The 288358-nt window shown below is 49.7% G+C and overlaps 1 protein-coding gene across 1 annotated transcript; it reads left to right on the top strand.

Moving 5' to 3' along the window:
• Window positions 1-106317: 106317 nt before the first annotated feature.
• Window positions 106318-228470, top strand: SLC6A11 (solute carrier family 6 member 11). The gene is made up of 14 exons (XM_052637934.1): window positions 106318-106558; window positions 109566-109700; window positions 109821-109961; window positions 113286-113376; window positions 133033-133165; window positions 168008-168142; window positions 199332-199435; window positions 207691-207815; window positions 217994-218106; window positions 220760-220897; window positions 223403-223505; window positions 224214-224314; window positions 225088-225258; window positions 228318-228470. The coding sequence occupies exons 1-14, from the start codon at window positions 106318-106320 to the stop codon at window positions 228468-228470; spliced, it is 1884 nt and encodes a 627-aa protein (XP_052493894.1).
• The last annotated feature ends 59888 nt before the right edge of the window (window positions 228471-288358 follow it).

Genomic DNA, 288358 nt, shown 5'->3' with positions numbered 1-288358 from the left:
TGTAGGCGAAGCTTGGGGAAGCAAGTACGCTCATGTACTGGGAGTGGGAGTGAAAATCAGTACAACTCTCTGGACGGAGGCTTGCAATATCTGTCAAAATGATAAACAGAGCTACCCTCTGACCCAGCAATCCACTTGTAGGACTCTGCCCTACAGTCACCAGCCCACCCAGGGAACATGTTATTTCTATTGCATTGTCCAGAGAAGCAAAGCACTGGAATGATCCCAAGTGCCTGTCAGCTGCAGCCATGGTAAACAACGATGAAACATTTACACAGCGCAATCCACTGTGGCTACGTCAAGAATGAGGAAGCTCTGCAAACAGTGATGGGAAGAGAGCTCCAGGCTATACTGTGAAATGGGAAGAGCAAGATACAAAACAGTCTGTATCAGTGAATGCAGCATCCTGAAAAAATGGATTTGTTGAGATACCATTTGCCTATCCTAAGGTTCATCTGTTTAAGGTGATGATTCAACAGCTTTTAGTATATTTAAGGGTTTACGACTATCGCCATAATCTAAACTTTATACCATTTTCATCGAAGTTCCAAAAGGAACCTTAGTACTCTACGTTTTACATAAGAGAAGAGATAAGAAAATAGACATGCAGGCATGCATCTGCACCCACAACACGCATATTTGCATGTGCTTGTATAACCCTAGAGGGGAGCGCAAGACACTAACACAGGTGTGACGGACACTAGCCATGTGACTGCTGCTGCTGTGTGCATGGGAAGTGCTGGCGGGAAATGACCCGGGACAGGCCAGCTGAGGTGAGAATGCTTAAGGCCTTAAGTAATAGGCTAACCAGTTTGGATTTTAGCTCATAAAGTCCAGCGCTGTCCAGACAGAGCTTCTGACAGTGAGGAAACATTCTATACCCATGTGTTCCAATATGGTGGCCACGTGTGGCTCCTGAGCATGTGAGGTGTGGCTCACGGGACCGAGGAAGTGCATTTTACATTTTATCTCACGTTAGCTAACCTACATCTAAATGGTCACCTGTATCTAGGGGCTGCTTCACTGGACAGCACGGTGTAGACTGGGGAGCCATGGAAGGTTCCGCAGGTGGGAAAACACAGCCTGATTTTAGTTTGAGGGGGTCTGTAAAGGATGGATTCCAGGGAAGCCAACAGAGGTTGGAGATAGCTGGAGGGGAAGGGCTATAGCAAAGTCATCCAGAGGGGAGGGAAACACCCTGGCCTTAACCCAAAGCAGGGGCCCAGGGCTGGATAAGAAGGGATGGTTTGAGAAACTTCTATAAGGGGATGTGAACAGACGGTGAGGCTGAAGGCAGAGCTGAAGATGACTCTGCAGTTCTAGCTTGAGTGGGGAGGACAAGAAGGAAGGGGCCCTGGTAGGTGGAGCAGGTGAGGGTGGGACCAACCAAGAGCTCACACTGGGTCTCCTGGTCTTAGAACAACTGAGGGCATCTGCATTTAGAACACAACCTCAAATGCCCCACAGGGCATTGGGAGCCACCAAGCTCTGGCCATCACCCACCTCTCCACGCTCATCTCCCACTTCCTCAGCGTCCACTCATGCTGGCCTTTCCATTCCCCAACTCACCAACCCCCTCCCACCACAGGATCTCTGCACCTGCTACTCCACCTATCTCAGGGCCTGGCACACAGTAGGTCTCAAAAAATGCCTGGTGATGAACGAAGAAGGCAAAGGGCCAGCTTCCCCGAGAGGACTTTGCAGAGACCATGGTGAGCACTACCTGCGCTGACCGCTCGGGGGACAGGGTCCTGGCCTTCCCAGCCTCACAAGACCGAGAGCAGTGACAATCCGGAAAATCAAGTCCACACACCTCACCAAAGCCGTTGCTGCTTGCTGAAGAGGGTGGGCACGCCATCAAAGTGAGACCTGCACGCCCATCAGAAAGAAGCCCCAAGGAGGACAGACCAGTGTGAGCACCGCAGCGCCCAGTGGGAGTGGAGGTGAAGAGAGCGCTGGCCCCAGTTCGATTCGGGCTCTGCCTCTGGCCAGCGTGGGAGCCTGGGCCTCAGTTTTCTAATCTGAAAAATGGTGGTAATAAGACATATATTGAGGGACAGTTGTTAGAAGTAAACACAAAACTTTCCTGATGGCTCAGAGATTAAAGCGTCTGCCTCCAATGCGGGAGACTCGGGTTCAATCCCTGGGTTGGGAAGATCCCCTGGAGAAGGAAATGGCAACCCACTCCAGTATTCTTGTCTGGAGAATCCCATGGACGGAGGAGCCTGGTAGGCTACAGCCCACTGGGTCGCAAAGAGTCGGACACAACTGAGCGACTTCACTTTCACTTTCAAGACATATATTGAGGGACAGTTGTTAGAAGTAAACACAAAAGGCTTGAAACATAGTAATGAGTTGGTCACTCAGATTCCTTGCAACCCCATGGACTGTAGCCCACCAGGATCCTCTATCCACAGGACTTCCCAGGCCAGAATACTGGAGTGAGTTGATATTTCCTTCTCCAGGGGATCTTCCCGACCCAGGGATCCAGCTTGGGTCTCCTGAATTACAGGTGGTCTCCTGCATTGCAGGCAGATTCTTTACTGTCTGACCCACTAGGCAATCCCCTGATACACAGTAGAGCTATAATCTCTACTACGTGGAGTTTCTGAAACTCCATGACCTGTGAGACCTCAATTCATAGTAAAAAAATGTCACAGAGAGTGCAGCTGGGCAGGAGTGAGGATATTCTGCCTAGAAATGCCATGTCATAGTAGCAGAGACAATAATAAAAACAATGACAGTGATAAATGGTGATTATGTAGCTCTTATATTGTGCCACTTAAAACAGGTTTTAAGTGATTTGTTTTAAGTGGTTGGCTTTTATCAATTCATTTAATCCTCATGAGATCCCATTTCACAGATGAGGAAACTGAGACATGGAGAGCTGGAGATACTTGCCAGATCACAGCCTTTAAGTGGCAAGATGGCCCTGTCTGTGTTCTGAGCCAAGACTCTGCTGGCCCCCAGGAAACAGGGGCTTCAGGTGTAAGACCCATCTCTGCCCTTGAGCTAGACAACTGGGCATCAGCCATCCGGTTGGTCCTGTGTGTTGGACAAGAACCAGCCATTAGGCTGGAGTACAAACACTGTTGTTGTTCAGTCGTTCAGTTGTGTCTGACTGTTTGTGACCCCATGGACTACAGCATGCCAGTTCCCCTGTACTTCACTATCTCCTGAAGTTTGCTCAAACTCATGCCCATTGATTCAATGATGCCATCCAACCATCTCATCCTCTGTCGTCCCCTTCTCCTCCTGCCCTCAATCTTTCCCAGTATCAGGGTCTTTTCCAATGAGTTAGCTCTTCGCATGAGGTGGCCAAAGTATTGGAGCTTCAGCATCAGCATCAGTCCTTCCGATGAATATTCAGGGCTGATTTCCTTTAGAATTGACTGCTTTTATCTCCTTGCAGTTCAAGGAACGACTTGGACACGACTGAAGCGACTTAGCACACGTGCATGCAGGATGGGGTCTGAGGTGTGAGCTCGCGTGGGGAAAATCTGACCTTCACTGCATCAGTCATCAGTCCCGAACTCCTGGGGTACCAGGCCTCGTGCTGGTTGGAAGAAAACGCTTTCCTTCTGGTCCAGCACTCACAGGACTATGTGAGATTGAAACCAGACAGGACTGACAGACCACGGCCAGAGAGGCCTCTGGAAGGAGGAGAGAGCTGGAGGAGGTCAACCTCAGGTGACAAGCAGGAGTCACGCAGGGCGTGCGCACAGGAATGAGTGGGTGGAAGGGCGGGCCTGGCAGCAGGAACAGCAGGAGCAAAGGCAGTGAGGTGGGAGGCAGCCTAGTGCGTGGAGGCGACTCGAGCAACTCAGCGTTTGGATGGAGTGGGAGCTTGTTGAAGGGGAGATGGGGCCTTGGAAGCCCCGTGAGGATGGCAGGATTCCACCCTGAGGGTGTCAGGAGCGGTGGGTGGGTTTAAGCTGCAGTGACAGGATCACAGTGACAGCGATGCGCGTTTCTGGGAGAGCTTCTGCCACCCCACACCCTATGCCCCAACGCCCCTGAACGCTGTGGCCACGTGTGTGGCCTCAGGACTGAAGTCCTGTCCTGTGGGTGTCCACACCTCCCTGGTGATGGCTGACACCCACGCCCCGACGTAACACAACCTGAAGAATCTTGACGTTCAAGGCTCTGGGTTCTGTGGAATGAATCAGTGACCTACTTCTTCTGCATGACGTTGAGAAATTTGATGAAACAGGTGCCCCTGTAGATTGTCCTGGGAAAGACGAATGGGGCAGAACGAGGGCGTGCGGGTCCAGAGCCAGGGAGGCAGACGTGGAGAAGGCGCATGCTCTTACGTTCAGAGCTGCCCAGTGACCAAGCAGTCATCCTGGAGTCACACAGCAGAGGTGCCTGGCAGAGCCGGCTCCCCGGCTTCCAGACAGGCCCCGGCTGGGCAGTCACCCGCCAAGGCGAGCACAGGAGAGAGCGTGTGACGAGGACTGCACACAGACAGAGCTCTGCCGGGTAAAAAGAGGATCGCCTTCACCGACTCCATGGCTCCACTTCCCCAAACGGTGCCTGCTGCTTTCAGAACAGAACCTCTTAAAGGTTCGCTAAGAGCACACCAAGACCTGTCAGCAAGTCTGAACCCACTTGTTAAAGGTAGTTTGTTGAAAAGTGAAGCTGATTCTCTCTGTTTTTTTTTAATTGTTGTTTTGCTTCCTACTGTATATATTTTTTATCTCCTCTGGCATTCGACTAGACCAAAAAAAGAAGTTGATGGGCGAAAAAACAGAACTCTGAATAACAAGTTCTCTGTGGGGTGGAGGAAATGTTCATTTCAAAGATAATCAGAGAGCATGGAGAGACAGTCCTCATTCCTCAAGGACAAGGCGAGATCTAAGTGACTCTCTCGAGTGTCCCATAAACTGAGTCGCATTTAAAAGGCGCCGGCTTTCTTCACCTCTCATCGTGAATGTAGCTGTTTTCCTCAGTCCTGGGCTTCCTTCCCAGACAACATCACACAGAGGGGGTGGTACACACCGTCTTTTGGCCACTCCCTGGCTGCCTCTGACCCTTCCCTCATCTCTCCCCATGTTCCTGAAGAGGCTCAGGCTTCGTCCCTTCTCTGTCTTGAAGCCCCTGGACCACTGCGCCCGCAGGACATCTGGTCCTTGGTGGAGGAAGCACTAGAGCTGGCGCTGAGAAACAAGCCCGTGTTGGAGTCATGGCTTTGCCCCTTGGTAGCCATTTGACCTTGGATCTTGGACAAGAGGTTGGCCACACCGAGCCCCAGCCTCCCCAGCGGCTGAGTGGAGTTAGTCACCCCTCCCTCCCTGTGGCGCTGGAGAAGAGCGTGACAGAGGAGCCTGCAAAGCCTCAGATGGTTCCGGGCATGCATGCCAGGCTGCTCGGTGAGCCCGAGCTGGATCAGAGAGGGCCACCCACTGGTCAAGGCTTGGCTGCGGAGCAGCAGTGAGAGGCTCTGAAGAGTCCAGGGGCTCCCCTCCTTTGCCAGCCCACCTTGCCATCAACTTGGGGCTGCCATGACCAGGCCTGGCGGATGGATCCCAAGCCCCTCCCTCTTCTCTTCCTTCTGTGCCATGGACATTTGCGGGGCCACAGTGGGAATGACCGAACCCAGAGGTCCTGGAGTCACCAGATGGAGAAAAGACTTTCCATGGGCAAGAAATGCACCTTTTAATTCCAAAGCCACTGAGATTTCAGAGGTTTGTCTGCTCCATTAATTAACATACCAGGTAAACCAAGCAACATTTGTTGGGCAGTTACTGTATATAATGACTTCCCAGGTGGCTCTGTGGTAAAGAACCTGCCTGCCAGTGCAGGAAACCCAGGTTCGATCCCTGGGTTGGGAAGATCCCCTGGAGAAGGAAATGGCAACCCACTCCAGCACTCTTGTCTGGGAAATCCCATGGACAGAGGAGTCTGGCGGGCTACAGTTCACGGGGTCGTGAAGAGTTGGGCACGACTGAGTGTGCATGCATGCATCATACATAGCACATGCCAAGCACTGCGCCGGGTGTCACGGTTACGGCACCAACTGAGGGGTGTGTGCCACAGCAGAATCGCACATGACGTGGGGCTGGGCAGATGGAGTCAGGACAAGAACTAGACCCAGACTCAGACTCGCCCTGGAAAACCCTAACCGTCGCAGCGGTGTAGGGAGCGGGACTCTGCGTGGCTTACTCTTAGGTCCAGGAAAGTTAGCAAACCAGTGAGCCAGACGAGAGGGAGAAACACAGGGGAAAGACCCCACATCAGGGGCCTGGTTGTTCCAAAACTCCGAGGTGACAACTGCAGATGGCACACGTGCGTCCATCTGTCTGCCCCAGTCAGCTCTGTGCTCATACAGACCTTCCCGGCACCAATCGCTCTGACGGGTGTTCCTGTGGGTGGAGCTAGGGTGGGGCATCTAAAGAGGAATGAGTCAAAGTGTAATTCCACACCACTGTCCCTGCCCCCTGGGTCACAGAGCAAGGGGTCGCCTCCAGGCGAGATGAGTTTATTTGCATAGGTTTCTATGCAGCACATTGTTCCACGTGGGGTTGGGTGATGATACAGTCTTCACCACTGCAGAGAGTGCCCTCATCTCTCCAATGATCATGTCCATAAGCCTGTCATGGGTACCAAGGATGGAGAGAGGTCAGGGAGCGTCTTTGAGACCCAGAGACTCTGCCCTGAGCTCAGGGACAAGGATAAGCTGGGAGCTAACTGACACCCCATTGTGCCCCCTCTGTGAGCTAAGAACATATAGACGGCCCCATGCAATTTTTATCCACTGCACAGAGTCCACCACCAAACCCAGAAGCACCTGCCCTCTGCTCGCTTCCTAGTTCCCAAAGAGCTTTTCCATAGCAAGACTGAGGTCTCCATCTTGCAAGTGGGAAGCTGCACCGTGGAGCAGTCACACAACCAGCTGATGAAACCGTCAAGACCCAAGTCCATGCGGTGATTCCTAACCCAGGCTTCTTTCCAGTCTACCAAGAAGGAACCCAAACCTCAAACCTGATCGGAAGAGAAGGCGGGCCCTGCCCCCAACCCTGCAGCCTCCTATTTACAAAAGGGAGTGCCTGGCCCTAAAGTTAGCAAAGAGAACCACATCCCTAGCTTTAGCCTCCTGTTTCAAAGTGCTCAAGGGGCCGGATCTTTTCTCAAGCACCCCAGAGGCCCTGGGACATAAGGTACCATTTGCAGCCTGAATACATTAATCATTTAAACGCCGAGATCCAGTTTGGAGAGTGGCTGGGTATCCACTCATCCATCCTCACAAAGCACACCCCAGGTCGATGTGTGCCTTGGAGCCAAAATTGGAAACGCAGCCAGCCTAACCACGCAGGCCATTACTGGGAGCAGCTGAAAGTGGAAGGATTCAGAGAGGCTGCGGGCCCTGGGTGGGGGCCAGTCCTCCGTGGTAACACCCCACAGGGGCACCAAGCACAGGCAAAGCGTCCTCATGCTTCAGACCTGTTGTCATGGGTGATCCTCGCAGCACCCCCGAGAGGGTGAGTTGCACCAGCCCCTCACAGATGAGGACACTGAGGTTCAGAGAGGCTGAGGGACTCCCGTGGCCACGCAGCTGGTCAGTGGAGCAACCGCGGCAAACAGGGCTGAGCCCCCACTGCCCTTCTCAAAAGGGCCCAGAGTGGCCTCCCTGCACCTGCCCCGTCACCTGTGGGTCATCAGTTATAACACTGCGATGCGCCTGCGTCATGCGCGGAGCTGTGGATGCACCACGGTCCAGGTAGGAGCTACTGGAGACATGGGCCCACGGTGACGTGGCCTCATCCTACCCTGGCTCCTCCCAACATCCCCAGGTGAGCCGTGGGACAGCCAGGGCCAGGCTTTGAGAGGAGGGCGGGCACTGGACTGAAAGGTGATTTGGGGGCACAAGTGGGAAGGCGGGGGTTTGGGAGGAGGGATGTGTTGGTTGTGATTGTGTCCTGGGGAGACCCCTCCAGATGTACTTCAGGGGCCAGGCCAGAAGGGCAAGGCTGCAGGCGGTGGGAGAAAGAGGGGCAATAAGAAGCTAGTGCCAGGAGGTGTGACCTGGAGGCTGGAGGGTCAAACAGGTGGCACACAGGCTCTAGAGGCAGCATCGGACTGCCATTGAGGGTCTGTGTGAGGGGAGAAGGAACGGGCAGAAGGAGCTGCACACCACACCAACCTCGGTTCCAGGAAAGGAAGAGGAGACGCAAATTCGCTCATTCAAGGCAGATTTCCTGAGCACTTGTTCTGTGTTGGGTCCTGAGGTTAATAATTCAGTCTAGAATAAGAAGACCTTTAGAGAGCACTTGGTTCAAACCCAACATCACACAGGGAAACACAGACTCAGAGAAAGACGGACGTTGGCTCAAGCACGCAAGGCAGAGGGACACAGCTCCCTGGGCCCCAGACCAAAGCCCTCGGTGCCACCCCAGCGCATCCTTCTCAACACACCGTCTGGTGCCAGACAAGCATTTCTGGAAGGCATTTCCAGGTCTTGGATCCAACCCAGGGGGCTCACTCTCTGCAGCTATGCAAAGATCCTGTGTTTACACACAAGCCTGGTGTCACCTCTCTGCTTCTTGGGTGCAAGGCGGCTTTGCCTGGAGGTCTCAGAGGACCAGCTCCCCACGCTCCTGAGACGGGGTGCCAGTTTTGCTCCTCACTGGGGTTTTCTGACCTACCTGCTTCTTTCATTCCTGCCTTGGAGCTGGGATTCACACCATCTCCCTGTTGGGTAAATAACCTGAGGGGGAAAAAATAGAGGAAAAACTGGGCTATTTCACAATCCAGCAAGGTGAGCTCAACCAAATTACCTCCTCCAGGCCACAGACAGGTTTCGGGACCTGTGTTTAACGAGGTCTATGTTTTTATGAGATCTTTCGAGCCAGAGATCCTGCTTGGGTGGCCAGGCACTTCACTGTGCCAGGCCTCAGCTTCCTCATCCGTAAAAGGAGGGGAACAGGGCCAGCACGTCTGCGGATCCCAGAGTGAGCCGTCAAGGAAGGGTTCAGCCTGGAGCCCAGCACATTGTCGGGTCCCGGTGGATGCAGCCCTCGCGGGGACATGCTAGGACCTCTGTAAGAGTCAGGCTGCCCGCCAAAAGGCTGGCTGTTCTGCCGGTTCTTGGTGCCATTTCCCACAAGTTAGCCTGCCTGAAAGTCATGCGGGGAGACTGTGAAAGCCTACAACCTACAGATTTAGAGCTTCCCACCCCCAGAGTCTGGATGGGGACTGAGGACCTACGCATTCACCAGCTCCTCTGGGTGGCTGAGGACGCCAAAGGCCAGGCCGTGAAAAGGCACAATGTAGGTCGCTGCATCCTCAGGTGACCCTGCCGTGATGATGTGGCCTTTGAGAAGCAGAGCGCGCCAGCCTGATTCCACATCCTCCTATGACGAGGTGACAGGACGGGGAGCAGAGGACAGAGGTGGCCTTGGGCACACGTTCTCCATCGAGAGGGGAGGAAGGAACGGGAGGAGCGGGGACATTCGGGACCCTGCAGGTGAGTCGCACCTGGGTGCCAGGGTGCTTCCTGGCTGGTCTTGGGGACCAGCTGTGGCCGTGCCTCAATTCCAGGGCCCCACTGGGTGCCACGGCGCTTCCTCGCTGGTCTCGGGGGCCAGCTGTGGCCATGCCTCAATTCCCAGGCCCCCCAGGACAGTCATTTCTGTCAAGCCCAGCGAGGCTTTAGGACCCAGATCTGTGCTTCATTTCCTCATTCCGTCGCTCACTTGCTCAATCAACAAACACAACCTGAGCCCTTCCTTGGCACGTGGACTTACATGTGTTTGATGCTGGACTCTGTGGCAACGAAAGCAATGTGACCTTCAACTTGTCACTCCTGTGAACCATCCGTAAAGGGCAAAGTGACAATATGCTCTAGAGGGTTGCCATGAGGGTTCTGTGAGATAACACATATGAAGCGCTGGGTCCAGGGCCCGACCCCCTGAATGTCAGGACTGCTCACGATTCCTGAAGCACGTGCTCCACACATGCCATCTCATCCATCTGCTGAACCCCTCCAACTCTCTGTATCCCAGAAGCAATGAACTCTGCTCAGTTCCTCGGAGGATCCTGTTCTCTCTTTCCTACAGACCTTTGCAAAGCTGTTCCCTTGGCCAGGAACACTCTTCCAGCCCCCCAGGTTCCCTTTCCATAGACACATTCACTGCCTGGGCAACCTAACCTTGAGCTTTCTGTACTTACTCCTTCCGGGATGCCTTCCCTGACACCCTCCTTCCCAAGTTGAGGACCCCTGCCCTGCTCCTATAGCAGTGTTTCTCAACACTGGACTTTTGACATTTGGGGCTGTGCGATTCTTAGTTGCGGCAGTTGCCTGTGTATTATGGAAAGTTGAGCAGCACCCCTGGCCTCCATACACAAATGCCAATGGCACCACCATCCCCCCCGACTCCTCACAGCAAAACTGGACAACCAAAGGCATCTGCAGACACGACCGAATGTACACTGTGCGGAGGCAGGGCCGTCCCCAGTTGAAAACCACTGTCTCAGCGCCTTGTTCCTCCATCATGAACACACAGCCTGCAGCTCACTAAGAGACCTTCCTGAGAGACTAAGCTCCATGAGGGTAGGATCTGGAATTGCCTTTCCTACTGATAAAATCCTCAGCATAGAACTCACTTGCAGGCAGAGAAAGTTCTCAAGAAATATTTTTTGAATGGACAGACAGACAGACGAAGGATGAGTGGATGAAGTGATTTGCCCAAACCCGCACTCCAAGCAGACAGCCCAGCTGGACTTTGAACCGACTCTCTGCTGGTAGGACCCACAGTCCTTCGGCCTCACCTCCCGGGGCTGGCTCACAGTCAGGCATCAGAGCACGTGAGGCCTCCTGAGATGACAACCAGCATGCGCCCAGCTCAGTTCATGGCCCAGGCAAGGGACCAAGAGTGGGGTCATCAACGCTGCCAATGCAGCTGCATCAGGAGTGGCTAACACATGGGGAGGAAGGGAGGGCGCCCTCGGAGAGTACTCCAGACTAGAGGAACATCATGATCCTACCAACAAGAAGCAAGTACCAAAAGGAGATGGGAAAGAATCAGCAAACATGAAAAGGCAATGTCAACGGAGGAAGGAGCCCAGACACAGAAGAAAACAATCCAGGGGTCACAGAGGCTCACAAGGTGAGTCAACAATAGGATGCTGTTGGCATCCCTAATCAGCTCTCCTTTCTTCACCCTTTCCCTAAGCAGACCCAAATTTTATTTCCTCTAAAGCCACTCAGAGCTCACTCCTGTCTCATAAATCTCCAGTGGTCCCCTTGCCTTCAGACCAAGTTCAAATTCATCCCTCCCAACAAGCCCACCCCACCCCATCTCTGCAAGCTTCATTCCTCAGGCTACCATATAGACCCAATACTAGGGTTATCCTGAAGAATAGGAAATGAGAGAGAGAATTCTCCCTTCCGCTGCCTTTTTGATCTGTTTGGGCTCTCGAAGGATTGGCTGATGCCTGCCCTGGAAGTTGTTTCCCTGCAACTCTAAGAGATGCCCTAAACCAGAACAATCTAGCTGAACCTTTCCTGATTACCTGACCCACAGAAACCATGAGAAAGAGCAAATTCTTATTATTTTGAGCCACTAATTTGGGGGTGATTTATAATAGATAGCCAGAACACTCACCCTGGCCCACTTTCAACTCCACAGCTTTCTCACTCTGTTCCTTCTGCCCGGCATACTCTCCTTTTCATTTTCCTCTTTCACCACTTCTTTACCAGATTCAACCATCTTTCTCGGAGGCCCAGCTTGGATTACTCCGCTTCCATGCAGACATCCCCGAATGCTTCAGTTCTTGGCCTCACTCCCTACATGACTCCCCGTGGCACTTACCATCCCTTCTATTCATCTGCACTTAGCAGATGGATGGCTTTTATAATCACTGTCTTTCTATGTTCATTCTCCTGCCCATCTTCAGGGACCAAACCTTTTCTGGCCATCCCCTGAGACCAATAGCAAATGAGTTCCATTACGCAGTGCTGCCCGGGAGTGAGATGCTCCCTCCCCTCCCCCCACTCCTGCATAACAGTGCCTGTGTGTCCACAGCTGGACTGATGCTTGAAGGTCATGGAGAAATCAGGAGAAGCAAAGAAAATCCTGCAGGTGACTAAAGGGGACGATCAGCAGGTCCTCCAGAGAAAGAGGAAAGTAATGAGGGTCACTTGTCCCAGATAAGAAGAAGACTACAAAATAATCCATGCAGGTTTCAGCTATCAGTGAACTGGGCTGAGGGCGACCAGGCCTTAGAGACAGATGATGCTGTAGCTCTCAGCTACCTAAATAACACGGGGCATTTGTCAAATTACAGTTTTCTGGGCCTCTTCCCAGACCTGTGATGGAGCCTATAATTCTGCATTTTAAATGAACATCCCAGTTGATTCTTACAAGTCTGGCCAATATTGCTCCTTGTTGTGAAGACAACATGTACAAACTACAGTGAGGTGGCAAGCTTTCATTAATTTATCAAGCATTTAATGAGCACCTACTCTGTATCAGGCCCCATGTTAGGTGCAAGGGAATGAGCAACAAACAAAACAGATAGTTTCTCCCTTCAGGGAGCCCATAGTTTAGTGGACAAGACTTTAGTGATTTAGTGACATCGGTCACTAATTAATAATAGCTAAGAAGAAGTCAGGGTTACTATAAGCACGCAACAGGAAACCTAAACAAGACAGATATTTTTCACCCATATAGAAGCTGGATTCTATTTTTTTCAGCACATGATGTAAATCCTACCAATCAAATGCTCTCACTTAGGAGTTTTTTTGTGTCTGGAGTGAGGGAAAAAAGGATCAGAGAGAGTGTTTCTTCTTGAAGGGGCTGGAGGTAAGCACGGATTATCAGTCTAGTGAGCAGAGCTTCCCACAGTGGTTGCATTCTGTAGGAGTTATCTATTGCTGCATAACAAATTACCCCAAACTGAGCAGCTTGAAAGAACACACATAACAAAGCTTAAAGGACAGCCTCAAAGGTATCAAGCTGTTTCTGCTAACTTTACTGCATCCCAGAACAAAGATCAAAAATATTTAAAGAAAATTTAATAAATCCATCATCCAACATTAAATCCCGAAATAACTTTTAAGGGAAGTACTAGGCATGCAAAGAAGCATTAAAAAGTGTGAGCCATAATGAGGAGAAAACTCATTCAATTGAAACAGATCCAGAAATGATGTAGGTGATAGAGGTAGTGGATTAACATTAAAACAGCTATTTAAAAATAGTCTATATATACAAGAAGATAAAGAAAAGCACAGGCATGTAAAGGAGTGATATGGAAGGTATAAAAACTCCCAATCAAACATCTAGAGAGTAAAAGTAGAATGTCTGGAATACACACAGGATTAACAGCAAGTTTGTTCCAGCAGAAGAAAATATTAGTGAACTTTATGAATAGCGGTGAAAATTATCCAAAATGAGAAGAGGAAGAGGAGGAAGCGGAGAAGGGAAGGGGGCTGAATACAGCATTGTGTGCTATGAAACAAGGGGCCTAACATTCATAGTATTGCTGTCCCCAAAGGAAAGAAAAAAGAAGCTAGCTGATGGAAGCACTGAAAAAAATATCTTAAGAAATAATGGCCAGATACTTTTAAATGTCGATGAAAACTATTAATCCACAGAATAAAGCAGCTCAACCAACCTCAAGCACAGGGAAGATAAAAATACACTATAAACAAGCTGCTTAAAACTAATGATAAAGAAAAGCTTTACAAGCAGTGAGAGAGAAAGCACTAACTGTAGAGAGACAAGGGAGAGAGAAGAGTAACAGCAGACTTTTCACTGGAAACACTGGAAGCACGGAGAGAGTGGAACAACAGGACCGAAAAACGAAGACAAAAATGTCACCCTATGATTCCATCCACAGTGGAAATGTCTCATGAAAATGAAGACAAACAATGAGGCAGGGTAAAGATGTGGATAACTGGAACTGTGGTACATTGCCAGTGAGGCTGAAATGGTACAGGCACTGTGGAAAGTAGTCTCATTTAAGGGGTAAATCCAGAGCTACTACACATGTGCATGTTAAGTCACTTCAGTTGTGTCTGACTCCTGGCAACCCCATGGACTGTAGCCCACCAGGATCCTCTGTCCACAGGATTTCCCAGGCAGGAATGTTGGAGTGGGTTGCCATGCCGTTCTCCAGGGGATCTTCCCAACCCAGAGACTGAACCTGTGTCTCTTACGTCTGCTGCATTGGCATGAGGGTTTTTTACCACTAGCACCCCCTGGGAAGCCTATGACCCAGCAATCCCACTCCTAGGTATATACTCAGGAGAAATGCAAACAAATTTCCACACAAAAACGTGCCCATGGGGGTACACATGCAACAGAATTATTTGTAGTAGGCAAGAGTGAAAACAACCCAAATCTTCATCAGCTGATGAACAGATAAGATATGGAATGCCCCTATGATGGAATATTTTGCCATAAAAAGAATGAAGTGCTGATACATGCTGTAACACGGACAGACAACAAAAACACACTAACCGAAAGAAGTCAGACACAAAATGCCACGTACTGTGTTTCCAATTACATGAAATGTCCAGAGTAGGCAAATCCATAGAGACAGAAAGTAGAACGATAGTTGCCCAAGGTTGCGGAGAGGTGGAGAATTAAAAGTGGGTGCAAATGGGTATGGGCTTTCTTTTGTGGGTGACAAAAATGTTCTAAAATTAGAAAGTGGTAATTGTTGAATTATACATCAAACTGCACATTTGTAAAGGGTATATTTTATATGTAAATTATGCTTCAATGCAACTTAAAAAAAAAAAAGACTCTTCAGACACACAAAAGCTGAAAGACCTCATGACAAGCACTGAAATGTTAAACAAACTCCTTTAGGAGGAAGCAAACTTGTATTCAGATGTAAAATACAGACCAATACAATGGAATGAAGAGTACTAGAAATGAGAAACAAGGGTTAATAATAAATACTCTTTTAAAAATCTCTTTAAAATACAACTGACCATTTGAACCTAAGATAGTAATTTATTATGCTTTCACAAAATAATGAGGGTAAGATGCATGACAGTAATAGCTCAAAAAGTTGATGGAAAAATGAAATGTCCTATTGTAGGTTCTTCCATCCACGACAAGTGGGCATACTTGAATACAGAGACTGTAGTAAGTTGAAGTCGTACAAACAGTGGTAAAGAATCTGCCTGCCAATGCGGGAGACGCGGGAGACACTGTTTCAATCCTTGGGTCAGGAAGATTCCCTGGAGAAAGAAATGGCAACCCACTCCAGTATTCTTGCCTGGAAAATTCCATGGACAGAGGAGCCTGGCGGGCTACAGTCCACGGGGTCAGAAAAGCACTGGACACGACTGCTTGCCACTGAGCATGCACGCATGCAAACCCGAAATCAACGGCTTAACAATCGGGCATGAAATAAGCCAACAAGGAAGAGAAAATAGAACCATAAAAGTAGTTGATTGGCCAAAAGAAGGGAAAAGCAAAAAAAAGAGGTGAGGGTGAAATAAAGACTAGGTAGGATGAATTGAAAGCAAACAGCAAGATGGTAGATATAAACCCAATCATCCCAATAGTCACATTAAGTTTCAATAGCATCTACACAGGAGGTAGGTATTGTCAGACTGGATAAAAAAGTAAGACTTAGCCATCTGTTGTCTACAGCAACCCACTTGGAGTATGAAGACACAAATCAGTTTTAAAGGAAAGTACAGGAAAGGATCTACCCAGCAAACACTAATCTAAGGAGAACTGAGGCAGCTGTATTAATATCCTGCAGTGAAGCAGGATTCCTTGGGGTAAGCTGGTTTAAAAGTGGCTTCCGAGATTCTACCTGGGGACCAGACCACCCCCAGAGGGCTAGGAGGTAGTGAGCCTTGAATGCTTGGCTAAGGAGCTGGCACGGAGCAGGCAACAGTGTCCCACAGGGTTTGGAATGCATGGGGGCAGTGTGGCTGGAGACTGAGAGCCAGTTAGACAAGCATGATGGAGGCCTGGACCACTGCAGAGACAGCTGAGGTGCGTGATGTGGTTGAGAGACCACAGGGGGCACTGGAGGGCAGAAAGTGGAGGCCAGGAAAAGGAGACAATCTGAGACAGGGAAAATGGGAAAGTGAGGAGGAGTCAGCAAGTAAGGAGATGCAGTCTGGAGAAAGGATGCTGATCCACTCAGCATTTACTGTGGATCTATGAGGGCTTCCCAGGTGTCACTAGTGGTAAAAAACCCTCCTGCCAATGCAGGAGACTTAAGAGACGCAGGTTCAATCCCCAGGTCGGGAAGATCCTCTGGAGAAGGGCATGGCAACCCACTCCAGGGGGTATTCTTGCCTGGAGAATCCCATGGACAGAGGCTGGCCAGCTACAGACCATGGGTTCACAAACAGTTGGACACAACTAAAGCAAGCAACTTAGTGCACACACACGTGCGTCTATCATGTGACAAGCCCTGAGCTATTGGCACTGGAGAGAGTTCAGAGACAGGGAAAGCTCAGATCCCAACTTCCAGAAGCAAAATACGTCTGTGTGACCAGCATCTGTATTATCTCGCCCTGCATCATGAATCTCTAAGAATGCTCCATAATGCAACATGTCCCAAACTCATTCAACCATCTGAAGAGCAGCAGCATAGGCGTCGTCATCAGTCACTGAGCACTTGCTGTGTCCCAGGAGATTTCTCGGTAGCCAGGATTTCAGGGCATCTCTAAGATGTCAGGGTCCCCCTTACAAAGCCCCAGTGGCACAGGTCTCATTCCTATAGATGTCCTTCTTCCCCCACGACAAGGTGTTAGAAGACAGGGAATGAACGTCAAGTCCTGTAGGGAGGAAAGAGATGTCAGCTCAGACGGATAAAGCATCCCACTGGTGAGCCCAATTGAGTTAGGGTCTCTAACTCAGCTCTGTACACTCTGCAGTGGGCCCAGGAGTCCCCCTCCCAATTTCCCAGCCACTGGTCACCTGCTGGTGCTGGTGGTGGTACATCATCGGCAGCAAAGTGAGCTCCGGGAGACAGCCACCCGTGTTTAGGAGAGGGCTCCCTCATTTCTTCCCCTTCGAGGCAGCAGGACAATTGTGCCCATTTTACAGATGATGAAAGGCTCCTAGGTGTTTGAATGAGTTGCCCATGGAAATAGTAAGTGGTGGGATCTGAACCCAGGTCAGGCTGACCGCAGAGTCCAGTTTCTTCCCTCCTGCACTGTGAGGCTTCTGAGGGTTGGCGTGTTAGAGCAACAGAGTTTGAAAATGCCCCTCTGCAGGATGACAAATCCACATTTGTCATAAGTAGAGAAAACAGGGGCTGGAATATAAGATCAGCCTGCAACACCCTGTGCCAGAAAGTAAAGTGTTAGTTGCTCAGTTGTGTCCGACTCTTTGTGACCACATGGACCGTAGCCTGCCAGGCTCCTCTGTCCATGGGATTCTCTAGGCAAGAGTACTGGAGTGGGCTGCCGTTCCCTTGAGTTGCCATTTCCTTCTCCAGGGAATCTTCCCGACCCAGGAATCGCACCTGGGTCTCCTGCATTACAGGCTGATTCTTTACCATCTGAGCCACCGGGGAAACCAGAAAATAAGGAAGTGTATAAAGAATATGGATGCACACAGGAGGCAGTGTTAAGGAGCTCCCACTGGCCAGACCTGGGACCATTTGAGCATCAAAATAAACAATCACAGTAACAGATCATAACCTATTAAACACAGCAGGAATCCATGCGTTCACACTGAGTCCACACATCAATGAGTGAGTAACTGGGAGAGGAGAAAGCTTTTCCTTATTGTCAGATTGCTGATCGATCCATTAGAAGGGATGGCAGAATCAGAAAATCACCATTTGGCAACTGTCGTAGTACTAACACTTGATTCAGGGTAAAATCAAATATTGATTCTGATGTGGGGGCTTGAGGTGAGGCAGACACAGACTTTGTTTTTGTCACTCCCAAAATATCTGAGGTTGATAGGGTATACATTAGCAACTTACTTGCAAATGGTTTGGTGGGGGGGAGCTCTTTGTACTACTGCTGCAACTTTCTGTAAAATGTGAAATGATTCCAAAAAAGAAATGGGGCTCCTTTGGGGGAACCTTGCTGAGCTGTCAGAAAAGGAAGGTGTCTGCCACGGAAGGAGGTAAGGGACTAATGCATGCTAAGTTGCTTCTGTAGTGTCCAACTCTTTGCAACCTCATGGACTGTAGCCCGCCAGGCTCCTCTGTCCATGGGATTCTCCAGGCAAGAGTACTGGAGTGGGCTGCCATGCCCTCCTCCAGGGGGTCGTCTCAGCCCAGGGATCAAACCTGCATCTCTTATGTCTCCTGTGTTGGCAGGTGGGTTCTTTACGGTTAGTACCACCTGGGAAGCCCAGGGGCCTATCTAAGGAGACCCATAAAAAGGCTTTCCCTTCCCCTCCCCAGCAGGCAGACACTAGGGGGCTTCCTAGGTCCCTCCCACCTCGGGAAGCACCAGGAGCTGCCAAGGGTGGGTCCAGAGGCCAGCAAACTGCAGATATCTCAGGCAAAGTCCTGGGGTTCACTCCAGAGACCTCGGCTTGAGGCCAGCCTTCTTCACTTGCACACCTATAGCCATGCAGAGCTCACCACCTGCATGGTAAGCTGACTATCATTGTCAGCAAGTTCTTCCTCTTATAACTGACAATCTGCGCCCTAGAAGGACTGGGTCCCTTCTGACTTAAGCATCAGGTCAGTTTCACTGGGAAGTGTTCTGAGTCCTTCAGGCTCTCAATGTGGGGACCGCAGTGATGGCGCCCCCTTGTGTCCAAGAAAGGATGTGCAGTTGCCTCAAGCCAAGATCCTTTCAGGGGAAAGGCATGATACCTCCCTATTGGCCCCACCCCAAACTTACTCCCCCTTGGACTAGCCAGGCCACTTATTCCCATTCATTTAGGCATTAATTCTTTATTTTTTTGTTCATTTATTCATCCATTCAAGCAATCACTGCTCTCTAGGTAGCTGGCTGTACCTCACCTAGGAAGTACATACTTGGGTCATTCCTAGGCCTTACTGTCAAAGAGTTCTCAGTATGATAGACGGACAGAGTACTACACCACAGCAGAATCTGTGTCTCACAACTGGTAAGTGCAAGGGGCTCTGGGAGCACCCAAAACAATCTGGGAAGTCTTCCAGGAGGAGGTGACCACAGTTCAGGTCCTTTCTGTCTCCTGCTGCCACCTGCTGGGGGCTCTCCAAAGCTCCCTGCCCTCTCCTCCTGGGCTTCTGGATCTGTCTAGGCCTGGCTGAAGCTAATGGAAGCAGACGAGATTAAGAAGAAGTGGCAAGAATACACAGAAGAACTATACAAAAAAGATCTTCATGATCCAGACAGCCATGATGGTGTGATCACTCACCTAGAGCCACACATCCTGGAGTGCAAAGTCAAGTGGGCCTTGGTGTTCATCACTGTGAATAAAGCTAGTGGAGGTGCTGGAATTCCAGCTGAGCTATTGCAAATCCTAAAAGATGATGCTGTCAAAGTGCTGCACTCAGTATGCAGCAAATGTGGAAAACTCAGCAGCGGCCAAGGGACTGGAAAAGGTCAGTTTTCATTCCAATCCCAAAGAAAGGCAATGCCAAAGAATGCTCAAACTACCACACAATTGCACTCATCTCACAGGCTAGCAAAATAATGCTTAAAATTTTCCAAGCCAGGCTTCAACAGTGTGTGAACTAAGAATTTCCAGATGTTCAAGCTGGATTTAGAAAAGGTAGAGGAATCAGATCAAATTGCCAACATCCATTGGATCACTGAAAAAGCAAGACAGTTCCAGAAAAACATCTATTTCTGCTTTATTGACTATGCCAAAGCTTTTGACTGTGTGGATCACAACATACTGTGAAAAATTCTTATAGTGATGGGAATACCAGACCACCTTTCCTGCCTTTTGAGAGATCTGTATGCAGGTCAAGAAGCAACAGTTAGAACTGGACATGGAATAACGTACTGGTTCCAAATTGGGAAAGGAGTATGTCAAGGCTGTATATTGTCACCCTGTTTATTTAACATATATGCAGAGTACATCATGTGAAATGCCAGGCTGGAAGAAGCACAAGCTGGAATCAAGATTTCCAGGAGAAACAGCAATAACCTCAGATACGCAGAAGATACCACCCTTATGGCAGAAAGTGAAGAGGAACTAAAGAGCCTCTTGATGAAAGTGAAAGAGGAGAGTGAAAAAGCTGGCTTAAAACTCAACATTCAAAAAACAAAGATCATGGCATCCGGTCCCAGCACTTCATGGCAAATAGGTGTGGAAACAATGGAAAGAAATAGACTATTTTTTTGGGCTCCAAAATCACTGCAGATGGTGACTGCAGCCATGAAATCAAAAGATGCTTACTCCTTGGAAGAAAAGCTATGACCAACTGAGACAGCATATTAAAAAGCAGAGACATTACTTTGCCAACAAAGGTCCATCTAATCAAAACTATGCTTTTTCCAGTAGTCATGTATGGATGTGAGAGTTGGACCATAAAGAAGGCTGAGCACTGAAGAACTGATCCTTTTGAACTGTGGTGTTGGAGAAGACTCTTGAGAGTCCCTTGGACTGCAAGGAGATCGAACCAGTCCACCCTAAAGGAAATCAGTCCTGAATATTCATTGGAAGGACTGATGCTGAAGCTGAAGCTCCACTACTTTGGCAAGTGATGCAAAGAACTGACTCATTAGAAAAGACCCTGACGCCGGGAAAGACTGAAGGCAGGAGGAGAAGGGGACGACAGAGGATGAGATGGTTGGATGGCATCACCAACTCAATGGACATGAGTTTGAGCAAGCTCCAGGAATTGTTGATGGACAGGGAAGCCTGGCGTGCTGCAGTCCATGGGGTCGCAAAGAGCTGGACATGACTGAGTGACTGAACTGAACTGAACTGAGGCCTGGCTGACAGAAGCCTGCTCTTCCAGGGTCCTATACTCAGAAGTATCACAGCCCAGTGAGTCCCTTCAGGCAGCCCAGGGACATAATTTCCCCTGCTGGCTATAGTAGTGATAACAATGATATTGATATTAATGATAGCAGCCGACATCATTGGAAAAGACCTGATGCAGGGAAAGACTGAAGGCAGGAGGAGAGGGGAACAACAGAGGATGAGACGGTTGGAGGGCATCATGGACTCAATGGACACGAGTCTGAGCAAACCCTGGCACATAGTGAAGGACAAGGAACCCTGACGTGCCATCCATGGGGTCACAAAGAGGCGGGCACGACTCAGTGACTGAACAACAACAATCATTTAGTGAGTCTTGGTTTGTTTCAGGTGCTGTGCTCAGAACTGTATGATACTATGTCATGTAATCCTCACAACTACCACCAAGACTGTGTCCATTTTACAGATGAGGAAACTAAGACCCAGTGAAGTTAAGGAGGGAATCTCGCCAATCACCTTCCAGGCACTGGGTCTACAGCTGCACGTGGTCTGCACCCATTTTCTCCCTGCTGCTCCATCCCCCAAAGGTCTCCACTCATCTCAAAGTTCAGCTCTGATCCCATCACAGTGCATGCTCTGGTGGCCAACCCTGCAGTATTTTATAAGCTCGAATAGTGCTGGACGTCTCTGCCCATCACAGAGGAGACTGGGGGGACCACAAGCTGGTGAGAGCAGGACTGGGATGTGCACTGGAGACGAGAGCATTGCACTTTCCCATGTCCCCCAAGTCTGTCCTCCTTACGTAGGCTCAATCCATATTTGCTATTTGAGGGACACTGCCTCCTGTTTGAACACCTGATATTGGTCTAAAGCCCTCAGAACTTCTATTTCTATTAAGAGTGCCCAAGCTGACTTTGATATTTGGCTGGACTCCTACGATGCCAGGAGGTACAGAGCTAGCATCTCAGGGCAGCGGTGGACATTTCCCGGGGCTTGGCCTGTGCCAGACTTGGTTACATTCATTATACCGGCAGTTCCTCACCACAGCGCTTCCATAGAGGATCATGGTGTCCCGGACACCCTCGGAGCTATATTCCAGGCTGCTGCCCTTCCTCCTGCTCACTTAACACATGCTCAACCCTGTGCACGGCCCTGCCCTCTGCTCGGCCCCCAGAACCCTGTCCCGACTGGCTCCTGCCTGTCATTCAGGTCTCCGCTCATCGTCCCCGGCTCTGACCACCCTGCCTGTCCCACATCCTCTTCTGCCTCACCTCCCCGTTCAGCCTGCTCCGTGGCTCCGACCACGCACTGAGATCCTAGTGTGTTCCCCGCCCCGCTCGCTCACTGCCTTCATCTCCTGCAGGTGCACGAACCCCACGAGGGCAAGGCCTCTGCCATCCACACAGCCAGCATCTGGAGCAGGGCTGCCACATTGCAGGTGCTCAGGAAGTATTTGCTGGGTGAATCAACTTGCTTGCAATCCCTGCGCACCTGACTTCTGACAATTCTTTCACTAGGACCCCTCTCCCCAAACACACACACCTCTCCTGGCTGCCGCTCTAACCACGGCCCTGACCACCGGTAACGTTCGCAGTAGCTACTCAGGTGTTCAGCCCAGTCTACAGAGTTGTCTTTCTGCTCACACTTCTGCTCACACACCTCCTCTCTTCAAAAACATTATTATCATCATTATCATTAGGACTCTTCTCTGATGAAGACTGAATCTGCCACCATCGTTGGATTAAAAATCCCCCCAGTGCCTCAAGCTTTTTGTGACTTCGTTTCATAGATAGGGGCACAGAAGTTCAGAGAGGTTAGTGACCTGACCGAGGTCATGCAGCAACTAAGTGGCAGCACCGGGGATTTGAGCCCCGGCCAGTGTGTTTCCCAAGGCCCCACTCTCTGCCACTGTATTCTTCTAGAGCTCAGCCCTCGCCACCGTCAAACCAGAGCATGCATCAGGATCCTGGGGCCTGTCAGAGCACAGATGCCTGGACCTCAGCCCCCGAGTGCGCGACTCAGCAGGCCTAGGGCAGCGCATCTGCTAACAGGTGCCCAGGAGAGGCTGCTGCTGAGGGCTCTCACTACAAGAACCACCCAGTTAGAAACACCGTGTCTGTGACTTCAGCAGGTTCTTGGACCTCTCATAATCCCTCCACGCACTTCAGGCAGCAGGAGGGTCTGAGGACCACGCCTGAGTCTCAGTCCTGCTCCTTTGGCAAATCGGACTCTTCCTTAATAAAACTGAGTTATCTGACCTTGAAACACACCATAGCTGACACTCCATGGAAAGGCCTCTGCTTGTCTTAGTGACGTGATGATAAATATAGGGCCCGGAGCTTCGTGTCAGTATTTTAATAACTGTTGAGCAGAGCCTTGGGAGCCAATTTCAGAACTAGGACAGGTTTTTTTTTTTTTTCCTTCTTCTTCTTCTTCTAAAACTACTTGGTTTCCAGCTATTAAAACTTGTGGGCATCTAAGACTGATGGGTCCAGAAGGGTTTTGACTTAGTTTCCCCCAAGTATGAGTGCTGCACAGGATTTGAAATCTCGTTCCAGTAAAGCGGATGCACTGATGCTTCCCTCCGCCAGGCCCCCTCCTCCTCTTCTTCCCCCTTGTCCACCTCCCTCACCTCTTCTTCTCCTCTTTCACCAGCTTCCTCTCTGAAGCTGAGTTAGCCCAGGATCTGAACAGGTGGGTGGAGCCCTGCCTGTCGCCAGCCTGCCTCCTCCTCCTCCCACGTAGCCAGAAGCTGGGAACCAGCACTATCTGGAGGTGGGAGGAGCTGGGGGGCCGGGACCCTGGGGAGCTTGCCTGGCTTCCCCCTCCTCACCTGCAGATACCTGCGTCCTCCCAGGCCATTGCAGTGGTGAGGGTGGAGCTGTTGCTGACTCAGTACAGACCAGTAACAGGCACTGTTCCTCAACGCTCCCATTCTCCACTACCCCTGGAAGAAAACAAGCCTCCCGCTTGGTCCAGCCCCCACCACTCTCACTGACTGCACCACCCCTGTGCTCCCTCTCAAACCGTGCTCAGACACGCTGGCCTCCTTGCTGCCCTCCAAGTGCACCAGGTAAGACCTGTCTCAGGACCTTTGCATAGCCGTTCCCTCCTCCCCAGAGACCTGCATGGCTGGTTCCTCACATGATTCAGGTCTCTGCTCAAAGGCCACCTTCTCACACACCCCCATGAAGAAACTCCCCCCAGCCCTCTCCCCACACCCTGCTCTCCTTTCCTGGAGCACTAGTCACCATCCTCATTGCAGGACTCGCTCTGTGTCCATTATTGTAATCTCTCTCAGTAGAGTGTAGGGAACGCAGAGGCACAACCACCAGGCTTGGGCTCAGCTCAGCACTGTATTCCCAGGGCTGGACTCATAGGAGATGCTCAGTAATCGTGAATGAGTGAACGCTGCCACCAACGGAGGAAAGCATGAGTGCTAGCTGGACGATTTTATGCCTATCCTCTCACCCATGCTGCAAAGTAGGAGTCACTGGCCCTTCTTTTTCATGTGATGATGGCTCAGCTAAGCAAGGGGACTGAGTTACCCAGAGTCACACAGCAGTCAGGGGACCTGGGCTAGGAACCCAAGTCTGTGTGCCTGCAGGCCCAGGGATGGGGAGTCGGCTGGACCCAAGTGTGGGTGCCTCCCAGGATGGGACCAGGCCCGTGGTGATGGAGGGCAGGTGGGAGGTCAGAACATGGGGTCAGAGAGCATGGGGTGGCTGTTGCCCTGGGTCTGGGGGTGCCCATAGAGGGAGAGGACCACAGACGGACTTCACTACAGGACTTGGAGCAAAAGCTTAGTCCCCCAGAGTGGGGAGGGGGCTTGTAGAGACTATCTTGGGGCTAGGGTTGGCCAGGGTGGGCTGGCCCCAAACTTTTCCAAGCCCCACACACATGATTTATGGAGCTGGGCTTCTGACATGACCCTGTCCTGCTGGGATGGGATTGGGCCGACCAGCGTAAGAGATGGCATGTCAAGAGATGGAGTGTCAGCAGAGGCCGGAGCTGGGATCACACACCCTGCCAGAGGACTGTCAGCTCCCAGAGGGGCCATGGGGTCTCAATGGAGATGATGGGAATTGGCACTAAGTGGAAACAGTGCCCAGTGCCAGGATGACAGACAGGCACATCTCCCTGGGAGACGGAGAGGAAAGTCCAAAATGAACCAGCTCAGAATGACCTGACCGGGAGGGACTGGGGACCCGTCCCAGATTCAAGCCTCGGGGACTGTGGGCAGAGTTAGCAGGACCTGAAACAGCAGCCTGGCCGGGTGGAAGGCAGCCGCCCTCTCCCATTCCTGCTCCTGCATATATGCGCCTTCCTCAGATTCCTCATCCCTGAGACAGGACAGCGACCCCAGCCTTGAGGGGGGTGGTGTATGTGTCCTAGGACGTATGAAAGGTGTCATCACAGTTCCTGACGCACAGTTGGAGCTCAAACCACGGTTATCCTACAGCTTCCTTTGGTCCCCCCAGAGGAGAACGTCCGCTTCACTCCAAGAAGCCCCTGGCTCCCTTTGGAGAACTCATGTTCCAAGGCACCTGCAGGAGCGGGGCTCGGGTGTCAACTCCAGGTCTGTGCTTGAGGCCCGAAGTGAACCAGGTGTGATTCTGCCTCAAGAGTCCCACGACTGGTGGAAGGGGCCTGCAAGCAAACTAATGGTGACGTCGAATTCCAGTCCCTTTGAATATGTTCAGGACGTGCAGACCCCATCCTGCAGCCGTGGATTCAGCCCTTGGCCACTTCACTCCCTGGGAGCCAAGGCCAGTGAACAAGGGGCATGACCCGGTTCAGAAACTCTGAAACCTGTGGGCGTGGGCTCTGGAGTCGGACCTGGGTTCTTCCTCTGGCTGGGAAAGCGCCCCAACTTCTCTGAGCCTTAGTCTCTTCTGCTCCGAAATGGGTTGCCCCCCTGGACTGCACAGCTGGTGGCAAGGGGATGAGATTAAAGCCCCGAACGCTAAGTGAGCCCATGCCTGTCGGGTGGTGAGGGCTCTTACAGGTCCCAGCCTTTCTCAGGAAGTGAGAAGCCTGAGCCCCCCCGGGTGGGCACAGAGGCGGGGGAGGGCAGGGCAGCGGATGAGCGTGGTAAGTGGAAGGGCAGTGCCACGCCAGCAGAGCCTCCTCCACTGTGGGGACACTGTGGGGACACTGGTGGCCTTAAAAGCAGGACAAGCCTGCCACCCAGTGCCGCTAGGTGCCACCACAGCGGCCGGGCCAAGCAGCCACCTCGCCTGGCTCCAGCTCCGTACCCCCTAGCTCGGGCCTGGGTCTGGGAACTACAGTGGCCTTTAGCGAGCTGATGACCCAAGGCTGCCACTGCCCATCCTCACCTGAGAAAAATCACCCGCACATCTGATTCTCCAAACAACTCACAAGTCCCCAGGGAGGCTTAAGACTCCAGGCAGGAAGCCCAGCAGGTGCCAAGAAGGTCCCCCGTGGTTGGAGAGACTCCCAGCAGGAAATGACTGAGGATCCAGAGTGGCTGCTTCCTAAGGCGGATCAGTGGTAATATAACCCACCCGCCAGTGTTGGAGACTCAAGAGTTGTGGATTCGATCCCTGGGTTGGTAAGATCCCCAGGAGAAGGGAATGGCAACCTACTCCAGTATTCTTGCCTGGGAAATTCCATGGACAGAGGACCCTGGCAGGCTACAGCCCATAGGGTTGCAAAAAAAACTGGACACAAATTAGCGGCTAAACCATCCACATTATTTAAATTTTAATTTTTCTTTTCTTTTTTTTTTTTTTTTGGCTGCACCATGCAGCTTGTGGGACCTTACTTCCCTGACCAGGGAGCAAACCCACGCCTCCTACACTTGAAGTGTGGAGTCTTAAGCACTGGTTCTCCAGGGAAATCCTACTCTTATTTTATGATTAATATTGCCCAGAACTGTTATAGGACTTTGAGACACATTATCTCATTAATGCTCACTCTCTGACCTGTGACCTAGGAACCATCACTTCCCCCACTTTACAGATGAGGAAACTGAGGCACGGAGAGGTAAAGTCATTGGTCCAGCATCATGGAGCCAGGAAGAGTCAGAGTGGGGATTTGAACCCTGATCCTGGCCTGAGTTTCTAAGCTGCAATAACACAGAGGCTTCTGGGTCTTACAAGCTTCTTCAGATCACCAATACAAATCTTGGAGGAAAAGACAGTTTCTTGAAAAAAAAAATTTTTTTTAAAGGTCTGGTAAGAACCAGTTCCATACATCGCTTCTTTAGTCATCCTTTATAAACAGTGGGTCGCTGAGGGTCGGACAAGACTGAGTGACTTCACTTTCACTTTTCACTTTCATGCACTGGAGAAGGAAATGGCAACCCACTCCAGTGTTCTTGCCTGGAGAGTCCCAGGGACAGGGGAGCCTGGTGGGCTGCCGACTATGGGGTCACACAGAGCCAGACACGACTGAAGTGACTTAGCAGCAGCAGCATAAACAGTTTTATAATTTTAAAGGAGACAGAGGGGGGCGGAAAGAGGGAAATCACCCCCACCAACAGGACTGGTCCACAGTGGACTTGTGGAGGGAATGCTGACTTCTGACCCTCTGCCATGTCTTTGGCCCTTTTTCTCCCTTAGCAGGGTCCTGTCCCCATCCTTAGCCTTCCCTCCTCTTTATAAACACTTGCTCTTGGGAAAAGTCCTGTTCAATGGATCATAAAAGAGAGGGGCTTTCCTGGTGGTCCAGGTGTTGGGACACTGAGCTTTCACTGCAAGGGGCACAGGTTCAATCTCTGGTTGGGGAACTAAGATCCCACATGCTGCACACAGTCAAAAAATATGGGGAAATAAGAGTGATGGGAAATAGGCTTTAAAGGCGGAATTCCAGGCAGAAGTGGGAGGCAAGAGAGAGGAAGACAGAATGAGAAGAGGAGGCCAACAGAGAGGAAGGGAGTTTGGGGTTTACTGAACACAGATTTGGTTCCAGATACATTCTCACATCCCCTTATGTGAACCCTGCTGCCAGCCTATGGAATGGGCACTGCTCCCATTTAAAAGATGGCAGGACTGAGGCTCCCAAGGGTGCAGGGACTAGTGTGAGGTCACCCATGAAGAAGTGCTAGAACCAAGACCCATACCCAGTCTCCTCGACTTCCTGTGTGGAGTTCACTGGGTGTTCTCTGAGCCCTGGAGTGAGCCTCAGGCATGCTGGGAGCTGGAGTGGGGGGCGTGGGCAGATAAACGAGACCTAGCCTCTGGCCTTCAGCAGCTTGGGCTGAAGCCTCATGTCCAGTGAGGCTCCGGTGCCTGGACTCCTAGTTCAGACTGGGCCAGTCCTGGCTTTTGGACTATTGGAATATGGAATATTACACACCCAGCAGAAAGATTCTTAAGACAATGCTCTCCACTTGGACACTAAAAATTTAATGAAGGAAGAAGTGGAGCTCATGTTTAAAAAAAGAAAAAAAGAAGAGGTGAGATTCAGTGTTTTAAGTGGCTCTGCCTTGGTTATCTGTGTGATCTTGGGCAACATATTTGGGCAACAATCCATCTTGGCTAAGTTTCTTCATCTGTAAAATGGGTCAATGCCTTGGCTCAGGCTACTCCAGAAGGCTGGGGATAACATAAAAGATATGCAAGCAATCTGTAAGTTGAAAAGCATTTCACTACACAGATGATATCACAGTAACAAAGAATCATTGATTGCTTTCTGAATTCCTCCTGCCAGTGAAGCTGCTTGTAAGCACTTGATCACTGGACTATGAGAATCTGAGAGTGGCCTGGACCTTGGTGGCCCTCACAGGGGCTCAGAGACACTGCAGAAGAGCTAACGCCCCTACACTTGCTCCCCAGCTCCCATCATCGAACACGCTGACGCTGCTACACTCTCCAGGGCAGTAGGCATCTCCTCCAGTTTTGTAGGTGGAAAAACTAAGGTCGACTTGCCTCAGCCCGTAAGCCACCGAGTCCAGACACACCAGATTCCCTGCCTCTTTCTACACCTCCTCCCACTCTTCCCCTCTCCCCAACCCCATCCTTCACAAGGATGAAGACAAGGGGCAAAGCTGACATGAAAAGGCAGCCCAGTGGCTTAGGACCAAGATCCCAGTGAGCAGAGACCTCATTTATAAAACCAACGAGAGTCCTGAGGAAAGTTAATTGAAGTGAACGAAATCCTGAAGAATTTAGCACTCAATTTGAGAGGCTATTTTTGGCTGAACCAAGATGAAAAGACAAAAGAAAGTGCACCAAAATTGAAGAGAAACTAATTTGGAAGACATAATAGGGAGCAAACTTCTCAAATTTCCTCAGCACCCGGGAGACGTGATTATTCAGGAAATAATTAGATGCTATCCTGGGGGTAATAAAAGCTAAAAATGAAGAGGAAAGAAATTGAAAACTGCCAGAAAGGTCATGGGCTGCTCTCAATATTTTTTTTCCTTTACAGATTTGAAGATGCAAGAATTAATTTGCAAAAAAAACAGTAAAGCAGTACAAACTAATCAGAGAGGAAATTGAGTTGGGAGGATCTAAACACCTTGCACATCTGTTCGGGATGACTCTTCTGGGAAAGGTAGAGTTAGGTGTGTCCTGAGTCTAAAAAGGATGGCAGTTCCTCCTGAAGGTGCTGGAGGCACACAGAACCTTGACGCTGCCCCAAAGCTGAACTGCGCGACCTGAGGGCTCAGCACGCTTCTGTAAAGAGCCAGATAGCGAATATCTTCCGTTTTGAGAGCCAGATAATGCTGCAACTAAATTGTACTGGTGTAGCACAAAGGCAATAGCAGTCAGAATGTCAATAAGTGGGTGTGGTCGTGTTCCAAATAAAACTTTATTTATAAAAACAGACAGCAGGCTGGATTTGGCTTTTCGGTGATAATCTAGTCCATCCCACCTGAATTAGCACACCTGGTCTTATTTGCAGTCTACTCCTGCTTCTATTTACACAAAAACACTGCCTATTAGATAGAACATGCTTTCTAAAACCCAACTAATAGTAATAATGATAATGATAATAAAAAAGATAGCTGCTAGCATAGAAACACAAGTTTCTGGTATATGCTAGTTGTGGTTCTTGGCACTTCAATAACACCTGCTATCTTCACAATGACCTTTATGAGGTAGGTGCAATTTTACAGATGGGTACTGATGCCCAGAGAGGTGAAGTAACTTGCCCAAGGTCACACAGTCAGTGAGGGTAAGAGGCAACATTTGAACTCACAGTACAGCTCCAGAGTCCATGCTCTCAGCCACTATGATTTATTGCCGCTAATAAGTTTGGGTCCAGTTTCTTCAGGAGCTTCCCACTGCCTTCCCACTTCCCAAATCCAGCACACAATGCTCAGCAACAATGGCATCTGGGACTTAGTATTACATCTCCCCTCTCTAGCCTCATCTTTCTCCAAGCCTCACCCTTGCCCCATGCGTCAGAACTGCTTGAAGAACCCTATATTCCCATGCCTTTATACACGCTCTTCCCTCTGCCTGTGACCCTCTTCTCCTGCACTAATATCTGTTCTACCTTCCAAACCCAGCACAAGTGTCACCTCGAAACAGGTGTCTGTTCCAGGTTGATCAAGTCACTTCCTTTCTTTGGGTCCTAGTTTCAATGCCTTCAATGTAAGTGGTGGAAAGTAGGGGAATGACTGATTCCCTAATAGCCATTAACACTTTAGTCTGACTTGCAGTCTAATCCTGCTTCTATTTACACAAAAACACTGCCTATTAGATAGAACATGCTTTCTAAAACCCAACTATAATAATAATGATAATGATGATTAAAAAAAGATAGCTGCTAGCATAGAAACACAAGAGTTTCTGGTATATGCTAGTTGTGGTTCTTGGCACTTCAATAACACCTACTATCTTCACAATGACCTTTATGAGGTAGGTACAATTTTACAGACGGCTACTGATGCCAATTAGACCATCTGATTAGCTTAGTTTCCTAGAAGCATCTTTTTTTAAAGATTTTTTTGATGTGGACCATTTTTAAGATCCCCTGGAGAAGGAAATGGCAATCCACTCCAGTACTATTGCCTTAAAAATCCCATGGACAGACGAGCCTGGTAGGCTACAGTCCATGGGGTCACAAAGAGTCGGACACGACTGAGCAATTTCACTTTCTCATTTTTAAAGTCTTTATTGAATTCATTAAAACATTGTTTCTGTTCCATGCTTTTTGGGGATATTTGCTCCAAGGCATGTGAGGGCTTCCCTGATGGCTCAGACAGTAAAGAATCTGCCTGCAATGCTGGAGAGCTGGATTCAATCCCTGGACCAGAAAGATCTGCTGGAGAAGGGAATCGCTACCCACTCCGGTATCCTTGCCTTCAGAATTCCATGGACAGAGAAGCCTGGTGGGCTATAGCTCACGGGGTCACAAAGAGTTGAACACGACTGAGTGACTAACACACACACATGGGATCCCACACCAGGGATCCCAGTTTCCTGATCAGGGATGGAACCCACACCCCCTTGGAAGGCAAAGTCTTAACCACTGGACCACCAGGGAAGTCCTGCTAGGAGCATCTTGAAGGAATGAGATACAGAAGAAATAAGCCCAAGTGGAGGAGAGAAAAAGATTGTTCATCATATGGCTCAACTTAGGTTGAAAGTTTTGATTCTACCCAAATAAGCCCGACAACTTCTCTCTCCAGCCTATATTCTTCCAGGGCACTGAGCTCTGTCAGACTGAGCCCTGAGCTCTCTACCTGCTTAAGGAGAGCAACTGCTTCACCAGAACCCAGATTCCTTAACTCCAAGAATAGTGTGACTTTTTTCCAACCCCATACTGCATAAAGAGCTGCACTTGTCAGGATAGGCAGCTTGATTAAAACATCCCTCCACGATGCCAACTCCTGCTCTAATTCCAACCCTCCAAGGAAACCTTGACCTATAAATTGGTTTTCATCCATAAATCTGATTCAAATTATTCCCAAGTGCACTACTCAAGAAAAAAAAAAATTTTTTTTTTACTCTTTCACGCATTCTTTCATTTCAAAGTAACTTTGAACTAGGAGTGTTAACTCTGATTCTAGCATATTATGCTTCTGTCTTCTATCCATCCATCCTTCTATATAGAAAGATAGACAGACAGACAGACAGACAGACAGACAGACATATATGGCTGCATCAGGTCTTACTGTGGTGCTTGGGCTCTCTAGTTGTGGCACATGGGCTAAGTTGCCGTGACATGTAGGATCTTAGTTCTCTGACCAGGGATCGAACCCATGTCCTTGGCATTGGAAGGCAGATTCTCAACCACTGAACCACGAGGGAAGTCCCCATCCATCCTTCTTTCCATCTCTTCTTCCACCCATCTGACCTCCCATCCATTCTCCATCCACCTACCCTTCCTTTCATCCATTCTTCCATTCATCCTTCCCCCTACCCTTCTTTCCATCCAACCTTCCTTCCATCCATTTCATGCATTCATTCACTCAAAAACTGGTTGGGTGCCCACTGTAAGCCCGGCCCATTACTGGGGCTCAGTGGTCAGTGCTGCACCCACAGGGAAGGGCCTGACCTCTTGGGGCTTACCACAGGAGAGGGAATGTATGGGAGGAAGCATTTGTTCTTCTTCTGTCTAAGCATCTCTCCTCCCATGCCATTATTTCCATGAAGTGCTGGGTCCTGTTTCCTGGAGGCACTTGAGGTCCTGCCTGCTCATCCTCACTCTCCTTCACCTCTTACCCTACATGTCTCTGAGCCTCAGTGGGCTGTGTCTCCTCCACCCCTGCCGCCCTTCCCTTTCTAGGTGAACTCCTCATATGCCTCACTTCAGTCCCTTCATCTCATTCTTTCCTGCCCTCTGCAGCCCCTTGCCTTTCCATTCATCACCCCACTAATTATTTTCACATTCCTGTCTATATGATGTTTATATTCAGCAACTCCTTCTCTGGTCTGAGTCCCTGGGACTCTGGTCTGGACACTTGAATAGCTGCCTTACTTATCTCTCTCACTGCCATGAAGTCTTAACAGGATAGCCAAGGTTCTCCACAGAAAATGACAATCAGGCATTAATATCTATCTGCTCCAAACCCTCCACTGGAGCCCATTTCACTCCCTGTAAAATCTGAAGTCCTGACATGATCCCACCCAGCCCCGTAGGACCCCTGACTCTCCTGCTGCCCTCCCCACAACCCCACTCCTACCCCAGGGCCTTTGCACGTAGATTCCTCCCACTTGGAGGCCTCTCCTTTCAGCTCTCCCATGGTTCACTCTCCCTTCATTTGGGGACTTACTCAAGTATTCCTTGGGCTTCCCTGGTGGCTCAGATGGTAAAGAATCTGCCTGCAGTGAGGAAGGCTCAGGTTCAATCCCTGGGTTGGGAAGATCCCCTGGAGAATGGGATGCCAACCAACTCCAGTATTCTTGCCTGGAGAATTCCATGGACAGAGGAGCCTGGCAAGCTACAGTCCATGGGGTCGCAGAGAGTCAAACACGATTGAGTGACTAACACACACACACACACACACACACACACACACACACCCCTCATCAGCAAGGTTTTCTCAAACCACCATCACAGAACAACACTCCAGCCTTCATCACTCACTATCTCATTTCCCTGCCTTATTTTCTCTCATGACATTTTCTACCACTGGACACACAATGTATTTGTGTATCTCTTTGTTGCTGTCTTCTCCCACGAGTATGAAAACCCCTGAAAGCAGGGGCCTGTTCTGGTTTCGGTCACTGCTCTACCTGCAGCATCTCGCAGAATGCCTGGCATAAAGTAGGGACTTGATACCTCCACGGAATGAATGAATGCAGGGATGAATAAATGTCTCCCTCTCTAGCGAATCTCTCCCCTCGGGCTGCAAACACGTCCAAGCCTCTATCTTTTAAAACAAATTAAACAAAATAAAAACCTCCCCTTGCTTATGAAGCTTATCACCTTTGTTTTCCTTTCACCACCAACCAGAAGCAGAACTTTTTTTTCCCATAATTGCTATCAATGTGCACGGACAGTTTGGAGCTCCCCTTTCTCAACTCACCACCCCTGTATATGCTGACTGATGTTCTGGAGCAAGGCGGCTTGGGGGAAGGCTTCCCACAAGTCTCCAACTCTGGATCCACTTCCCAGCTTTTGCTACATCCTTAACACTCCCTTTACACGCTTTGAGTCAGTATGTTTCTTGAAACAACTCATCTATTTATTTAAGCAAGGTTATTTGAAAAGAGATCTTATAATGCAACCGGAAATAGAAAATCTGGGCGACTAATCATAATTGAGACGCAACCGCAAAAATAAAATGAAAACAAAGGGATTAAATTCTAGATGGAGGCTGTCACTTGCTGGGGGCTCTGGGCTAAAATGTCCCTCACCTCCTTTGCTCTTTGTGGAAAAAGAGCTCAGAGGGACATCAGAGACGCTGTGTCAGGCCTGTCCCACGGTGACTGCCGTAAACAGTGCTGCACTGGATCTTGGAAGTTAGCGAAGAGAGATCTTAAGACATGTATCACTTAGCCTGTAACCATTTCCCAGTACATACGTATATCAAATCAAAGTGCTGTATACTTAAAATACATACAGTGTTATTTGTCAGTTATGTCTCAGTAAAGCTGGGAGGAAAATAAGACCTGGGAGTTCCCTATTAGTTGGAGTCAACAGGACTGGAGGAGGACCTGGGAAGTGCTGGACATTCTCGGCATCTCTCGATGGTATTTAATGTCCCTGAATTTATGGCACTTAATGTCCTGCCTGCGTGACCTCCCCCAGTTCAAACTCACTTTCTGAGTGAGGCATAAGCCTCTCCCTTTGGAAGATTCTAGAATGGTGGAAAGGGAGCTGGACTGTGAGTCACCCTGAGGCCAGTCCTTGCCCCGTTCCAGACCCGCAAGCAATCTCAGAGAACCCACTTCTCTCTCCAGAATGTGCTTTCCATGCCATTAACAGTAGGAGTTGATACTGAGCATTTTAGACATTTATAATCTGCTGAGACCTTATGTTTATCATTTTAGTGATAAATTTAATATCCCACTAAATTAATATATCACAACTCACTTAACCCCACCATGAGACATTCATATAGTAGTCTTTGGCCTTCCACAGCTCTAATTCACACTGTTATAAATGTGTTTCCCCATTATACCAGCATTTTCCCTATTTCTGAGTCATTGCATAGGATAAATGTCCCGAATTGGTATTCCTAGACCAAAGCATGTGGGTCTAATCCTCTCTGGCCAAAGACCCTCCTGCAGGCTTGGACCACTTCAGAACCACACACACAGAACCAGGGAGTGGCTCTGGGAATTGACCACAAGTATTAGCAGCAAGGATATCCCCTTTAGACATCTTAAACACATGGAAATTTAGGAAGATGTGAATTTAAAGGGAAGAACTAGTCTGTCTTCAAGCAAATTTGTGATGTGGCTCAGAGCAGATCCCTTGAAAGCCCCAGGGGCCTCAAACCCTCCCCCCCCCCCCCCCCCCGTCTTGGAACAAAGGGTTCTGGAGAAAGAAACTTTTTCCCCCTTGCTTTTTCTCCTGTCTCCATGAGACATATGAATGTCTCATGGTGGGGTTAAGTCACATCACCCGCTTCCCTCTAATGAAGAGGCCCACAGCCTGGGTGCCTCTTATACCCACCAAGATGGAAATCTGAAACTTCACCCTTCGAGATCTCTGTGGAAGTCTGGGAGCATCTTATTGTTGGTTTTGAAGAAGGAGGTGTGTTTCTTCTACGTGCGTTCGCAGCTTCATCCAGCAGCAGATCATATTGACACTGCCTTCCTTCTGAGGGACACATGTCAGCTCCCTGAGGGCAGAGATTTGCGTCGGTCTCATTCACAGCTGCGGTCTCCGAATCTAGAGCGATTCCAGGTACAGAGTGGCGGATCAGCATATACTTGTTGAAGGAATGGCTGTTGCAATCAACCTCCTCCACTTTGAGTTGCATCTGGTGTAGGAAGTGGGTTCGAGCCATTCCAAGTCATATTGTTTCAGCTCCAATGGGCGTGACGATGATCTAATAACGTGGAAGCTTATGGAGAAATACAGTGTTTCTAGTCTGAAGAAATGTAGGATTATTCAAGTTCAAATCCAGACTGAATACAGTGAAGTCACTGAGAATCATTTTTTTAAGAAGATGATTAGAATGTGATTCTTTCTGCCCCTGGAGGAAGTGGATATTCATTCTGAGAAGAAAGAGAAAAGAAAGAGAAAGGAGAAAGAGGGGGAAAGAGAGAGAGTGAAAGATGAAAGGGAGAAGAGACAGATAAGAGAGGAGAATATGTGACTCGGTGAGCAGATGCAATCTAAGAACAGAAAGTTTAAAAGTTCCAGACCTATGTTGAAAACATTTGTTCACTATGTCAGTTTTAAATATTGGCAGGGAAAAGTAAAACAAGGTTTTAAAAATTGGGTTTAAAGCCGATTATTAGGTTTCTGAATGCATTTCAGGGTGGTGTGGCAGAGCTGCCCCCGAGCCCTGAGACCCGCTGTCAGGAACCTGGGTGGAGGAGCCGGCCTCCAGGGCAGGGAACCAACGCCAGAGCCAGGTCAGGACCCTGGAGAGCAGCGAGCCTGCAGGAGGCTGGGAGGTGCTCAGCTTGCCCAGCAAGGCAGGAGGAAGAAGGCTCCTTCCCCCAAACCCCTTCTGAGGATTAAGGATTGGACCCCTTTCCTCCTCACCGGGGCCCTGCAACTGGGGGGTGTGGAGACTAAAAAGCGGAACCGTGGAGCTGAAAAGTGGTTGTCACGGCTCTCCTTCTGAGATTCCAACCTCAGATCCAACTACGTCATGGATCATTCCTCCTCACTGCTGGCTTCTGGGTTCTGTGTGTACTTGATTCTAGACACCATGGGTCCTCTACTCTGCCCATAGTATAGGTGAGAAAACTGAGCTTCAGAAAAGTGAAATCAAAGTCACTCTGAGAAGATGCCTCACATTCTGAAGGGGAGGCAGATGCGCAAAAAGATTTTGGGGCCTGTTGGATGATGAGTGCTCCTCAGAGGGCAGTCCTGGACCCTTGGGGGTTCACAGATATCCCTGTCTAAAAATAGTCCCAGAGCAGTGGTTCACAAAGACGCTAGATTCTAAAGTTCTTTGTATGTCACTTTATCTTGCCTTTCCCCCTTTCCCTTTAGAAAGCCTACAACAGAGAAGCTAAGTAAAAACCAGCAAGTCGTTTATGTTCCATAAGGAGCACTTGCTGTGCTTGTCCAGGTTCCTTGCCGGTCGAACAACTTATGAAACCCCACACTGCCCCCAGATTTTCTTTGGTTCTGGTCTGGATAAAGCTTAGTCCCTTCTGGAGCTCATCGCTGGGCAGCAGTCAGTGGTGAGTGCAGGGAAAGCTAGGAGGCACTGGTGGCCACAGCAGTGCCAGGTGGCTGGACCCTGACGCTGGGCCTCTGAGGCTAGAATCACAGTACGGCTGAGAGAGAGAGAAATGCTGAAGAGGTCAAGGGCAAGCACACAAGTTGCTGACCTAGCGCTGCGGACAGGGGCCGCTCTGAGCCCACAAGAGACAGTCATGTCTCAAAGCAAAGCCACCAGTACTGGTCTTCAGGGGCCTGCGGGGTGCTGTTGAGTGTCTGGCACTGGGTCTCATCCCACTGCATGCTATGAGAGGCATAACATGCAGAGACTTGTCTCTGAGTGTCCCCTCCTCTAGGCACGATGAGGTCGAAAATTCCACTCATGCAGATGACAGTCTTTCTTTTGCATTGAGTCTTGCTTTTCTCTTTGTGCTCATTCAGAATGCAACTAGCACCTCCTAGATAAGACTTCCAGGGCTGGGTCTCTGACCTTGGGAAGTGAGGTAGCGCACTAGCCAGGATGCTCCAGAGAAACGGAACCAATGGGACACACAGATAGAGAGTGTATATACAGACACGGATGGACAGGATACCCTGTCTGTATGTTTATGCTTTATTTACATAACATATCTATGTACATACACATCTATGTGACAGATGGCAACAGATAGAGACGTGTCTATTGACTCTGTTTCTTTGGAGAATCCTGACTAGTGCACTATCCCACTGCCCAAGGCTAGAGACCCAGCCCTGGAAGTCTTTTCTCTTGGAGGAGCTAGTTATACCATCTATATGTGTGTGTGTGTGTGTGTGTGTGTGTGTGCGCGTGTGTATGTATGTATGTGTGTGTGTGTGTGTGCATATCAGTTCAGTTCAGTTGCTCAGTCGTGTCCAACTCTTTGCGACCGCATGGACTGCAGCACACCAGGCTTCCCTGTCCATCACCAACTTCCGGAGCTTGCTCAGACTCATGTCTATTGAGTCGGTGATGCCATCCAACCATCTCATCCTCTGTCATCCCCTTCTCCTCCTCCCTTCAATCTTTCCCAGCATCAGGGTCTTTTCCAATGAGTCAGTTCTTCACATTAGGTGGCCAAAGTATTGGAGTTTCAGCTTCAGCATCAGTCCTTCCAATGAATATTCAGGGTTGATTCCCTTTAGAATGGACTTGTTGGATCTCCTTGCAGTCCAAGGGACTCTCAAGAGTCTTCTCCAATACCACAGTTCAAAAGCATCAATTCTTTGGCACTCAACTTTCTTTATGGTCCAACTCACATCCATACATGACTACTGGAAAAACCATAGCCTTGACTAGAAGGACCTTTGTTGGCAAAGTAATGCCTCTGCTTTTTAATAAGCTGTCTAGATTGGTCATAGCTTTTCTTCCAAGGAGCAAGCGCCTTTTGAGTTCATGGCTGCAATCACCATCTGCAATGATTTTGGAGCCCCCCAAAATAAAGTATGTCACTGTTTCCATTGTTTCCCCATCTATTTGCCATGAAATGATGGGACTGGATGCCATGACCTAAGTATTTTGAAAGCTGAGTTTTAAGCCAGCTTTTTCACTCTCCTCTTTCACTTTTATCAAGAGGCTCTTTAGTTCCTCTTCACTTTCTGCCATAAGGGTGGTGTCATCTTCATATCTGAGGTTATTGCTGTTTCTCCCGGCAATTTTGATTTCATCCAGCCTAGCATTTCACATGATGTACTTTGCATATAAGTTAAATAAGCAGGGTGACAATATACAGCCTTGACATACTCCTTTCCCAGTTTGGAACCAGTCTGTTGTTTGATGTTCAGCTCTAATTGTTGCTTCTTGACCTGCATATAGGTTTCTCAGGAGGCAGGTAAGGTGGTCTGGCATTCCCATCTGTTGAAGAATTTTTCAGTTTGTTGTGATCGACACAGTCAAAGGCTTTGGCATAGTCAATAAAACTGAAGTAGATGTTTTTCTGGAACTCTCTTGCTTTCTCGATGATCCAGTGGATACTGGCAATTTGATCTCTGGTTCCTCTGCTTTTTCTAAATCCAGCTTGAACATCTGGAAGTTCATGGTTCAGGTACTGTTAAAGCCTGGCTTGGAGAATTTTGAGCATTATTTTGCTGGCGTGTGAAATGAGTGCTATTGTGTGGTAGTTTGAACATTCTTTGGCATTGGCTTTCTTTGGGATTGGAATGAAAACTGACCTTTTCCAGTCCTGTGGCCACTGCTGAGTTTTCCAAATTTGCTGGCATACTGAGTCCAGCACTTTAACAGCATTATCTTTTAGGATTTCAAATAGCTTAACTGGAATTCCATCACCTCCACTAGCTTTGTTCGTAGTGATGCTTCCTAAAGCCCACTTGACTTTGCATTCCACAATGTCTGGCTCTAAGTGAGTGATCACACCACTGTGGTTATCTAGGTCATGAAGATCTTTTTTGCATAGTTCTTCTGTATATTCTTGCCACCTCTTCTTAATATCTTCTGCTTCTGTTAGGTCCATACCATTTCTGTCCATATATATATATATATATAACCTGGTATATCTATCTATCTGTCTATCTCTATCTCTGAGCAAGCAAGTGAATGAGAAGGAATGGGGGTGGTTATTATGAGAAATTGGCTCACATAATTATGGAGGCTGAAAGCCCTAGGATCTGCCATCTGCAGGCTAAAGCTCCAGGCAAGCCAGTGGTGTAGTTCAGTCCGAGTCTGACGGCCTGAGAACAGGGAGCTGATGAGGACAGCCCCAGTCTGAGGTCTAGAGAAGATGAGATTAAACCAGATGCCCAGCTCAAGCTGTGAGAATCTGAAAAGGGACAAATCCCTCCTTCCTGCACCTTCTTTTCTACTTAAGCCCTCAGCAGAGGGCAATCTCCATCTACTTGACTGACTCCACGGATCCAAATGCTAATCTCACCCAAAAACACCCTCACCATAGGCACCGTATACCCAGAAAAAATGCTTAATCAGGGCGCCTGGTGATCCAGTCAAGTCGACACAAAATTAGCCGTCACAGGCAGGGACCAGACCCTGTCCAGGCCCCTCATGCCCACGCCCGACGCTGGCGGCGGCCGGCTCCGTTCTCAGCCGTGCTCGGGGCTTCTCCACTAATGAGAGTGTTGCTGCAGTGTTTCCAGTGCCCACGCGAGAGGGCGGCTTGCCCTGAGGCTGCACATGAGAGCCACAGGGCTTCTGCAAACCCCAGAGCTGTGGCCACACCCCGACCACCTCTGATGCTACGGCCATCTGACCAAGCCGGTATTTATCCGGGCATCTACTATGCTCCAGGTGCTTTATTCCCATTCACTGCACCACCCTGCAGAGTTACAGTCCTCCCCATTCTACAGAGGAGGAGCTGAGCCTTAGGCTAGCTGTCTGGTCAAGCTCACTCAGTGCCAGGACCAAGACTCAGGCATCTGATTGCACAGACCCCACTCCTAACTCTGCCCTGGCTCTTCTCGGAGAACTGACCTCTTTCATCATGCTGGGGTTGCATGAGTAGATACAACACACACAATCTCTGCCCGCGTGGAAGCTGCAGTCGGGGGGCGAGTGCAGTGGGGGAATTTCTGAGCACGTGCGCTCTGCTTACGCTCACTCGGTTGTTTATATGACAATCCTAAAAGGTAAAGGCATGATCATTCCCATTGGACACTCTGAGGCAGGGCTCAGAGAGGTCAAGTAACTTTCCCCAGGGTCACACAGCTGGGTCCAGCAAGACATGGGAGGGGCAGGTGAAGAGCCCACCTGTGGTGTCTGGGTGACAGGTGAAGGTGTAGATGTGAGTACTGGGGCTTTTTCAAACCACCCTGACTCCTTGCCCCTTCCAGAGCTGGAGTCCTCTGAATCGCAGCAGGGGAAGGCTGGTGCCTTCTTGCCGTAATCTGGAATTCCTAGAGGCAGTTTCCCTGCCCCGAGTTGGCTGTGTGGCTTTGAGCTCTCTGAGTCATCATGCTGCCCTCCCGGCAGGGTCAGTGTGATGGTCAAATCAGACAGGCCATGGACAAGTGGTAGCAGACAGGGCTGCCAACACATATCAGTCAGTTCTCCCAAACCTCAGGACGGCGGTGAAGTCTTGGGAGATCCACACCCCCCACTGGGAGAACCATTAACTGATAGAGGGCATGCTAACAAGTAGCCCCAGGCCCAGAGATGCAGCCCCTCTGGACTCAGCGTTGGTTTTCCGGTGTCTGTGGCCCCCTGAGTACTGCCCAATGGGGCTCGAGGGGCAGCGGCCCTTCCAACACTAGTGCAATATTCACGTTGGCCACAGGAGGGCAGCATGCTCCCGTGCAACGCCCAGCTCCTGGGAAAGTGATTCTGGGGCGAGGAGCGCTTACTGCTTCTCCCAGGGGAAAGGGGAGCTTGAGCTCACGCACAGAAATTGGGCAGAGCCCTCCACCCATGCCCACCCCCCCCAACTCTGCCCAACGTTCTTCCTCCTTACCCTCCTGCTTCACAGGCACCACCAAGTCCTCTCTATAAGGTAAGTGCTTAGTTTAAGATTTACAGACACAAGGTAGATATTCTATCACCACATGCCAATCGGCCATTTTTCACTGAACACCTGCTTCATCCCGCTATTCCAGGCGCTGGGGGCTCAGCAGTCACAACCTAGGCAAAGGTCCCTGTTCTCACCGAGCTCACAGTCTAATGCCAAGTTATTAGCTGCCTCCGCTCCACATAATATCTTATTATGAAATTTTTGAAACATGCATACAAGTTGGAGGAACTGTCCAGGAAACACCCCCAGACTCACCACCTTTATTGCATATCTATCCATTTATTTCTTCCTCTATTCACCCAGACTTTTTTTTTTTTTTTTTTTTGAGCACTTCAAAATGCGCTGTAGGTCTCTCTCCCCCTGCTGTGAAGCATGGCTGGAGCTCACGCTCTTTTACAGGTAAAACTGACGCATAGTGAAGCGGACAGATCTTAAGCGAACCAGTGCATGAGTGAAGACAAGCGCACACGTACGCACCCGAATCTAATCGGGGCAGAAACCACTGTTTGCTGCCTTTTGCTCGTTCTGCAGCTCTGGGCTGCTCATTCAACCTTTCTGATTTAGTCTCCTCCGTTTCTTTCTTTTTTAAGGAATCAGCTTGTTGGGCTTCACTGGTGGCTTAGTGGTAAAGCATCCATCTGCCAGTTCAGGACACACAGGTTCGATCCCTGATCTAGGAAGATCCCGCAGGCTGTTGGGCAACTAAGCCCATTTGCCACAGCTGTTGAGCCTGTGCGGTAGAGCCCGGGAACCACAGCTGCTGAAGCTCAAGCGCCCCAGAGCCTGGGCTCCACATCCAGAGAAGCCACCTCAGCGAGAAACCTGCACCCTGCAGGGAAGAGTAGCCCCCTCTCACTACAACTAGAGAAATTCCCACTGTCCAGCAATGAAGGCCCAGCACAGCCAAAAATAAACAAGACGACATTAAGAAAGAACCAACTTGTTGACAGCATGAAATGAAATGATAATATGAGAGTCCCTGGACCATGATAAACCCACAGTTACACAGTCAGCCTGCCTGGCATGGGATTCACTCTCCTCCAGCTGTGTGACTTTGGGCAAGTCGCTGAATTTCTCTGAGCCTCTACTTCCTCCTCTGAAGTGAATCATAAAACTAACCTTTCAGCAATAATCTTAACCCTAGGTGAATGCTAGAATCACCCAAGCAACTGTTAAACATAACCTACATGTCCCAAGTATTCGGAAATGTACAAGTATACTTTCAGAAGGAGAATGACTAGAGCCAGGAGACCTGAGCTCAGGAACTCTTCTGCAGACATGGCCCAGCCTTGGGTAAGAAGTACGGAAGGTCTCTGGGCCTCAGCTTTCTCACCCTTTGAATGGCCGCATCACGGGCTGCTTATGAAGTACAGACGAGCTGGCGGATGTGAGAGGAGGCTGGGAGCTGTAATGCATCCCACACATATGCTGCTGGGTGTGCAGTTGCTCGGTCATGTCCTACTCTTTGTAACCCCGTGGGCTGTAGCCCATCAGGCTCCTCTGTCCATGGGACTTCCTGCAAGAATACTGGAGTGGGTTGCCACTTCCTTCTCCAGGGGATCACCCCCACCCAGGGATCAAATTTGTGTCTCTTGCATCTCCTGCACTGGCAGGCGGATTCTTTACCACTGAGCCACCCAGGAAGATTCTACACCTATGAGATGTGATTGTTTAGGAACACTGGGGGTCAGAAGGGATCTTCCAGATCTAGTTTGACAGAATCAACTATTTTAAAGAAGGGGAACCAAAGCACAGGAAAGAATCAAACTTTTTTTTTTTATTACATCTGAGTAAATTCGATCTGGTCCAGATGATACCTCAGACCCCAGGGGGTGCAGTGACCCCAGAAGTTCACCTCCTCCCTTCCTCAGGCAGCCTTTCCTCGGAGACATCAGTCTCTTTTCTCTGTTGTCTGCTTTACACAGTTAGGGACTTACAAAAACTCCCATGTTTTCCATTGTGTTCAGTTCAGTTGCTCAGTCATGTCAGATTCTTTGTGACCCCATGAACTGCAGCACATCGGGCTTCCCTGTCCATCACCAACTCCCAGAGCTTGCTCAAATTCATGTCCATCGAGTCGGTGATGCCATCCAATCTCATCCTCTGTCATCCCCTTCTCCTCCTGCCTTCAATCATTCCCAGCATCAGAGTCTTTTCCAATGAGTCAGTTCTTCGCATCAGATGGTCAAAATATTGGAGCTCCAGCTTCAGCACCAGTCTTTCCAATGAATATTCAGGACTGATTTCCTTTAGGACTGACTGGTTTGATTTCCTTGCACTCCAAGGGACTCTCAAGAGTCTTCTCTAACACCGCAGTTCAAAAGCATCAATTCTTCAGTGCTCAGCTTTCCTTATAGTCCAACTCTCACAACTATACATGATTACTGGAAAAACCATAGCTTTGATTAGATGGACCTTTGTTGGCAAAGTGATGTCTCTGCTCTTTAATATGCTGTCTAGGTTGGTCATAACTTTTCTTCCAAGGAGCAAGCGTCTTTTGATTTCATGGCTACGGTCACCATCTGCAGAGATTGTGGAGCCCAAGAAATAAAGTCTCTCACTCTTTCCATTGTTTCTCCCTCTATTTGCCATGGAGTAATGGGACCGGATGCCATTCCATGGTATAGAAACAGAGAAATGAAATCTATGGCACATGGACCTCCAGTAGCCACTCCTGTGCCCCAGAGACATGAATAGCTGATCACTGAACTTCTCCCTACCGAATCCACAGCTGCCTTAGACATACATCCATACATCCACACTGTACTGAAGTCGACATCACCAGATAATCAGCATTGACAGCCGAAATGAAACCTCTTTGCTCTTTTTCCTGATATGAAGTTTCACAAGCCAGACATGCTCCCCTGAGCATGACACAGAATGAAAAAGTCACCTACCAGTGCCTGAAGACAGTGAGAGCTAGATAAGCACTTGTCACTTCACCCGGCAGCTAACGCAGGTATTTGTTACTGCAAGGGTGGCAATTTCTGAGACACAGCCAGATCAAGAAAAGCTGGGGTGAGATTGTGTCTGAGGAGCTCCTGGTACCCAGTAGAGAAGGAGGTTGAGGACCTGGCCATGCCAACTGGCAGGAGCAGGGCAGGTGTGTCTGGGGAAGTATTGACCTGGAGGTGATGGGGAAGAAGGCAAGGCTGGAAGATGGGGTGGGGGCAGTGAGACAGTCCCATTCAGACTGCTGAAGGCAGCAAGGGGAAGGTGCCTGTGGGAGTCCCAGCAGGTGAGACAGAGATACCTGAGAGCAGGTGATGGGCACAGATCCAGGCAGTATGCCGTCAGTTGGTACTCTCTAAGTTGGACCATAGAAAAGGCTGGGCGCCAAAGAACTGATGCTTTCCAATTGTGGTGCTGTGAGAAGACTCTTGAGAGCCCCTTGGACAGCAAGGAGATCAAACCAGTCAATCCTGAAGGAAATCAACCCTGAATACTCACTGGACTGATGCTGAAGCTGAAGCTCTAATACTTTGGCCACCTGATGCAAAGAGCCAACTCACTGGAAAAGACCTTGATGCCGGGAAAGACTGAGGGCAGGAGGAGAAGAGGGCTGACAGAGGATGAGATGGTTGGATGGCATTACCAACTCTATGGACATGAGTTTGAGCATGCTCCAAGAGAGAGTGAAGGACAGTGAGGCCTGGTGTGCTGCAGTCCACGGGGTCACAAAGAGGCACACATGACTGAGCGACTGAACACCAACTCACTGAGTGTGGAGGAGAGTCAGAGAAGAACAGGAGAGAGTGGAGCACCCAGCCAGGGCTTGGCTCAAAGAATGAGGCTTCCCTCAGTTCAGCTAAACAAACAGGCAAAAGTCAGGAGGCTGGGTCATGCGTGCCCGCTCCCAGGATCGGCAGTCACTGGGGGCTGTGAACCCACCCCTCAGCTGCCCTCGTTGCTCTCAAGGTGCCTCGGCCACCAGCCTGGGGAGCTTCCCCGAGCAGCCCCCTCTGGCCCACAGAGCTGCACAAACTCTGCCCGCCTCTCCATCAGCAGCTGTCAGAGCACATTTGCCATCATAGCGTCATCCATGCTCCAGGAAGCCTGGGAGGCCGGGCACTTCAGGGAATGGCCAGATTTAGTGATGCCTCAGATCTCTGGATGACTTCAGTGGACTCGCGTCCTGGCTAAAACAGGGGAAGCTGGGACTCGGTGGGCTTCCGGGGGGAAAAGGGAAGAACAATCTACTCAAATGCCACCGCCTTGGTCGCAGTGGGCCTTCCAAACACATCCTGAATGGAGTAAGAGCTGAGATCCCTCCATTCCTGTCCTCTATTCCGTGATTAAGTTGCTGTGTGCTACAATGGTGTAGAAATCCGTTCAGCCACATCTGATTCTTTGCAACCCCATGGACTGTAGCCCACCAGGCTCCTTTAGTTGTGAATTTCTTCAGACAAGAATACTGGAGTGGGTTACCATTCCCTTCTTCAGCGGATCTTACCGACCCAGGGATCAAACACACATCTGCTGCGTTGCAGGCAGATTCTTCACCCTGAGCTACAAGGGTGGTCTCCACATCTGGGAAATGACAACAGCTACACTTGCCCTGATGAATGGGGCAAAAAACAAGTCTCAGATGTGAGTGAGCTGTTTGGAGAACACAGACGGATGGAATAGGGACAACCAAGTTGTTCTCCTGGGTGTCAGCTCTGCTTGGCAGTGGCTCCCTGATCACTGAGAAGGAGTCTGAAGCTGAGGTCAAGCCAGACCAGAAAGCGTGCTGTGATGGCTGAGCTGTGTCTGCTGTGGTGCGAGACAGGAGGGCACCCCCTCCTACACAATCTTCCAGCATGTGCCTGCTCGGTCGCTTCTGTCGTGTCCGACTCTTTGTGCCCCCAGGGATCGTAGCCCACCAGGCTCCTCTGCCCCTGGAATTTTCCAGGCAACAATACTGGGGTGGGTTGCCATTTCCTTCTCCGGGAGATCTTCCCGACCCAGGGATCAAATCCACGTCTCCTGGGCCTCCTGCCTTGCAGGAAGATTTTTACCACTGAGCCACTGGGCAAGCCCCCCTATGCTATCCACTTCCTATTTTTGTCCTAAATAGCTGTGAGATATCATTATTGGCATTTCTTCTTTAGGCCACTGCCAAAACCAGTCTGAGAAGAGGCCAATATGCAGAATTCACAACTCAGAGTCAGTCCACGGGCCCCCTTCTGGGCAGTGAGTGGGGAGCAGAGGGCCTGCCATCCTGAGTCATATCACATGGCTCCCCAGCCCTCACTCCTGCCTCATTTCCAGCTACATCCCTTCTTCATTCCAGTTAAAAACAAATGTTTCAGCTACTGTCTATCACACCATACACTTTCAGGTCTCAAAACTCGTCCTTCTGCCTGGAATGCACTTTCCTTCCCTGCCTGGCAAACTCCTACACATCCTTCAAAACCCAATGTCCATGACAGTTCTTCTGGGAGGTCTCAGGATAGAACAAATCTCTCTCTCTCTCTTTTTTTTTTTTTTTTTTTGTGCTGTATTAGAACGAGACTGGAGAGGCCAACCATCCCTGACCCACACACAGCAGGTATTTGGCCAGCACAGGGATCTGCACCACTACCTCCACCCCACTCACGCAAGACTGGCCATGTGTTCAGCTTTCAGAACACAACACAGGCTCTCTCCTGACTGTTTACAAGCCCTTGATTCACGTTTGGCTTGGCCCATGTTCTCCCAGACACCATGGAGCAAGGCCGTACTGGGGGAGCCACGGGATGCTGTGTTCCTATGTGCCTGGGGTGTGCGGGAACAGAGGGGGCAGTGGTCACGGACGAGCCAACCGGGAGCTCTGAAGGCTGCCCATTGCCATGGAAACAGGGCCCCGTGGGCCAGCCAGGCCCGGGCTGGTCAGTGAATGAATAAACGTGGCCCATTTTTCTGCCTTTGTTAGGAGCCTCCCTGGGGCTTCCTGCTGTCAGCCCCAGCTGTGGGGAAGGCGGAATTTGCCTGATATCGCCGGGCCTCCGCCTGGCAGCGCTGAGCCCAGCCCGGGCTGCCCCACGCCAAGATTCATGCCCAGCTAACAAGCCCCACTTTGTTCCTGTGGGAAAGTCCAGCCCCTCAGGAAAGAGCCCTCTCTCTCCGGCCGGCCCCTGGTCTGGGGACTCAGCGAGCCAAACAAAGCTCCATCCGCTGGCGATGATTCACAGGCCCCAGTGTCCACCTCCATGCCCAGCGAGGCCAGCAGACCTGCTTGGAGAGGCAGAACTCTGGTGCATCCCTTTCCTGCTTCTTCAGGAGGCTGAGGTGGGAGCCACTCATTCTCAGACCTGGTCCCAGGTCTCCCCACCCACCTCTGCCTCTGGTTTCCAAGTGAGGGTTATGTGAGAGGCAGGTGGGCCTGGGCTGGGAGTGGCAGGAGCAGAGCTCAGCTGGTGCACATGTGAGGCGCGGGGGTCGGGGGAGGGGTTCAGCCTGGCCCCCTACCCCCATCCCCAAGGTTGAGGTTCAGTGGACTTGCATTCTTCCCTTCCCCTGCCCCAGGGCTGTGAGGGGTCCTGACCCAACCGCAGTCCACACGAGTGGCCTTGGCCTTATCATGTCACCTCGTCAGCCTCAAGACAAGGATGCTGATTCTGGCTGCCTCCCAGGATGTCACTGATAGAGGCTGTGATTAAGGAGCAGCTGATGCTCCTTTGCCAGGCTCTCTGCAAAGGGCACCCGTGGGCTATCTCATTGCAGCATTTCTCGCGGTGAGAATTCACCAGCCCAGACGTCCATGGGGAATAGAGGGCAGGTAAATGAAGGCGTGCGGAGTCCAGGGAGCAGACAGCAGGAGCTCCAGGGACCAGGGGTCCTTGCGGATTCCTACACCACCTTCCCAGTCCATCCCCAATGACTCAGAGCTGACAACTGTTACCATGTGGGGATGTGGCTCCAGCCTGGTTAGGTCTTCTGACCCTCCTTACAGGAGATTGGAAAGATGGGTTTTGATGAGAAATCCCAGGAGGCGCAGAGGTAAAGAATCTGCCTGCCAGAGGAGGAGACTCAAGAGACGCAGGTTCAATCCCTGGGTTGGGATCAAACCCAGTATTCTTGCCTGGAGAATCCCCATAGACAGAGGAGCCTGGCAGGTTACAGTCTATGGGGTCACTAAGAGTCAGATATGACTCAGCAGACATACATGCATGCATCTCAATTTGTGAAAACGCAACACTAAACAGTGTGTCATTTACATCGAGAGTAAAACTCTGACTACAGGATGAGATGATGTGCACAAAATTCATCACAGTGGTGACCTCTTGGGGGTTGCTGGGGAGTGAGGATCCAGGGGTGCAGCAGTCTTGGGGTTGGTTTACTTCCAAAGCTAGAAGGTTGGTATGTAGATGCTTATTATATGAATCTTTAAACAAACATCATATACTTTGGAATGCACGACACAGACTCCACAATAAACAATTTTAAAACTACCTGTTCATGCTAAGTCACTTCAGTCTTGTCCAACTCCCTCCAACCCCATGGCCTGTAGCCTGCCAGATTCCTCTGTCCATGTGATTCTCCAGGCAAGAATACTGGAGTGGGTTGCCACTTTCTACTCCAGGGGATCTTGCCCACCAAGGGATTGAACCTGTGCTTCTTATGTCTCCTGCCTTTACCACTAGCACCACCTGGGAAGCCCTAAAACTATCTGGAGACCAGATCAAACCTACTTGGAGGCCACATCCGGTCCTCAGGCCTCCTGTCTGTGACACCTGCTGGTGGCTCAGGTAACATTATCCCCATTTCACAGATGAGGAAACTTGAACCATGAGGGCTGAAGCCACTTGTCCAAGGTCTTACAGCTCCCACTGACTGTGTGGTTTGGGTGCTCCCAGAAGCAGCCTGAGCCAAGGGTTTCTGAGCAAGTTGTTTTGGGAGGTTAGGCCCAGAAACACAGCTAGGGAGCAGGAAGACAGACAGCGAAGGAAGCCAGACCATCAAGCAAGTGACCCCCATGGGCAACTGGAGCTCAGTCCTGCCAAGAACCTCTGGGAGACAGCATAAAACATTTACCCCCAAGCTCTCCTGCCCGATGGATGAGGGAGCTGGGTTATTTACGAGTGCTTAGTCGCTCAGTCACGTCTGACTCTTCGACCCCAAGGACTGTAGTCCACCAGGCTCCGGTGTCCATGGGATTCTTGAGATAATACTGTAATGGGTTGCCATTCCTTTCTCCAGGGGATCTTCCCAATCCAGGGACTGAACCTGGGTCTCCTTCCGGCATCACAGGTAGATTCTTTACCATCTGTTGTTATTGTTCAGTAGCCAAGTCGAGTCCAACTCTTTGCGACCCCATGACTGCAGCACACCAGGCTTCCCTGTCCTTAACTCTCTCTTAGGGTTTGCTCAAACTCATGTCCACTGAGTCGGTGATGCCATCCAACCATCTCATCCTCTGTCGTCCCCTTCTCCTGTCCTCAATCTTTCCCAGCATCAGAGTCTTTTCCAATGAGTCGGCTCTTCCTATCAGGTTGCCAGAATATTGGAGCTTCAGCTTTACCATCAGTCCTTCCAATGAATGTTCAGGGTTGGTTTCCTTTCCAGGACTGGTTTGATCTCCTTGCTGTCCAAAGGGAGTCTCAAGAGTCTTCTCCAACACTGCAGTTCAGAAGCGTCAATTCCTCGGGGCTCAGCTTCTTTGTGGTCCAGCTCTCACATCCGTACATGGCCCTGGAAAGGCAGTACCGTCTGGTATTTATACCCGCTTCCTATCAGCATTGGCTCAGGACTGTTCTTAGGAGATGTAAGTTCCCCTGGTGCTCTGTGCTGCTGTTGATGAGGAAGCATGGCTCTGGGGCACAACAGTGTCCTCAAGAAAGGGACGCAGGGCTGGCAGGTGGAAGTCAGGCAGGTGTGTGCTAAGAGATCAGGGCAGGGCCTGGAGCAGGACTCTGATGACCGTGCCAGGACACTCTGGTGGCTGAGCATCCTACACTATGATGTCATCGCCTGCTTAAATTCATTTGCCGAGTAGCTCCCTACCCTATAGCTACTGAACATGAACTTGAGGGGAGGGGAGAAAGCATGGACAGATGTGTTTTTAAGGTGATCCCATGTAATCCTCATGCATTAACATCTTGGCTGGGGAGGCTCTTTATATCCTAGCCTGCCATTCACACTCAGCCCCCACCCCTGCTTTCCTGCCCCATCCCCCTAGGTTACAGCCCCCTAGGCCCCCTCAACCTGCCCAATTATCTCTCCAAGAAACAACCAGCCCAGGAAATGCGATGCTTGCAGAAAAGTTCATGTGCAGCAATTTCAGACTCTGAGGATTTAAGAAACTGCCCAAATTGAGGGTTTCTGAAATTACTCCACTTATCTCTTCTTGGCCTTACGACTGCTTTTTATAAATTGAGATGATGGAAATGTTTCTCTCTTCCAAAGAGAGGCATAAAGGGAACCAATTCCATTCGGCAACCCAAAACAGAGGCCTTAATTTTCTATTTCCTCTGGAGCCACAGTAAAGCTGTTAATCTTTAAACCTGCACTGATGTTCTCATGTGGACGTCAAAGGAATCTGAAAGCTCATCCTGCCTCCCTGGAGCTTATCTGAATTCAGCCCTGAAAACAGACGTGGCAACCGAAGCCTTAAGTTCACTAGGGGTCCTTGGAGCCTGGAGGCGTCTCTGCACTGTGTTGTCAGCATCGATTGAGCAGGAACTATGTGCCAGACATGGCGCTGGGTCACGGGGTGCCCGGGTGAGCGAGCAGCACCCTTGACTCGGGGACCTCAGCACGGTGGGTGGGGAGTCAGATGGAACAGCAGATCACGGGCTCACCGCTCGGTGCACGTGATGCTTGCTGGGGTGATGTCTGAGGGGCAAGGGCATGACCTTGACCCTGGAGCCCTGGCACCACGAGGATACCACCCCCCCCCCCCGGGGTGGAGTCCAGGTTGAACCTTATGCAGAATCCACCCACCGCAGCGTCTACACGCACTCCCTTCTCACTCTTTCCAGTCACATTTTTAAAGATCACTGACGAGAGGAATCTGAGCACAAAACGCTTCAGAGACTGGAGCCTGCTTTTCCACTGGCTGTTCAACGTTTCTGACGCCTTGAGGATAGTGCCTCAGTCTGGCACGAAGGCGTCTTTAATACTCTCCTGTTCTACCAGAGCATGCGTGTGCTCTATCACTCAGTCCTGCCCTACTCTTTGTGACCCCATGGACTGTAGCCCACCAGGCTCCTCTGTTCACGGGATTTCCCAGGCAAGAATACTGGAAGGGGTTGCCATTTCCTCCTCCAGGGGGTCTTCCCAACCCAGGGATCAAACCTGCATCTCTTGTGTCTCCTGCATTGGCAGGCAGGTTCTTTACCACCGAGGCACCTGGGAATCCCTTCTAGCAGAGCAGGGCTCAGCCAAACGGGCATTTAAACCAGCCAAGCATTCAGTCAAAATCATCCCATGGAGGTGACATCTCATCCTTCCTGCCAGAGAGGAGTGCCAAGGTGGCACCATTCAAGAGAAGAAGAATGTCTCCTTGAGTGGGCTCCAAGTTCTCCTTATACACTTCCACACAAGCTTATTCTATGAGGCCAAGGGGTCCATGGAACACCAGTGCTCCATGCCCTCCAGCAAAAGGTTTATGATCCAATAAGTCTGAGAACTTACAGGGGTCTCAGCAGGATGGATTAGGATGCACTGAAAGACACCAGTGACGTCACTGAAGAGTCCAGTGTTTCCTTAGAGGCAAAGGCCATAGAAACAGACTGGTTTCATTTGGAGTTCAGAGACGAATCTGGGGCTACTCCGGCACATGTCTGGTAGGGACTCCAGGCCCCTGCACTTCTAAGTTCCTCCCAGAGACACCAGGTCACCTGTGCTGCCAATTATATAGTAGAAGTTTTCTGTCAGCATTGCAACATGAGATCATCAGTTTCTTTGGGGTAGGTATATTCCTCTTATATGTCTGAACCACCCTGAGCATTCTGGCTCGAGCTTGTCTGCTTAGTAGATGAAAGAAACTGCTAAAAATCAGTTGGCTGCTAGATCAAGCTTGTGCAAGGTCAGTTCCCAAATTTATCATCCGCCTAGAAGTGAGCTGCCATTGGAATCCATGGCTGCCAGGGGAGTGTTATGAAGCACATACACGGAATCTTACCCCCAAGAGATGCTTAGGCCATGGGTCTAGCGTGTGGCCTGCACATTAGGGCTTCTTTCAAATCTTCCCAGATGATTCCAGTGTGCAGCCAAAGTCAGGAACACTGGCCTAGAGGGACCAGGCAGTAGGCCCAGTTGACTCTCTCCTTCTTCAAAGGCAACAATTCACATTCTATTAAAGATTCTGAGAGCCACTGTCTTAAAGACACCTCTTTATCCCAACATGTCCCAAACTTACTTGACCACAGAACCTTTTGTCTCCCAGCACTTATTGACATTGGAAAAATAGCATTCCACAGAACACACTTAGGATGTGCTAGCAACAAAGTATTCTATAGGGGGAAAGGGTTCATGGGGTGCTGGGAACAAAGGGCCAGCACCTTTATTGAAGACAGAAGATCATTCTGAACTTTGCCTATGACGAAAGGTTGAATAATTGACCAAAATATGTGGTGTCTCTATACTGACCTCTGGCGTGGCCATGAGCTCTATCCTGGCCAATGAAACATGAGAGGGAGAGATGCACGTCCTTTGCCAGCAGAAGGTTTAAGAGTCATTGCCTGGTGTCACTGAGTTCTATCTTTCCCTTCTGCTGTGAAAGGGAAAGTGTTAGTGGCTCCGTCACGTCCGACTCTTTGTAACTCCCTGGACCATAGCCTGCCAGGCTCCTCTGTCCATGGAATTCTCCAGGCAAGAACACTGGAGTGCTCAGCCGTCCCCTCCTCCAGGGGATCTTTCCAACCCAGGGATTGAACTCTGGTCTCCTATATTGCAGGTAGATTCTTTACCACTAGTGCCACCTGGAGACAGCGACATTTCAGACAGGGATGCTCTGTCCGCCTGGGTCGTAGAGTGAAAGAGACATGACACAGACCCACAGCCAATCCCCAGTGGACAAGCAGCTTGAGCAAGACGTAAATCTTGGTGGTTGTAGCCACTTAGATCTCGGGGTTACTTGTTACCAAGCATAACTTAGCTTATGCTGACTGATGAACCTATGGAAATGGTGCTGGTAACATGCTTGCTCCTGCCATAAATTCCTAAAAAATTAGGCTGGGTATTCAGATCTTCTGTTTTACTTGAATTTTTACTCTCAAGCATGTATTTCATTTAAAAAAAACAAAACTGATTTAAAAGTGTTTCAAATTTTACCCTCATATTGATCTTTGTGGATGGAATCTTTCTCCTGCTCAGGCTGGCAGGGTCAATTGGAATCTTTTTAAGGACATTTTTTTGCTCAGGCAACACAACAAAATGCCTTTCCTGGAGGAGATGCCTAACCTTTAAAAAATATCCTTTTGGAACTCAGATGTGCAGAAGGGAAATGCTCTGGGGGACATGGCTTTAAAATCAGTGGATGCTATTTTTGGTCTCTGCCCAACATACACAGGACCTGGGTCACCCACCTGGAGGGGAAATAGCTCAGTCGACATGTCAAGGCAATAACTTCCACAAGACCTTTCGGTTTCCTTCTTCAGGGACAATTAGGCAGTGGAGAGTAATGTATATCCACCCTCTGGAAAGATGTCCAAGAGCAGTATGGACCTCATCCTTTCACTGGTCCACTTAAGTCAGCTGGAGTCCCCTAGGTTGGACCCCCTGTGTGGACATCACTCAGTCCCCACCGTGGTGCCTATAATTCCACCAAGGAAGCTTTGTTCCTTCCAGCCTCCCCCCCTGGCCTGTGATGGAGCCAACAGAGTGGGACAGTGAGCCTGCTGTCTCACGAACAGAGATGTGCAACTGCTATCAGGTTAGAGGATCTAAAGGGTAGATTGTGAGCTGGAGGAGTTGCCTGGAGCTGTCCCTTCCAGAACCAGGCAAGACTGAGGCTAAGACAGGGATAAGCCTGACACCACAGACCTGGTCAGGGCTGAGCACTAAGCAAACCCTCTGCTACACCATGGGAATCGTGTCCTCATGTCACTAGCTGGTGTCCTTGAGGGTTGAAGCTCTAACAGTGCGATCTCAGGCACAGTGACCAGTGGTGGGAAGGACCCAGCCATTCTGTAAGGTCTGCCCCTGCAACCCTTCCCTCCATCTATTGACCAAAGGGAGTGGAGCCTCTTGGGCAGAAGATACCCTGAAAGTGATTTGGTTTCTACCAGCTGAACAGAAGGCCCATGGGAAGGGAACGTAGGTGGTAGACACCAAAAAGTGAAAAAGAGGCACAGAGGGAGGTAGAGTAGGGAGGGGGCCCGGGACAAGGCTCTCTAGCTTCTATGTGCAGATGACCACATCGTACTCTGAAGGGGAAGTGGCGGCAACAGGCTGGGAAGAGGATGTCTCTTGAATGCTTGTACTCAGGGGGTCTCTCAAGATCAGAGCTCCTGATGTACTCTGGGTGAAATGTCTAGGAGACAGGCAGGGCTTCTAAAACCCTAAAAACCTAAACAGTATCCAAAATATATAAAGAGTTCCTACAAATCAATAAAATGATAGCTAGCCCACTAGACACTGGGGTAAAAGACTTAAATAGGTGGTGTACAAAGAGAATGTCCACAACGTCCTTGATGGTACAGTGGATAAGAACCTGCCTGCCAATGGGTTTGATCCCTGGTTTGGGAAGATTCCACATGCTGCATAGTAACTAAGCCTGTGCACCATAATTACTGAGTCCAAGCTCTAGGGCCTGTGAGCCACAACCGCTGAGCCAGCAGGCTGCAATTACTGAAGACCATGCACCACACAGCCTGTGCTCCACCACATGAGAAGCGACCACAATGAAAAGCTGGTGTACCACCACAGAGTGGCGCCCCCACTCACTGCAGCTAGAGAAAGCCCATGCGCAGTAACGAAGACCCAGCACAGCCAAAAAAAAAATTAGTAAATTTTTATAAAAGGGAATATTCAAATGCCCAACAGGTGTATATCAGGAGGAATGACCTCATTACTGATCAAAGGAAGGAAAACTAACACCACAATAAGGTACCTCTGTGCACTCACCATGATGACTAAAATACAAGACAGACAGAGTGGGTATGTGCAAGGATGGGCTGATCTTATTGGAAGTGTACGGATGGATCTCACCAACACAACACTGAAGGAAAGAAGGCAGACACCAGCACCACACACTCTAAGAGTCTGTTCTTATCAAGTTCCAAAGCCAGAGTCAGGAGAGTGCATTGGGAAGGACATGATGGGGGCTTCTGGGATGGTGGTTCTGGTTCCAGAAGCTTCTTAACTTGGCTTCATGGATGTCATCAGCTAGTGAAAGTCATGGAGCTAATCATGTGCAATTTGTGTGTTTTTCTGCATGTCTATAAGACTTTAGTAAAAATACCTTTAAGAAAGTGTTCATTCCCTCCATTAATTCACCTATGTCTGAGGACAGAAAAAGCACTATAAGAGATACCTATTTCCTGAAAAATATTTACCTGACTACACTCCTGTTCCTTTAGGCAACAATGAAACAACCACCACGTCTAGCTAAAATATGCCTCTCTGAAAAGACTGCTTGGTCTGCAGAATCTCTCTGTGGAGGGGTGAGAGGGCTCTGCAAGTAACCAGCACCCACAGTGTTTGAGAAACTTTCACCCACAGGATCTCATGTCACACTCCCAACAACCTGTGAAGGAGAGAGAGGATGACCCACATTTTAACAGATAAGGAAGCCAAGGCTCAGAGAGGGTGGACGGCATTCACAGGGCCACATGGTCACGTGCCAGACTGGGATGGGAGCCCTCGGATGTCTGGCTCTGAGTCTAGCCCTACTCTATCCCAGGTCACAGCTGCCTGTTCACATTAGAGCAAAAGTTCTGAAACTTGAAAGGAAATTCTAAATCAAACACCATCTTTTATTAATTATAGATCATTTCCCTTCCAGCCGTCTATTCCAGTTGAATGCACACAAACACACATGCAGCTCTGATCAAAGAAGTCTGGGGTCCCTGGGGGCCCCAGGAGTCCCCAGGTTGTTGGGGTGGGTCATGGGGAAAGGCAGGCCAGGGTCGTGCCCACACGGTCTAAGGGCAGCTGTGGCTTTTTCTTCTAGGACAGCACAGACCGCCTGCCCAGGGGCCTTTTACAATCTGCAGAGCAACTCTATGGATGTTAAGTCCAGACAAAGCTGGAGGGCAGGACTCTGTGCCACCTGGAGAGAGCGGGGAAGGGTTTCTGAGACTGAGTGGTGGCTGGGCAGGAAGCCTGGGATCAGGCACCAACTCCAGCCTTCCAAAGGTTGGGGGGGCTTCAAGCTAGTGAAGTGGCACCTCCGTTTCCTCGTACCTTCTCCAGGTACCGAGAACCCCACACCCCTCTCTCCTCTGGTCCTCACAAAGAGACAGAACCACTCTGGTGTGAGATCTTGGCCAAGTCTCCATCGCACTCTAAGCCTCAACCTTGTCATTTAGAAAACGGAAAATCTGGACAATACGAATCTCATAGCCCCTTTCAGTTTTCATGTCTGGGCATGTCTCAGACCTCAGTGAAAGCAAAACACACAGGCCCCCAACCCTGAAGATTCAAGGCAGCAACCAGGTTCCGGTGGAGCTGGAACTGCTGTGAGTTTCAACATGATCCCTGAGCACCTTCGCCAGTGCCTGTTGACCCTCTAAGACCACGGGCCCCAGACGTGACTTGCACAGGTACTTTTAATCAGCTCCCAGAGAACCTGCCATGGGTAGAGGTGTGTGAAACGTTGGGCCCCAGTTAAGACAACCACTGCTGGCAGAAGCTCCCCTAATTGGCACCCACATCAAGCGACCTAACTGTGCCTCGGTTTCCCGACCATTCTGCGGAAACAGTGGAGGTTCACTAGAGTTCCTGGAGTAGCATGGCAGGGCGCCAGACCCGGGATACCCATCAGAGAGAATTCTAGGCTGTATCTCCTGGACGAGGCAGGGTCAGGGCAGCAAGCCCAGCCCCACCTCATAAATCAAGAGCCAGGAAACGCTGAGCAGAGCCCTTGCCTCCATATATACCACACATTAGATGCTTCACTGGTGCCCCACAAGGGAGCTTTGTGAGGTGCAGCCCCAGGAAGAGGGGCAGGCAATTAACATAAATAAAACCGTGGGCCAGCTCTCCCCCAGGGTCCTCCAGCTCTTCAAGAAACCTCCTCACATGGGGGCTGGAAACACAGCTTTTTTTTTTTTTAATTGGAGGGAGAGCATTTGGCTCTGAGTTTGAGGGCACACAAAAGGCTCTCAAAAAGGAGACAGAAATCTATTACCCGCCTGGCCAGAAATAGCCCTGTTGGAGGCTGGGCTGAGGCCAGGAGCTGAGAAGCCATCCCAGGGGGCCTGGCGAGGCCTCTGAGGGGAGACCAGGGGGTCACTCACCGGGTCCCCGGGGGGCTGCCAGCTGCAGGGATGGCCTTGAGGGTGCATCTTCCCTCTAGAAACCGCCAACAGCACGTGTGCTCTCAGGCTCCCCACCAGCCAGGTGTCCAGCTGAAGAAGGACTCAGGGCATCTCTAAGGAGTGGTAACTCGGGGGCATCAGTTTTCAGGGGTGAAGCTATGTCCTGAGCAAGTGCCAGGCCCAGGGTGGGGGAAGTTGCTCTGGTGAGGCTGAATACCCAGCCTGTGCCCCTTCACCCCAGAGGGGGCACCTCTGTCCACTTTACCTGCTCGGGGGGCAGCGCTTCGCCCCATATAGACAAAGGCTCAGTCTGGGTGGCAGGAGGCCCTGGCCAAGTCTGTTTGGTCAGATTAACAAAGATGGTGCCCATTTGGGAAGTAATTTCCAAGCACTGGAGGCTGCTTAGCCTACTGGTAAAGAAATAGCTTTAGAGTCAGAGCTAGCATTTCCTAGCTGTGTGACCTTGGCCATGTCACCTCACCTCTCTGTGCTAGGGTTTCTCCAGCTTCAAGATGCAGTTAATGTGACTGCCTTGAGGATTCAAGAAGACCATGCAAGTAAAAAGGGTCAGTACCCAGTTGTAAAAAGTACAGTGAGTGCTTATTAGAGTAGAGGTTCTCTGTGTTATCTTTTTAGGTTCTTTACAACACGGAGATACGATTATGTATTGGTTAGCACAACGAGAGCTGCTGTAACAAATAAACCCCCATGATTCACTAGTTTAACAAATATTTTTACTCACATGCTCCAATGCTGGTGATTCTAGTTGGCAGGCAGCTTCGCTCCACATGGTGATTCAAGGACCCAGGCTTAGAACTCTGCATCTAGGAGGAAGCTGAAAGAGATGATGGAGAAGATACAGCTGCTTCTTAACCACACTGGGCCTGGAAGTCACACACATCCCTTCCATTCACATTCTGTTGGTGAGAACCCATCACCTAAGTGCAGGGAGCACTGAAAAATGCCATCCCGGGCCTGGGTGGCCCCTCCGGCTGTTGCAGAAGCGGGTGTACAAATCAGAGGACAGTTAACTTTCTCTGCCCCCTGTCATTCGAGGCTAAAAATGCTGAATCTCAGAGAGATGGACTTGCTCAAGCAGAGAAGTTTGTACATGGTGGTGCTGAGACCTGAGCTCGGTTCTGTCTGCCTCATAAACTCGTCCTTCCACTTGCCACCCTGCCTCTGCCTGGGGCATCGCATCTCCTCCTGGCTGAGGGAAAGGGCTGGGACTTGACTCTGAAATTGTGGCTGCACCAGCCACATGCTCTGAGCAGACTCAAGGGTCTTCGTGGATGCTGGCACAGGCTGCCATTGCAATCAGTGGGGCAGAACGGAGGGAACTCAGACTATGAGCAATGTTTGAGGTCCCAGCGGGCAACATGCTGAATGGGAACCACGGTCTGGGTGGTGGGGGTGCAACAAGTAAGAAAGGAAGGGTCGGGAGACGAGGCTGAGCCCTTTGGGCTGAACCAGCGCGTGTCTTCCAGGGAGCCGGTCTCTGAGCTGGGGGAGGGGCAGCCAGGAGACTCCAGCAGTGCTGTAGAGTGTGCCTTACTTTGGTTTCCCCAGAAGCAGACGTGAGGCAAGTATTCAAGCATAAATTGAGTATCTGGGTGGTGATTCTAGAAAATTTCAGTAAGGGAGGTGGGGCAGGGGACAGGAAGGGGAAGGCTGTTATGAAGCAGACGACCCCCATGGGCAACAAGAGCCCAGTTGTGCTGGAACTCCTGGGGGACAGTGTAGAATATGCCTCAGAGATATCCCAACATGGCTTTTAAGCCACCAGTCCCCCAAGTAGGCACCGTCAGCCCACAAGTGGGTACCGGTAGCAAATCAACAACATCTGCTCCCTGGGTACTGTCCTGGGGCTCAGAATTATGCAGAGGGACCAGATGTTGGTGCCAGGGCAGCTGGTGTATTTCCTGCCTTGGCCAGGACCGGCTTGGAAACTGGGGTGAATCCATGGCTGTGTGCAGGCAGCAAAGGGCCAGGTATGACCCTATGATGTGGGAGGGAGGAAGTAACAGGATCCTCCAAGGAAGAGGATGAAGGCATGGAGGATGCCTGAGGCACCCCAGCCACTGCTCTGAGGCTCACCATCAAGGACACGTCCCCTCCCACCCTCCCTCTGCACTTTCCAAGTCCACATCCACATCGCCAGACAGCCCAGAGCACGCAGCAGTTCAACACTCGGCACAGCAGGACAGCCAGGCCTGCACCCGTGCAAGCCAGGTAGCCAGGTGGCCAGGGCACCACCCTCCTAGGAAGCAGGGCCCTCCTAGGGAGCCAGTCCATCCCCAAGGCCAAAGACCCTTGAAGTCATACCTGTGAGGACTTTTCTCCCCTCGTTCAAAAGAGTCCATGGAAGACATCAGTCAGAACGAATGCTCAGTTAAAAGCACTGAGAGGTAATTAAGTGCCATTTCCCTGCTGGAAATGCAAACACAGCTGGGGGGCTGGTGGGGACAGTGGCATCTTTCAGCCAATCCTTGGGGTCCCAGATATGTGGCCAGGGAGGTTTGAAGTTTGGGGGAGTGGAAAGTGTTGTGGGCAGGAGCCCATGACTCTGTCTCCCCAGAAGTGCACAGGGACACCCAGAAGGTATCTTGGTGCTCCATACAGAAGCACAGGCTGACATCCGGGAGTGTCAGTACTGAAGCTCTTCAGCCTGCACACAGGGGGCTGAGATGGGGGGGTCTGATTGGAGATGGGGGTTCAACTTGGAGAGAGCACTCATGGTAAACCCCCAAAAGAGACAGAGCTTTGGATCAAACATCCAAAGTTTCATTGATTATAAGGTATCTGACTTTGACCAGGTGATGTCAGCTCTGGAATCTGTTTCCTTAACTGCAAAATGGGAACTATGATAGCAGTACCTTCCTTCCTGGTGACCAGGAGGATTAAGTGGGACAGGCTACAGAAAACGCCTGATATGTAGTGCACGAAAAGTCCTTTCAGTCATGTCTGACTCTTGGCGACCCTATAGACTGTAGCCTGCCAGGTTCCTCTGTTCATGGGATTTTCCAGGCAAGAATACTGGAGTGGGTTGCCATGCCCTCCTCCAGAGGATCTTCCCGACCCAGGGATCAAACCCATGTCTCCTGCATTGGCAGGTGTTTTGGTGTTCCCCCCGCCCCCCCCCCCCCCCCCCCGCCCACTACCAGGGAATATGCAGTAGACAGCCAATTACTTATTAAGGAAGACAGACAGCTGTGATGTAACACATGTACTAGTATCTTGCGCAGTACCTACTCTGTATGTGCATGCATGCTAAGTTGCTTTAGTCATGTCCAACTCTTTGCAACCCCATGGACTGTAGCCCGCCAGGCTCCTCTGTCCATGGGATTCTCCAGGCAAGAAGAATACTGGAGTGGGTTGCTGTTCCCTCCCGCAGGGACCTACTGTCTTTGGACACTGCCAAATACTCTTTGGCCATTTGTTTGTTTTCTCCTCTACTGCAGGAGGCTGGGCTCAGATAGAAGTGGAGACTGGACAAACTAACTGACCATAAGGGGGGGTCCAGGGCGATGGTCAGCAGAGAGACAGTGGGCATAGCATACTTGGCATTGGGGGCGGCAGGCAGCTATGTCAGCAGGAGCTGCCTCTGTGGGGCGAGCTGGAGACCCCCGGTTGCAGAGGCATCTGAAGTCTAAGGAGTGTGGCTTAACTGGGCCAAATCCGGGAACTGCTGCCACCACTCTGCAGCACCCATCACACAGTGGTCCCTGGAAGTCTCCCAATCCTTCTCAGTGAGAGTTGTCAGATGAAGTTAGTTTGCTGTCTTTGTATCTATAGATGAACCCTTGGAGAAGGAGTGGGTGTGAGAGATAGAGTCCCTCACCTAACACTTGGGGTGCTGCTCTTGGACCGAGCCTTAGATGAAGTGCGGCTTCATCGTGCTGGCAGGGAAGAGACACCTAACACCTGCTTCCCCATACACACCCCTGTTGGCCAGGATTGACTAAGAAAGGCAGCGGGGGCTGAGTGTCCAAGTTCAAGAGCACTGGGACTGCAGCTGAGTAAAGGCGGGAGGTGGTAGAGGTCACTGACAGCCCGTGAGCGGAACAGGGCTGCAACTTCCCCACCTGGAAAATGCCTTGGATGGAGTAAGCTCTCCAACAGCCTCCACTTTCCTAAAACCCAGTTAGCCAACCCTGATGCAGGCGTGCCTCCAAAGAAGATGTTTGCGGCAATGAGCACAAACTTGAGTCTGGCTCCCAAGGAACTTCCCTAGGAAGAATTGAGGGTGCAGAGCCGAGATTGGGAACCTCTGAAAGTTGGACAAAAGCCAAGCTTCATCAGGCATGTTAAGGCCATCTTCTCCAGTCTTCTCTAAGTGTGAACTGTTCATCTAACCTTTCCCCAGAGCCGTCATTCAATGAACCAGCCAGCAGGGACCACCTGCTCCATGCCACCTCGGGCACGATGTAGGAAGAGCCAGAAACTGGTGCCCTGCAAGGACCAGCGTTCCGTCCGTGTTCTGCTTTACTCAGACTCTGCCTGTCTCTTCTCCCTCACCTCTCTTCTCCACATGTTGTCTTCGGAATTTCTTTGATCCGCTCATCTGAGCATTCTCCCCTCCCAGTTGCACAACTGTGCCTTAATCCTTCTGCTGTTTGTTTAGTGTGCTTTCTGACTGCTGATGTATGTGCTGATGCCTTCTTACAGGCTCTGTCAGTGAGTCAGGATGAGCGTTTTCACGGGTTTTCAGAAAGCAGAAGAGAATCCCACAGAGCAGAATGTTGAAGTCATTACTGAGTGTTTGAAGTGGCAAGTCTCTCCACTTTATACCTAAAAGGTTCTTGCTCAAGGCCTCTGGCTTTCTGTCTCCCCTGGGTGCCTCTCCCTCTTACACCTGACCATTACCTGCCCAGGGTGATTTCTGCCTCTTATCATCACCTAGAATCAGATCCAGGTGGCGGTGAGCCAGCTGCGGCATCATTACAGAATCGGAAGGGAAAGGACTCCGTGGTTGCAGCCAGGAGGAGATGGAGTTCAGAGGCCAAGGTCAAGGGACGAGCGGTGTTTAGCTGAGGAGGCAGGGCCACAGCCACAGTTAATCAGTTGCTGGGGCAAAAACCAAGCCTGGTGATGAAAACCAAGAAAACCGCACGTCTTGTGGTGATGTGCTGTGCTCGGTCATTCAGTCGTGTCTGCCTCTTTGCAACCGCGTGGACTGTAGCCAGCCAGGCTCCTCTGTCCATGGGGATTCTTCAGGCAAGAATACTAGAGTGCGGTTGCCATGCCCTTCTCCTGGGGATCTTCCTGACCCAAAGAGCAAACCCGCATCTCCTGCGTCTTCTGCATTGGCAGGCAGATTCTTTTACCACTGAGTCACCTGGGAAGCTCCCTTGTGGTGATGTCTGCGACCAAAGCCTCCAGGACCACCTCCCCATGCATGGACTTTTCTGAGAAGCCTGGCTCCACCAGTCAAGGGGTGTCTCTGAGAGCGGAGTCCAACAGCTCCATCCACACGGCAAGTAGGTCTATCAGCTTGACTGCCAGTTTTTCCACTTGGGTACATTTCGCCTTACGTTGTTCAGTTGCTCAGTCGTGCCCCACTCTTTGCGACCCCATGGACTGCAGCACACCAGGCTTCCCTGTCCTTCACCATCTCCCGGAGTTCACTGAAACTCATAGCCATCGAGTCGGTGATGCCATCCAGCCATCTCATCCTCTGTCTTCCCCTTCTCCTATCCTCAGTCTTTCCCAGCATCAGGGTCTTTTCCAATGAGTTGGCTCTTCACATCAGGTGGCCAAAGTAGTGGAGCTTGAGCTTCATCATCAGTCTTTCAATGAATATTCAGGGTTGATTTCCTTTAGGTTTGATTGGTTTGATCTCCTTGCAGGTCAAAGGACTCTCAAGAGTCTTCTCCAACACCAAAGTTTGAAAGCATCAATTCTCTGGCACTCAGCCTTCTTTATGGTCCAACTCTTACCTCCATATGACTACTGGAAAAACCATAGCTTTGACTAGATGGACCTTTGTCAGCAAAGTAATTCATCTTATGAGCCAGACACTAAGCCTGGCATGGGAGGGTAGGGTCCTGTCTTCTTTCTAATACCCCAAGAGGTAAGTTCAGAGGACAGTAGACATAACTGGGCCCCGAGAGCTGGCAGGGGCAGGTCTGGGACCAGCCCTGGGATGCTCCGCAAACCTGAAGCACCAAGGACAGGGTCAACGGCCTTCCCTAGACCCAGGAGTGGCGTGAGGCCCCCTTGCGCCCAGCGTGGGAGTCCCAGGCAGCTGCATCAGTGCTCCACCTCTCTGTACGCATCCCAGCCCCACGGGCCCTCTCACAGGCTGCTGCACTGCTCACCCAACACGTCCTCTCATGCCTCTCACCTACCCCCTTGACCTAGACCCCAAGGATGCCCACATCCATATTTCTCACCCTGACCTTGCCCACAAACTCAAACCCACAGTTCCAAGAGCCTGCTGGACACATCCATCTGGCTATCCCATTGGCAACAGACCCTTTCATGTGTCAGTACCAAAGTTCTCATTTCCCCTGCCTGCCTGTCAGCTCTTTCTCCAGGGTCCCCCAGCTCAGGGCTGACCATCCATCCAGCTGCCCCAGCAAGGACACGAGGACCACCCTGGACTATTCCTTCTCATTCTTTCATCTCCCACCTCTCTCCCTCTGTCCCTCCCTGGACTGGACCACTGGCATCTGTTGCCAGGACAACAGCAACACTCCTTCCCGGATGGTCCTTGCCTGCATTGGAATCTCTCTCCTCACTGTCATCCAGGGTTTTTTTTTCCCCAAAACATAAATATGCAATGCAATCATTCTCCCGCTTAAACAAGTTCAAGTGGACTAGAAGATAAGTTGCATGAGAGTGAGGACCTCATCTGCCATTTGTATGAGTCCTGGGAGGAAATGGATGGCACCCATGCCAAGCTGGGTAACTGAGGGCAGCTTAATGAAGGAACTACTTAGAAGGGTGTGTAGAGTTTAAGAAGAGCAACGGAGATGGTGCAGCACCCCAGACAAGAATCAGCAGGGAGCCATCGCCAGCCCAGCCGGGCTGAAGGGTCAAGGGGAAGGAGCAGTTTCCTGATCCCGAGAGATTTATGTGGAGAGAGCAGAATGACAGCAGCCATGGCTGAGAGATTTGGGTGCTGTAGCTCCACAGGCAGGGGACCAGGCTGACAAATACCCTGATCTGTTTCTCCCTTCACCTTCTGCTGTCTTGCTAGTGCTCTAATTCCCCACCTCTAGCCAGCACCCAGGAGGCTTCCCAGGTGGCTCACCTGCCAATGCAGGAGACGCAAGTTTGATCCCTGGGTCAGGAAGATCTCCTGGAGGAGGAAATGGCAACCCACTCCAGTATTCTTACCTGGGAAATCCCCATGGACAGAGGAGCCCAGTGGGCTACAGCCCCTGGGGTCACAAAGGGTCAGACGTGACTCCGCGACGGGGCATGCACGCACACAACCAGCACCCCAGCTGATGCAATCTGTGCAGGTCAGCTTCCTGGGGCCCAGGGCGGTGCAGAGGAAGGTTCCCGGTGGGCCTGAGGGCGCTAACGGGAGATCCTAGAGCACCAGTGGCTCCACTGGTACCCAGGGGCCAACCACTCAGATACGCGATAAACCAAGGAACCAGTGAACGTTTCCAAACACTCATGAGGACGACGGAGGCCTGACTTGCAGGCCAGGTATTTGGAGTCTCTCACACATCTGATCCAAAACCCCTTTCTAATTGCTCCACTTCCAGTGATGACACTGCTCCTTATTCAAGGTGCTTCTCAAATGCCACCTCTTCTGGGAAGCCTTATCTCACTTCTCCGGAAAGTTATCTGCTCAATACAGACCTCATTTACCCTTGCCTTTATTACATCAGGCTTCCCCACTGGCTCAGCTGGTAACGAATCTTGTCTGCCAATGCAGGAGACACAAGAGACATGGGTTTGATCCCCAGGTCAGGAAGATTCCCTGGAGAAGGAAACAGCAACCCACTCCTGTATTCTTGCCTGGAAGATTCCACAGACAGAGAAGCCTGGCGGCTACAGTCCATGTGGCCGCAAAGAGTTGGACACAGCTGAGCACACATGCCTTCATTACATCAGGCCACACGCTCTGTTCAGATCTCTTCACGCCTCTCTCTTCATCAGCAGGAGCACCATCATATTTCTCTCCACATCCCCAGCATCTGGTCCACATTAAGGTCTCAACAAAATGTTCACTAGTTAATAGGACAGCGTGACCTTGTGAGATATGATCATTCCTAGCACCCACACTGGAGATAATGAGCTTTTCTATCCATTGCCAAAGACAGTGAGGGTTTTTCTACCTTCTGATTTTTTTTTTTAATCAATGTGCTATCTTACAGACTTGAGATCAATGCTGATGTAATTTTTTACTGTATAATAACCAAGGTAAAAGATGAGTAGGTGCTTCAGTTTGTATCTAAGCAAAGCCAAAGCCAGTGAAGCTGAAGCCGGAGAAGCTGGCACCAAGGGAGAAGTTCCCCACTGCAGGGGAGTGCCGACAGCTCAGCTCTCAAGCCTCATAAACTGATGGAAATGAAAACCACCGCTTGGAAGCAGCGTTTACAGGCCACTGACTGACGGAGAGGCACTTTTTGAGCACAGGCAGTGAAACTTGTTTTCATCTTCAAGTTTTAAAAATCTAATTTCCATGCAAATAGGAGAGGATGCGTCAAAGTGTGGAACTTGGGATGTTTGAGCACCAGGCAGCATGACTAATATTTGGGGCTTGGAAAGTGGCCAAGGACACTTAAGGAATCCCAGCGTTACAAAGGAAACCAAATATGTTGTTATTAGAGCATTCACTGTCCCAAGCAAATAAATGAGCTGGCTCAGAAGAGGAGCCGCTCTGCACTGCCCATCGGCTTCTGAGCCATTCTGCTCCCAAGAACCTGTGGTCGTGTAAGAACCATTGTTCAAACTTCAGTTAAAAACTCCTGTATTCAAATGTTTTGAAAATAGGTTTTTAAATATTCAGAGGAAGGAAAAAGGGAAAAACGTTAGGCCTGAGGGACAGGGATCTAACTGAGTTTTAAAAAGTAATCTACTTTTGTATTCCATCATGGTGAGTCTGATGCTGGGAAAGACTGAAAGCAGGAGGAGAAGGGGACGACAGAGAATGAGATGGTTGGATGGCATCACCGACTCTATGGACATGAGTTTGAGTAAACTCCGGGAGTTGGTGATGGACAGGGAAGCCTGGCGTGCTGCAGTCCATGGGGTCTCAAAGAGTCAGACACAACTGAGCAACTGAACTGAACTGATGGTGAGCCTGAATTTGAAAAGTAAGAAGGGAGAGCTAAGGATTGAGATGCCTGGAGTCTGTCTCCTGACTAAAAAGGGAAAGAATCATGAAGAATCTGCTGTAAAGATGTAAGAAAGCCCCAGGTTTTAAGAAATCATTCTAGTAATCCAGAATTCAGCTTGCCTTCAAATGGGACGCAAAAAGGATGAGAAAGCAAAAGTCGCTCAGCTGTGTCCGACTCTTTGCGACACCATGGACTACACAGTCCATGAAATTCTCCAGTACAGAATACTGGAGTGGGTAGCCTTTCCCTTCTCCAGGGGATCTTCCCAACCCAGGGATCGAACTCAGGTCTCCCACATTCACGCAGATTCTTTACCAGCTGAGCCACCAGGGAAGAGAAGTTATTTGAATAAGGCGGGGCTGGGGTAGGGTGGGGTGAGGCAGGAGAGACAGCATAGGAAGTTCTCAAGCAGAAATAGTTTGAAAAGGGCAATTACCTCATTCTATCTGAAAGAGCAAGTAAATAGCTAAAGACTTAAAATAATCAATCTGAAGTCTCTACAGAGAAAAGCAAGATGTTGGGCTGGGGACTCAGGAGGCCCAGAAAGCCACTGTGTCTTCCTAATGCCACACCAAGGACCAACCTGAACGACAGATACTGAAGTTTAATGTGAGAAGAGATGCAACTTGGATCTAGATGCTTGTAATTTTCCCTATCCTGGCCCAAATCTGAGAGTGCAGTTGAGTCATAGTCCTATTGTTGTGATAAAGAGCTAGCTCTGTGCGTGTGAGAGGGGGAGGGAAAGAGAGAGTGAGAGAGGGAATTCTATATACGCTTAGTCACTCAGTAGCCCCCCGGGCTCCTTTCTCCATGGAATTCTCTGGGCAAGAATACTGGAGTGAGTTGCCATTTCCTTCTCCAAGGGATCTTCCCAACCCAGGGACTGAACCCAGGTCTCCTGCACTGCAGGGGGATTCTTTACCACTGAGCCGCCAGGGAAGCGCATATATATATAATAGAGTGTAGACAGTGTTAGTTCCTCAGTCGTGTCTGACTCTTGGCAAATCTCACGGACCGTAGCCCACCAGGCTCCTCTGCCATGGAATTCTCCAGGCAAGAATACTGGAATGGGTTGCCATTTCCTTCTCCAGGGGATCTTCCTGACTCAAGGACTGAGCCTGGGTCTCCTGCATTGCAGGCAGTTTCTTTTACCATCTGAGTCACCAGGAAGATCTCATACATATAATATATCTTGGTCCATTGCCCCAAATCTGCAGTAATCACTACCTCCCCTAGTGGCTGTATCCATAATTGCAGGCCTGCATCTGCACAGCCCCTCAGCGAAGCTGGAGTTTTGTTTTACAATGATTTCTGGTCTATTGTTTGTCTCAGGGTACAAATGACATGGGAACATGAGTAACAAATGCTCTGAAGGTTCCAATTAATAGGACTGTGATTTCCTTATCACATGCCTGGGACTTACAGTTTGAAGTGGAACTCCTGGCTCTGGAGGGACTGAACAACGACTCTCCCAATTTCCTTCTGACTTCTTGGCACGCAGCAACAGAAGTACTGCTACAAGCCCCTTGTCCCAGGAGGAGAACCACGTTCATTAACGTTAGGTCTCCTTACAGGGCTAGACAGCTATCGTCCTATCTTCCTGCACCAGAAAAGCTGGTGGTATGCGAAAGATCTGTGGCCTGACATCTACTGATCTCAGTTTGTGTTTCATTCCTATTTATGCTCAAACAACTCCTAGTTTGCATTTCTGTCGCTGTTTTAGCCTAGTATCCTGGCAACCACCTCCAAGGCTCTTACTGTCTGACAAGCAAGGCGGCAAGGAGGGAGGAATGGGAGAAATGTGCCTTAAGTTGGGGGGAAGGGGAGTAGAAGGTAGACATGAGGGAGGGTAAGATGGAGAGAAGGGAGAAAAAAAGGGGAGGAGAGAGGAAGCAGGAGTGATGAGAAGGGAGAGAAAACATGAGTTGAGAAAGAAAAGGGGATGAGACGGGGACTGTTAGGGGAAAGAGGTTTGTATCCACCAGGATAGAATTTCCAGGGCCCTGGAATCTCAGTGGTGACCCAAGACAAGCAAGTGGATAAATGAAGTGATGTCCTAATATCTGACCCACTCTAGCCAGAGATGGCTAACTTGGTGACTCTGGAATCCAGGAGAGCCTCTGCTCCCTGAGATGGGGGGATAGGAAGGCGACCCATCAGGCCCCTCAGTTAGGAGGTGACTTTAGCTCGGCGCTCATGGCCCCCCCTGGCCCTCACCCTGACCTCACTGCTACCTCTAGTCCACACCCAGATTCTGGAGAATCCTTCTGGTTTCTGACTCATGCACTATTTTTCCTGGCTCCAGCTTCCAGGGAGCTGCTGATTGAAGGAAATGATTTCCAGTGAGGTGTCTTCTCCCCTCAAAAGGAGCTCTAAATCCTGGCTACCATGAACCTGGTGATGCAAACGTGTATACCAGTGTTCCTTGGATGCTAGGAGACTCTTGCTGTTCAGTCACTAAGTTGTGTCTGACTCTTTGGGACCCCATGGACTATAGCACACCAGGCTTCCTTTTCCTTCACTCTCTCCCAGAGTTTGCTCCTCATGTTCTGTGAGGAGCCTCTTAGCAAGCTGTATTTTCCAACCCATCTTGGCACAGCACACACACACAGAGCAGACAGACTTAGCCAACAAGCATCTCAGGCATTCCAAACTATGTTTTCACCTCGCTAAAAACCCAACAACAATCTGTATGCATTCACTTAACAGCGTGTAAAGTGTAGTTGAAAGTGAAAGTTGCTCAGCTGTATCCGACTCTTGGTGACCCAAACCAGGATACTGGAGTGGGTAGCTGTTCCCTTCTCTAGGTGATCTTCCCAACCCAGGGATTGAACCCAGGTCTCCTGCATTGCAGGCAGATTCTTTACTGTCTAAGCCACCAGGGAAGCCCAAGAATACTAGGGTGGATAGCCTATCCCTTCTCCAGCGGATCTTCCCTACTTAGGAATCAAATTGGGGTCTCCTGCATTGCAGGCAGATTCTTTACCAGCTGAGCTACCAGGGAAGCCCAAAAGTGTTGTTACATGCTACCATAAATTTTTCTCCTAAAGTGGTGGGATGACTTTCCTGGTCTTGCCTTTGGCCAGTGGGTATGCTGATAAAATAAAACTGACACACTGTGCTACAGGCAACTTTACATGAGTGGATGTTCATGTTGCTAAAAGAGGCAATTTTATGCCATCATTCTTTGAAAAAGATAACTTGCCAAAATGAAAACAAGAAAAAACACTAGATCTGAATAGTCCTATATTCTTTTAAAAAGACAATTCCTTCTACATATTTAAAAAATACCAATATACAGCGTCTTGTCCCAAAAATAAAGAGGGGAAGTTTCTCAACATTTTACTTTGAAACCAACTCAACACTGGTACAAAACCAAACAAAGAGATTACAAGAAAATAAAATTACTGGTCAATACCATTCATGAATAGAGATGCAAAAATGCTATACAAAATATTAGCAAATTGAATATAATGGTAGATTTTTTAAAAGGATAATCTAGCATGACTGAGTGAAGTTTACTTGAAAAATACCGGTATAATTTAATACACAAATATCAGTCAATGCATTTTTCCATGTTGAGAAAAATCATATCTCAAAAGATAATTAAAAACACTTGATAAAATTAATGCCTATTTATGTAAAATTCCTCAGCACTAGGTATAGAAGGGAACTCCTTTAACTATACGATGAATATGTGTAAAATGCATGCATGCGTGCTACGTGATTCAGTCGTGTGCAACTCTATGGACTTCAGCTTGCCAGGACCCTTTGTCCATGGGATTCTCTAGGCAAGAGTACTAGAGTGGGTTGCTGTGCCCTCCTCCAGTGGATCTTCCCGACCCAGGGGTTGAATCCCTGTCTTCTACATCTAACCTGCATTGGCAGGCGGGTTCTTTACCACTAGTGCCACCTGGGAAATAAGATATCCACAGCTAAATTAAAGTTAATGATGAAATACTGCGTTCTTTCCTCCTATGGTTGGGAACAAGATAAGGATGTCCACTGTCTCATTCGCATTCTTAGGAGCAAACTATTATAATTAATAGGTGAAAATTTCAAGGCCACTAGATACAGGATCAATGTAAAAATCAATGCATTTAGCATTTCCTTGATGGTCCAGTGGTTAAGAGGCCACCTGCCAATGCAAGGGACACAGGTCGGGTCTCTGGTCCAGGAAGATTCCACCTGCCACATGGCAAGTGAGCTGTGTGCCACAACTACTGAGCTCCCTGCTGTGACTACTAAGCCAAGCACCCTAGAGCCCAGGCCCTGCGACACGAAAAGCCGCCGCAGTGAGAAGCCGGTGCACAGCCAGGGAGCAGCCCCTGCTCACTGCAGTGAGAAGCTGGTGCACGGCTAGGGAGTAGCCCCTACTCACTGCAGTGAGAAGCCGGTGCACAGCTAGGGAGCAGAAAAGCCGCCGCAGTGAGAAGCCGGTACACGACTAGGGAGCAGCCCCTGCTCACTGCAGTGAGAAGCCGGTGCACGGCTAGGGAGTAGCCCCTGCTCACTGCACCTGGAGAAAAGCTGCACACAGAAATGAAGACCTACTACAGGCGGAAGTTAACTTTTAAATCAACACATTTAAAAGAATTTAAACAACATCAGTTATGTTCTTAAACTACAATGGAATTAACTTATAAATCAGTAACAGATCTGGAAAATCCTCAAATACAGGAAGTTAAACAACACGCTTCTAATTAACTTATTGATCAAAGAAGAAATTTTAAAAAATAAACTACAAGGGAAATTACAAAATGAATTGAAAGAAAGTAAAAATACAACACATCAAAGTTTGTAGGATGTGGCTAAAATAGCACTTAAAGGGAAATTTATAGTAATATGTGCTTAGAGTAGAAAAGAAGAATTGCAAATCAATGCCTTTGGTTTCTAAATTGATATTCTAATCAAACTTATTCTGAGAAGAGCAACTTAAATCTAAAATGAGCAGATGAAAATAGAGAAAAAAACATCAGTGAAACTGAAACTTAAAAGTAACAAAGAAAAAGAAAATTATTCAAATTGACAAACCACTGGCCAGACTTACCAAGGAAAAAAAAAAGATGACACAAATTACTAATACCAGGAATAAAAGGTCATGACTACAAATCCTACAAATGGTAAAGGTTAATGGGGAATATTACGTATAAATATATAACAATATATAAGGGCTTCCCTCATAGCTTAGTTGGTGAAGAATCTGCCTGCAATGCAGGAGACCTGGGTTCAATTCCTGAGTCGGGAAGATCCCCTGGAGGAGGAAATGGCAACCCACTCCAATAGTATTGCCTAGAGAAGCCCATGGACAGAGGAGCCTGGAAGGTTACAGTCATTGGGGTTGCCAGAGTCAGACCCAGGCACCCCAGAGCCTCTGCCCTGCAAGAGAAGCCACTGCAATAAGAAGCCAGTGGTTTACTAAACCACTGCCGTATAACAATAAATTCAGCATTTTTAATGAAATGGATAAACTTCTTGCAAGATACAAATTACCAAAGCTCACTCAAGAATAAATGTGTATCCTACATAGCCCTCTATCTAGTAGGAACTTTTTCTGGTAGTTAAAACCCTTCCCACTCCAGGGCCAGATGGTTTCACCAGTGAATTCTATGAAACCTTTAATAGAGATCATATCAATTTTACACAAATTCTTCTTCAAAATCAAGGAGAAGGAGCACTCACTTCCCAACAAATTCTATGAGGCCAACATTAACCTGATCGCAAAACCAGACAAACACATTACAAGAAAGAGGAAAACAAAACCATAGATCGTATCTTTCATGAACGTAGGTGCAAAAATGAGTTTAGTAAGTCATAACTACAACATGTAAAAGGAATGACCAAGTAGAGTTGACCCCTGGAATGCAAGGTTGGTTTTACACTTAACACAAATACAAATGGATTCATCATACTTATGGAAGAAAAAGAAGAAAAGAAGCATTTACCATCTCAAACGACGTGATGAAGAGGAAGAGGAGAAGGAAGAATAAGGAAGGGGGAACAGGAAGAGGAGGAAGCAGGTACAACAGCAGTATTTGATAGAATCCAACAACCAACCAGGGCAGAAACTCTAGGCAAACTAGGAAGAGATGGGAACTTCCTCACCCTGATAAAGGTGACCCATAAAAACACAGGGCTATTAATAATATCATCATACCTAATTGCGACAGACTGAATACATTCCCCACAAAGGTCAGCGGACAGGCAAAGATGTCTATTCTTAAAACGTATACGACATTATACTGGGGGTTCTATCCAGCATAACAGACAAGAAAACTTGTAAGACGTGTATAATTTCAAAAGGAAGAAATAAAACTGTCTTTATCTGTAGACAAAATTATAAGAAATATTTTCTATTTTCTACCCTTAGGGAATTTACCTGCCTAAGGAATTTACCAAAAAATGCTGAAATAAGTGAACTTAGGAAGGTAACAAGATACCAAGTTAACAACTAATTATATGTATAAATATACATATAAATTTATACATATAATTTATACATATTTATATGTACCAGAAAAAGACAATTTGGAATTGCTACTTGTAAAGAACAATATGATAGCATCAAAAATAGAAAATACTTACCAAATCTTTAAATAAAAGTTACACAAGACTTGCACGTCAAAAACTTCAAAACACTGCTAACAGAAGTGACAGAAAATCTAAATAGATGGAAAAATACATCATGTTTAAGAAATGGCAAAATCAATACTAAGATAGCAATTCTCAGCAAATAAATCTATAGACACAATCGATCTCAATCAAAATTCCAGCAGGATTTGTTTTTTGTGGAAATTGACAGCTTGGTTTTAAAATTTATATTAAAATGTGAAGGACCTTGAATATCCAAAATAATTTTGAAAATGAAGAACAAAGTTGGAAGGCTTAGACTACTTGATTTCAAGATTTATTATAAAGCAATTCTATAAAGGCAGAGTGATCGCTGCATAAAGATACAATATCAGTGAAATAGAATGGAAAGTCCAGAAATAGACCCACATCAGTTCAGTTCAGTTTAGTCGCTCAGTGGTGTCCGACTCTGCGACCCCATGAACTGCAGTGTGCTAGGCCTCCCTGTCCATCACCAACTCCTGGAGTTTACTCAAACTCATGTCCATTGAATCGGTGATGGCATCCAACCATCTCATCTTCTGTCTTCCCCTTCTCCTCCTGCCCTCAATCTTTCCCAGCATCAGGATTTGATTTAAGTCATACTTGAATGGTCTAGTGGTTTTCTCTGCTTTCTTCAATTTAAGTCTGAATTTGGCAATAAGGAGTTCATGTTCTGAGCCACAGTCAGCTCCTGGTCTTGTTTTTGGTGACTGTATAGAGCTTCTCCATCTTTGGCTGCAAAGAATATAATCAACCTGATTTCGGTGTTGATCATCTGGTGATGTCCATGTGTAGAGTATTCTCTTGTGTTGTTGGAAGAGGGTGTTTGCTATGACCAGTACGTTCTCTTGGCAGAACTCTATTAGCCTTTGCCCTGCTTCATTCTGTACTCCAAGCCCCAATTTGCCTGTTACTCCAGGTGTTTCTTGACTTCCTACTTTTGCATTCCAGTCCCCTGAAAAGGACATCTTTTTTGGGTATTAGCTCTAGAAGATCTTGTAGGTCTCCACAGAACTGTTCAACTTCAGTTTCTTCAGCATTACTGGTTAGGGCATAGACTTGGATTACTGTGATATTGAATGGTTTGCCTTGGAAACGAACAGAGATCATTCTGTGGTTTTTGAGAGTGCATCCAAGTACTGCATTTCAGACTATTTTCTTGACTATGATGGCTACTCCATTTCTTCTAAGGGATTCCTGCCCACAGTAGTAGATATAATGGCCATCTGAGTTAAATTCACCTATTCCAGTCCATCTTAGTTCACAGATTCCTAGAATGTCAACATTCGCTCTTGCCATCTCCTGTTTGACCACTTCCAATTTGCCTTGATTCATGGACCTAACATTCCAGGTTCCTATGCAATATTGCTCTTTACAGCACTGGACTTTGGTTCTATCACCAGTCACATCCACAACTGGGTGTTGTTTTTGCTTTGGCTCCATCCCTTCATTCTTTCTGGAGTTATTTCTCCAGTGATCCCCAGTAGCATATTGGGCACCTACTGACCTGGGGAGTTCATCTTTCAGTGTCCTATCTTTTTGCCTTTCCATACTGTTCATGGGGTTCTCAAGGAAAGAATACTGAAGTGGTTTGCCATTCCCTTTTCCAGTGGATCACATTCTGTCAGACCTCTCCAGCATGACCCATCCATCTTGGGTGGCCCCACATGGCATGGCTTAGTTTTGTTGACAAGGTGCGGTCTGTGTGATCAGATTGCCTAGTTGTCTGTGATTGTGGTTTCAGTCTGTCTGCTCTCTGATGCACTCTCTCAGTGCCTACCATCCTACTTGGGTTTCTCGTACCTTGGACATGGGGTATCTCTTCACTGCTGCTCCAGCAAAGTGCAGCTGCTGCTCCTTACCTTGGAGGGGTAGCTCCTCTCGGCCACCGCCCCTGATATTGGATGTGGGGTAGCTCCTCTTGGCCGCCCCTGCCTCTCGCAGCCCCAGCTCCTGTGCTGCGCAGATAGACCCCCATACCCGTGGTCAATTAATTTTCAACAAAAGTGCCAAGGGAGTTTGATGGACAAAGGATAATCTTTTCAACAAATGGTTCTGAAGCAGTTGAATATTTGAAATAAAAAATCAACCAGATAAGTACTCACACCATAAATAGAAATTACTTACAATGGATCATAGATCTAGGTGTAAAATCGTAAACTATAAAACTTCTAGAAGAAACCATGAGATAATTCCTTTGTAATCTTATATTTGGCAAAAATTATTAAATATAATACAAAAAGCATAAACTATAAAAGGAAAAATAATTTAACTAATGTCTAGCAAAATTGAAAAACATTTGGTCTTCAACAGATACTGTTATAAGAATGAAAAGGCATGCCACAGACCGGGAGAAAATATTTGCAAAACATAATCAACAAAGCATTTGTATGTAGAATATGTTCTTAAAATGTCTAACTCAATAGTAAGACAAAGAGCCCAAAGAAAATGGTAAAGGATTTGATCTGATATTTCAAAAAAAGAAGATGTCAAATAAGTACGTCAAACTATGCCTCACATCATTAGTCATTAGGGAAAAGTAATTCAAAACCACAATGAGATGCCACTTCACAATCTCTGTGACATTGTATATGCACTGTGTGCTCACTCATGTCCGACTGTATGCGACCCCATGGACTACACCCCCCCAGGGTCCTCTGTCCATGGTATTCTGCAGGCAAGAATACTGCAGTGGGCTGCCATGCCCTGCTCCAGGCTATCTTCCCAACCCAGGGACTGACCTTGCATCTCTTACGTCTCCTACATTGGCAGGTTGGTTCTTTACCACTAGCACCATCTGGAACTAGGATGGTTCCAGTTAAAAAGACTGACCACTCCAAGTGTTAGTGAGGATGTGGAGCAATCGGAACTTTCATACTCTGCTCGTGGGAATATAAAATGGTATGGTCACCTTGAAAAACAGATTATAGTTGTTCAAAAAGTTAAAAATACCTCTTCCTTTCCTCTTTGGATTCCTTTTATTTCATTTTCTTCCCTGATTGCTTTGGCTGTGTGTATGCTAGTCGCTCTGTGTGTCTGACACTTTACGACCACACGGACTGTAGCCCACCAGGCTCCTATGTCCTTAGAATTCTCCAGGCAAGAATACTGGAGTGTGTTGCCATTTCCTTCTCCAAGTGACCTTCTCGATCCAGAGATTGAACCTGAGTCTCCTGCGGGTGGATGCTTTACCATCTGAGCTACTAGCGAAGACTGACTGCTTTGGTTAGGACTTCCAAAACTATGCTGAATAAAAGCATTGAGAGTGCATATCCTTGTGGTCTTCCTGATCGTAGAGAAAATGCTTTCAGCTTTTCACCACTGACTATGATGTTAGCTGTGAGTTTTCCATATATGGCCTGTACTATATTACAGTATGCTACCTCTATGCCCATAAAATTGTCACTGTTTGCAGGTGACGTGATACTATACATAGAAAATCCTAAAGACCCTACCTGAAGACTATTCAGTTCAGTTCAGTTCAGTCGCTCAGTCGTGTCCGACTCTTTGCGACCCCATGAATCGCAGCACACCAGGCCTCCCTGTCCATCACCATCTCCCGGAGTTCACTCAGACTCACGTCCATCGAGTCCGTGATGCCATCCAGCCATCTCATCCTGGGTCGTCCCCTTCTCCTCCTGCCCCCAATCTCTCCCAGCATCAGAGTCTTTTCCAATGAGTCAACTCTTCGCATGAGGTGTCCAAAGTATTGGAGCGTCAGCTTTAGCATCATTCCTTCCAAGGAAATCCCAGGGTTGATGTCCTTCAAAACGGACTGGTTGGATCTCCTTGCAGTCCAAGGGACCCTCAAGTGTCTTCTCCAACACCACAGTTCAAACGCATCAATTCTTCGGTGCTCAGCCTTCTTCACAGTCCAACTCTCACATTCATACATGACCACTGGAAAAACCATAGCCTTGACTAGTCGGACCTTAGTTGGCAGGGTAATGTCTCTGCTTTTGAATATACTACCTAGGTTGGTCATAACTTTTCTTCCAAGGAGCAAGCGTCTTTTAATTTCATGGCTGAAGACTATTAGGGCTCATCAATGAACTTGGTAAAGTTTCAGGGTACAAAATTAACACAGAAATCTGTTGCATTTCTATACATAAAAATGAACTATCACAGAAATTAAGGAAACAATCCCATTTACCATCACATCAAAAAGACTAAAATACCTAGAAATGAACCTACATAAGGTAGGGAAACTCAGCTGGGAAAGAATCCACCTGCAATGCAGGAGACTCTGTTTCATTTCCTGGAGTGGGGAGTTCTCCCGGAGAAGGGATAGGCTACCCACTCCAGTATTCTTGTGGCTCAGATGGTAAAGAATCCACCTGCAATGTGGGAGACCTGGCTTAGGAAGATTCCCTGGAAGAGAGCAAGGCAACCCACTCCAGTATTCTTGCCTGGAGAATCCCCATGGACAGAGGAGCCTGGTTGGGTACAGTCCATGGGGTCACAAAGAGCCAGACACAACTTAGCAACTAAGCACACAGCACAAGGCAGTAAAAGAACTGTAAGTGGAACACTATAAGACAGTGATTAAAGAAACTGAAGATGACACAAAGAGATGGAAATGTATACCAAGTTCTTGGATCAAAAGAATTACTATTGTTAAAATGACCATACTTACCCAAGGCAATCTACAGATTCAGTGCAATCCCTATCAAAACATCAAGGGCGTTTTTCACAGAACTAGAACTAATAATTTTAAAATTTTGTAGAAAAACACAAAAGACCCCAAATTGGCAAAGCAATCTTGAGAAAGAAGAACAGAGCTGGAAGAATCATGGTTCCTGACTTCAAACTATACTACAAAGTTATAGTAATCAGAATGGTATGGTGCATGCTAGGTTGCTTCAGTAGTGTCCAAGTCTTTGAGAACACGTGGACTGGAGCCCTCCAGGCTCCTCTGTCCCATAGGATTCTCTAGGCAAGAATACTGGAGTGGTTTGCCTTGCCCGCCTCCAGACCACATTCCTGACCCAGGGACTGAACCTGCATCTCTATGTCTCCTGCATTGGCAGGTGGGTTCTTTATCACTAGCTCCACCTGGGAAGCCTGTTTTTATGGCACTGGCATAAAAACAGACACATAGCTCAGATAGAATGTAGAGCTCAGAAACAAGCCACACAGTTATGATCAATTAGTGGAAACAGTGTCAGACTTCATTCTTTTGGGCTCCAAAATCACTGCAGATGGTGACTGCAGCCATGAAATTAAAAGACGCTTACTCCTTGGAAGGAAAGTTATGACCAACCTAGATAGCATATTCAAAAGCAGAGACATTACTTTGCCAACAAAGGTCTGTCTAGTCAAGGCTATGGTTTTTCCAGTGGTCATGTATGAATATGAAAGTTGGACTGTGAAGAAAGCTGAGCACCGAAGAATTGATGCTTTTGAACTGTGGTGTTGGAGAAGATTCTTTAGAGTCCCTTGGACTGCAAGGAGATCCAACCAGTCAATTCTAAAGGAGATCAGTCCTGGGTGTTCATTGGAAGGACTGATGCTAAAGCTGAAACTCCAGTACTTTGGCCACCTCATGCGAAGAGTTGACTCACTGGAAACGACCCTGATGCTGCAAGGGATTGGGGGCAGGAGGAGAAGGGGACGACTGAGGACGAGATGGCTGGATGGTATCACCGACTCGATGGATGTGAGTTTGAGTGAACTCCGGGAGATGGTGTTGGACAGGGAGGCCTGGCGTGCTGCAATTCATGGGGTCTGAACTGAACTGAACTGAACTATGACAAAAGAGGCAAGAATACACAGTGGAAAAAAACACCAGTCTCTTCAATAAGTGGTGCTGGGAAAGCTCAACAGTTACTTGAAATTAGAAGATTCTCTAACATGATATATAAAAGAAAGAACAAAAACAAAACTTCAAAATGGATTAAAGGCCTGAATGTTAGACTGGATACTAGAAAACTCTCAGAGGACAACATAGGCAGAATAGTCTTTGACAAAAATTGCAGCAATATTTTTTGTGGATCTGTCTCTTAAAGTAATGGAAATAAAAGCAAAAAAAAACAAATGAGGCCTAATTAAACTTAAAAGCTTTCACACAGCAAAGGAAACCATTGACAAAATAAAAAGACAACCTACTAAATGGGAAAACATATTTGCAAATGACATGACTGATAAGGGGTTGATATCTAATATATGTAAACAGCTTATACAACTCAAAAATTTTTTAAAAACCGATGAAAAAATGGACAGAAGAACTGAACAAACATTTTTCTAAAGAGGAAATGCAGATGGCCAACAGGAAAAGATATTAATCATCAGGGAAACGCAAATCAAACTCACCATGAGATATCACTTCACACCTGTCAGAATGGTTATCATCAAAAAGAAAGTAAAGAAAAGATGTTGGCAAGTATGTGGAGAAAAGGGGGGCCCTCCTATACTGTTGGTGGAAATGTATATTGGTGCAGCCACTGTAACAGTATGGAGGTTTCCTTAAAAACTGAAAATAGAACTACCATATGACCCAGCAATTACACTCCTGAGTGTGTATTTGGAAAAAACAAAACAAAACAAAACAATTCAACCTGATGCTGCTACTGCTAAGTCGCTTCAGTCGTGTCCGACTCTGTGCAACCCCATAGACGGAAGCCCACCAGGCTCCCCCGTCCCCAGAATGCTCCAGGCAAGAACACTGGAGTGGGTTGCCATTTCCTTCTCCAATGCATGAACGTGAAAAGTGAAAGTGAAGTTGCTCAGTCATGTCCGACTCTTAGCGACCTTATGGACTGCAGCCTACCAGACTCCTCCATCCATGGGATTTTCCAGGCAAGAGTACTGGAGTGGGGTGCCATTGCCTCCTCCATTCAACCTGATACATATACCCTAATGTTCACAGCAGCATCACTTACATTTGCCAAGGTATGGAAGAAACCTAGGTATCCAACAACAGATGAATGGATAAAGAAGATGTGATATGTTCAATATACAATGGAATACTACTCAGCTATAAAAAAGAATGAAATTTTGCCATTTGCAACAACATAGAAGGACTTGAAGGATATTATGCTAAAAGAAGTAAGTCAGACAGAGAAAGACAAATATTGTAGGACATCACTTATACATAGCATCTAAAAAATACAACAAACTAGTGGATATACCAAAAAAGAAGACTCACAGATACAGAGGACAAATTATTAGTTACCAATAGGGAGACAGAAGTGGAAAGGGGCAATATAGAGGTAACGGAAAAAAAGGTTATTCCTGGATGTTATGAAAGCATGCTTGTGAAACTTTTACAAATTGTATAGCACTACAGAATTTAAAGAATCTTTCATTCAATAAAAAATTAAAGTATTTTATTTAATTTCCATATAAAAAAGTTTAAAATGTCATATATTCCATCCAATTCATACTCAAGACATGAGAAATGAAAATAAATGTCCACAGAAAGATTTGTACAAAAATATTTGTAGCTGTTTTATTTGCAACAGCACAAAACTGGAAATAGTTAAAATATCCATCAACTGATGAGTATGATGAAGATGGATAAATGAACTGTGTTACATGTATGTAATGAATACTAACTAAACAACAAAAACAGAAGTCAACTACTGATACATGAAGTGGGACTAAATCTCAAGATAATTATCTTTGTGAAAGAACTCCTATTCCCCTCCCCCAAATAAGTATATATAATATGAATTGCAACTTATATAAAAATCTATAAAATGCAAATTAATCTATATTGACAGAGCAGATGGGTTGTTGCATGTGACAGTCTAGGGTAGGAAGATATGGAAAGCAGCGTGATAAGTTTTGGGAGTGACAGACATCTTCATTATTTTGATTATGGCAATAGTTTCACAGTATATATGTATGTCACAACTTATCATTTGTACACTTTTCCCAGTGGTCATGTCTGGATGTGAGAGTTGGACTGTGAAGAAGGCTGAGTGCCGAAGAATTGATGCTTTTGAACTTTGGTGCTGGAGAAGACTCTTGCGAGCCTCTTGGACTGTAAGGAGATCCAACCAGTCCATCCTAAAGGAGATCAGTCCTGGGTGTTCACTGGAAGGACTGATGGTGAAGCTGAAACTCCAATACTTTGGCCACCTCATGCGAAGAATTGACTCATTGGAAAAGACCCTGATGCTGCGAGGGATTAGGGGCAGGAGGAGAAGGGGATGACGGAGGATGAGATGGCTGGATGGCATCACCGGCTTGATGGACATGAGTTTGGGTGAACTCCGGGAGTTGGTGATTGTCAGGGAGGCCTGGCATGCTGCAATTTATGGGGTTGCAAGAGTCAGACATGACTGAGCAACTGAACTGAACTGAACTGAAACATGTACAACTTACTGTACCTCAACTATACTTCAAAAAGCTTTAAAAAAAAATCAATTGTGCCTCAATGTGTTTTCATGAAACAAGAAATGGGAAAAAGATTTTAAATACCATCTCCAACCATCAGATCAGGAAAGGAGTATGTCAGGGCTGTATATTGTCACCCTGCTTATTTAACTTACATCCAGAGTTCAGTTCAGTCACTCAGTCATGTCTGACTCTTTGTGACCCCATGGACTGCGGCACACCAAGCCTCCCTGTCCATTGCCAGCTCCTGGAGTTTACTCAAACTCATGTCCATTGAGCAGAGTATATCATGGAAAATGCTGGACTGGATGAAGCACAAGCTGGAATCAATACTGTCAGGAGAAATGTCAAAAAGATATGCAAATGACACCACACTTCTGGCAGAAAGCGAAGAAGAACAAAAGAATCTCTTTTTTAAAATATAAATTTATTTATTTTAATTGGAGGCTAATTACTTTACAATATTGTATTGGTTTTGCCATACATCAACATGCATCTGCCACAGTTATACACATGTTCCCCATCCTGAACCCCCCTCCCACATCCCTCCCCATCCCATCCCTCTGGGTCATCCCAGTGCACCAGCCCCGAGCATCCTGTATCATGCATCGAACCTGGACTGGCAATTCGTTTCACATATGATATTATACATGTTTCAATGCCATTCTCCCAAATTATCCCACCCTCGCCCTCTCCCACAGAGTCCAAAAGACTGTTCTATACATCTGTGTCTCTTTTGCTGTCTCGCATACAGGGTTATCGTTACCGTCTTTCTAAATTCCATACATATGTGTTAGTACACTGTATTGGTTTTTCTCTCTGGCTTACTTCACTCGGCTCCAGTTTCATCCACCTCATTAGAACTGATTCAAATGTATTCTTTTTAATGGCTGAGTAATACTCCACTGTGTATATGTACCACAGCTTTCTTATCCATTCATTTGCTGATGGACATCTAGGTTGCTTCCATGTCCTGGCTATTATAAACAGTGCTGTGATGAACACTGGGGTACACATGTCTCTTTCAATTCTGGTTTCCTCGGTGTATATGCCCAGCAGTGGGACTGCTGGGTCATATGGCAGTTCTATTTCCAGTTTTTCAAGGAATCTCCACACTGTTCTCCATAGTGGCTGTACTAGTTTGCATTCCCACCAGCAGTGTAAGAGGGTTCCCTTTTCTCCACACCCTCTCCAGCATTTATTGCTTGTAGACTTTTGGATAGCTGCCATTCTGGCTGGCATGAAATGGTACCTCACTGTGGTTTTGATTTGCATTTCTCTGATAATGAGTGATGTTGAGCATCTTGATGAAAGTTAAAGAGGAAAGTGAAAAAGTTGGCTTAAAACTCAACATTCAGAAAACTAAGATCATGGCATCTGGTCCCATCACTTCATAGCAAACAGATGGGGAAACAATGGAAACAGTGACAGACTTTATTTTGGGGGGCTCCAAAATCACTGCAGATGGTGACTGCAGCCATGAATTTAAAAGACGCTTGTTCTTTGGAAGAAAAATTATGATCAACCTAGACAGCATATTAAAAAGCAGAGACAGTACTTTGCCAACAAAGGTCCATCTAGTTAAAGCTGTGGTTTTTCTAGTAGTCATGTATGGATGTGAGAGTTGGACTATAAAGAAAGCTGGGCACAGAATTGATGCTTTTGAACTGTGGTGTTGGAGAGGACTCTTGAGAGTCCCTTGGACAGCAAGGAGATCAAACCAGTCCATCCTAAAGGAAATCAGTCCTGAATATTCATTGGAAGGACTGATGCTGAAGCTGAAACTCCAATACTTTGGCTACCTGATGCAAACTGACTCGTTGGAAAAGACCTTGATGCTGGGAAAGATTGAAGGTGGGAGGAAAAGGGTAAGACAGAAGCTGAGATGGTTTGATGGCATCACTGACTCAATGGACATGAATCTGAGTAAGCTCTGGGAATTGGTGATGGCCAGGGAAGCCTGGTGTGCTGCAGTCCATGGGGTCACAAAGAGTCGGACACGACTGAGCAACTGAACTGAACTGAAAACCATCAGAAATGTCAAATACCGAAGAATAAAGCCACCAAAACATGTTTAAGACATCTAGACTGAAAATTACAAACATGAGTGAGAACAATCAAAGCGGAACTGAATAAAAGGAGAGAAATTCCACGTTCATGATAAGAAGACTCAGTATTGTTGAGATGTTAATTATCTTTCATGTGACTGCATTCAGTGCAATCTACATCAAAACTCCTAATTGGTTTTTTATGGAAATTGAGAAATTATTTTAAAAATATGTATGGAAATGCAAAGGATCTAGATAGCCATCTTGAAGAATCAAACAAAGTTGCAGGACTTATGTTACCAGATTTCAACTTGTAGTAAAAAAAAAAATATAGCAAGTAAGACAGCATGGTATTAGTACAGATACAGACAAACAGACCAATGAAACAAAACAGAGGGTCCATAAAAGACCCACACATACATGGTAACACAGTTGAGTCACTGCAATTCGGTGATGAACAAATGATCTTTTTAATAAATGCTGCCGCAGCAATTAGATTACCATCTGGGGAAAGAAGAATCCTTCTAGCTCATATCATACACAAAAATATATTCCAGACGGACTGCAGATCTACATGTGAAAGATAAAACAATATTACTTTTAGAAGAAAAATGAGAAAATACCTATATGCCCTTAAGTATGCAAAGACTTCTTAAACTAAAAATAAAAGCACATAAAAGTTATTGCAAAGGAAAGCCACATAGTGGGAGAAGATATTTATGATACGTGCATCTGACAAGACTCATATCTAGAATTTAATAGGAACTCCTACAAGTAAATAAAACAGCAAAAAAACTGAGTGGAAAAATGGGCACACAACCTAAACAGCATTTCACAAAATAAAACATCTAAATGTTCAGTAGACATGAGAAAAGTACAAAAAATATAAAAATGAAAATTAAAAACCCAATACAATACCATTATTCACCCATCAGAATGGCTAAAACTAAAAAGGCAGAAAATACTAAATGTTGGCAAGAATGTAGAGCAGTTAGTAGTAGTCTCACATATTGTTGGTAGAAGTGTCAACCGTGTAACCATGTTGAAAACTCTTTGCCAGGATCTATTAAATCAAACATACAAGTACCCTATGATCCAGCATTTCTACTTAGGAATATATCTGACAAGGATGTGTGTGTGTGTTCAAGTGTGCATGCTTAGTCACCCAGTCATGTCTGACCCTGTGCCACCTCATGGACTGCAGCCTGCCAGGCTCCTCTATCCATGGGATTCTCCAGGCCAAAATACTGGACTGGGTTTCCATACCTTCCTTCAGGGGATCTTCCCAACCCAGGGACTGAACCCAGGTCTCCCGCTTTGCAGGTGGATTCTTTACTGCCTGAGCCACCAGGGAAGGCCAAGAATACTGGAGTGGGTAGCCCTATCTCTTCTCCAGGGCATCTTCCTGACTGAGGAATCAAACTGGGGTTTCCTGAATTGCAGGTGGATTCTTTACCAGCTGAGCTACCAGGGAAGCCCAAAAAGGAGATGCTGTACTTGCATGGGCTTGGAATATGTTTTGTATATGTTCAAGACATATACAAAAATGTTCACAGAAGCACCACTCCTCATAGCCAGAACTGGAAACAACTCAAATGATCATCAACTGTAGAATTAATAAATGCAATATATTCACACCATGGGAACAAACAAGCTACCAACATATAGATGAAGGCTACGCTGATGATACTGAGTAAAACCGCCAGCCAGACATGTAAAATTACCTGCAGTAGGACTCATTTCTATCAAGTTCATAAGCAGGGAAGGGTAATCTACACGTGCTGAAAGTCAAGGTAGTGGTACTCTTAGGAGCAGGAGCAACTGAGACGGGGCATAAGGGGTCCTCTAGTACTGTTCTGTTACTTGATCTGGGTGCTGGTTATGACGGGCTCACCCTGTGAAATTCACTCATATGTATACTTATGACTTGAATATTTTTCTTATGAATGTCACACTTATCAAAAAAAGGTGACTCTCTGAGTGCAAAGGGTTTCCTTGGTGACTCAGATGGTAAAGACTCTGCCTGCAAAGCAGGAGACCCAGGTTCGATCCCTAGGTGGAGAAGATGCCCTGGACAAAGAAACAGCTACCCACACCAGTATTCTTCCCTAGAGAATTCCAGGGACAGAGGAGCCTGGTGGGCTACAGAGCATGGGGTCGCAGAGTAGGAAACGACTGAGCGACTAACACGCTTGAGTGCCTGATGAAAACCAACAGAATTCTGGAGAGAGAATTTGGGATGTTTATTTAGCTGTTATTTAAAGAAAACTAAGACTATGATATCTGGTCCCATCACTTCAAGACAAATGGAAGGGGAAAAAGTGGAAGCAGTGACAAATTTTCTTTTCTTGAGCTCCAAAATCACTGCAGACGGTGACTGCAGCCATGAAATTAAAAGACGCTTGTCTTTGGAAGGAAAGCTATGACAAACCTAGACAGCATATTAAAAAGCAGAGACATCATTTTGCCAACAAAGGTCCTTATAATCAAAGCTATGGTTTTTCCAGTAGTCGTGGACAGAGGTGAAGAGTTGGACCATTAAGGAGGCTGAGTGTCATTAAAGAATTGATGTTTTTGAAGTCTGATGCTGGAGAAAACTTGAGAGTCCCTTGACTGCAAGGAGATCAAACCAGTCAATCCTAAAGGAAATTAACCCTGAATATTCATTGGAAGAACTGATGCTCAAGCTGAAGCTCTAATACTTTGGCCACCTGATTTGAAGAGCAGATTCACTGGAAAAGACCCTGATGCTGGGAAAGATTGAGAGCAGGAGGAGAAGGGGGCAGCAGAGGATGAGATGGTTGGATGGTATCATTGACTCAATGGACATGAATTTGCACAAACTCTTAAAAGCTTCTCTGGTGGCTCAGATGGTAAAGCATCTGCCTACAATGCAGGAGACCTGGGTTTGATCCCTGCATTGGGAAGATCCCCTGGAGAAAGAAATGGCAACCCACTCCAGTACGCTTGCCTGGAAAATCCCATGGACCGAGGAGCCTGGTGGGCTACAGTCCATGGGGTTGCAAAGAGTTGGACAGGACTGAGTGACTAACACTAGGAGATACTGGAGGACAAAGGAGCCTGGAGTGCTGCAGAGAAGCCTGGCATTCATGGGGTCTCAGAGTCAGACATGACTTAGCAACTGAACAACAACAACAAATTATGATATCCTGGAGTCCTGACTTTGGCCCTCAGCTTTCTTCTCTCTGCTACTGGAAAAAAAAAGAAAGATTCTTTCTTCAAAAGCAATCACTTGTCTGGTTAGTCACCCTTAGCTGTTCACTACTTGTCTTCAGTATAGAGTAAGAATGAGCAAACCACGGCTCATGGATCAAATCTGGCAGACAGCCTGTTTGGGGAAGGTTTTATTGGTTGTTGACATATTGTCTACTGCTGCTTTGTGCCACAACAGGAGAGCCGAGTGTTACAACAGACTGCATGGGCTGCAAAGGCTAAAATATCTGCTGTCTGGCCCTTAAGGAAAAAGTCTGTGACCCCTGGGTATAAACCTTCAGTGGTGCCTGGGCATGGCCATCAACCCTGCCTGCCCCATTGTGTCCTCCATCCCTGTCAGTCTCCCAATGCACCACGCACACTAGTGCAGTTCCTTCCACAGATCCGGCTTAGATCCCCTTCTCGTGAAAGTTATAACAAGTGGGCTGTCTCTGCTGTGTCGGCCACCAGCCACAGGCCCTCTCACCACCCAGGCAGCGAGGGCTCTAGCTCCAACAGCCCGTGACCTGCCTTCTCAGACCAGCTCTGGCACCAAATGTTGGAGGTTCTCCAAGAGTAGATGCCCGGATAGAGTTTGGGGTGCAAGATGACCCTTTTGCCATTTTTATTTTTAACCAGAATATCTATTACTCTTTGGTATTATTTATTTTTCATTCCTTACTACAATATAAAGAAGCTTCTTGAAAAGAGAGGCTCTGTCTGATTTCTTGACCACTGTTGTCAAGTGTCTAGGACAGGTCTTGGCATTTAAAGGTGATCAATAAATATTTCTGAATTAAAAATGAGTATGGGAGGAATTTCCAAAGGATCTGGAAGAGGACAAAGGCAAACTGTGCTGCTGCTGCTGCTGCTGCTGCTAAGTCGCTTCAGTCATGTTCAACTCTGTGCGACCCCATAGACGGCAGCCCACCAGGCTTCACTGTCCCTGGGATTCTCCAGGCAAGAACACTGGAGTGGGTTGCCCTTCTCCAATGCATGAAAGTGAAGTTGCTCAGTCGTGTTCGACTCTTAGCAACCCCATGGACTGCAGCCCACCAGGCTCCTCCATCCATGGGATTTTCCAGGCAAGAGTACTGGAGTGGGGTGCCATTGCCTTCTCCCAAAGCCTGCTGGACAGACATAAAACACCACCTAGAGCAGCCACCACTGAATTCTTGGCGATTCATTTTTAGGAAAATCGACAAAGCAACTGCTTTTTCAGTGAGCAATAAGTACACACATAAATAAAAGCCAGTGATGGGTCAGTGATCTCTGGTTTCTCATCTGTTTCCCTGACTGGCCTGAGAGCTTCTGCTTGCTTAGCATGTACTAGAGCCCAGCAGATAGTAGGTGCTAAAATAAAGGTAATCTCTTAATCCAGGTTTCTGAAACAGGAATGTGCATTCAGATGACCTACTGTTGGTGTTCAGTCTCTCAGTTGTGTCTGACTCTTTGCGACCTCATGAACTGCAGCACCCCAGGCTTTCCTGTCCTTCACCATCTCCAGGAGTTTGCTCAAACCCACACCCATTAAGTAGGTGATGCCATCCAGCCACCTCATCCTCTGACACCCCCTTCTCCTTTAGCCTTCAATCTGTCCCTAGCATCAGTGTCTTTCCCAATGAGTGAGCTCTTTACATCAGGTGGCCAAAGTATTGGAGCTTCAGCTTCAGCATCAGTCTTTCCAGCGGATATTCAGGGTTGATTTCCTTTAGGATTGGCTGGTTTGATCTCCTTGCTGTCCAAGGGAATTCTCAAGAGTCTTCTCCAGTGCCACAATTCGAAAGCATCAGTTCTTTGGCACTCAGCCTTCATTATGCTCTAACTCTTACCTCCATCCATGACTACTTGAAAAACCATAGCTTTGACTATACGACTATACAGACTTTTGTTGGTGAAGTGATGTCTCTACTTTTTAATACACTGTCTAGGTTTGTCATAGCTTTTCTTCCAAGAAGCAAGCATCTTTTAATTTATATTACCTGGGGATTTGTTAAAATGCAGGTTCTGATTTCAGTAAGTCTGGGTGGGGCTGAAGAGTCTGTATTTCTAACAAGCTCCCAGATGCTGCTGCTGGTGTGAACCACACTGTGAGCAGAAAATCTCAGTCTACTAGCAAGAAATCTGTGGGCATCTCACAATACAAACAGGTGAAATGAAGAGCCAAGAAGACCTTTCCAGAAAGAAACATGGTAGGAGGGTCATGGAACCCAGATTCTAATCCCAGGTCTCCTGTCTATAAACCTGTGAACTTGGACAAGTTCCTGTACCCTCTGAACCTCACCTGCCAGGTCAGGACTCCCTGACCAGCCCCATGCTCCTTAAACACTGTCTGAGCAGAATTACTGAGGGTGGGGAAAGGTGTCTAAGGTTGAATCAGACCGAGTGCTGCCCCTCTGAGCTCTAAGAACATAGACGGTAGCCTGCCTTGCAAGTATGAGAAAAGGAGTTAAGATCAACAAGGACTGCAGAAAAGAACCCCTGAACTCTCACTGCTGCCAGACAGCAGGTTTTACATCTAACACTACTTCATAAATCCTCGCCATCCACATGCTGGCTGTTTTCAGTTTCCTAAGGCTGCTCTCTACCACTAGCTGGACCTCTCTCTTCAACATGGATCTTCGGATCTCTGCATCTTACCCTACCCTCTTCCTGGAAAAACAAAACACGACACAACACAAGACTCTCTTCTGCCTATGCAGCTCCACACTTATTACCTAGACTATATTCAAGTTTCCCAAAATGCAGTAAACATCAACCACAGCCTGTGATACACAGACAAGTGTCACCCTGACAGTTATGTTATTAAGGGGTTACCACCTGTTTATGGTAAATGATAGTCTTTCCACTTAGAGTAACAATGTAAAATCTCCTTTAAATATAAACAAAATGAGTCTATAACAAGCAAAAGCAAATCAAAACCACAATTAGATACCACTTCACACCAACTAGAATGGCTACAATTTTTCAAAAAAGATAAGAATGAGTATTGAAGAAATTGTAACCCTCATATAACAGTCTAACAGATCCTCAAAAGGCTAAACATAGATTTATCATATGACCAGGTAATTTCACTCCTAAATATAGCCAGGAGAACTGAACACATATGTCCAAACAAAAATGTTCATAGCAATAGTCACGATAGTGAAAAACTGAAAACAATCCTGATGTTCATCAAGAGACAAATGAATAAATAAAATGTGACCTATCCATACAATGGATTTTCCAGTTCTGATATATGCTACATGTAGATGAATCTTGAAAACATTATGTAAATATAAAAAGCCAGACACAAAAGGCCACATATTTTTATGATTTCATTTATACAAACCGTCCATAATGGGAAAGTCCACAGAGATAGAGAGCACATCAGAGGTTTCCCAGGGCTGGAGATTGGGTGAGCTGGGGAAAATGGAGAGTGATTGCTAACGTATACATGGCTTCTTTCTAGGGTGATGAAAATTGGGGTGTTCAAAAACTGATGAGAGTAATACTTAAACAACTGTGAATATACTAAAATCATTAAATTGTATACCTTAAACGGGCAAGTTGTATTATGTGAACTATATATCAATAAAGATGCTATAAAGTATATAAAAATATTAGGTAACTCTACAGATGGCATACAAATATGGAAAAAGCATTAAGGAGACAAAGCAAAGATTAGGAAACACTGGATTAGATCAACAGGCCTAATAATCCTATGAGGCAAATGCCTTTTTCTTGTTATAAGGAAACTGGTTATGGTTTTCCCAGTAGTTATACACAGATGGAAAAGTTGGACCATAAAAAAGGCTGAGCACCAAAGAAATGATGCTTTCAAATTGTGGTGCTGGAGAAGACTCTCGAGAGTCCCTTGGACAGAAAGGAGATCAAACCAGTCAATCCTAAAGGAAATCAATCCTGATTATTCATTGGAAGAACTGATGCTGAAGCTGAAGCTCCAATACTTCGGCCACCTGATGCGAAGAGACCACTCATTGGAAAAGACTCTGATGCTGGGAAAGATTGAGGACAGGAGGAAAAGGGGGCGAGAGGATGAGACGGTTGGATGGCATCACTGACTCAATGGACATGAGTTTGAGCAAACTCTGGGATATAGTGAAGGTCAGGGAAGTCTAGCCTGCTGCAGTTCATGGGGCCACAAAGAGTTGGACATGACTTAGCAACTCTATAACAGCAAAAGAAAATGGACTAGTGAGAGGTGAGAGTGTTCATTTAAGAACAAAGAATTTTAAGTGGATTTTGAACCCAAGCTGTTGACCCCAAGACCAATGCTCTTACCTGACATGCTCTACCGCTTCCTGGGGTCCCAGTCCCAGAATTCAACTCCCATCCATACTTTTTCTCATGATGCCTCTCAGAGACTTGGGTGTGAACTATACCACTGAGTATCACCTACAACTCTGACCTGTGTAACCAGAATAACATATAAATGATGGTGTATAATTTCTGAGGTTAGGTTGGATCCCTTACTTTGGAGAATTGTGTGTGCATATGCTCAGTCATGTCTGACTCTTTGCAGCCCCGCGGACTATAGCCCACCAGGCTCCTCTGTTTATGGGATTTCCCAGGGAAGAATACTGGAGTGGGTTGCCATTTCCTACTCCAAGGAATCCTCCCAGCCCAGGAATCGAACGAACCCATGTCTCTTGCATCTCCTTCATTGGCAGGGGGGTTCTTGACCACTGAGCCACAAGGGAAGCCCCTTGGAGAATATTAGTTGACATTCTGAGGACACTCAATGAGCCTTAGGGAAAGATCTACATGGCAAAGAGAACTGAGGCCTTTTGCCAACAGTCATCTGATTGAGATATGTTGGAAGCAGGTCCTCTGCAGTCTCATGAGAGGCCCTGAGCCAGAACCACTCAGTGAATCTGCTCCTTATTTCCTGACCCTAGAAATCATAAGGTATTATATATTTGGGCTTCCCTGGTGGCTCAGAGGTAAAAAATTCACCTGCTAATGCAGGAGACGTGGGTTTGATCCCTGAGTCAGGAAGATCCTCTGGAGAAGGGAATGGCAATCCACTCCAGTATTCTTGGCTGGAAAATCCCATGGACAGAGGAGCCTGGTGGGCGAGTCCATGGGGTTGCAAAGAGTAGGACGTGGAACTCAGCAGCTAAACAACAACATCTATGTATGTATGTTTTTATGCCACTGAGTTTTGGGGTAACTTGTTATTCAGCAACAGATAACTAGTACACACTATGACTAGTTTCTGCCAATGATACATGAGTTGAAAAGTTGCACACTACTTCCAGGTCCAGGATGTGAGCACGCCATTTCTACCTCCTCTTCCTCTTCCTGTGGAGACCTTTCCTTCATAGCAGCATTACTCACAATGGCCAAAAGGTGGAAGCAACCCAAGCGTCCCAAGCAAATCAGTGGGTAAAAAAAATGTGATCCGTCCATACACAGAATATTATTCAGCCTTAAAAAAGAAGGAGATTCTGACAAGTGAATGAACTTTGAGGACATTATGTCAAGTGAAATAAGCCAGTCACAAAAGGACAAAGACTGTGATTCTTCTTCCGTGCGGTCCCGAGAGCAGTCAGAGTCCTAGAGACAGAGAATAGAAGGGTGGTTGCCAGCGGGTGGAGGAAGGGAGAAGGGGGAGTTAGGGTTTAATGGATACAGAGTCTCCGTCTGGATAGAGGAAGAGTGTTCTGGAGATGATGGTGGTGATGGCAAAACAACAGTGTTGTACTTAATGTGCCTGAACTGGTCTCTTAAAAACAGTTAAGATGGTAAATTTATGTTCAGTTCAGTTCAGTCACTCAGTCGTGTCTGACCCCATGGACTGCAGCATGCCAGGCTTCCCTGTCCATCACCAGCTCCCAGAGCTTGTTCAAACTCCTGTTCATTGAGTCTGTGATGCCATCCAACCAAGTAGGTTATATCTATTTCATCACAGTAAGAAGCGTCCTGATATGCCCAAACGGCATTATTCCCTCTGCTGACCCCCTGAGCACCTGAGCTAAGGTCTGAGGCTTGTGGGCTAACTCTTTTTCCATCCACTGTTTGCCCAGAGTCCTGTTGTGGACAAAAAGAGTGGGCTCCCTGTATTCAGGATAGAGGTTCAGCTGCACGGATGAGGTATGCGAAACAACAGTGGCTTAAAGGAGACGGATACCCTTTTCTCCTGCATACAGTCCGGAGGCAGGTAGTACTGGGCTGGCCCCATGTAGTTATTCAGGGACTCAGCCTAGGTTCACGTGCTCTGCCATCCCCAGGGTAATTTTCTCAACCATGTGGCTCAAGGTGCCTCAAGACCGTGTCTGCGTCCTGAGCAGCAGGGTAAAGAAGGCAGGGAAGAGGGGCAAACCTCCTCTATTTAAGACACCGCTATTTGGGGCCTCTGCCCTAGAAGTGGAACGCCAATGCTGCCTGATGTTTTCTCCCCAAACAGAAAGTGAAATTGAAAGTGTTAGTTACTCAGTCATGACCGATTCCTTGTGACCTCATAGACTGTAGCCCACCAGGCTCCTCTGTCCATGGATTCTCCAGGCAAGAATACTGGAGTGGGTTGCCATTTCCTTCTCCAGGGGATCTTCCTGACCCAGGGATCGAACACGGCTCTCCCACATTGCAGGCCGACCCTTTACCCACTGGGCCACCAGGGAAGCCCTGTGACATCCCCAACCAGGATCTCAGCTGTGTTCTGTCCTTTCACACAGCCATGGGGACTTCTTCCCGGGTGGCTCCAGGGTAAAGAATCCACCTGCAATGCAGGAGTTGCAGGAGACGCAGTTTCAATCCCTGGGTCGAGAAGATTCCCTGCAGGAGGGCATGGTGACCCACTCCAGCATTCTTGCCTGGAGAATCCCATGGACAGAGGAGCCTGGTGGGCTACAGTCCATAGGGTTGCAAAGAGTCGGGCACAACTAAAGTGGCTTAGCATGCACATGCACCCAGGGAGGTGACTGGCAGAGATCTTAGGAGCCCAATATGAAAATTAATAGGACCTCAACATGGGTGGAACCTGGGCCCTTGTATCACTGCATGGAAAATGCCTGAGCGGGCTTTGCATACTGAGAGTAAATCTCAAATATATGTAAGCACTGGGATTTCTGTTCATGTGTTACAGCCACCAGCATTCTCTTAACTAACACAGAGCTCTGTGACGGGAGCTTGGGAAGTGTTCCTAACACAACCAGGCTGAGGCCAGGTTAACAGCCTTGGGAGGCAACAGGAAGATGGCTTTGAAAGCCATAGCGGCCCGCTTATGAGCTATGTGGGTCATTCAAACTCTTTCAGCCTGGTTTGCTCAAATGTAAATTGGAGGAGACAAAGATATGCAAACCACACACTATTTGTGGTTGGGAACTGAGTGAGGGAATCTGCAAGAAAGACAGTTGAGAAAAATCTACTTGGGGAAGCGACAGACACCTGTCCCCTTGCCACTCTCCAAAAAGGAGAACAGATGGGCATTTAGAAATGGGCACAGCACACCGTAACTCACAGCTTGATGAGAAGCAAATGGCCCACTGGGTGGGGTGGGGGCTGGGGGCTGATCTCTAAGTCAGGGCTGTATCCTCAGCCTCCGGCAGCAAGCTGTCTGTCTCGGCTTGGCAACAGCTTTGATTCAAGACCTCAAATGGGCCCCTGAGAGCTTACTTGGTTGGGACTCAGACTGGGTTTATAGCATAGACCGGGCAGCCCAGGAATGCGAGTCTGGACCTCTTCTCAATATGTCTCAACAGGGCAGCACCAGTCTGGAAAAGCTGGGACATTCAAGGTTTGGCTGCCACTCTGGGGACTGTGGCCACCACGGCGCTCACAGCAGCATTGAAAGCACAGATGCTTCGGGGACCGCACAGAGCGCTTATCAGTGTGAAGAGGCTGGCTGCCATATAACAGTGAGTGACTGGTACTCTGAGCTGGGCAGCAAATCGGGCATGCATACAGGCTCATTTCAGCCCACAGCCGAACTAAAGGCTCAGATATGAATTTACTGCCCCCTATGGCTCCAGTTTTTATAAACTAATAGAAATATGTCACATAAGTAATTTATACTGTTCTAGTAGCCACATTTAAAAAGTGTGAGGAGAAAGATGAAATTAATTTTAATATCCTATTATACTTCACCCAATAGATGATTCTGATCACCAATTCCAATATGGGTGGGGCTTTTCTGCTCCCAACAAGCAACTCTCAAGACACCAGCTCAGTGTCTTACCATTCAGATCAATTCTAACGTTATCTACCCAGAAATAGCATCAGATTCTTCAGACTAAGGGCTCTGTCCCACAAGACTGCACCCTCCCCAACTTCAGATGCCAATCACAAGTGCAGGCTGTCACCCTTGCTTCTGGCCAACAGGCTATAAATCCCAGGATCCCACTCCCCCCTCCTTGGGTCTGATTACTGTGATAGAGCTCAGAGAACTCAGAGAAACAGCTTACTTACTAGATAATTGGCTTATTATAAATGGATATAACTAAGGAATAGCAGATAGAAGACATGCACAGGGCAAGGTATGGGAAGGACGTCCTTGTGATACTAATCTAGAAGTGATTAGTCCGTCCATTTAGGTTTTACAGAGGCTTCATGATATAGGTCCCATCACTTCATGGCAAATAGAAGTGGGAAAAGTGGAAGCAGTGATTTTATTTTCTTGGACTCCAAAATCATTGCAGATGGTGACTGCAGCCATGAAATTAAAAGATACTTGCTCCTTAGAAGGAAAGCTATGACAAACCTAGACAGCATATTAAAAAGCAGAAATATCACTTTACCAACAAAGATCCATGTAGTTCCATAGCTTTTCCATAGTTTTTCCATGTACGGATTTGAGAGTTGGACCATAAGAAGGCTGAGCACTGAAGAATTGAAGCTTTCAAACTGTGGTGCTGGAGAAAACTGTTGAGAGTCCCTTGGAAAGCAAGTCAATCCTAAAGGAAATCAGTCCTGAATATTCATTGGAAGGGCTGATGCTGAAGCTGAAGCCAAGGCTCCAATAGTTTGACCACCTGACGTGAACAGGTGACTCACTGGAAAAGACCCTGATGCTGGGAAAGATTGAGGGCAAGAGAAGAAGGGGGAAACAGAGGATGAGATGGTTGGATGCCATCACCTACTCAATGGACATGAGTTTGAGCAAACTCTGGGAGACAGTGAAGGACAGGGAAGCTTGGTACACTGCAGTTCATGGGGTCGCAAAGAGGTAGACATGACTGAGCAACCGAACAACAATAAAGGGATAACTGAGGAACAGCACACAGAAGAGACGTGTGGGGCAAGGCATGGGAAGGATGCTCTGTGTCCACTAGTCTAGAAGCTCTCCCAGTCTTATCCAGTTGGGTTTTATGGAGTCTTCATGATACAGGCACAGTTCATTGACCATTAGTGAGTAATCTGCCCTCCAACCCCTCTCCCCTCCATAGAATCAGGGAGTGAGAATGAAAGCTCCACCCCTCTATTAATGGTTGGTTCTCTTGGCCATCAGACCTCATTTTTAGGTGTTTACCAAAAATCACCTCATGCTATGACTGGAAGCTGTGGTGGAAAGAGACTCACTATGAATAACAACATTCCATTTCCCTGTCACGGCTCCCAAGGATTTTAGGGACTGAGGACAAGAGATCAAATATGACACAAGATGTTTCTATTGCCCTTTTCATTCAGGAAATCCCAAGGGTTTTGAGTGCTATGAGACAGAAGTTGTGGATGAAGACTAAAAGTATGTAAGAACTAGAGTTTGATCATCTGAATGATTAAATGCGTATTTCTTATAAATCACAATATCACACCCACTAATCCAAAATATTACCATTTCTACATATAATCAATGTTAAAAATATTGATGAGCTGTTTTACATTCTTCATTTTTATACTAAGTCTTCAAAATCTGGACTGTGCTTTATTTCTCCAGTAAGACCAGCCACGTTTAAAGCACTTAGTAACCACGTGCAGCTGGTGGCTGCTCTGCCAGACACTTCAGTCTTAGGTAGTTGTGTGTGTGTGCTCAATCATGTCCAACTCTTTGCAACCCCATGGACTGTACCAACCAGGCTCCTCTGTCCCTGGAATTTCTCAAGCAAGAATACTGGAGTGGGTTGCCACTTCCTCCTCCAGGGGATCTTCCTAACCCAGAGATCGAACCTGTGTCTCTTGCATCTCCTGCACTGACAGGCAAATTCTTTACCACTAGAGTTACCTGGGTTGGCATGCCCCAAACCAGTGGGCGTCTCCACACCTCCATACCTCTGCCTATACTGTTACTTCTGCGTGGCACAGCCTCCTCCCCTTTGCCCACCTGAATGCCTGCTCATACTTCAAGTTCAGTTCAGTCGCTCAGTCATGTCCAACTATTTGCGACCCCGTGAATCGCAGCACGCCAGGCCTCCCTGTCCATCACCAACTCCCGGAGTTCTCTCAGACTCACATCCATCGAGTCAGTGATGCCATCCAGCCATCTCATCCTCTGTCGTCCCCTTCTCCTCCTGCCCCCAATCCCTCCCAGCATCAGAGTCTTTTCCAATGAGTCAACTCTTCACATGAGGTGGCCAAAGTACTGGAGTTTCAGCTTTAGCAGCAGTCCTTTCAAAGAAATCCCAGGGTTGATCTCCTTCAGAATGGATTTCAAGGGCTTAGTGCAAATGACACCTCCTCCCTGAAGCCTTATCCAGTTCCCTAGGATGAGGACACTCTTCCCCCTGTGCTCCCATAGGACCTTGTTTCCACCTCAATTTGAGCACCCACCACACTGGATTATGTTTGTTAACTTGCTGAAAGGCCAATATCACATCTAAGCCATCACTAGTACCCAGTACCTTGCTTAGCACACAGCAGACCGTGGAGGCAACTGCAGGCTCTTTCTGGGATGAGGAAATTAGGGCACCAGGAAAATTTCTTTAAAAGTTCCCCATTGATTTTTTTTTTTTTTTGGTTATGGACAACAAAAAACCAAGGTGGTATAGAGAACATTGCTTGGGATTACTGTTAAGAGAGAAATGGACCCAGAGAGCTATGATTTGGGGCTGGATGTATCATTGACTGTCACCCAGTTCTTAGCTTATGCTCCTCACTGGAAATATCTGAGCAATCTCGATGTACAGCTGTAAGGCACTGTACATCTGGAGCCCAGAGGGAGCGTAGCCATCTCCCAGCTGTGTAACCTAGGGTCGGGGTTGCCATGTGTCCTAACAGGGTCAGGGCCACCACGTTGCACAATTCCCGAGTGACGATGTGAATGGTGCCGCTGGGGCTGAGCACACACAGCCTGCTGGCCAGATGTGGTCATTCTGTAAGCCCCACCCATAGGTAAACATAAAGGTCTTGACATGTCACTGGCTTCAGACGTCTGAGCCAGGACATCAGGGAGATGAGATACAAGCACAGGGAAGCTCAGAAGTGAGGAACCACGAGTGTTCACAACACAGAGGCCACCCAGCTCCAGAAGGGCTGTGGCTCAAAGTCCAAGTGTAAAATCAGGGTTTGGAAACTTGGAAAGACTCTCCTCCAGAAACGGCCCAGATGGGGCTGTTCTTCCCAGGTTCACATCCAGGATGTAGTGATTAAATTTTGAGCTAATGATCTCAGGCTCAGATAAGGAAGAGGACAAGGACTTCTTCCTTTGTCCCCTCCTTTTTCTGCTTAGATCAGACAGGGGAAGGCAAAGCTCATGTGGGTGAAATCACTGGCTGGAAGAGGACTGTGGTCAGAGCTGGCAGGTCAAAGAGTGGGTCAGAGAAAGAACTGAGGTTCAATTCTGGTTCCACTGGACGAGGGGCTCAACCTCTCTGAGCTTCAGTTTCGCTATGTGTAGAATGGAAATATTACATGATTCCTCCCCCAGAGTGGTGGTGTACAACATAACAGAGGAGGACTGCACAAGACACCAAGTGCAGCCCGTGAAAACTGTGTCAGGCAGGGACTTGCCTGGTGGTCCAGTGGCTACGGATCCACCTGCTGGTGCTGGGCACATGGGTTCAATCCCTGGTCCAAGGAAGATCCCAAATGCCTTGGAGCAATGAAGTCTAGGTGCCACAGTTACTGGAGCCCACGTGCCCTAGAGCCGGTGCTCCACAACGGGAGAAGCCGCCACAATGAGGAGCCCATGTACGGCAACTCGAGAGTAGCCCCCGCTCGCCACAATGAGAGAAAGCTCTCGCGAAGCAACAAAGACCCAGTGCAGCCCAAAATAAAATTGTTTAAAAAGCGTATCACCCCCTTGTGTAACGAGGCCCATTGTCTCCTTCTGGGTAGGGGCTGTGAGGACAGCAGCCATGTGGGGAGTGTTCTTCTCACAATAATGTCAGCAGATAAGAGGGCAAAGCCAACTGTGTAGAACAGTCAAACCACTGCTTGGCCACTGTGAATCACATGGGTGAGCCCAAAGTCAAGGCAAGGAGAAGGACAGTCTGCCCCTCATGGGGCCACACCAAGAATGAGGATATGAACACAACTACGGGGGAGTGAAGAGACAGGACCAATCATTCAATCTACTACGGTATATAGCCAGATCTGTCATCTACGGGTGCTCATTCATGCAAACATTTCAGTGGAAAATCACGTAGTTCTTTTAGTATTTCTTTCCTATAAAAGACAGCTGTCCCAGACACTGTGGCAGGAGATAAGTAGATGGAGTGAAGACTTAACGGAGATTGCTAGTGGTCAAGGAGAGGGATGCACCACCAGCAAGTCTCCCCCGTCCTTCCATCTAAATTCTGGTGCTACCAGTAAAGACCTTGCCTGAAGCCAACACTGAGGGCTTGCAGGGGAAAATGTTTCTACAGGGACCTGCCTGGAGGCATGTCCTAGGGCTGATGTGTAAGGGTTGCAAAACAAAGCCTCATGCTGGAAGATTCAATCATCAAGGAGCCCCAAGAGTTCAGAAGGTGGAGACAGAATTTTAGAATTTGTGAAGAAGGTGAGCATTAATATGGTCTTGAGGGAATGAGCTGCTCATCCCTAAGGCATAAACGGGGGTGTTAAATAACGGGAAGGACCTGAACAAATGTGTATAAGCCTCACCTAAATCAGTGGCTCAAAACAACAGGCTTTGATTATTATGGCTTTTTTTTTTTAATTTTTATTTTTACTTTATTTTACTTTACAATACTGTATTGGTTTTGCCATACATTGACATGAATCCGCCACGGGTGTACATGAGTTCCCAATCCTGAACCCCCCTCCCACCTCCCTCCCCAAATCATCTCTCTGGATCATCCCCGTGCACCAGCCCCAAGCATCCTGTATCCTGTATTGAACACTGACTGGCGATTCATTTCTTACATGATAGTATACATGTTTCAGTGCCATTCTCCCAAGTCATCGTCAGGAGGCAGCCTGGGCTGGGTTTGCTCATCCCTCTGTGGGTCACTGCAGACTCTGCTTCAGTTTGGGTTTGTCTGGGGGCACCTCAGCTGGGGAGGTTCTGCTCTGTATCTTGTTTTCCTCCTGGACCAGCAGACTGACTTGGAAAATACTTTTGAAGGAGCAGGTGAAGAGAAAGACAGTCCGTCGAGGCTTGGAACTCACACATCCATCAGTGGATTGTAGACTTCTTAGAAAAATGTAAGCTTATCAGAAAAAGGATGGTGGTAATAATGATGAATTGATGCTTTCCAATTGTGGTGCTGGAGAAGACTCTTGAGAGTCCCTTGGACTGCAAGATCAAACCAGTCAATTCTAAAGGAAATCAACTCTGAATATTCTTTGGAAGGATGTTGCTGAAGCTGAAGCTCCAATACTTCGGGCACCTGATGCAAAAAACCAACTCACTGGAAGAGACCCCGATGCTGGGAAAGATTGAAGGCAAAAGGAGAAGGCGGAGACAGGGGATGAGATGGTTAGATGGCATCACTGACTCAATGGACATGAGTTTGAGCAAACTCTGGGAGATAGTGAAGGACCTGGGAGTCTGGTGTGCTGCAGACCATGGCGTCACAAAAAATTGGACATGACTTAGCGACTGAACAACAACTGGGCAAGGTATTTCCAGAAAACTGTGTTCTCTGTGCCTCCCGTAGTTGGGGAATCCCATCCCTAAGTTCCCTGCGGTGTCCCTGCCACGTGCCGGTCCAGCTTCTACCTGGACATTCCAGCTCTGAGGAGCTCACCACCCCCTGGAACAGACTATTCAGACCAGACAACTTGCAGGAAGTTCTTTCCAGTACCCAATGCCTTTTTGCTTCCTGTCTTTGATCCTGGTCCTGCCATGCAGGTTTTCAGTCCGGCAGTCATTCACACGGTTGAGGACCGTGCTCGAGTCCCCGAGTGAGCCAGTGGTGGACACACCCGGACAAAGGTGAGCAGGACCATCACCCCACCGAGGGGTGCTGAGCTCCACCCACCGGGAGATTTACCTGACACCGCGCCTTCCCTCGTCCTCCGTATCCAGTCCCAGGCTGAGCCCTCTGCATTTCGCCCCTGCCATCTCACTCCACTCCACCATCTTCTGTTCTTCTCCAAGGACACCTCCCTCCTCTAAGCTGCCATCCTCTCCTCTGGCCAGGATCCCTGCAGTAGCCTCTTCACTGTCCCCACCCTGCCCCATAGCCCACTTCTCACCCTGCAGCAACAGTAATCTCGTTATAACACAAAGCTGCTCATACTGCCCACTGCTAAAGCTTTCCCCACTCTGCGCTCCGGCCTCAGCCCGGGGGATCATTTATCAGGACCCTCACATCCTTCCTCCTCCTGGCCACTGCTCTTGTCCCTTCAGGCTCTGGCTCACGAGCCACCTGCCCGGACCTCCGTGACGAGGTCGAACCTCTCAGTTACAAGGTCTCCCAGTGCTGAAGACCTCTCCTTCGTGGTGCGCACCACCGACTTTCCATTCACTACTGTGACTACTTGACTAGCAGCTGCCTCCTCCCATGACAGCAGGTGGTACGCTGGCTGGGTAGGGTGGGTGGCACTGATTGATAGTGTCTGTAGCATCTGCAGTGCAGACTTCTGTGGTGTAAATACAACTACCCTGACAGATTTCCAGCTACCAGCAATTGTGGCTTGCAAAAACCCTGGCAAGGTCACCATCAGCTTCCCCCAGGTGGTCCGAGGGGGTTTCTAGCATCCCCCTGGGGCAGGCCTTGTATCCGCCCCCCTCAAGACCTGAAAAACAGCTCAGGAACCATTAAGTATTTGGTAAATGAATGAATGAACAATGCTGAAGTTTAAATAAGCCTTCAGGACAGCAATTGCTGATTCTAGAAGATAAAAGACTTCGAATGCTTGCCTCAGGAATGGGACTTCCCAGGTGGTACAGTGCTAAAGAATCTGCCTGCCAATGCAGGAGACGCAGGTTCAATCCCTGGGTCAGCAAGATCCCCTGGAGGAGGAAATGGCAACCCACTCCAGTATTCTTGCCTGGGGAATCCCATGGACAGAGGAGTTTGGTGGTCTGCAGTTCATGGGATCACAAAGAGTCAGACACACACATACATACACACACCCCTCCAAGAAGAGTAGGGAGTCATGGCATTTCTGTTCTCTGAAGAACTATTTCTACATTTGTTTAACGAAATGTCTACATCAGGCACAGATTCCAAGTGCTTTTCAAGTGCTAACCCATTTACTTCTCATAACAGTTAAAAGGCGGATATGTCTAATATTCTCATTTTACAGATAAGGAAACTGAAGCTTAGAGTAATTTGCCTAGGTGGTGGAGCTGGGCTTTGAACACAGGAAGTATGATGGTAGAACCCATGTTCCTAACGACTATGCTATGTTGCATCAGGACCAGCTCTGGAAATGAGCCATGCCTCGTTCCCCCATATCTGCTCCAACCTAAGGACATCCAGCCCCTGGATATGGTGTGCACTCAGCAGGTCACTGAACCTAAACAAAGAAATAACCTAGTAGAAAAGGTCCAAAGTTGAGGCTGTGAAACGATAAGGGAGACGTGGGCTCTTCCGGATAAAGACAGAGAAAAAAGAGGAAGGCTTTTCAAGAGCCATGAAATAATCATGGAGATGGACTTTAAATATTTATTTACTGAATTCTAGCAAGAGGACACTGACCTGGTTAACTTTCATAAAGGGAAATGCTAAAACTCGAGAGGTGAGTTTGGGACATCAGGATTTGTACAGAGTTCTCCGCATACGGTCTTGCTTCATCTTGAAGACCACCATGGGAGATGAGGATAATCAGCTCATGTTAATGAACTGGAGACATCAGAGCTCAGAAGTTAGGGGCGGCAGCCAATGCCACGGAACCCATCAGCAGAACTGAGCCCGGGTTCCCCACTCCCTCGTGCTGCTAGTTCACGTTACTTCCCAAGCAGGTTTTGTAAAACCACAGCTGCTCAGAGGAAGTCAATTTCTGTAGCTAGCTATGCTGATGGGCTGTACAAAGTGAAAATGTAATTAGATTTAAAGGAGGTTTACATAGATTCTGGGGTATAGCCTAATATTGCAATAACAAAATCCAGGAATATATCTCTAATTTCAGATGTAGCTGTTCACCTAACAAATGAACTCCTAGGCACTTATTATGTGTAGGGACCATCAAGGTCAAAGACGATCTTGACTGCTCATTCTGTATGCAGCACTGAGGATCACTGCAAAGAAAATGAAAATGCTGATGCAGAGTTTTTAGCATGGGAGAAGATGGAATCAATCTAGAAGGAAAGTCTGGGACAATCAGATTGTGGGCGTAATTCAAAATGCCAGGGTCAGGGATTTGATTTTATCCTGTAGGAAAAAAAGGACCAATGAAGGCGTTTAAGCAGAGGAATGACATCACCACCACCTTCATCCTGATCACAATAAAAATAAAAAATAGTACTCACAGAGCACCAACTGTGCTCAAGACAACTATTCCTCAAACTCAGCCCATGAGGTCATAACTAATAGTAACCCCACATTACAGAGGAGAAGCCTGAGGCAGAGGTAATGCAGCTTGTAAGGGGCAGAGCCTGGATCTACCTGAGTCCAGTTCACTCTCACCCTAAACACTCCGCAGGTTCTCTGCTTTTGAGTATATGTAGGACAGCACCTGGGAGTGGAGGTTTGGGAGCTATCAGCGTTTAGTTGGATGGCTAATGTAATGAGAAAGACCCAATTTCTTTGGGAGGGGGACCAGAGAAAGAGAGGAGGACCAGAGAAGTGGAAAAAGAAACAGTAAAAAAAAAAAAAAAAAAAAAAACAGGCAGGCAGTGCCAAGGAAACCAGGCACGTAGAAATTTTAAGAAGGAAAGACAGGTATAATGGTGCAGAAAGCTACCTAGAGATCAGGCAGGATGGGGAGGGACAAGGCACTGTAGGATCTGCCAAGTTAAGAGGGCTTCCGGGACTTCACAAACAGCATTTTCAGGGGAGTGGCGGGGGTGGATGCCAGATTGCTGTGGGCTGAGGAATGAGTGGGAGGTGAAGACGGGGCAGGCAGCATGTAAACTTACTCTTTCAAGAAATATGATAGTGAGGGGGAGGGGAGGGAGGAAGCCTGAAAAGGGAAGATGGTAGCTGGAAGCACTTTCTTGGGGAGCTAGAGGTGGGAAGGGACTCAAGCAGGTGTACACCATAATGAAGGAGAAGCTGAGGCCACGAGACAGGGAGGCTCTTCTCCAGAGCCCCACAGAGAGCTCCAAGGGATGTATGGAAGGCTCAGTGGGTGGCGTTACAGACAGCTCACCTGGCTGGACTTCTTCAGGGCTGTGAAATCACAGAGCGAGGGTCTATCTCTGTGGCTCCTTGCAGACCTTACCTTCTTTTGCTTTTTTTCTTCCTTCCTCTAGCCTTTCCTTCTTCTCTCCACAAATACTTAATGAGCACCTACTATGTGCAGGTTCTTGTGTTAGGTTCTATGCCTTTTATAATAAACAAGGCAGGGTACATCACCCTCTCAGTTGAGTGGGAAGACAGATATTAAACAAGATGATACATAACTCTATGTGACTACATAGTATATGATAATATTCATAAAGCAGTTCCAATATACTAAATACTTCATAAGCATTTTCGTATTAACTCCACACACACATTTGTAACAAAAGCACTATTTGCAATATTGGTATTCCTATTTGCAAACCACGAAACTGAGGCACAGAAATGTCAGATGACTTCTTCACAAGACTAAAAAGACTAAGATGGATGGCGGTTCAAATTAGATTCGCCCATTTCCACAGGCAAATCTAACTGCCACACTGTCCTGAGTCACTGTGTTTAGAACGGTGGGCGCCAGGATGGACAAGATCTGGAGGCGTCACTAGCCTAGGGGAGCTCACAGTCTGAGCGTTGGGAAGAAAGTTCATTTTCTTCCCAGAAGTTCATTTTCTTCCTTCTTCCACACTGTGGTCCCTGCCAACATTACTAGCATCACCTGGGCGCACACGTTCCAACAAACGCAAAAGCTCCAGTCCTGCCCCACCCACTAGATCAGGGTCTGCAGTTTAACAGGACGCGCAGGCGCTCAGACTGCAGAAGCCTGCTTTACAGCCGCTCCTGTTATTAGAGGTGAGAAACTGAGACCCAGAAATTCGGAGATCACAGAGTGGGGAAACTTCAGGGCTTGGTGTCTGGAGCCCAGCCTAGGCCTGAATACACGCTTCCACTCTTAAAGAGGCCAGTGGGTAGGACACGGGGAGGGAGGGGGCGCGCGCAAGGTGCTCGGCGCGCGCAAGGTGCTCGGCGCGCGCAAGGTGCTCGGCGCGCGCAAGGTGCTCGGCGCGCGCAAGGTGCTCGGCGCGCGCAAGGTGCTCGCGGGCTCCTGGGCCCGGCCTAGCCGGGCTGAGGCGACGCGAGCGCCCGGCGGGGCCGGGCCGCCGCGTCCCCGTCCCCGTCTCCGCGCTGGCCCGGCCCGGCCCGGCCCCTCAGCTCCACCCCCTGCCTCCCCCTCCCGCCCGCTCGCGCCTCCTGAAAAGCCAGCCCGCCCGGGGCGGCGGCGCAGAGCCGGGCCCGGCGCACGAGGAGGCAGCCAGCGCGGCCATGACGGCGGAGAAGGCGCTGCCTCTGGGCAACGGGAAGGCTGCCGAGGAGGCGCGGGAGTCTGAGGTGCTGAGCGGCGGCGGCGGGGGCGCGGGGTCCGCGCGCGACAAGCGCGACAAGGCGGTCCACGAGCGCGGCCACTGGAATAACAAGGTGGAGTTCGTGCTGAGCGTGGCGGGGGAGATCATCGGGCTGGGCAACGTGTGGCGCTTCCCCTACCTGTGCTACAAGAACGGCGGAGGTGAGGCGGCGCGCGGCCCCGAGGAGGACGGGGTGGGAGAAGGCGGCCCTGAGGGGGCGGGGAGCCGCCCCTCCCGCGCCTGCGTGCGGCGGGACCCCAGTCTCGCGGGGACGCCGGCGCCCGGCCCCGGGGCCGCCCGGCGCGAGAGCGACCCCCCGCGCGACGCTCGCCGCCCAGTGCGCATGCTCGCGCCGCCGCTTCGCACCTGAGCGCGCCACCTGCTCGCACCACCTGCTCGCACGCGGGCCCTCGTCCGCCGGCTGTGTGTCCCGCCCCCGGGGGCGTGCGGTGCCGACCGAGGCCGGGAGCCCTTGGCGGGAGTTCGGGCGCAGGAGGCAGTCCCTTGGAGCCTCCGCTTTCCTGACTGGAAGCGCGCGTGAAGGAAAGGGGACTTTGGTCATCCGAGCAGCTTCGGGGTTCTGAGGGCTTCCCGAAGTGCCAGCCTCTGGACTCGACTTAACTTACCTCATCTCGTTTCACAGTCGTCTTTGTAGGTGGCGGTATATACCCCGTTTTGCAGGGGAGGAAACTGAGGGACAGAGAAGTCGCTCACTCCCCTAGGGGGAAGGGTGGGGTTCCGACACCACAGGCCTGGTTTTAAAGTGCGACTGGACGCATAAGCGGGAGAACTTTTTTAGGGGAGGCCCGTTGCCGTTTGGTCTTCCTTCCTTTCATTTGCCCGTAGGGCCCTTTCTAGGACTGTCTGGTGGGAAGATGGGCACCGAACAGCTTCTTTGACTGGTCTCAGAACAGTTAGCAACAGTACTGACTTGCTGCTTAGAAGGTGCTCAGAGCTTGCCGGGGTCAGGGAAACGAAGGTGAGCACAGAGTCGTTTCTAGTGACAGCATGTCCGAGGCTGCGTGGTGGAGACGCAAGAGTTAAGTCCTCAGATGTCCCAGCTCCAAGAAGGGCGCGGGGGGTGGGGGGTGGGGGGCTCCAGACTTGAGGAGCCCCCACCTGTCATATCAACAGGAGAGCTGGCAGGGCCATGGCAAGGGACCCTGTGAAACCTCAAGGGGCACAGTTTCTGCAGAGAAAAGCCCATGTCCGTGTAATCCTCCTTCTCTTTGCTGTGTCCCTCCAGCGGATCCCCAGAGCCCAGCAAAGGTGCCTCAGAAGTTTGGCAGGAACAGTCTGAGTGAACTCCGGGAGATGGTGATGGACAGGGAGGCCTGGCGTGCTGCGATTCATGGGGTCGCAAAGAGTCGGACACGACTGAGCGACTGAACTGAGCTGAACTGAACACTGTCGGGCTTTACGGGGCAGGACTTCCTGTGCGGGCAGCTGCAGGGAGAGCGAGAAGGGGACTGCTTGGCCAGGGCCCTTTTCTTTGGAGACATTCATCCTGAAGGCACAGGCTGCTCCAAGCCTGCTCTGCACTGGTAATGAAGTGGCCGCCGGTGTCGGTGGCTTGGCACGGGGAGAGAGGGAGTGGCCTCAGAGACCCCGAACGTGCCCTGAGCCGTCCGCTGGGAACCTGCCTCTCCTTTTTGCGCATTCAGCCTGTGTAAGCTGCTGTGTCCGCTTAGACGCCTGTGGAAACCCTTTAGGATCGTCCCAGGCAAGAGTTGTTTAAACCTCTCCTTTTTTTTTAAAGCAGGAAATTGTTATACCAAAACCAGAAATACATTCTTAAAATCAGAACATTGGATAAGCTGCATTAATTACTAACTCTCAGATTAAAAAAAAAAAGTTTGTAGTGAGTACAGTTTAAAAATGAGTCTTTTTTTTTTTTTAACTCTAACTCAACAAGAATCTCCGCTGGGTGTACAGATATCCTGGTTTAATTATCTTAAGGATTACTGGCTTTGTGAATAGAGAGGCCACAAGGCTTTCAGAAAGTGTCATTTTATTTTAAATTACAGCATGTTAGGGAAACTTCTGTGGCTTGTCTTAATCAGATTCAGCAAACAGACCCTTTTATCTTCTTTCAGGCACTTTTTGCTTTCTAATATAGTTGGGGTATCTGCTTATCAACTGTTTAACTTTCTTTAAAAAAAATTACACGGCTCTACTCTTAAGTTGCAACAATACTTTAGTATTTCTTTCCCAATGTGAAACTTTGTAAAAATAGAAAAGCTAAGACCCTTTCACAACCTGGTAAATATTGTCCTATTACCAGGATTGATCAAAATCATTGCTGTTAATCCTGGGTTAAAGGGACTTCATTTAGCAAAAAGCAATTTCAGTGAAAGCCTTCATTCGCAAGATCAGATGGTGGGGAATAGCTTGTGTTTTCATGCTTTGTTATTAGACAGGAGAGAGAGAATGAGGGATTTGGAAAAATCCCTTTCTGCTTGTAATGGCTCATGTTCACCTCAGTTATTTAATTTGTTTCACAGAAAGGCCCAGGCGGTGGGTATTGTGTTTCAAAATGGGAGCACTAAAGCTTACGGTGGTCTTTTCTCCAGACTGATTCAAAGCCAGCCTCTCTGGCTGTATTCTTGCTATGAACTCCTCGTATCTCAGCTCCATACCTGGTGCTCATGTACAGGGACCTGTTACTGCTCATTGTGTATTTCCTTAAGAATGCCTTTCTTTATAAAGATTTTTTGCAGGTTACTTCCAAAGTAAAAAGAAGAGGCCCCCTCCCCTGGCCGGTTGAGGTTACTTTGTAATATAAAAGGAGGCTGCAGCATTCAGGGAGGGAATAGATTTGACTTGTGCTGGAGGGTCCGATGGGTAAATGAAAGAGTCAAGCATATTATGCAGTTTCTTAAACTTTATCATCTTAACTGTACAACCATTCTGAAATAAGTAGTGCAGTTTGTACGTATTAAAGCCTTATTTTACAGGTGAAGAAGTTGAGGCTGGAAGATGTGACATGGACTTACTCAAGGGAGTAGCTGGCAGAGAGCCCAAACCCAGGCTCACATTGTCTGACTCTGGTCCTCATAGCAGGAACTCAAGCTCAGAGCATATGCTGTCTTGCCTCTAACAGGTTATTCAAGGGCTGAAGTGGCAGAAGCAACTTTAACTTCATTCCTTTCCTTTGCATCTTTGCAGGGGCATTCCTGATTCCCTATGTGGTGTTTTTTATATGCTGTGGGATTCCTGTTTTTTTCCTGGAAACAGCTCTGGGACAGTTTACGAGTGAAGGTGGCATTACATGTTGGAGGAAAGTGTGCCCTTTATTTGAAGGTACGTGCTGAGTTAATCAGAAAGTGAAAGAATGCCTGGGTATTGTCAGGCTGTGAAGGGCAGCTTTTTTTAACAAGTTGGAGAGGGACTCAGATCACTGCCTTTTCTTTGTTCTTTCAGGCATTGGTTATGCAACGCAGGTGATTGAGGCCCATTTAAACGTGTACTACATTATCATCCTGGCATGGGCCATTTTCTACCTGAGCAACTGCTTCACCACCGAGCTCCCCTGGGCCACCTGTGGCCACGAGTGGAACACAGGTATGGCCTCCCTAGAGGCTCTCTCTGCTGGTCTCACTGGGTGAGCTGGGATTGCTGGTGTGTCACGTGTCTTGCTGTGAGTTCAGGTTCCACTGAAGCTGGGGGTCATTTCTGTGCCTGGTCTGCATACTCACATGAGCTGAGCACTAGCCCAGGGACTGGTACAAGGAGAAGAATTGTGGCTTTCTTACCTTGCTTTGCCAAATATAGAGGCTGCGTCCTTTGGGCACACAGTAAGGATGCAAGTATGAAGTGCTAAACTGAGATCCAGGGCTTCAGGCTGCAATTCCAGCCCTGCCTCTGAGTGTCAGATTTTCCTGTCTAAAATGAAGGGGTTAGACTAGATCAAGGGTTGCAGACAGGAGGGCTATCAGCCAATTAGGCTTTAAATCGGTGACCAGCCCATTTAAAAAATGTATTTGTTGTATTTGTGTTTTCAAAAGTTGCAAAATCAGAAGGCCGGGGACGAAAATCCAGATTCCCAGCTTCTCTTGAAAAGTTAAAAAGATCTGGCAACAGCAGAGCCACATTCCCACGGTCACGCTTGGCAGCAGTGGCCGCAGCTGAGAAACGGCTGCTGTCTGTGGGTGAAGCATGCGTCCTCAAGCTGGCCACAGTCCCCACCCAGCTCATACGGCTCCTTTATTCTACCTGTCCACCCCAGTAGACACTTACATTCACCACCGTCCTCCTCCCTTCAATGGGTAACTTTTGAGATTACTTTGGATTCTAATATACTGCTTACTTATCAATTTGTCAACCTGTCAGGACTGAGTCTTACAATCTAGGGAAGACAAATACTTCTCAACCCCTGTGTATGGAGACGGCTCTGTACAGACATCACTAATCGATGGCAGAACTCTTTCGTTTTGAGTCTAGTTTTGACCGCGGAGCTCTGCTCAGGACTGCTCTAGACAGTCACTGCCTTTTGACTGCAGTCAACATACCTGCTCTAATCTATTCACCGTCTGTGTTGTAACCTGTGGTTAGGTTGTCCCTGTAAGTGGCCAGTCATCCTGAAAGCTGAGATACAGTAGACAGGGCAGGATGCTGCTCACTGGCAGAAGGAACAGCAGTCATTAGGCCAAGAAAATGCTGTGAACTAGCTTTTATCCCTGCAAAAGCTTACCTTGTTTCCCCACCCAGCACATATTTTGGGGGGGTTGAGGGGAGTCTCTTTTCGTTCCCTGGTTCTTCACCTTTCTTTGCCCAGAGGCATAATCAAGATATTTATCAAACTAAAATTCAAGGACATATTCTTGGAAGTCTGCAAGTTGTCCATGATAAATTAATTGGGCAAATTTATTTTGAGGGTACTCTAAAAATAGGTGCATGTTCTAATCATCTGTACATTCACTTTATAAATGAGGATGGTTGGGGATCTCAATGCCTGACGTTGTCCACCTTGACAATTTAAGATGCATTCTTGGTGAATAGGATGATGGTGACCAAGGGAAAAAGAGATTTAATTCATAAATGTTCACTGATACTAAGTCCAGACAAGAATGCAATGAACTGTAGGAACAAAGGTTCTGCAAACCAGAGAAAAATGGCGATAGAACTGAATCTCAAATAGCGCATGGAAAAATAAGCAAGTTTAACTCCACAGACCTTGCCTCCTACCTGTCAGGTCCATTTTTCTGTTGGGAAGTCAGTTTAATCTCACAAGATGGCATTATCGTGCACACCCATTTTATGCTATCAATTTGAATTGTGTTGGTTCAGTAGTATGGTTGGTATTTAGATTGTAAAATCTGGCTTTAGAGTTGTTTGAATACTTGAATCACATAGGCTTTATAACTCATTGCTTATTTTTTATAAATGATTAAATGTCACTTTAATAAAAATGCCTTGTCAACTTTGGTTGTTGGAGAAATTTTTTTACTCTAGAAAAAAAAAATTTGAGAGATACTGTATTAGAGAATCTGATTAGAGCCGAGGGCTCCTTGCTCTAGAAAAAGGCACAAGGGCACATTCAGGCATTTTGCTTATAACTTTAGGTTCCCAGACTTCTCTTGGGATTGGCCGTGGACCCCACAGACCATCTCCCTTCCTGGTATGGTTAGCACTTGTCCAGAGAAGTGGGAAGGGAGCAGACACTTGGGGGGCTTTTCCCCCAGTGGGCTGCAAAGCTTTCTTCCACTAATTTGCACTCCCCTTTCTCTGAAGGCATGTCAACAGTTGTAATGTGTGAAGTGTCATGTACAGGAGGGCTTCATGCTCCAGTGATTATAGATGTAGTTGGAGGGTTTGTGCATACATGAGTGGAGTGAAGGGCCAGCATGAAGCTAAATGCAGGCTTCAGGCTGGTCACTGTGCTGGGGGCAGGGGCTTTGAAGTGAGTGGGCGCACGCGACGCTGTCCTCAGGGAGCTCACAGCCTGGTGACTAAGGCGGCTCTATGAACAGGGAGGTGCTGTAAAGAGACCTGGATTCCACGGTGGCAGACAGAACCAGGGAATAACCATGGCAAAGGAGTGGAGCCTTGGCTGGACTGTTTTCTTCCCCTAACTGGCTGGTGACTTGTGAGCAGGGAGAAGGTATGGGCAGGGGTCCCTTGACTACTTCTGACCCTTGATTCATCCTCTTCGAAATAAAGGGAGTTGGAGAAGGAAGTTTCTTGGAGGACCTTTAAGTTCTAACTGCCTTAGAATTCAGGAGAGGGAGATCAAAGAAGGCTTCCTGGAGGAGAGGACAATAGGCTGATCTGGGCTCAAATGATGGACACTCATGTTTTTACCTTGAGATTCAAATCCCCTTTGGTCATCAAGTCTCATGAAATGAGAAGAGATATTCAATAAATCCTTTCTTAGATTGAGTGAGTGAGGGAATGATGAAGGAACCAGGGATTCTTTACATATTCGGATATTGTTTCATCTAATTGTCGGGTCTTTATGAAGCAGCTGTGACTTTAGCCTGAGTCTCACCTGCGTGATTGGCCCAGGGACACCATGGCTGATGCCCTTTTTTATCCCTCACATTCCTGCCAGGGTGGAACAGGTAGATGCCATGAACAAGCCTTAGGCAGGGAAGTGGAAAAGGTGAAAGATTCAGGAGGAAAGAATTGGACAGGGCATACTAGTGGGAAATAGAGGGAAGAGGTGCCCTACCCCCAAAACTTCTTCTCTGGTTGGAATCAAGCCAAGCCTCCCTGTTAAACTGTTTGTACGTGATTGATTTTCCCCACAGCGCTCTCTGAGGCATGTTTACCTGGAGCGGCTGGGTAAAAACCACCTGGTTGCACCATCGGCTCTGAATGTTGTCTAAGCTCCAGCCCTTGCAGAGGGTAATCTTCTTGTGTTTCCTGTCCTGTTTCCCACTGCAGAGAACTGCGTGGAGTTCCAGAAACTGAACGTGACCAACCACAGCCACGTGTCCTTGCAGAACGCCACCTCTCCTGTCATGGAGTTTTGGGAGTAAGTGGAAACACCTTGTCTCCTTCGGCCTGTGGAGTCTCTGCCCTGGTTGCCCCCACCCCACCCCTGACCCTGCTTCCAGCCTCCAGCCTTGAACTTCCTGGCTTCTGTGGGCATTTCTTTAGAAGCCAGAATGGAGATCTTGAGAGGTTTTCCAAAGGGGCACAGATGAGAAAAATGCTTTCTCGTTCTTTGTTGACATGTCAGCATGCCTGGTTACTTACTATGGCAAGAAGTGCTTGGTAAAATGATGGGCAGTTTAAAAGTTCATTTTTAGCAAAAGAGAAGGTTTGGACTGTTTGCAATAAACCAAGTCAAGAGTATATTTAGCCTGGAAAGCAGAAGTCTCCTGAGGGGACAGGTTGGCTTTCATTCAGTAGCTGCAAGGTCATGTGGAAAGGACGTAGATCAACTTGAATGGGGAGAGGTTGTAAAGAAACAAGTACTTAAGGAGCGTGCAGCCCACAGTGTTGTCTGCAAGTACTTTCACAGGTTGTGAGCCCTCATACCTGGAAGTGTTTGACCAACAGAAGGCTGTTGATGGTTTTGGGGACAGTGCCTGAATCCACTGACTTTATAGGCAGTAGTTGTATGGGTGGGCATTTTCCCAGAGACGGGCATTTTTCATCAGTGTTCCAGAGGGATCTGTGGCCCTTGGAGTTGCAGGGCTGCCATATACAGTTGTATAAGTTGTTCACTGCACAACCCTAGAGGGCAACATTTACATTGTGAATGTGCAGAATTGTGCAGTGCCCCAGGAATTGAAGAGAAGTCTCCTCTATGGGTTGAAGACTGGATAAAGGCTCACTGAGGCTTTTCAGTTTGAAAAGGTCTGACTTCATTGAGGAACCTCCCCTACCCTAGTGCTGATGAATAGTAGTGTAGAGAAGCAATGGTTTTATGAGTGATTTTTTAAAAAAATTTAACCAGATACCATTCTTAGGGTGTGGCTTTTCTTCATTATTTATGTGTGGTATACAGAAGTTTCAACTATATTGAATTCAAAGCTGCCAGTATTTTTCTTTTCGGTTTGCACAGTGAGTGTCTTATTTAAGATATAGTTCCCTACCTCAAAGTTGCAAAACAAACAAACAAATATATATATATATATTTCTGGGTTTTCTGAGTTCTAAAGTTTTTTTTCACATTCAGGAATGTAATCTACCTGGAATATTATTTCGTATAAGATATGAAGTAGGAATCCAGTTTTGTTTTTTATATAAATAACCAATTTCTCCAGCGGTATTTGCTGAATCATCCATCCTTTCCTTACTGATTTGTAATGCCATCTTCCATATAAAGTTTTACTAAAAGCATAGATCTGTTTGAGGGCACTGTGATCTCTTCATCTATTTTGCTACCTGTGTGTCAGTACTATACCTAAAGTTTAATTTTAAGCCTTGAACCCACAAGACAGGTCCCTTACTTTGCTGTTTTCCGAAATTATTTTAGTCTTCCAGATGAATTTTAGAATAAGCTTGTCAGGTTAAAAATACAATAACAAGAAAGAACAAGTCTGTGGGGACTTCGGTTGGGAGGATAATGGATTTATAGGTTAATCTGAGAAAACGGACACCTTTGTGATCAAGCCCCTCTGTTCACGAACATGGTATAGCCCTCAGTTTATTTAGGTCGTTTAAAATGCCTGATGAAGTAGTGCTACCTCCTGTGGTTGGCAAAGAAGCATCGCGTGGTTGGAAATGCAAACTCGCCAGCTCTATCCAGACCGACTGTTGTTGTTCAGTTGCTCAGTCATGTCTGATTCTTCACGACCCCATGGACTGTAGCATGCCCAGCTTCCCCCCTTCACTATCTCCCGGAGTCTGCTCAAACTCATATCCACTGAGTCAGTGATGCTCTATTTGACTATGACCTACTGAGTCAGTCAGATTGATCATGTATGCGACATTGTGCCGGAGTGGAGGCTGCTTTGTGTGTGGGGGGTGGGAGGGGCGCTACCTGGCCTTTTCCAGCCCCAGTGGACTATAGTTTCCTATAGGAATGTTTTCGACCTGCACATTTGAGGATGGCAAAAGATGGTCTCTGTGGTCCCTTAGAGAACAGAGCCCGAAGTCCTACACTGGACGAGGTCTCTAGGTAACTTACATTGTTGTGTACCATTCATTTCCTTTGTAATGTGTATGGGAAACCTGGATTAAGTTCTTATTTGTGCAGCGTGTTTGTCTGAATTCCCCAGGAGGCTGTCATGAAGCAGCACCTTTTCTGGTTTTGCTCCCCACTGCTGGTATATGGAAGACCCTCAGTGAATATTTACCGAATGTAAAGGTACATGGGAGGAAGGCAAGCAGACAGTATTTTCTAGAAAATAGTACATGAGGAGAGTCAAAGAGGGCTCTGGCAAGTACTCATCTTATCCCTAAGCTCCTCGGAACAGCACTGACTGCTTCAAGGACCCCTTAGTAATATCCGTGTGTGCATGCATACTTAATCGCCTCAGTCATGTCCAGTTCTTTGCGACACTATGGACTGTAGCCCACCAGGCTCCTCTGTTCATGGCATTCTCCAGGCAGGAATCCTGGAGTGTGTTGCTGTGCCCTCCTCCAGGGAATCTTCCCGACCTAGGGGTTAAACCTGAGCCTCTTGCATCTGCTGCATAGGCAGGTGAGTTCTTTAGCACTGAGCCACCTGGGAAGCCCATAGTATCCATGTTACCCAAGCATTTGGACACCAAGTGGTGGGAGGGGACAGTTAGTCTGTGTCCTCACGTGTAACTGGGCCTTTTTGCCTGCTACTCGGTCATTCAAGATGAAAGTCGATGGCAGAATGAGCCCATGGTTCCAATTTTCTACTCTGATTGTATTTGTATCATCTATGTTGTGCATTTCCCTGGTGGCTCAGACGGTAAAGCGTCTGCCTACAATGTGGGAGACCCGGGTTCGATCCCTGCGTCGGGAAGATCCTCTGAAGAAGGAAATGGCAATCCGCTCCAGTACTCTTGCCTGGAAAATCCTGTGGACAGAGGAGCCTGGTGGGTTGGACACGACTGAGTGACTAAACTTTCACTTTTCACGCAGTGTTGAATTCTGCATCCTTAAAGCCGTCCAATTCTGGTGTGACACTCCTTCCTTCCTTCGTAAGATGTTTGTATCAGACAGCTCTAATTCATCTTTTCCCCAGAGGTGAACTTGGAACATAAGACACTCTGTGAGATGTTTGTAGCATCCTGTGAAAAACTGTTTGGGGCCACATAAACTTGAGAAGGGCTGAAAGCTGTGCCCTCCAATAAGAATATCCATTACCTTTGATTAACTCAAATTCCCGAACGTATTTTCCCGTGCAGTTTGGAACCTTTCCCCTCATCCGCCTGCCCTCCGCAACCCCGGAATGCTAGCATTCCACTAAACGCAGCCTGGCAAATGCCACGCTAAGAGGAAGTTCTTGAATTCAGCCAAAGCTTGGCTTCTGGGGTTTAGAGGGAATGTGCCTGATTCCTTTCCTATGTGACGACGCTTCAAGTATTGGATCCAGTGTCCTCGAAGGTGTGTCTTTCCTGGTTCTCTTTGCTATTTCCTCGTGTGTCTGATTCCTGCCTACACTGTGCTCTTAGTGTCCTGTCTCTGCTGCCTCTAACCCCAGGTCCTCATCAGGGCCACACGGCTTGGTCAGAATAGACTACCTCGGCTGGGTGCTTGTTCATTCATTCAGCAAACACCTGAGCTCCTGGTGCATGTGAGAAGGAAACTGGCATAGCTGGGAGTGGTGAAAGTAGAAGCTGTGGCCCTAGCCCTCTAGAAACGGAGGAGAAACAAGCCTGTGGATCTCAGTTATAAGGTGCTACTTCCCTGCCCATGGCTGGCCATGCCTTTACCCTGACCTTGGGCTTCTGACATCTTGAAGGTTCATTTCCCCGTTCAGGGAATAATTAATGACTATCTTAGCCACTGAGAACAGCTCAGGCTGTGGATCAGTCCCAGGTTCTGGGTCGGGCAGGGGGCCTGTGGGGCAGGGGCGGCTTGTCTTCCTGATGTCAGATTTCAAAATCAGGCCACCCTGGTTTCCCTTAGTAACTCATTATGCGTCTGGCACCTGTACATCTATCTCAATATGTTTGCAATTCTGCGTTTTGAGCCCATGTGCCCTGTGGGGATTGAGTGCTATAAGAGTGTAACCAGCATTGTGGCGTCAGATGGACTGTGTTCTGTTTTCACTTTCTTTTCTAGGCACTCTCATCTCTCTTGTCCACGGTTTTGCAAGCAAGTGCATGTTCGCCATGCGTACAATTGAAAGTGTTTTTCGCATGGCGTCCGTTCAGCACACATTTGTTGTGAGCATATTGTGTGCTAAGCCTGCATTAAGCTCTAAAGGGTAATTTCTTCTCTGTCTTTATTCAGAAGGATGCAGTCTTGTCTTTTTGGTTTCTTTTACTGGAGGAGGTTTTAAAAATTTGTGTATTTCTAAATCACATGGCCACTTGAGTTGATTTTCATTTGGACACAGAATTTGGGCTCAGAGTTGCTGAAGTGAAACTGTTAATTCTTTCTGTGGTTCTGGGGCTGCCCCTGCCTCCCTCACAGCCTCATCTTCCCTTCTGCCCACCCCCCTTCTCTGGACTGGTGCCCTTTGTATGTCCTGGGCTTGTCCTAGGCTCAGTCGCAGGCTTTTGTAGAGAAGAGTCGTTTTGCTTAGAAGATTCCTCACCGGTTCCTCGTGTATCTGGCTCTTTCTTATCATCAGGTCTTAATTCAAATGTCATTCAGTAAGCTCTCCCAGCCCATCCAGCTGAGTCAGTACCCTAGTCCTTCTCCACCCCATCTGTCTGTTTTGTTGTCTACATAGGACTATCTGAAATCCTTGTGCCTTTATTTACTAGTTTATTCTCTTTCTGTCTCTCTGTTAGACTGAAAGCCCTATGCCAGCAAGGACTGTCCTGTTTAGAGCACATTCTAAGTGCTCAATAAATATTTATTAACATGCATGGATGGACGAGTGAATGAATGAGTGAATGAGTTTCTTAACCCTGTGGAGGTCAGTGTCGTCTTAGTTCACTCTTGTTCCGTGTATTGAAGTGTATTCCCAGGGTCAGAAACATCATTCGTCTCTTAGATCAGCTCCCCTTTATAGAAGTGGGTTCTCTGGTGAACACTTGATTTCCTTATTGCCAAAGTCACCTGTGCTTTCTTGTAGAAAAATGTAGGAAGTATGTCTGAGTAGAAGAAGGAAAAAACTGCATACAACGCGATTTTATTTTCCATGATGCTAAAGCAGGGAGGGGTTCTTGCCTAAGTCTGATGTTCAGACTTGCTAGTATCCACCAGACCCTCCCTGGATAACCGTGCCTGAAGCACAAACCAGGCCTCCCCCCGCAGAGCAGAGAGCAGTGCTTCTTCACTCTCGCTGCTGCTGGCAACTGTCTGCCCCGACTTGTCAACACCAGGGGTCCCTGCTTGCCCAGAGCCCCCGCGGCCCTCGAAGGACCAGTAAATAGATGAGGCGGTCTGAACACGATGCTGAGAGCGGAAGCTCGGGGTAGAGGCACTGCTTGTATATCCAGGTGCCGAAAGGTTCCAGAGAAGTGTAGTGATAAGATGTGAGGATGCAGACAGAGACCTGGGCTTTAAAGCCAGGCAGCAAGAATTTAAATGCTGTTGCTTCCACTTGTCAGCTGTGGGCTCACTGCTTGAATCTGTTTGCAGCTCATTTGCTTTGTCTGGAAAATGAGAGGAGGAGGGGGAAGAGGAGGAGGAGGAACAGTTGGGCTTAGTAACTGCAGAAGAGCTGTGATCTATAAAATATTACTCATTCTTGAACATTAGAGTAAAGATACTCGTATATAAAATCTGCTATGAGGAGATTTGTTTTCATAAATAGTGGGTGTCTCACACTGAGTCATGGGAGGCAGGGATTTACTGAACTGCAAGAGTTGTGTCTGAGGTTCCTTTTACATCCTGATGCATGCAGGAAGAGAAAGGAGGTCACGGTTAGTTACTAAGCACTTGCTGTGTACCCTGGCCCCAAGCATGGTCCTCCAGGCCCATCGCTTCATTTACTCCACCCACCCATGGGAGAGATGGTACGACATCACTGGACAGATTCTCATCTCAGGGGATTCTGAGGCAGGAAGAGGTTAAGGGGCTCATCCAGAGTGCCTTTCTTGGTGAGCAAGAGCCGGAGCTGGGCTGAGAGCTGGCCACCCTTCCTTGCATGCTCCTCTTGCCCGTGACTGAAACGCCATCAGCTGCCTGTTTTATCTCAGGGCAGTATCCCACTGGCCTGTCCCTCCTCTCTGCAGTCCTGAGGCACTAGGTTCTCAAAGGGAGAGTTTTGCAGCAGATAGTAGTTGTTCAGACACTAAGTCGTGTTTGAGCCTTGGCGACCCCATGGACTGCATCATGCCAGGCCTCCCTGTCCTTCATTATCTCCTGGAGTTGGCTCAGACTCATGTCCATTGATTCAGTGATGCCGTCCAACCATCTCATCCTCTGCTGCCGGCTTCTCCTGCCCTCAATCTTCCCCAGCATCAGGGTCTTTTCCAACAAGTCGGCTCTTCATATCAGGTGGCCAAAGTATTGGAGGTTCAGCATGAGCATCAGTCCTTCCAGTGAATCTTCAGGGTTGGTTTCCTTTAGGATTGGCTGGTTTGATGTCCTTGCAGTCCACGGGACTCTCAAGAGTCTTCTCCAGCCCCACAGCTCTATATAATTGATGGAGGGAAGGAGGGATGAACGAGGAAGGACTTAAGTCTCCAGCGCCCAGCACAACGAAAACACAGAAAACCTGTTGGCTTATGTCTTCTTGGATTTCAAGAGGCACCTTTAGGAAATGACTTGAACCTTGCTTTTAGCAGAACACTGGTTTCCAGCTGAGCCAGGCGTTGTGTGTGAGGCCAGCAGGCTCTGATCTGCTGTGATGACAGATGGAGATTGAGGCTGGCCCCCCAGTGTGTATTGTGGCCCCGCAGCTGGTGGCACAAGGGGTTCATGAATGGCTTTAATTCAGGCTCAGGCAGAGAGTCACACAGAAGGGCCTGCTCCCAAATTTTAGTGCATTATCTGATAAAGCCAAGAGAAAGTGTTTGAAACTCTCCAGATTTTACACACACACTCAGCTCCATGCTTTCCCTGGAAGACCTGGAAGATTAGGAAGAAGCCCCAGAGCTGGGAACTGACTCTGCTACTCACTCATGGGGACCCTGGCATGCAGTTCTGAACTTGAGCTGCCTCCCTGGAGAAACAGGTGTGCCCCGCCACCCTTCCAGGTGCAGGCGCAGTCAGCATGCAGTGATGGAGGTGGGGCGGGGGCCAGGAGTCCATCAACAGTAGTAGCTCCTCTCACCCCTGCATCTTACCCATCCTCAGCCTGTCCCGCTGCCACCCCACAGCTCAGGTGGTTCAGGTGACATTCAAAGAATGGAGGCCTCCTGGTGGGATACCCTGGACCGGTGGGGTTTGGGGAAGGACCAGGGCGGTTGGGGGGGGAAGACCCCCGACCCACCCACGCTCCCACGCCGGATCTCTCATCCAGGACTTTTCCCATGTCATATGTGTTTCCTGCCCACCACCCCCTCTGTAGCAGACAGTGACTCTGCCAGCCTTAACACTGAATGTGGTGTCAGACCCTCTCTGAGCCTTTGGCCACTTGTAATACAGAGCTGCTATACTCGGGGAGGTGTGGAAGGCTTGGGCAGCACTTTGAAGCTATGCTGAGTCCTGCCAAGGGGGAGAAGGGCAGGAACCCGAGGGAGCTGGGACCCCAGCCTCGAGGCAGCGAGGCCCTTTCCACTGCGTGGGATCCCTGCGTATAGATGCCTCTCCTTATTGCCTCCTGGGTTGCTGGATCTTAGCCTCCAGCCACGCGGGACTGGAATAGGTGTTGAGCTTGGGGTCAGGAGATGGGGGTGCAAGGCCAGCCTCTGCCACTCACTGCCTGTGGTCCGTGGCAAGGTCCACACCTTCCTGGAGCCTGAGTCTGCTCTGGGCAGTGAGTGTGAGATAACCTGCACGGTGTTGTCTCTGCCAGAGCATGTTCTGTACACTCTGGACGTATTGCTTTGGAAAGGCAGAAGCCTGGTGGGGCACTTCCTTCTTAATAGCCTTTAAATGACTTGGTGGTATATTTACATACCATAAACTGTACCCCTTTTCGGTGTATAATTCATGACCTTTGAGTAAACTTGCCAAATGTGAAGCTGTCACCACAAGACTGTTTTGGACTATGTTCATCATCCTAACAAGATCTCTCATGCCCATGTACGGTTCATCTCCGTCCCACTGCCAGGCAACTACTCACCTGCTGTCTGTTTCTTGGGTTCATATAGTCTGGATATCACATACTCATTGGGGTCATACAATGTGTGGTCCTTGCTCAACGTCCTCTTTCACTTACTTAGCAAAATGTTTCCAGGCTTCATTCATGTTCCAGCCTGTGTCACTGCTTTATTCCTAGTTTCATTTGTCTGACTGTGGGTTGATGGACATTTGGGTAGTTTTCAGTTTGGGGCTATATTTGAATAACCAGTCACTCAGTCATGTCTGGCTCTTTGCAACCCCATGGACTGCAGCATGCCAGGCTCCCCTGTCCATCACCAACTCCCAGAGGTTGCTCAAACTAATGTCCATCGAGTCGGTGATGCCATCTGGCCATCTCATCCTCTGTCATTCCCCTTCTCCTCCTGCCTTCAGTCTTTCCCAGCATCAGGGTCTTTTCCAATGAGTCTGTTCTTCGCAACAGGTGGCCAAAGTATTGGAGCTTCAGCTTCAGCATCAGTCCTTCCAATATTCAGTCCTCAGGACTGATCTCCTTTAGGATTGACTGTTTTGATCTCCTTGCAGTCCAAGGGACTCTCAAGAGTCTTCTCCAACACCACAGTTCAAAAGCATCAATTCTTCGGCATTCAGCTCTCTTTATAGTCCAACTCTCACAGTCATACATCGATGTTGGAAAAACCATAGCTCTGACTAGATGGACCTTTGTCAGCAAAGTAATATCTCTGCTTTTTAATAAGCTGTCTAGGTTGGACATAGCTTTTCTTCCAAGAAGCAAGTGTCTTTTAATTTCATGGCTGCCATCACCATCTGCAGTGATTTTGGAGCCCCCCAAAATAAAGTTTGTCCCTGTTTTCATTGTTTCCCCATCTATTTGCCATGAAGTGATGGGACTGGATGCCATGATGTTTTTAACTGGATGCCATTAGTTTTTTGAATGTTGAGTTTTAAGCCAGCTTTTTCACTCTCCTCTTTCACTTTCATCAAGAGGGTCTTTAGCTCCTCTTCACTTTCTGCCGTAAAGGGTGGTTTCATTTGCATATCTGAGGTATTTCTCCTGGCAATCTTGATTCCAGCTTGTGCTTCATCCAGCATGGCATTTTGCATGATGTACTCTGCATGTAAGTTAAATAAGCAGGGTGACAATATATAGCCTTGATGTACTCCTTTTTCAATTTGGAACCAGTCTGTTGTTCCATGTTTGGTTCTAACTGTTGCTTCTTGACTTGCATACAGATTTCTCAAGAGGCAGGAAAGGTGGTCTGGTATTTCTATCACTTGAAGAATTTTCCACAGTATGTTGTGATCCTCACAGTCAAGGGCTTTGGTGTAATCAATAAAGCAGAAATTTATATTTTTCCGGAGCTCTTGCTTTTTCGATGATCCAGTGGATGATGGCAATTTGAGCTCTGGTTCCTCTGCCATTTCTAATTCCAGCTTGAACATTTGAAAGTTCATGGTTCAGGTACTGTTAAAGCTTGGCTTGGAGAATTCTGAGCATTACTTTGCTGGAGTATAAGATGAGTGCAATTGTTTGGTAGTTTGAACATTCTTTGGCATTGTCTTTCTTTGGGATTGGAATGGAAACTGATATTTTCCAATCCTGTGGCCACTGCTGAGTTTTCTAATTTTGCTGGCATATTGAATGCAGCACTTTAACAGCAACATCTTTTAGGATTTGAATGAGCTCAACTGGAATTCCGTCACTTCCAGTAGCTTTGTTTGTAGTGATGCTTCCTAAGGCCCACTTGACTTCACATTCCAGGATGTCTGGCTCTAGGTGAGTGATCACATCATCGTGATTACCTTGGTCGTGAAGATCTTTTTTGTATAGTTCTTCTGTGTATTCTTGCCACCTCTTCTTAATATCTTCTGTTTCTGTTAGATCCATACTGTTTCTGTCGTTTATTGTGCCCATCTTTGCATGAAATAGTCCCTTGGTATCTCTAGTTTTCTTGAGGAGATCTCTAGTCTTTCCCATTCTGTTGTTTTCCTCTATTTCTTTGCATTGATCCCTGAGGAAGGCTTTCTCATCTCTCCTTGCTATTGGCACTCTGCATTCAGATGGGGTTTGAAGAACCTAGGGGTTTTGCAAAGGCTGAGTTTTATGTTTACCTTTTTAACAAACTGGCAAACTTTCCCAATGTGGCTAAACTGTTTTACATTCCTGCCAGAAATATATGAGTTCCATTTCTCTGTATCCCTTTTTTTTTCTTTTTTTAGCAGATGCTCTTGATTTATTCAGATTGGCTAGGAATATACTTTTTATGGGTCTATCTTAAGGAGTTACTCCAAATATTATTTTTTATACTAATTAACAAGGAAGTGACAAGATAGAAAAAATTATACTGGAAGAATAGTACATTTTTAGGAGTCAAAGTTCAACAAAAATTCTTGAATATGTATGAGTGATATTATGATTTCGATATGTTGACAGAAAAGACTGTAATTTTTGGTGGGACGAGTGCACATTTTGGTTTCTCTGGTCCCAGTGTGATTGCTTGTCTTGGTGTAATTTTTTTTAATTTATTCATTTTAATTGGAGGCTAATTACTTTAAAATATTGTGGTGGTTTTTGCCATACATTGACATGAGTGAACCACTGTGTACGTGTGTCCCCCCGTCCTGAATCCCCCCCTCCCACCTCCCTCCCTATTCCATCCTTCTGGGTTGTCCCAGTACCTCGACTTTGAGTGCTCTGTTTCATGCATCGAACTTGGGCTACTCATCTATTTCACATCGGTTCTTGAAGATACTTATTATTGTCTAGCTTTTGGATTAAGCCATCCTCGTGGGTGTACCCTTGTGGGCATGAAGTGGCATCTCATTTTGGTTTTAATTTGCACTTTAATGAAGACTAGTTCTAAGTAAGTTTGGGTTAGACAGAGCTATTGTTAGTTACTCAGTCACATCCAACTCTTTTTGACCCCATGGACTGTACCCTGCCAAGCTCCTCTGTCCATGGAATTCTCCAGGCAAGAATACGGGACTGGGTAGCCATTCCCTTCTCCAGGGGATCTTCCTGACCCAGGGATTGAGCCCTGTCTCCTGTACTGCAGGCAAATTCCTTACCATCTCAGCCACCAGGGAAGCCCAGAGAGACAGAGCTATAGAGATGCCTCTATTATGGGACTTCTCAGAGCTTTCAATATTCTAATGCGCATTGGGACTCTCTGAAGAGGGCCACAGTATGTAGCCATTCCTCAGGGAGCTCCCTGTATGACCTCAGGGTGCCATACAGGATTAGTGTTCTTTGGGAAGCATTAGCCTAGGACAGAGGTCAGAAAACCGTGGACCAAACCCATCTGCTGCCTGTTTTTGTAAATAAAGTTTTATTGGAAGACAGCCACAGCATTTGTTTAATTGTCTCCGGCTGCTTTCACACAGCAAGGGTAGAGTTGAATAGTTGGAACAGAGACCATACACCTTGTGAAGCCTAAATCCATTCTGTCTGGCATTTTATATAGAAACAGTTTGTGCACCAGGCATTTGTAGGTCAGAGGTCAACACAGATGCTCACTGCATCTTCAGGGTGAAGGAGGTTCCCGGTTTACAGGTACAGACCAAGGAAGCACTTGGTAAGGCTTTGTATTATTTGAGCTGATGCTTGAAGGACAGGCACAATTGTGAAGGCATGTGAGAATTGAGAGGGACGTTCCTGGTAGAAAGAACTGTGGGATGGATCCTGGGGAACGGAAGAGTATAGGATGTGTTCAGGACTGGAGGGGACTTCCACACGATCTGGGAGGATTTCTGCAGCCACAGAAGAAACTGGTGCGGGGAACTCCACACATTACAGACCAGCTTCATTGCCTTGTTGTCAACCCTGAGTGACACATTTCTGGTCCATCTTCCCAAGACAGAGCTGTGGGACTGAGCTCTATCTCTCAAGTTGAGCACTTGTGGCTTCAGCCTCTGCCTTTCTGGGCACATTGCTCCCCTAAGCCACGGTTTTCCCATCTGTAAACTGGGAATCATGGTTGCACTGACCTCAGTGACCAGGAAGGAAATGCCAACTGTCCCTGTCCTTGTCATCACCTGTCTCCTCCCTGAGGGCAAAAGTCACCTGCCTTCCTCATCACCGCAGCCCCTGTTCTCAGCGCACTGAGCAGCCCGCAGGTAACACTCGGTCATTTTCCCGAGGGAACACGTGATGCGGAGGCCTGAGTTTCCTGCCAGGAGGGTCTTGCCCTGAGTCCCCAGCTCCGTTTGGTGCCTCCACCAAGGGCCCTGCAGGAACAGACCTCTGACACGGGGAGAGTTGATGGCCCACACTGGGCCAGGGAGGTGAGAGCAGGACCCCGAGGGGGCAGGGAAGGTGCATTTGTTTGGGTGATCAACGGTTTTTTTGTTTGTTTGTTTGTTGCTTTGGGAGACCGGAGAGGAGGCCCGAGCAAGGCTATTTATAGCTCGGCCCCTCAGTGCCAGTATTTAGGGCGGTCTCCACTTCCCCGGCAGCGCTCCCGTCTGTGACAGGTTAAAGAAAGGTGATGTGTACACCAGCTACGTGCTGGACATTAAGATGAGGCCCCCCGTCACCAGCTGGGGGCCTGTTCCCACACCGCCTGCCCCAGGCTCTCTGCCGTGGTGGGAGAAGGACCTGCTCCACCTCTTCTTCCTCAGGTCAAACCACTCTCAGGTCTGGAAGCTGGTGTTTGGAAAGGAGTTGCTGGGTGTGGAGCTCCCCTCCAGACTCAGCCCCTCTGTGTGTAAGGGGCGGGGAGGGGGTATGGAGAGGGTAATTAGGGTGTTTCAGGATCAGATCTAGATACTTCCTTGAGACTGTGGAGGACAGAGGAGAAGCCTTGAGCAGAAGGCCTCCTCTCTCTGGGGCCAGCTTCTGCCAAGGCTGTGGGCATCATCATCAGAAACCTGTTTTGGGTCCCAATCTGGGTCAGTTTCTTGGCCTTTCTGGACCTCAGTTGCCCCACCTGTAGAATGGGTATAAGAATGTCCTTGGAGTGGTTACGTTGCCGTGAAGACTGAATGTGTGAGATATGAGGACTTTTGCGTGGCACCCACCACAGTCACTTCTGCCACCAGCTCCTTCTTGTTCCTTCCTCCGAGAATCTCTTAAGAAGAATGGTTTGCTTTTAAACTCACCTGTTGGATTCCCCAACTCTTTCCCTCCTCTTCCCACAGAAATGACGCCTCCCCCTGTGGACTTTGCCCCTGTTGCCCATCTCAGAAACTTCTACTCACTCCTTCCTCCCTTGTCCCCATTCCATCCTGTATTTGAAACTTTTCCCTCCCTCCTGACTCTTTCCCAGTCGTGCCAACCTGCAAAGATAGCTCTGATACCCTGTGGCCAAGAACTACCAGCCTCTGACCCCGTCAGAGCAGCTTCCCCAAAGATCTGTCTCAGCAGGTCTCACCTCCCCACATGCACCACTGTCTGAAGCCTGCCCCACCAGGGCTGAGCAGCTCTCCTTCCTTCCCCCACCTCCTGGGTTCCGAACCCCACAGCGCTGTCCCTCTCAACAGGCTGCTGGAAAGATGCCCTCTGCCTGCAGATGCCACCTTCTCCAGGGATGCTCAGCCCTTCTCTGTCCCCTAAAAGGGCTCCTCTGTCGTCCTCTCTGCCTGTAAATGATGGGGCTCTGGGTGCCCCTCCTGCTCATTTCTCCACCTCTGCCCAGTTGACCTCATGCTCTCCCCGGACGCTTGATGGCCAAGGGCTCAGGTCCGATCTCCTCCCTGCATCTCTGTTGTGAGCTTTTATAGCCAGAGACTCAGCTGTTTCTGGCCCTTGCAGCCTCCTGGGTGTTCCACAGGCATCTCAAAATCACCTTATCTAAAAGGCTGGCTGACTCTCCACCTCCTCCTCTTCTATCCTACTTAACAGTTCACTCCTGCTCAGCTAACGAGTCCCCCTGCCACCCCCGTGTATCCATTCAGGTACACAGTTGGTGTCAGCCTGGACCTCCCACTTCCCTGCTACCTGCTACCCCCAGGGAGCCACCTGGTGTCCCTGCTGCTCCTCAGCCCCACTCTTCCCCTCCAAAGTCATTTCCCTACCTTAGTCCAGCCCCTCCTTCTTTATTGTCCTAGTTAATGCAAAAGTTTCCACACTGGGCACCTTGCTCCATTCCACGCCTACCATCCAGTCTTCCCACTGCAACCAAAGAGAGCTTTCCAAAACATGCACCTGATGGAGCCTTGCCCCTTTGTAAGGTTCTCCTAGGCTTCCATCACCCTCAGGAGGGGGCGCCCGCCCCTCCACAAGGCTCACCTGCTCATCACTCCAGCCTTGTCCTCGCCCTTGCGTCTCACCCCGCTGCCTGCTGCACACTGAGCCTTTTTCTGGCCTCCAGGAGCCCTGGTTCCAGCCTCCCGGCTTTTGCCTTTGGTGGCCTTTCTGCCCCCAATGCCTCCCTCTTCTTTGTTAACTGTCCTCCTGCTTCCCAGGACCTCCCCACCCCACCCCTACATCCTGACACTGGCCAGACTTTCAGTGAGGGGCCCTTGCTGCTCCCTGTCCTCACCCTCTCCGCACTCTGCTCTGTTCAGTGGGCTGTCTTCCCCGGTGGACCGTGAGCGCCTGAAGGGCGCCAAGTGTAGCGCAGTACCCGACACACTGAAGACACCTTCATGAGCACCGCTTGAATAAATTGACAAATGCATGAAGGACGTGTGCCGGGTACTGCTTTTACCCAGCACACGAAGACACGTGAAGTAGCTTTGGGGTACGTGCCTTTGATTTGTAAAGAGAGGAAGGGGTGATTTTCATGTCATGGGGGAGTCTAAGGAGCAGGCACCACGGGTGAATGTCTGGGCCCTGGAGCCAGGATCTTTGGGTTCAGATCCCGACCCTGTCACTTGCTCTCAGTGACTTTGGGCAAGTTACCTGACTGCCTGGCACGTCAGTTTCCCCATCTTTGAAATGATGATAACAACTGTACCTTCCTCAAGGATTGTTAGGAGGGTAAGATGAGTTCCTGCTTGAAAACCAATGGAGACACAGACCTAGAGGGCAGACTTGTGGACATGGCAGGGGGGAGAAGGAGGCGGTGGGACAAATGGAGAGAATAGCATTGAAACATAGTCACTACTGTATGTGAAAGTAGATGACCGGTGGAAATTTGCTACATGGCGCAGGAAGCTCAAATCCCACCTAGACGGGTGGGGTGGGCTGGGAGGTGGGTGGGAGTCTCAGGAGGGAGGGAACATGTGTATACCTATGGCTGATTCATGTCGATGTATGGCAGGAGCCAACATAATATTGTAAAGCAATTATCTTCCAATTAAAAATAAATAAATGTTTTTCTTAAAAAAAAAAAGACTAAGGACAAAAATACAACAACAAAGAGAAAACCTATGGAAAGGGGTGATGTCCCTTCCCCAGGGTCACGCAGCTGGTCAGGAGCAGAGCTCGGTTTCGAGCCCAGGCATTTCTGTATGTGCTGAGGGCTGAAGAAGCAGAGACGTTACACCTCCAAGTGCTGAGTGGAAATCTCCAGGCATAGTCTTAATGGCCTGAAAGAAAAAATGCCACGTGAAGAACCTGCCTTCCTGCCTGTCTCACAGTAGGTGCACAGTAGGTGCACAGCATAACCCAGGTCAATGAATGCCTCCGAAGGGCCCCATGCAGTCTTCAGCATCTCCTGCCCCGTGAACGGTGTCGGGAGGTCTGTTCCCGGGTCCTTTTCGGCCAGGGTGTTGGCAGCAGACTCTTAATTTATTCAGACCCTTCTTCTGTCCCAGCACTTCTTGGGGGAGGGTCATTAAGAAAGTTTTTTTTCTCCCCCCCCCCCCAGGAAGAGCTGTGCCTTCTCCAAGTCTCCGGAGTTGAGTGTCCCAGCCCCCACGCTCTCAAAGGCTGTCCTTGTGGGTTTGAAAACAACCTGACAGCCCTGCAGGCTGAGAACCTGGCCCCCCGAGCCTCCTTTCTTTGGAAACTCAAGGTCCATTGCTAGTTAGAGTCAGCGCTGGTAAAACCTAAAGAAAATAGTTTGAGGATGTTTTCAAATAGTGTCTGGTGGAACAAAAGAGCCATTCATCCCGCGTAGCTTTTAGTAATGTGCTTCCTATTCTGGGAACTAGATTGTTCAATTAAGCGAGAGGGCGCTGAAGCCGGCTGCATGACTCGAAAGTGTGCAGCCTCCAAAATGTGGCAGAGGGGGCCTGCGCCAGCTCGCTCCTGGCAGGTCTAACCCCTTCTTTGTCCCCGGGTCCCCGTGCTGTCTCCAGTTTCAGGTGCTCCGTCCATAAAAAACACGACATCAGTCAGAGGGCATGTGTGTGCGTGCAGCCCTGCTAGATCTGAGTCCTTGGTACCCTGGACATCTCCCTCTTCCTCGGCCACTTTCTCTTCTGCTCCGGGTTGTCCTTTCCCATTCACCAGCTGATGGATGTTCTGGAAGCTTTCAGGGGCCAGGGGTGGGGAGATCTCATGCAGTATGTCCGGTGGGAGTATGCATCCTCGGCTACGAGGCTCTTGGTCTGGAGACAAGGAAGTCGGTGAGCACCCTGAAGTTCTTGCAGAAGTTTGGGGGTGAGTGGGCACAGCAGTATATTGCTCTGTTCTGGGGAGACAGTGCATCCCTTCAGTAACTTCTCAGAGGACCCCTGCTCCCTCTTCAAGTAGTGATAGTGGTAGTGAAAGTCGCTCAGTCGTGTCCGACTCTTTGCAACCTCGTGGATTGTAGCCCGTCATTCTCCTCTGTCCGTGGGATTCTCCAGGCAAGAATACTGGAGTGGGTTGCCATTCCCTTCTCCAGGGGATCTTTCCGACCCAGGAATCAAACCTGGGTCTTCTGCATTGCAGGTGGATTCTTTACTGTCTGAGGCATTAGAGAAGCCCCCCTCCCTTCATGTTCTCTCTCTCAAAAAAGAAAAAGCCTTGTTGTTTCTAAGTTATTCCTTCATTACCAGGAAATTCTACTTCTGCAGTGATAGCCAAGCCTTGCCCTGTGTGAGCAATCCTTGGGAAAATGTAACAAAATGCAAGCTTCCTCAGAACCATTCCATAAGGATTCAGACCTGACGGGTCCAGGATGGGACCCAGGAATTTTTACATTTTCAGCAGGCGTCCCACAAGGACCATGCTCTGGATCTTGCTGCTCGGTTATAAGAATGTGCTCAGTTGCTCAGTTGTATCTGACTTTTTGTGATCCCATGGACTGTAGCCCGCCAGGCTCCTCTGTCCATGGGATTTCCCAGACAAGAATCCTGGAGTGGGTTGCCATTTCTTTCTCCAGGATGTTATAAGAATAGATATTCATAGAAGTTTCATTTAATACAGCCCCTCACTTTAAAATGAATTAAAGCCAAAGACTGCTAAGGCATGAGAAACAAATAAAGTAATCCTTATAATGAAGCAGCTGTTTCCTTTCTTTCTCAAACAGCTTGTACTTCTTTTTGCCCAATTCCTCCTAGTATAGGGCAAGAGCTGCACCATGCAAGCTTCTTTATCCTCAGTATAATTGTAGTGCCTGGCACCCAGTATGTGCTCAATAAATATGTATTTAAGTAGATGTTCCCCTTTCTGGCTATCAGTCTAGTGAGAGCTGGCTTTCTTGAGAGTAAATCCCTGACTGTACGTAGCCCAGTTTTGTCTGGGGGCCTGCCTGATTTCTCCAGCAGGGTTTGGGGCTGGAGGGAGCCTGCAGACCAGGGCTAATTATTGCCACGGAGTCATTAATGCAGAATCATGCCCCAAGTAGATTCCCAGGGAGATAGACACTGAGGGAGCCTTTCATGCTTGGTGGGATGGGAGCTGCTTTTCTCAGAGGATGTTCCCAGAGCACCCAGGCGACTGGCGTGGTCTGGTGGGGGTGGCTTGGCAGCCGAAATGGGGTTCGTGGAGCAAATGTGGAGGGGGCTAGTGTTGATGCCACAGTTCTGGACAATATGGAGTGTGGCGAGTCTGACTCTGGAGAAACACAAGCCCCGGGATCTGCTGTGAGAGACAGGCCTGTGTCAGCTCTGAAGGACGGGTGGGTTCCAGGCGAGGCTGTGGGTGGATGCATCCTGTGGCCTGGGCCCCCTGGACACCCCTGCCCCTTGGCCCGCTGTTCAGCGCTCCCAGTGATGCTGCCTCTGTATATCTGCCCGGCTTTTCCCTTCTGCTCTCAGGGCCCCCACGTTCCCCGAGTACCCCATGCTCTGTTTTCTGGCCATTGCTCGTGCTTGTCCCTGGGCCTGAAACTATCTCTACCCACTCCCTCTTCTGGCTAAACTCGATCATCCTTCAAACTCTAGCTCAAATGTCGCTTCTTCCACACAGCTTTCTCTGACCCCATGGCAGTCTGGACAGTCTGGGTTGTGTTGCAGTAACAAAGATCTTACTAGCTTGAAGAAATCGAGGTCTGGTGTTTTTTGAATGATTGGTTATTTAAATTCCACCGTGCTTTACAACTTTGAAAAGTTTCACACACATGACTTTGTATATTCCCGCGTGTGTTAGTTGCTCAGTCGTATCTGACTCTTTTGCGATCCCAGGGACTATGTATCCCAGAAGGCTCCTCTGTCCGTGGAGTTTCCCAGGTACGAATCCTGGAGTGGGTAGCCATTCCCTTGTGCAAGGGATCTTCTCAATCCAGGGACTGAACCTGTGTCTCCTGCCTTGCAGGAAGACTCTTTACCATCTGAGCCACCAAGGAAGTCCTGGAATAACCCTGTAATAATCTTTTTTTTTTAAAGAAGCTCCTACCCTGTATCTCCCCTTGCCCTGCCTGCCTTCTCCCCACTGGTAACCACGAGTTTGTTCTCTGTATCTGTGAATCTGCTGCTCTTTGGTTTTATTCACCAGTTTGCTGTATTTTTAGATTCCTCGTACAAGTAACATCATCCAGCACTTGTCTTTCAGCAGTTTCTTTCTTGCTCATACAGCGGCACTGACCTAGGGTGGCCGGAAGGCTCACATATTGTTTCCTGAACTTGAGCTTCTAGTGGGTCGCTTGGACACATGCTTCTGTTAGGACAGCAGCACTCGTGTGAAGGAACAGGGCAGACCACACCGCCTGGCTCTGAATGCTGCCATCTGAAGGGCCGTGTGTGCCTTTGGCCACAGCAGGTCCTCTGGCCAGAGCTGAGCTCAGCAGGAACGTGTCATCACTGCTCACCCCTCAGGGAGGGACCTGGAGTGTTTGTGGACAGTCCTGCCATCTCCTGGGATCCCTGAAGTAGGTTCACCGCTTCCCCTGGACGTTCTCCACGTGGCTCTTACCGTACTGTCCCATACGCCATCTCCAAACCCCATCCGGTCCCCTTCACCCCACAGGGTGAATCCAGGATGGCTAGGGGCTGGGTCTCGTTCCTTTCTGAGACCCCCACACCTGGCCCTGGTATGACCCAGAGGAGACGCTTGGTGAACGGTGGGCGCATGGCTGAGTGACCTGCCCCTGCCCCTCGGCAGCACTAGCCCCTGCCCACGGTGGGGGCCGTGTGGCCCATCTCCAGCCCCCATGACTCTGGGCCCTCCGTTCTGCAGGCGCCGGGTCCTGGCCATCTCAAATGGGATCGAGCACATTGGGGACCTTCGCTGGGAGCTGGCCTTGTGTCTGCTGGCAGCCTGGACCATCTGTTACTTCTGCATCTGGAAGGGGACCAAGTCCACGGGAAAGGTAAGAGATGGATCTTCAGCTCGCTGCAGGAGGGGAGGGGGCGAGTGGTCCTCGTGCAGGCTCACAGGTGACCCAGCACCCGGGGCATCAGCTCCCGATTGGGAGCCAGGAGGAGCACTGTGCAGCACTCTGGAGTCCAGAGTTGAAACACCCTGTCCACCGGCTGTTCGCCACACGCCTCGGGGTTGTTCACGTCCCCCTTCTGTGCCTTGGTTTGCTCACCTGTGAAATAGCAAAGCCTCATCCTGTTTTCTTCCTCGGTTGAGAGTCATATACGGAAAGGAGAGCTGAAGTACTTTAGAAACCAGGGAGTGCTAAACTAGAACCATGGGGCATTTTGTGATGAGGACCTGGGCTCCAGGAGTGTGCTCGGGCGGGTGGCGCGGGCTGCCTCCACTGATGGACCTGGGTCTCACCCGCCTGCGGTCTGTGAGGGGAAGGCCAGCCGCCTCCATCCTTCTGCGCTGTCTGTACCACGTGGCCTCTAGTGCCTTACTGTTGTTTGTTTGTTTTCTAGTCAATCGGTCGTATCTGACCCTTTGCAACTCCATGGATGTAGCCCACCAGGTTCCTCTGTCCATAGGATTTCCCAGGAAGAATACTGGAGTAGGTTACTATTCCCTTTTCCAGGGGATCTTCCTGACCCAGGGATCAAACCCGCATCTCCTGCATTGCAGGAGCCACCAGGGACCATAGGAGAAGAAAGATGGGAGCAGATAGCAAGCTCTGAGCTGCCCTGGCCTGAAAGTCACAGCAGCTCTTCCACTCCCAACCCGCTGCCCAGAGCCTGAGACACGGCCTCACCAGCTGCCAGGGAGGCTTAGACATGAGGGGACCAGAGGGATGTCTGATGACTGTGGCCGTCTGTGCCACAAGGGTCACATGTGCAGCTCATGGCGAAGTCCAGCCCATCCGTGTATTTTATTAAAAAAAAAGAAGGGGAGGAGAATTCGTTACCAAGATGTAGAAACCAGGTAATTTCATTTGAAATATATGGAAAAACCAACAGGTTCTCCCTTGGAAAGTTGGAAGACTGGGCACCACTGGGCTTGTGTACCTGCCTGGCAGCCTTGGGCTGAGCTGAACAGCAGCCACCTGCTTCTACGGGTACTCGGTTGGCCACAGTCCACAGCCCTGTGGCTGAGTGTCAATGACATGAACAGCATTAGTTGCTCAGTCATGTGTAACTCTGTGTGAACCCATAGGTTATAGCCCGCCAGGCTCTTCTGTCCATGGAATTCTCCAGGCAAGAATACTGGAGTAGGTAGTCATTCCCTTCTCCAGAGGATCTTCCCGACCCAGGGATCAAGCACAGGTCTCCCATATTGCAGGCAGATTCTTTACCATCTGAGCCACCATTGGCTTCCTCATTTGTGGGAAAGAAGAAGATAGGGCTTTTTTAAAATGCCTGTGTCACCCTGACCGTGTCATAGTCTCTGGCTGCTGGCTTCTGGTAGGCAGTTGCTCGTAAACTTTACTCTTAAGTCATTGGTGGAGGCAATGCGTGGAGACAAAACCTCTGAGGAAGTAAGAACTTAATGACTCTGGGACCTTTTGCAAAAGATGGTCCCCTCAGCTCCCAAGGTGGCAGGTGGGATGAAGAACCAACTGCTAAAATGTGGGAGGTGGGCAGACCTGAGTGAGTGGACTTAGAAGAACACAGAAGAGACGTCAACAAGCCTCATGTTATGAGCTATCAGGAGGCTGAGGACATACTAGAAAGTAATCATGAATGTGCCTCAGGGGCCAGAAAGTAGGACAGAGACTCTCGTGTCCCTTCAGGCGAGATGATTTTGCCGATCTTTGCTTTCTCTGATTTGTGTCAAGACAATAGGATTTTTTTTCTCTTCCAAAATATAAAAATCACTGCATTATCAATCTACTATTTTAGACTACGTGCATCCTGCTCCCATGCACCACTCCCTTCCTTCCCCCCGCCCCCAGCCACTGCCTTTTTTGGCCAAAAAAGAGGAGACAGACTGCAGGGGGTGAGAACCAGGATTTAAAATCAGGGTCCACATCCCAGGTCTGTCTCTCACTGACTGAGATCTGGGGTGAATCACTTACCTTCTCTGAGCCTGTTTCCTCTTTGGCCAAATAGAGATTGGTAAGTGAGCTCATCTCACGGGGTGCTTACAAGACTGAAATGCATGGCTGCACATTTTAACGCTTAGCAGAATGGAGAACTGATTGTAAGTATGAGAAGCAGATGGTGATTTTTAAAAATCTTGTTGTCAAACTTATTCATCCAAGAAATAGCTTCTGAGTATCTGCTTGATACCTGGCATTATTCAGTGTGCATCTAAGATGAATGAAACACAGCCTCTACCCTCGGCAGGTGATCTGTGTGACAGTGCTTCATGAACCATCTGAAACAGGGGGAGGGCTGTCACGCTTGGTGCTCTTGTTGCTTCTACTACGATGACCAGCTTTTCGGGTGTTCACGCGGGGCCAGTGGGGCCTGGCTGGGTGGCAGCTGTCCAAGGCTGTGGGGAGGACAGTACGGATGAGGTTTTGATGTGTGCACATGTGTGGGCTGTCCACGTGAATGTGTGGCCTTGGGCTCTCGGGCCTGGGCGTGGGCCATGGTGGGAGGAAGTTCAGTCCCAAGGCAGGACTGCTTGCCACTGGCGGGACCATCAAGCCTGTGTGTCAGAGAATCCTAAGGCAGGGACCCAGTATCAAGGAAGGACCAGCAGGCTACATGCTGAGGGACTTCAGAAGAGGTTTAGGGGGAGGCAGGATGATGGTTACTGAGTGCTTCACAAGCCTATTCCATTCAGAGCTTGAACAGCTACCAGCTACATGAGACACAGGGGCCGGCATTATCTCCATTGTACAGATGAGGAAACTGAAGATTTGTGGGGTTATATAACCCCACAAGGACACTCAAGAACACTCAAGTGGGGAAGGGGGAGGGGCTGGGATTGACCTCACGCCTTGGTGACTGCATAGCTCAGGCTCTGGGTGAGTGCACCATCAATCCTGTCACATGTGACCTGAGGACAGTGACAGTTTCCTTACAGGTGGCTTATGAAGAGGCTGTTAAGAGCACATAGTAGGTGCTCTGTGACTGTTGGATGCAGCTAAATGGTCCTATTAAGGGAAATGTTGACATGAGCAATTAAGTCCTTTCCTTAAGACTGGGCTTCATGGGCTCTTCTCCATGTTCCATGCCCAAGACCAGGGTGAGTGTCCAGGATGAGATGTGGGTTTCAGGACCTGCAAGGCTCCTTGGAGACGATCTGGTCCATCCACACCCATATTTTATGGATGAGGAAACTGAGGTTCAGAGAGCAAAAGGGACTTGTTCACAGTTACATGGTGAGTAAGTGTCAGGTCAGGACCTGCTCTGATGGCCCAGCTCCCTTGTTGTTCAGTGGCTTAGTTGTGTCTGACTCTTTGCAACCCCGTGGACTGCAGCACGCCAGGCTTCCTTGTCCATCACCATCTCCCAGAGCTTGCTCAAACTCATGTCCATCAAGTCGATGGTGCCCTCCAACCATCTCATCCTCTGTCACCCACTTCTCCTCCTGCCCTTAGTCTTTCCTTCCCAGCATGAGGGACTTCCCTGGCTGCTTATCAATAAGGTTCTGGAGGTCACGTCTGACAGCTTGAGGAGACTAGGAGGCCCCAGATCAGCATGTGGTCTCTAGGGTCTGATGCTTTTATTTATTTTTTTACTGTTCGTTCACCTCACCTTGGATGTGAGCCCAGCGTCCAAAGACTTCAGATTTTATGTAAAAGCAGTTAAAAATAAACGCAGGTCATCTGAGTCTTAGTGAGTGGGCAGAGGTCGCCCCTGCCACCTGCCTGCAGGACTCTGGCCAGAGTCTCCCTCAGGGGTCAGTTCAAGGAAGCGGGAGGGACTCCATCTTCCTGCTGTTGTCCAGGCCATGCCCAAGCTTGCATTTCCTCTTCACCCAAGTTCCAGCCTGCTATCCATACCTGGGCCTCAGGAGAAATTTCTGAAATTTCATCAAGTTGAGGAAAAGGTCCTGGCTCTATCCCATCTCCAAGGCAAAAACTGTAACCCCGACTGTAACTCAGTTGAGACCACAACCCTTGCTCAGGAGTCGATGCAGACACTCTAGGCTCAGCCTCTTGGCAGGTGCTTCTGTAAGTGTGGATTTGGGATCAGGGCTTCCCTGGTGGCTCAGATGGTAAAGAATCTGCCTGCAATGCAGGAGACCCAGGTTAAATCCCTGGATCGGGAAGATCCCCTGGAGGAGGGCATGGCAACCCACTCCAGTATTCTTCCCTGGAGAACCCCATGCACAGAGGAGCCTGGTGGGCTACAGTCCATGGGGTCACAAAGAGTCAGACACAGCTGATAGACTAACACTTTGTCTTTTCAGTTCACAAATAAGTAGATCCCAGATGAGGCTGTGGCAAGGCCGCAGGTAGAGGTGTGACAGTGCTCTCCGTTGGTCTGCGGGGCGGTATGTGGGCCCCGAGGCTGTGTTGACATCGGTGTCCCCTACCCCACGAAGGATAATCGCTGCATGTGACCTTCAGCTCCATCTTCTCCTGTACCTTCCTCAGCACTTTCCATCCTTCTGACATCACAGACCCACATTCAGGGTCTCCCAGGGTCTGAGTGAGCAACCTGGACACTCAGAAGAGGCTGATCTGGCTGGAGAGATGGTCTCTGGGTTCCAGCTTCAATGTAGAGCTAGTGGTGCACGCCTGCTGCTTAGTAGGCTTTTGTGGAAAGGCTGAATCCCGCCTGTGTGGGGCTCCCTGCGAGGTGCCAGATGCACCCAGGAGGACGGTGGACAGTCTTGCCCCCGCAGAGTGTGCACTCCCCCCTGGGTGTGGTAGACACCGACAGATGAGCAATTATGGTCCTGTGTAGTAGTGCTCACATGAAGCAGTAGAACTAGAGAATCAGGTCCTGTGAGCAAGGGGATTCTAACGGCAGAGACCCAGCTCTGGAATATTAGAATACAGCTTGTCTGGGCTGGGAGGGTTTAAGTCCAAACCCTATTGTACAAGTAAGGAGGTAGAGGCCCAGAGAGGTCGCGAAATTTGCCTGAGGCCATCCCGCTTGGCAGGAGCAGAGCTAGAATTCAGTTCTGGGTCTCTCTGCTTTCCCTAAAACTTGTCCTCATCTGTTTTGATACCTCCAGCTGGGGGCTCATGTCCAGCTTCAAAGACAACATGTAGACCCGATTTCTGAGCATGTGGCAAGGGCTTAGTAAGCCATTTATTTTCTTGCCCCAGTTTTAGTTCCACACAGTTATTCATCCCCTTGCTCTAGACGATATTGAAAATTCCCAGAAGTCTGGATTAACAAAATAAATAAGAACATTTCTCAATTGTAAATGAGTAAATATAGGATTCTGAAACACTTTGTTTCTTTAGGAAGAAACTTCCAAGCTGTTAATAGGTTGTCATCTTCTGGATGATAAACATTTTCAGTCTGGATAATTGAAATCAAGTGGCTAAGACATGGAGACAGCTTTGTGATTTTCCTGTGTTCTTGATTTTTTGTTTTGGTTTTGGAGATTTTCTCTTTTTAGAGCAGTTTTAGGTTCACAGCAGAGTGAAGCAGAAGGTACAGGGATTTCTCATCTACTCCCTGCCCTGACACTGTGTTCCCTCCCCCATTATCAACAACCCCCACCAGAGTGGTACATTGGTTAAAACTGATGAGCCTATATAGGCATATCATATTCTCCCAAAGTCTATAATTTATATTAGGGCTCACTTTTGGTGTTGTACAGTCTGTGAATTTAGACAAATGTGTAATCCTGGCAGGCTACAGTCCATGGGGTCGTGAAATGTCGCACACGACTGAGCAACTAAGCACACACATAACGCTTACTGCCTAAATCACTCATGGGTCAGACAGTAAAGAATCTGCCTGCAGTGCAGGAGACCCTGGCTTGATCCCTGGGTGGGGAAGATCCCCTGGAGAAGGGAATGGTAAGCAACTCCAGTATTCTTGCCTGGAGAATTCCATGGACAGAGGAGCCTAGCAGGATACAGTCCGCGGGATTGCAAAGAGTTGTACACGACTGAGCGATTAACACTTTCACTTTCCTAATGTATAATGACATGGATCTAATATTAAAGTCTCATATAAAGTAGTTCTACTACCCTAAAAATCTGTGCACTTCCTGTTCATCTCCCCCTACTTCCCCATCCCTGGCAACCACCAGAACCCAATCTTTTTGCTGTCTCTATACTTCTGACTTTTCCAGAATGCCGTGTCATTGGAATGATACTGTTTGTAGCTTTTTTTAAGATTGACTTCTTTCACTCAGCAAGGTGCATTGAAGTTTCCTCCATGTCTTTTTGTGTCTTGATAGCTCGTGTCTTTTTATTGCTGACTAATAATATCCCGTTGTCTGGATGTGCACCACATTCACCTGTGGATGGACTCTTGGGTACTTCCAAGTTTGACAACTAGGAATAAAGCTGTTATGAACATTCATGTATAAGCATTTGTATGGGCTTAAGTTTTCAACTCTTTGGATAAATACCAAGGAACTTAACTGCTGGTTCTTATGGTAAGAGTATGTTTAATTTTATATGAAGCTACTGGACTATCTCCAAAGCGGCTGTACCAGCTTACGTTCCCACCTTCAGTGTAAGAGAGCCCCTGTTGCTCTGTATCCTTGCCAGCACTTGGTATCATCAGTGTTTTGGATTTGAGCTGTCCTACATCCTGACTGGTATGTGGGGCCTCCCTGGTGGCACTGTGGTAAAGAATCCACCTGCCAAGCAGGACACTCGGGTTTGATCTCTGGTTCAGGAAGATTGCCTGGAAAAGGAAAAGGCAACCCACTCCAGTATTCTTGCCTGGGAAATCCCATGGACAGAGGAGCCTGGCGGGCTACAGTCCATGGGGTCGCAAAGAGTCGGACACGACTCAGCAACTAAACAACAACAATAGATGTGCAGTGGTATTTCCTGATCATAGTAACTTGCATTCCCTGAGCATAGGTGATGGGGAGCATCTTTCCATACGCATATTTACTATCCGTGTATCTCTTTGGTGAGGTGTCCGTTGAGATTTTTGACCCATTTCGTAATTGGTTGTTTGCTTTCTTATTGTTGAGCTTTCAGAGCTCCTTGTATGTTTTGGATAACAGTACTTTATCAGATGTGTCTTTTGCAAATATTTTCTCCTTGTCTGTGGCTTACTTTCACATACTTTTGAGACAGTCTTTTGTGTAACAGAAATTTTTAATTCAATGGAGTCCAACCTAGTTCCTTCCCAGATTGTGCTTTTGGTGTTATATTTTGTCTAAAAGTCTCTGCCATATGCAAAGTCTAGGTTTTCCCTAGATGACTTTTTATAGTTGTGCATTTTGCATTTAGATCTATGACCCATTTTGAGTAAATTTTTGTGAAGGGTGTAGGGTATGTGTCTCAATTCATTTCTGCATACGAATGTCTGTTTGTTGAAAAGTCTTTGCTTTTTACTCATTTTTTGTCACCAGATTCATCTTGCTCATCCCTGCCACCAGGTCCTTTCTATGGCCTCATAGGCCTGAAACCGCTAACTCATTTGGACGACTTCTCCTCTAATATCTCATCTAAGTATTAGCCAAGTCTACCTTATAACCACCTTAGAAAACACCTTGTCTTCTCCATTTTTATTGTCCATCCATCCACTCACCCACCCACCTAGACATTTAACAATAGCTCCCCAGGTCCTCCAGAGAGAAAATTGCTCTTAGAATTTCCCATTTGCACAAACATATTGAAAGTGAAAGTCACTCAGTCTTGTCCAACTCTGCAACCCCACAGACTATACAGTCCGAGGAATGCTCCAGGCCGGAATACTGGAGTGGGTAGCCTTTCCCTTCTCCAGGGGATCATCCCAACCCAGGGATCGAACCCAGGTCTCCCGCATTGCAGGAGGATTCTTTACCAACTGAGCTATCAGGGAAGCCTGTTGCTGACATGCAAAATGACACAACCGAAATCCTTTACGCTCTACAAAACAATAATTTAAAATAAATCCAGGTGTCCTTGTCTTTATTCTGTGTTGTCGTACTGCAGCATGGGAACAGAGGAGGGTGGCCCCAGTACCTGCTCTGCATGCTTGCCGAAGATTGTAACTCATCTTTACTATGCGTCCTTCTCTTGTGGCTTTGCTAGGCCTTAGCCTGACCCACGGATCAGTCAACATCGGTCTTTCACAGAAAATCTGACCCATGACCTGCTTTTGTAAATAAGGTTTTGCTGGAGCACAGCCACATCCATCTTTCTGCATCGCTGTCAACTTCTTTTGTGCTGGTACAATGCCAGAGCTGAGTAATTGCAGCGGAGTATGTGGACCCACAAAGCCTGAAATATGCACTATCTGGCCCTTCACAGAAAAAGTTCTTGGATCTCTAATCTGTTAAACTAATCCATGAAAACTGTTTGCCACGCAAAAAGAAACTAACATCAAAATTGTTGTCACCCAAAGCACGGACCATTTGAGATACTGAAAAGTTACAGTGATGATTTGAGATGGAGAGCTTTTCCGAAGGATCCTTAAAAATCTCACCCCAGCTTTGCCAGGTCCCAAATGTGCTGGGTTTTTGTATCTAAATGCTCACTTGCAGTGAGTGTTACTCATTGATTATTTTATTCATCCACTAAGTGCCTTATTGCTCACCTACTGTGTGCCAGGTACGAGACTGGTGGGGGGGCTCTTTTTAGGGGTGAGTGAGTCAGACTGTGAAGCTGATTGTCAGATGAAGAATGAGCAGTTATAGGAATATTTTGGGTAGAGAATGGGGGCTGGAGGGGGAAGAATGAAGGCAGGAGGTCCCCTTGGGGTGAGGGGGGTAAAGCAAAGCAGTACTGAGTGGGCCCCCCATCGATGATGGCAAGGATGGGAAGGGACTGTCCAGGTGAGCAGCATAGATGAAATTCTCAAGTGGGGGAAGGACCTGGTGAATTGGAGAGGTGACACAGAACTGGGGCCAGATGGAGTAGATGGTGGCATGTGATAGGGCGGGGCTCAGACCTTGCAGACTTTCTCAGCTGTGCTGAGCGGTCGGGGATTTTATTCTAAGGGCAGTGGAGAACCACTGGAAGATTTTAAGCAAGGGTGACATGATCTGACTTTCATCCTTAAAAACTGGCTCTGACTACTCATTGTGAATGGGTGGCGGGGGTGGGGGGGCTGCAGAATGGAGAGGTTAGGGAACCCAGTTAGTGTGTGTCCAGGGTGGAGGTGCAGTGCACGGAGAGAGGTGATCCAATCAGAGACACCTTCCAGTGTGGCATCCTCGTTCTGCAGGACTTGATGGTGCACCCGAGTTTGAGAACTTTCTCTTTTTTGACCTTTTTTTAAAAAAATGTATCTATCTATGGCTGCGCTGGGTCTTCGTTGCTGCTGGTGGACTTTCTCTCGTTGCAGAGAGCTTGGGCTACACTCCAGTTGCAGGGCACAGGCCTCTCGCTGTGGTGGCTTCTCTTGCTGTGGAACCCAGGCTGTAGAGCACACGGGCTTCAGTAGTTGCTGCATGCGGGCTCAGTGGTTGTGGCTCATGGGCTTAGTTGTCCCACAGCTTGTGGGATCTTCCTGGACCAGGGATTGAACTGGTGTCCCCTGCATTGCAAGGTGGATTCCTAACCACTGGACCACCAGGGAAGCCCTCTTTTTTTGACTTTTGAACTGGGTGACTGGCCCAACTCTTGTCTGGATGCTTTGCCCTCTGTAGGCAGCCCTCCCTGCCCACCAGATACTCAGGTGCCCTCTCCTGCTGCCCCTACACCCCCCGGGCTGGCTCCTGTTCTCTGTTCTGTCTCCCTGAGCGTTCCTCCTTCTGTCCTCTTCTGGAGAATGATTTATGGATTTTTCCCCCTCGTTTCCTGGTCTCCAGGAGCAGTGGCTGGGAGGGGAGGGTGCTGCAAAAACAATTCTGGGCCCCTCCCCCCTCCTCCTGCTGCCACTTTAAAGGAAGCTGCAGGATTAGCTGGGATTTTAAGAAGAATCCTGCCTTTTCACTGCTTTAGGCCACTGTTTTTATCCTTTTCAGAGCTCCAGGACACCAAGGCAGGAAAAAAGAAAACACACACACAGACAGACGCACTCACACAGAAACAGCTGCAAATAGCCTTGAATTGATTTTTTTTTTTTTCTTTTCCTTCCTTCATTCACCAACAAGTAGAGGAGTTGGAGGTAGTACAAGGACTCTTTTTTGTTTTTTTTTCCATTTATTAAAGTGTAGGTGACTTACAATATTAGTTTCAGGTGTACAACATAGTGGTTCAGTAGTTTTATAGATTAAACTCCAGATGAAGTTATTTTGAAATATTGGCTCCACTTCCTATGCTGTGCTTACATCCTTGTAACTTATTTATTTTATACCTAGTAGTTTGTATCTCTTGGTTCCCTTCGCCTGTCCTCCTACTGGTAACCACTAGTTTGTTCTCTGTATCTGTGAGTCTGCTTCTGTTTGTTACATCTGTACAAAGACTCTTTTTTTTTTTTTTCTGTTAATTTCATTTATTTATTTAATTTTGGCTCTGCTGGGTCTCGGTTGGCATGTGTGGGCTTTCTCTAGTTGCGGTGAGCGGGTCTACTGTTTCATTGTGTCATGCCAACTTCTCATTGCAGTGCCTGCTCTTGTTGCACACAGAAGCGTGGTGGGCTAGAGCCCATGGGGTTGCAAAGAGTCAGACCTGACTTAGCGACTAAACAACAACAAACATTCTTGTTGCAGAGCATGGGATCTAGGGTGTCTGGGCCTCAGTAGTTGCAGTGCGTTGGCTCCGTAGTTGTGGTGCAGGGGCTAAGTTGCTCCACAGCATGTGGGATCTTCCCAGACCAGGCATCAAACCCTTATCCCCTGTGTTGCAAGGTGGGCTCAACCACTGGCCCCCAGGGAAGCCCGGTACAACGACTCTTAAACAGCCTGCCTCCTCCGCATGATGCTAATGGTAAAGAAGATGCTTAAGTGGCACTTTGATCCGGGCCTGGTTCCAAGGCCCTTGCTACATTAACCCACTGAGCATTCCCTGGTGACTCAGATGGTAAAGAATCTGCCTGAAATCTGGGAGACCTGGGTTCAGTCCCTGGAGAGGGAAATGGCAACCCACTCCAGTATTCTTGCCTGCAGAATTCCATGGACAGAGGAGCCTGGAGGGCTACAGTCCATGGGGTCGCAGAGTCAGACAAGACCGAGTGACCAACACACACGCAGATGAGAATAGTACGGTTGTTATCCCCATTTTGCAGATGAGAAGACAGAGGCTCACAGGGCTTAAGCTGCTTATGCTAAGCTCCTGGGGGAACGGATGCCTCCAGGATTGGGGAGGAGCAGGGTGGGGCCCCTTGGCAGGTGAGGGTGCCTGCTCCAGCCAGCTTACCCCTGACCTGCCAGATGGAGATGCAGGCTGGGGGGCAGGTATCAATAGCTCCTCCTCAAGTGTGTGCCTTTCCCCGCCCCCTCCACCCCACTGCCACCAAGGCAGGCCGGAGCTGCCAGCAGGGGAGCCATCAGGAGCCCCACACAGAAAATTTATTCTTCAGGAGCACCCTGTAAAGTGGCTGATGGATTCAATGAGGCGTAAAGCAGTAGCAAAGGGGGCAGGGGGAGTGAAAGGGAAAGATGTGTGAAAGGGAAGAGAACAGGCCCAGGAAAGGAACTGGGCAGCGCTGTCTCTGGGCCCTCAAGTGGCCTTTGTTGCAGCCCGAAGCAAGCGGGAACGGCGTTGGTGGTGGGGCTCTCCCAGCACCCGCTGCTGTCTGCATTCAGAGAGGAAACTAGAGCGTTCATGAGATGCATGCAGAGAGCCCCGCAAGGAGATCTCCTGCCCTCCAGCTCCGGGGCCCGAGGACACCCGAAGCTGCTGCCGAGGGTCCTTTGTGCGGCGCTGGGAGCTCTCACACCGCTGGTCTGGGGAGAGCCGTCGATTGTCACATGAAGTCAAAAGAGTTTAGCGTCTTGATTCAGCCCTTTCTTTGGCCTTGAATGACAGCGCTTCACCTTTAGCGGGAACCCTGGCAGCGAGGAGGGTTGGAAAGGAGGGAAGCTTTGCGACTGGGTAATACTGTCTTTATTGAAGCACAAAGGCCCCCCCAAAGTCCGAGTGGTTGCTGGTGGGAGGGGTCCTACAGGGCTGGCTGCCTCCTGAGAAAGCCCTCAGCACACAGAGGGGGGCCTGAGGGGACTGGGTGCTGTTAACCCTTCCAGAGCACCCCAAGGAGCCCAGCCCCTCGAGGGCCCATCGATGTGTACCCGTGTCACTGGCAAATGAGCTGCCCTCCTGAGTGGCAGAGGCAAGGAGTCCAGATGGCTTTGAGCTCCACGTGAGATCAGGCATGATGCCACAGATTCAACCAGAAGCGGGCAGAGGTATTTGTGGTGTGCCACTTCAATCTTAGTGCCAGGCTGAGCACTGCAGGGGAAATTTAAAAACATTGCTAGCTGGGACTTCTGTGGTGGTCCAGTGGTTAAGACTCCATGCTTCCACTGCTGGGGACACAGGTTTGATCCCTGCTTGGGGACCTAAGATCCCACATGCCACTTGGCATAGCCAAAAAAAAAAGTAAAAAATGAGATAAATAAATAAAAATAAAAGACTTACTCACCGTGTACCCTGCCTTCAAGAATCGGGCAAAGAAGCCAAAGACAGAGCTGGCAGTGGAGAACAGAATGAGCCTGTGTTTGGAGTCAGGAGTCCTGCCCCACCACGTGGCAGCAGCGTGGGTCAGTGCAGGCCATCACCAGCCTCACTGGCTGTTCCCATCACTCCATTTCTCTCGGCCTCAGTTTCCCCTTCTTTCAAGTGTAGTGTAACAGGTGCGGTGACAGGTGGCGGGTACTGTGTTGGTGTCACTAGAACCTTTGAACCACAGCTTGCCTGGGAGGTGCAGGACATGGGGTCAGTGTGTCCAGGAGGCTCTGGGCAGGTGACATGTGGGCTGGCTCTGACAGGTGTGGCGGGAAAAGTGACGGGCAAAGACCCAGAGAGGCACCGGGGGAGCAGAGAGGGAAGGTGTGAGCCTGTGCAGAGTGCAGGCTGGGCGGCTAAGCTGAGGCTGGCCTGTTGTGGCGGCAGCAGTCACTCCAGTGTACTTGTCTCCCTCCAGGGGGCCTGCCGCCCCCCGTGCTCTGCACCCCTGTGGCCACCTCTGTCGGTCAGCATTCAGCCAGAGAAGCAGAACCAGCAGATTCTGTACGAAGCGTTGGTGTTGTGAGGTGGGCCGGGCAAGGCTGGCGTGCAGAGGGCAGGCTGCAGCTCTCTGTAGGAGACTGTGGCAGTGACCACAGGTGAACCTTCCTCATTAGAGAAACCTCAGTTCTGCTATTAAGGCCTTTCCATCAATTGCATCAGCCTACCCAGGTCATGTAGAACAGTCTCTCTTATTTAAAGTCAACTGATTTTGGACTTTGATGCTATCTCTATCTATAAGACACCTTCAGAAAACTAAGATCATGGCATTCAGTCCCATCACTTCATGGCAAATAGATTGGGAAAGAGTAGAAGCAGTGACAGGCGTTATTTTCTTGGGCTCCAGAATCACTGCCGATGGTGACTGCAGCCGTGAAATTAAAAGACGCTTGCTCCTTGGAAGGAAAGCTATGATACACCTAGACAGCGTATTAAAAAAACAGAGAAATCACTTTGCCAATCACGGTCCGTATAGTCAAAGCTGTGGCTTTTCCAGGAGTCATGTACAGATGTGAAAGTTGGACCATAAAGAAGGCTGAGCACTGAAGAATTGGTGCTTTCCAGTTAAGACTCTTGAGAGTCCCTTGGACTGCAAGGAGATCAAACCAGTCAATCCTAATGGAAATCAGTCCCGAATATTCATTGGAAGGACTGATGCTAATGATGAAGCTCCAATACTTTGGCCATGTGATGTGAAGAGGCAACTCGTTGGCAAAGACCCTGATGCTAGGAAAGATTAAAGTCAGGAGGAGAAGGAGGTGACAGAGAATGAGATGGATGGCATCACTGACTCAATGGACATGAGTTTGAGCTGACTCTGGGAAGGACAGGGAAGCCTGGTGTGTTGCAGTCCATGGGGTCACAAAGAATTGCATATGACTGAGCAACTGAACACCAAGCTCTTCCTTCCCTACCACCCTGCTTTCTCTTCCGCCTCCTCCAGGAGGCCTTCTGGGGCCCCGCACCCCCATCCTTCTCAACCTCCTCTTCCTTTCACTGATGGCTCTCGCCCACAGCAGCTTCCAACTGTCCTGTGTTAGCCTCTCATTGTCTCATGACTGCTGGGCTTGTGGGTCCAGAGACATTTCTTACCCCGTAGGGCAAATATTTATGAAACATTCCTGTGCCCAGGACCACAGATATCAACTCTAAACAAGTTTAGAGGCTGGGCGTGTAGGCAGAGAAGTAAACAGACAGTTACAAAATGTCCCTGTGCTGGAGATGAATGCGGCCCCAGGAGGCAGTGGGATCCAAGCTGGCTGGGGAGGTGCAGATGGTTATTAATTACCCAAAGGCAGAGGAGAAAGGAGATTCTAGGTCAAAGGGCCCAGGTACAAAGGCCAAAAAGCTAGCGTACTCCCCCTCCCTATTTTCTTCTTTCCCTCCTCCTTCCTCCTCGTATATGTTGGCAGAGCATCCATTGCACGATGGGCTGTTTCGTTGCTCAGTTGTGTCCGACTCTTTGCAACCCCATGGACAACTACAGTCTGTGGGATTTCCCAGGCAAGAATATAGGAGTGGGTTGTCATTTCCTTCTCCAGGGGATCTTCCCAACCCAGGGATTAAACTTGGTTCCCCCGCACTGGCAGGCAGATTCATTACCCCTGAGCCACCTGGGAAGCCCTGCATGACCAGGGCCCTTGGGCATTTTTCTGTGTCCAGGGTAACCCACATGGTAGATACTGGGAACCATCGCGTGTCGATTTCAGTCAGCAAACAAATGTGTGTTTGCTCGTCACGTGGTAGGACCTGTTTGATTGAGGTAAAAGTTCTGAAGTCTTTCCTGGCAGTCACACAACCAAGCTTTCTCCCCTGACCTCCCCTGCGGGTAAAGAAACAGCAAAAGGAAAACCCGTCTTGGGGGAGAGGGGTGGAAAATGGGAATGAATGGGTGTGAATGGGAATGTGCGCGGTCCGGCTGCAGCTGTAGGTGCGAGACCCTCAGTGGGGACGAGGTGCAGATGAGGGGCAATTGCTGGTGGGGAGGGGTGCAGGGAGATGGGCAGGGGGCCACAGAAGCTGAAGAGTCATGCAGCCCAGGTTCTAAATGCAGATCCTCCCCCCAGCTAAGCAAATGACTTTGGCTTTACAAAGCGCCAACCGTGTGCCTGACGTTGGGCTCAGTGCTTCTGTTCCTTGTCTAATTTAACCCCCCCCCAACAGATGGACAGGGGAGTATCAGCAAGTCCACTTTAAAAGTGAAGTCCTGGAGGGCTAAGTGATGTGCTCGGATAGGTCACATGGCTAGTGGAGACAAGATTTTATCCTACACTTGATCTTAGCCGAAAGGCCGAGAAGCGATCGGAGACAAGATTTGAACCCAGGTCTACAGAGGGTCGCAGAGAGTTAGACACAACTGAGCGTTAAAGCACGCATGCTACCTAGGTGGCTCCCCAGCCAGTGTTCTTCCCAGTGGTGAATGCAGAGCCTTCAGTAAGTGAGCCTCCACCCGCCTGCCAGCCTGAGTGCGCACCATTCGCCCAGCGCTGTTGGTGGGGGCCGGGGAGGTGGGGCGGGGAGAGCAGAGCCAGGTGGACAGAGTTTGCGCCATGGCCCTGCCTCCAGCGTGACCTCCGGTGTGTGCCTTTCTTTGCCCTGGAGCTGCTTCCTCGGCCTTCACCACAGGGTCGTCGGTGCACACATCTCACTGGGTTGCTCTAGACCTTGAACGAGGTGATGCCTGTAAGTTACCTGCTTGTCACACAGTAAACACACGAATTGCAGTTGTTTTTATTTTATGGCTGAGATTTCTATAAACCCATGCTCCAACTTCAAAGAGTTTTCAGTCCAGTGGGGCAGTAAGACTGGATTCATTCACTTGAAGATAATAACAGGATTTTGTAGTACAGATCACAGGGCCCCCAACCTCTAGGCCACTGAATGGTACCTCCTGTCAGATCAGTGGCAAAATTAGAAGTAAAGTGCACAATAAATGTAATACGCTTGAATCATCCTGAAACCGTCCCCCATCCCTACCCTGGTCCATGGGAAAACTGTCTTCCATGAAACCAATCCCTGGTGCTGGAAAAGTTGGGGACCGCTGGATAGATGATGGCCCAGTCACTGCTGGGATGGAGTTTCAATAAGGAAGTTGCTGTGGACCACAGCATTCTGGAAGGACCTCCTGGGAGGAGGTGTGAGCGGCACGTTGAAAGACAGCCATGTGGAGGGCAGGGCTGTGCCTTCCTGGGGTACGGAGAAGGGGCATCAGGGGTGGCCGTGGAGGCTGGGACGTGATTGGCTGGGCCAGGCTCCAGGGTTGGGCTAGACTAGGTCCTGTGGGCCGTGGGGAGCCACTGAGAGTCTTGTGCACACTTGTGTGTGCTCAGTCACTCAGTTGTGGCCGACTCTGAGACCCTATGGACTGTGTAGCCCACCAGGCTCCTCTGCCCATGGGATTCTGTCCAGTATTCTCTAGGCAAGAATACTGGAGGGGGTAGCCATTTTCCCTCCTCTAGGGGATCTTCCCAGCCCAGGAATTGAACCCGTGTTTCCCACATCTCCTGCATTGCAGGCAGATTCTTTACTGCTGAGCAACTGGGGAAGCCCTTGAGAGTTCTTGAGCAGGGGTGTATTGGAGAGTAGAGGGGTCACTGATAGGCCCTTACATTGCTGTCTGTGCTGGGCAGCATCTCTCTTCCTTCCTGATTGACAGCAACTCTCCCCCAATGGATAATAAACAAGACCCCCCCTCCCCACCTAGTGAGAACATAGCAGCAGATGGTAACTCACTCTGCAAAAGCCAGGCATGACCGTGGTCCTGAATCACAACCATGCTGTGTCACAGTTTGACTGGCCTAGTACTCTGGTGGTTATCATATCAAAACCAGGAAGCCAGGGCTGACTCCATGCCCGCCCTGGCACCACGGCCTTCATGAGCCCTGTTGATAGACCCAGCACCCCTGTTGATGATGAGGTTTGTATTAATGCCTCCTTACCACCTGGAAATGCAGGTCGTCAATAATCTACCAGCCCAGGTTAAGTCCAAGAAAATCTATAGAATACCCCCTTTATATTTTAAAGGACGAGCAGAAAGGAAGCAACATATACTAAAACAATATGTGTTCTGACATGTAAACGCTCAGGTACAAACATGCCAGACTCAACAGGGGCGGGCACCACCCCGGTGTGATTGCATTCAACTATGAGATGCGAGAGCCGAGGTTCCACTGAATGTTGTCGGTTCTTTTTCTCTGCAGTTTATATCTTGAAATAAGAGCTGAGCAATACATTATGATAGAATCACCATGAATGCCACAACCACAAGCGAGGACTGATAGGAAGAGGTGGCACTGGCACTTGGGTTCCACCAGTAGCATTGCCAGTAGTGACATGATTTTCTCAAGTGATGGATAACATTTGGTAAAGCACCAAATTAAAGAGAGCATAGTCCACTTTCCATTCATATGGTAAATTGCATTTCTGGAACATTCAGTTTCTATCAAAATGAGGTGAAAATATTTTGAGGTTATATATAAAACAGAGTTAGATTCTAGGCTTAATAATTATAAGCAGGACTTCTCTGGCGGGCCAGTGGTTAAGACTCTGAGTTTCCAATGCAGCGGGGCTCAGGTTTGACCCCTAGATGAGGGACTGAGATCCCACATGCTATGTGGCATGGCCAAAAAAATATTACAAGCTACACACATGAGTGTCTGGTGGCACATTTGGAAATCCTGAGAAATAGGGCAGTACTGTGCCCATACTTGTAGGATTGCCAGCTTACCTTGGTCATTAAATGCTGACCCTCAGTCTTTTTGGTCACCTAAAATTGCCCTTGGGCTTCCCTTGTGGCTTGGCAGGTAAAGAATCCACCTCCAATGCAGGAGATGCAAGAGATTCAGTTTCTGTCCCTGGGTGGGGAAGATCCCCTGGAGGAGGGCATGGCAACCTACTCCACTATTCTTGCCTGGAGAATCCCATGGACAGAGGAGCCTGGTGGGCTACACTCCATGGGGTCACCAAGAGTCAGACACGACTGAAGCAACTGCGCATGCATGCAAAACAGCCTTATATGTCCCCTGGTGGCCCTTTAGAGGACAATACTGCTTTTGCAGCAACTGCCAACTTGTATTAAATTATTTAAGCTTCACAACCATCCTAGGAAGTCGATGTTTTCATTCCCACTTCCTGGATGTGCACAGTGAGGCTTGAAGAAGTGCAGTAACCTGCTTAAGGCCCCAGAGCTGGGACCAGAACCATCTCTGTTTTCATAACTCAGCATTTATTACTGAGTTCGTGTTTTGTGGGACCATATGCCCTAGGATTACTTCAGCATGCATTTATTAAACGCCTACTGGATTACAGGCACCCTGGTGAGTCCTGGAGACAGAGAGGCAAATATCTAAGATGTGGTCCCTGTGGATGACGTGGGCTGGTACAAAGAGTGGATGGGATGAGGGTTGTGGCTCAGGAGGGGAACAGAAAGCAGTTCAGAGTGGCCAGTGCACAGACCTTGAAAGGGGACAGAGAGAAACAGGCTGGAGTGGCAGGGAGGGGTGGCTTAGGAAGGGCTTGTAGGCAAGCCTCGTAATAAGATGAAAGCGGTGGAATGCCGCAAAGGGCTTAACATAGAGGGGGTGTCATGGCCAGGATTTCTTTATAGGAAGACCACTGTGGTTGCAGCGTGGGGAGTGGGTGCACAGGGGCCAAGGTTGGATTCCACATAGTGGTCATTTGGGAGAAGGTGGTGGCAGCTTTGAGGAGAGAAGAGGGTGGTTTGGGAAATATGCAAGCGTGAGAATCCATCCATCCATTCCCGGTACCTGAATGAAGAGGGCGTAGGGGGCTGGAGAGGCCCAGGCTGCTTCCTGGCTTTAGTGGCTGTGCTTGGTGGTGCCATTGGTGGGTCAGGATAGTGTCAGAGCGGGGAGAGCTGTGGCTAGAGTTGGGGGAGATGTGCCTCTCTTTGGGGACCCATTAGGTTTGTGATGCCTCTGAGGCTGCAAGTAGGGATGTCTGGGTGGTGGACGGGAAGCCTGGAGCACTGCAGAGAGAGGGATGTGGAGGGGAGTCATCAGCTTTCATGTTTGGATTTCTTTACCTGGGACCCAGAATGCTTCAAGAAGCCCCCAAACCCTGTGGAATTGTGTAAAAATGATGGAGTCATGAGAATAAGTACATTTTGCTAGGGTGTGAGTCCATAGCTATCATCTGATTTTTGAAAGGGCCTGTGTCCCCTAAAAGATGAGAAACTTCTGATGTGCCATATTTCACCTGATCTGAGTTGCACCATATGGTCAGTCAGCCGTGTCTGACTCTTTGTGACCCCATGGACTGTAGCCCGCCAGGCTCTTCTGTCCACGGAATTCTCCAGCCCAGAATACTGGAGTGAGTTGCCATGCCGTTCTCCAGGGGATCCTCCCAACCCAGTGATCAAACCCGAGTTTCCCACCTTGCAGACAGATTCTTTACAGTCTGAGCCTCCAGGGAACCCCCGAGAATGCTGGAGTGGGTAGCCACTGCTTTCTCCAGGGGATCTTCCTGACCCAGGGATCAAGCCCAGGTTTCCTACCCTGCAGGCAGACTCTTTAGCTAAGTCTGGGCCACCAGGGAAGTCCATCTTATACACCAGAAGGCACCTAATGTGTCCAGTTAAGAGGAATGGACATCAGAAGCAGAAACACTACTAGTTAATCTGCTCTGCATTGACTTGACGTTGGTTACTCCCTGTGACATGTGAGATACCGCACCAGACTCCTGTTGCTTTGAAGATTCTTTATCCCTCCTAAAGGAATCGGCAGGTTCTCCAGACTGCAGGTGTGTTGTTTGAGGTGCCATAGTAATCAGCTTGCATGTGCCGCAGTAACAGTGTGATCCAGCTACATCTGCTGGTGGGTATCTTCTCAGATTCATAAAGTTGTTTCTTTGCAAGAAAATGTGTGATCGTTTCTCTATAATGATTTATATTTGCTTTACAGTATCAACTTTCACTCCTGTGTCTGAAACACAGTATGATCTTTTTAGAAAAGACATCGTAAACCTTCAAACACCAATTGATTTAAATTGATTTAAAATATTTTAGCCCAGCGAGCCCATAACTCAACTGAAGTGGTGATAATAGGATCAGCTCTGACCCCAGTCCCTTCTGCTCAGAGGGGTGGCATCCTGATTTCAGAGATAATAAGGTGAATAGTGCTAAATGCATGCATCTTAGAAATGATGGAATTAGAGCTCTGGGAACAGGTGGGATACCTAGGGAAAGAATTCAAGAGAAGGATGAAGGGTAAGGTCCGTATAGTCAAAGCATGGTTTTTTCAGTAGTCATGTATGGATGTGAGAGTTGGACCATAAAGAAGGCTGAGCACTGAAGAACTGATGTTTTCCAATTGTGGTGCTGGAGAAGACTCTTGAGAGTCCCTTAGACTGCAAGGAGATCCAACCAGTCCATCCTAAAGGAAATCAACCCTGAATATTCATTAGAAGGACTGATGCTGAAGCTGAAGCTCTGATACTTTGGCCACCTGATGCAAAGAGCCAACTCACCAGAAAAGATACTGATGCTGGGAAAGACTGAAGGCAGGAGAAGAAGGGGGTGACAGAGGATGAGATGGGTTGGATGGCATCACTGAATCAAAGGACATAAGTTTCAGCAAACTCTGGGAGATAGCGAAGGACAGGGAAGCCTGGCATGCTGCAGTCCATGGGTCTCAAAGAGTTGAACACAACTTAGCAACTAAATAACAGTAAAAGATATGGGACTTTGGGAGCTGAGAGATGAGGGAAGTAGAGAAGGGCTAGAAGGGGGGCCTGGAGGGGAGCAGGAGAGGGAGGGCCCCCTGAAGCTGGCCATGCCTGCAGAGGGCTATGAAGGGCTGCAGGGCAGTGGACCCCAACTGTGTATCTCTCTTCCTTTCAAAGGCTTTATTCATTTGAATTCAGAAGCTGGACTCAAAAGAGGATGCAGTGAGGTCGTCATGTAGGTGACACTGTTATCCAAGAAAGAGACACAGAGGGAGGAACAGATTACGGGAGAAAGTGACGGTTTTGATTTTGAGCATGTGAGATTGTAGATAGGAAATCCAAGTGGATGTTCAGAAAAGGGAGTTGAAAATATGGGTCTTAAACTCAAGAGATACCACTGGGCTGGTGAGAGACACTGAAAACCATCAGTGCATCAGTGGTTCCGAAAACCATGTGTGTGTGTGCTGAGTCACTTCAGTTGTGTCCGACTCTTTGCGACTCTGTGGACTGTAGCCCACCAGGCTCCTGTCCATGGGGATTCTCCAGGCAAGAATACTGGAGTGGGTTGCCATGCCCTCTTCCAGGGCATCTTCCCAACCTGGGGATCAAACCCATGTCTCCTGCATCTCCTGCACTGCAGGCGGATTCTTAACCCCTGAGCTACTGGGGAAGCCCTCCATAGGAATAGGTAAGAAAAGCCACGGGAGTGTATAGAGAAAGAACAGATGTGAGAGGAGGCCGGTCTTCCGGGAAGCAGCTTAGAAATCTGCAGACACAGCAGGCAGCCGCCAGAACAGCTAGAGGGCGGGGCTCGTTCCCCATCTACCTTTGCATCCACTGTGCCCACTGCAGTGTCTGGCACATAACAGATGCTGCTGATCAAAATTAGCTGACTGGTTGATTAGCTGACGGGAAGAATGTGTGAGAAGATGAACCTGTAAATGACTTTTAAAAAATCACGAGGAAAGGAAGCAGGAAAGCAGAAACTTTCTAATGGGGATAAGTGTTTAAGCTGGGAACTGGGAGAAAGACAAAGGCTAAGAAGCTATTAGACTTGACTTAATGGGGGCCTCTGGTGTCCTTGGGGGTGGCCCCTGGGTGGATAGGTGGGAGATAAGGCACCTGAGGCAAGAACAGGAAGCAACGTAGATTGTTCCTTTAACAAATGAAGTTGTTTTGGAAGGAGCATGTTATGGCTACTGCAGGTGGTCTGGGAGGGACCTGTGTTGCTGAGGATGCCTGAGGAGGGGCCCAGGAGAGCCCCCAGTAAGTGGCCTGTGGGATAGACGGGAGGCAGTCTGTCTCAGTGAACAGGTGATGTTTAAAGGATCCAGGCAGCATCTTGCCTTTCTGGCTAAGACACAGCCCCCACGCATGGATGCTCTTCTTCCCCCTCCATCACCAAGAGTGTGTTGGATATTGGAGGAAGAGGACACAGAGTGGTATTTCTGGCCCAACAGCCTCCTTGCACCTGTAGAGCCCTGCCCGGGATTTAAGGGTGTGTTTTCATGGTGCCCTTGGTCGCCATGGTGACAGCAGCCTTCCAGTCCAAGGGAGATGGATAATGTTTAAATCATTATTAGCCAAGGTACCAATGTGTTTTCCAGGCAGTAAATAATAGCTCCTAATGCTGGTGGAAGCTTGGCTGGGCACTGCATGGAATATTTATGTCATTTGGACTATTCTGGGGATTTGTTTTCATTTTTGTGGTCTTCACGGTAGAGCTATGTAAAAATCAATAGCATTGACTCTCTCACTAATCTTAATTCACCGTGAAATAGGCTTAATACCAGATTCCCCTTCCAGTGATTTTTCTTTTTCAGATGTCCTGTGGACAAGGACTTGAATTGGGCTCGGCCATCTTCATGGATGTCGTTGTTCTTCAAGCCTCTTGTTTGCTCCAGGCCCAGCTTCCCCGTCCCTGTGCAGATCTTGTTTCTTTCTTAGAGGTGCAGTTCTTCCTAGGCTGAAGCTCCCCGGGTGCTCACTCTTCTTGCTGTGAGGAATTTACTCGCAGAGCACATTGTAGGTCCAGAGTCCTTGGAGCAACAGGACAGCCCATGCCCCTTTCAAAGCCCAGCTCCAGGAGGGCCTCCCTAGGAACACCGCTGCCACCTGAGTTGCCTGCACGTGTCCCTAAGCTCCCATTACCATCCACTGAATGGTCTGTTGACACGACTGTCACTGTCTGGGGCTGGCTCATTCACCAGTATAATCTCCGAGGCCAGCCCAGCAGCTGGCACCCAGGGGGGCTTACAAAACAGCTGGTGAATTGAACTGGACAGAAAGCCCTTCACACTCAGATGGAGAGGCTCGGGCAAGAACAGAGCCTGTTTGCACCAAAAGCCCATTGTAGACTGATGGGAGTATGTCCTGTTCCGTTCATTCTTGCTGGGTTATTGGGGTTTGAGTGTGCTCATTCACCAACTGTTTACAGCCTTCATGGGCCTCTGTGAGAAGCAGTCAGAACCACAGAGATACGGCTCAGTACGGGAGAGGCAGGCGCAGGAGAGGGCAGAGTGAGAAAAGAGCTCAGTAGAGAGAGGAGGCTCTGAGAGGTGTTGACTAAGGGCCACTGTGCCTGCTGCGGTGGAGATGCTAGTTCCCGAGGGAGGTGGGAACTCAGCCACGTTCCATGGACTTGAGAACCTGCTTTATTATTGTTCCCACTTCACAGAGGAGAATATCAAGCCCTTGAAATACAGAGCTTGCCCCGGATCAGTCACAGATGTAGACAGTGCCAGAAGTTAGGTTTTTGTACTTAGTTTTCCCAGAGAAGTGAAAGTGTTAGTCGCGCAATTGTATCCAGTTCTTTCCAACTCCATGGACTCTAATCCGCCAGGCTCCTCTGTCCATGGGATTCTCCAGGTAAGAATACTGGAGTAGGTAGTCATTCCCTTCTCCGGAGGATCTTCCCGACCCAGGGATTGGACCTGGGACTCCTGCACTGCAGTAGCATCTTTACCATCTGAGCCACCAGGGAATTTACCACGTGGGGGGATGCGCTGATCCCATACCTGTGTGCCATGTCAGCCAGTGTGCAGCAGACTGGGGAAGGCGCCTTGTCTTCCTGGCTGGCGGCTTCATGCTGAGTCCTGGAAGACACAGTCACTGAACTGGCCTTGAAGGCTGGCAAGCTTTTGATGAGTTCAGAAGGGGGACAGGACCTTCCGGGTAAAGGGAATGACAGAAGGAGAGGCTTACACGTCGGGAAGTGCAGGATTTGTTCAGGGAGCAGAGGGAGACAAAATAAAATCTGTGAGATGAGGCTGCACTTGAACTCCCCTTGGGTCTAGGTAGTGGCTGAGCATCAGACTTTGGAGGTGGGTGGATCTGAACTTGAATCCTGCGTTTTTCTAGCTGGGCAACTGTGGGCCAAACACTCCAGTTTGGGTGCCTCCATTTCCACCTCTGTAATGATACTAGTTTCCATCTTTGAGAACAAGCAATGCCTGTAGTTGTCATTCAGTCGCTCAGTCGTGTCCAACTCTTTGCGATGCCATGAACTGCAACACTCCAGGCTTCCCTACCCTTCATTATCTCCCAAAGTTTGCTTCTATTCATGTCCATTGAGTCAGTGATGCTATCTAACCATCTCATCCTCTGCAACCCCCTTCTCCTTTTGCCTTCAGTCTTTCCCAGCCTAAGGGTCTTTTCCAGTGAGTTGGCTCATCGCATTAGGTGGCCAATGTATTGGAGCTTCAGCATCAGTCCAGTGAATATTCAGGGTTGATTTCCTTTAGGATGGACTGGTTTGATCTTGCAGTCCAAGGGACTCTTAAGAGTCTTCTCCAGCACCACAATTCAAAAGCATCAGTTCTTCAGCATTCAGCCTTCTCTGTGGTCCAGCTCTCAGACCCATACATGACTACTAGAAAAACCGTAGCTTTGACTGTATAGGCCTTCACTGGCAAAGTGATGTCTCTATATTTTAATATGCTGTCTATGTTTGTCACAACTTTCTTTCCAAGGAGCGGGCATCTTTTAATTTTATGGCTGTAGTCATCATCTGCAGTGATTTTAAAGTCTAAAAAAATAAAATCTGTCACTGCTTCCACTTTCCCCCCCATCTATTTGCCATGAAGTGGTGGGACTGGACGCCATAATCTTAGTTTTTTAAATGTTGTGTTTTACTTTTCCCCTCTCCTCTTTCACCGTCAAGAGTTTCTTTAGTTCCTCTTCACTTCCTGACATTAGAATGTAGAGCCAACAGAAATTATTTTTCCCATCATTGTATCTTTACTCGATGTCTCCTGATCTTCCATTTGTCCCCAGCCAGCACTTTCCCTCTTGAGCCCTCTGCTTTCAACCAGGATGTCTCTGACTACACAATAATAAAGCCATGGAATCTCAAGGTCAGAATAGGCCATGGGTGAAGGTGATCTTTTTGGTCCCAACCATCAGCCAGAAGTAAGAGTAATACTATTCACTGTTCTCCTAAGATGTTGGGTTTCTTGCCCACAATATCCCAGCCCTGAAGATGATGTTAGATGTTGAGCAAATCCTTCTGTCTTGACCTCACCAGGGCTGGGAGTGGCATTTTGGGGTCAGTATCTGAGAAGTCTCTGCACGTTTCTCACCATAAGCTGCACCCAACAGCTTGGCTGCAGAGAACAGCACGTTTCCTCATGGAAATATTGCTCCACTGCTAAAGGACGGTCGGGCTTCCCTGGAGGCTCAGTGGTCAAGCATCTGCCTGCGATGCAGGAGACTCTTGTTCAGTCCCTGGGTTGGGAAGATCCCCTGCAGCAGAAAATGGCAACCCACTCCAGTATTCTTGCCTGGGAAATTGCATGGACAGAGGAGCCTGGTGGGCTACAGGCCATGGCGTCACAAAGAGTTGGACATGACCAAGTGACCAAAGCACCACTGCCAAAAGACTGTTACCTCCTTGAATAGTGAGTACCTCCAGTCTTTCCTTTTTAAGACATTACTTCCTGTACCTATTTAGAATGTGGTTACTTGAAGCAGAGGGAATGCTATATTTCTTCATTTACTGTTTCTGATAGACTGGTCTAAGAACATCTCTGAAACTGGTAAAGAGGAGAGGTGTGTCTCTGGTGACCGCCCTTTTCCGATTCTCATCCCCCTGGCATCTTGTTCCTGGAGATTGATAGCATCTTAGTGGCAGTTCTGCCAGACTGTTTGGCATCTGCTATAGCGTTCTCTCATGGGAATTCAGGTAGTACTCTCTCAGAATCCCAATCTGGGAAAAGTCTGTTGGTGTTCAAAGCAGTGGTTCTCTTAAGATTGAATGTTCAATGCTGTGCTTTCCAACCATATGGGATGTGCAGCTATACCCCAGACAGAGGCAAGCATGGGTGGAAGGAAAGGGGGATGGGGCTAGGCTACCACAGCGTTACCCAGTCTGGGGTAGCTGGTAATGAGATGCTGCCCAGAGTCAGGCAGGATGGACCCTTGAGGTTAAAGGACAGACAGAGGAGCACAAAGAAGTTGAAAGCAGGATGGTATTGTGTGACCAGGTTTGAGGCAGAGAGCCCGGCACGTGTGGTGGAGAAGGCCGACTTCTGATCACTGACTGACAGCTCTGTTCTGTTTAGTTCAGTCGCTCAGTCTTGTCCGACACTTTGCAACCCCATGACTGCAGTACTCCAGGGTTCCCTGTTCATCACCAGTTCCCAGAGCTTCCTCAAACTCATGTCCATCGAATCCGTGATGCCACCCAACCATCTCATCCTCTGTCGTCCCCTTCTCCTCCTGCCTTCAGTCTTTCCCAGTATCGGGGTCTTTTACAATGAGTCAGCTCTTCGCAACAGGTGGCCAAAGTATTGGAGCTTCAGCATCAGCCCTTCCAATGAATATTCAGGACTGATTTCCTTTAGGATTGACTGGTTGGATCTCTCTGCAGTCCAAGGGATTATCAAGAGTCTTCTTCAGTACCACAGTTCAAAAACTTCAATTCTTCGATGCTCAGCTTTCTTAATAGTCCAACTCTCACATCCATACATGACTACTGGAAAAAAATCATAGCTTTGACTAGACAGACCTTTGTTGGCAAAGTAATGTCTCTGCTTTATATTATGCTGTCTAGGTTGGTCATGGCTTTTTTTCCAAGGAGCAAGCGCCTGTTAATTTCATGGCTGTAGTAGCCATCTGCAGTGATTTTGGAGCCCAAGAAAATAAAGTTTGTCACTGTTTCTATTTTTCCCCATCTATTTGGGGACCAGATACCATGATCTTCGCTTTTTGATTGTTGAGTTTTAAGCCAGCTTTTTCACTCTCCTTTTTCACTTTCATCAAGAGGCTTTTTAGTTCCTCTTAGCTTTCTGCCGTAAGGGTGGTGTCATCTGCATATCCGAGGTTATTGCTGTTTCTCCTGGCAATCTTGATTCCAGCTTGTGCTTCATCCAGCCTGGCATTTTGCATGATGTACTCTGCATATAAGTTAAATATTCAGGATGACAATATACAGCCTTGACATACTCCTTTCCCAATTTGGAACCAGTCTGTTGTTCCAGGTCTGGTTTTAACTGTTGCTTCTTGACCTGCATATAGATTTCTCAGGGGGCAGGTCAGGTGGTCTGGTATTCCCGTCTCTTGAAGAATTTTCCACAGTATGTTGTGATCCACACAGTCAAAGGCTTTGTCATGATCATTAAAGCAGAAGTAGATGTTTTTCTGGAACTCTTGCTTTTTCGATGATCCAATGGATGTTGGCAATTTGATCTCTGGTTCCTCTGTCATTTCTAAATCCAGCTTGAACATCTGGAAGTTCTCAGTTCATGTGCTGTTGAAGCCTAGCTTGGAGAATTTTGAGCATTATTTTGCTAGCATGTGAGATGAGTGCAATTGTGCGGTAATTTGAACATTCTTTGGCATTGCGTTTCTTTGGGATGGAATGAACACTGATCTTTTTCAGTCCTGTGGTCAGTGCTAAGTTTACCAAGTTTGCTAGCATATTGAGTGCAGCACCTTAACATCATCTTTTAGGATTTGAAATAGCTCAGCCAGAATTCCATCACCTCCACTAGCTTTGTTCATTGTGATGCTTCCTAAGGCCCACTTGACTTCAGACTCCAGGATGTCTGGCTCTATGTGAGTGATCACACCATTGTGGTTATCTGAGTCATTAAGATCTTTTTTGTATAGTACTTCTGTGTATTCTTGCCACCTTTTCTTAATGTCTTCCGCTTCTGTTAGGTCCATGCCATTTCTGTCCTTTATTGTGCCCACCTTTGCATGAAATGTTCCCTTGGGATCTCTAATTTTCTTGAAGCAGTCTCTAGTCTTTCCCATCCTGTTGTTTTCCTCTATTTTTTTGCATTGATCACTGAGGAAGGTTTTCTTATCTCTTCTTGCTCTGTGACTGGGAACAAACCAGTTCTCTCTCAAGCGTCTGTTTTTTCTTCATCTTCAAAACGAGGATAGAACTTATTCAAGTGGTATGCAGATCAGGTAGTGGTCTTCTGCGACATACCTCAGGCACCGGGTCGGTGCTCAGTCAACCTCAGGGTCCCAAGCTGCAGGTAGCTGGCTCAAGGCAGGTTCAGCCCAAGTCAGAATCAGGACCCCGGAGAGCTCCCAGGAGTCCTCCTGGTCCTTTGAAAAGGATTGCATTCTAGAAAACACTGTAGTTGCTAGGATAGACCTCAACGATCATCTGTCTTTCTCAGGAATGTGGGAAAGGCTCTTTCTCCTGGCGGTCCGCAGGGTGATTTTAGTGATGCATGAACCTGGATTAAAGAACATGCCCATGCGTCTTAAGGTGCAGTAAGCTTTTTAGCTATTTTAGTAACTCTCTGACACTTGCTAGTCTTGCTTTTGAACTGAGAACACAGTGCAGTCTCAGAGCCTTTGGCTAGAATTTAATCACATTTTATCTTCATTGCATTTATTTTTGCTTTTACCTTCTGTTTGTGATAAGAGATAAAGATTTTCAGTTTATGGTAAAAAAAATCACAGTTTTCTTATTATATACTATTTATTTAATGCAAGAGAGCATATTGATGTATAGAAGATACTAAGAAAATAAAGATGACACATGTATATCGCAAAAAAATCATTGGGAAGATGGTAAGAGTGATTGCGCTTTAGATTAGTTTACCCTTGCCTCATTGTCCACGGTAAAATGCCAGCCCAGAGAGGGTGTGTAACTCGCCTACACTGCCCTGCAAATTGTGTCTTCTGACCCTGTGGTCTTGGGTCCCTGGCGCTACACCACCCTTCCAGCTCAGTGCCTTTTGATTGATGCTTCTAGCTGACTCCATCGAAGAGACCGCCCTTCTGAACTTTCACGGCATTCTCAGTGATTACACAGTTCCCTCCCCATCCTGAAATAAATAGCAGTGTGCTGGAAGTAGGGAGAAAACACCCCTCGATTCCAGTATTGGAATGCAAATGAGCAATTAGAGTCAATTAAAACAGGATACAGTATAATTACCACCAATTGTGCTAACCTTTATATTCAGTAGGACTTGACCTGCTGAAAGGAAATTAAACAATAGTTTAAAAAAAAAAAAAAAACAAAAAAAACCTCCTTCTTAACCCAAGGGTGTGCTTTGGTCAGGGATCTCCTTTCAGAGGCCCAAGTGGTCTGACAGCTGAGACCACCCCTGCTTCCCCTACGCCCACCTCTCCGGGTCCACACCACTACTGACAGCGGCCAGGAACCGGCCTCCGAAATAGTACCTTGTCAGTGACCTTATTTTTGTCTGTAACCAGATCCTGTATCATTTAGCATAATGCCTGACCCTGCGTGGCTCTTCCAGACGGATCCTAGGGCCTCAGACACAGTGAAACTGAACTCTGCACCTGAACGTCTTAGCCCTCCGTCATTGAACTGGTCCATCTTTTAAAGCCACGTTTACTGTGATTTCCTTATTCTTGTGTGTATGTGTGTGTGTGTGTGTGCTTAGTCGCTCAGTCAGTCGTATGTGACTCTTTGCAACCCTTTGGACTGTAGCCTGTCGGGCTCCTCTGTCCATGGGATTCTCCAGGCAAGAATACTGGAATGGGTTGCCATGCCTTCCTCCAGGGGATCTTCCAGAACCAGGAACTGAACCCTCATCTACTGTGTCTCCTGCGTTGCAGGCAGATTCTTTACCTGCTCAGCCATCAGGGAAGCCATGAACGCTCCTTAAAATCCGATGCAATTTTCTGAACCCCATTTTATGTGGATCTGGCATTTCCAGTGGACAAAGCACGGGAGCTGTTCTGAAGACCTACATCTAATCTCAGGGTTCAGATATCAGCCTGCTGATTTGTCTCTCTCACAGATGTTTTTTGAGCTCGTTTTGTGAAACGTAGGCTGGCCTGGGCACTGTGGATACAGCAGGGAAAGGAAAAGATGAAACTCCCGTGTTTTTGTGGAACTTGCATTTCAGAAATCTTAAACTGGCACGACAGTGAGTTAAACAGCTGACAGAGAAGAACTCTAGTGCCGGGAGGATGTAGGCGTGAGTGGGGGTGGATGTGGGTGGGGTGGCGGTTGGGGAGGACAGGGCACACGGCGTGGTTTCTAGCGAATTGGGCAGCCCCTGATGTGAGACCAAGGAACTTCAGACCCACCGCTGGGGCCACCCTGCCTAACGTGGACAGTAATGGGACCAGGACATCACAGCTGGAAGGCAGGGCCCCTGCCTTTGAGGGGCCCTCAAAGCCGTGGGGAGTCGGGCATACCCAGGACTGACGCCGTGGGTGGCCCAGGAGCTGGGGGTGGACATTTGGACAAAGGGAGGCATGAAAAGGCAGGGAGGCCTGCAGGAGGCCTGGCCTGCGCCCCAGCAGCGAGGGGCCTGGCACAGCTGAGAGTGGAATGGCTGGGGGTGGGGGGGCGGTGCAGTGGAGACTGGTTGAGCCGCACGGCAAGTGGGGGCAGTGCCAGGACTGGAGCGCGGGGTCCCTGACTCAGAGCCCAGCTCTCGGCTCTGTATCCCACAGCCTGGGTTGTGTGGCTGGGGGTTTGGACTCAGGGGAGCAGGAAGACACATGCCAGAGAGTTCTTTGTAAACCTCGGGCCACAGAATGGGCCTGTCACATGGCTGAGAAGAAGGGTGATGGAGGGCCCTGATGACAGGGATGAAGACGGGGCTGTAGTTTCAGAATACAGTTGGAGGTCAGGCTGGCAGGACCTGATGCTACTGCTGGGATGTGGAGGAAGCGGAGGGAAGTGACAAGGCTGACTCCAGCCTGAGCACCAGGGACAGCCTGGAGGTGCCTAGACATCCCAGGGGACCAGATCTGTGCTTGCGTCCACATCCTCAGCTGGTTCCATACCTTCCCCACCCGACTGGCCTCTCCCGTTCCTACCGAACCTCAGAGACCAGCTCCAGCCTCGCCGACCTGGCCAGGAGAAGGCCAGAGCCCTTCCTGAGACTCTCCAACCTGTCTCTCTGGCCTCTGGCCCTGGTGTCACGCCGTTGCAGTGGGCTCGTGACTCCAGGTTCTTCATCCATGTGCACGCGTCCAGCAGTTGTTTCCTTGAGCACAAGACCTGGTGTCACCACTCTGGGGGCAGAACTAAGGATCCGCAGTGGAAGGCAAAGGCATGAGTGAAAAATGGGCTAAAGCAAGGAGAACAGATAGCAGGTCTCGTCCCAACCGAGAACGGTGCTGCCTAGAGTCCCGTGCAGAGGGTTCTGGGGCTGCATCCGGGCTTAGCTGCAGACGAAGGTGGCCCATTAGTGATATCTGGCATGGGCACGGGAAAGGTGTGGCCGCCTGTGAGCCGTTTACAGGCGCGCTCTCGATGACGTGGTCCGTATTGTTTGGACAGCCTGTAGCTGCTTTCGGGAGAAATCGAAGGTGCCGTTCATGTGTCTGGAACGGCTGAGGGGAGAGACAGACTGGGAGGGGCCTTTAGGAGAGCTGGGTCAGCACTGCATCTCACCTTTCATGGCGCTCTCCACTTGCGCCCATTACGCAATGATGCCCCCGAACCACCTTTTGTACCCTGACTCTGGGCTCACAAACACTGGCTTAGAGAAGGGATTGTTTTCGCCAGCGCCTGCCAGCCAGAGGTTTTCTTCTGGCAGCCTGACTCATTGTCCACACCATGGTCTTTGGGCACTGTACCTGAATGTTTTATTTCCCTGATGGCTTTACACAATGAATGTTGAAAAGGAGGGTATGGGTACCAGCAGAGAGAGTAGAATTCTCCCAAATGTCTTGTGGAAGCAGAGCATCCATTTAGGACTCTGAACATTGGGATTGCTTCAGAATAGTGATCAGTCACTTCATAAACTGTGCCCCTGTGCTGACTGTCTGCTCTGTGTGCTTCCAGGACCCTGCACAGGTACGTGCGGCCAGGTTATAAGTGACATCTAATGACACACCATTGGCCCAGTCCACTCACTACAGACCAGGCAGAGAAAAAGCAGAATGTCAAGTCACACCAAGATGGTCCCACAGATCGAAGCACAAATGTCTATGATTTTCCTTTGTTCTTATGTTTCACATAGTAACACTTTTTTCCCCGCTGATTTAGTGAGCATTGAGAGTTAAACTCCAGAAATATCATTAATCAGGTCCTAGGCATTCTGGATAATTAATCTTCCACCATATAGCAGAAGCAGAAGTGGAAATTATACAATGAAAGCAATAGAGTTTAGCCTCCCCAGCTTCATAGACATAAGCTAGTTGACTAGGGGGCCTTCATTTTGAAGGCAGGAGAGTCAAGCTCTTACCTGAAATGCTGAAGATCTATGATAAATAGACTGGGCTAAGGGAGGTGGAGATTCTATAGCACTCTTAGCTCTCACTCTTAACAACACTTTTTGCTGATTGGTCTCCAATTTATTAGTAATGTTACTATTATGTACGTAGTATGTGTACAGCCCTATAGACTGTAGCCCACCAGGCTCCTCTGTCCATGGGATTTTTCAGGCAAGAATACTGCAGGGGGTTGCCATTCCCTTCTCCAGGGGATCTTTCTGACCCAGGGATCAAACCTGTGTCTCCTGCCTTGGAAGGCAGATTCTTTACCCCTAGTGCAACCTGGGATGTTTTATTATACTACTAATAATGACTGCTGGTCTCTCTATATATTTAACTTGCATTTGTCTTCTCTGGATTACATTTGTGATGGCAAGAGATTGTTCGCATTGATTACATGACATGTGGATTGAACACGGATGCCAAAATCTGCGGGGCAGGACTGTGGGTGGCCTGAGGGTGGCGTGGTCACCGCAGGTTGGGGACAGTGTCTAGAAGAGGTTATCCAGCCTTCCAGGTTGTCTCAGTGGCGGGACCCATTGACACCACCTTTATTTTTTTATTTCTGAGGACTGAGTTAACATTGCCCATCAAATGACTGGACTTCTCTGAGAGTCACATCTCTAAACATGGGGGAAATAACACTGAATTCGCATTGCTGTCATAAGAGTCACATACACAGCCCAGTGGTTGATCACATGACCTTGAAGCCAGGACCTTTACCACAGGCCTCCTTCTAAATCTACATCAGCTATTCCTTAGCTGGGCCATCCTGACTTAGCATCTAGGATGCTAGATATCTTCTTCATATCTAATCAGAGGATAATCATAGCTATCTGAAGAATGAATGACTGGCGTGTAAAAGTGGTGAATAAACCTAGCCATTTCTGTCGTCACGTGTAAAGTGTCCAGCATGCGGTAGGATCTTACTGGTTCCTTCTTCCTTTTCTCCAAGTTTCCTGTGTCCTGAAACTCCTCTTCATCTTTTATGGGTCAATAGCTGGATCACCTCCTTGGAGAAGCCCTCCCTGACAGTCCCTGAGCTTAGCTACTGGCTTCTCTGTGCTCCACCATCCTCTGTTCCCCCAGTTACACAGTGGATGCTGTATCTACCTACATACACGTCTATCTTTTTTTTTTTTTTAACCAGTGGGGAAGCCTCTTGAACAGAGACCCACATTCTGTGACCACCCCCCACTTAATCCAGAAGTCTAGCTCAGTGTTCTGTTCATAAGGGTGTTGGGCGTGGGTGTGAGTGAGTAGAGGGATGACTGAGTAAATATTGTAAATAAATGAGTAGCATGAAGGCCTGAGCTGCTGGTAGAAGAAGCCCTGCCTTGCAAAGGGGTGAGAGGCTCCAGAGTGCTGGCGGGATTAAGATCATACGTAGGTCCTTTACCTGAGGAATCAGAGCCTCTGGGCCATCCAAATGCTGGTGTGCGTGATCTGTGAATGGAGAGGGGGAGCCTGTCCACAGTTGTCAGGAGAGTCTCTGAAGTGTCTGCGGCCCCCAGAGGTTAACAAGTTGCTGCTCTAGATAGAGGAGCCAAGTGATTGGAGGAGAGGACGTGCGGGAGGACGAGTGTGGCCAGGAGCGGGCACCCCGGGCAGACAGGAATTCCCGCGATCCGTCATGGTGTGGCCATTTCCTTCGAAGCTGCTCCTGCTCAAGGACGCGTGGGGAAGATTCTGTCTCTTTCCCTGCCTTGATTTGTGCACAGAATCCTTGGGCTGCAGGGGCCAATCAGGTTCATCAGTCTCCTCCTTCCAGGCGGACCATGCCAGAATGATTCTGGGAAAACAGCACCCTAAACAGCTCCCCAGCCTCCTCTGCCCTTCCCGTTCCCTTCTCTGTTTTATTCTATCTTCTGTCCTGGCTTTGGCAATGAAAACTTGATTTTCTGTTAAGAGCAGTGATTTTCAAAAACGTGGGTCTTGACCCGTTGGTAAATCGTGATGTGAATTTAAAGATCATGACCAGTTTTTTTTTTTTTTTTCAAATGGAACCGTCTGATAGAAAGTCTTAGAGTGCATCACACATGTGAGATGAGCATGAGTCTGCAAAACTTCCTGTCTTGGCTCTTCGTGTGTATGGTTGTGGTGTCGTATGTATTTCTTTCTTCGGTGCCGGTCAGAAGAAGGTTGGAGAGGACCGCTGATCCAGCACCATCCACGGGCTCTCAGGAGATGCTCGCTGCAAGATCTGGCCTTGAGGGGAGAACGCGTGTGTTAGGGCTCTTGCTGCTGCACTGGGCAGCCCTTTGCTGCCGGCGAGAAGTTAGGGGCGGGAGCTGCTGCTTTGCCCATCATCATCGCCCCTTCTTGACTCTTGCCCTCCTCTCCTGGCAGGTGGTGTATGTCACTGCGACGTTCCCCTATGTCATGCTGCTGATCCTCCTGATCCGAGGGGTCACGTTGCCCGGGGCCTCCGAAGGCGTCAAGTTCTACCTGTACCCCGACCTCTCCCGGCTCTCCGACCCACAGGTAAGAGTTGCTGGCTCCGTCCACAGCCACCTGCCACCTCCACGGAGGCTTCTCCTTGGAGGCTCAGTGGCCCTGTCAAGTAGTTGGAAGGTCAGTGGCCTCCTTCTCAGAATAATGCTTCTCAATGCATAAAACAGGGAATCAGATATATTGAAATACAATCACCAAAACATGAAAAAAGACAGATTTTGTGACACGGTCAAGTAGCAAGTGACTTAGCACAGCACAGTGTAGCAAGATCCAGCATATGATGAATAATTTCCATGATTTCAAAGCAGTGATGAGCATAAGTGATATTTGGAGATATCTATACCGTGATATGAAAATACCTGGGGTTTCTACTGCTAACAGCGCTTCTCTAGTGGCTCCAACAGTAGAGAATCCGTCTATAATGCAGGAGACCCAGGTTCATTCCCTAGGTCAGGAAAATTTCCTGGAGAAGGGCATGGCAACCCACTCCAGTATTCTTGCCTGGAGGATTCCATGGACAGAGGAGCCTGGTAGGCTACAGTCTTTGGGGTTGCAGAGAGTTGGACACAGCTGAGCAACTAAGCACGCGTATGCATACTGCTGCTTGGACTGTGGTCTATTGCCTGCATTCATAATTGAAGGAATTGCTCAGTTAGAGGCCAGTAAAAATAAAAATACACCTTTTTCCCCCACCTGAGAACACAGATCTCTGCAGCCGTGGTTCTCTGAGAGAAACTGGGTCTTGGTGATTTTCTTTGCAGGGAGTTTGCTCACAGAAAGAAAATAACCGGTAACCTGTGAGCAAACCCCCCACAAAGAAAATCTCCAAGACCCAGTTTCTCTCAGAAACTGGCCAGGCTGTTAGTTGTCTTTGGAAAGGCATCAGCCATTCTGAATCCTGGGTGGAACTGTTTATGCTGAAGCATCTCCAGGTGGGCAGGGGTGTTGTGTGTGCCTGAGGGTGTTAGACAAGAGATGAAGATAACATCTTAGGGGATCAAGTCTTTCCAACCCCCACCACTTGTTAGAAAGCCCTGGGGAGCTTTAGAAAATCCTGATTCCCAGAGCACAACGCAGAGCAATGAAAGCAAACTCTCTGGAGGCGGGTCCCAGGTCTCAGTGTTATTTGAGGGCCCCCTGGCAGCTCCAACATGTGAAATAACATACTCACAGATATCCCAGTGGGTGAGGAGGCACTCGTTTTTCTGTGAAAACAAACACAGATTACAGAGTAGAGTGTAGAATCTGTGTTGAGCTGATTACAAAGCTTGCAAGAGATGTGTCAAATAAAAAACATAGTCACAACCTGAAAGTAGAAAGTTTATTTGGTGGGAATGTTTAGGACTCCAAGCCTGGGAAGACCAGCATCTCAGTAGCTCTGACAAAACTGCTCCAAGGAGACAGGAGGGGAAGTCAAGCTGTCTACAAGTTTGCAGCAAAGGGAGCAGGTGGTCTGAACAGGAAAGATCAGATATCAAATTAAAGAATTTAGCGTTCTGTATATGGGAAAGTGCAAGCCTCTGGGCTCACTGAATTCATTCCTTTCCTATGCACCTCAGCTGTCTGGGGACAATCCTGTCTCCTCCTTCACCTTGCTTCTTGCATTCCCCCAGCACCTCAGCAGTCACCTTGAAGGGGTGGCAGCATCTGCTGGGTTGCAGTTTGGGCAGCCCTTATTCACATTTGGAGGCCAGAAATCTCTGATGGCTGTGACATTTCTTGTTTGTTAATATGGCAGGAGATATTTTCATTTCACAGATGTCACGTCTGTGGTCTCAGCTGAGGCTGCCCCCTGTTAGGAAGGTAGGGGCAGGAATGTTTGAGGAGGCCTGGTTTGTGCAGCTCAGGTATAGCTCATTACGGTGGATTAAAGCGGATGGTGGCAGGGGCCTGTGTGTTCATTTCTGTCTCAGTCTGCCACACCATGAGGGCCCCGAGGCTCAGACCCTACCGGGCTGCTGACAGCAGCCACCTGAGTTGCAGGCAGAATCCCTAGGAAGAAGGAAATGAGGTCCTGACGGTTGGCCTCTCCAACTCCAACCTCTGATGCCAAGGGCTCAGTTGAAGAAGCAGTTTTGGAAAACAGATTTCCGAAATCACCGGTCTGTGTATTTTTGTTAGGTCCATGAATTCTGCCTTGACCCAGGACAGCTGTCCTGTTCTCTCCTCTGCTCACTGGCCTCCTTCTCCTGGTCCTCAGGGTCGGCTGGTCCCAAGCATCTCCCAGAGCTTCCAAACCTGGCTGATCCCCGAGACACCTTGGCACTCATTGAGAAGCATTGTTGGGAGGCTGAGATGGCACATGAGCATCTATATTATTAAGAGGCTTCAGTGACCATCCTGATGATCAGAAAAGTTTGTGAAAACCCAACTGTGATACCTACAGTCTTAGTGTTGCTCAGTTGTTAAGTCGTGTCTGACTCTCTGTGACCCCACAGGCTGCAGCATGCCAGGCTTCCCTGACCTCCACTACCTCCCAGAGTTTACTCAAACTCATGTCCTTTGAGTTAGTGATGCCATCCAGCCATCTCACCCTCTGTTGCCCCTTCCTCTCCCTCCCTCAGTCTTTCCCAGCCTTGGAGCCCTGCACATGGACACACATGTACACATAGAAATACGCACGCCCACAGGCCAAAGAACAAAGGTGAGGCCAGGCAGTTCCCCATTCAGACCATCTGCCCTAATCATCCCAGTGACCTACCAGCTCTTCCTTTAATAAAAAGTCTGGGTCCCCGGCCAGCACTCACCTACAAGGCTGTTCTGTGGAGCGTGGCCACTTTGAGTGATGGAGCTGGATGTCAGGGCTTGGGTTCTTCCTCTGGTCCTGAGTGACCCTGGACAAGTTCCTTCTCCTTTCTCCTTCTGGGCCTCAGTTCCCCACAGATGACATGAAAGGGTGAATTCACTCAATGGTTTTCAGAATAGACTTGGAGAGTTTTCTGTGAGTGTGGGTTGGCAAACTATAACCTTCTGGTCAAATTCAGCCCTCTGCCCGTCTATATAAATAAGGTCTTACTGGAGCATTGAACATGTTATTATTATTTTTTTACATATTGTCTGTGGCTCTCCAAAGGCATGAGTCAAAGGTAGAATTGAGTAGTGGAGGCAGAAACCATGTGACCACCTTTATCAAGGGTTCCAAGACCTCCCACCCTTACCATCCTGCATTCGGTGGAAAGGGGTTAGCAAAACGCAGAAGGTCCTGTTACACAGTAGCTCAGTAAATGTTTGCTGAATGAATGTAACAGCCAGAGCTATTTTGGCTTTTAAAGAAATGTTTCGTTGCTTTAGCAAGAAGTCTAGAAACCTCCAGCTCACCAGATCTGTGAGCTGTAATAGTTGCTGTTTCTCCATGAGTAACGGCCAAGACATGGATATGTTTGGTCTTTGTGGCGTTGTTGCTCAGTCACTAAGTCACGTCCGACTCTTTGTGACCCTATGGACTGCAGCAGGCCAGGCTTCCCTGTCCTGTACTGTCTCCTAGAGTTTGCTCAAAGTCATGTCCATCGAGTCGGTGATGCCATCCAACCATCTCAATCCTCTCTTGTCCCCTTCTCCTCCCACCTTCAGTCTTTCCCAGCATCAGAGTCTTTTCCAATGAGTTAGCTCTTCGAATCAGGTGGCCAAAATATTGGAGTTTCAGCGTCAGTCCTTCCAACAAATCTTCAGGGTTGATTTCCTTTAGGATGGACAGGTTTGGTCTACTTACTGTCCGGGGGTCTCTGGAGATTCTTCTCGCGCACCGCCATGTGTGTAGCTCCACCAAAAAGCAACAGTCATCGCTGACTGTCTGGTGCATAGATAAGGTTAGTGACCCCAAAGGGAATGGCAAACAGCACTCCATGTAGGTAGTGTTTTTGAAAGCTGGGTGTGTTGCAGGAAGGGCTCAGCATGGCTGGAAAGCGAGATGGGAGCAGCCCTGAAGCAGCTCTCTGTCTGCTTTGGGGCTGAAAGGCAGGCGGTGGAGCGTACAGGCACGCTGAGTGTGTGTAAGGGTTTTGACAGTTCCTCCACCTTTGGAGACAGATACACCATGAACAGCTTGTCTCCTTGTGCCGAGAGAGGGCAGCCCATGAGCAGGACAGCAGAGTCACAGTGCCCCAGCTAGAGCATCCGCTTGGCAGGCAGAGAGACTCAGATCAGAGAGGCTGGGACACTTGCCTGTGGCCACACAGCAACTGAGCAACCCAATGAGGACTCACAGCCTAGAGTCCCTGGGTTCTGGGCAGGACAACTCCTAAATGAAAGGAGGTGAGTATCCATACCACCCGGTTATGACATGTACCAGACCATGAAGAAGCAAAGGGCACTATTTTTTTTTTCACTTCTTAAAACTATTTTAATATCCTCCCCTCCCACCCCACCCCAAATTGGGAAAGGCCAAAAGAGTCTGGGTGGGTTTAATTACCAGTTGATACACACTTTTTGTCATTGTTTATTTTGTTTATTTATTTTTTGCATTTATTTTTAAAATGTTTATTTATTTATTTATTTTAACTTTACAATATTGTGTTGGTTTTGCCACACATCAACATGAATCCGCCACGGGTGTACACATGTTCCCAATCCCAAACCCCCCTCCCACCTCCCCCATGGCAATAAGGGATTATCCTTGGAAAAAGTGAAACCCATATTAACAAAGTACTCCGCTTTGTGATGGAAGGACTCCACTTAGTGATTTCACTGGCTACTTACAAGTCTAGAAAAGGTCACTATTCTGCCTGTTCCCTGGGGCTTATCCATGCTGTGGAAAGAGGCCTTGCCCACAGGCCTTGCCCACACTGAACCAAGCCCTGAACCCAATACGAACACAAGTGTCAGACACTCAGTGTGTAGAATGAGCAAGACCCCCTTCCCTGCAGGTGTCCTACCGCCTGGTGCAAGAGAGCAGAGTCTCCCCTCCTCACCCGAGTTCCTCTCCCTGTGAAAAGATGACCGTCCTTGTGGCAAAGCCAGGGACCGATCAGCCTTGTCTACATCCATCCCAGGGGATGGGGAGCGGCTGCACTCTTGCTGTTGCTTTCCCGCTCTTGCCTTCCCAGAGGCTCGCTCTTGCCTTCCCAGAGGCTCGCTGCGTGGGGGCTTCAGGGATGCTGATGCCTAGCCTGCAGGTGTTGGACAGAACCCCCAAGTCACCTGGTCTCTTCTGCTGCAGCCAGCCCTGTCCCGAGGCTCCATTGATAACTGGGGGGCTGCACCTTACCGTCAGAGTGTCACTTTTCTGCAGACATGTTTGGCATTCCCTAAAGTCTGGGGCCTGTGGTGGGAGGGGCGGTGCCTGTGCAGGTCAACAGGGGAGGGGAGGCAGTGACGCACAGAAGGGGGATCCCTGGGGTGCCTTCCCGCCCCATGGGGATGCTCTTCTGCCAGCATCCCAACCAGGGTGACAAGGAGTTCAGATGCAGCCTCTGCAGGGTCCGGGATCTCCATTAATTCGAGATCTGGCCCGGCCCCCCTTTCTTCCCACTTACAAGGGGCTCAGACACAGCTATTTGCTGTGTCATTTATGTTTGCAAAGGGACAGAGGGAGCCTGACTGGTGCAGAGCTCTAGACACCAGCTCCCGGGGCCTTTTAACAAGGGACAGTTCCCTTTGAGGGGCCCTCCTGGCCACTCTGAGCTTGTATGGCAGGGATTCTCCATGAAAACTGATTGTGGGGCTGGGCAGGGGTGGGGAGGCAGTGTTCACAGCAGTCTCCTTCTCCTGGCTCCCAAGCTAGTGAGGCAGCAGAGAGAACTCCAGAAATGGAAAACAGGTGAAGAGCTGAGTGCTGGGAGCTTGGGAGCCAGGAGAAAGCGTTTGTCATGGGACGCTGTGGTGTCAAGAGAGCCATGGACGAGGTCTCCAGGTCTGCAGGGCTGTTGTGTCCCTGAGGGCTTCCTGCCTGCCTGGTTTCAAACCGCTGCTCCCTCACACCCCCCGCACATCCCGTCCACCTTCCCGGCTTTGACTTCTCCGTGGCCCTCGCCCACATTCGGACTTCATTCATTGTGTATCACTGTCTGCCACGCGCAGCAGTGTAGGGTCTGTGAGGGCAGGGACTGGCCCGGTACAGTCGCTGGTGGATCTCCAGTGCCTGCAGCACCGTGCACGCTCAGTAAGTCGGCTTTGAAGGAGTGAATGAAGAGAGGAAGGGCAGCTGCCACCAGTTGGTGTGACTTTGCCTTATGGCGACATGGCATGTGCCGTGCTTGGGTGTTCAGACAGAGGGATTGTCCATGCAGTGGGAAGGAAATCTGAGACACTCCTGCATTGAGTTCCTGGGCCGCCTTCAGCCCATCCCTCTCTGACTCAGGGCTGTCACCTGTCCATCCAGGTATGAACATCTGCTGCACACGGCAGCCGTGAAGCCAGTGTACCTGGGAAGGCAAACGCACTTCCAGTTTTCAGTGTGGGTGCCTGGCCAGGGCCTGGCACATAGGAGGGCATCGGGCACTCGGCAGTGTTCCTCCTTCTGTGTCCATGCCACTGGCTCTGGCCAGGATGAGCCCAGGCCCCGCAGCCCAAGGGGGAGGCCTTGAACTCAGAACCGAGCGCCTCTAATCGTGGGTCCAGTAATTAAGTTTCTCGTCAAGCACTTGAAGCGACACAGCAGCTCGCCGCCTTTGTCCCCTGGCAATTTGCATTCCGAGGTCTGTTATAACTTTCTAAACATCTATTTGTCTTCTCTGTCAGCCCTGTGTTCTCTCTCAAGTGTGAAGTGCTTCCACTCCATTTTTCCCCCCCTCAAATTTTTATTTTCTGCCTTTTCAGTCTTTAGGCGAGTGGAGGGGCTCTTGCAGGAAATCACATTTTCCCTGCCCCAGATTTCTGCCACTCTCGCTCTTCATTGTGTTTCGAGTGTGTGTTTTCAGGGCAGGAACAGAAAGGCCTGTCACAGATCCAAGTCCCGGGGTCTGCTTTCCCAAGTCAGGGACAAGCACCCCAAGACCGCCTCCTCTCTGGAGGGAACTGGAGCCTGAAGCTAAGGGTCAGGGTTGGACGATGCCCAGAGAAAGCCCTCAGAACGCCAAGTCTCCCCCTCTCTCCACCTCACCGGGGGACAAGTCAGGGAAGATAAGACCCTGGTTTAAAACCCTATCTGATGTATATGGAACCTGGAAAGATGGCACTGACGATCCTAGGTGCAGGGCAGCAAAGGAGAAACAGACATAAAGAACAGGCTTTTGGACACAGTGGGAGGAGAGGGTGGGATGATTTGAGAGAACAGCATTGAAACATCCATTACCCCATGTAAAATCGATAGCCAGTGGGCGTTTGATGTATGATGCAGGGAACCCAAAGCTGATGCTCTGTGACAACCTGAGGGATGGGGTGGGGAAGGCAGTGGGAGGCAGGGTTTGGGAGGGAGGGATCACACGTATGCTTATGACTGATTCATGTTGATGTACAGCAAAAGCCATCACAATGTTGTAAAGTAATTATCCTACAATTAAAGTAAATAATTTAAAAAAAACCTACCTGATGAATCAGTCCTGAATATTCCTTGGAAGGACTGATGCTGAAGCTGAAACTCCAATACTTTGGCCACCTGATGCCAAGAACGTACTCGTTGGAGAAGACCCTGATGCTGGGAAGGATTGAAGGCAGAAGAAGAAGGGGATGACAGAGGATGAGATGGTTGGATGGCATCACCGACGTGATAGACATGAGTTTGAGTAGGCTCCGGGAGTTGGTGATGGACAGGGAGGCCTGGCGTGCTGCAGTCCATGGGGTCGCAAAGAGTCGGACACGAGGAAGTGACTGAACTGAACTGAACTGATGAACCTCAGGGATGGGACCATGGAATTGCTGCCCCCTGGTGGCAGTATACTCTGATTCTGGGTTCGGACCCAAGGCAAAATGGGCCTCTTAGCTGTCAGACGTTCAAACCAGTATTTACAGAACTGATACTGACTTAGAGATATTGGAGATATTTTGGAAAAGATTGCTAACCTCACTGACATGGGTGCTTGCAAACCTCACTCCTTGGGACTGAAAATCCCCTAAAGTTTTCCTTTCGCTTTATTTGCTCCTGGGTTATGGTCATGGTTCCACCACGCAGATGTATTTTCCGCTCAGAACCAAGCAGGGGGAGGCAGAATCAGATCACATGTTGTTCTTGTCTTCAAGGGGTTGGTTGACAGTCTCCTCGGAAAGAGACACAGTAAAGTCGGTGATGACAGCGGTGATGGGCTGTGCGGGGGCTGGAATGCACCTGAAGGTGCACTTCTTCCAGTCATCAGGCAGACGCCTCGGGAACTTGAGGGGTGTTATCAACCTAACCACCATGTGCCTGCCAAGTCACCTCAGCTGTGTCCAGCTCTGTGCAACCCTATGGACAGTGACTGCAGCCAAGAAATGAAAAGACGCTTGCTCCTTGGAAGAAAAGCTGTGACCAACCTAGACAGCATATTAAAAAGCAGAGGTATTACTTTGCTGACAAAGGTCCATCTAGTCAAGGCTATGGTTTTTCCAGTAGTCATGTATGGATGTGAGAGTTGGACCATAAAGAAAGCTGAGTGCCGAAGAATTGATGCCTTTGAATTGTGGTGTTGGAGAGGACTCTTGAGAGTCCCTTGGACTGCAAAGAGATCCAACCAGTCAATCCCAAAGGAAATCCGTCCTGAATATTCATTGGAAGGACTGATGCTGAAGCTCCAATACTTTGGCTACCTGAAGGAAGAACTGACTCATTGGAAAAGATCCTGATGCGGGGAAAGATTGAAGGCGGGAGGAGAAGGGGACGACAGAGGATGAGATGGTTGGATGGCATCACCAACTCAATGGATGTGAGTTTGCGCTAGCTCCAGGAGTTGGTGAAGGGTAGGGAAGCCTGGCATGCTAGAGTCCATGGGGTCGCAAAGGGTTGGACATGACTGAGCAACTGAACAACAACAATGAATGGTCTGTAGCTGGCCAGGCTCCTCTGTCCATGGGATTCTCCAGGCAAGGATACTGGAGTGGGTTGCCATGCCCTCCTGCAGGGCATCTTCCAGACCCAGGGATTGAATCCACGTCTCTTACATCTCCTGCTGTGGTGGATGGGTTCTTTACCACTTGTGCCACCTGGGAAGCCCAGTTTAATATCATATGCACTAAGATAGTGAATGGTTTTTTCTTTACTGCTTGCAAGTCCTTAAGAGTTGCTTGTTGGTGGAATCAGAATTTCTGTACACACCCTGAAAGGCCGTGCATGGCTGGGCACCCACTAAATTCTTCCAGCCACAGATTTACTCGTGGTGAAGGTGTGTGCTTTTTAGTCTTCAGCAATTTAGTGGTGCCTTATTAATCTGTACTCTCGGTGCTTGAAGAGCTGCTCAGCTATCCCCTAAGAGTAGTGATACTAGTTACTGGTTCTCATTTCTTGATGGCTGAGTCTGTATCAGATACTGTGCTTTACAAGCTCGTCATTAAATTTATCTAATTCACTCAATCAGAAAATAGTCAGATATTGAAAATTATTATGTTCCAGACTCAGGAGCTATGTGCTACATGTTGTATAGTTGCTAAGTCATGTCTGACTCTCTTGTGACCCCAGGGACTGTAGCCCGCCAAGTTCCTTTGTCCATGGGATTTCCCAGGCAAGAAAGCTGGAGTGGGTTTGTCATTTCCTTCTCCAGGGATCTTTGTGATCCAGGGATCAAACCTGCGTCTCTTGCCTCTCCTGCATGAGCAGGTGGATTCTTTACCCCTGAGCTGCCAGGGAAGCCCCATGTCCGGTAGGTTTTGACTAAATATTGTGGATAATATGTTGTCAACATTCTGGGTTTGTTATCTTCCTCTGACGAGTAGTTGTTTTTTATTTTAATAGATAATTCAGCTACTGGCTGATCACCTTAAACTTGTGTAAGTTCAGATTTGTTTTTTAGTGTGAGTCGGTTTGTCAAGCTGTTTGTCAAGCTCCTCTAACTTAATAGGACTGAGTAGGGCTTAATGGGATTCTCAACTCTGTCTCCCCTGTAGATCTTTCCAGGGCTTGGCTTTAGGTTTTTTAAGGATGGCTCTAGAGTAGTGATTAGTCTAGAGTGATGGTTCTCAACTAGGGAAGTTTTGCCTCCCAGGAGACACTTGGAAATGTCTGCAAACATTATTGGAGGTTACAGCTTGATTGTGGGGAGGGATGGCTACTGGCGTCTAGTGAGTAGAGGCTGGGGATGCTGTTAAATGTTCTAACAAGGCACAGGACAGCGCCTGCGACCAAGAATTGTGAGTCACAAATGTCCACAGTGCCACAGTACAAAAACCCTGCTTTAGGACATGGTTCTTTCCCCTAAGGGAAAGTCTTGCTTTGTCTCAGCCAGGTACCAAGGATGAATGAATGCTTGGTGTTGGCCAGACCTGTCCACTCCGGCAGGGTGGGAGCCCGACCCTCTGACTCTGCTCTCTTCGGCAGTGTCTGGCCTTGAGTGCTCCCTGGGGAGCCTTGGTGGTCTCACCCTGGATGTTTGCAGCCCAGCCATCAGCCACAGCCTCTCAGGAACCTCCACATGGACATACGGGGCCCCTGCTCTGCCCAGCTCCCCCTTCCCTGTGCCGCCCACTGTAGTGTCCAGTTACATCAGCTGCGCTACCCTCTGGCCCTGCCTGTTCAGCGTGACGGGACTCTGTGCTCTGTTTGGGCTCCAGTTCTTGTCCCCAGGCAGAGGGCTCAGCATACCCCTCTTGGCATCGCCCCATCTCTCAGGGGTAATAGTCTTGCCCTGAGTGTTATCCACTGCCTGAAAATGGTTCTGTTTTTGTCTGTTCTGATAGCTGCTTATGGCAGGAGGGCCATTCCTTTCCAGTCGCTCAGTCAGGACCGGAAGCAGAAATCGGACTCTCCTGCTTATAAGTCCTAGCAGCTTTTCCTTACACTAGAATTAGAATTCAGACCACTCAACCATGACCAAGGCTAAGGAACCCCTCTGTGGTCTGGTCCCATCTCCAACATGGCCCTGGACATCCAAGGCTCTTTCCAGAGCATCACAGACCCTGTCTGTCTGGACCACTGTCCCATCAGATATTCCTGTGGCTGGCTCCCTCTCACCCTGTAGTCTCTGCTCCACAGTTATATCTGATCAGCTGGGCTCAAGCACCCCCACTAAACCTCATGACTTTAACCAAGCCTCTGTATTATTTTATGCATAGGGCAGATGGCTGTTTGAAGCAATCTTGTGTTCATTTGTTGAAGCTTCACTGTTAACCTCCCTGCATTAGATTGTCAGCTCCATGTAAGCTGAGGATGTGTTCATCTTATCCACTGTGACTCCCTGGCACCTGTCAGAGAACCTGGCACATGTTAGGCTCCCAGTCAATATAGGATGAGTAGGTGGGTGGTTGAATGAGTGGATGGATAGGTGGATGAGTAGGTGAACTGATGGATAAGGGGATGGATGAGTGAGTGAGTGGATGGATGGATGGATGGATCAGTAGGTGGGTGAGTGCATGAGTGGGGGGATGGATGGATGGTTGGGTTGGTGAATGGGTAGATAGAGGGATGGATGGATGGATGGATGGTTGGGTTGGTGAATGGGTAGATAGAGGGATGGATGCATGGATGGTTGGGTTGGTGAATGGGTAGATAGAGGGATGGATGGATGGATGGTTGGGTTGGTGAATGGGTAGATAGAGGGATGGATGGATGGATGGTTGGGTTGGTGAATGGGTAGATAGAGGGATGGATGCATGGATGGTTGTTGGGTTGGTGAATGGGTAGATAGAGGGATGGATGGATGGATGGTTGGGTTGGTGAATGGGTAGATAGAGGGATGGATGCATGGATGGTTGTTGGGTTGGTGAATGGGTAGATAGAGGGATGGATGGATGGATGGTTGGGTTGGTGAATGGGCAGATAGAGGGATGGATGCATGGATGGATGGATGGTTGGGTTGGTGAATGGGTAGATAGAGGGATGGATGCATGGATGGTTGGGTTGGTGAATGGGTAGATAGAGGGATGGATGGATGGATGGTTGGGTTGGTGAATGGGTAGATAGAGGGATGGATGGATGGATGGTTGGGTTGGTGAATGGGTAGATAGAGGGATGGATGGATGGATGGTTGTTGGGTTGGTGAATGGGTAGATAGAGGGATGGATGCATGGATGGTTGTTGGGTTGGTGAATGGGTAGATAGAGGGATGGATGGATGGATGGATGGTTGGGTTGGTGAATGGGTAGATAGAGGGATGGATGCATGGATGGTTGGGTTGGTGAATGGGTAGATAGAGGGATGGATGGATGGATGGTTGTTGGGTTGGTGAATGGGTAGATAGAGGGATGGATGGATGGATGGTTGGGTTGGTGAATGGGTAGATAGAGGGATGGATGGATGGATGGTTGGGTTGGTGAATGGGTAGATAGAGGGATGGATGGATGGTTGGGTTGGTGAATGGGTAGATAGAGGGATGGATGCATGAGTGGATAGGAGGATGAGTCGGTGGGTGAACAGGTAGATGAGTGTATGGTGTACAGTGATTTAGATAAAGGACTGCAAACAGAGGAGACCAAAATTATTTCCAGTTGGATGTCCCAGAGAAGATTTTATGAAACCATAAAATCTTTTATTTGATCCTTGAAGTATGGGGAAGGGAAGACTATTTGGAGATAAAGCAAAGCCCAGAAAGTCTACATATATGGAGGAAAAGGTAAGTAGTTCATTGTGGCCACGGGATAGATTTTGTGACAGGTAATCACATGAAATAAGGTTCAGACAGCAGATTGTGACCCCTTCGTTGGGAACACCAGATGTCAAGCCCAGAGAGCAGAAGATTTTATCCAGTGGTCTACAGGAAGCCGTTGAGTATTTCAGTACAAGGGGGTGACTGTCATGAACAGAGCTGTAACTTCAGAAGATTATGCAGATGAGAGGCTCAGCAGAACTCCGTGACAAAGAGCTTTAGAGTCACAAGGAACTCCATTTGATTGCCTGACCCTTTTTCATCTGCTGTGTGACCTTGAGCAGACAGCTCACTCTCTCTGAGGCTCAGTTTATCTCTTGTGAGCTTCTCGTGGGCAGAGTCCAATCTTTCACTCACCTCCTGCCCCCTCATAGATGTGATAAGGGTAGATGAATCAGCACAAGCAGACTTCTCTGGGTGCATAGAAGGAGCGAGCGAATAGAGTAAGTGTGGAGACAGAGAGGGACGAAGTGGAGACATGCATCCAGTGACCTTGCCGTGGGGGTGGGAGAGCGGTTTGCGGTGTGGGAGGGGATGTGGGAAGGTCCCTCCTGCTGTGATGTCACAGAGTCATGGGCAGTTGTGTGAGTGTGTCTGGCTACCTGCAGCAGCCCACGAGCCAGGTATCAGCAAGCATTCAGGACGCACCTACTGTGTGCAAGGCCTGCCTGTGGGGTAGGAGTATGAGAGATGAATCGGGCAGTGGTTTTGCCCTTGAGATGCCACTGGGAGGGGCCACAGCTGGGGCTGGCGAGAGCAACGGAGGATGAGGCCTCAGCTGTACCAGCACAGGAAGGGAACAGCTGTGAGCCCGTCTCCGGGCGTCCTTAGGCCACTTTTTCAGAATTCCAGCCTTACGTTTGTTCATCTGGCAGGTATTACTGACACCTGCGCCAGGCATTATGCTGGGTCTTTGCTTTTAAAATGAATTGACAGAAATGTACAAAGTATCCACTCCTGCTGGACCCTTGCTGGGCTCTGGGGGAGTGGGGTGGAGTGGCTGGATGAGTGATATATTCTGGGACAGGAGTTTGGTCATTGCTGGAGGCTCTTGGGCCCCCTTCTCCAAAGTTCGAAATAAAAATGTGTGCATTAAGCGTGTTCTTTTTCAATTAATAAGCTTTTTTAAAAGCAGGTTTTACAGAATAATTAGGCAGAAAATACAGAGAGTTCCCATATATCCCTTCTCCCTTGGCCACACTTTTCCCTACTATTAACATCCTATATATGTGTGGTGGGCTTCCCAAGTGGCTCATTGGTAAAGAATCCGCCTACAATGCAGGAGACGCAGATTCAATCCCTGGGTTGGGAAGATCCCCAGAGGAAGGCATGGCAACCCACTCCAGGAACCTGGCGGGCTACAGTCCATGGGGTCCCCAAAGAGTTGAGACTAAACAACAACGAATGTGTGTAGCCTTTGATTTAATCCTTGAAAGGTGAGAAGGTATGTTTGTTACAATTGAAAAGCAGTGCTGATACAGTATTATTAGCTCAACAAGCCCGTATTTGACATTCGGGCTCACTGTTTGTGTCGTGCAGGCAGTGGGTTTTGGCAGATGCATCATGTCATGTATCCGCGTTACAGCATCATCCAGGATAGTCTCACTACCTTAAAGTTGCTCCACCTGTTCATCCCTCCCCCTTCCTCCCCAAACCCCTGGCAACTGCTGATCCTTTTCCTGTCTCCATAGTTTTGCCTTTTCCAGAATGCCATACATTATATAGCCTTTTCAGACTGGCTTCTTTCACTTAGTAATATGAATTTAACTTTCCTGTATGTCTTTATGTGTCCTTAAGCTCTTATCTTTTTATCTCTAATATTCTGTTGTCTGGATAATGTGTAATTTGTTTATTCTTTCACCTATTGGTGGGCACCTTGGGTACTTCCAAGTTTGATCATTGTGAATAAAGCCACTATGAATACCTGTGGGCAGGTATTTCATTAGAATCTGTTTCTCTAAAAGAGTCCATTGACTTGCATAGAGATGCCCTGATCTTAAGCTTTCAACCAAAGCTGCGGGTACAGGGTGGGGGTCCCATCAGACTACTTGGATTCCATGGCTCATCTGCTTACTAGCTGTATGACCACAACACATTACTTGGCCTATCTGTGCCTTGATTTTGTCTTCTGTGAAAAGGGTTGTTATGAGGATTAAACGAGACAATACTGATTCATTGTATGCATAGCACTGTGTCCAGCACATGGTAAATGCTCAATAAATGTTGGCTATAATTTTCTGTAAGAGACAAATATGCATTTAATTTTATTTTCTTGACCAAAGCTTCAGGCATTTTTGTGGCACTGCACAGCATGAACTGATTTAACCCATCCTGTTCTCACAGAGTATGCTTTTAAAAGTCTTTAGAGAACAGATACGGCAAAAAGATGAGATACAGATATTAACGTAAGCTATTATGCTAGCTGTCATGGCAGGTGGTGGTGGTGTCGTTCAGCCACTCAGTCATGTCCAACTCTTTGCAACACCATGAACTGCAGCATGCCAGGCTTCCCTGTCCTTCGCCATCTTCCAGAGTTTGCTCAAACTCACGTCCATTGAATCAGTGATGCCATGCAAACATCCCGTCCTCTGTCATCCCTTTCGCCTCCTGCCTTCTGTCTTCCCCAGCATCAGGGTCTTTTCTAATGATTCAGCTCTTCACATTAGGTGCCCAAAGTATTTGCAACTTCAGCTTTGGCATGATATGTGTAGGAAGAACAAACTGACATTTCAAGACAACTGTCTACAACCTTACTGCTCAAAGTGTGGTCCCCAGACTGGCAGTAGCATCAGTCTTATATGGGAGCTTATTAGAAATGTGGACCCTCAGGCCCCATTGCCAACCTGCCCCATCAGAGTCTGCATCTCAGCAGTATCTTCTGCAGGTTTTACTGTGCGAGAGTCTGAGGAGCACTGGTCTAAGAGCACTCAGCGTTCAGCATTCTGAGACCTGTCAGACACATCAGTGAGTGGTGTGGTCAGGGAGGCAGAGATGCTGGGGCCAAACAAGGTGAGCAAGGATGTCCTGGGTGTTGGGGTCACCTCCCTGCTCTCGCTCATGCTCCAGGGCAGAGGGTGGGAGAGACTTGCACCCGTCTCTCTCAGGGTGATCTGGGAATGGGATGGATCCCTTCAGGGAGTGCTCACCCTCTAGAACTATACCATCCAGCACACTGACCACAAGCCACATCTAACCATTTAAATTGAAAGTACTTGAAATTAAGTGCAAGCCAATATTCAGTTCCTTGGTTTCACACATCAGACTTCAGGTGCTCAATAGCCACCTGGGTCTGGGCCCTCCCTTACTGGACAGAGCAGATACAGAACATTTCTATCATTGCAGAACATTCTGTTGGACATTCATGCTCTAGAGGGAAAGAGGCCCAAGAAGCAGAAGAGTCTGTGGAAACTCAAGCTCAGATTGCACCGGGTCCAAGTGAGCCCTGGCTCTCTGAAGGCCTGCTGTCAGCATTGTGGGTTTCTTTCCTCTACCCGTTAGAGTGTGTTAGAAAGTGTTAGCCGCTCAGTCGTGTCCGACTCTTTGTGACTGCATGGACTGTAGCCCACCAGGTTTCTCTGTCCATGGAATTCTCCAGGCAAGAATGCTGGAGTGGATTGCCATTTCCTTCTCCAGGGGATCTTCCCGACTTGGGGATTGAACCTGGCTGTCGCACATTGCAGGAAGACTGTTTACCATCTGAGCCACCAGAGAAGACCTCTGCCCCTTAGAGGGGCCTGGTCATTTCAAGCAGAGTTCTAAGACTGTGCGTTGAAGGGTCAGGACCAGAACTGGGGCCACCGCAGTGGAGGTCCACCCAGGGACGTGTCACGGAGGCTGTAGTAGCTGCACTTGCAGTGGCCCCAGGATGGGAGGAGAGAATCTCCCCCCCCCAGTGCATTGGGAAGACAGAAGATGCAGGAGCCCGGTTAGTCAGAGTGGCTCTTCACTAGCTTTGTCCTCTTTCTCAACAGGAAAATACCATAGGACACAAATTTCTTTCCAGCTCCACTCTCTCCCTATCCTTGTGATTGTTTTCCGCCCCTTTAAGAATTCTGCTTTATTACCATTTAAAGTTGATATTTACTTGAATTTTACAAGGTGTTTACTGATTGCTTTGCTTCCTATTTTCACTCCTTTCTAATGGATTAAATTTCCTTCTTATTGGAGTACATCCTTTAGTAGTTCTTTCAGCAAAGGCTTGTGAAAACCAAGCTCCCTTAATTCATGAAAAGGACAGTAATTTTAAAGTGTCAGTTTAAACTTGGATGCCCACTTTGCAGGAGCAGTGTGTGATCACACCCATGCCTGTTACTCCTAGATCGAGTCCTGGCCTGAGGCACGGAGTTTTCTGATATGTGATTCACTACAGGGCAACTCCATTCTGGCTCCTACATTTTACAGTACAACCACTCAGCATCCGGTCATGCCCCGGGCTTGAAATCTGTTTTAGAAATAGTTTGTTTTACTGAGGTACAGTCGTTGTACAGTATTATATAATTTACAGGTGTACAACATAGTGACTTGTGATATAGTGATTTTTAAAGTTTATGCTCCATTTATACTTATTACAAAATACTGGCCACATTCCCAGTGTTGTATAATATATCCTTGCAGCTTATTTTATACATAGGAATTTGTGCCTCTTAATCTTCTACCCCTGTGCTTCCTCCCTTCCCTCTCCCCACTGGAAACCACTAGCTTGTTCTCTGTGTCTGTGAGTCTGGTTCTTTTCTTGTCAGATTCACTAGTTTGTTGTATATTTTAGATTCCACATACAAGTGATAGCACGTAGTGTTTGTCTTTCTCGGTTTTAGTTATCGCACTTAGCATTATATCCTCCAAGTCCATCCATGTTGCTACAAATGGCATGGTTTCATTCTTTTTTATGACTGAGTAGTATTCCGCTGTATAAATGCACCCCATCTTCTTTATCCGTTCATCTGTTGATGGGCACTTAGACTGCTTCCATAGCTCAGCAATTGTAGATAATACTGCTATGAATATATGTATTTTTTCAAATTAGTGTTTTTATTTATTTTTTTTTTCAGATATATACTCAGGAGTGAAACTGCTGGGTCATATGGTGGTTCTGTTTCTAGTTAGTTGGGAAACCTCCCCCCCATACTGTTTTTCCACAGTATTTGCACCTGTGGATATATGTACTGTATACCAACAGTATACAAGGGTTTCCTATTCTCTATATCCTCGCCAACACTTGTTATTTGTGTTTCTTTTGGTGATAGCCATTCCGACAGGTGTGAGGTGCTCGCTCATCGTGGTTTTGATCTGCATTTCCCTGATGATTAATGGTGATGGGCTTCTTTTCATGAGGCCACCTGTATGTCCTCTTTAGAAACAGGTCTATTCTGCCCATTTTTTAATTGGGTTGTTTGTTTTTTTCCTTTTATGTTGAGTTGTATGAACTGTTTATATATGTTGGGTATTAAAACATTATTGGTCATATAATTTGCAAACATCTCCTCCCATTCAGTAGATTGTCTTTTCATTTTGTTGATGATTTCTTTTCTATGCAAAAGTTTTTAAGTTAAATTAGGTCCCATTTGTTCATTTTTGCTTTTATTTCCTTTACTTTAGGAGACAGAGCAAAAAAAAAAAAATATTGCTGTGACTTAGGTCAAACAGTGTTCTACCTAAGTTTTCCTCTAGGAATTTTATGATTTCCAGTCTCACGTTTGGATCCTTAATCCATTTTGAGTCTATTTTTGTCTATGGTGTTAGAGAATATACTAATTTCATTCTTTTACATTTAGCTGTCCAGTTTTCCCATGGCCAGTTATTGGAAAGTCTGTCTATTCTCCTTTGGGTTTTCTTTGCCAGGGCCTGAGATTTTAACTCTATCATTGGGAAGGAATTTAAACCCCAGCCACTCGGATATCTGTCTACTTGGGCATCCCCACAGGTTACTGAGTCTTTTCCTTCTCCTCATCTTTTAGCTTTGATCTCTCTCATTTCTGGCATCTGGGGGAATTTTCTATCTTCCTTTCCAGCCAGGTTATGAATTTTCAGTGTATATTATATTTCATAATGACTTGTTTCCTGTATCTCTCATAAAAAACAAATTTGACCCTTGGCATTTTCTGCTCTTCATCTGCTGGTCTTGAACACAACACACCGAAAGTTCAAGCAGGAAATTAAAATTAAAGAAAGTCGCCTTGAGTCATTCATGCTTAATCCAACAGTTCAGTTATATTCATAAAGTCATACATTTGTGAGGATTATTTCATATTTCATGCTATCCATGATTATGTTTTCTGACAGTAAATTTGTTTCTAACACATGAAGTAAAATCATATTCACCAAGGTATTTGGCAGAAGTGCTCCATGGCCCAATTCTTTGCTGTCTTAACAAGTTTGAGAGTCAGTTTCTAGATTCACCTTCTTTGGTGGACAAGTTTGGGTTTGAGTCCCAGAGCAAGGAGATGACTTGCCCCCAACCACAGCTGGGAGAGAACTGGACGAGAAAATAGAATCTCCAATTGAAACATCTATTACCCTTCCACCCTTTGAGCCTGTTTCCTCAACTATGAAATCAAGAGGTTAGACCAGATGTGGAATGAGGTCCTCACTCACTAGCTTCACAACCTTGAGCACATCACTGAACCTCTCTGGGCTTCTGTCCTTACAAGTTTGACCCTCTCCACCTCGACTGACCGGTGAGAGTATCAAGGGGGCTGACCTGGACGATGGTGCCCTGAGGAACACAGGGCTGCCGAGAGGTGTACACCGTTCCTATCTTGAAGATGCTGGGTCTGCCTCCCCGGACGCCTCCTTGGTGAGGAAGGTGCGTGCTTTGCAAGGGCGACGTAGTCTGATGATTCCTAACCCAGCGCAGGTTGGGGCAGGGAGAGCAAGGCTTTCTTCGCTCTGTGAGCAGCACGGTGATGAGGCTTTGATTCTTCTGAGTTTGCTGGGGATTGTGACTTTTGGTGCTAAAAACTCACTGGTGTGTGAATCTCATGTTCTGCCTCCCTTCCTTCTCGTGTGTAAGCAAGCGCTGAAAAGACCCCCCAGGGCAAGCGCTGAGTCCTGCGGGACATTGACAAAGAGGGCAGACGCTGCTCCCGCTCCTTGCTTAGTGCCTAGAGATGTCTCGCATGGTTCAGCTCCTTCCTCTGTGCCTTTGTCTCCCTCTCCTGCCCACCGGAGGCAGCGTTGCCTAGTGGGAAACTCCCGGGCTCAGGATCAGGGACCCAGCTCCATCACTGACCTGGAAGGGCCATTGTCCTTCCTTGTACTGAGTTCCCTCAGTCATAAAATGAGGGCATTGAGTAAAATCAACTGATTTTCAAACTTTTCCATGTTCAGTGACCCTTGACTTTTCTTTCTCCCGTTATGACCCGTTCTCCTGGTTTATTTCATGCTGACAGGAAGCTTCTATTAGTGGTTGTTTGTGTGTGACCAATAAAAGGTGTCAGAGCCCAGAAATTACTCTTTAAAATATCCTCTGTGAAAGTAAGACTGAGATGGGAGATGATTTATCTGTGGGCATGTGAATGTGTTTATGTTATAAATCATCCACGTGTCTTCAAGGTTAGAGATGGTAGCACATTAAGAGTTCTCAAGGCCAGCACAGGGAACTCTGTTTAATATTATGTGACAGCCTGGATGGGAGGGGAGTTAGGGGGAGAATGGATACAGGTATATGTATGGCTGAGTCCCTTTGCCGTCTACCTGCAACTATCACAGCTTAACAAAGTTAAGTTGTGATATTAACTGGCTGTACTCCAATACAAAATAAAAAGTTTAAAAATAAATTCATCATTTGAAAAAAAAGAATTTTCAAGGCCATGTGAGTAAGTGGGGAGGGAGGGTTGGATGAATGTCATTCTAAGCAAGAGTAGTTAACATCCCTAGAGAGATGATCTAAAATACACCATCCAAGACTACCCTTGCTGCACGCGGGCCACATCTGATCCAACCATACCTCCCCCATGGGGGCCGCCACGCTGCCCAGCACACAGGACGTGCTCCCTAAATACCCGCTGTAGGAGGCCTTCATCTTCTCAGTGCTGTGCCGCTGCCTGGGACAGGGGCTGCCATGGTCACTGTTTATGCCTCGAAATAGGTGGCAGCATAGAGAAGATGCAAAAGGAGGTGATAAGTAAAGATCCTCTAAGGAAGATAGATGAGGACAGCAAGTTACAGACACAGGCTTCTGAGTGAATGCCTCAGAGACAGTGTCACAATGCACCTGGGAAGTCGTGCAGCGAGCGATGGTGCCTTCTCAGTCACCACTCCTGCTCCTCTCTTGAACCCTGGAAACCTGTTCTGCCTCAGCCAGAAAGGAATCATGGCTGACAGTGAGGTTTAAGCCCTGCTCAGATAGATCCAACCCCCTCATCCTCTGTCACGCTCTTCTCCTCCTGCCCTCAGTCTTTCCCAGCATCAGAGTCTTTTCCAATGAGTTGGCTGTTTGCATCAGGTGGCCAAAGTATTGGAGCTTGAGCTTCACTGTTTCAGTGGACATGAACTTGGGCAAACTCCGGGAGATGGTAAGGGACAGGGAAGCCTGGTGTCCTGCAGTCCATGGGGTCACAAACAGTCAGACACGACTTGGCGACTGAAGAACACCAGATAAATCCATGAATCACAATGGATGTGTTTTTAATCTTTGAGGTGAGGTCAAGGAGACTTGTAACTCCCAGGAAGCTCCTAGGTTTTCTGTCTGGGAGCTGAACACTGGCTTTGGCTCTTGAATGTCACCTGGGCAGAGCAGGGATTTCCTTAGTTCACCCGCAGTGTCTTGCTCATGAGGTGTTGGTCACAGAGCACACGTTTTCTCGCAGATGCGGTCCTCCTGGAAGTTATGGACCCATCTCCGCAGTGAACCTGCCAGTCCCGTCTGCTGGGCTGAGAGCATCCCATCCAGCATCCTGTTGGTTCTAGCTGCACAGGGAACACCCCCACTTTACCCACCACCTAGATTCTGCCTCGACATTTTGCCGTGCTGGCTTCATCCAGTATCTTCCCAAGATTTGTATCCATCGATCCATTTTATTTCCTTGTATACATTTCAAAATAAGGGTTTCCCTGGTGGCTCAGATGGTAAAGAATCTGCCTGCAGTGTGGGAGACACGGATTCGATCCCTGGGTCGGGAAGATCCCCTGGAGAAGCGAATGAGGACCCACTCCAGTATTCTTGCCTGGAGAATCCTACAGACAGAAGAGCCTGGTGGGCTACAGTCCAAGGGGCCACAAAGAGTCGGACAGGACTGAGCGACTAACACTTTCACTGTCTCTCATTTCAAAATAAGTCGCAGATATCGGCACGCTTGCCCCCCTGAACACTGCCACATCCATATCTTGATTTATTTTTAGCCTGGTCATCCTGGGTTTTGTTGCTCAAGCAGATGCCCAGGGATGTCACTGAGGGAGGTCTGAGGGTGAGGACCGTCCTGTGTCGGGTGGCTCTGCCCAGAGCTGAGGCCACTGTCCTGCAGCATCAGTGGGGAGGGACTGCTGTGGCCATCTGTCTCGTCTTCCATGAGTCCACATGTGACCTTACCCATCCCTTCAGTTTTCCCGTCCTCCATGACCTTGACCTTGTGAGGTCAGGAAGACAGCCTCAGCACTTGTGGGTGAGGGGGTGGCTGGCCATATACTGCCGGTCGTCCACTCACCCGGTCTTCAGACCTGCTTCGGCATTCTTCCTGGGTGCCCTGGGCTTGCTGCTCTGTTAGTCAGCTTCCCGAAGATCTGGTGTTGTTTAAAGCTGTCACCTCTCCATTCAGATGAGCAGGGGAGAGGTGGTGCGGAGCAGATGGCCGTGTGACCGCAGAGATTAGCTGGGACACGGGGCAGGGGGGATGAAAGGAGAGTGTGTGAGTGGACAAGGCAGGCCCTGGACGCTAAGGGCCACATCCGCTGGGACGTGGATGTGGGAGGAGCAGGGACTGGCAGCAGGCTGGTCGCCCTGGCTGCTCCCTCTTGGCTGAGATAGTGAGAGTCTTCGGGGAGACTGAAGGGAGGGGCTTTGGGGTCAGCAGTGGGGTTGTGATCGTCCCCCTGCCTGCTGGTTGACCCAGGCCCACTGCCGTAGCCTCTCTGGGTCCTTGTTACTGTCGTTTAGTCGCCAAGTTGTGTCAGGCCCTTGTGACCCCATGGACACTTGCTCGGATGACACAGGAGAACATGCCAGTTCAGAGCTCAGTTTGGCCCAGAAGACCCTGGGCTTGTGTGCCCAGTGAAGGCAGTTGGGTTCTGCAGCTCCACCACGGATGCCAGCTCAGGCTCCCCCACCTCCATGATTCTCCCTCGGGGGAGGTAGGACCACTGCCGTGGGGTCATTTAGAAATACATGGAGGTGTAATTCAGGTTCCTCTCTGATGGGCAGCTCTGATGTTTAGAAAGTCGGACCCAGTGATGCTGAACCTCCTACAATGAACAGGACCATCCTACGTGATGAGTGTCCTGTCCAGAGTAGCACTCTCTTAGAGGAACACTTTGTGAGAGGAGAAGACGTTGCCCTAAAGTGTAGCCCCCAAGGCCAGGTGGGCAGCCCTGGGAACAGTTCAGACCAAACCTCCTCTGTTTAGTCCCATAGTAAAGTGGGGCTCAGAGCTTCCCAGGTTGCTCAGTGGTAACGAATCCACCTGCCAATGCAGGAGACGCAGGATACTCGGTTCAAAAGATCCCCTGGTGAAGGAAATGGCAACCCACTCCAGTATTCTTGCCTGGAGAATCCCATGGACAGAGGAGCCTGGCAGACTACAGTCCATGGGGTCGCAGAGTTAGACACGACTTAGCGACTAAATAACAATGAAATTGGGGCTCAGTTGCCTCACGCAGTGGTTTAAAGGGTAAACATGCACAGCCCCAGGGTTCTACCATATAAAGCACAGAAATCGTTGCCATTGGCCCCATGCCAGCAACTGCTTGTCCACTCCCTCCATACTCTGTGACTAGGACACGGCTGTCCAGCCTCTGGGCAAAGGCCCGGCCCAGTGACCCCGCTGCCTGCTCTGCACGAAGGGGCCGCCAGGGTCAGGCGACACACCAAGGCTCCCCTCACCACCCACGGTGCCACCTTCAACCCAGTGACACTGCGCTGGCAGGGCCTCTGGCCGGGCTCCAGTCGGCCAGCAGGGCTGGCTGCCCGAGGACAGGCTGGCACTGGAGCCAGAGGCCACAGAACGTGTTTCCAGTGGGGCTACCAGGCCAAGAGCCTCTGCCCCTTCCCACCACTGTTCCTGCTGGACCTGCCCAGCTGCCCAGCACATTAGCATTTAAATACGTCCAGAATCCCAGAATCATCTTCCCCCGGAGCCCTCTGGAGCCCTCTTCCCGCACTGAATCCATGGGGGTGGGGCCGTTCAAGTCTGCCCCAGTCCTGCACTCCCTTCCCTCCGAATGGCCCTTACTGTATTCACCGGCATCTGCATGTGGCATTAGCTGAGCAGAGGAGACAGGGTGCCTAGCAACCCGGAGGGGGCTGCAAAAGAGGTGGGAAGGAAGTGATTTTCATGTAATTATTCACTCCTACAAAGGCCGTTGTCAGGTACACACTGGAAACACAGCTGTTGTATTATTCTCCTAACCTACTTTTAATCTTTGGAGAATATTTACCCATATAAACAGCCCAGAGAAAAAGCTTAATTTCAGCCCTTTTCTGCCAGGCTGTATGTTTTCACCTCAGTGGAGGGCTTTATTTACAGAAGCTGTGTTGTGTGTGTGTATTCGTGTGTCTGTGTGTGGCTATCTGTCTGAAAGGGAAATGTTAAAGAAAGAAAAGGCTGTGGGTCATCATGGGCCCAAGACGGCCACCGAGCTCTGTCCTGGCAGCATGGACAGCCAAACGCCACGTGTGCCATTGGGTCTGGCGGTTTGAGCACCGTCTTGGCCTGGTACTGAGCCGGCTGGGGTGGAGGGAAAGCCCTGGGAGCCTGTTTTCATAGCACGTGTATTGGAGAAGTGTTAACCACCAAGAAGAGGCAGAGTAAGGGAGTTGTATGGTGCTTTTGAACTGTGGTGTTGGAGAAAACTCTTGAGAGTCCCTTGGACTGCAAGGAGATCCAGCCAGTCCATCCTAAAGGAAATCAGTCCTGAATATTCATTGGAAGGACTGATGCTGAAGCTGAAACTCCAATACTTTGGCCACCTGATGCGAAGAACCAACACATTGGAAGAGACCCTGATGCTGGGAAAGATTGAAAGCTGGAGGAGAAGGGGACGACAGAGGATGAGATGGTTGGATGGCATCACTGACGTGATGGACATGGGTTTGAGTAAGCTCCGGGAGTTGGAGATGCACAGGGAGGCCTGGCGTGCTGCAGTCCCTGGGGTCGCAGAGTCGGACACGACTGAGCGACTGACTGACTGACTGACTGACTGACTTGGTACCCCGCTGTGTACTTTGCATTCATTGTGTCTTTTGTGGACAAGGGAGTTGGGGCTCAGAGAAGTGAAGTAACATGCAGATAAGTGGCAGCCTGGGTCTGCCTGACCCCAGAGCCCAGGCCCTATCCACAAAGCCCCAGGGAGATGGGGAACCAGGCACCTGGGAAGAGCCTTCTCGTCTAACGTAGTCTCCTTTGCATGAAGCTTCAGTGCCATCCCCCCACGGCAGGCTGGGTTACAGAGGTTTGTTTGTCTCTTTAGTGTGTACATCTCTCCAAGGCTAAATAGACAAGAAATGCCCCCTTCCTGGGGTTAGTTTTTTCTCATGCATAAAAGGGGGATAATCATTGCACCAGACCGCAGCAGTGAGTCTCATGCCTGTGAAGTGTGTGGAACTCCCCACCCTCTCCCCGGCATGTCATCTGTGCTTCTGGAGGTGAAGCTGATGTATGATTGCTGCCTGATTGCTGGCTTCTCTTGCTGGTACTTCCCTGGCAGGTTGGGTCACCACTGGGTTTGTCAGAGACCTCGGAGCATCAATGCGGCAAGCGCCACCTCCTCCAGGGCGCAGGGAAGGTCAGACAAGGCCCACCTGCTGGCACCGGCTTTGATCCCAGACAGAAGTGCTGCCCTTATGCTCGGCCGGGTGGCTGTTTGTAGACATGAAAACGGGTTACTGGGAGAGCTTCTGTCTGCAGCCTGCGCTGCTTTAGACACGGCAGCAAGTCACGTCTGCAGCTCCCGTCCCCTTCCAGCTGCCTGAGCAGCAGGTGCCGTGCCCCTCATGGAGCAGAGCCCTGGCCCCTGCTGCCCTGTGCTCCATGCCCCACCTCACGCCATTCTTCGTGCCCGTCTCTCCACCGGATGATGTGTTCCGGAGTATCTGCCTGCCTTTGTTGTCTTTCTCTCCTGCTTTTAAGAGAGGGGAGGGCTTTAGCCCCTGGGACTTCGCCTGGCACATAGTGGACACCCTGCCTTGTGTACTGTGGGCAGAAAAGGGAAGAGAGGCTCTTCTCTCCAGATTTGTGAGGACTGCTGGATCCTGAGAAGGGATGAACATTGACTAAGCAACCTGCTGTCTCTCGGAGCTCACGGCTGGGTTTCTGATCATGTTCTCTGCACTCTCCAAGAGCCAGGCGCTGTGCTGAGTATTTGTTCCACACACATCTCACTGAGGGGCTTCCCCGAGGGCTCGGCAGGTAAAGAATCCTCCTATAATGCAGGAGACATGGATCGATCCCTGATTCGGGAAGATCCCCTGGAGGAGGAAATGGCAACCCACTGCAGTGTTCTTGCCTGGAGAATCCCATGGACAGAGGAGCCTGGTGGGCTACAGTCCATGGGGTCACAAAGAATCGAACATGACTCAACAGCTAAGCACGACACATCTCATTGAATCATCTGTGCTTGAGAGAAAAAGGGAGGGACTCACCACACATGCACCATGACCCTCTCTCCGTCTTCCCAGTCGGGAGGTCCCTTCTCTCCAAGAGGTGAGAGAAAGATGTGAAGCGTTCCCCCTAAACTTCTAGGAGATTAGACACTCTGTTGATACATGTAAAGGTCAAGGTGGGCAGGCATGTTCCCCCCACACACAGCGGTCTCTAACCTGGCTGTGATGACGCCCTCCCCAGGGCAGGGGCCAGGTCACAGGACGCGGACGATGCCTTGTACACTGTAGAGTGCGGTCCATGGGGACGGAGACAGCAGGAAGTACATGCCCAGCTTTACAGTGTGCCTCCTGATCTTGGTAGAGGAGGCTGTGTCCTCATCCGCCCATCCTTCCTTGCTTCTCCCAGCTGGGCCCTGATGGTCCAGTGGGGAGGGAAGGTTACACCCCAGTCTGTTGTTCTTGGCACCTGCTATGCGCCAGGGCTCACTGGAATCAGATGCTCTGAACTGGTTGCCCCAGAGCTAGAGGGCGGGACCACCTCTCTTCCAAAGGGGCCCTGCCCCCCAGATTCCCATGCAAATTTGTTCTCCAGACCTCTGAATGAAGACTGCCCCCAGCTACACGGCCAGAACGCCCCCCATTCACTGCCACAGATCATGGGGACTGATCCGGTTCTCAGCGGCTGACCCAGCTTCCTTAGGGTTTGTTTGTTCAGTGGAGGCTGTTTCCCCTTCAGATTGTGTCAAGAACTCAGAAGCCCTTTGAGCTCAGCTGTTCCCTTTGTTGCAGGAGATGCCGGTCAGTCAGTGGGACTCAGTGGCCTGGTCTTCCTTTCATGGAGGAGATGTTGCCTTTGTCCTGTTGACCTCACAGTCACAGAGCTGTTTGAACCCCTGCTGAAAGTCCAGGCCTGCCCAGCACACCAGAATGCCCCGGCTTCTCTCTTCAAAATGTGGAGCCAGGACACCTTGGGCTCAAACCTGACCCTGTCCCTCATTAGCTGCTTGACCATCTATGGGTCCATTTCCTCTTCTCTGAATATGGAGATAACAATACTCCCTAGTGAGATGGTTATGCAAATTATGAGATTGTCCCCAGAGAGCCTCGCATACACAGTAAGGTTTTCAACAAATGGCCACTCAGGATTCCCGCTTCCTAAGGCATCACCAGACTGGTCAATGGATCATGAATGTCCTGTTGGCCTGCTCTGTTGGCCTTACTTTGCCCCTTCCGTTAGATCATCGCAGTGGCTTTACAATATTGTGTTGGTTTCTGCCAAACATCAATATGAATGAGCCATAGGCATACATAGTCCCATTTCTCCTGAGCCTCCCTGCCTCCTCCCATCCCACCCCACTCCTGTAGGTTGCCACAGAGCACCAGGCTGGAGCTCCCTGCATCTTACAGCAAATTCCCACTGGCTGGCTGTTTCACATACGGTAATGTGTATGCTTCAGCACTGCTCTCAGTTTGTCCCATCCTCTCCTTCCCCCACTGTGTCCACAAGTTTGCTCTCTGTATCTGTGTCTCCATTGCTGTCTCCTGCAAATAGGTTCATAAGTGCCATCTTTCCAGATTCCATGTACGTGTGTTAATACAGAATATTTGCTTTTCTCTTTCTGATTTTTATAATGAGGCTCTAGGTTCGTCCGCCTCATTAGCACTAACTCCAGTGTGTTCCTTTTCGTGGCAGAGTAATATTCCATTGTATGTACCACGTTGTATGTATGTACCACAGCTTCTTTATCCATTCATCTGTTGATCAACATCTAGGTTTCTTCCATGTCCTAGATATTGTAGATAGGGAAGCACGGAGTCTTAACCCCTGGACCACCACGAAAGTCCTGCAGAGGCTATACATACGGTGCTTGGTCGAGTCCTGACCATCCTCACACCATGCTCCTGGGATCTGACTTTGTTTCCCGGTTCAGCAGCAAACCTGTCTTTGGCTTCTTCATAACATTTCCTGGCCTTCCCGAGGAGAAAAGGGAATCCACTGAGGTGGCAAGTGGGGAGACCAAGGCAGAGGAGGACTTTAAAATATACCCATTTCTCTCTCAAATCTTTTTTTTTTTTAACACTTTTTCCCTACCCTGGGTTGTTTCTTTCAACATTTAAGTATCCTAAAGTTTCTACCATTTGGAAAAAATCCTCCCTGAATGTGTTTACTCTCACGGCTATCCTATCTCCCAACTCCCCTTTCTTGAAAAATGATTTTAATGATTCTTCTTCCCATTTCCCCTTCACCATATCTCAGTCAACTATGATCTGCTGGCATCCTCCCCCATCACGCCCAACTCACACACACACACACACACTTCATGAAATAGCTTCCCCTAAACTCCTCACTTAGCTCCAAAAACACTAAACCCAAAAGCTTTATGTTACAGGGGGAAAAAAATGTATGCGCTTCTCAGATCAAGAGACAGCATTGTGAACTTTGCTCATAATAAGTATTTGTTGAATGATTTAACAAGCAAGCAAATCCAGGGTAAAGTAACGTGGGCTGTGTAATCAAATCCCCAGAAAAGAGGAAATAGTGATAATTTGCCTAGAAAAGGGAGTGTCCTAGAGGGTTCTTCAAATCTGCAAGGTGATTCCACATGGGAGAGGAAGATATGGCCTGGGTGGCCCCAGAGTTGGGAACTCGAAAGGTAGATTTCCTCTCATTTTAAGAAATGTGCTAATGATCAGCATTCTCTGAAGAGGAAAGGGGCTGTGTCAAAAGTTAGTGAGCTCCCTGTCACTGGCAGCAATCAAGCAGAGACGGTTCTGTCAGAAGTTCCGGAGGAGAGTCCTGTGTTGCGTGGGAGCTCACAGCAGAAGGCGTCTGGAATCCCGGGACTGGTTCGGTGTGCTTCTCCAGAGGCAGGTTTCCCTGGATTCATTTCTGCCACACTCAGCTGTGTGGTCTTGAGCAAGTTACTCAACCTCTCTGCGCCTCAGTCTCCTCAGTTGTGGAAGGGGGCTAATAATAGCACCTCCTGCATGGCGTTGGTGTGAATATTCAAGTGTAGTAACGCAAACGGTTCACAGCAGTGCCCGGCACGTCGGACGTGCTTAGCAAATGTTTGCTAGTATTTGAATTGGTATAAAACCGTATTCCCTTTTTTAAAATATAAATTTATTTATTTTAATTGGAGGCTAATTACTTTACAGTATTGTATTGGTTTTGCCATACATCAGCATGCATCCGCCACAGGTGTACACGTGTTCCCCATCCTGAACCCCCCTCCCTCCTCCTTCCCCGTACCATCCCTCTGGGTCATCCCAGTGCATCAGCCCCAAGCATCCAGTATCATGCATCGAACGTGGACTGGCGATTAGTTTCATAAATGATATTATACATGTTTCAATGCCATTCTCCCAAATCATCCCACCCTCTCCCTCTCCCACAGAGTCCAAAAGCCTGTTCTATACATCTGTGTCTCTTTTGCTGTCTCGCATACAGGGTTATCAATACCATCTTTCTAAATTCCATATATATGCGTTAGTATACTGTATTGGTGTTTTTCTTTCTGGCTTACTTCACTTTGTATAATAGGCTCCAGTTTCATCCACCTCATTAGAACGGATTCAAATGTATTGTTTTTAATGGCTGAGTAATACTCCATTGTGTATATGTACCACAGCTTTCTTATCCATTCGTCTGCTGATGGATATCTAGGTTGCTTCCATGTCCTGGCTATTATAAACAGTGGTGTGATGAACGTTGGGGTACACGTGTCTCTTTCAATTCTGGTTTCCTCAGTGTGTATGCCCAGCAGTGGGATTAAAAATCTAAACGTAAGATCAGAAACTATAAAACTCCTAGAGGAGAACATAGGCAAAACACTCTCCGACATAAATCACAGCAGGATCCTCTATGACCCAGCTCCCAGAATATTGGAAATAAAAGCAAAAATAAACAATTGGGACCTAATTAAACTTAAAAGCTTCTTCACAATAAAACCTTATTCTCTAGATGACACTGGATTCTCAAGCATCAGTCTGATCAGCTGCATTTGAGTTGGAGCTGTGGCGTTTCCTGATGACTTCTAAAGTGGAGCTCAAAGAGAGCCCGAAGGAGTGTTAGACAAATTACCATAATTCCTCTTGCGTGTGTCACGCCATCCCCTGGCAGTTCTGTCAGAGGGACACTTGGAGACTGAGAAAGGAGTTTCCACATGTACCACACAGGAAGCCCCCAAGTAACAGCTCTCTGGAAAAGTGATCAAGAGGTGGTGCCTACCCCCTTTCTTGTCCTTTCACTGTCCCCTGGCTGAGTGCATGGGGCAGAGTGGGAGAAGCCTCCAGACCTGTAGGAAAACTGGGGGCTTCATTGTAACTGGGCCCCCTGGTGAATGCCCCCCACCCCCGCTAGACAATATAAAACTCTGTGAGTTCAAAGATACCCAAGAGAGCTTCTCTCATGATGGTCTCAGCCATCAGAAGAAAAATGACTCTTGGCTTCAGTCGTCCTGAGAGGGAAGTTTATTCCCCACTTTGCTGGTGGCGAGACTAAGCCTCCGAGAGGTTAAGTAACTTTTCCAAGCTCACACAGCTGCAGCAGTGTTCTAACACCCAAATTATTGCTGCTTGGTGAACTACTGTCCAAAACCTCCAGAAATTTCTGGATTTAATTAAGGACATTTATATTTAATCATCCTGAGAATAGAACTTCTAAAAACCACGTTCCTGAGATGAGGACATTTGATTGTCCCTTTTTGGAGTCTTTTGTGGGGGTTGGGCGTGGGCGGGGGATTTCAGAGAACGGGGCCACCCCGCCTCCCTACCCCCTGGCCGTGCATCTGACTTCTCTCTCTGCCAACTTCTTTGTGCCCTCCTACAGGTCTGGGTAGATGCTGGGACGCAAATCTTCTTCTCCTATGCCATCTGCCTGGGTTGTCTGACCGCTCTGGGAAGTTATAACAATTATAACAACAACTGCTACAGGTGAGCATGTCCCCAGCCCTGCCCACGCGCTCTCCACAGACCCCGGGAGCCCTCCACGCTGCCTGGCTAGTTCCTTGTCATCTCCCCTCACCCTTGCAAGGCTGGGTGAGGGAAACAGGCCTGTCAGAGGAGGAGAGGCAGGGTGCCAGCCATCCAGGTGGGGCAGGGGAGGACCCTGGGCGATCTGATAGCCTCTCCCAGCCCAGAGTCTAAGAGTGGTCCATCAGAGGAGCTCAGAGAATGACAAACGTGATCAGAGCAATTTCCAGGCTTCAGAGGGAGTCCATGCCAGGAATTGTATTCAGGCCTCCATCCCACCCTCTCCAGCAGAGCTTTATCCCAGGGCAGATAAGGGTTTGGCCCAAGGTCACACTAAGGTCACACAGCTAGTTGAACCCAGGTCTTCCAAAACTGAGGGCCTTATTCTGCTTTCTGGTCAGGAATTTCTTTCCTGCTTCCTTTCACTTGACTGTAGGGTCCTGTCCAGTCTGACCTGGAGTGGCCAGTGCCCTGTTGCCTTTTTCTTAATGGCCCTTCCTCCCCACCCCCAGCCTCCTGCAACTGCTGCACCCGGTGTGGAGAGGGGACCCACGCTGGGGGTGAGCCCGGGCTGTGTGACCCTGGCTGCCTGGTCCTCATGCCTGCAGCCTGGATTCTGCCCTGAGGCTGAGACCACAGAAGTCCAAGGACTTGCCCAAGGTCAGCCAAAAGTGTCTGGCAGAAGTGGACTTGGCACGTTGGTCTCTAACCATAGGCCAGTGGCTTGTTTGCTGAGGTCTCTACACCTCTGATTCCATGTCCGTCACAGACACAGATGGTGAATATGCAGGGCTGGGCAGATGGCACATCTCTGCCCCCAAGATCAAGAGCTCCTCATTGTAATGTGAAAACTCGCAGACTCACGGCGATGATGCTGTCCCTCAACACAGATTCACTGGAAAAGGAAGGATTTTTCAGCAAATGTTTCTGAGCTAGGATAAGTATTTTGGTAGAAATAGTTGGGATGGAGCCTAATACTTTGCCCCACATATGCACCATAGTAAGTGCAGGAAAACTAAAGAGTTAAATACTTTTTAAAAAAAGGAAACTATCCTAAAATGAGGAGTAAAATACTGTTTTCATAATGAAAAAGATATGGAAACACCCACAATGATTAGGTCAGGAACGGAAATGACACACTGATTCACATAAATATCTAGAACTTCAAATTTTCTAGAAAGACATAAGAAACTATTAAAGAGCCACCTCTGAAGAGAAGCATTGAGATGGAATGATGGACTTTTTCTACTTGTACTTTCCCATACAATTTAAATGTTTTGTCTTGTCTTTACTCTTGAGTACATATAGATTTTATAATCCTTAAAAAGTCACATTAATACAAAGGTTATCTATATACATTCTGCATAACATCTCCAAACAAAATATGAAAATCATCTACAAAATTAAAGGACATAATAACATGCAATTCAGTTCAGTTCAGTTACTCAGTTGCGTCTGGCTCTTTGCGACCCCATGGACTGCAGCATGCCCAGCTTCCCTGTCCATCACCAGCCCGCAAAGCTTGCTCAAAGTCATGTTCCATCAAGTCATCACTTGATGGCATCAAGTGATGCCATCCAACCATCTCATCCTCTGTCGTCCCCTTCTCCTCCTGCCTTCAGTCTTTCCCAATATCAGGATCTTTTCCAATGAGTCAGTTCTTCACATCAGCCTGGAGTACTGGGGCTTCAGCTTCAGCATCCGTCCTTCCAGTGAATATTCAGGACTGATTTCCTTTAGGATGGACTGGTTTGATCTGCTTGCAGTCCAAGGGACTCTCAAGAGTCTTCTCCAACACCACAGTTCAAAAGTCTCAATTCTTCAGCGCTCAGCTTTCTTTATAGTCCAACTCTCACCTCCATACGTGACTACTGGAAAAACCATAGCTTTGATTATGTTTGCCTTTGTTGGCAAAGTACTGTCTCTGCTTTTTAACATGCTGTCTAGGTTTGTTGTAGCTTTTCTGCCAAGGAGCAAGCGTCTTTTCATTTCATGGCTGCAGTTACTACTGCAGTGATTTTGGAGCCCAAGAAAATAAAGTCTCACTGTTTCCATTGCTTCCCCGTCTATTTGTTGTGAAGTTATGGGACTGGATATGCCATGATCTTAGTTTTCTGAATGTTGAGTTTTAAGCCATTTGTTTTTCACACTTCTCTTTCCCTTTCATCAAGAGGCTTTTTAGTTCCTCTTCGCTTTCTGTCATAACGGTGGTGCCTCTGCATATCTGAGGTTATTGATATTTCTCCTGGCAGTCTTGATGCCAGGTTGTGCTTCTTCTAGCCTGGCATTTCACATGAGGTACTCTTCATATAAGTTAAATAAGCAAGGTGACAATATATAGCCTTAACGTACTCCTTTCCCTATTTGGAACCAGTCTGTGTTCCGTGTCTGGTTCTAACTGTTGCTTCGTGATCTGTATACAGGTTTCTCAGGAGGCAGGTCAGGCAGTCTGGTATTCCTGCCTCTTTAAGAATTTTCCACAGTTTGTTTTGATCCACACAGTCAAAGGCTTTGGCGTAGTCAATGAAGCAGAAGTAGATGTTTTTCTGGAATCCTCTTGCTTTTGCTATGATCCAGTGGATATTGGCAATTTGATCTCTGGTTCCTCTGCCATTTCTAAATCCAGCTTGAAAATCTGGAAGTTCTTGGTTCACATACTGTTCAAGCCTTGCTTGAGAGTTTTGAGCATTGTTTTGCTAGCATGTGAGATGAGTGCAGTTGTGACGTAGTTTGAACATTCTTTGGCATTGCTTTTCTTTGAGATTAGAATGAAAACTGACCTTTTCCAGTCCTGTGGTCACTGCTGAGTTTTCCAAGTTTGCTGGCATATTGAGTGCAGCACTTTCACAGCATCTTTTAGGATTTGACGTAGTGCAGCTGGAATTCCATCACCTGCACTAGCTTTGTTTGTAGTGATGCTTCCTAAGACCCACTTGACTTTGCACTCCAGGGTGGCTCTCGGTGAGTGATTATAGCATTGTGGTTATCTGGGTCGTGAAGATCTTTTTCGTACAGTTCTGTGTATTCTTGCCACCTCTTCTTACTATCTTCTGCTTCTTTTAGGTCCATACCGTTTCTGTCCTTTATCGAGCCCATCTTTGCATGAAATGTTCCTTTGGTATCTCTAGTTTTCTTGAAGAGATCTCTAGTCTTTCCCATCCTATTGTTTTCCTCTGTTTCTTTGTGTTGATCACTTAGGAAGCCTTTCTTATCTCTCATTGCTGTTCTTTGGAACTCTGCATTCAAATGGGTATGTCTTTCTTTTTCTCCTTGGCCTTTTGCTTCTCTTCTTCTCTCAGCTATTTGTAAGGCCTCCTTACACAACTGTGTTGCCTTTTTTGCGTTTCTTTTTCTTAGGGATGGTTTTGAACACCACCTCCTGTACAACATTACAAACCTCTGTCCATAGTTTTTCAGGCACTGTTTCAGATCTAACCCCTTGAATCTATTTATTACTTCCAGTGTATAATTGTAAGGGATTTAGGTAATAGCTGAGTGGTCTAGTAGTTTTCCCTACTTTTTTCAATTTAAGTCAGTTAACGTGTAACATAATACTCAAAATCAATTAACATGTAATACGATACTCAAAAGGGTTAGTTCTCTACCAATGTAAAGAATAGAAACAGATCTAAATGAAAAATCCTAAAACACCAAGAAAAAGATCATAACACGCTCTTAAAATAATCAGCTCGTTTTCCTCCACCAGCAAATGAGCTGTGATCTGAAAATGAACCCTCGGTGTAGGTGAGGGTACAGTGGGAGGAGCCGTGTCAGCGTGTGGTGGTGGGATGGTGCCTTGGATGTGGCAGCCGCATGATTCGGTTATTGTGAGGCTCAAGTGGGTGCCTCGTTTCTGAGGACTTTGGTCAGTGGTGAAGTCCCTTTCATGTTATCCCCGTCTTCGAGGGAAGGGAAATTGAAGCTCATGGATATGGTCCCCCCCGCCACCCGCCAGCTAGGTGTGGTGGACCTGGACCCTGGCCACGGTCTGCTAATCTCCACCCCAGCACTCCGCCACATATTCTCAGAAAGCTGAGTTTGTGATGGCTTTGCTCACCCACTTGTTAAGCCAACCATGTGCTCTGTGTGCCACTAAGTCTGAGACCCCCAATCGCTACCTTGAGAGGTACAGCTCCAGTCTGTAGAGGTTGCACCTTGGCCAAACCGAGGCAAGGGAAGGGGGCAGATCCCACATGCTGGAGGAAAGGCCACAGGGGAAGCCAGCGAGCTCTCTTAAGAGTCCCTGGGCTGTTGGGCAGAGAGGTCCCTGGGGACCACTGGACAGAGGGATGCGAGAGACGGGGGAGGTCAGGCCAGGTTGCGAGGTAGACTCTCTCATCCTTCAAGGGGTTTACAGGAGGCGGGTCTGGGACGTGATAGGTAGAGCACTATCAGCAGTGAGGCAGATAGAACCAGGGTCAGAGGAGAGGCGTGGGCACAGGGAAAGCACCAGCAGGCCTCTGGTCCAGGCTGAGGGTGACCCCCTTGGGATGCTAGAGAGAGATGCTGTCTCCATCCGTCTATCTGCACATCAGCCGCCAGCCTGCCTCTGTTGTGTGCCGGGCGTGACAGAGATCTCTAGGTCACCTCCTGCTCAGCCTTCAGCTCCATGAGGACGCAGTCTGAGTCCTCTTGTTCATCATCGTCCCTCCAGCCTAGGAGAGCGCTGGCCGAAGTATAAGGAAGCGGGGAAAGAGCCATGCCGTTATGCAGATGGGGACACTGAGGCTCGATGCAACGTGGTGGCTTTGAACCTGCACCTTTCTGGCTCCTGCACCCTTATTCTGCACTCCCAGGCTTAGCCATTTCTTTCCCAACTACTAAAATAAGCAAGGATTTGGCCAAGACTGCATGTCATCAGGCTGTGTCTTGGGACAGCGACAGCTTTCTTCCCCACCGAGCACGTGGGTGAAATATGCCGACCGCCCCAGACCCCTTCAGCTCCCCCATCCAACAGGCAGGTTTTTTTCCCCTTCCCATTAGCAGAAGAAAGCAAATCCCCTAAATGACATTGCAAAAGTCTGAGGGCTCCTTTTATTTCCATTTCCAAATTGTTCTGTGAACGGATCTTCCTGACTCAGAGGGAGTAAATTAATACCCTCTTCCGACAGCATAATAGCTTCTGGAGGTCTTCAAAGCCCAGCTCAGCTCCTGCCAACTTCAAAGTGCATGTTATGTAGCTTTTCACCTAGAAGGTGCCCTATGGGGAAGGAATTAGAGGGCTGCAAATGGAGCAAACCAGATGGGGAAAATCCTCACTTCAGAACACAGGCTGCTAGGCTCTCTGCTTGTAGGTGTAGGTGGGGGTGCTCTGAAGAAGGGGAGCAAGGGCACAGAGCTGGAAGGGGCCTTGGATCTGCTCAGAGCCTGTGCCCCTCTGTGGTCAGGAAGTCACTTGAGGCAGGTGGGCTCTGAGGGAAGGTGGGGACCTTGCAATAAGGGACATTTGTTTCCAGCAACCACATGAATACCCAAAGGTTATTTTCCAAAAGTCAGGATTTAGAAGTCTGAATTCTTAGGGAGCACTGTTTCTGTGTAGCTCCTAGGGAAAAAGTGGGCTTTTGTGTCTGGGACAGCTGGATTCATATCTCAGCTTCAGTGTTGTTCAGCTCGTGTCCAGCTCTTTGCGACCCCGTGGACTGCAGTACTCCAGGCTCCTCTGTCCTCCAGTATCTCCCGAGTTTGCTCAAATTCGTGTCCACTGAGTCAGTGATGCTATCTAACCATCTCATCCCCATCTTCTCCTTTTGCTTTCAGTCTTTCCCAGCATCAGGGTCTTTTCCAGCTTCACCAGCAGATGACAGAGAGCTTGAGTGTGTGTCTGCCCTCCCTGGGCCTCAGGATTCAGTGACAGTGCTCAGCACTTCCAGTCCAAAAACACAGAAGAATCCCAGCATGGAGAGGCTGTGGAGAAAACCCTTTCCTCAGCAGTGCTGCCTTGCTTTGCACTGTTTCCAGGGGCAGGAAACAGGCATGCAGGACAGACTTATCTCAGCCTTAGGAATAACTTGGCCTTCCTGGGCTGAGCTGACTTTCCCTCAGAGTGGAGGTGATCATGCGTGCTAAGTTGTTATAGTCGTGTCCAACTCTTTGCAAACCTATGGACTGTTGCCCACTAGGCTCCTCTGTCCATGGGATTCTCCAGGCAAAAATACTGGAGTGGGTTACCATGCCCTTATCCAGGGGATCATTGCAATCCAGGGATCAAACCTGTGTCTCTTAGGTCTCCTGCATTGGCAGTTGGGTTCTTTACCACTGGTGCCACGTGGGAAGCCCAGAAGGTGATCAGGCCTGCAGATAAAGTCTCCAGGCTTGGTAGCCCAGTTTCTGTCCACAGTGCCTGAAGAGTTCTGTAGAAAAGGCCTGTGTCAGTCAGTCACTGCTGCAAGAATGCTGTGTAACAAGCATCCCCAGAACTCAGTAGCTAACCACCAAAACCACAGCATTTGCTTTTATTGCTTATAAGTCTGTTGGGGACTCTGTCTTTCAGGCTGTAGGTTGGACAGGCTTGGCTCCAGGGTCCAGGCAAGGCTCAAGGCCATGCCATGTGTACATTCTGGAGTCCAGGCTGCAGAGATAGGAGCTACTCTTGGAAAGGGCTTCTCATGGCAAATCACAGAAGGGGTGAGGACAAGACCAATTGCACAAGTGCATCTCAACTCTCTGTTTATGTCACATCTGTTGCTATCTCATTGGTCAAACCAAGTCACGTGGGTAAGCCCTCAGTCAATGGGGCTGGGAAATATACTCCACCCCAGGGAGGAAGGCGTGGAAGTGACTGCTTGCTGGAAAATGACTTAATTGATCACAAGGCCCAAGAGACCCTCTTATCCAAGCCACCTTGTCATCTAGCCAATGAGAGCAGGCCCAGAGAGAAGATACTGCCGGGAGAATTGGAACCCTAGTCTAATGCTCTTCCCACCATGCCCTTGATTCCCAGGGTCAATGCAAGGCAACTGGGGGTCACAGTCACCGACATCAGTGTAACCTTTGATTGCATTGCAAAAAGTATGGTGTCAGGAGAAGAGGAGGTGAGAGTCCTGCTCTGTTCTTGAGTCTAGTGCTCAGTCCTGGATGTGACACTCTTGAAGAGGGACGAGCTGGGCTGAATTTCAAAGCACAAACAGGGTCGCTGGTAAGGGACCTGGGGGTTCAACTGAGCGAGCTGAAGCCTCAAGGAGCTTTAGGGCCTCTGTCTTCAGGCCTTTAGGCTGTCGGGGAGGTTAGAACTAACACTTCCCAGAGAAGGTGGATTTGGGTCGAACAGAGCATGAGGAAGTTCTTACACTGTCAGCAGTAGGAGCCATCCGAGGAGCGAAGCGCCGTGGAGCAAGGTGGGTGGTCCTGCTGGCTAGGGTCGTGGTGGGGATGCTCCGGGCTGGTGCTGCTCCAGGGAGGAGACTGGACAGCCCACCCAGGGCCCTCCCTTTAAAGTGAAGCGTCACGGGTGTTGTAAGCCTGACTCCCACGTGCATGCTCTGTGGTGGCCGAGGTCCCAGGAGTCTGATCCCCTGACCCGCCTGCATGCAGGCACACAGCCCCAGGTTGGAGGGGCCGGGAGGTACGGGCTCCATCTTCTTCCTCTTGGCGGAGCCTCGTCGTTTGTAGTCCGGAATCTCCTGCATCACGGCTTTGTGCTGGTGCTTCTTTGCTGTGAATCCTGGCCAGAAGCAGGGGGCAGTCACTGCCCTGGTGAAGCAGCCCCCCACCACCCAACTCCATGAGGGGTCTGGCCTGGGAGGGTCTGCTCCTTGCAGCATCAGAGTGGAGGCTTGTGTGAGGTCTGGGAGACGCTGGGCCAGGAGGGGTGTCTCTCCTGAGGCCTCTGTGCTGGCTGGGAAGCAGCCCTTTCTTTCAGAGGTTGCTATCTTCATGCTTTGAGCTCCCAGAAAATCAATCCTCTCTCACTTCCCTTGGTTTTCTCTCCTGCCAGGAGTTTGGAGAAGCATTGGTTTGTCTCCAAGTCTTTCCTTCCTGGTGTACGTTTTCCCACTTGCCAGCCTCCCTTCCTTCCCACCCCCTGTCTGTGCTTCCGGTCTGCGACTGACCTTACCTTCTAGGAAAATGCAGGAGAAGCTGTGTGACCGTGGGCCAGCCACCTCCCCTCTCTGAACCCCGAGGGCTTACTTGGCGCTAAGACAAAACGTGCCAGCGCTGCACCGGTTCCACCCACCGGATTCTGACCTGAGCCCCTCTCCCTGCTTCCCCCTCGCCAGGGACTGCATCATGCTCTGTTGCTTGAACAGCGGCACCAGCTTCGTGGCCGGGTTTGCCATCTTCTCAGTCCTGGGCTTCATGGCATATGAGCAGGGGGTGCCCATCGCCGAGGTGGCAGAGTCAGGTGAGTTTGCCGAAGTGGAACCATGGCCTTCCTCCTCAGCTCGCTCTTCTCCTGGGCTCAGGTCTCAGGAGGGGGCCCCCGTCCCTCTGCAGACCAGGCTCCTGAGGGGGAAGCTGCCAGCCCAGAGCACCACCACTGTCGTCTCGAGAACCACAGGAGCCCCCACTGGCCTCCCTGCCTCCACTGTCGTCCCCTCTGTCCTGAGCATCACGCTCCTGCAGAGTGACTGGGCTTTGAAATGCAAAGCTGACCGTGTGCTCCCCTGGTGAACAGTCTGTTTTGGCTTCTCATAAGGTTGACCTCTCGGCATGGCCCCCAAGGCCCTGCCCTGCCCAGCTCCTGTGGTCTCACCGCGCACCTCGCTCCCCCAGGCTCACTCGCGGTCCCCTTTCATGTCTGTGGTTGCCACCTCCCTCCCACCCCAGCGCTTTTGCCCGTACTGTTCTCCCTCTGCTGAAAGGACCCCTTTCCCTTTCTTCATTCTATGGGTAGACTCACCATGAGTGTGACATTCTTCATGTAAAATGACATGTGTTTGTATCAAACACACCACAGGTAGGGTAGTTGCTGCTGAAGAGATTGTGCAAAATGGTGAAGAAGTCTCCCCTTGATTCACATGGTTTTGAATCCTGGGACAATTCATTGTATAGTATTTTAAAGTACAAAAATAGTTTGTATCTACATGACAGAGTTAGACGCTAACCTCCATACATCTAAATAGGTTTCTCAACTACAGGAATGTCTGGTGAGGCAGTCAGGAGCATCACAGGGGGTCCAGCCTCCCTGGCTTCTGTCTGCTCAAGGCTGCTCGTGACCCCCGTTTGTTATGACAACCCCTGCCACCTGCAGGGCTGCGTTGCCTCCGTTGAGAACTCTAGTCCGTGGCGTGGCTGCTTTTGCCTGACATGCAGATAGGAAGTACCGCTCTGACCCACCAAGCTGGGCAGGGTGGTGGGTGTGGACCCTGGATCAGGAAGCCGGTTGCCGAGCTCGGCTTCATGGCCCCTGGGGCTCCACCTTCTTCTACATGATATCTGTCAGAAAGAGAGAAAGAGACAGTCCCTGCTGAAATCAGGGGACCAGAGCTGGACCAGAGGATATTAACATGACCAAAGCTGTCTACCATAGATTGCACACTCAGGGCAGGAACTGCCTCATATGATCCTCAACTCAGCCCCCCAAGGTGGCACTTGCGCTACCCCTGTTTTACCAGTGAGGAAGCTGAGGCTCAGAGAGGTGTGGTCGCTTACCTAAGGTCACATACACTGCAAGGAACAGAGCTATTGGATTTGATCCAGGCCATGCTCCGAGTGCTCCGTCCTGCAGCCCACGGTAGGCAGGCACCTGGCACTTCACACAACATCCATGTTCCTTCATGGCAGTAAACCACAGCGCAGCCCTGCGAAGAGGAAGTGGCACCTCCTCCACGGTACCTATGCCTGCTCAGAGAATCTGCTTCTTCCTCTGCAAAATGAGCAAACTAATTCCCAGCTCAGGTGTTGAGTGACACAGCATATCTGTGGCACTGTTGTTGCTCTTTTTATCATTATTTCCGTTTGATAGATGCGTTTTAAAGATGAAGCTCAGAGTGGAGGTAGAAAGGAAAAGAGCCAACTAAGACAAATTTTTTTCTTTTTTCAAATTGTAAGCATACTTACTGTAGGAAAATGTTTAAATATTGACAAAGGAAAAAGTCACCAGTCTGACTCAGACTACACTGTGAGGTTCTCTTGCCAGATTTCCATACATATACTGCTGTACCTATACTAATGAAAACTGGATCGTATTCGGTTTTATTTTTCCATTCACAATAAAGCATGAGAGTTTTCTTCCTCAGTAAGGAGAGATATCAGCATCCCAGGTGGCTCATTGGTAAAGAATCTGCCTGCAGTGCAGGAGCTGTGTGCTCAATCCCTGGGTCAGGAAGATCCCCTGGAGGAGAAAATGCCAAGCCACTCCAGTATTCTTTCTGGGATAATCCCATGGACAGAGGAGCCTGCCAGGCTACAGTCCATGGGGAAGCAAAGAGTCAGAGATGGGTGAGCACAGATAGAGAGCTTAATCGTGACTTTTCATGGCCAAGTGAGATTCCACAGAATGGATGTGCCATAATTTATGTGTGGTATTCCCCTAAACAGATGTACCATGAGTGATTTACTCTGTCTCACCTATCAGGCCCCAGGCTGGTTGTTCATACAGTACTTCGTGAAGCACCTACAGTACCTCTGCAAGGCAGGTTTTATGAAGGCTGTGCAGAATGTGCCCTGCACAGCTACAGGGGACGCCATTCATGTAGACGGCAGTCCTGGGCTTTATGCTGCCCTTTAGAGATGAGGACGCTGCTCTGTGGCTCAGAGCATGAAGTGGTTCCTCTAAGGCCGCACAGAACATAGGTGGTACAGCCGGCTTGGCTGCCATCTCTTCTGCTTCTCCCTCTGTGTCACTTCAGGTGCTAAGGAGGTAAACCTGCTCTGTGCTTAGGGGTGTGAATCAGACCAAGATGCCCTTTAGGAGTTCCTGCCTTTTGCAGAAATTGCATATTGCAAGTATGTAGCCCTCTCAAGTTGCTCAGCAGGATCTTACAGGGAAAATTGTAACTTTCAATACCTAATTAGAAGGATTTAAAGTAAACACTTTAAGTATTTATCAGAAGAAGCTGGGGGAAAGAAAGGAATACAAAGTAAGTAGAGAATGTTAGAAGTGTTAGTCAGTTGGTTGTATCCAACTCTTTGCTACTCTGTGGACTGTAGCTCACCAAGCTCCTCTGTCCGTGGAATTCTCCAGCCAAGAATACTGGAATCAGTACCCATTCCCTTCTCCAGGGGATCTTCCCAACCCTCGGATCATACCCAGGTCTCCTGCATTGCAGGTAGATTCTCAACTGCCTGAGCCACCAAGGAAGCCCAGAGTAAGTAGAAGCAAAGAACTAATTAAGGTAAGACATGCAAGCAACAGGGAAAATTTCAAAGTGAAAATTTTGTATTATAAAAGATAGCAAAATTTATAACACCTTGACAGGACTAATGAAAGGAAAAAGGAGAGAAAATACAAATTACTGATATCAGAAATGAAAGAGGAGATGTGGCTATAGATCCTGCAGACATTAAAAATGAGAATAAGGAAATACCATGAACAACTTCAAACTAATACTTGATAATGTAAATTAAATGGGCAACTTCCTAAAAAAATACTACATAATTTAGTTAAGCTAACTCAAGAAGAAACAGAAAAACTAAATTGCTTTGTATTTCCAAAAGAAATTGAATTCATTGTCAAAAATCTTTCTACCAAGAAGACTCCAGGCCCTGCTGTTTCACTGCTGAATTCTACTAAATATTTAAGTAGAAATAATGTCAGTCTTCTTGTTCAGTCACTCAGTCATGTCCAACTGTTTGTGACCCCATGGACTGCAGCACACCAGGCTTCTCTGTCCTTTACTATCTCCTGGAGTTTGCTCAAAATCATATCCATTGAGTCAGTGATGCCATCCAACCATCTCATCCTCTGTCGCCTCCCTTCTCCTCTTGCCCTCAATCTTTCCCAGTATCAGTCTTTTCCAATAAGTTGGCTCTTCGCATCAGGTGGCCAAAGTATTGGAGCCTCAGCTTCAACATCAGTCCTTCCAATGAATATTCAGGGTTGATTCCTTTAGGATTGACTGGTTTGATCTCCTTCCAGTCCAAGGGACTCTCAATAGTCTTCTCAAGTACCACAGTTCGAAAGCATCAGTTCTTCAGTGCTCAGCTTTCTTCATGGTCCAACTCTCACATCCATACATGACTACTGGAAAAACTATAGCTTTGACTAGACGGATCTTATCAGTCTTACACAAAGTCTTTTAAAAATTAGAGGAAGTAAGAGTATCTGAGGACTGTGACAACTGTATAGCTTCTTCTTATCCCAATTTTTCCCCGCAAACAACAAGATAAAACAGGAAGGGAAAAGTATATTCTACACAAAACTGTGCCTCCTGGATAATTTGAAGACAGAAAATGTTGAAGCTGCAGATAACTGTGACAGAAAGAAAAATCACCAAGCCCAGCACACAATATCTGCTGCAAAGGCAAGCTGAGAAAAACCGTGGGACAGATAAGAAGAGGGAAAGGATCTGGGAGTGATTTGGTGCAGTCACCAGAAAGATTGAATCTACTCTCAATCTGAAAGTCCTGGAAAGGATCTTAACAGATCCTTTAGCAGGGACTACAGGGGTTCAAAGTAGGTGTGATTTCAAGGAGTAAGGACCATTTAAAGGCATAGGCACATTTTAAAGGAGCCATTTGAAACATAAACCTTGCTGAGAAAAAAAGAGGCAGGGGGCAAAAAGAAAGAAGAGCATCCTTTTATAGGGAGATGGTGAACACATGCATAGTGAAGGGAGCCCAAGAAAAAGAGGTAAAATGTAAAGGCCTGCAAAACAAAAGAGAACCAGGGACTTTCCTGGTGGTCCAGTGGCTAGGACTCCACACTCCCAGTGCAGTGGGCCAAATTTCAAAGAAATAGATACAATCCTCAAGGCTTCCAGGCGAGAAAAGATCATAATAGCGAAAGTATTAACCTAGCACCATACTTTCTGAAACCACCATACAAAGCAAGGCAACTATGGTATAGCATTTTTTAAAATTCATGTTAATAAGTAAAAACCAGGATTTAATATCCAGCCATGTCTTCATGTATCTTATGGCTATATATGTTATATATAGTATGTTAAAGCTATATAGAAAAGCCATTTTTAATATGCAAGAACTTAGAGGCTTCTTGTGATGTTCTGACATTCTTCTATCAGAGCATGAATGTCATCCAACCCAATAATGACTAGTAAAACTCCAGAAAAAGACTTATGTTGAGCTCTTAAAATATATAAAATGTATTAATATGCATGTATATGTATAACATCAAAACAAAGGTGGGGAAGAAGATAGAGAACTAGTGTAGAAATACACTGCATACTGTTACAAAGTAGGGATCATTCAACCAAAAAATAGAAAGAGGAGGCAAGAGAAGATAGAAAAAACTTCCTGGTGTGTGAGTAATAAGTGTTGGTAGATACTCGTGGGTGTGGGGAACCTGAAAAGACAGATATTAAAGGTTTTAATAAGAGACTAAGGGCCTAAGAGCATTAAAAACAGTACAAGTATGAAGTTAACCACTAGAATAAAAACATTGTTATTGTTCAGTTGCTAAATGAGTCTGACTCTTTGCTACCCCATGGACTGTAGCATGCCAGGCTCCTCTGTGCATGGGCTTCTCCAGGCAAGAATCCTAGAGTGAGTTGTCATTTCCTTCTCCAGAGGATCTTCCCAGACCAAGGACCAAACCTGCATCTCCTGCATTGGCGTTTTTCTTTTTTTACCACTGAGCTACCAGAAGAGCAACATAAGCCTTCCTAAATAATAATTAAAAAAAAAAAAAAAAAAAAAACCAGAATACACAACTCATATACATATGAAATATACATAATTATATATTGTCAGTCAAGACCAAATATATCAATCTTGTCAGTAAAGGTGAATGACCTTAACTCATCTATTGAAAGAAAAAGATTTTCAGTTTGACTCACAAAGTAAAACCTCTGCATAGGCATACCGTGTTTTATTGTGCTTCACTTGTTTTATTTTTGAATTTTTCACAAACTCATGGTTTGTGGCAACTCTGCATCAAGCCACGTCTACCAGCACAATTTTTCCAACAGCATTTACTCACTTCGTGTCTCTGTGTCACATTTTGGTAATTCTCACAGTATTTCAAACTTTTAAATTAGTATTAAAACTAGTGGATGAGGAGTTGCTTTTCATGAGTGAGTAAAGAAAGTGGTTTCTTGAGATCGAATACACTACTGGTAAAGATGTTGTGGCGTTTGTTGAAATGACAGCAGAAGTGCTGGAGAAGACTCTTGAGAGTCCCTTGGACAGCATGGAGATCAAACCAGTCAGTCCTAAGGGAAATCAACCCTGAGTATTCATTGGAAGGACTGACACTGAAGCTCCAATACTTTGGCCACCTGATGCGAAGAGCTGACTCACTGCAAAAGACCCCGATGCTAGGAACGATTGGGAGCAGAAGGAGAAGAGGGTGTCAGAGATGAGATGGCTAGATGGCATCATGGTGCAATGGAAATGAACTTGAGCAAACTTTGGGAAATGGCGAGGGACAAGGAGGCCTGCTGTGCCACAGCCCATGGGGGTCACGAAGAGTCAGACATGACTGAGCAGCTGGACAACGACAGTAAACATAATGCTCAAGCAGCAGCAGAATTGAAGAGGATTGACTCCAGCTTTGAAAGAAGTTCTACTCTGGGTGAAAATGCTATCCAACAGTCCTGCACGCTACAGAGAAATCGCTTGTGAAGAGAAGAGTCAGTCGATGGCAGCAAACTTCATCCTTGTCTTATTTTAAGAAATTGCCGCAGCCACCCCAGCCTTCAGCAACCACCACCCTGATCAGTCAGCAGCCATCAACACTGCAGCAAGACCTTCCCCCAGCAAAAAGACTACAACTCACTGAAGACTCAGACGATGGTTAGCATTCTTCAGCAAGAAACTATTTTTTAATCAATGTACATACCTTTTCTTAGACCTACTGGTATTGTTCACTTAGTAGACTAGAGTATAGTGTAAACATAACTTTTATATTTGCTGGGAAACCTAAAAAATTCATGTGACTCGCTGTACTGGGATGTTCAATTTGCCGTCGTAGTCTGGAGCTAAACCTACAACATCTCTGAGGTATGCTTATCTATTCTGTATATAAGAGACACACCCAGAACAAAGTGACTCACAAAGGCCATAAATAAAGACAGAGTAGCATTCAAGCCCACGTGCATTAAGGATGACAAAGGAAAATACTTTTTTTAATGTTAAAAACCACAATTCACAGTGAAGATGTAACACACACAAATGTATGGACCAAATAACACAGCAGTAATCCTTATGAAGCAAAGAACTGCAGACAGTGCAAGGGGACGTATAAATAAACTAACAATAAGAACTTTACTAAACACATTTGTCAATAAAAGTGCAGGAATGAAAATAATTGCATTCCTTGTGCAGAAAAATAAGAACAGCAACAAAATGAACTAAAAGTTCAAGGAAGGAAATAATAAAAAGCAGAAAGTAATGAAGTAGAGAACTGGGTTTTTTTTTAATAATAAATGAAAATTCTAGGTTTTTCAAAATAAAAATAGGCAAATCACCAGATGATCAAGGCGGGGGCAGGGGGCGGGGGGGCGGAACAAGGTTGGAGGGTAGAGAACATACAAATAACAAAATAAGAAATTACAAAGGGGAAATAACCATTGGAGCAGAAGACATTTTTTAAAATCATAAGAGATTACTTTGCAATCCTCTTTGCATATAAATTTGAAAACCTAGATGAAATGAATATTTTCCTAGGGAAATGGAGATTGCTAAACTGACCCCATTTGACTTAGAAAGCTTAAACAGGCCAATTTCCATAGAAGAAACAGACAAAGTTACTGAAGAGCAACCTCACAAGAAAACATCAGGCCCTGATGGCTTCTCAGAGGAATTCTACCAAACCTTTGAGACCAGATAAGATAGGCCCAGTGCTCTATAAATTATTCCAAATTATTGAAAATGGAGGAAACTTTCCTAATTCATTATCTGAAACACATAGTATTGAAACCTAAACCAAATAGACAATGCCAAGAAAGAAAACTACAGATTAATATCACTCATGCATGTTGATGCCAAAATACCAAAGTATTAGCAAACTCAAATCTAAAATATCAGAATCCAAAATCACATTAAGAAGGTAATATATACCATGTCCAGGTAAGATTTATTCAGGAATAATGGAAGGTTGATTTAATGCTAAAGCCATTAATATCACACACCATATTAATAGTCCAAACAAAGTAAATCATAAAATTATCTCCATAGATGCGGAAAAAGTCCTGGAAAAATTCAACATTCATTCATTATAAAAAATAATCAAGTAAATGGAAATTAAAGGATATTTTTTAAAGTAGGTGTGTGCATAAAAGTTTAAAAATTAAAGAGAATGGTTGCCTACAGTGGTGAGTGGAAAAGGGATAGAAAAAGGTGAGGAATTAAGAAGTAAGGAGAAGGAAGAACACCTTCTCTGAGTATTTATCTTTGGTAGCTCTTACTGAGAGCCACAGTAGCACCCAAGACAAATAGTTACTTTTGTGTGGGTGGACCCAAATATAATACAAATAGTAATGAATGAACTTCACTATATTACAAATGCATAATGCAGTCATTCTGAAAAGAATGGGACAGAAAAGAGCTAACAAAAGTGAATTTCAGGAAGCACTATGTTGACTGAACCTTGTAAAGCTAAAAACATGTTCCATATTGTACTGAAATTCCTAGAGAGTATAATAAGGCAAGAAAAAGTAAAAGTATTAAGATTATAAAGGAAGAATAAAAACTGTCTTCATTCATAAACAACATGATTGACCACACTGAAAATCCTAAGAAATCTAGAAAAAAATTTTTTAAACCAACAACAAACAATTGGGAAATTTTTATATTCTGCTTTTCACCAAATGTAATTTAAAAATGAAAAGGTAAGCAACAGACTTGGAGAAGATAATCATAATTCATAAAGGGTTTGGAGAAGGAAATGGCAACCCACTCCAGTGTTCTTGCCTGGAGAATCCTGGGGACGGAGCCTGGTGGGCTGCCGTCTATGGGGTCGCACAGAGTCGGACATGACTGAAGCGACTTGCAGCAGCAGCAGCATCCCAAATATATTAAGAATTCTCACAATTCAGTAAAAAGGAGCTAACCCAACTGAAAATGGGCAAGAACACAAGAGGTGCTTCACAAAAGAAGATGTTGATATGTAGCCAGTCCTTGATAGTCCAGTGATCAGGACTCCTTGCTTTCACTGCTGAGGATCTGGGTTCAGTCCTTGGTTGGGGAACTGAGATCCTGTAAGTCACAACATGGGCAAAAAATAAATTAATTGAAAATTTAAAAAAAATAATAAAAAGATTTATTAATGGACAATAAAGATATGTGAAGATACTTCACACTGTTAGTCATCAGGGAAATACAAATTAAAAACATATAACACTTCATATCCACTATAATGACTAAAAGACTGACAACCTCAAGTGTTGACAAGGATGTGGAGCCCCTGAAACTCTCAATTGTTGCTGGTAGGAATGTAAAATGACAGAGTCACTTTGGAAATATGTTTGGCATTTCTTAGAAAATTAAACATATGATTCCCATATGACCTGGTAATTCCCCTCCTAGGTAGGATGAACAAAGCTAATCTCAGGTGGGAAAAAGAAAGATCAGTAGTTGCCCAGTACAGAGACAGGGAGTGAGGGCGGAGAGACTGGGTGTCTCCACATTTCAAAACTCATTGAATCATACCCTTAAAATGAACACTTATGATAGGTAAATTGACTTTAATAAGGCTGTTTTTTAAGATAGAAGATAATGAGGATAAATGTTTCTTGAACATTTACCTTTTTAAGTGCTTTCCATATTTTTGCATCATCACACTGAACTCCGCCAACTGCCTTCTTAGGTAGGAATCCATTGTTCCCATTTTCTAGCTGAGGGGACAAGGGTGAAGCTCCCAGTAAAGAATGGGGATTTGAACCCTTGGCCCCCGTGCTGCAGGGCTAGTACATCCCATCCTGAGGCTGTGCTGTCAAGCCCCCTTTTGGGAGCAGTCAAGAGGAGTGAGTGTGGACCTGGGAGACGCTGAAAGGAGAAGGCGGCCTGGGTGGACCAGCATTTGCCCAAGCCCTGACTGCTCACATAGGAGCCACTGGTCCTTCTGTCACCCTAGACTGACTGAATTAGGATCGCTAGGTGGGCCTGAGAACCTGCATTTTAATAAGAATGCCTCCCACCACCACCTCTCTTCACCTACCCCAGTAAGAATAGAGACATGTCTGTGCAGAGGAGGGTCTGGGTGTCAGACTAACCTGGACTTGAGTCTTGACCCTTCCAGACCCTTGCTTCCTTCTCTCTGCCTCAGCTTGCTCATCTGTACAATGGGTATCCTTGTAGAACCAGGAGCATGGGGTGGCTGTGAGATATACATGATTCAAGGAAGAATTCAGCACAGCATCTGGCACAAAAGAAACACTTAATCCATTTTAGACGAACATAGTAATTGAATGAGGCACTGAACTCCACTCAGCCCCCTTCTCTCTGCTTCCTCTCCAGGCCCTGGCCTGGCCTTTATCGCCTACCCAAAGGCCGTCACCATGATGCCCCTCTCCCCACTCTGGGCCGCCTTGTTCTTCATGATGCTCATCTTTCTGGGCCTGGACAGCCAGGTAAGCGGGGAGCCCAGGGGCCAGCAGCATTGGGGGCAGGTGCTGCTCCCAGGAACAGATCTGGGGCCTGCACACCACGTCCTGGTTCTGGTCAGTCAGGACCAACCAGATCGTAAAAGACTTGGGAACACAGAAAAGCATCTGCTTTCTTCCCTGATCTCCGCATCGGGGCTCCCATGACATGCCCCAGGTGGACACCTGGGTGGGTCCTGGGTACCATCTCCAGCTCCTGCTCCCCCCACATCCGCACCCTGCCCCCACCCACCTCTGTTCTCCTGCCTCTCCCAGACCCACCCCCACTTGGCAGCCCACCTTCCTCCATGAAGGATGTGGAGTTAGAACTAACAGTTTATCTGTTTGCATTTTTCTTTCTCTAAACGCAAATGTGCACACTTACATCTTTTCACCCCCGTCCACCCTCCCACCCTCTTTCAATCCCCTCTTTGGTTTTCCTGCTGGAATCCTGTGGCCTCTTCATCTCCAGAAATCAACCCTTGGTCCTGCTGCTGTATTGTGGCTGGCCTTCCTAAGAGCCCCAGAGAAGGTCTTCCAGCCAAAGCCAGGCACTCTGAGGCTCTCAGACAGGGGTCTCTTGGCGAGGTGCTCCCCGCCCCCCTACCTGTGACCTTGTGCGAGTCACTCAGCATCCAGGCCCCATGGCTGGTGTGGCTGTCAATCCAGCCACGTCCTATTTCTTCCCCTGGATGGTTTCTCAGAAACTGCTAAGCCGAGCTGCAGAAGCAACCGGGTGTTTTTGCTGATAACCGTCCCTCCATTGTCACCGGCAGAGGCCTCAGGAGGGATCAGCAGCTTGTGTGACAGTGACGGGCTTGTCTCCTCAGAGGGGTGTGGAGGCCGGGCCTGGGCTCTGCGAGCCCCTGGGCTGAGCCAAACCAACACTAGGGCTGCAGTACTCTGTTTGCAAAGGGGGCCTGGGGCCCCAGGGCAGGGGGTGGCTGCTCAGACCACCCCCAGGTGTGCCTGGGCTGTGTCCCCAGTTTTTAACCATGATAGCCATATGGGCTGGTGGGGGCAGGGCTTCTGTTATCCCCATTTCACAGAGGAAGAAACTGAGGCTCAGAAAGGCCAAGTGACTTGACGGGATATGCTCCCAGGTCTCTGCACCTCGTAGCCCATCTGCTCTGATGCCTTTTCAGTTTAAGTGCTGGATCAACAGCGTCCCCTGAGTCCCCTTCCTTCCCTATAGACCCTAGAGAAAGGACGAGCACAGCTAGTCTTGCCTTAGAGACAGGACAGCCTGGAGGCCAGGAGCCTGGGCGTTGGAGTCTAGACTGAGTTTAAGTCCCAACTCTTGCCAGCTGGGTGACTCTGGGCTGTGCTCAGTCCCTTTGCACAATGAGGATGGAAATACCTTCCTTGGGGAGATAGACATGGACCAGAAAGGACATGGAGCCAAGCAGTGGCTCCAGGGATGGGGGTGCCCCCAAATAATGACCTCCCAGTGCCCCACAGTGGTGACAGCCCAGCCTCTGGAACAAGATTGCCTGGTTCAAATTCAGGCCCTAAAAGATTAGACTTCTGTGACCTCAGGGCAAGTTACCTACACCACTACGCTTCTGTGTCTTCTTTACAAAAGAGGGACAATGGTAGAACTTAATACATAGAGGTTGAAGAAATTAACATCTGTTAACTACCTAGAACTGAGCCTGGCACACAATAAGCACCGTGTGTTCACCACTGTTGTTATTATTATCAAACATTTTCTGAGCTTCTGCTCTGTGCCACTTGAAGTAGATGTCAGTGACATGGCCCTTGCCTTCCAGGGTCTCACCTTTTTGTAAGGAGACAGATCTGAGCAAGCTGGACCCTATAGATGAGGGGTATGGACTGGGCCTGGAATAAGGGCTGGGGTCTGTTCTGCCCAAGTCGAGGGCAAGAAGCAGCAGTCAGGAAAAGGCTCATGCAGGAGACCTGCCTGCAGTGCTGGGAGAACTCGGGGAGGGGATGAGGGATATGCTGGGCTATTTGGTCTGGGTGTTGATGGTTGAGTAGGAGTGTGACTGATCTCATTCCTGGCCCTCTCTCAGCATGGTGGGACACATATGCATAGTGCCTCAAGCTCTGCCATCTAAACTTGCCCAGCCCAAACACAAGAGCTGGGTATTAGCTCCCCTGGTTGCCCTCCCCCCAGCAGAAGGCCACCCGCCCTCCGGAAGCAAAGGGCAGGGGCACTGTCACGGGCCTGGAAGATGAAGTAAGTCAGGCCCCCACAGACTGATCAGAGCCTTCAGCTCTCAAGACAGTTACCCAAACTGCCATCTTGCTTCCCAGGCCAAGACTGGATCTCATTTATTTCGTCCACCCTAGAACAAGGCCCAGCACATGGGCACATGACTGGCAGCATAAGGGAGAAGGAATTCTAGCTTTAGAGTCAGGAGGACTCTGCTGCTTCCTAGCTGAGAGACTTTGGGCTGGTCACCTTCCCTCTCTGAGCCTCAGGGTCCTCTTGTGTTGAATGGGCCTGCTGGCATTCTGTAAGCGCGGGGGATACTGTTGTTATTCTCGGATCCTCCGTCAGGGTGAGAAAGTGTGGCAGTGAAGGCGAGGCCCAGCGGGGAGGGAAGCCTGGGCTTTAGGGCTGCTGTGTCTGCCTGGAGCCAGGGCCTCACACCGTCGTTTCTGCCCTATCCAGTTCGTATGCGTGGAGAGCCTGGTGACCGCCGTGGTAGACATGTACCCCAAGGTCTTCCGGAGGGGCTATCGGCGGGAGCTGCTCATCCTGGCCCTGTCGGCCACCTCCTACTTTCTGGGTCTTGTGATGTTAACAGAGGTGAGTGATAGCCACACAGATAAGTGGCATGGACAGGGTAACACGAGAGGTAAGTGCCTGGGCTTTGGTGGCGCTAGTGGTAAAGAACCCCCTTGCCAATGCAGGAGACATAAGAGACGCGAGTTTGATGCCTGGGTCCGGAAGATCCCCTGGAGGCGGACATGGCAACCCACCCCAGTATTCTTGCCTGGAGAACCCCATGGATAGAGGAGCCTGGCGGACTACAGTCCATGAGGCTGTGAAGTGTCGGACACAACTGAAGTGACTTAGCATGGACACGTTTGGGTTAGGCGGGTCTGACATCACATGCCAGCTCTGACCTTGACTGGCTGGGTGACCCTGCCTCCAGGTCCGGCCCTTCTCAGTGACTCTATGTTCTCGTGCTCATGATGAGTCATCGTGAGACGCCATGGAAGTTCTCATTCAGCACTTGCATAAATGCTCAGCTCCAGGTCTCCCCCGCCAGAAGGAATAACACTCACAGTGAGGAAGGCTGGGTTTACCTGGTCATTATGAGCAGCCATGGCAACCCACTCCAGTATTCTTGCCTGGAGAACCCCATGGACAGAGGAGCCTGGCAGGCTAGAGTCCATGGGGTCGCAAAGAGTCAGACACGACTGAGTAGCTAAGCCCGTGAATATCCAGATGCCCAGGCTACCCCTTTTAGTGAAACTCCTGGGCGAAGGGGGCACTGTCTGCTGGAGAACCCCCAGCTAGTGGCTTTCACTGGCCTCAAATTCAGAACAGGCTTCACTGAGGAACCTGGACACCTTCAGGTGCTGCGTGTTCCAGCTCCAACCCTCCACATGTCCCCTCTTATCTCTGCCAGTCCTGTGGGCAAGGAGGGGCTCATCACACCCCCAAACTCAGACAGTCTCATAAAGCCATGATTCTCTTCCCTCCTGCAGCATCCTGTCTAATAAATACTTTCTTAAGTACCTTGGGAAGGCGAAATTAGGTATCTTTTTACTCACACTCACAAAATTAATTTTAAAAACCAAGCTGCTCTCCCCCTCCAAATAACCAAAAAACTGTTGCCAGGAGACACAAAGGGGTTTTGTAAGGAACATGGAAAAAGTGAGGGAATTTAGAATCTGTCAAAGCAGCTGATATGGTACTAAGGTCGGTCTGCTGATCTTCATCATTCTCTGCCTCTCAATTCAAAAAGGCCACCTCCTCCTGGAAGCCTCCTCTGCTTTCCTTCCCACCCAGGACTTCATTCTAAGCTCGATCCAGACTCCATCTGGACATTACAGTGACCTGTCTATTCACCTGCCCCACCAGGCCCCAAGGTCCTCAAGAATAGGAGCCAGCCTTGATCTGTTCTGTGCCCTTGGGGCCTGGCCAGGGTGTATAATTCCTGCTCCTAGTCATTGTCACATTAATGGGAGGATAATCAGCATTGGAGCAAATGAATGGTGCCACACTTCCCCCCTGCCTTTCTCCACACAACCAGTGAGCAGGGCTTCATTAAGTGCTGGTTAATTACACAAAATAGAGTTTTTTGTCACGCACAAACTGGGGGGTTACCTGATGCCTTCAAGAGGCTGGTGGGGCTACAGGAAAAGCAGGCATTCGTGGGCATCCTCGGCTTGCAGCACGCCCATCGGTGGAGGGCTCTCCTGGACGCCAGCTGGCCGGCCCTGGTACCCTGGCTCACAGAGCCCTCTCCCAGGCCTTGGGCCCCAGGCCCAACACGGAGCCAGTGCTGTGCCTGCCCTGGACCAGGAATCAGCAGACACTCAGGCCCCACACACTCACCTTCGCCCTCTGCAGAGGCATGTCTGTGAGTGACCACACTGGGAACTTAAACCTGCCAAATGGGCCGTGGCAGACTCAGTAATTGCTGGAACGATCTTCTCCCTCATTTAAACACATTTAAAGCTCTGCTGTAGGGGAAAATAGTCTGCAAATATCTGCTCCTCCACAGAGGTGAGGGGGTAGGCGGCGAAGGTCACAGGCTCTGTAGCCGGACGCCTGGGCCCGGTCCTCAGGCCCGCAGCTGGGTGACCTGTGGTGACCGGTGGTGCGGGTTCTCAGCACCCTGGGGCTCCGCTTCCCTGCGTGCGCACTGAGGACCCCAGCAGCACTGGCCTTATGACCGCACAAGGCAGGACCTACGAAAGCTGCTGTGTGGACGCGTAGGAGAGGGCAAGGCTAGAGGCAGGGAGGCCTGTGGGGAGGCCGTCACAGCCCCCTGGAGAGAGGTGCTGAGCCCGCCTGACCTCCAGTCTCCAGTTTTCTGTGTTGTGTCTAGCATTCAGGGAGCAGAGACCAGACAAACCTCTGAGATCCCAGCAACCCCTGAGGGTGGTCTAAGGGGGCACCCAGCTGCGGTGGGTGCAGCATTCAGAATGCTGGAGAGACCTGTCTGCCCTGGTGGACGTGACTGCAGGGTGGGAGGTGACCGCAGGGCGGGGTGCCCTCGCCGAGGCCAGCTGGCTAACCCCGCTCTCCCGTATGTCTGTCTGTCCCTCTTCCCTGCGTCTGTCCTCCACCCCGCAGGGCGGTATGTACATCTTCCAGCTCTTTGACTCCTACGCCGCCAGCGGAATGTGCCTTCTCTTCGTGGCTATCTTCGAGTGCATCTGCATCGGCTGGGTATACGGTGAGTGGAGGCCGAGCCCGCCACCCACCAGCACCCGGGACCTGGGTGGGCTGGGCTTCCCTGTGGCCCGTCTCCATCTCCATCAGCCTCTTCCCCTCAGGGACGTCTCGGGTTCTCCCACCTGTTGGAAGACCCTCCTGCTTGTATACCCTTTTGCAGCACAGGGAGGGGTTCCAGGCTCAGGCACTGTAACCTTGGGTCCATCCTTCTGCCCCTGAGGCTCAGTTTCCCCATCTGTATAATGGAGTAGTCATCACGGTGGCTGCCGGTAGGAGGGAGTGTAGGCAAACCAGCCGGCCCGGCGACCGGCCCTTAGCACCTGCCTTTGGGTCTTCCTGTTCCCCAGACCGAGTGAGTGGATGAGAGTTGCTGGGCTTGTGAATAGACGCCCACCAGCCCTTCTGTCTGAGCCCCGACACCCACCCCACCCATGCCGGTCAGCCAGCCTGACCCCGCTCAGAGCGACCACCTTGCACCTTTTCCCCAGAAACTCCTGACTGAGTCAGGAGGGGTCTCTTCAGAGCCCCTTCCACCACAGTTTGTCCTCACGCCGCACATCACTAATGCCCTGGTAGTTTCTAAGCGGTAAGTAGGGTCCCTGCCGCAGTTTGTCTCCTGCTGGGGAACATCGACACTCATCACCTTTCCTCTGAGGCTTGTACAGAAATTCTCTGGGGTGTGTGTGCCCGTCTGCTTTATTCTGGACAGGAAGCAACCGCTTCTATGATAACATCGAAGACATGATTGGCTACCGGCCGTTGTCACTCATTAAATGGTGCTGGAAGGTCGTGACCCCCGGGATCTGTGCGGTAAGGGTGCTGCCGGGAGCCACCCGCAGCCCACCACGCCCCTACTTCTCCACCCCAGAGCCCAGGCCTGACTGAGGCCAAAACTGAGGAGGTGATGTCCTCCTGGGGGACCCTCTGTGCACTCAGAAAGTCCACGGCAACTGATACCTTTCCAAGCCCATGTTTTTTTGGGAGTCAGTCTCTGGGCTGGGCTAGGGGCCCTCACTAAAACCCCAGTCATGCCACCAGCTTGCTGTAACAGTAAGCAAGTCACCTCTCTTCTTGGGGCCTCAGATTCTGAACCTGCAAGCCTGTGCAGATGGCACCCACCTCTGTAGGGGATGAGGTGTGAAAGACATCTGGCTCTGCTGTTAACAATGAAGCAACAGCTTGAGAGGCTCATGCTCTGCCCCTCAGACCAAACTGCAGAGAGGCCTTGGTAAAAGGATGTTTAATTAAAGAAACAAAACCGCTGCTCTTCACCCAGTCCTTGGCACTGGAAGTATCTCAGAGCATCTTCACCAACCATCTTAGTTCTGAAAGTCAGCTTTGAAACCAGCCCTGAGAAGTAGCTAGAAAAAAAAATTCTGACTGTTTAGAGGCTGGGGATCAGGCTCCTGGGGGGTTGAGAAGAGTCTCCTGGGACCTATGAGGCCTGTTCCCTGTGCTTCTCGCTGTGGACAGGCAGGGTGCCACCTCTCCGAGGCCAGTGCCCAGGGTCGACCATCTCCCCTGCCTGCCGCTTGCTCCCAGGCTGAGGGCCGCCCCAGGGACCTCTCCCCATCTCTCTGCAGGGCATCTTCATTTTCTTCCTGGTCAAATACAAGCCCCTCAAGTACAACAACGTGTACACCTACCCCGCCTGGGGCTATGGCATCGGCTGGCTCATGGCCCTGTCCTCCATGCTCTGCATCCCGGTCTGGGTCTGCATCAAGGTGTGGAAGACGGAAGGGACGCTGCCAGAGGTGAGCGGCCTGGGAGGAGGGGTCAGTGAGGCTGGGGCGGCGGGGGGTGTGACACAGGGCGGGGCTGGCTATGCTGGGGAGGGCTGTGCTGGTGAGTGTGAGTGTGGCCACGGGAGCCTCTGGGTTCCCGCTTCCTCATCTGGGCCACGGGCATGATGAGAACGTGCCTCCACGTGTCTCCTGGGGAAGCCTGGCCAGCTCCTCCATGGCAGGGATTCATCAGTACTGCTGCGCTGAGGCCTGGAGATTGAGCTGCCTTCCCTGAGTTCTGCCTTCCCTGAGTTCGGTTTTCCCATCTGCAAAATGGGTCAGCAGCAGTCCCTCGCTTGCAGAGGTTGTTTGAGTGCTCAGGGAGTGCCCAGAGGGACAGCACTTGAGCCAGGACTTGGGAGAGAGAGGGGCCAAGTGTCAGCTCCTGGTGTCCTGTCGATCCCGTTCATTAAGGACCCTGTTTCCAGGGCGCAGGGAGAGGGTCTGCCATCTGGGGGCATCTATCCTGTGCCGTCATCGTGCAGAGCTCTCTCTGTTCTGCATCTCCTCTATCGTCAGAGAAATGCAGGCACTTGCCTGAGATCAGACTGCCAAGAATTAGCAAACCGACCATCTTCAACAATTCTGTTGAAGTATGTTCTCTGCATCATGGACTTCCCCCGTTTCTGGTTCAGTGGCATATTTTTTGTAGCAGTGTTCTGTGCCATGCTGTCATCACCATAAATCCATTTGCAAACATTTTTATTTATTTACATGTATTCTTAGGTATTCATAAGATTCCCAGTGCCTGTTCCCAGTAAGCCCTGTCCCAAGCCCCAGACCCAGAAATCTCTCTGTATGTGCTTCTTGGGGCATTTCCTGCCAATGGAATCGTGCTGCCCATGGTCTCCTGGTTGTTTAGTGAATTTGGACCCCAGCCCATCATAGCCTGGACACCCTCTCTCTTCACTCTCCTTTCCCACCTGCTGGGGGATCAGGAGGTCTGAGTCAGCTTCATGCCCCTTTTGCTAACTGTGTGCTCTGTGCCAGATGCCGCTCTAAGCCGTTGACAGTCAGTAGGCTGCTGAATCCTCCCTCACAGCTGTCCTGTGAGGTGGAGGTGCTTCCTGTCCCCAGGACACAGGTGAGGAAGCTGAGCACAGAGAGGGAAAGCAAATTACCCCAGGGCACACAGCCTTGGAGTGGTAGAGCAGGTACCTGAGGCTGTGCCTTCATGCCCCATACCCCTTGCCTGGTTCCGGCCCCAGTGCAGCACCCCAGGGTCTTGGGGCTGAGCTGTGTCTCACAGACGTGTGGCCTGTGTGGCATTGCCCCCCAAGGCGAGTGCCAGCCCAGAGTCAGCTCCAGCCAGCCCTGCTGTCCACCCAGGGAAGAGCCAGCACCCAGCCAGGGGGAGCAAGCCGAGGGGGAAGGTCCCTCTCTCCAGCCTGCTCCTGCCCCCAGAGCAAGGCCTGGTCCTCCGCTCCTGCAGGGAATGTAGGGCAAGGGCAGTTGTTGATTCTGGCTTGGGACCAGGCGTGTGCAGAGGAGAGCTGCCCTGGAGCCCGGATACCTTGGCCCCGGCTGGCCCCTGCCAGCGCGTTCACATCCCTCCATTTCCAGAGGGGCTTCCCAGGGGGCACTAGTGGTAAAGAACCTGCCTGCCAGTGCGGGAAACGTAAGTGATGTGAGTTCTATTCCTGGGAATAGATCCCCTGGAAAGGGAAATGGCAACCCACTCCAGTTTTCTTGCCTGGGAGAATCCTATGGACAGAAGAGCCTGGAGGACTACAAGTCCATAGGGTGTCAAGAGTCAGACATGACTGAAGACACTTAGCACACATGCACGCATTTCCAGAAGGTTCTGCCAGCTGATGAGAAGGATCTGGAAGGAAAGATGGGGGTCAGAGAGTTGCTATGAGGGTGGGTAGTCTATGCTAAGAACCATGCACGGGTCAACAAATCTGAGGACACCTCAGGAAAATGACGCTCAAGGCAGGTGCCGCTGTGAACCTCTTTGACAGATGAGGGACCGAGATGCAGAGGGTTAAGTTCTTGCCTCAGTGAAGCAGTGGAACTGGGAGTCCAGCCCAGGCACCCGGCTCCAGAGCCTATGCTCCCAGCTCCTATCCGGTGTCAAGATCCTAGCGCCTTGCCTGGCACCTAGGAGATGCTCCGCATGACGGTATTATGGGGGGGCATCCTGCTGGTTAATCCCTCTTGGGCAGAATAGGCCCAGCCTATTAGGCGTGGCAGGATCTGAACATGAAAACAGGACCTTGATCGTAAGAAACCAGCACCCCAAAGTCCTTCCAGCCTTCCTGGGGAAAGGCCCAGGAAGGACCTCCCAAATCCTGGCCTGACGTCTTCTGGATGTGCACATGAGGCGGAGGTGTTGTGGGGGGGGGGCAGGCAGGATCAAGGGGCAGGAGCGTGTGTCAGGGGTAGAGTGGACGATGGCTACCTCATTCGCCCAGCACACTGCCGGCCACTCTGCGGGGTTGGGGCCTTAGCGAGAACGTTTCCGTCTTCAGACACACACCTGTTCCCTTGACGGGGATGACGGGCATGATGACGGCCTTCTATGGGAAACATACCCATTTATGCAGAGACCACTGTATAAATGGCCCTGGAGGTGGTGTAGCTCACCCTCACAGCAGAGTCTACAGGAGGAACAGCTGGCCCATCTCACAGGTGGGACAGCACGGCTCAGTGGCGTTAGGTGACTGGCCCCGCACGTAGCGAGGCCAAGCAGGGACTCAGACCCCAGCCTCAGTCTGCCCAGGAAGGAAGGATGCGGCCTGGGTATAGCTCCTGCGTCCTGGTCACCTGCAGCGGGCCAGGCACAGGGCAGGCAACTCTGTTCATCCTCTGCTTCCTCACCCAGCGCTGGTACCCTGTCGTCCCCATGTCCCGGGGTGGGGGCGGGAAATAGATCTCCAGGTCGACGCATTGCCCAGGGCAGTGCTCCAAGCCCGGCCTGCCCGTTTCCATGCTCCTCCGCCCCCAGAGGTGTCGCTGAGGCAGGCCCCCCGGGGACCCCAACAGCCACTCTTCTCAGACAGCTCTTCTCCTCTCCAACCGTGTAGAGATTCCGCAAGTTGATGATCCCCAGCGCCGACCTGAAAATGCGGGGCACGCTTGGGACAGGCCCACGGACGGTGGCGGTTAATGACTGTGACGCCAAACTCAAGGGCGATGGGGCCGTTGCGGCCATTACAGAGAAGGAGACGCACTTCTGAGCGCCCCGCCACCTCGGTGTCCTGCCTGCTCGCCCCCTGCCGTCCACCGCCGTGTGTACAAATGAACACCTGAACCGCGTACTTCACCTAGTGGTAGAGGCTTGCTCGTTTCTGTTTTGTTCTGGGGTTTTTTTGCACAGGATTTATTAACAAGTTAATTTTAAGGTGGCTGTGCCCACTCTGGTTTCAAGTCATGCCCCTTCCTCGTCCCATCCCCCCAGCTGCCGTGAGAGTAGCGACGCGAAGAGATAGCCCTATACAGGGGCTTCTCATCCGAGGAGGGAGTAACCAGCATTCCCTCGGGGTTAGGGAGAAGTTGTACCATAGGACCGGACTTTTTTATCCTCGGGCTGTGGGGTGAGCGGGTGGGAGCGACGTCTGCCTCCTCCGTCAGCCTCTGAACCAACCTGTCCTCCGTGCCCCGCGTCAGCCCAGTCTGTCTGTCTCCATGCCTCCAGGCTTCCCCTGAAGCCCCTCCCTTGCCCATCCTCCTGGGCTTCCCAGAAGTGGTGGGTCTGCAGACAGCGAGGCTGTGTCAGAGAAGACATCCCGGCCAACTCAGGACTCCTGGGCGACAGGCCCCCCTCTGCCCTGGTCCCACCGAGTGACCTGGGCTCTTCCCAGCTCTCCTGTGTCTCCCCGGTGGGGACAGCTGGGTCAGGTGAGCTCTGGGGGTTTCTGCCTGGCCTGGCTGCACTTCTCCGGGGATCCTTTGCGTGCCTCCTGGGCGTGCAGACCTGCTGTTGATCTTGGATTCTTCTGAAGACTTGCCACTCGTCACTCCCTTCTTTAAAGCAAGTTTATCCTGGAAACCATGGGGCTTGATTTCCTCCGTGAGAGGTTCCCTCCCGTGGAGCCCAGCCGGGTCCTCGGCTCCGCAGACGGCGGCTCCTCCAGGCCATCTGCTCGTGCTCTCGGCTCTGCCGCTCCGTCCTCCTCAGCAGGCTGGCTGGAGGCACCTGGCTGATGGTTCCTGGGCTCTGTCCTGCTTGTGGCTGTCTGTCCTACCACTGTCCCTGCCGGGGCCTGCACCATGTGACCCCCCACCAGCCTGCTGGGTCAGAGCTGCAGTTGGGCCTGGAGCCGGGTTTCGTCCTCCGGCCCCTTCATCCCCTGACCTCGTCTCCTCCCTCTGGGCATCCCCCTGCCCTCTTCCCTCGCCTGCATTCCTGTGACCCGCCCCCCCCCCCCCCCCGGTCCCTGCCCACCCTTCCTGCCACCAGCAGAGCCCTGGGATCTTCACAAGGCTTCTCCTCTACCTTTTCCCCAGGAGCCGGCCCTCCTGCCTCTCTGGCCAAGGGGCTGAGGAGCCTCAGAGCTCACTGGTGTGGAGTCCTGGGCTCCCATCCCCTCCCTCCCTTGAACAGCTCCAGGGTCTGGGGCAGCAGCTGGCACTGCTCCGGGCCTCCCTGGCTGGTCCCTTTCTTCCTTAATTGGCTTTGATGTCGAGCCTCTGACTTGGATCCTGAGTTATCTGGGGACAGGCAAGGAGCATCCTTTATCCTTCTACTTTCCGTGCCCAGTCTTATGCGGTGGCAATGCAAGCCTTCTCCAAACAGAGGATTTAGTTTCCTGGAATAAACCTGCGTGTCTGATTCACCCAAACGCCCAGCTGCTCGGCCCCCAGCGGTCCCCGTCTGAAGCCCGCGTTTGCTAAGAGAGAGGCCAAGCGCCGCCGCCACCCAGGCAGGTCGGGATGTCCGGTTCCAGGGCTCCCCCTTTTGCACACACAGCCCGGCATCTCCTTGACCTGTCTGCTCTGGTGGACCCCGGAAATGGACGCAGGAAGATCGGGGCCCTGGCTGAGCCCCTGCCTGCGTCTGCCCCCCTCGGCTCTTCTCACAATACGCTGGGGCGGGTTCTCCCCACTTCTGCTGCTACCGATTCCCCACCCACCGTGGTCACCGAAGCACCGCCCCTCTGCCTCGCTGGGGACGTGCTGCTCGTGTGGCACTCAACACTTCACTCACTTAACGGGACTCGTGGGCCAGGGCGGAGGGAGGGCTTTTGTTCTTCGCTTTTTATAATTTCCTACTAGTATCTGGGTAACTTGGGGCGGGGGGCAGGGAGGGAAACATGGGGGCAGGCGAAACGTCATCACGGTGACTCTTTTTGATATTCATTAGAAACAATACATCCTTTCTGAGATATTTACAGTATTATTAAAAACTGAAAAAGGTTGTACTGTTTTGCATAATGCACGTTTTTATGGGGCATTCAAAGGGTACACGATTGTCTGCTTACTCATTTTTAAAAATTAAAAGAAATGAACCAACTCTCTGTGGCTCTTCCTGGCGGAGTGGTTGTAACTCGTCGGGTGATTCTCCCGGTTCTCTGACTTCCGTGAGGTTCCTGCAAAACCGTCTAGGTTCCATATTTGGGGGCGGTTGTTTCAACGGAGGGGTTTATCAGTTAGAAACACCCAGGGCTGTTTCAGAAGCCCACACTGCCTTTCATGTGGTCACCATACAATGAATGGCTACTGTCTGCTAAGTGCTTTACAAGAGTTGTCTTTCTAATCCAGCCACAACCCCACTTTGTTTATTCGTTTCCCCAGGTTGGCTGAGGGCTGCAAATTTTGGAAAACAGGGTTGGGTTTGGTGTTCGGTGGGTTCTATCGAGCACCCCGCATGTTCCCTGCGTGGACCCAGGACTAGGAGTCCTTAGACAAGTGGAAAAGCCCTTTGTCTGAGTGCTTCTGCCCTTCCTAGTCATGCGGAAGGGTGCCTGTGCCGCTCCAGACTGGGGGCACGTAGAGGGAGAAGCCCTCTGCCTTGGCCGGTCTTCTCCAGCCAGTCGAGCTCCGCAGTGCGGCCCTTGGCAAGGTTGCCCACTTGTCTGGGCCTTGGCTTGGCCGTCAGTAGAGTGGTGAAGAAAATGTGACCCAGAGAGGAAACGTGACCGGCTCGGGATTCCCCCAGAAGCCCTCTACCCTCCTGTCTCGTACTCAGCCCCTGGCACCCTCTCAGGCTGTGAACACTCAAGCGAGCCCTTGGCCTGGGCACCTCTTGACCCCGTAGGGAGCCAAATCAGGCTCGGTTGCCAACTCCTGGCCTTCTCTCTCTCATTTAGAATAAGGTCCACTTCGTGAAGGCGACTGGGAGGAGCCACACAGGCACCGCCCTCAGTGTCAGGCTAGGTGGACTGTCAGAACCACCCCGCAGGAGAGACTGCAGGGCAGAGCGTGCCAGGGAGTGCCAGGGGCAGGAGCAGGACAGTTTATTGAGCACCCACTATGTTCCAGGGGTCACGCCGGCATTACCTCGTCTGAGCCCCACAACAAACCTAACAGGTAAGATTTCTTCATCTCATTGCTTAATACAAGGAACTAATGTTCAGAAACTGTAAATAATTTGCCCCCCCCCCCAAAAAATAATGACACCAGGGGCTTCCCTGGTGGTCCAGTGGTTAAGACTCTGAGCGTCCAAGTCAGGGAACTAGGGTTCAATTCCTGATCTGGGAACTAAGATCCCACAAGCTGCACAACTTATTAAAAAAAAAAAAAAGAAAGACACCAGATACGCCTCGTGGAAAGTAGAGGAGCTGAGTAGGATCGCTGTTTGCCAGGTCTGCACGGGGCCCACACGCCCAAGCACTGAACCAGGGGCTGGGGACTGGAGCGGCATGGAGAGAGATGGAAAGAACTTGCTGGGCAGGGAAGCCCGTGTGAGATGGGGAACAGCCTGAGCAAAAGCAGAGGCAAGAAGAAGTCTTTGGGGAGACACGGCGAAGAGCAGAGTCCCTCCCCCACCAGCTCTGGGTGGCTCTTATAACCCACTCAGCTCCTGTGCAGCGGCCCCTCCCCAGGGTCTCAGAGGGAGGGGTCTGGGTAAAACCAGCATCGGTGCAGCTCCTCACATAGAACATGTGCTTCCAGGAGCAGGGGCTTCCACGAGTAAGTGCTCAGCTTACCCGAGAGGGGGGCGCTGTGGGACAGGCAGTGAGTAGGCAGTGAAGACCTCCCTGGTGCTGGACACCATGCTGGCCCTCCCGTAGGTATTGCCTTCCCTCAATCCCCTTGTGGGTTGGCACGGTGGTCACGTTCCACCAATGAGCACACAGGCTGCCTGGGTCTCAGCACTGGATGCTGCTGAGCAACAGCCCCGGGGTGCCTGGCTGCAAGGCCCACATGCTTCCCACGCTCCCCCTTTGGAAAGCACTGAGTGCCTCACTAGCAGTGACAGGTCACTCAGGCCCATCAAGGATGAGTGACGGCAGGAGGCCTGTCGGGGCAAGTCCGAGGGTCTTCAGGAGCCTTGAAACCCCTTTGCTGGTACTTGGGATCTCTGGAAGTCTCCAGAGTCTCTCAGGAATGATATCCTGCCACTGGGTTCACTGAGATGGACAAGAGGGATGTTTGAAGGGACCACTGGGATCCCTGAGCACCTAAGAGTGAGGTTGGGGGCTTTAGGGAGGCAGCACAGCTGCGTGAAGCCATTGGTGGGCGATGGAGCCCTTTGAGGGTTCGGAGGGGTTCAGAGTACCGGAGGGGACCCGTGCTCCTGTGAATAGGGGATCACTGGGGGAAATGGAGGACCACTGAAGAGCAAGTCAGAGTTACTGAGGTCGTCAGGAGCTGGGCTTCCTAGGTGGCGCTAGTGGTCAAAAACCTGCTTGCCAGTGCAGGAGATGTAAAAGACACGGGTTCCATCCCTGGGTCAGTAAGATCCCCTGGAGGAGGACATGGCAACCCACTCCAGTATTCTTGCCTAGAGAATCCCATGGATAGAGGAGCCTGGCGGGCTACACTCCATGGGGTCACAAAGAGTTGGACACGACTGAAGCGACTTAGCACGCATGCATCAGGAGCTATAAAAATATCTTGGTCTTTACTGGGGGGCTTTGGAGCCATCTAGCATTCTAGGGGGACTCTTGGGGTCTCAGTGTGGAAAGCGAGCTTCTGAAGAACACCCTGCAGGGCGCAGCCTTGAGGAAGGGGAGGAGGGGCGCTTGGAAGTGCTTTCAGGGGTTGGGTGGGCAAAGTGAACCTGATGTAATGTGAACAGAGGTGGGCCTGCCCACCCGGCAGTGATGGGGAAGCCAGCCAGACTGCAGACCACTTAAGGTGGCGGGCAAGGCGGGTCTGGGGCAAAGGACTCAGCAGGCAACTTTGACCTTGAGAGAGTGGGACAAGCTTGGCTCTCCCAGAGAAACCACCCAGCCCCCCGGCCCCACCAGTGTGTCAGACCAGTTCTAGCCAACACTCGACTTTTCTTGTTTTCCCGTGGATTTTCTCTGCCTTCCTTTTGAGTATCTTCCCCAAGTGAGCTGTTTCTAGAATGGGAAGGCTCTCTTAGCCTGGTCTGGACAGAAGCTTGGGCCCCACTAGCCAGGTGACTAAGGAGAAGCCTGAAAGAGGGTCTGGGCGTGATCTGTGGGTGACTGTGGGGGGAGGCAGGTATTTTCCATCAGCCTCAGAACTACCCTGCGACTACGGTTTATACCCATTTTACAGATGTGAAAACTCAAAGTCCAAACTCAAGAGAAATGAGTGGAGGAGCTTGGCTGACATCACACAGACTAAGCCGGAATTCAAAGCCAGGTTTACAAAACCCAGAGCCCCTGTTTCTTCTCTATACCAGGCAACTGTTGGGTGACCCAGGGCTCCAACGCGGGAGAATGAGCTAGGGGGCTTCCCCCACCCCTCCATCACTGCCCTCCCACCCAGAGTCCTGGGCTCAGATGGGCTCTTGTGGCAGAATCAGCCACCAGGTGGTGCTGTTGCTAAACCCAACCCCCATCCCCGTGGTCCAGCCCATGACCAGTGAGGTCAGGACCCGAGCAGACTGGAATCGAGACAAGAGGGTCCTGAGGCTCCACTCTGGGTGCCCAGATGAGGGACAAAGAGGCTGCCCGTGACAGAACAGTCACCCTTCTTATTCCAGCCCGTCCAGAGCTCCTGTTTGCAGCCAGACACACCTGCCTCCAATTCTCAACAGCCCTGGGTGTGTGGCCTTAGGCAAATGACCTCACCTTTCTGACTTCAGTTTCCTCATCTGTGCAACTGGACAGATGGACAGAATCAACCCCTCTGGCAGGGATGTTGAGGGTGTGTGTCTGGCACGTGAAAAGAATGTGCTTCTTGTTACATGTAGCTCTGCTTAGCATGCTGGTGTCAGGAGACCTGGATCCTGGTTCTGAACTCACGCCATGCCTTGGACAGTCATTTTGCCTCCCTGGGCCTCAGTCTCTTCATCTGTAAAATGGAACTAATAATAGGAACTCGCTCTTTTGGTTATTCTAAAGGTTAAATGAGATAGTGGCTATATGGTGTTTGTTTTATAGAGCTTCAGACAAGCAGGAAAAGTATTAAAGATATAATAGGGGTTGTGGTGAGGTGAATATACAAATGATGATAAAATCTGAGGAGTGCAAGGCAGCTTCTCAGGCGCTGATGTGGCACGTGAGACAGACTGTGGGTTTGCTCTGACCACGTACCAGCAACTACACAGGCCCCGACACCAGTTACCTGCATTGGTACCTGTCCACCTCCCCATAGTCCCCACCTTGCTCCATCTGCCCCAGGGTCCTGCCCCAAACCCATTGGGACACAAAGACACAGCACAGAAATGAGAAGGTCAAATCCTGAAATGTAGATGATTATTATCTCTGGGTGATAAAGTTTGGGCTGATTTTAATTTTCTTTCTATACCGTCTAATTTTTCCTTTAACAAAGAACATCTATTGCTTTTATCTTCCAAAAAATAAAATCAATAAAGCTATTTTTAAAAATCCTCCCCTCACCACTGGGAGGTTGGTTACAAATGCAGGCCCACAGGGAACGGAAAATGATTCCCATGTGGTTGGAAGAAATGATGACAGGGAGAAGGGGGGGATTTGCCACTGCACACGGTCCTCAACCTCAGCTCCAGCCTCTGCTGGGGCCTCTGGGCACCCCGTGAGCTGAACCTCAGGAAGGGGGAGAAGCAAAGGGGTCAGGACCCCTCCTCCAGGCCACATAATCCTCCAAACATTTATGGACATGCCGGCGGCTTCATGCTTGTCACAGTGAACTTGTCACAACAAACTTGTCATAGCTGTTGGAAGGGAGAAGGAAACACACAAGCAAGGAAGCCATGCTTTGTTGAGGACTGACTGTGTGCTAAGTACTGCCGCCCTTGTATCTCAACGGACCTGCCCTCCCCACACACATACCCATTGAGGGAGCTGAGATTATCGGCCCAATTTACAGATGAAGAAACTAAGGTCTTTGCTTAGATTTTTTTTTTACTGCTTTCTGAAAGCTGCTCCTGGGTGCCCATAGGGACATTTCAGACTCAAATTTCCCAGGTGAATTCATCTCCTCCAGCACCCACACCCACCAGTCCATTCCTCCCTATCTCAGTAAATGACACCGCCCTCCAACCACTTCCTTCACTCAGCAAATATTGACTGAGGACCCACAGTGACTCTGCCCTCATAGTGCTTACATCCTAATGGGAGGACCAGATCGTGATTTTTTTTTTAAATTGAAGTCTACGTGATTTATAAGGTTTCAAGTGTACAGGAAAATGATTTGGTTGTGTGGGTGTATGTGTGTGTGTGTGTGTGTGCTTTTTCGGATTCTTTTCCATTGTAGGTTATTACAAGATGACAATAAATATTTTAAAGAGTAAAAATAGACAGTGTATAGGATGATAAATAATAGGGCTAGAAATAAAATAGGGAGGAAGTATCAGGAGGGCCCGGGAGTGTGGAGTGGTGTTGGAATTTTAAATAAGATGATCAGGGCAAGGGAAAGAAGAAAGGGGAAGGGAGTCTGGCCTGTCTGGAGCCTGTCTGGGGAAGGGTGTTCCAGGGCAGGGGAAACAGCATGTGCAAAGGCCCTGGGATGAGTACTTATCTGCACTGTTCCCAGAGTGAGGAGGAAGCCAGCATGGCTGAAGTGTGGGGAGCAAGGGGACCATGTAGAAAGGAAGTGAGAGACGTGGTGGGCAGGTCACCAGCTGGGAGGCTGGTGTAGATGTGAGCCAACCGAGCAGAAGAGGGACATAACCTGACTTCTGTTTCCATCTGGCTGCTGTCGGGGGGATTGGGCGGAAGTGGGGAGATCAGTGAGGAGTGTCGTGTAGGCAAGAGGTGAGGAGACAGACAAGGGTGGATGTGGTCAGATTGTGGCCATATTTTGAAGGTAGGATTCCCTGGGATTGTGAGGGGAGTCAGGGATGCCTGGGGTGTGGAGCCAGTGGGTCAAGTGAGACTCTCTCCTCACTCCCCACATTCCACCAGTCAGCCGGTCTCCTCAGACCTTGCTCCTCGAAACCTCTCAGATCCACTCACTTCCTCTGCTCCAGCCACTTCCCTGGACCATCTGCCCTCCCCTGGCCACTGCTGTGGCCTCTTGCCTGGTCTGCACCCCGCCTCCCTGCTGTGTTCTCCCCTTGAGATCCTGCCCATCACCCCTGTTAGAGCCCCTGACTGACCGCTGGCTGTCAGGGAGGTTACCTTCAACCTGGGAGTTACTCCCCAAAACGGGAAATCTGGGGGCATCAGTACTGACAGAGAGAGGGAATGATGCTGGGCCACCAAAACCCCAGAAGTTCTCCAGCCAGCCATACCCAACCACCAGGCCAGTTCCACAACCAAGCGTCACTCAGAGGGGCAGCCCCGGAGTTGGCAGGGAAAGCTTCCTGGTGGCTGTGGCGCTGGCTGGGGCCTTGGAGAAACCCAGAGCTTGCTGATTTCAAGAGGCTCTGGCCTCTCACAGACACGGGTTTGAGCGCTGGCTCTACCACTTCCCAGGCGGAACCCACCCCAGACTTTGCCAGGGCTACCGGGACGACTTGGAGACTCACCACGGGCTGTTTGAGGACCCCCATGGGCCTTTAACGTTCGGTGCGAGAGAAGGGATCCCAAAGTGGAGGTCTTGGAGGTGCAGGGCCAGGACTGTAAGGAGAGGCGCCTGGGCAACAGCGGCAACTGAGGTGGGCGGGGCCGGCGGCCAGGTGGGCGGGCCTCAGAGGCGTTTCTCTTTCAGTGGCTCCTCAGCTTCCCAGGTGGCTCTGCCTTATAGAATCAGCCTGCAATGAGGGAGACGCGGGTTCGATCCCAAGGTCGGGAAGATCCTCTGGAGGAGGGCATGGCAACCCACTCCAGTATTCTTGCCTGGAGAATCCCATGGACAGAGGAGCCTGGAGGGCTGCAGTCCATGGGGTCGGAAAGAGTCAGACACGAGTGGGCACCTACACAGGCTTGCTCTACCACATACACCATCTGGATGACCTTGAGCAAGTCTCTCTATCTCTCTGAGCCTCAGTTTGCCTCATCTGCAGACTGGAACCAGTTATCCCCAGGCTTTGACATATTTTCAAGGCCTGAGAGTCCCTTTAGGGTGTTGGCTTAATTCAGGATAAGGTCTCCTAGGGTCAGAAGGTCCCCCATAAAAAGAAGAGCCTCAAGGTCTGTCGTAGGATAGACTGGATTTCCATCCCGGCTCAGCCACTTACCAGCCAGGTGACCCACCATGAAACTCCCCACCTCACTGAGCCTCCACCACCCGCCACGCCTCTTGTAAAGTAGAGCCCTGTCCCTGCACGCTAAGTCTCTTCAGTCCTGTCCGAATCTTTTCGACCCCATGGACTGCAGCTCTCCAGCCTCCTCTGTCCATAGGATTCTCCAGGCAAGAATACTGGAGTGGGTTGCCATGCCCTCCTTCAGAGGATCTTCCAGACCCTGGGATCGAACTCGTGTCTCTTACGTCTTCTGCATTGATAGGCAGGTTCTTTACCACTAGCGCCACCTGTGAAGCCCAAAATGGAGCCCACTGGTCACCAAAAAAGCAGCCCTCTGTGCACCCAGTACATAGTAGGGGCCCAGCCAAAGTGCTGGAGAGTTTGGACTTCACCCCGGAGGCAGCTGGACCCACTGCCTGAACGCCCCCCTTCCTGGGCGGGGGCAGCTGCAGCCCCCAATGGGGTGTTTTTTATTTCCAAGCCGCAGTGGGCTCCGCAGAGCTCGGCAAAGTCCCTGCGCGCGGACAAAGAGCTGTTGTTCCCGCAGATCTAAAATTGCCTCCCTCTTGATTGCCGCTATACAAACCCAGGCGGCTGCTCGCTTCCCCCATCCAGTTGGGTCTATTTCAAGAACACGCTGATTAGCGCTGATTGCGCCTTGATGATGGCGAGCGCATCGCCCAGCCCCCTCCCCAGGCTCCCCGGGGCGTCCGTGCTCCCGCTCCGGGGACCGTGGCCCTGCCACCCACCAGCACCCAGAGACCCTGGACCCGCGAAGGGGTGCAGCACAGCCGGGCTGGGCTCCTCATTCTGCCTCCACCGCCGGTGGGACATGGGGAGGTCACGTCCCCCACCCGCCCACCCCTGCCCCGCCCCCCTGCCCCGCCCCCAGCCTCTATTTCCTCCGCTGCAAAGTTCTGTGCTCAAGAAGGCAAGGAACAAAACAGTGCCTAGGGAAGGGTGGTTTTCACAGTGGGCTTCCAGATACTGTGGTCATGATTGGTCATGAGCCGAAGGAGCATAGTTTTAGCCTTCCCTCTCTCTCTCTTTCTTGCACACATACAAACTCACAGAGATGTCTCTGCTCCTGCCAGTACTTGGTGCAGTGGGATGAACTTTAATAATCATTGTTTCCCTTTACTGAGCACATTGCCATGTACCTGGGACACCCTACCTTGTGCAAACACCATGGTCATCTTTGGCACCTATTTTGTGTCTCCTGAAATAGGTGCCACTCCTGAGGCTCCTGAGGCTCCCAGAGGTGATATCGCTTACCCACGATGGCCCAGCCAGGGCATGGTGAAGTCTGGATTTGAACCAAGGTCATTGCAAGGGCAAAGTCTATGCTTCCCAGCACGCCAGAGCCTGCTCAGGGCTCTTGGCCAGAGTTAAGGGAAACCATGAATTATAATAGAGCAGAGGTCTAATGCTGCTTATTTCTACTATACCAGTCCTGTGTGTGATCCTGGAAACGTTTTTTGTTTTTTTTCTACTCCAGAAATCTGTTTCTTCCTTCTTAAAACTGGGAGTCGACTCAGGGTACCCCAGGTTCTAGCCATTGCCCATGATGGATGGACTGATTCCTGGAATAATCTGAATGTCCCTTTGAAAAATGTAGATTCTGCACCCAGCCTTAGAGACCTGGAATCAATAGGCCTGGATGGGCCCAGGAATCAGTGTTTTAAGATACTCTCCAGAGGTGGGTCAGTGGTTCTGTCTGACAGCAGTCAATTCTGCCCCGAGCCCCCGCCCCAGCCCCATCCATCCACACGACCTGTCTGCTCTACTCTCAGATGGGCCTCCAGTCCACCTGGCTCTCCACACCCTCACACTGCCCGCCGCCAGCCCAAGCCCCCATCATCACGTAGCAGCCTCCTCCCTTCCTGGACTCCCTGCTGCCACTTGGGCAGCCTCTTGTCTGTTTGCTACACAGCAGATTGAAGGGTCTTCTTAAAATGCAAATCTGAACAGCAGCGCCACCTCCCAGCCTAAGCCATCCATGGCTCCCCATTTCTTCAGAGACAGAGACTTCTCGAAGCCCACACTTTGCTCTTTGGTCTCCAGAACCATACAGGGCCTGGTGCCTTCCCCAGAGTCACTTTACACCACCCGCCCCTTCCCTGCAGTGCTGCGGTCTTCTTTCAATCTTCAACCCACTATGTGACTGTCCGCCAGAGGACATTGCTGCTGCTTCTTAGAGCACCTCCTCTCCCTTTTCTTGTCCAGTGAACTCCTGCTCATTTATTAGGTGGAGTTAAGCCTTGCTTCCTGGGACTTGCCTGGGAGAAAGTGGGGTGCCCTGGGGGTAGTGAACTCCCCATGCAGAGAGGAGGGCAAGAACCTTGTGAGTATTCACTGGGAAGGAGGTCACGAAGGGGATGTCTGCTTTGGGTCTGAACCCTAGGTCCTTCTCCCTACCTCAGAGAGCCTGTGGGCCTCTAGGACGAGGGAGCTCTGCCTGCCCTTCTGGGATACAGGGAGTGAGGAGGCAGTGGAGACCTGGCCCTGGCTCCCAGGATGCCAGGCAGCCTAAGCAAGGGCCTGTTGGCAGCAACAAGGCTTCAGAGCTCTGGCAAAAGGGACTGGAGTTCCCCTCAATGCCTGCCCTGGCCCCTGGGTGCTGGGCAGCCCTGGGGAGTGGATCACTGCTGGCTCCTGGTTGATGGCCCTTTCCAGGCCCCAGAACTTTCTGAGGAGCACGCGCATCAGTTCACCCCTCCCCTCTCTGCTACCCTAAGGCCCCTTCTCTCTCCAACATCCCTCAGCTCCTCCCCTACCCGCCTTTCTCTTCTCTTCAGCATTTCTGCTCCCTCCCCGCTCCCCGTCTTTTTATACCCCTCTTTGTCTGAAGACCTCATCCCTAATTATCTCCCTCTGTGCAGATCCCCACCTAACGACCCTGCTCCCATCTCTTCACGAGGCGAGGGACCTCTGTCCATCCTGCCCAGGGTCCCGGGCTGGGCTGCAAGGATCAGACCAGGCCAGGCCAGGATGGACCATCCTGAGGAGGGAGATGCAAGCCCTAAGTCCTCCTCTGATGTCCTGAGCACCCGCCTGACACACAGTGGTTCTCAGGAACTGTAATAAGAGGCTCAAGACCGACCTTGACCCCAGACTTGATCTCTGGGCAGGGAAATGAATGTGTGAGCCACTCTCAGTTTCTACATGAGCCCTCAGAGGGGAGCAGAGGGTCTGGAGGGTTAAGGTTTTCCAAGGCGCCTTCACACCCATTGTCTTCGTAACCCTTCCCATGCCTCAGCCAGGTTGGGTGAGTCATCTCAGTGTTCTACATAAAGACACTCCGCTCAGGAAGGTGAAGCCATGAGCCCCTAGTCTGCAGCAGGTCGAGTCCACAGCAGCTATATGGCCTGTCCTAGGCCCCAGCTCTGGGGACCCTCACGGGGATGGTTCCGGGTCTCCAAGGCCCATGCTTGGGACGTGGGAGATAGGCGGAATGTTTGCCCAGACTCTGGGATTCTACAAACCCCTCCAAGCCTCCCACCCCCTGTTGCTAGGCAACAGCTGCTCAAGGCTGAAGGTAAAGGCAGAGGTTGAGTCGAGGGAGGCCGAGCAGCTGGCTCCATCCTTCACAAAGGGGCTGGTGGAAGGCGTTCCCAGGCCGGGCCTAGGGAGAACCTGAGCGTCAGAGGTGTGCAGGGACTTACCCAAGGCCACTGGGGGTGAGGGTTTACTCATTCTAGCACCAAAACATCAGAGCTGGCAGGACCGTTAGAGGTCAGCTCCATAAGAAGACGCGTGCTGCAACCCACAATTCCTGAGCCAGGGCAGACGTTGCTAGTGGATGACTGACCTCCTTCCCACTGAGCCCAGCCTGGGCTCAGAATTCTCAACATGGTGGTCAGGCAGTCCTAATGGCAGACCAGAGTCATCATGCAAGATAATCCTGTTTATCCTCTCTTATCTGTTCTGACCTCATTTACAGATGGGTAAACTGAGGCCCAGAGAAATGTGGCAGAATGAAATATGCATGGGACCTAGGATTCAGAGGCTCAGGTCTTAGCCATGTGCTGTCTTCTTGCTTGGTGACTGTGGGCAAGCCCCTCCACCTCTCTGGACCTCAGGGTGTCTGCTATAGAAAGGGTTTGATGACGGCAAGCCTGTAAAAAGAAAGCCAGGGATTGGGTGCAAGCACTCCCCAGGCACCAAGCCCAGAGGAGGTGTCTGAGGACACTTTACCCTTTCTCCCCTTCCTTGTTTGCCTTCCCCCAGGCACACCTCCACCTTCCAGCTCTGCCGGCCGCTCCCTTCCTGGAGCAGATGTTGGCCCAGCCAGTGAGGTTAAGTGTGAGGCTGAAGGGGGGACCTGAGCCGAGCACGTGAGTCTTGGTGAAACTGGAGAGGGAAGGACACGAGGGAGCTGGGGGACGGGTATCAGCTGGGGAGGGGTGACCACTGCTGGGTTCTCTTGAACAGCTGGCTGGCTGCTCAGAGGGAGTCAACAGCCTCCCTCCATCGACTTCTTTTTCTCTCCCGACTTCAGACTCAGACCCCACCCCACTCTGCCTCTTCGTGGCTGTTGGGGAGAAGCTGGCTTGGGCTCCCCCTTCACACTCACACGCCAACTCATTAGAAAAGACCCTGATGCTGGGAAAGATTGAGGGCAGGAAGAGAAGGGGAAGACAGAGGACGAGATGGTTGGATGGCATCACCGACTCAATGGACATGAGTTTGAGCAAACTCCAGGAGTTGGTGATGGACAGGGAAGCCCGGTGTGCTGCAGTCCATGGGGTTGCAAAGAGTCAGTCACGACTGAGCAACTGAACAACAACATGGGGAAGAGAAGGGAGACAGTCGACCTGCCCAGTGCTGCGGTGCGTGGGTCCAACTTGTCCACCCTTTGCTGGACACAGGCCCTCTGCCGGAACAGGAAGGACATCGTGACATAGTCTGCCCTGCAGACCAGGTGCTGAGCGTTGAGAGAGGTGTTAGCAGAGAATCAGGCTGGGAAGATCTTCTAAACGGGCAGACTTGAAATGAGAAGTTCTAAGGGAAATGTGCCTGCATGTGCACCTGTACACACACACAAACACATCACACACACCATATCACACAGACACCACACACCACATCATACATCATACACACACATCACACACACATCGCACACACCGCACACCACACACCACATCACACACACCACACACCACATCACACACACACACACCATACACCACATCACACCACACACATCACACACACACACATCACACACACACCACACACCACATCACACCACACACATCACACACATACCACACAGTACATCACACACACACATCACACACCACAATCACACACACACCACATCACACACACATCACATACACACCACACACCACACACCACATCACACACACCACATACCACATCATGCATCATACACACACCACATCACACACACACACACCACACACATCACACACACACATCACACACCACACACATCACACACCACATCTCACACGCATACACATCACATACCACACACCACATCACACCACACACCACATCACACACACACACACATAGCACACACCACATACTCCACATCACACCCACACATCACACACCACACATACCACATCATACACACACATCACACACCATACACACCACACACACACATGCATACACACATCACACAGACACACACACACACCACCTCACACACAGACGCACACACACACAAACACCCCGCACCACACATGCTGACTTTTCCTAGGAGCTGTTTGGCTTTTCTCCCCCTGAGATGTTTCCATCATTTCATCATCTTCTTGGTGTTCTCGTCTCAGATACGGTCATTCTGACCCGGTCAAGAAACACAGGGGCCCCCACGTGGGCCAGCACTGCCAGGGCCTCCAGTGGAGCTGAGGCTGGCCACGCAGGCCCTGCAGAGGCGGGGTGGCTAAGAGCAGCGAGCACACACAGGGAGCAGGCAGCAGGCCCCCGTGGTCAGCCCTGCTGGGACTCAGGGCTTGGTCCACCGGCAGGGACGGGCTGAAGGCCTTCCTGGGGGGCGGGGGCTCCCCTGACCCCAGCCTGGTGGGCCCCTCTGCCCAGCCTCTTGCTCCGGCAGCACTGGCTCTCACGCTCCTGGTTTGGACGGAGGTCTTTGTCACAGCCTCGGCGTGTCTGTCTGGATGGGCTTGGAGACTTTCACCAGATTGCCCTTGCCCAGATTTCTCTTTACATTTTGTTAAAGTCATCTTTTCACTGTGACTCTGTCAGTCCCTTTCATCTTCCATTTTCAAAAGATCTAGTAGTGGCAGGGGGCCAGGAGCAGGAGGGAAGGCCTTCAGTTAGAGGTGCGGGTTGGGGATCATTTGTTAACTGTTCATTAACTCACTAAATAAAACCTTGTGGAGCACCTACTATGAGCCAGCCACCACGCTAGATGCATATTCTTGCTGTGTGGAGGATATACCTTAATGTATCCACCTGGAAGTAAGCAGAACAATGACAGTGCTGCTTGCTAGGAAGGGGTCAGTGGCCTGAGATACTGAGTCTTAAGCCTGGGGGTGGGCTGCTCCTGACAGTGGTCAGGAAAGACTGCTCTGAAGGAGACACCACCAGGAGAAGGCGCCAGCCAGGCACGGTGGAGACAGCAACATGGTCAGGAAAGGAAAGAGCAGATGCAACTCCCCGGGTGTGTGTGGACTACACAGAGGAGGCCGGAGCCACTGGACGGCAGTGAGTGAGGCAAGGTGGCAGGGTGTGGGCTGCACGGGGGGACAGGGGCAGCGGCCGGGAGGCAGGGCTGTTGGGGCATAGCCGGAATCAGGGACCAGTCGGTTTCCACTTTGGGCAAGTGGAAGCCAGTGCTGTGACTTGTTGAGGGCCTACTGTGCGCCACACCTGGCTGCCTCACCATAAGTGACCCCCCCCCCCCCCCCAGCCAGGAGACAGAGTCCACAGGCCAGATGGGGCCTCGGGGGTGCTGTTCAGGGCAGCAGCTGCAAAAACAGCCCCTCCTTGCTGCCTTCACCTGACCCATGGCCGCTCCAGGCACACGGGCCCAGGCAGAGATGCTCATCTGAGGCCCGCCTGCTGGGGTCAAAACAAGAGCTTTCAAGAGGTCTGGCGCTCAGACAACAAATTCCCTCACGTCCCAGCAGTTTCGCCGCGCGTTTGGTTTCCTGGACTCCCGATCCAGCTGAAGCAAACCGGGTAAAGGCAGCCTGAAACCCAGTCTGCAGTTACTAGGACCGCGCCCTAGAGCTCACCTTCCACGTTCTGATCAGCGTGGGGCTCCCAACCCCACCGGAAACTTCTAAAAGCTCTGGCTTCCCATGGCCCATCCCTGACTTGCCAGTTCAGGATTTTCTAGGGAACCCTGTATTTTTAACAGATTTCTTTGTGATTGGGAAAACACCACTCTGGAGTAGAGACCTGGCAAGTCTCAGGACAGAGGGGATAGCTGGGGGGCCCTGGAGACAGAAAAGCCAGCAGTCTGCTCTAACAGACATACTGTGTGATCCTGGGACAGTTGCTGAACCTCTCTGAGCCTTGCTTTCCTCATCTGTAATGGGAAAATGGGATATAACTCTGGTCTCTGCATTCATTGCAGATTCTATATGAGTTGCATCAAGTTCCCAGCACACAGGGGTGCTTAATCAAGGGCAGGAGTTTTCACGGTTGTCTTTGAGAGATCTTCTTCTTGTGGATGTTCAGAGAGAAACCACTGGTTTGTAACGGCTGCCCAATGGATTCCCAGGGCCCATGGAGCCAGCCCCTTGTTCCTGCTCAGATGGGCGTGCTGAAATCTCTCAGGCAGGTCTCCTTGGCGCCAAGGGTACCAGGCACGTGCTTTCCACAAGAGAGGCAAAGAGAGAAGGATCAACCCAGTGTCCCTGGCTTCTCTGTGGGTGAGGGCAAGCCCACTCACCCAGTCCTGACAGACAGGGGAGGAGAAGCCTGAACAAGGCTTAGAGAGAGGAAACGAGCCCCAAAGTGGGTCAGCGCTGCCCTGGACGCTAACCCACTTCCATTCCCTCCTGCCCGCAGGCCCGCCGGCCACGGGGCTGTCATCTTGCATTCGCTCCTCTCCTGCCACAGACTTTGACCCCAATTTCTACCTCTTGCCGCTGTAGGGAGAGGCAGGTTTGCACAACTCCAGCACAGCCCATGGTGGGGGGTGGTGGGCTGCCGGGAGAGCCTTTGGCTTATGCTGGGTGTTCTGGAAGGCTTTTCCCCTGTGTGTCCCAACTTTATTTGGAGTGGGGAGTATGGGGGAGGGGCAGTATGGTGGTCAAAATGATACATTTGCATCAAATGTATACAAGATACATCAAATTTTGATACAAATGATACAGCCAGAGGTGGGCTGCAAACCCGACTCCCTCTTTTCTGGGCCCTCTGTGGTCTTGCGCAATTGACTTCTTTCTTTCCAGTCTGTTTCCTCCCCCATAACATGGGCTGTTGCAAAGATTCAGTGAAATAGTATCTATAAACTTCCTGGGAGGGGGGCCTGCTGAGAAGTCTGCTCCATAAGCAGCAGCTGTGAGTCTAATCCTAGTGTACCAGAAGCTGAGGGGCTCGGCTCCAGAGCTAGCTGGACCTAGGCTGGACTCCAGGCTCTGGCCATCGGAGCAGTGAGATCTGGGACAGGTGGCTTAATTCCTTTCATCCTGTTTCTTTATCTGTAAAATGGAGACCTTCCCAGAGGCAGTGATGCTGAAACAGCCTTATTCAGAGTAGACTTTCAGCCAGTGATAAATATTAATAGTGGTAATCAGGAATGGCGTGTGATTCTGTAGACGGCACGTTTATGCAGCACTTACCTGCATGCACGGCCCTGGGGGTCTAGAATGAAAGAAAACATTTGGCTGTGGGCCCCGAGACAGAGCTTGCAGACAAGGGGATGAGCGCCCCAGTGCAGGTTATTACCCTGCTCCATCCTCTGTGACCCCCAGCAGGGAGACCTGGAGCAGCCCCATCTCTCTGCTCTCCACAGAGAAGCCCAGGGGAGGGTGATGGACCCTAAGTCAGCTGGCCAGGCAGGAGGATAGGTGCCCCAGGACACCATACTGTCTCCCCCACCACCCCAACGCCTCTTTAAAAGCCATGGCCCCTCCCCCGGGGACAGAGGGGAGCTGAGGGGAGCTGGCCTTGAGTGGTGCATTCAGAAGCAGTTAACAGTCGCTGGTGGCTTGGAGGGCTTCCCGGCTGTAAATGACCCAGCAACTCCCCTGCCACGGCTGCTGGGAATCAAGCTGTGGCCACCAGATCTGGGTAGCTATTTCTCAACAGTTCTGTGCCTGCACCTCCAGGGTGCAAGACAAGGTTCTGTGGAGACCCAGGCCCAGGGCGGTGGCCAGAGACGGAGGAAAGGGCTGGATGAGGTCTGTAAAAGCAGTCCCTGGAAGGCCTTCAGTTCAGTTCAGTTCAGTTGCTCAGTCGTGTCCGACTCTTTGCGACCCCATGAATCGCAGCACGCCAGGCCTCCCTGTCCATCACTGTCTCCCAGAGTTCACTCAGACTCAGGTCCATTGAGTCCGTGATGCCATCCAGCCATCTCATCCTCGGTCGTCCCCTTCTCCTCCTGCCCCCAATCCCTCCCAGTATCAGAGTCTTTTCCAATGAGTCAACTCTTCTCATGAGGTGGCCAAAGTTCTGGAGTTTCAGCTTTAGCATCCTTCCTTCCAAAGAAATCCCAGGGTTGATCTCCTTCAGAATGGACTGGTTGGATCTCCTTGCAGTCCAAGGGACTCTCAAGAGTCTTCTCCGACACCACAGTTCAAAAGCATCAATTCTTCAGCGCTCAGCCTTCTTCACAGTCCAACTCTCACATTGATACATGACCACAGGAAAAACCATAGCCTTGACTAGATGGACCTTAGTCGGCAAAGTAATGTCTCTGCTTTTGAATATACTATCTAGGTTGGTCATAACTTTTCTTCCAAGGAGTAAGCAGCTTTTAATTTCATGGCTGCAATCACCATCTGCAGTGATTTTGGACCCCCCAAAAATAAAGTCTGACACTGTTTCCACTGTTTCCCCATAAAGCCTGCAGGGGTGAAAAAAGGTACCTACCCCAGGCTTCTCGAGTCCCACTTCCCCCCAGCATCCCGGTGCTGGGAACTTGCTCTGCCCCAGTCCTCCGCATGAAGTGATCTGAGCCAGTGGAGGGCTACATGATGCTGAGGCAGCGTGCGTGTGTGCTAAGTCGCTTCAGCCCTGTCCGACTCTTGCAACCCCAAGGACTGTAGCCCACCAGGCCTCTCTGTCCCCAGGCAAGAATACTAGAGTGGGTTGTCATGCCCTTCTCCAGTGGATCTTTCCAATCCAAGGATCAAACCCGTGTCTCTTATGTCTCCTGCATTGGGAGGCAATTTCTTAACTATTAGGTGCCGCGTGGCTAGTCCAACACTGACGTAGAAATATCCCAAATATTCTCCTGATGTGCCCAGCAACTTGGAATTTGGAGTATCACAGAAGAGTAATTAGAGGCTCAGACTTTAGGGCCAAATTTGTATCCAACTTTCCCCACTTAACTAGCTGGACCTCAGTTTTCTCATCTGTAAAATGGAAACAATAACAATAACAGTACTTGCAGAATGGTCGGGAAGTTTAAAAGAGCTCACAGATGGAAAGTGACAAGAACAGAACTTGGCACCTAGCAAAGCTTAGTGAGTGTTATCTGGTCTATTGAGTGAGAGCAGTCATGCCAAAGGTGGGGAATCAAGGACATACTTAAAGGAAGTCCAGTGAATGGCAAGTGCATTCTGGTGCCTGGAATAATTCCAACTCACATGCTCTCCATTTCCTGCCCCCCATGACCCCCCCATCCCATTCCCCCCACCCCATCTGGTCCCCCTTCCACTGGCTCCTGATCTCAGCACAGCTGTCTGTGCAGGCTCCTTTTCTCTTTGCTTAAAGTTATGCCAACATCTTAGCCTAAATAAGGGGGATGGCCAGGAAGTTCACAGGGCTTCCAGGGAACTCCCGTGGGAGGGCACAGTTCTGATGGCACTGTGCCTCAGGAGGCACTGGCAGATTTGGTTCCCATTTTCTGCTGAAGGTCTCCCCCGCCACCCCCCCCCCCCCCCCCCCCGTTCCTGTCCCTTCAGCGGCACTCATCAGAATTTTGCCCTCAACTCTCTAAAGTGTAAGTCAGTGTTTCTGGAGGCCTCATCCTCACCCTCCCCCAAGTGCACCCACTGCTCAAAAGCAGAACCTTGGAGAAGGCAGCTAAGGTCACACGAGCTCCCCTCCCAGCCTCTCAGAGACAAAAATAAAGTGTGTTAACTGTCAGAAGCATTATGGAACTGTCAACGGTGTATGGAGTCACTCCTGTGAATTATTAAAAAGACACGGGCCTAACTAATCGGTGACAGCATAAAAAATGACAAAAATGTGTATTAAGAGATAAAGAGTTTAAAAAATAAAAGATATGAGCTGTGGGGATAGTTGTCCTTGAGTTTCCCGAACCAGGAGCCCAGGGTTAGGTGAAACCATGAGCCCTAGTGCAGAGTGTTTCAGGACCATGGAAAGCGACATGGATTGGGGGAAAGGGGACTTCCGGTCACCATGGCTCCTCTGATCCTAGACCAGCCATCACAGCTGTCTTGACGTCCACTCTAGTGGCCTCCTGCTCCAACTGCATTGTTGTTGTTTAGTCACCAAGTCATGTCCTACTCTTTGTGACTCCGTGGACCCCAGCGTGCCAGGCCAACTGCATTGCCTTTGCCTAAACCACAGTCAGAGCTGGTGACCCCCCGACTGTGGCTTCATCTCCCTAGACTGTGGCTCACTGTTGAAGCCATTGAGTCCGACGCCGCCATAGTCCAAGAGACACTGTGGGTGCGCCCTGATGATAATTGACTTTCTCTAAGCAACTCGAGGTAACTAATCAGCACCACGATGCTGGCAGCTGTGACTGCTAATGGAGTCAGATGCTGTCAAACTGAAGGTAATAACTGTCTCCTTTTTGAAAAAAAATTACTTAATTAGCATAATTAGGGCGTAAATGGGCCAATATTCTTAACCCACCATGGGAGATGAATATGAATTATGGTGCCTTCGGGGTCTCTGGTAGAGTTATCAATACCAGCCAAGGGTTGTGGTCATCAGTTCAGAAGGTAGAGGAGAAAAGGGCAGCTAGATACGTGTTTAGGAGTGATGCTGTGTGACTGTTCCCAGGAGATGTTGTTTTATGTAAAATGCACCCCTGTTTTCAAGGCAGTGATGTTCATCCTGGCATTTTTCCAATCCATTTTTCATGTGTATTTACTGAGCACCTGCTGGGAAGGCAGCCAGGATTCATTCTTGGCAAAAAAAATTTTTAAAAATGAAGTTCATAGAGTGTGTTCCCCACCCCCCCAGACCCTGCATCTCCCTTCCCACTCCCAAGGAGCTTTGCTCTCTGCATCATCTGGGTGAGGTGAGACCTTGTTCTAAGTTATACATGTTTGGTAAGGGTCCCCAAGGGGCTCTGGGAGTTGAAAGAAATCAGGTCTCGTGTCTCTCAAAGTCATCTACCAAATCAATAGTTATTTGAGTTGTGTGCCATCTGAAGATGGGAGGGTGGAGACGCATCTGAAATGCTCCTGGCCACACAGACCCTGATACAGCACTTCCTAAGTGCTGGGTGTTGACCAAGACTATACACACATTTGTCTAGTCAAAGCTATGGTTTTTCCAGTAGTCATGTATGGATGTGAGCGTTGGATCATAAAGAAAGCTGAGTGTTGTAGAATTGATGCTTTTGACCTGTGGTGTTAGAGAAGACTCTTCAGAGTTCTTTGGACTGCAAGGAGATCAAACCAGTCAATTCTAAAGGAAATCAGTCCTGAATATTCATTGAAAGGACTGATGCTGAAGCTGAAGCTCCAATACTTTGGCCACCCACCTGATGTGACGAACCAACTCATTGGAAAAGACCCTGATGCTGGGAAAAATTGAAGGCAGGAGAAGAAGGGGATAACAGGATGAGATGGTTGGATGGCATCACCGACTCGATGGATATGAGTTTGAGCAAGCTCCAGGAGTTGGTGATGGACAGAGAGGCCTGGCATGCTGAGTCCATGGGGTCTCAAAGAGTCAGACACAACTGAGAGACAGAACTGAACTGATACACACATTTATTTCAGTTATTTACCATTATCTCAGTGAGGTAGTTTCCATATCACCCCATTTTATAGAGGAAGAAAGGTTCAAAATGATTGAATAACTTGCCCAAAGTCACCCTGGTAGTGAATTCCAGAATCAGGATTTGAACACAGCCTAAATCCTTAGTTCAGATACTTAAATCTCGATAGAAACAGGAGAGCTATGCTCTGAAGTCAAACATCCATAATCAAGGGCAGGAACATATACTGAGCGCCTCATGTGTGAAAGGCACTGAGCTGGGTGTGGAGGCCACTAAAGGGGCCAAGATTATAGGCTCCTATAGACGATAGGGTCCCTGTAACCGAGGTGCTTGTAGGCTGCAGCTAAGAGTGGCTGACACGTGCAGCTGTGAACCCTTGAGCTGTCACTTCGCATACTGTGGGTGTGAATCCTGGCTTCTCCACTTACCAGGCAGATGCCCTTGGGTAGAGGTCTGAGTTTGGGTTCCTCTGAGAACTAAGGCTGAAATGAGGATTCAAGTTTACATAGTTCATTTGAGAACTGAATTCAGGAAACCTTCATAGTGGAATAAGAAAGTGTATTAGTTAACAATCACCATAACAAATTACCTCAAAACTTAGCAGTGTCAAACAACAAGTGTCTATTATCTAATGGTTTCTGAGGGTTGGGAATCTGGAAGTTGTTTAGCTCAGGGCTGCTTATGCGGTTTTGATCAAACTGTCAGCCAGAGCTGATGATTTGAAGAACTGACTGAGACTGCAGCCACGAAATTAAAAGACACTTACTCCTTGGAAGAGGGCTTCCCTGGTGGCTCAGAGGTTAAAGCGTCTGCCTGCAATGCAGGAGACCTGGGTTCGATCCCTGGGTCGGGAAGATCCCCTGGAGTGACTAGTCTAAACAGCATATTAAAAAGCAGAGACACCACTTTGCTGACAAAGGTCTGTTTAGTCAAAGCTATGGTTTTTCCAGTAGTCATGTATGGCTATAAGAGTTGGACCATAAAGAAGGCTGAGTGCCGAAGAACTGATGCTTTCAAATTGTGTTGGAAAAGACTCCTGAGAGTCCCTTGGACTGCAAGGAGATCAAACCAGTCCATCCTCAAGGAAATCAACCCTGAATATTTACTGGAAGGACTGATGCTGAAGTTCCAATACTTTGGTCACCTGATGCAAAGAGCAGACTCATTGGAAAAGACCCTGATGCTGGGAAGGATTGAGGGCAGGAGGAGAAGGGGACGACAGAGGATGAGATTGTTAGATAGCCAAATCAACTCAAAGGACATAAGTTTGAGCAAACGCCTGGAGATGGTGAAGGACAGGGAAGCCTGGCTGCTGTAGTCCATGGGCTCTTAAAGAGTGAGCCATGACTTAGTGACTGGATAACAAGTGAGGCTAAAGGTTCACCGCTAAGCTCACTCTCATAGTTCTGGGCAGCTCTGGGATCCTCGCAGGCTGCTGGCTGAGGGCTTCAGCACCTCACAATATTGGCTTCTCCATAGTGCTTTCCATGATATGGAAGCAGGTTCTCCCCAGAGTGAGTGATGGGAGAGAGAGAGAGAGCCAGAGATCTCCAGACAGGAGCCATACGTACCATCACTTTTGTTCCACTTTATTGGTCACACAAACCAACTCCGATACAGTGTGGGAGGGGCTACTCGAGTTTGAATACCAGGAGGTGGAGGTCACGGGGGTCACCTTAGAGGTTGGCTGAGACAGAAAGTGAGACAGAGGAAGCAAAGGACACCAGCAGAGGGTGTGGTAGCAAGCCAGATCCCACTGTTGGCAACTGGAGCTTAAGCCCACAGAAGGACCCTGGAAGACACTGCAGAACATACCTCAGCATCATCCCAACCTCAAAGTGAGGACACAGGGGTGTTTGTCCTTCCAACCCCAGCCTGTCATTGATTGAGCGCTGTTTCCACGGGCATCAGCTCCAGCATTTTCAGCTTTCCCTGTGCACAGAGCAAGCATCATGGGATCTACTGCAGTGGTGACTGTCTCTTACCCTAAGATTCCTTGTCCATGAGTGAGGATGATAACAACGCTTATACGATAGAGTAACTGTGCAGTGGTTAAGCCTGCCTAGTAGAGAGTGTTCAGTCAAGCCTGTGATGTGGCTACAGTGGTACTTCTGAGCAGCGGTCCCTAACCTTTTTGGCACCAGGGACTGGTTTCATGCAAGACAGTTTTCCCATGGACCAGCAGGGTTGGGGGGATGGTGAATGGTTTGGGGATGATTTAAGCACATTGCACTTATTGTGCACTTATATCTTCTATTATGATATCAGATCCACGTGAGAGCATCAGGTGTTAGATTCCAGAGGCTGGGGTCCCCTCATCCTGAGGGATGGCTGTGGGGATGAGATGAGATGATGCCAACACTGCCTTTGTTAAACCTCCATTTCCTGACTCCCATTGCTGTGCTCTTTCCAGCTCACCACATCGCACACTCCAGACAATAACACTTCACATCTCTGTGTTCTGACACAGAGAAGCCCAGAGACAGGCTGGGAGTGGAAATAGGCTATTTTAAAAGCTGTTGCCTTCCTAGACATCCAAGAGACACTCGGGCGGCCCAGGGAGCCCAATGGCATACCAGCACCTCGGACAGCTCTCAGAGTCTCTGCTTGGCTAGCCAGCTTTCATCCCCCTTGTTCTTAGCAACGCCTCTATGGTAGTCAGATGTCTTGAGACCCTCCTGTAGGGCAGGAAAGTGTTTTGTCTGAGGCTCTGTGCTAGAAGGGCAGAGCCAGGACTCGAAGCCCAAGTATAACTGCCTTAGATAAAGCACCTTACTGCTCTGTGTCTCAGTCTCTCCATCGGTAAACGAGGGAACAAGGTTGGCTCCAGGGGCACGTGACATGGTTTAATTTTCTCCTGTCACTGTCTTGAAATTCTCAATAACTGTTTAACGGGGGGGGGGGGGGGGGTGGGGGGGGGTGGGGGGGGGGGTGTGCATTTTCATTTTGGACTGAGCCCTGCGCCTCACACTCAGCTAGTCCTGCGTGGGAGTGGCAGTCACAGCTCCTCTCTCTACTGGACGTGTGTTTTCCCTGCAGCCCTGCTCTCCAGCGTTCTTCCCCTGCCCTATGGCCCAGGACACTGGCTTTTAAGAACTAGCCCTCAGTCTCCCTTGTCCCCTGTTGAACAGTTGGGTTCAGCGCATGGGAGACCGGAGGGCGGGAGGAGGGGGGGTGCTTGGGTCCAAGGGCATGCTGCCCATCCCCCACTGGGGTGTTTGCCCTGTCTCCTCCCTGCAATTTGGCCACATCCTTCCATCGAAGCCACAGCTCCTGGCAGGCAGCCCTCTCCTGAGCTTCAGCCACTCTCTCTGTACTCCTTTTCAGGCCCACAGCTGCTGAACTTAGGCGCTTCATCATCCCTATTAGTTTCCCTGCCTCTTTTGTTAAACTCTCCTGACTTTCTCCATAATGTGTGGACCTCCTCTTTCCCATCAGGACCCTGCCTGATACAGTCTCCCATGGAGCTACAAGGAAAGCTTAGAAAAATCTCACAAGTAACAAACACATTCAGCATGGTCCAGATACACAGTATGTACTGAGTGAAAATTCACTGTGATTATTGGTTATCTAGCTCCAAAGACTTAAAGCTCTTACCCAGTATCCTACCCAGTCACAATTCCCGCCGCCCCCCCCCCCCACCCCCCGCCCAGTACACACACACACACATGCACAAGCCACTCTACAAAAATAGTTCATTCGATGGAGTGTAGACAACCAGAAAGAGCTGTGTCTACAGGTTTCTGGCTTCAGGAGTGAAGCTTGGAATGTAAATTGCTCCCAAGGACATCTTGTTTCTAGCCCATCGGCTGTAGGCTGCTCTGTGATTCCAGTTTTGGGTCGGTCTCTCTCTTTCTCAAAGGGAAACTCAAAAGGCACTTTTAAGAAAACCACAGAGACAACTGTCGTGGTGGACAGGCTTGGCTGGGCTGGGAGAGGGGGCACATTTAGGTGCTCTAGGCAGACCTTCCAGGAATCCGCTCGCCTCAGGTTGGATTCACCAGAATCAGACCTTGAGACAAGGATTCGAATGGAAGCAACTTATTAGCTGGTGACCCCAGGAAGCCCTTGTTGGGGAAGCTGCGGAGGGAGGGATTAAAGAAAAGGCTCACTGCCGAGCAGGTTCCTGCCATGTGCCGCTGGGGCTTCGGGCTCACGTCAAGCCATGCTGGAGGGGCAGGGAGCTGGACTACATTCTCCCGCTCCCGTCCACCGTCCGCCTTTGGCCAGGGCTGCTTCCAGGAGTGCGCCCGACCTGACCTGCATGGCCAAGAGAAAGCAACTGGGTGGAGAGGGGCAGAGCCCACAGCAGGAAGTACCAGCACCTCTTCCACTTGAAACGCACCCTCAGTCAGAGGAGCAAGGCAGAGCCTCCGGTGACGGGAGTCCTGGGTTTGCATGGCCGGTGTCTGTGCAGGGGTCTGTCCCTTAACATACGCTGTGTGGGGTCCTCTCACAGCGCTGTGAGGTGAGCTTGTGGGGACAGTCTCCTGCACTTGACAGACAAGGAAACTGACGCATAGAGGTTGCATGGCTTCTGTAAGGTCAGACAGCTGGTAAATGAACAAAATAAATGAAAACTCCTGCCCTGGTGTCCTTTTAATTCTGATAAATAGATAGACAAGCAAATATGTAGGCCTTTAAAAGGCAACAAATGCTACAGAAAACTTAAGGAGATAGGTGTGTGTGTATATATATATACAGACTACACATAATATGTGTGTGTAAAATAGAGAAGACTGGGAATGCTGGGGGAGGGCTAAAAATAGAACAGAGTGATCAGAGAAAGATTCTAAAGATGGTAGCATTTAAGGGCTCGCCAGAGGTGAGGGCAGGAGGGTCTCGTGTGAGGGAACCATGTCCCAGGTGAAGGGGGTGTGAACAGAGGCTGCTGAAGCAAGAGCTGGCCCGTGTGCGGAGCGCAGAAGCAGCCAGGAGGTCGGTGTGGCTGAGACCAGGGGTGGGCTTCCCAGGAGAGGGCACTACCAGCCCAGTTCCTGCCTCAAAGGCCACTTCAGGGGCTTTGATTTCTACTCTGAGGGTAGTGGCTTCTGAACAGAGGAGGGATCTGGTCATTCAACAGAATCCCCCTGGCTACCAGGTTGAGAAGAGAATTTAGTAACGCATGAATGAGTGAGTGAGAATCCTTGTACCTCTTCACAGTTTAGCCACTTACTTTATGGAGGGGCAAGAGGCAGGAGAGGGCGGGGAGCTGGTGGAAGCCACACTGCACACAGAGTCTGGATTCCGGGCCCTGCAGACAGACAGCTGGGCCTGGCGGGAGGCTGGCGGTCTTTGCTGTGATCCAGCTGCCCCGCCAGCCCTGTGTTCCCACCACCAGCGCAGCCTCAGGGGGCCGGCGTGATCATAGACATGAAAGCCAGCCCCACGCAGGGACGATGATCAGAAGCCTTGTGACAACTGTTTCCCCTCAGAACACTGCTTTCAGGAGGCACCAGGCCATCAGGGCGGCCCTTTTCATCCTCCTCCAGCTCCTTGGGCGGCCTGCCAGTCCCCCAAGCAGCAGGCTGAGGCCGTGGCACTCCTATCGAACAGGAGAAACAGTCGCAGTTGCTCAAATACTAACCTTCTGCTGAAGGCAGGCCTGCTCCGAAGGGAGGAGCCCATAGTTGCAGATGAGGCTGCTCAGAGTGTGGTCACCGCAGGTGCCTGACCGCAGCAGATGTGCCTAGGGCTACACTGTTGAATGAGACAAGGTTTCTGCCCTCAAGGAGCTCTCAGCCAGGCTTCCGGCGTGCCTATGTGCTTGGTAAGTGACTTCAGTCATGTCCGACTCTTTGTGACCTCATGGACTCTAGCCCACCAGGTTCCTCTGTCCATGGGATTCTCCAGGCAAGAATACTGAAGTGGGTTGCCATGCCATCCTCCAGGGGATCTTCCGGACCCAGGGATCAAAACTGGGTCTTCTGCAGTGCTGGCAGGTTCTTTGCCATCTGAGCCACCAGGGAAGCCCTGAGGCAATTGTGTGTGTGTGTGTGTGTGTGTGTGTGTGTGTGTGTTTTAATATGTTCCCATACCATTTTAAAACATAATCTTGTTTACTTATGTCTGTGCTGGGTCTTCACTGCGGCACAGGCGTTTCTCTTGTTGTGCTGAGCAGGGGCTCCAGTCTAGCTGCGGTACACAGGCTTCTCACTGTGGCGGCTTCCTTTGTTGTAGAGCATGGGTTTCGTAGTTGTGGCACGTGGGCTCATTTGTTGTGATTTCCAGACTCCAGAGCACAGACTCAGTAGTTGGGACACACGGGCTTAGTTACTCCATGGCATGTAGGATCTTCCTAGACCTGGGATCGAACCCATGTCTCCTACAGTGGCAGGAGGATTACCAAGCCCCCAGGGAAGCCCCAAAAGTTTTTCTTTTTAAGGAACTTTTGTTCTTTTTTTAGAAAATTTTATTAGAGTATACTTCATTTACAGTGTCATGTTAATTTCAAGTGTGTAGCAAAGTGATTCAGTTATACACGTTTTTTCAAATTCTGTACACATATAGGTTACTTTCATCGGTGTTTTTATAGTTTTCAGAGTATAGGTCTTTTGACTCCTCAGGTAGGTTTATTCCTAGGTATTTTATTCTTTTTGATGCAATGGTGAATGGAATTGTTTCCTTAATTTCACCTCTGAGGCAATCTTTTCAGAGTTGAGTGGAAACCTAGAAAGGGTTAATTGGAGAATGTAGAGTGGGCTTTGAAGTATGATTAGGAGTTGTCTTGAACCAAGAAGAGAGGCCTGGGCATTCCAAGTAGAGGGAGCAGCTCAAGCAAAGGCCCAGGGGTGTGAAAGGTCACGGAGTGGTCAAGGAATTGCCAAAAGGCCAAGACAGAAGCAGCAACCAGAATATGTCTGCATCTCTTCCTTTCTCTTCTCCCCACATAGTCTCTAAAAATCCTCTTTACTGCTCAAACAATTCTGCTCTGCCCTCAGTTTGCATTCCTCACCCCAATCCGCCCCGAAAGTATATAAATATTCATCCAAACAAAACACCTGTCTTCCCGGGGAGGAAATGAGCTTCTGAGAGCATGCGATTTTCAGCACATTGTTGCCCAAGAGATGAGATAGTGTTTCGACATTCACCCACTATTCTAACTGGGGGGTGCTGAATGATCTGGCCTGGGTGGGACTGGATTAGGAATCAAGGAAAAGTGGTGGATGGAAAGGAACGAGGGTGGAGTCGATTAAAGAGGCTGAGAACCCAGGCTGAGCTGCTGAAATGCTGCTGAGGGCAAGGGGTGGCCTGGGCCCCGGGCGGCTCAGCCAGCGGCCACCCCAGGCTTGCTGTGAGGATGAGCACAGAGTCGGCCTTCAGAGCTGTCAGAAGTGATTAATTCATCAATGGCACAGTGCACTGGAAACCTGGCTCTGACTCAATGGCTCATTAATACCTGGACTCTGATCAGCCCACAGATGCTAATGCAAGTCGCCCCAGACAAAGGGCGGCCTTCTGAGAGCTCAGCATTAACCCTCCGCAGCTTCCTCTGCAGGACACAGTCAGGGCCTGGGGGAGATGAGCCTGGGGTGGGCTGTGGGCCACCCACTGTCCTCCCATGTGAGGACAGGCTCATGCTCAACAGCTCTGCAGGGCCAGCGCCCAGGGGCACCTAGAGTATCAGGCCCAGCCCCTGGCAGGCCCAACCCCTGTCATTTGGCATGCAGGTAGAGGCACTGAGGCTCAGGGAGGTCCTGGACTTGCCCAAGGTCACAGAGTAAGAAAGGAGCAGAGCTTAGACATGACTGCAGGCCGGAGTCCTTCCCACCCTGCCCTTCTGTCTCCCAGTCCCTAGGGCAGCCCTGTGTCTCTGTCTCTGAGCCCCACAAACCGTGGGGAAAAACAGAGCTTGGCCACGGCCTCAGCCTGATAACAGGCACATGGGCGGGGCATTTGGGGAGGGCAGCAACCTCCAGCTCACCCCCACACTCCAGCCCCTAGCCCTGGGCCTGATACAGAGATGGGTCTTAAGAAAACACACAATTCCCGACTGAGTAAATGCTAATTCTCCAGGGTAATGTGGCTCAGCTGGTAAAGAACCCGCCTGCCACTGCAGGAGACAGAGACACAGGTTCAGTCCCTGGGTGGGAAAGAAAGAGAATGGCGCCCCAATCCAGTATTCTTGCCTGGGAAATCCCAAGGATAGAGAAGCCTGGCGGGCTGCAGTCTATGGAGTTGCAAAGAGTCAGACACAACTAAGCGTGTGCGCGCGTGCACACACACACACACACACACAAACTCTAATTCAAGCTCAGTGGGAATGGTGTTTTAATCAGGTACAAACTGCTCCATAAGTTCGGAGGGGAAAGAGATCTTGGAAGGCTTCCTGGAGGAAGGAGCATCAGATATGACCCTTTAAGCAAAGACAGGCCCTGCCTGGGGCTGTTCTGAGCATCTTCTCATTTCATCCTTGCCACAAAAACCCAACAATGATTATAACATGATTATATCCACTTTACAGATGAGGAACTTGGTCAGGGTAAGTCCTTACCCAAAGTTCCATATTTAGGAAGCAGCGGAGTTGAGACGTGAATCCAGATCTTTCTGTCACCAAAACACATGTCCTCGTTAGCTTCTGAAGGCCCGGCTTAGTTAGCCCTGCTGAGGGAAACCAGACTTCCCCAAGATGTGTCCACTTGTCCCTGGGACCGCATGTCATTCCATCCCAAGATCATGCGTGCCCCTCCTGCCGTGGATTCCGGTCAGCTGTGCCTATGAGCGCGGGGGGTCACTGTGACATCACTCACACCCAGCACCAGCATTTGCAGGCTGGGAGCCACCCGCAGATATCTGCTGAGGGGACTTTAATCCATTGACCCTGAGATCTCAGAGGGCCCCTGTGAGGGCTTCACCAGTGGACTCCAGCTCAGGAAGAGGCTGACTCCGTGCCAGGGGAAGGCTGTGTTGGGCTGTTTACTATTATCGTCCAGATTTGACCAGCCTCCTTCCTTCCTGGATTCAAAGCAATGCCCGTCCCCAGGGAGGTGCAGAGCAGAGAAGGGGACACGGCCACACAAGGCCCAACGCCAAGTTTCCTGACTCCTGACTCTCCGGGAAGAGCTCCTTGACCCTCAGAAACTTGCCTCACTCGAGCTCTGCATCCTTTGACAACAGAAAATCCCCTAATAAGGAAACAATTCGACCACAGCTCTGTTGGCTTCCCAGGTGGTGCAGTGGTAAAGAATCCACCTACCGGTGCAGGAGATGCAAGAGACTCAGGTGCGATCCCTGGGTCAGAAAGATCCCCTGGAGGAAGAAATGGCAACCCACCCCAGTATTCTTGCCTGGAGAATCCCATGGACAGAGGAGCCTGGCGGCCTACAGTCCCTGGGGTCGCAAGGAGTCAGACAGGACTGAGCGACTGAGTCCACACACACAGCCCCATCACCGACCTACACGTCCATTCCCACCTCATCCTGCCCCGGCCACTCGCCCTGATCCTGACCAGAGGCTGGATGTACTACTTGTCAGACTAACCTGGTGTGTGCTGGGAAGAGTGTGTGAGCACAGGGGAGTGGGGTGTGTGTGTGTGTGTGTGTGTACGCTGCAGGACCCCTGAGCCTCTGTGTACATAAGAAACGATGCTCCCTGCTGCGTTTCTCCTCTGCTCTCACACTGTGACCACACTCACAGTACTTTTGACTCCAGATTGTGGGTTTTGCACACCTCAAGCAATTCTGCATCCCCAGCCGGGAGTCCTCCACCTGAACTCAGTGCCGACGCTGTCTACGTGGAGTCAGAGTCAGATCCCACAGGGTACGGCCTCAGTCCCCCGAGACTGCCCCCACTTCAGACACCAGTCGCATGTCCTGAGTGCACTTCTGTCCATCTGGGCACAGGTCCTGAGTGCACCCGTACCTCTCACCAACCAGACAGAAGTCAGGGTCCCTGTGACTCCCACCTTGGGGTTGATCACTTGCCAGAATGGCTCATAGCACTCAGGGAAACACATACTTGAGTTACTGCTTTTTTATATAACAAAGGATATGGATGAACAGCTAGATGAAGAGGTGCGCACAGAAAGGTCCAGAAGAGTCTCAAGTTTCCCAGGTGGCAGTAGCAGTAAAGAATCTGTTAGTGCAGGAGATATAAGAGACACAGATTCTACCCCTGGGTCGGGAAGATCCCCGGGAGAAGGGCACGGCGACTTATTCCAGTGTTCTTGCCTGTAGAATCCCATGGTCAGAGGAACCTGGCAGGCTATAGTCCATGGGGTCGCAAGAGTCAGACATGACCTAGCAACTCAGCCCCCACAACCACCATCATATAGTCCCAATTAACTCAATCTCCAGACCCTCTTCTTTTCCTAGAGGGTAAGGGGCGGGGCTGAAAGTTCCAAGCTTCTGATCATGGCTTGGTAATTCTGCGGACCAGCACCTATCCTAAAGTCATTCAGGAGCCCACCTAATGTCACATAATTAGGGGAAAAAACACTCCTGTCATTTAGGAAGTTCCAAGGGTTTCAGGAGCTCTGTGCCAGGAACTGGGGGCAGAGATCAATCAACAAGTGTGTATATATATATATATATATATATAATCTTATAGTATGTTTGTGAGACGTGTTTGTGTGTGTGTGTGTGTTGTCTCTCTTAGCCGAGGCTACTCCATGTTGCAGTAACAAGTGGTCCCCAGATCACAGCAGCTCATAACAATGAAGATTTACTTCCCAGCATGATTTACTTCTAGGGTCGCCTCTGGCTCTGCACCCTGCCAGCTGCTCCCTGGGCCAAGAGTAAATGGGCAGCATCTACCCGGAGTGCCGCTGATCCCCACAGCAGAGGCAAAGGAGGGCATGGAGGAACTGGGAGCTGGCTCTGGAGGCTCCCACCCAGAGGGGCACACAGCTCTTCCCCTCCAGTTTCAGGGGCTGGCGCTGGTCACGTGATTGGGCCTGTTCTCATGGGAAGTGGCCCCTCCCTCGGGGAGAGCCAGGAAGCACCCTTGAATGGGAGCCAGCCTACCCCACTCAGGTGCAGGGCTGTGCGAAGCTGTGCGTGTCATTGTTGTCTCTAGCTGCTCAGTTGTGCCAAGCCTTTACGACCCCATGTACTGCACACACCAGGCTTGCCTATCCTTCACCATCTCCCAGAGGTTGTTCAAACTCATGTGCATTGAGTCAGTGATGCCATCCAACCATCTCATCCTCTGTCGTCCCCCTTCTCCTGCCCTCAATCTTTCCCAGCATCCAGTGAGTCACCTCTTCACATCAGGTGGCCAAAGTATTGGAGCTTTAGATTCAGCATCAATCCTTCCAATGAATATTCAGGGTTGATTCCTTTAGGATTGACTGGTTTGATCTCCTGGCAGTCTGAGGGACTCTCGAGAGTCTTCCCCAACACCACAGTTGGAAAGCATCAATTCTTCGACACTCAGCCTTCTTTAGGGTCCAACTCTCTTATCCATATGTGACTACTGTGTGTCTCAGTGGCTGTTGGTGACTGTGAGAAAGTACAGCTGCACAGATCTATCTGTTGGGGTACCTTGTGCTTCTGGGTGTGCACAGGTGTCAGTTGGTGTTTCTGGATGTAAAAAAAAAAAGTGTGTAAGTGGTGTGCACAAGAGCCTGTGCTTGAATGGACAAATGGGAGTGTGTGTGATGGGAAGAATGTGAGTCAGGGGAGGGTGTGAGCATGTGTGTGCAAGTTTATGTGTGTGCATTGCCCACGGTCTCACGTCCTCCATACTTTTCTGCCTAGCAAACTCCAACTATGAACGAATTCACAGCCGTACATACGAGTAACTGTGTGCACACACATGCAAGCATGTATGTACCTGTGTGCCACAAGCCCACACCCTGGCACTGCGTCCATCTGCATGTACAGCAAACGCCCCCCACACTCACACCCCAACATTCACTCCCATCCCCAGAGAAGAAGCCGTCACAGATGGGAGGCGAAATGTTCAATTTCCCAGCTGATGATTTAGCAGGTTCATTCACCCCTCATTTGTGGCCATCTGTCGCCGTCCACGCAGCCGCTGGGCCGTCTCCACCTGGCTCGAGCACCGAGGCTGCACAGCAACGGCGGCAGGACCGGCCGGCAGCTCCAGAGGCTGAGGTGCCTCCCAGACCCAGGACTGACTCTCAGAGCTGACCCGGGTGGATGGGAGCCCAGCAGACAGACGCAGTCCTGAGCCACCGCCAAAGACAAGGATCTTCCAGAAGGGATTCGGGGGTCTCCAAAATGCCTTGTGCACGCTTAGTCGCTCAGTCGTGTCTGACTCTTTGTATCCCCATGGACTGTAGTCCCCCAGACACCTCTGTCCGTGGGATTCTCCAGGCAAGAATACTGCAGTGGGTTGCCATTTGCTACTCCAGGGGATCTTGCCAATCCAGAGATCAAACCTGCCTCTCCTGCCTTGGCAGGTGGATTCTTTACCACTAGCACCACCTGGGAAGCCCCCCAAATGCCTTAGGCTGCCCCAGACCTCCAGCAACACTCTCCCACTCCCAACTCACCTCTCCCCGCCCGCCACATAGGAACCTTTGTTGGGGCAGAACAAGCCAGCCCCTGATAGTCACCCCTGCCAGGTTCTAGTCCTGGCTTTGTGCTCAGCACTTGACCTGCACCGTCTCATTTAGGCCCAAGACAGAGATGCTGCTCCTCGCCCTGTTCAGCCGATGAGGAAACCGAGGCGCTGAGAGGTGTACACGTTTACACACCCCACTGGGAGCAAAACCGAGTCTCTCGCTAAGGTCTCCCTGTTCACACTGCGGCCAGGGCTGCTCCAGGCCACCTCTTCCGGGAAGCTGCCTGATTAGCAGCCTGGAGGGGCCAGGCCTGGGCTACAGCAAGACCGCAGCCCTGAATGTGGCTGCTGGTGCGGCGGTGCAGCAGAGGACACAGGTCACCCCGTCTGCTTCTCTGGTGACCATGCTCCCCCTTTCCAGGAGGGAAGATGACCCCACCAACTTGGTCCTGATTTCTGATTCCAATACATCCTTGAAATGAGCCTCTCATGCCTAGGGCAGCCTTTGTCATGCCCCCGCTCAACCGCCATCCTGGCCTGGGATGGAGTCCAGCCTCCCTAAGAGCTGAGGCTGGCCCTGGCCTTGAGGCTCGCCCACCTGTCTGGCCTCTCAGCCCCACCTCCCCTCTGTTCTTTTTATTTTTCAATCAAATACATGTATTTATTTGGCTGCGCTGGGTCTTAGTTGTGGCCCTTGGGATCCTTGGTTGCAGCAGGTGGGATCTTGTTCCTGGACCAGGGATTGAACCTGGGCCCTCTGCACTGGGCGCCCGGAGCCTTAGCCACGGGACCGCCAGGGAAGTCCCTGGTCTCTGCTCTAGCACTGAGTCCCTCCCCCATGCTCCCTCAACTCTGATGCTTCCCTCCTCCAGTCTCCTTCACACTTTCCCAGCTCACTCCTGCCCACCCTGCCCTCCTCCAGGAAGTCTCCCCTGCCTCCTAAGGGCTGCCTTCCCTGCCACGCCCCGTCCCTTCGTGGGGCCGCTCACCCCGCAGGGGGCTCGTGTCTCCCCCACTAAGCTGTAAGCTCCTGGGGGGACGTGCTGCTTCCTCAGTCACTCGCTTAACAAACACTACTGATCTCTCTCTGCCCCAGGCCAGGGACAATTCTAGAGGCCAGAGATGGATGAAAACAAGGAGGACGAGAGGGAGACCAACTAGGCCCAGGCAGCAGCTTTCAGATAGGTGGTGACGGAAGGCTTCTCAGAGGTGGTGACAAGCATGCTGAGACCCAGTAATGAGAAGAAACCAGCAACGCAAAGGTCTGAGGCTCAGGGACTCCTGGCTGGGCGGACAGCAGCTGCAAATGTCCCGAGGCAGGAGTGGGTCTGGCATGTTTGGGTTATGCCCATGTGGCTGGAGTGTGGACAGCTGGGGGCGGGCAGGGTTCAGAGAGGTAGCAAAGGTTTTCCTGAGCATTTCCTGAACATTTTTTACTTTGAATACTCTAGACTGCCTCCTCCAGGGAACCTTCTGTGACTGCACATTCCTTATGCCTCTGAGCCCTCCCAGCTCTACCCACAGTGATCCAAATCACTCCCCAGCCTCCTTAAGATAGCTGTTGTTCAGTCGCTCAGTCATGTCCGACTCTCTGCAACCCCGTGGACTCCCACATGCCAAGCTTCCCTGTACTTCACTATCTCCCGGAGTTTGCTCAAACTCATGTCCACTGAGTCGGTGATGCCATCCAACTGTCTCAATCATCTGTCGCCCCCTTCTCCTCCTGCCATCAGTCTTTCCCAGCATCAGGGTCCTTTCCAATGAGTCAGCTCTTCACATCAGGTGGCCAAAGACCTGGAGTTTCAGCTTCAGCATCGGCCCTTCCAATGATTATTCAGAGTTGATTTCCTTTAGAATTGACTGGTTTGATCTTGCAGTCCAAGGGACTCTCAAGAGTCTTCTCCAGCACCACAGTTCAAAAGCATCAGTTGTTCAGTGCTTGGTCTTCTTTATGGTCCAACTCCCACATTTATAAAGAACTACTGGAAAAACCATAGCTTTGACTATATGGACTTTGTCGGCAAAGTGATGTCTCTGCTTTTTAATACACTGTCTAGGTTTGTCATAGCTTTTCTTCCAAGGAGCAAGCGTCTTTTAATTTCATGGCTGCAGTCACTGTCTGCTGTGATTTTGGAGCCTAGGAAAATAGTCTGTCACTGTTTCTGTTTTTTCCCCATCTATTTTCCGTGAAGTGATGGGAAGATGCATGAGTCTCCAAACCCCTACCTTGTCTTGTTTAAATGATGTAAAAGCATTTTATCAATACAAGTGGGCCATCCCCTGTTCCTGGGCCCCCTGGCCAGAAGGGCACCTGCGGGATGCGGACGGGGTCCCCATCAAGGCAATCAACCTCTGTGTCTGCTCCAGTTCCATTTAGCAGGTCGCTAGGGGAGGCAGGAAGGACTGGCTGGGCTGTCAGGCTTGGTTATTTGTGGAATTCAATTTCCCCGGCTCCCTGCCACTCCCAGGAGCTTCACGGGGAGGCCACAGAGAAGGATTTTGTTTGGGCCTACAAGGGGGATTCAACTATCAAGTGAACCAAACACCTTCCAGAAGGACACATGGACACTTCAGGGCAGTGTCTGGGGACAAGCAGAGGCAGAACCAGGCACTCTAGCCTGGGTGTCAGAAAATCTGGATTCTAGGCTGGTTCCGCCCCAGTGTTAGGCAAGCCCTTCTCTGGGCCCCAGTTTCCACCTTAGCAAAGAGGTGAGAGAGACTGAGCTAGGTCATGTGTTGAAGTATGTTTTTGTAAAAGTCCATATAAAAAAATGTGTTAGGCTTTGTGGGTCATAGGGTCTCTGTCAGAACTACTCAATTCTGCCTTGCAGTGCAAGAACAGCCATAGACAACACGCAAACAGATGGGCAGGGCTGTGTTCCAAAACAACTATACTTATGAAGAACAGGCGGTAGGCTGACCTTGGCCCATGGGCTGTAAATTGCTGACCCCAATGCAGGTGACTGGTGTGTCAGTCAGGACACTTTAGGAGAAAGGGTGTCTGTGTGTGCTTGGTCATGTTCAACTCTTTGCCACCCTGCAGGCTCCTCTGTCTATGGAATTTTCTAGGCAAGAATACTGGAGTGGGTTGCCGTTTCCTACTCCAGGGGATCTTCCCCACCCAGGGATTGAACCCGTGTCTTTTTGTTTAATTAATTTAATTGGAGGCTAATTACTTTACAATATCATGGTGGTTTCTGCCATACATCGAGATGAATCAGCCATGGGTGGACATGTGTCCCACCATCCTGAACCCCTCTCCCACCTCCCTCCCCACCCCATCCCTCTGGGTTGTCCCAGAGCACCAGCTTTGAGTGCTCTGCTTCATGCATAGAATTTGCACTGGTCATTTTTTTTACACATGGTAATATACATGTTTCAATGCTGTTCTCCCATGTCATCCCACCCTCACCCTCTCCCACAGAGTCCAAAAGTCTGTTCTTTACACCTGTGTCTCTTTTGCTATCTTGCATGTAGGTCATCATTACTGTCTTTCTAAATTCCATATATATGCATTAATATACTGTATTGGTGTTTCTCTTTCTGACTTACTTCACTCTGTATAATAGGCTCCAGTTTCATCCACCTAATTAGAGCTGACTCAGATGTGTTCTTTTTTATAGCTGAGTAATATTCCATTGTGTATATGTACCACAAACTGCTTATCCATTTGTCTGCCGATGAACATGTAAGTTGCTTCCATGTCCTGGCTATTGTAAACAGTGCTGCAATGAACATTGGGGTACATGTGTCTCTCTCAATTCTGGTTTCCTCAGTGTGTATGCCTAACAGTGGGATTGCTGGGTCATATGACAGTTCTATTTCCAGTTTTTTAAGGAATCCCCAGACTTTTCTCCACAGGAGCTATACTAGTTTGCATTCCCACCAACAGTGTAAGAGGGTTCCCTTTACTTCACATCCTCTCCAGCATTTATTGTTTGTAGACTTTTGGATAGCAGCCATTCTGACCTGTGTGAGATGGTACCTCATTGTGGTTTTGAGGTACCATTTGCGCACTTTTCTGATAATGAGTGATGTTAAGCATCTTTTCATGTGTTTGTTAGCTGTGTGGACGTCTTATTTGGAGAAATGTCTGTTTAGTTCTTCGGCCCGTCTTTTGATTGGGTCATTTATTTTTCTGTGAACCCATGTTTTTTGCATCTCCTGCACTGGCAGGTGGATTCTTTCCCACTAGTGCCACCTGGAAAGCCCCAGGACAGTTTAGGTTGTATGAAAAGAATCCCAATGCAGACTAGCTTATACTAAACATTGTTTAGGGGAGGAGGGCTTTTGGGGTCACATAAGAAAAAAAGTTCCAAGGGGACTTCAGGCATGGCTGGATCCCGGAGCTCAGATGACATCATTAGGACTCATTATGACTGAGTTTCACTCTCACTAGTTTGCCTCTAGTTTGGCCTTGATTTTAGACAGGCATCCTTCATCAGCAAAAGTCTGGGATTCATTCATTCTGGGCCAGCTTTCATCACACGCTCCTTCCTGAACTAATCACCCCTATGGGGATGATGAATTTATCCTGGTCGGCCAGGCTTGGGGCCTGTGCCCATCTCTAGAGCCAGCAGTGAGTCCAGCTCCATGATATGACATGCATCATGGTATATGGACTGGCCCCAGCAGTGGCCCTCCTAGTGGACAGTTGGGAGTTCTTTGTGCAGGGCTGGTTGTTAGGGTTTCTCTTCATGACACCATCATTCCTTCCTGGATAATTGCAGCCACCTCCTGAATGCCCCTCGATTCCCATACCTCTCCCTCCGTCAAACTCACAGCACATACCAACGCCAGATTAATCTTCCCAAGGCTTCCCAGTCACTCTGCTGCTCAAGAACCCTCTTTGGCTCCCCGTTGCCATCAGGACAAGATCCTTGTGCCTCAGTCTGGTTCTCAAGGCCCCCCGTGATCCCACCTTAGCTGTTCTTCTCATCCTGTCTCCTCCCCTCTTCCATGCTGGAATAAGAGTCCAAGCCTTGAGTTAGTGCCACTGGTCACTAGTTGTATAACCTTGAAAGTGAAACAACATTGAAGAAGAACAAAGTTGGGGGACAGGCACTACTTGACTTTAAGACTTGCTATAAAGTTAGAGTGATCAAGACAGTGTGCTAATAATGAAAGAACAGACAAATAGATCAATGGAACACAATGGAGAGCCCAGAAATAGATCCAGATGAATACAATCAACTGACCCTTGATAAATGAGCGAAGGCATCAAAATGGAGCAATGATAGTCTCTTCAGCAAATGGTTCTGCAACAACTATACGTCCACACGTAGAAAAATGAATCCAGACACAGACCTGACACCCTTCACAAAAACTAACTTACAGTGGGTCATAGATCCTAAACACACATACATATAAAAGGCAAAATGAGAAAACTCATTGAAGATAATATAGGATAAAATTTATACAACTTTGGGTGTGGTGATGACTTGTTATTGTTGTTGTTCAATCGCTCAGTCACGTCTGACTCTGCGACCCCATGGACTGCAGCACGCCAGGCTTCTCTCTCTTTCACCATCTCCCAGAGCTTGCTCAAACTCATGCCCTTTGAGTTGGTGATGCCATCCAGCCACCTCGTCTTCTGTCATCACCTTCTCCTCCTGCCTTCCATCTTTCCCAGCATCAGGGTCTTTTCTAGTAAGGCTCTTGACATCAGGTAGCCAAAGTATTGGAGCTTAAGCTTCAGTATCAGTCCTTCCAATGAATATTCAAGGTTAATTTCCTTTGGGTACGATGATGACTTTTTAAACAACACCAAAGGAACAATCCATGAAGGAAATAATTGATTGGACTGAACTCCATTAAAATTAAAAACTTCCGCTCTGCAGAAGACAATATCAAAAGAATGAGAAGGCAAGTCATAGACTGGGAAAAATATTTGCAAAAGACATATCCAAAATGCGCAAAGAACTCTTAAAACTCAGCAATAAGAAAAAAAACTACCCAATTTAAAAATCATAAGATCTTAACAGACATCTCACTGAAGAAGATATGCAGATAGTAAATAAGCATACGAAAAGATGCCCCACATCATATGTCATCAGGGAAATGCAAATTGAAATGACAGTGAGCTACCTATTAGAATGGCTAAAATCTGGAACACTGACAGCATCAAATGCTGGTGGGGATTTAGAGCACAGGGGGTTCTCATTTATCGCTGGTGGGAATGCAAAATGGTGCAATCACTGTGGAAGACATTCTGCTGCTGCTGCTGCTGCTAAGTCGCTTCAGTCGTGTCCGACTCTGTGCGACCCCATAGACAGAAGCCCACCAGGCTCCCCTGTCCCTGGGATTCTCCAGGCAAGAACACTGGAGTGGGTTGCCATGTCCTTCTCCAAGGCATGAAAGTGAAAAGTGAAGTCGCTCAGTCGTGTCCGACTCCTGGCGACCCCATGGACTGCAGCCTACCAGGCTCCTCCGTCCATGGGATTTTCCATGCAAGAGTACTGGAGTGGGCTGCCATTGCCTACTCCAGACGTTTTGCTGGCTTCTTACAAAGCTAAACATATTCTGGCAATGCTATGCAGCAATACCACTCATTGTTATTTACCCGAAGGAGTTGAAACTTATGTCCATAAACTCGCATAGATATTTATAGCAGCTTTATTCATAACTGCCAGAACTTGGAAGCAGCCAAGATGTCCATTCAGTAGGTGAATGGAAACATAAATTGAGGTACATCCAGACAATGGAAAGCTTTTCAGCACTGAAAGGAAATGAGCTATCAAGCCGTGAAAAGACATATTAAATGCATATTATTACTAAGTGAAAGAAGACAATCTGAAAAGGCTACGCATTGCACGGTTCCGACTATACAACATTGCGGAAAAGGCAAAACTATGGAGACAGTGAACAGATCAGTGGTTGCTTGGGAATGAGGGGTGGGGAACAGAGATGAATAGGTAGAGCACTGAGGATGTTTAGGGCAGTGGATACTATTGGGTTGGCCAAAAAGTTCGTTGGATATAACAGAAAACCTGAATGACCTTTCTGGCCAACCCAGTGTAATAACGGTACATGTTTGCGCAAACCCACAGAATGTACAAAGCCAAGACGGAACCGTAAGGTAAACTGTGGGCTTAGGGTGCTAACCTTGTGTCCTGCAAGTTCATCAGTTGTAACAAGTGGACCACTTTGCAGGAGGTGTTGATACTGAGGGAAGCTTTGCTTGCGTGGGGGCAGGAGGTGTGGGGGAAACCTCTGTACCTTCCTCTTAATTTTGCAGGAGCCAAAGCATCTCTCTTTTTTAAAAAAGTCTTTATTTATTTTTGGCTGTGCTGGGGCCTCACTGCAGTGCGTGGGGCCGTCAGTGGGGTGGCCTCTCTTGTTGCAGAACACAAGCTCTAGGCATGCGGGCTCACTAGCTGCAGCTCCTGGGGGCTCTAGAGCACAGACTCAGTAGTTGTGGCACGCAAGCTTAGTTGCCCCACCGCACATAGAATATTCCCAGACCAGGGATCTGACTCGTGTCTCCTGCATTGACAGGTGGATTCTTAACCACTGGACCACCAAGAAAGTCCCCCAAAACTTCTCTTCTAAAAAAAGCTTGTTTTTTTTAAATTTTAATTTTTATTTATTTATTTGGCTGTGCCGAGTAATGGCATGTGGGATCTTTAGCTGAAACACGTGAACACTTCGTTGCAGCACATGGGATCTAGTTTCCCAACCAGGGATGGAACTAGAGCCCCATGCGTTGGGAGCACGGAGCCTTAGCCGCTGGACCACCAGGGAAGTCCTGTTGTTTTTTAAAAAATAAGCAAGCGACAGAATGACAACTAGAGTACGACGCTATTTTTATAATGTAAACGACACACACCAAAAACATATTTACTAGGTGTATATAGATATATGCAAAAGGAAAGAAAGAAAGCTCGGAGAGGACACACAGCAAACTCTTCCTGTCTGCTAAGGGGAGGAGGAGTAAGCGAGGATTGCATTTGGAAGATCGAAAGGAACATCTGTCTTAAATACTGTGATAGTTTACAAGGAGTAAATACCAGAAATACTCCGGTAATTAAGGATGATTTTTAAAGAGGAAAAACGAAGGAAAACAAAATAAGGACAGAAGAGAGGGAGGGAGAGAAAAGGCAGGTAAAAAGAGAAGACAGAGAGTCAGAGAGAAAGGGATGGGGTGGACGGCAGAGGGGAACAGAAAGGGGCAGGACTCCCCAGGGCCCATCTTCTCCCACCTGTGAAGATGCCCCCAGCCCACGTCAGCTGGGGCAGGCAAGCTGCAACCCCAGGGCCCTGCAGTGTTGTCTCCCATTAAGATGTCAGCTCTCTGCTGGCTCCTGCCCGCCCCTGGCCCCGGCCTCCAGTGGAAGCTTTCTTTATTCCCCTTATCAGTGAGAACCAGCAGGGACCACATCCCTGGACCCACGCCTGGCCCACTGATTGCAAATTGTTTCTGAAGGAGCATTTTGCAATGGGCTTTCCCTCTCCAGGGACTATTCTAGGAATGTCAACAGCTTCTGTTCGGAATAAAAATGCTGAATCCATCACTCTCATAAATAACGATAGTGTGATTAGCTGCCATTCTGATGGCAGATAATGAAAGCAGAGCAGGCGTTTGCTGCTTCTGGATTTCCGAAGATAGAGACAGATGGATGGGTGCCAGTGCTTTCATGGGGCATCCACTCCATGCCAGGGTTTGAGCGCCATGAACTCCTCCGGCCCTCTCAGCAGACTCTCCTGGGTCATCACGGCTGTGCCTTGAAACAGAGAAAGAAACTGTGGCCCGGGGATGTCACTGAGCCCGGGTTGATTGTCAGATGCCCACAGGTGAGACTGACACTCAGCTTTATCCTGAGAGTGACTGATTCCCATGCTTGCCAACAGGCAGGGTTTTCACTTCCAGGAGTTCTCAGGGGAGAAAAAGCCAGGATTTTCAGAACTCTGAGCCCTACTCACGCCTGTTCTGTCCCAGGGACCAGCAGGCAGGTCCTTAAGAATCTGCCACTTGAGTGAGACAAGAGCCTGTTGTCTTCATGTGTGTATTTCTCTTCGGGCTTCCCAGGTGGCGCTAGTGGGAAAGAATCTGCCTGTAGGGCAGAAGATGTGTGTTTGATCCCTGGGTCCTCGGAAAGATCCCCTGGAGGAGGGCATGGCAACCCACTCCAATGTTCTTGCCTGGAGAATTCCATGCGCAGAGGAGCCTGACGGGCTACAGTCCATGGAGCCACAAAGAGTTGGACACGACTGGGCAACTGAGCACGCATATATTTCTCTCTTCATCAGATATTTAGCGAGCACTTCCTGTGTGCCGAGCACTGGGCTGTGTACCCATCCCTGACCTCGCAGAGCTTACAGACGAGCTGGAGAGAGAGAGGATGAAACCAGTAGTTAAGCAACCCAGTGCGTGCATGTCTATGATGGGGAAATACGCAGAGTGGATCCAACCGGGGAACTCAATCGGGCCAGGGGGCAGGACTCATGCTGCTGGCATCCGAGCAGGAGCGAGCATGGTACAGGTGAGTCCACGAGAGAAGAGGGTAAGGGAACGTGCTCTTGGCAGAGGCAACAGCCATGGGTAAAGGCCCAGAGGTGGGCACCTCTTGTTGAGTGCTGAAGGCAGGCTCACAAGGCTGCACGTCCACAAGCAGCGTGGAAGGAACCCAGAGGCCCCGGTTCTCTGCCCTAGGAGCAGACATTAACGAAGTCTCAGTGGGTATTGAGCCGATATTGTGTGCAAGGCTCCTGGAGGGCAATCCCTACTCCCACCGAAGGGAGAGTGGTGAGTACCTGAAGGGAGGCAGGAACAAGATCTCTGTGGGAACTGGAGCAGAAGGAATCCTACGCAGTTGGGTGAAAGTCAGACAAGATTCTTGGAGGTGGTAGCATTTGAGACTGACTTCAACCCTCAAGTAGAGTCTTCTGAGTCAGGTGGTGAAGAGCTTGCAAATGGCACCTGAATAATTGGAGCATTCCCCACACACCAGAACAGGAGCTAGCTTTCTCCCACCAATATTGTCAGGTAAAAGCTATAGCTATTGTTATTTTCTAAAAATATGTCTTTCTTTATTTGGCTGCACCAGGTCTTGGCTTTCCCAGGTGGTGCTGGTGGTAAAGGGCCCACCCGCCAATGCAAGTAGACGTAAGAGATGTGGTTAGATCCCTGGATCAGGAAGATCCCCTGGAGGGGAGAATGGCAACCCGCTCCAGTATTCTTGCCTGGAGAATCCCACGGACCGAGGGGCCTGGTGGGCTACAGTCCTCGGGGCCATACAGAGCCGGACACAACTGAGCAACTCAGCACGCCCGCACCAGCTCTTAGTTCCCACACCAGGGATGGAACCCGGGCCCCTGCATTGGGAGTGTGGAGTCTAACCCACTGGACCAACGGGGAAGTCCCTATAACTATTGTTATTATTCCCGTTCTGTAGATAAGGAAACTGAAGCCCAGGAACATGAGGTCATTTTCCAAAGTCTGTCTAGCTCCTCAGACTGCACGTAACCCACAGACTGGACACTGTGAAGAAATGTTATCGGACCGTGTCCTTGGGACAGGCTCTGTCTACACCGAGCACAGCCTGCTCTTTACCTTTGAGGGATGTCTGTTCAGAAGCAGCAGTCTGTCAGAGTGTTTCTGTGTTGAGTTCAGCATGGTGAGACATGAATAAATATTTCAATGTTCAGCGAGAAGGACCTGCCCCAGCGTGATTCAAGGGCAGGGTAACAAAATGATCTTCAGTTCAATTCAGTTGCTCAGTCATGTCCAACTCTTTGAGACCCCATGGACTGCAGCACACCAGGCTTCCCTGTCCATCACCAACTCCTGGAGCTTGCTCAGACTCCTGTCCATCAAGTTGGTGATGCCATCCAGTCATCTCATCCTCTGTCGTCCCCTTCTCCTCCTGCTTTCAACCTTTCCCAGCATCAGGGTCTTTTCCAATAAGTCAGTTCTTTGAATCAGGTGGCTAAAGTGTTGGAGCTTCAGCATTAGTCCTTCCAATGAATATTCAGGATTGATTTCTTTTAAGATTGACGGGTATGATCTTCTTGCAGTCCAAGGGACTCTCAAGAGTCTTTTCAAACACCACAGTTCTAAAGCATCAGTTCTTCAGTACTCAATCTTCTTTATGGTCCAACTCTCTCATCCATACACGACTACTGGAAAAACCATAGTGTTTACTAGACGGACCTTTGTCGGTAATATCTCTGCTTTTTAATATGCTGTCTAGGCATGTCACAGCTTTTCTTCCAAGGAGCAAGCATCTTTTAATTTCATGGCTGCAGTCACCATCCACAGTGATACTGGAGCTGAAGAAAATAAATTCTGTCACTGTTTCCATTTTTTTCCCTATCTATTTTCCATGAAGTGATGGGACTGGATGCTGTGATCTTAGTTTTTTTGAATGTTGAGTTTTAAGCCAGCTTTTTCACTCTCCTCCTTCACTTTCATCAGGAGGCTCTTTGGTTCCTTTAGGACCATAACAAAATTATCTTACCTCCCTTTATCTCCCGCGAGGTTTATTGTGGTTTATCAAGTGGTTATACACATTAATGTGCTGGCCCTTTTGCTAATGGAGGAATTCCTTGCATGGAGGGGGGTGTGGTTAAGGTAATAGCACCATTTCTGAAAACAAAACACAAAGCCTTGTTTCTCTTCGGGAGATGTTTTCTTAGGTCAAAGAGAGGCTTCTCAGTCTTACTAGAGCCTTAGAGAGGCTGGTGGAGCGAATTCTGTTGTCCGGGGAGAGAGTCTGTTCTGAGCAGCTGAAGGCATCAGGGCGGAGGCCCGGGTGAGGCGTGGGGAACAGACTCAGGCATGGCCTTTCCTCCTGAGCCCCTCACCCCTGGTGGCCGGTTGTTACTGTTGTTGGGTCACTCATGGACTGCAGCCCATCAGGCTCCTCCGTCCATGGGATTTCCCAGGCAAGAATACTGGGGTGGGTAGCCATTTCCTTCTCCAGGGGATCCTCCTGAGCCAAGGATCAAAATTGTGTCATCTCCTGCATTGGCAGTTGGGTTCGTTACCCCTGCGTCCCCAGGGAAGCCCAAGGAATGGCAGAAGGGAGGTGCCATCTCTTTAATTTACAGGTGAGGAAACTGGGGCTCAGAAAGGGAAAGGGACTTGCCAAAGCACGCACAGAGGGCTGGTGATAGATTTGAGTATCCTGACACCCCGAAATCAGGTCTCTACCCACGGCATCACCCGTGGCCTGACAAGGGGTTGACTGGGGTGGCAGGAAAGCCCTGGCGGCAAGATTGATGAACTTAATGGCACAGCGTGCTAGCTTTGGAGGCTTGAATGGGGACCCCAGCTCTGTTCTACTCGGTGACTTTGGGCCACTGACTCTCTGAGCCTCTGCTCCCCCAGTTGTCAGTGGTGAGCACAGAACAGTGCTCCAAAATACAGCTAGCAGTTATGACCTTCCTGGCTCTGGTGCCAGGTAGCCCAGCGCTCGCAGGCAAGGTACTTCTTCTCTCGGGACCTCAGTTTTGTCGCTGTTGTCTAGTTGCTAAGTCATGTCCGACTCTTGGTGACCCCAAGACCCTCCACTATCTCCTGGAGCTTGCTCAAACTCACGTCCATTGAGCCGGTGATGCCATCCAACCATCTCATCCTCTGTAGTGCCCTTCTCCTCCTCCCTTCAGTCTTCCCCGGCATCAGGGTCTTTTCCAATGAGTTGGCTCTTTGCATCAGGCGGCCAAAGTGTTGGAGCTTCTGCATCAGTCCCTGACTATTCAGGGTTGATTTCCTTTAGGGTTGATCTCCATGCAGTCCAAGGGACTCTCAAGAGTCTTCTCCAGCACACAGTTCAAAAGCATCGGGTTTTGGTGCTCGGCATCTTTATGGTTCAACTCTCACACCTGGACATGACTACTGGAAAAAGCACAGCTTTGACCATACAAACCTCAATTTGCCCATTTCTAAAATAAAAGGATTTGACTAGGTAGTATCTCAAGGCCATCTCCAGTCTGGTGCCTTGTAAGTCTATGACTCAGAGAACCACCCTGAGTCAAGGGAAGGGAGGGGACTACCGCAACAATATTAGCAATAATCGTCTTAGCCGTGCATTGAATGTCCACTGTTAGGCGCTGGTTCTCCCTTCCTTCCAGGTCTACAGTATCACAACAGCCACCTCCTGGCCTCCCGGCTTCCAGTCCTCTCTTTAATCCACCATGCATACCTGGCCTGTCTCAGCCATCTTCAACCCTGCTTTACTCTCTGCTTTAGCACATTCAATGGCTCCGCAGAGCCACCCCCTGCCAAGGTGAGGTCCAGTTCCTCCACATGGTGGTGAAGCCTTCCGTGCTCAGGCCCTGCCCTCTCTAATGGAATTTCGTACCAGCTGCGTTGTCTCTTCGTCCAGTCCTCCCCTGTGTCTCGTCTCAGAGGTGCTCAATGAACACCACATTTGTTGACTGAATGAACACATGGGTGAAATATTTCTCTAAATTAAGGCTACGCAAACTTTAGTCATTTGCAGACCAGCCGCAAGAGTTTTGCAGAAATCTGTGCATTGTGTCTATTTTTGTTTACTTAAGTATTTTCCTTTTTTAGATTAAATAAATGTATCTGAAAAGGAAACCGTACATCATACTGTAACCAGAGGATCAGTATTACTTGCCAGAAATAGGTCTCCACTAAAATAGACGCAAGGACAGATGAGCACTGTGTTCAGTTCCAACTACATGTTGCTGCCTACCAGGGCTGCAGGCCTAGGGCTGCTCTCTCTCTCAGTTAACGTGGGGTGGCTCAGCACCGCGAGAGGCGGTGGAGACAAAGGAGCACCATCCTGAGACTTGCCTGTGGACAGCGATTGCAAGCGTGCTACAGGGGATGAAGACGGAAGAGCTCTTTCACGCCAAGTTATTTCACCCCACTGAAAATTATCCTAACTACCGCCAGTGCTTGCTGCCCACATTTTGGGAACTCTGCTCACAGAACCCATGCCTCTAAGCCCACAAGGGAAGCATGTGAATTCTCTGGAAGACTTCAACTGGGCCTTTAGGAAGGACATGGAGATGGTGCCTTGGCCATTTCAACTTTATAGTATGGGGTCCTTTATCTGAAGCCACCCCTGCACAGCAGCCAGACAGTCCTCAGAACTCCACTGAGATAAGAGTTTGTGGGCTGAAGCCATCTGCCTGGAGGAATAATGAGTTCCCCATCATTGGAGAGGTGCAGACAGATGCTACACAGTTATGGGCAGGTGGGGTGGGGAGGGGAGGCTGGGAGCAGGGGGTGTGATGGAGATAATTCAAGCATCAGATGGCCAGTCTATGAAACTGACCTGATAGCTAAACAGACTTTCCTTTCATAAGTAGGCAAAACACACTTAGAGCAATGAAAACAGAGGTGAGTTAACTTCTGAACAGAAATACAGAAGCAAAGAGAGATGATTGTGAGGAAGAGAGACTTGAGGGAAGAAAGGGGAGTGGAAATGGTTATTATAATTCATTTCTCTTGGTAATATTTCCTGTTTCTCAATCCAGCACTGGATTCTTCGGGACTATTTTGGTCTTAAGCAACATAAACTGAACTCAAATCTGTGTAAATGACAAAAAAAAAAAAAGGAACTTAATGAGATTTAAATAATAAAACTGCCTTCGGTCATGGCTGAGTCCAGGGACTCAGACAATATTCATCAGTCCTGTCCCTTCCCCATCACTCAGCTCTGCCTTCCTCTGTGTTGGCTCCACTTTCAGACTTAACCTGCTCAGTTCAGTTCAGTAAATTGCTCAGTCGTGTCCAACTCTGCGACCCCATGAACTGCAGCACACCAGGCTTCCCTGTCTGTCACCAACTCCCAGAGCTTACTCAAACTCATGTCCATTGAGTTGGTGATGCCATCCAACCATCTCATCCTCTGTCGTCCCCTTCTCCTCCTGTCTTAAATCTTTCCCAGCATCAGGGTCTTTTCCAGTGATTCAGTTCTTCACATCAGGTGGCCAAAGTACTGGAGGTTCAGCTTCAGCATCAGTCCTTCCAATGAATATTCAAGACTGATTTCCTTCAGGATGGGCTGGTTGGATCTCCTTGCAGTCCAAGGGGCTCTCAGGAGTCTTCTCCAGCATCACAGTTCCAAAGCATGCATTCTTCAGCGCTCCTGACCTGCTCGAGGAATGACCACTCGTTGCCCACAGCTCCAGGCTCAGAAACTGTGGCTGTCATTTTCGTTTAGTCGCTCAGTCGTGTCCGACTCTGCAACCCAATGAACTGTAGCCCTCCAGGCTCCTCTGTCTATGGGAGTCTCCAGGCAAGAATACTGCAGGGGGTTGCCATTTCCTAATTCAGGAAATCTACCCGACCCAGGAATCGAATCTGCATCTCCTGCATTGGCAGGCGGGCTATTTACCACTGAACCACCAGGGAAGCCCCGACCATGTCCAAGCTCTTTCCAAATCCTAGGTTGACAGCCTCTCATGCCCACCTGGCAGCTCAGAGGTGCTCAGGAGGGGCTCAGCAAAGGCTTCTCCTGAGGTCCTAGCTAGCAGTGGGCTGGGGCTGGCTTACGGGTGGGCATGGCCCCTTGGCCAGGGAATGTGGCCCATGGGCCTGGGCAGCTGCTCTGGGTGGGCCCCCTGTGAGTGATCAGCCACACACATTTCTTAAGCTCAGTCTGCCTGAAGGTTGCTTTCTCAGGCCTGGAAGAAATCAGTGTGTGAAGAAGATTGCTGGAGGCCGAGACCTCGGACAGCTCTCCAGTCAGATACCACGAGGAAGCCCACGCCACCCGCCACTGGGTGGACGCACTCATGTGCTTTGAGCATTTGGGGGAGCCCTCAACGGGTTTTAACCTGTGCCTGCAAGCTGCACAGACCCTTAGATGTCACTCAGCACCAGGGCCCTTTCCAGGCCCTGGTCATCCCTAAACGGGCCCTCTTTCCTGCCGCGGCAGTCAGCTTCCTCCTCCCAGGGCTGGTTTGTGGGGCAACAGCCCTGCCTTTCAGCTCCGCTCTGGCCTCAAGGCCCCTCAAGGACATCCATGGATTCTGTGGTGGAGATCAAACTTCTGTCTGACAGTCTTTTTAGCCAAAGTCCCAGGAAGAATTCTCATCAACTCAGGATCCATCACACATTCCTCCCAGCGAGGTTGGGGTGATGTGCGATGGCTGTGCCCATGTTACATGCCATCTCTGAAAGGCGGAAACCCCATCCAACCCGATGAATGCAAACGGAGGAGAAGTCCCCAAATCAAAACCGAGGTGCTATCACCCAAACCGAAATGAATGTCAGGCAAGGAAAAGACAGCTTCTGTTTTTGCTACCTTTATCAGTTCAGTTCAGTTGCTCAGTCATGTCTGACTCTGCGACCCTATGAACTGCAGCACGCCAGGCCTCCCTGTCCATCACCAACTCCCAGAGTCCACCCAAACCCATGTCCATTGAGTTGCTGATGCCATCCAGCCATCTCATCCTCTGTCATCCTCTTGTCCTCCTGCCCTCAGTCTTTCCCAGCATCAGGGTCTTTTCAAATGAATCAGCTCTTTGCATGAGGTGGCCAAAGTATTGGAGTTTCAGCTTCAACATCAGTCCTTCCAATGAACACCCAGGATTGATCACCTTTAGGATGGACTGGTTGTATCTCCTTGCAGTCCAAGGGACTCTCAAGAGTCTTCTCCAACACCACAGTTCAAAAGCATCAATTCTCCTGCACTCAGCTTTCTTTATAGTCCAACTTTCACATCCATACATGACTATTGGAAAAACCATAGCCTTGACTAGATGGAACTTTGTTGGCAAAGTAATGTCTCTGCTTTTTAATATGCTGTCTAGGTTGGTCATAACTTTCCTTCCCAGGAGTAAGCATCTTTTAATTTCATGGCTGCAGTCACCATCTGCAGTGATTTTGGAGCCCAATAGTTTAGTTACCTTCATGCTGCTGCTGCTGCTGCTAAGTTGCTTCAGTCGTGTCAGACTCTGTGCGACTCCATAGACGGTAGCCCACCAGGCTCCTCCATCCCTGGGATTCTCCAGGCAAGAACACTGGACTGGGCTGCCATTTCCTTCTCTAATGCATGAAAGTGAAAAGTGAAAGTGAAGTCGCTCAGTCGGGTCCGACTCTTAGCAACCCCATAGACTGCAGCCCACCAGGCTCCTCCGTCCATGGGATTTTCCAGGCAAGAGTACTGGAGTGGGGTGCCATTGCCTCATAACCTTGCTCAAATCTGTGCCCGGTGTTTCCATCCAGACAGCATCTATCCTTTGGCCATTGGTTCAAATGGCATTTCCTTGAGGAAACCTTTCCCAACCATCCCAAGCTGGACTGGGATGGATTGAGATTGGATCCCAACCTGAATGTGCGTTCCTGGCAGAGCTTGTCTGCCTGGGCTTGTGTGATTATTTGACAGAAGCCTGTCTCCCACCCTCCACCAGGACCTAGGGGTCTGTGACCCGTCTTGTTCCCCATACTGTTGCCAGGACTCAGGACAGTGCCTGGCAAGTAGGAGGAGTTCAATAGACACTGAAGTACAGGTGGAGGTCATAGCATGGGACTGGTGACCAGTGATGGGGGAGGATGGGCCAGTCAGGGAAGATATCAGGATTCCATGCTTGTGGGTGAGAATGTGGGAAAGAGGCAGGAGCAGTTAGGGTCACCTTTAGGAGACCCCACAATGGATGACAGTCTTGCGTGCGTGCTAAGTCGTGTCCAACCCTTTGTGACCCCATGGACTGTAGCCCGCCAGGCTCCTCTGTCCATGGGATTCTCCAGGCAAGATTACTGGAGTGGGGTCGCCATGCCCTCCTCCAGGGGATCTGCCTCACCCAGGGATGGAGCCTGCATCTTCTGCAGCTCCAGAACTGCAGGTGGATTCTTTGCCACTGAGCCACCTGGGGAGCCCATGGATGATGGGGGTGGGGGGTCAATGTGGGGTGGGGGATGGCAAGTCTATTGGCAAATGCCAGCCCTGGGGCCAGAGAGCGGAGGCCAAGCGTAGGCTAGAGGGAGGAGATCCTTTCTGTGAGTCCTTGGGGAACCTGGAGGGAAGGGCAGTCGCAGCCCCAATACCAGGAGTCTTTGTGAAAGGGGTCAGGGGTCAAGGCGAAGGGAGGGAGGCGTCAGGCACGGGGTGAACATTGACTGGGAAAGAGGTGTCTCTGGGCAGGGCCTCTCAAACCCCAAGACCTGGAAGGAGGGTGGGTATCTGGGGGGTGGGGGTGGGGCGCGCTCAGCTCCCATTCCTGGGGGTTGCTGCAGGCTGTGTTTCCATTCTTAATCATCTGTGTATCCATCTGTCCATCCACACACTGAGCCAGTTGCGTCTCCACCACCACCACCACCCCACTCCCGGCAGCAGCCAGGGAGTCCTCCCCAAGCCGCACCTCCCTGCCACGTGCACGCCTGGGCCCCAGAGCCTGGGCGCTCCAGCTCAAAAACTTCCCAGCGTTAGCAGGCATGGATGCGGGGCGGGGGAGGGGGGCTGCCCCTGGGAGGAGAGCAGAGAGGGGGCAGGGGCGCACCCTCCATCCACCCCCCAAGGGGGCCTGGCGACCTACGGGGAGAGAAGAAGGTGATAGAGAAAAGAGACAGAGCAGATCGGCAGGGCGGGGAGGAGAAAAGCCCCGAGGGAAATCCTTGTGGCAAAGGACTGGGACAGAGACCCAGACACCCGGCCCGAACCAGGAAAGAGGCCGCCAGACTGAAGGCGAAGGAAGAAGGAGCGTGAGGAGGGCGCGGGGAGAGGGGAGCGGGCGAGGCGGATGGGGCGGGGCAGAGAAGAGAGAAGAAAAGGAGAGGACGGGGGGCGGCAGGGGCGGGAGACCGGGGCGGTGGGGACAGGGGAACGGGAAGTGGGAGAAGGGAGAGGGGAGGCGAGGAGGGGAACGAAGCGGGCGGGATGAAGGGGCCGGGGGGCGGGGCGGCGAGGCGGCGAGGCGGCGCCCCTCCCCGGGCTGGGCGGGCTCCCGCGCCCCGGCCCCGCCCCCAGCGCTCCCCGCCCCTCTCCTCCCCGCGTCCCTGCGCCCGCCCTCGGAAGACCTAGCGCGCGGCGGGGTTGCGGGCGAGAAGCGCGGAGCGGAGGAACGGAGGAGCCCGGGAGCGCAGCGCGGCCCGAGCCGGGAGCGGCCCCGCGCCCGGAGCGCACCGGAGCGGCCGAGCTGCCCGCGCAGCGCCCGCCGCGGGCAGCGCAGCCCCGGCCGCAGGTAGGAGAGGGGCGGCCGGCGTCGGGGCGCTGAGTCTGGGACCGCCGGACGGCGAGACCGGGCGCCCAGAGCTGCCGCCACGGGCCGGGCGGGATGGGGTCGGGCTCGCCGAGTTTCCAGACCCCCGCGTCTCGCCCGACCTCGGGCCCACAGGAAGGAGCCCGAGGCGCCGCTCCGACAGTCGACGCGCACCCGGGCCATCCCTCTGGGATGCGCGAGGGGGCCGGGGGAGCACGCACGAGGGTCACCAAAATCTCCGGCTTTTTTCCAAGGGGACCCCTTGGCCCCCCCACCCCCAGCTGATGCTAAATTCTGCTGGAGCCGTCGAAGCGCCCCGTTCACCCCCAGGGGACGGCGGGGGACCCGGGAAAGAATGATAGCGTTTGGCGAGCCGTGTGCCACTTCTCTGTGTGGGGTCAGCTGCTCCGAGGTCGAGCTGCTCCCCTCTTCTGTTCCCTGCGGGCTCCGGGGACCAGGCGACTGGGGAATGGGACACTTCCTTTCTGTCTTAGCATCAGCTCTCAAGAAACGTTGGCTAGAAAGCACACCGCAGCTTGGGCTTGAGCTGAGCGCACAGAAGTCCGCGCCGCGCTCTCCGAGCAATGTAGGATTGGGGGAGGGGGGCGTCCCTGAGGTTTGACGACTATGCCTTACATTCTGACACTTATTTTCCGGACACTGGAAAAAGAGGCGACCCTGCCACCCCTCGGGACAATGACCAGCGGGTCTCCATGGGGGGCCCTCTTGCACCCACATGTCCCCATGGCTGGCATCTACAGATGCTGTGTTCTAGCTTAGCTTGCTTTTCGGCTAAGGAACCCAGACCCGGCAGCCCCGCACGGAGGCTCTGAGCTGATCTCCTCTCCAAACAGACGTGAATCCCGAGGAGTTATAATGCCCAGTGTCTGCCTGATGTGGGGCTTGAGCTCTCTGTCCTGTCCCGGGAAGCTCAGCCTCATCTTCATGAAGAACTGGGGAGGGGGCACTGAATCAAATGGCTCCCGAGCTTTGGCGACACCCCCAAATCAGAGACTCCGTCAGGCTAAGTGAGCGGACTCGGGGGTCAGTCCTGATCTGTGATGTGCACGGTCCGTGTTCGGTGAGAAAGGGGGTATTGGGTGTTGGATATGGCCTAGATTCTCTCGTTGGCAACTTTGGAGGAAATGCATTCATAACAGAGCATGAAATGCGGTACCCCAACTCCGAGATTCCAGAACAAAGGATGTCAGTGGGAACCGCAGGCGTGTGTCCTCTGCCTCTTGGCTGTCTCTGTGAAGGGTAGACCCAGCCCCTGCCCTCGTCCTGGCAGAGCAGCCCCAGACCCCCCGCCCCAAAGGCAGAGGAGGCTGCAGGTCCCTGGACAAGTGAGAGGGATCTTTTCCCAGGGCGATGGGGCAAAATGGCCGAGCTTCCCTTGAGCCTCAGGAAGAAACTGTTAGGCAGGCTGCAAACAAAGAAACCGCTCTCTATCCAGCCAAGCGCTGACTCAATGGCCAGTCCTTAGAGGATGAGCCATGAGTCCCCGGCAGCGGGAGGAAACCCAGCTTGTCTGGCAGGGCATCTGTAGTGTGGGGCGAGCCTTGAGAATTACAGGAGAAAGGCGGCTGCTGCAGGGGGGAAGCGGGAACCGTCTCTGCTGACACTCTGCCTGCCTATTCAGTCCCGGCTGGAGGCTCGGTGAGAAGCAGGGTCCCCCAGGATCTCAGGATGGGGCTGGGAGGGGGCTTCTAGAGGCCCAGGAGGAGGGAACACGGAGGGTCAAGACAAGGAAGGAGTAGGTCCCTCAAAGCTGAAAGAAGCAAAACCGCTCCGTCTGTCCCTGGTTCTCAGGTGCATGGCAACCTGGAGCTCCAAATGCTGTGAGTGTGTTTACCGGTCACCCAGGACCTTGCAGGCGCTCAGTAAGGATCTTAGAATAAAGCCAGCACTGATGGAAGGTGAAGACAGTGCGAGCGTGGACCTCCCCGTATCATTGAGGCTATGAAATACAGCCTCTGAGACCACAGCCAGGAACGAACCCTGGATGAATGGGCTTTGAGCAGGGCTGTGGCCACTTTCCACAGGTGACCTTGGGCGAGTTCTCATCTGTTTGGGGAGGTGGGGACGGAGTATTGAAAGCTGCTGGGTCCCCAGCTTGTGATTCCTGCAGTGACCTTGTGCAGCAGGTACTGTTCTAACCCCCCAGTTAGGAGGTGAGGGACCTGCGGGACAGAAAGGGAACGTGACTTGCCCAAGGTCACATAGCCAGGAGGAGGCGGGGCAGAGGTTTGAACCCCACTCTTCTTCTGACCTCCAGGCCAATGCTTTGTCCCGTTGATAGGTCTCTGGGCCTTGCTTTCACCTCCACAAAGCGAGGTGGTGTGGCGATGGTCAGGATGACTGATAGTGAGGCCCCTCTGGGGCACCATCCGAGCAGTGGCTGCTCCCCTGCCTTCCCAGCATATGCTGAGAGCAGCTTTCAGTAAAGCACAGCGTCAGGTGGCTTCTTGCCTGCACATAAAGACGCTGTTCCCGCACTTGGCTATGAGCTCAGTAGCTGAGATGTCCCAAGTCACTTGGAATTTAGAAATGTCTTTTTGTCCCTTGCGGGTGTGTGGATCACAAGCCAAGCATCAACCCCAGTTGATTAATCCTTGCCTGCTGCCTCCAGTCCCCCAGCATCCCAAAGTCCACCCTCTTTGTCTTGAGAGCGGGGGTGGGTGGTGGTACCCAAGCCCCTCCGTGTCCCTGGCCTGAAGCGGGCCTAGCACTTCCTCCCTTTGATCACCTGAGCCCTCTCACCCAGCTAGGGCTCCAACACCAAACCCAGCCAGAGGCTCTTAATCACCTGAGCCCCAGGTGGAGACAGAGAAGTGTCTGCTGCCCTCTGCCTGTGTCAGGACTGCCCCTTCCATTCAGCCGGGCCAAGCTGCTCGAATGGTGGGCAGAGCACACCTGCCATGACGGAAGCAAGCTTCATCGACAGCAACTGCAAAGAGCCCCTGCAAGTCCTGCCCGGCCCCCAGCAAGGACATCACCAGATGCTCAGGGGCTGCTCTGTGGCATCCCCGGCGCCAGCTCCCCAAGTGAGCCCTGAACTGGGGTGGGCTGGGGTGTGCACTTGGTGCCACCCATTCTCTGGAAGGTGGTGGGAAAGGGCATGGTACTTGAGAGGGGGAAATACTGGGAGGCCCAATGTGGACCCCAAGATAGGGCTTCCCAGGAAATGTGCCTCTGTGAGCCTTATGCACATCCAGCATCTTTACTCCGAGCTCACCTGAGGGCCTCCAGAGCAGAGGCAGAGATGGAATGAGTGGGGAGCCGGCTAATAGCGGAGACGGGGTTGCCTGGCATGGACCATAGGTGTGAACGCAAGCTGTGATATTTCAGCGCAGACTTGGATTCAGTCATAAACAGGGAAAAAAAAAGAAACTCCACGAAATGTGGTTCCAGTGATAATCTCATCAATAAACAGTCACAGCTAAGAGTTAGTGATATGCCAGGGGGCTGTGCTGTGCGCCTTCCTGACAGAACTGTGTCTCACCTCCACAAAGCCCCGTGAGCTCCATAGTGGAATTGTCCCTGGACCGATGAGGAAACTGAGATGGAGAGAGGTGAAGGCACCAGCTGCAAGACCACTGGGCTAGGAGCTGGCCCGGGAGCCCAGGTGCAGCCACGTGGTACGGACGCCCCTGCCATGAAGAAGGCCCTGGCCCCGACCGCGTGGCCAGGACCGCGACACCCTGTTTAAGGAGCTGCCCATTAGGAAGCACCTTGCATTCATCCCGTCAATTGAGCTTTGCCCCGGGTCAGGAGGCTGGTAGTGTGATCGCTGCTCTTTGCTAGCTGGGGAGGTTGAGGTACAGAGAGATGAATTTGTACCCAAGGTCCCTTGGCTGCTAAGTGGCAGAACTGGGGTTTGTGCCCAGGTGCCCCCATAATATACAGCGTATTTGTGACCTGTGCTTTAGATTCACTTAAAGCTTGTGTTGATATCGTGCACCCAGCCACATTGCCCTGACTCTCAGGTGCTCCCCCCCAACCCCAACTTGTCACCACCCTCTTGCTGCTCTGGAAGTCCCCGGGAGCAGCCGAGGAAGCCATCAGCTCTGTTTACCGTGATCTGACATGACACCAAAGTGGCATGCGATTTGATGCGAGCTGCCTGCAGCGAATGGCCTTCTATTTTTACCTTTCTTACAAATTGGAAATTACAAGGAGGCCAGGTCTTGCGGAGTGATTGGCTGGAGTCCTGTGCAGGCAGGGGGTTGTGCAGCTAGGTGGAACAGGCCACATTTGGGTGCCAGGGGCCCTCCTGGCTACAGAAGAGGGTCCCCAGCTTCCGAGGCCGGATGGCATCATGGCAGTCAGGCCAGGCTGGAGGGTGCACAAGTTAGTGGCCTCTTCGGACAGTGATCTGCAGCTCTGCCCACCTGTCAGCTGCATGGTGTCTGCAAGACCGGTGTCGCCTGCCAGCTCTGGAGACAACTGTGTTCTGGCCAGAGGGACATTCAAGGTCAGAGATGCCCCGAAAGACACTGACAGCAGGTTGCTTTCACGGCCTTATTGTTTGGTGAGGAGGTTCTGTGCAGGGAGAAGGCAGCGGCCACAAGGAGGGTGAACAATGACATTTGGTGTCAGCATTGCGTCTTCTGGAACTTAGTCCTGATAGCAATTCTGTCAGTCACCAGAACAACACTTCACAGTGTACAGAAAGAAAAAAAATGCTCTTGTGGTTGTTCTTTCTTTTGCTCCTGTCTGAACTATTCCAGGGGAAGAAAATATGGTCTCTGACAGAGAAGAGTCCTCTGTCCAACAAAAAGAGGCATTTTCTGTAAGTGACTTTCTCAGAAAGCCCTTATTGGAATGACCTTGACTCAAATGCAGCCTCTTTGCACACATGTGAAATACGCACACATTTAATGCTTACACAGACTGGCATGATGTGCTTTCTGTTGAAGTTTGCATTAGCTGGGAGCTCCAGGTGAAAGTAATATTATTATTGTTTCCATTATTATCTATCTCCACTTTTTGGATGGGGAAACGGGGGCTCAGCAAGCCCTGTACACCCTCAGCCTGACCTCTGGTTTCCCAGCTGAGGGCAGCACCTTTCCTAAGCCCTAATCCCAGTTCATCAGGGAGCCCCTTGGAAGGAACCTCTGTGGGAGGCAGGTCACAGCGCTGGGGTCAAGCCTGCCAGACCCACGCATGGAAAAGCACGGCGTGAGGTTTTGGAGGAAAGGGCCGCAGATCCTGTTCTTGCCTGCCCTGAGCTGTGGCCCGCTGCTGACATGTCCTCCATTGTATCCAGTTGGGGTCTGAAGTGGACTCGTTTGGCCGGGGTGCCCAACCGGTGGCAGTGCCTGGGGACAAGAAGGATGCTTGCTCTGAGGTGCACGAGCACACCAGTGCTCATCTACACGGATTTGAGCTTCAGGGGCCCCGTGAGAGCATCCAGAAGGATCTGAGGGCCTTGGTAGCCTGGAAAGTTGTGGGCAGGTGTTTGCATGTGAGCCTCAAGGTGGTTTGGGACCTGCCATGTGGCTCAGAGTTATGCCCGACCAAGAGGGAAGGGAAGGGGTGGGTAGGGGATGTAAACCACTTGCCCTGGACATTACCCACTTCCCCTCTTCTCTCGACTGCTGCCCATGCTGAAGGTTGTGGAATAGGATCAGGTAGGGGGAGGCCAGGGGAACTTGGGGGTTTGACATGTCCCCTGGCCGCGTGGCCAGACCGACCCTGACCAGTGAGGCTGGAGCACTTCCCGGGCA

This window comes from Budorcas taxicolor, chromosome 1 (assembly GCF_023091745.1).
Source record: "Budorcas taxicolor isolate Tak-1 chromosome 1, Takin1.1, whole genome shotgun sequence".
Classification (NCBI taxonomy): Eukaryota; Metazoa; Chordata; class Mammalia; order Artiodactyla; family Bovidae; genus Budorcas; species Budorcas taxicolor.
This window is presented reverse-complemented; position numbering and strand designations above follow the sequence as displayed.

Coding starts and splice junctions, on each gene's coding strand:
- SLC6A11 (XM_052637934.1), top strand. CDS start 106,318: ATGACGGCGGAGAAGGCGCTGCCTCTGGGCAACGGGAAGGCTGCCGAG. Junction 113,377..133,032: donor CCTGTCATGGAGTTTTGGGA/GTAAGTGGAAAC, acceptor TCCGTTCTGCAG/GCGCCGGGTCCTGGCCATCT. Junction 207,816..217,993: donor CGCCGAGGTGGCAGAGTCAG/GTGAGTTTGCCG, acceptor CTTCCTCTCCAG/GCCCTGGCCTGGCCTTTATC.